The sequence below is a fragment of the Cupressus sempervirens genome, chromosome 3 (assembly GCF_028749045.1).
Source record: "Cupressus sempervirens isolate cs-2001-9-10 chromosome 3, ASM2874904v1, whole genome shotgun sequence".
In the NCBI taxonomy this organism is placed as follows: Eukaryota; Viridiplantae; Streptophyta; class Pinopsida; order Cupressales; family Cupressaceae; genus Cupressus; species Cupressus sempervirens.
The window spans coordinates 63333434-63621791 of NC_143120.1; the positions used below are offsets into that span (position 1 = coordinate 63333434).

Below are 288358 nucleotides of genomic sequence, written 5' to 3' on the forward strand. Positions count from 1 at the left end.
GTGATGGAGGGGAAGCTGGAATATCATATGGCATGACTAGATAGTTTGGAATAACTCTTGGATTTTGGGGGATGCTTGGGGGAATGTTTCTAAGGCTTTCAATATACCCGTCATAGTCAACAAGATTTTCATCATCATTGGAATAGGAGGTGGCGGGAGCAAGGACAATGCGACCAAACACATCATGATAGGATTGGTACTTCATGCTTTGATGGTGAGTTTGATGGGGATGGGGTCTTGCATATGGATGAACATGGAAGCTCATGGTTGGATTTGGATTAAGCATAGATTTTGGATTGGCTGATGAAAGATTTCCTAGGGAGAATCAAAGCTGCATGACAGACCTAAGGAGGATAGGTTGGAGATTTTTGGCTTTCCTGTGGATGGAAGACTTCAAGGGCATGTTGTCAAAAAGTGAGAGTTTTTCTTTCCTATGCGCTAGATTTAGTGGTGGCTATGTCAACTTGAGGATAGACTAATGATCCTATGGGCATGACACGAGATTGACCACTTGTGGATCCCAACCTTTAGGTCAAGGTGATGAGGGATGCAAGTGACAAAGCTAGATTACCCTAGACAATGCTCTATCAGAGGGATAACCTTGGTGAGATTGGTTGATTGGTAGGATAGATTGATTGGATAGCAAATTTTGGCAAAGTGACAACAACTCTTTAAAGGCTTGGGTGATTTTGGATTGGGTTGCTAGCTGGCTAGGGGGATGATTTGGATGGACTTTGGATTTGGGATTGTTCTAAGGCAAAGAACTAGATAGATTCGGTTGCAGCGGGGAAGCTTGGATAATTTTCTGATAAGGCAGTGACTACGCTAAGTATGCCTTGAGCTGGGAGATTTCTACTTTTCTGGGATTTTGACCAAAGTTGGCAAACATCCGTTCAAAAGCTGTGAACAAACAAGCAGACAAACATTTGGAGCAAGCACATCAAACACACCAACATCCTAGGAAGCTTTCTACAAGGATGAAATTTGGTTTAGCTAGGGAGTCCTCGATATACGCAAGGTACGTGAGGCCCAAATTCGTAGATGAAACCAAAAAGATGTCACACAGCCGAGAGGAGCGGTAACCCACTTCTCCTCTTTCACTTCTCAAGGGTATAAAGCTCCTTGAGGCTTAGCCTGAGTGACAAAATCTTGATTCTAAGAGAGGTGTCTTTGGATTCACCTCCCAATTTTTATACTCCGTCGGAACGCTGGAGTTGAGGTCATCCCAAGGGGTGATGAAATCCCCAAGCAGGCCTCCTAAAAAGTGTAAAACAAGACCACATACATGATCTTGGGCTTTAAAAGACACGCGTTTATTCCAATTGATGATTTATATTTTGTAAGCTATGATTGAAGACACTTGTGATTATGGTATACAATGTTCATTCCAATTTGACAGCATCATCAGCATAATGAAAGTCGAGAGATCGTCAACATAAGAAATGCGAGCATCATTGAAAATGTGTCCAAACCATGCAATCTTCATTGATTGTTAGGCATTCAAGATTGAGTGTGAGTTTTTTTTAAGCCCAAAACAAAGATGTGTGAAACTTGATTGCCAAGCGCGCGCCCGGAGGCCCTCCACGTCAAGATTTGTCCAATTTTTATGCCCAAATGAAGTGTGAGCGAGATTAATGCGCATTAAAGAAATTTTCTAACTTAGAAAAACCACTAAAGACCCAAGTGAGTGGAGTTTGATCTTTGTGGAGCACTTAACACCCTCTTAGGTAGAACCATCCCCATAGATGGTGCTGAGATTGCAACCAATGGTTAAATTGATGGGTGATTAAAGAGGGTGAGTCCAACTACAAACTTACTCAAAGCATTTTTATTAGTTTTTATGTGGATTCTTTTTATGCCCCAAAAGATGATTATTTGATCTATGGCATTCAAGATTGGATTTGTTGTTTTAATCATGCATTCATAAAAAAAACAAACTTGATTTTAATCCATGGCACTCAAGAGTGATTTTAGCAACATGCATTCAAAGACAAGTGATTAAATATTCAAGTTTTTTTTCCTTTGAGCATTCAAGATTGAGATTTTGTGTGTTGTTTTAAGAACTTTGAAGTGCTTTGTTTTAACCTTAGATCATTCAAGATTGTTTTTGGACTCAAAAGTGAAAATGACTCTTTGGACTTTTCTTTTCATTCAAGATTTTGTGTTCTAGTTTGCATGTTTTAAGCCCAAAAATGATATTCCTAGATTGTTTTGATGCATGAAAAACTTAAGAAACATTCAAGGTTTTGCAACAAGACATTTGTTTGGAACAAATAACAAAGCTTTTTAAGACAATTTTGGCAACCATTTAGGACTCTTAGTTTTCATGATATTTTTAAAAGAACTTTAACATATTTGCAAATGAGGTTCATTTTATCCTTGATTGATGCTTTGAGTTTGATTTAGATTTTAGTGTGCACTTAGTGTTGATTTTGAACCTTTTGAAATGGAAACTTGAAGTTCTTTTTAAATTCCAAAAAATGAAGTGTTCCTAACTTTGCATGAATGCATCTAAAACCTTTATGTTGCAAGGATGCAAATGATTAGATTGGTTTAGTTTCACTTGTTAAAAGATTTTTTTTTTTTTTTGCAAATTTTTAATTTTTTAATGGATTTAAGTATGATTTGGGGGTTCATTTTAAGCACTAAAAAGAAGTGTGTATGATTTTGCTTCCTTAAAAAAAAAAATGGCCAAGATCTCCCACAAGAAGAAGAAGAAGAAGTAGATAGAATAAGAAGAATATAGACAAGAAGAGGAAGAAGAATTCCAAGTGCTTTGTCCACATATAAGCTTGAAAAATCTGCAAATACTATGAGATAGAATATGAGTTCCTTTGTCTTCTTCATGCTCATGTGGACCTACAAAACTAATTTATATAATCCTACCAATCACAAAAACAAGCAAAATTAGCCAAAATCAGCAAATGACATACAAAACTTGACTAAAAAAGCTAATGAAGATGACCCATGCAGGGTCCCACCGGGCGTGCCAATGTATATGAGCAATGTTAGTATGCTAATAGAAACCAAATTTAAATAAAGCTTCTACAAACTAAACAAAATTCATAAACTTCAAGATAGACTAAGATGAGCTCTCAATTGAGAATATGAGCCATTAATGGACTCTCTCAATAAGAAGCTCTCTTGTTGAGTAGCTTTATCTAAATGGATAGGATGTATGCTCAATATGCTTCCAAAGGCTTCAATGGATGATTGTGGATTTTTGGTGTGGATAGATGGCTTTAGTATGGATTTGGCTCTCAAAATAGCATTATAACTTTACTTCATGGATTGTGTTATTTTGCAAAGGGGAAGGATCCAATTTATAGGCAAGAGGCTTGAGGGATTGAGGGCTAAGATGCAAGGATGGGAAAAAGCTCATGGAGGGCTCAGATTGCATGAGAAGAGAGCACATGGATTGTGCTTTCTTATAGCCAATCAAGGAGTGACACATGTCACATGGTGAGAGGATGGAGGAAAGGGGAAGGATGAGTCAACAAAGGAGGCTCAAGGGATAAAATCTTCATAAAGACCTTCATAATGACTTGTAAGAGCAATAAAAGGGCTTGTAAGAGTCATTTATGACCTAGTGGACTTCATAAAGTTTTATGGTTGAGATATTTTGAGGGTGATGAGAGAAATTTCGACTTGGACTTGATTAAGAAGGTTTTAAGCTTGTTTAGGCTTGTGCAAATGATTAGAGGATGGATTAGGATGGTTTAGGATTAGCTTAGGGATAGGCAAGTGGATGGCATTTAATGAGGGTGGGTGAAGGAGGAGATATTTGTTAACTTTGGCTTGGGTTAGTAAGTTTTAACCCATGTTTAGAGAATGTGACAAGGTTAGGAGGGGATTATGATTAGGTTTAAAGACATCTTCTAGAAGAGTCTAGACTTTGGATGAGGATAAAGACTTTCTAGAATAGTCTAGAATTTCCTAGGATGAGGATGAAGACTTTCTAGAAGAGTCTAGAACTTCTTAGGATGAGGATAAATTAGATTTTTAAGAAATAAATAAAGTTTTATTTATTTCAAGGGTTTGGGTTGAGGAGATATTTATTAAAACTTTTTTAATAAATATGAAGATTAATATTTAATCTTAATTAAATATTTTAAGTTGGGATTAGGGGTAGGAAATGATGGGATTAGCCTTTCATCGAAATTAAAGAAGGATTAGAAGATTTTGGAAGAGGTTATTGGTCATAAGAAAATTGGCCAAGTTTTGGGCAAAAAATAAATTTTTTATTTATTTTAGGATTTTTGGTCAATTTATTAATTAAATAATTAATAAATAAGGAAATAATGTTTAAATAAGATTTAAACATTTTTGGGAGGGATTCCTTAATTAAATATTTTTAATTAAGATAAAGGGATTTAATGGCATAAAAATTAATTAATTAATTAATTAATTAATTAATTAATAAATGATGATGTCATCAGGGATTTTTTCAAAAAATAAAAATACTTTATTTTTTAAAGGATTTTTAGGTGTCTACATTTTGCCCCTCTTTGATGTGATGCCGCAAGTGGCATGGCATCAAAGATAAGAAAATAAGATGCCCAAGGCTAGAGCAGAAGAGGAGAGAATGGACTGTGAGATGCCCCCCTCAAGAAGGCAGCGGGGAGAGAAAGCGAGGCTCGATGGCTTCTTGAAAAATACAAGAATCTGGGATGAACAAGGAGACTCAAATTGGATTAAGAGAAGAGGTTTAGTTAGCTCAAACTTTTACTATGGGAGAATGATAAAGGAGAATCAGATGCACAAGAGGAAGCAAGCTTAAGACTTTAGGGAAGGTGGAGGATGAAGGAGCAGAGCGCTATAAAAAGGAATCCAAGATAGGGAGATGGATGAGGGGATTATAAAGCTGATGCAATAGGATTTCAAAGAGTCAGATTGGTGGAAGATGGGTTTCAGAGATCCCTAGGACTAGGATTGTGGATCTCGAAAGATGAGGCTTGGTGGATTGATTTGGATTGGTGGATCCCTAAGACTAGGATTGTGGATCCCTAAAGCTAAGAGTGATGAGTGATTCAAAGAGATACTAATGCATAAGTTGGGGTAGGAGAGATGGATGCTAGATATGGATGGGGGATAATGGAGATGAAGGAAAACCATTGAAGCTTTTTGAGCGGGGGGATACTTCAAAGAGAAGTACCACCATGTAGTTGAGCACTAGACTTGCTATAGGACTGTTGGTTAATTGCCAAGGTTACCAAGAACATCAAGGCCTTTTCACCAACTATCCAGAGGACTGATGGACTGACTTAAAACAAACTTACAAGGATTGCCCCAGCATCACACATGAATCTTGAAAGAATTAGAGTGGAACCAACACTGGGTAACCCACAAGCAGAAAAGAAAAACAAACAAAAGACATGATCAAGACCTTACGCTCTGATTGCCCCATTCACAGTATACCATGATATGGAAGATCATGGAAACCTTGAGGAGGGAACAAGGAGATTGCTTGGAAAAGATATTTCAAGACCCAACAAGGAAGAGTCCAAATCAAAAGAAAGCGAAAATCCAAAAGAGAACTGTTTGCCAACGAGATGGGTAGGACAAGGTACTAACGGACCAAGATCAGACATGAGGAAAGCTATATCCTCTAAGGATCTATCGGAGAGCACCTAAGCTGATGGATCTAGATGAGTGATGTGTCTGGCAAGCTGAACTAAGAAGGATAACACTTTGGTGACAGGAGATCTAGTTAAAGGATGCATTGGAATAGCTAACCAAGATGTGCGATGTGTGCAAGATGTTGATCAAGGAGGAACTGACACGAACGCTGGATAGATGCAATGGTACTAAGCTAAAGAGGATGGTATGCATCCATGGGTAAAACATCACAAAGTACTTTTTCTTTATAGATTCCAATAGAAAACTCAACCCATGTCTGCTCATTAACAAGTATACTTTGCTCTTGATTCAACCAAGTTACCTTATAGGGATTTTCATGGGGAACCTTTGTAAGTTTCAGCTTCTTTGCTACCTCCTTTGATATAATATTATCTATAGATCTAGAATCCACTATAACCTTGCAAACTTTGCCTTGAATCTTGCACCTAACTCTAAAAAGAGCTCTCCTCTACTTAGGTTCACTCAGATTGGGTTTCCTTATGAGTACCTTTCTAATCATCAAGTTCTCACCCATTTCTAATTCTAGGTTGTGGATTTCATTAGTGCTTGAGCTGCCACCATCTTCTTGAGCATAAGCCACTCTCTTCTCATTACTAGGGGTTGATGGTTTATCAAGACACCTATAGGTAGGATGCCCAAGCTGTCCACATTAGTAACACTTCATGGTGGCAAAGTAGGAGTTGCTCCTTTCTACTCCTCTTCCTTTGTTTCCTTGAGATCCTCTTCCTCTACCAAAAGATCCCCTTGTGCTGAATTCAGAACTTTGTTCCAAGAGTCTACTTTCCCCCTAGTTTCTTGATTCACCACTTCTACTAGAACCACTTCTTTGACCACCTCTAGAATCTCTACCTCTTCCTTTATTCTTGGAAGTATGGTCCTACTTTCATTTTCCTTTCCTCCACTTTTAGGGCCATTTGATAACATGATGACCTATTTTAGGAGTGACAAGGCTCATTTCTTCTTGAATAGACCATTTAAGTCCATTTAGATATCTTGCCAACCTGATAATTTCATCTTCCACTACTTTAGACCTTAAGCATAGCTTTTGGAATTCTTCAATATAAGAATGCACATCCATGTCTTTTTACCTCATATTTTGTCTTCTCCTATGTAGTTATATTTCATAGTCTTCAAGAATGTAGGCCTATTTGATTTTAGCCACCATTCCTTTCCAGGAGGGGATAGGACCTTTTCCTTCTTTTTCCCTCTTTATTTGCACAAAATTTCACCAAGTGAAAGCAGTGCCTCTCAACCATAACTTTGCCATCTTAAACTTCTGAGCATCAAAGACACCATCACATTTAGAATGGTTCTCAATTCCATGATGAGATCAAGATCCATCTTGCCATTGAATAGAGTAATTCCTTTCAAGGCTTTACTATTTATTGCTTTGATTGCCTTCAAGAAAGGCTCTTATGGTAAAACAGGGTCTGGTGTTGGAGTTTCTTCTTCCAACTCAATGTCTTTCTCTTTAGCCTCCTTCTCTTCTTTCTACCCCATCTTGTCCTTGACTTTATATATAGTGTCTTGGACCTTTCTCAACAATTGTTCCAATTGTGCCAATCTTTCTCTCAAAGACCTGTCATCTTGTTGTTTCTCTTCTACCTTCTTAGTCAATTCAGCATTGGTTACCATTGTGTTAGAATCACTAGATTCACTAGGTGATTGCATTCACCTTGCTTTGCACTTTCTTTGTCCCACATCTTCGCAAGCTCTAATACCAATATGATGGGGAGAGATAGGGTGGAATAACTAGTCCATGCTACTAACCCACACTAGGATCTTGGTGTTTTACTAACACCTAACTTGGTCTATAGGATTTTCTACAACTTAGAACATCCCCTAACCTACCCTAACCTTCCCACTAGGTGAAATGATCAAATCTTGCTCCATGACTCTCTTATCCTCCTAGGAATGTAATTCTTCCAAAAGGTATATGTAGGTCTACTAGGGTTCTACAACACTCCCTAGTCTAACAAAAGTTTTGATGAGTTTTAGGTTGTTATTGGAACACTTTTAGCATGCTTGAATTGATGGTGACAATGGGTTTCTACTCGATTTCCAAATTCCTTCACAATAGCCTACTAAAAGAGCCCCTAATTAGGCCTCCACCTAGATTTATAGGGATAATAACTTATTACCCTTAGAGATTCATTAGACCTAGCCTTAAGAACATTTGTTTCACACAATCCATACTCAAATATTTTTGAGGTTTTAGGCCACCAAAAGGTTGTACAACAATAATGAAAAAATGAGGGTTTTGGAGGGTATTGAGGGCTGCCTGTTGTCCTCAACTTTCAAACACTTTATTCAACTCATAGAAACTTCTCCTCTTCAATAAATATCCTTCTTATATCCCTCTTCAAACTCTCTAAATTTAAAGTCTTGAATCCTCATACTTTGCTCTTGAGAACTACTTCTTTGTTGATTGCTCCTAGTTAGGCATTGCCTAGCTTGCCTAGGGCTTTGTCAAACAAATGCTTGCACGCATTTTCTGGGCCCTTTCTTACATTATGTTACACCTTATGGTCTATACTCTTAGAATCCAAGAGACTATGGAAGTCCCATGGTGGAAACAAGAGCTATAGACCTTTCATCTTAATGAACTCAAAGCTAGACAACAAACAATAAACTTTAAAGAAATTTACAAAACCCTTATAAAACTTGATTAAAGATCTGATCTAATTCATGGATAATGAAAAATATACAATATACCAACTATATCATGCAAAAAAATGACAATAAAAATATGATTTTCTGCCAAACAACACCAAAAACCAGTAAATTTGCATTAAAATCAATCATAGTCTATTGTAGTAGTATAGTGCCATACAAAAAAATGACCTCCAGCTCATGCTTAGTGTTTTTCCATCCTTAAATAATCTCCCCTTTGGTTTTTTAATAGGTTTAAGGCTTTTATTTTATCCACTTAACAAGTTAGGCATTTTTAAAGAAAAAAATTGCTTAGCAACTTTGAAAGTTGCTAACAACTTTGGAGCAACTTTATGTTGTCCGAACAAGTTTTGCTCCTAAACTATTAAGACCATTGCTAAGTCTTCCCAAGGCACTCTTTGGCCTTAAAAATCCATAAAATTACCTCATCTAAGACCTCCAAGCTCTTAATTTGATCTATAGCATATGTTGACAATATTTGCAAAACATTATATAATCTAGGCATTTTGGCCTTTCAAGCAAATAATCCACCTTGGGAGGTCTTCTAATGCCTACATATGCCCAAAATGTAATATAAACTCATAACTTAACCTTTAACCAACATGGAAGCATAAAGAACTAAGAATGATACCAACCCAAGGTCAAGATACCATTTTCAACAAAGACAGAGGATGAAACTTTAAAACCTATCCTAGCTTGAACTCGCAAGCATGAGCTATATGCTCTTATTGTATTTACATACTTCTTAAGAGAATTTTATCACACCAAAAATGAAATGGTGGGAGCCTTGAAAGGGTGATCCTGCACCAGTATCCTACCTAATCTATCATGACCCTAAATTGGATGATGGAGAATGAGCAGATAAATGTCTTAAATTCCTATTTATAGGAATGGTTGGTTAGAAGCAAAGAGAGTTAGGTGTGAGAACCTAAGGAAGACAAGGAGTCAAGGGCTCTACTTCATCAAGTAACCTAGGAGAAGATTATACATTGGCATGTTAAGCAAGAAGGCTTAAGGAGATGAATTCTTGAAGGTTGAACAAGCTATTAGAGCTGCAAATTATGAAGGCCAAGCAGAATTAAGGATTGAACAATGATTTGTAATCTACAAATGAAATTGTAAGTTGTATCAGATCAAGCCTTGTTGTTACTCTCTAACAATTTTATTCATCTAGGGTAAATCCTTTGGATTAAGGTTGACCTAACAATCATTTGTAAATCCTTTAACCAAGTGACATTCCAAGCAAATGGTCTAAAGTCCTTTAACAAGGCTCACTCCTAACAGGGTGATTGAAATCCTTTAACAAGGTCACATTTAACAGTGTGTATTGTAACCTTTAATAGGGTTTTCCTTTCACAAGGCATCACTTTAGAAGAGTGAAAAAGGAGTAGCATGTTACTAGGGTTTTTTCCCAAATTGGGTTTCCATGTAAATAATTGTGTCAAGTGTGTTGATGAATATATTATGTTTCATGCTTTACATTTCTACAATTTGATTTGATAGTAAACTAGAAGTTTTAAGAGATTTCATAATCAATAATTTTTTATGGGTTCACTAAGCTATGAAAAGTTTTAGTTATACATCTAGACCTTGGATAACTGAATGACCCCCCCCCCCCCCCCCCCCCCCTTGTTATTCTAAAGTATTCCAATAGAGGAAATTCCTAAGGGAGGCAAAACCATTTGTTCATTAGACATCCTCCTAAACCCTTAAAACCCTTATTTTAAGGCTAAAATTATGTCTATGTTGTATGGACAAGTTGAGTACCCTAGACCTCCAAAATCCTTAAGGCCTTTGAAAAGGGTGTCAGGATAAGTGATTTTTTTGACTTATGAAATTTTTCAATTTATTTTTGTTTCTTCATTTGGAGGGCTAATTGCTTGTAGCCTTTTTACAAGAAATTTTATGTAATTCAATGAGTTTCTTGGAGCTTGTTAAGGTTTTTAGTTCCAAATGAGGTAGTAAGGTCTGGGAAATGTCTTGGTGTCATCTGAGATATTCATACTTCCATTTTGGGGTTTTTATCATGAAGTTGATGTAGTTTGTGGACTTATTGGAGAAGAAGCAATAGGATCAAAGCAAGTATAGGAAATGGTAATGGAATATTTGATCTACCTAGTTGGTGTGCACTAATTAAATGGGCTAGGACCATAGTGTTAGGATCCTAAGGAAAGTGGGGTGACTAGAAACCCTATTAGGTCATGGGAAAGACCTAAGTAGACCCTAGAAGAAGCTAGGGTAAGAGCAAGATTAGTTGTCACATCAGAGTGGTATCAGAGCAAGTTAAAGACTTGGGAATTTGATGTATGTCTACATCTATTGGAGAGTCAGTGGGTGAGTTAGGTATGGTGACTAATGTATAACTAGCTAAGGAAGTTGATGAGCAAAAGGAGAAGAATAGTATTCTTGAAGAATCCTTAGTAGAAGTGAAGTTGGATGTAGTTGCTGATGTAGCCAAGAAAAGGGAAGAAGAAAATGAGAAGGGTAAAGAGGTAGCAGAGGAAGATGTTATCCCTATTTTGATTGAAGAGCCCTTCTTGAAGGCTATAAAATCCCTCAAAGTAAAGGCCTTAGAAGGTATACCTCTATTTAGTGGAAAACTGGATATAGATGCAGTGATAGATTGGATAGATGGGATGGAGAATCATTTTGAATGTAAAGGGGTGTTAGAGGCACAAAAGCTTAAGGTAGCCAAGTCAAGGCTTAGTGCATCAGCATTGACATGGTGGAAATATGTCCAAGATGAGAGGACTAGTATGGGTAAGAAGCCTATAGCCAATTGTAATGCCATGATCACTAAATTAATAGAGAATTTCCTACCAGAGGATTTTAAGATTCAGCTTCACAAAATGAGATAGGGACTGAAACAAAAAGACTTGGATGTAGCCTCTATATAGAGGAGTTTCAGATGTTGTGCCTTATATCCAATAAGTAAGAGGAATATCCAATAAAGGTGTCTAGGTACTTGGGTGGTTTGAGGTCAAATATCCAAAAGGAGCTTAGTTTTTGGGTACCTGCCATTGTTCAAAGGTGTCATCAACTAGTGCTAAAGGTGGAGGAAAAGAAAAAGAAGAAAGGGGATTCCAACTTCAAAGATAGAGGCAAGGGAAGGAATTAGAGAGGACAAAGAGGAGGTTACCAAGGTACAGGTAATGAGTAAAGGAACCAAGGTGAGAAAAAACTCACTAAGAAAGCCACTAAAAGCATTCACAGTAGAGGGAGAGGCAACCAAGGAGGTACAAATAGGGGTAGAGTATCAAGCAAAAGTAACTCATATTTTCCTATTATGAAGTGTTACTACTATGGTCAACTGGCCATCCAACATATAGATGCCCTCTTCTTCAAATCAAGAAGAGTGAGTGGCATATGCACAAGAGGATAGTTGCAAGGATAATGAAGTGGATCATATAGAGTCTAAGAAAGGTGAGAAACTTATTTTTAGAAGGATACCGATCAAACAACTAGCTCCTAATGAATCTAAGCATAGAGGAACTCTATATTAGGATCAGATGTAAGATCCTTGGAAAAGTTTGCAAGGTTGTGGTGGATTCAAGTTTTACTAATAATATAATATTAGAAGAGGTAGTTGAGAAGCTTAAGTTAACTAAAATACCACATGTGAAGCCATATACGGTGACCTTGCTCAATAAAGGATAGAGTATATTGGTCAATGAATAGACTTGAGTGGACTTCTCCATAGCAAGGTACAAGGACAAATTATTGTGTATTATTTTTCCCATGGATGCTTGCCATCTAATTTTTGGTAGACCTTGGTAGTATGATAGAGAGGCAGTCTATGATGGCAAGGAAAACTCTAGATCATTCAAGAAAGGGGGAAAAATATTTAAAATCTAGTCTTTGTTGGAGGGTGAAGAACCATAATCTAAGGTACCTAGTGTGTTGCTATGTAGTGGTAAGGAATTTGTTAAAGATCTAAAAGGGGAAGATAGCCAAGGTTATGTAGTGGTGTTGAAGTCTAATGGAGAAAGAAAGATAGTCAAGGACCTTTCACCTACAGAAGTACAAGTATTGCTAGAGAAGTACAAAGATATTATGACTGAGAGCACTCCTCCTACCCTTCCTCCTAGAATAGTCATAAGCCATTAGATAGATTTTGTTCCTAGTGCATTCTTACCAAAAAAAGCAGCATACAATCTTACTCCAAACCAAAACTTGGAAGTGGCTAGACAAGTGCAAGAACTAATGGACCAAGGTCTGACCAATAAGAGAATGAGCCCATGTGTAGTCCCTATTGTGTTATGATCCAAGAAGGGAGGAAAATGGAGATTGTGTAAGACTCTAGAATTATAAATAGGATCATAATCAATTATAGGTTTCCTATGCCTAGGATTGAAGATCTCATGGATTGTCTTAGAGGAGCTATGTACTTCATCAAATTGGATTTAAAGAGTGGATACCACCAAATCAAGATTAAGTAGAGAGATGAATGGAAGATAACATTCAAGACCATATATGGGCTAAATTAATGGCTAGTGATGTCATTTGGTCTCTCAAATGCTCCTAGAACATTAATGAGGCTTATGAATGAAGTGCTTAAAGACTTTAGAGGAATATTTATGGTTTTCTATCTAGATGATATACTCATCTTTAGCAAGACAAAGGAGGATCACATCAAACATGTAGAAGTTGTATTGTTCAGGTTGCATGAAGAGAAGCTTGCCATCAATCTTGAGAAGTGTGACTTTTTTAAGAAAGATATTTTGTGTCTAGGCCTTGTGGTGTCTAAGGGATCCTTGAAGATGGATCAAGAGAAATTTTCCATAATCCTCAACTGGCCACCACCTACTACATCTAATGAGGTAAGAATTTTTCATGGTCTAGCTCAATTCTATAAGAAATTCATTAGGAATTTTAGTGGCATATGTGCACCTTTTCCAGATATCATAAAGGATGGGATCAATTCTAAGTTTAAATGGACTGTAGAAGCTGAAAAATCATTTGAGATGCTAAAGAAACAAATACCTACCCAAACTACTTTGTAATTTCCTAGCTTTGAGGAAATTTTCACCATAGAGTGTGATGCAAGTGGCCTAGCAGTAGGGGGAGTGTTGAGTCAAGAAGGTAGGCCAGTAGCCTTTATTAGTGAGAAAATTAATAAGGCCAAAAAGAAGTATTCTTCCTATGATTTAGAACTCTATGCCCTAGTTTAGTCTCTTAGGAAGTGGAGGCATTACCTACTCCCCAAAGAATTTGTTGTCTTTATAGATAATCAAGCTCTCAACTACATTAACACCCAAGAAAATTTGAGTAATAGGTAGTTGAAGTGAATGGAGTACTTGCAAGCCTTCACCTTCACAATCAAGTATAAGAAAGGGAAAATGAACAAGGTGGTAGATGCATTAAGTAGGAGGTTGTTGACTATTCAAGAGGTTTAGTTACATAGTATTGGGATAATGAGCTTCAAGTTTATGAGTTTACATTACATAATGGATTTCTATTTAAGGTCAATCAGTTATGTGTACCAAGGAGATCAATAAGGGAGAACCTAATACAAGAGAAGCACAATGGAAGTCTAAGTGGGCACTTTGGTGTGAACAAAACCTTAGAACTAGTCCAAAGATTCTACTATTGGCCTAAATTAGTCAGAGATGTACCTAAGTATGTCAAACAATACATGTGTGTATGTAAGATAAAGGTGGGATGAGTGATGCAGGTCTTTATTAGCCCTTACTAGTCACAAATAGGCCATGGAAGTGAGTGAGCATGAAACTCATAGTAGGATTTCCCAAGACAAAATAGGGTTATGGAAGTGTCTATGTAGTTTTTGATAGGTTCAAAAAGATGGGGCACTTCATTATATGCAACAATACCAATGATACAAGCCACATTGCCTATTTGTTCTTTAAGGAGGTTGTAAGGATTCATGGACTCCCATTGAGCATAGTTTCAGATAGGGATATAAAATTTATGAGTCACTTTTGGAAGACTTTGTGGAGTAGACTTGTTACAAATTTATCATTTGGCTTAGCCTACCATCCCCAAACATATGGTTAGACTAAAGTGGTTAACAAGGTGCTAAGTAATCTTTTGAGGTGCCTAACTGAGGAGTATGGAAATACTTGGGATGCCATCATTCCCCAACCAAAGTGTGCCTACAATAATAGTAGGAATAGAACCACAAGTAAAAAACCCTCTTAAATTACCAATGGAATGTATCCTAGAGGTTTGTGTGAGTTAAGGGATCTTGGAGGAATGGAGCATAGGAGTGGATATGCTAAAGATTTTTCTCAAAGCATGAAAGAAATCCAAGAGAAAGTCAAGAGGACTATTCAAGACATACACAAAAACTGAAGGCCAAGGTAGATGAAATAAGGAAAGACATTCAATTTGGTTTTGGTAACTATGTTATGGTGTATTTGAACAAGTCTAGGTTGCAAAAAAGGTATGCCAACCAAACTCCAAATTAAAAGAGTGGAACCTTACAAAATCATAGCCAAATATGGAGCCAATGCCTATAAAACTAATTTACCATCAGATTTGGTCATCTCTCCTATCTTCAATGTGTAGGATCTGGTTGAGTTCAAGGGTACACTACCTCAGAGTAGTCATAGGGTCAGTACTGATCTAGACCCTATAGTAGTACCTACACCAAGCAAGTTAGAAGTTGAAAAAGTGATAGATTCTAGAGTTAAGAAGGCAACAAGACACCAAGTGTACATGGAGCACCTCATCCAGTGGAAGAGTAAACCTGAGTCAAAAGAAACTTGGGTTGCTAAAGTAGATTTCAAGAAGGAAGACATCCCTCAAGACCTCTTGTCCACAAGAGTGACATGGTTTTCTTTTCTTAGAGAGTATGGTTTTCTTAGAGAGTAGGCTTGTAAAAAACCAAGGGCTCCTAGGGTATTTTTCTTGTAGTGGTTCTAATCACACCACTAGGTTAATAATAGGGATAGCCTAGTCCTAAGGTGAGGTTGTTCAGGGTAAGTTGCTCATAGTTTCTTAATAAGGTCAAATTGAGCATATTTTTGGTTATTAGGGTGGAGTGGTCACATGAGTCTTTTTAGGACCTTCTTACATTTTTTCATCCATTGGATGCTCTTGGAAAGGTTTGGGAACATTTGGGGCAAGTTAGAGGGTCAAACACTCAAAAATGAAAAAAATGGTAAAAAAATATCAATGTTGTCATTGACAACACTGACAACTTTTTGTTGCAATTGAGAAACTTCTCAATTGGAGCTTGGTAACTATCTGAAGTAGTTGGGATCTATGTGGGAATGTGGTTATATGGCCATCCTTGACCTTTTGGTAGTGTTGGAACTTGGAGTGAATTATGGTTGTACGGACTAAACAACAAATTATAATCACAATTTTATGCTTTTGAGGATTATTGGAATTTTAATGGATTAGATTGATAACTTTTATTTCTTGAAGAGTTATTAGAGGTTGATGTGAGGTTTTTTATAGTTTTTTTTTCCTATTTTTGTGATTTTTTAGTTACTTGTAGAAATTATTTTGGTTTTTATGTGTCTATTGTCCTAAATCCAGTCTTGGGGCAAGATGGGGTCATAACTCCCTTTCCCATTGTATGATCCCTATGGCCTCTTGTGATTTGGGATATGACCCCTTGTACATATTTTATAGAAAAGGAGGGCTCTTGGAAAGAAAAGAAAGTGATTCTATGGTGATGCCCCAAGTAAGACAGAAATGCATTATTAGGGATCACAGTAAAGTGTAGATGTGTTTGGAGAGGTTGAACGTTTGTGATACTTCAACTAGATCTTGGAATATGTTAGAGGATGTTGTAGTGAATCCCCAACTTCAGTAGAAGGCATTGAGGAAAGTTCTAAGGGAGGAAAAACCAACTCTTCATCAGATAGCTTGCTAAACCCTTAAAACCCTTATTATAAGGCTAAAATTATGCCTATTCTGTATGAATAAGTGGAGAACCGTAGACCTCAAAAATACTTAAGGTATTTGAAAAGGGTATTAGGATAAGTGATTTTTTTGACCCCTTGTTAAGGAATTTTTTAATTTATTTGATTTTTTCTTCATTTGGAAGGCTAATTGCTTGTAGCCTTTTTACAAGCAGTTTTGTGCAATTCAATGAGTTTCTTGGAACACATTTAGGGTTTTAGTTCCAAATGAGGTAGTAAGGTCTGGGAAGTGTCTTGGTTTCATCTGAGACATTCATACTTCCATTTTGGGATGTCCATCATGAATGTGATGTAGTTTGTGGATTTATTGGAGAGGAAGCAATAGGACCAAAGCAAGTATAGGAAAAGGTATGGCATGTTTGATCTACCTAGTTGGTGTGCTCTAATTGAATGGGCTAGGACCTTTTTTTTAGGATCCTAAGAGAAGTAGGGTGACTAGAAACCATATTAGGTCAAGGGAAATACCTAAGTAGACCCTAGAAGAAGCTAGGGTAATAGCAAGATTAGTTGTCACATCATTACATTCTATAACTTTGCAACTTTCAAAAGTTGCTTGAGCAACTTTTGGCAAGAAAGTTGAAAAGTGTTGAAGAGGAATCCTAAAGGGTGAATACCCACCCAACCACCCTATATAAATCATGAGAAGGGTTGGAAGTCCTATGGATTATGTGTTTTTGCAATCAACATCTTGAATTATCTTGTGAATAATTTCTTTGTTTTGAATGACAATAGGTAGTTAGGAGTTAAAGATCCATACTATCTCTTGTGTATCATTTGGTTCTAATGTTTTCTTGAATCTATGTGTTGGTTCATTCCAATCTAAGAACAAGCCCAAAATAATCATGTTTTTCAAAGCAACCAGTTGGTGCAGGAGCACAAGGTAGACAAAGGAAGGGTGCTCCCCTTAATACCATAAACACATAATAGAAATAAAGAAACAACAACAAATGTAAGAACAAAATATGGACTTCTTATTTGTGTAAGAATTCACAAATACAATATGCTAATCCACATGGGTGCCTTCATTACAGTAATTTGCAAGACAAGCTAAAAACTATCACCTAGAGTTGGCCTAGACAATGCTCGTGCCTTTCTTAAATAGGCAATTTTATGCTGCCCAGGAAGGTTCTAGATGCTCAAACTTAATACCTATGGTCAAAAAACCCTAACAATAGATATAGAGTTAGCTAAATACATCTTTGACAAATTATTTTAGAAATTTTTGCAGCCCAACTTTGGAAGGCCATAAATCTTGAATTGTTGCTCTGATTGGCTATTATAACCACTTTTTGGAAATGCTAGCTCCCAATTTATAGGCTCTAAATAGCACTAGTACCCTTCCATCAAATTTTTAGACATCATCTAGACAATCTAAGATCTCCAATGGTGAGCTTGAAGACTTTTCTGCAAATTTTTCCACCAAAAAATTGCAATAACTACTCCAATACTTAAGCTAGAGCAATGAGATGTTTATGGTAGACTTTTAACTCTAAACTAAACCTTCTTGTAGAAAATGAGAACATTTTGAGCTCATATGAAAAAATTACTAAAAATAGAAAGTTCCCATAAATAGTAACCACCCTATCTACTAGTCTTATTAAAATAGAAAAGACTGAAAATAAAATATTTTTGGGTGATGCAAGATTGCATTTACACCTAGGATACTCTTGCATCAGACACTTGGGGTAAATTGAGAAGTGACTCCATCATGTCTCAAGTGTTCAAAGGAAAACCAAGTTAGTTAACCTCCTCCTTTGCAAGCCATGATGAATCCTCTACTGGCTTTCCTTTCTATTTGACTAAATATTCTTGATAAGTTATCTTCTTGGTACTTTTGCTAATACAACTATCCAGTATCTTGTAAATCTCCTTTGTAGCTAAACTAGTTGTTGGAGTACACCATTGCACTTCTGTAACTTCATCTCCATTACCTCCTTCATAATACTTTGTCAAACCTGAAATGTTAAATACTGGTGAAATATTTAATTCAGCAAGAAACTACACTTCATAAGCATTTTCAGAATCATGTATTTTCACTATCTTGCATGATCCAAACTTCTTCATCTTTAGCTTATTATATATACCCACTAAAAAATGCTCCTTTATCAAATTAACCATGACTTCATCTCCAATCTAAAAAAAATTATACCTCCTTTTCACATTTTCCTTAGCCTTGTACTATGTATTCATCTTTATGATGTGCTTCCTCACCTGCTCATAGATTTTTTTCAAATGTTTAGCAAATTCTTCTGCTTCAGCACTACTTATCTCTCCTTTATCCAATTGTCACAATTTAGAAGCATTTCTAGGACTACTCCCATACACAATCTAGAATGGTGATTTATTGGTACTTCTATTTATAGAATTATTATATGCAAATTTTTTCTATGGTAAAATCATATCCCATCCTTTTGGCTTGTCTCCAACCAAACATCTCAACAAGTTTCCCAAACTACGATTGACAACTTATGTCTGTCCATCAGTATGTGGATGGTGCGATGAATTGAACTTCAAATTTGTCTTCAAATTCTTCCACAATGTACACTATAAATGCCTAACAAATTTGGTATCTTGATATAAAACTATACTCTTTGGTAGACCATGTAGCCTCACCGCTTCTCTAAAAAAATAAACTCTACTACATGAACAACATCACTAGTTTTCTTGTAAGGAATGAAGTGTGTCATCTTTGAAAACCTATCAACCACCAAAAAAATAAAATCATGCCCACACTAAGTCCTTGATAATCCAAGAACAAAATCCATGCTAACATCCTCCCATGACTTCTCTGGTACAAGTAATAGCTGATACAATCTTGTATTCTGCTTCACTCCTTTCACCATCTGACATACTCTACAACTATGTACAAACTTCTTCACATCTTTCTGCAACTTTGGCTAGTAATAATTCTCAGCAAAAAAAAGCTATGATTTTATCTCTGTTAAAATGTCCAACCAATCCTCCACTATCCTTCTCCTTGATGAGATTCTCTCTCATTGAACTTCTAGGAATGCACAACTAGCTTCCTTTGAACAACATACTATCCTAGATCATGAAATCCAACCCTTTTGTCCTATCAAGTGTAATAAGCTCGGTACAATCCTTCCATGCTTCACCAAAATTAGGATCATCTAGATACAAAGTACTGAGTTTGTTGAACCCAACCACCTCTATCTACATTTCTGCCACCAAATGTGTTGTCTTCTAAGAGCATCTACAACTTTGTTAGACTTCCCACTCTTGTGTTTCAAAATAAATTTATAACTCTACAAAAACTCAACCCACTTCAAATGCCTTTAGTTCAATTTTCCTTGACTATTCAAATATTCCAAAACTTGATGATCAATATATAAAAAAAACTCCTTAGGAAGAAGATAGTGTCTCCACTTCTTCAATGTTTGAACTATAGCATAAAATTCTTGATCATAAACATAATATTTTCTTTTTGCATCATTCAACTTCTCACTAAAACAAGCAACAAGTCTACCTTCTTGGCTCATAATAGCTCCTATTATAGTACCACTAGCATCATAGTCTACTTGAAACACCTTGTTAAAATCACAAAGTGCTAAAAAAAGTTGCTCAATAACTTTCTATTTCAATAGATTAAAACTCTAATCTGCTCCTATAGTCCACTTAAATTATTTCATATCCCCTCTCATTGTTTCAGTTAAGGGTCCACAAATATTGCTAAAACCTCTTATGAACTTTTTATAAAAACTAGCTAGTATATGAAAAGATCTTACCTTTGTTTCACTCCTTTAAGTAGGCCATTCAAAGATAGTCTTCACTTTCTCTGGGTCCATTTTCAGACCTTCTGGTGAGACTACAAATCCCAAGTACACCAACTCCTTTACAAAACTTTACTTCTTCAGGTTTATCAACAACTTTTCTTCCCTAAACTTATCAAACACCTTGTGAATATGAATCAAATGCTCCTCTAATGTCTTACTAAAGATCGAAATATCATCTAGGTAGATAGTGACAAACTTACCCAAAAACTCCTCTAGTACCTCATTCACAAGCCACACGAAAGTGCTCGATGGATTGCTTAGAATAAAAGGCATGACTAACCACTCATATAGTCCTTCCTTTGTCTTGAAAGCAGTCTTCCACTCATCATCCTCTCTAATACAAATTTGATGGTACCCACTCTTTAGATCTATCTTTGTGAAATACTTAGCTCCACTCAAATAGTCCATAATATCATCCATCCTTGGCAATGGAAATATGTACTTGATTATGATCTTATTGGTAGCACAATAATTTGTGCACCATTTTTATTTGGTGCTACTACTATTGGTACAGCACATGGACTTAGACTCTCTTGAATCAACCCCTTCTACAATAACTCATGAACTTTTCTATTCAACTCTTCACCTTCTACTAGTGTCATTCTATACATTGCCTTGTTTGAAAAATTGGCTTCTGGAACCAAATCCATTTGGTGATTGATCTTCCTCATCAAGGGCAATCCATCAAGTACATTATTTGATATAATATCAAAAAACTCTCAAAACATATCTGCAACTTCTATAGGTACCTCCTCTACTTCTTCTTTAATATCTTTTGGAATTATATAACAATACATATGCTCATTCTTCATACCTTTGAGAAACTCTTTTCCATCAACAAAACATATTCTAGCAGCACTACATACCTTTTCTTCTTTATCCTTCAATGGTTTCAACTTATGCTTCACTCCATCTTTGGTCAGAGTGTAGGTATTTGCTCACCCATCATGTATAACACACCTATCAAACTGATATCACGAAGTACCTCATCTAGGTAGCTCCCAATCTTGAAATTTATTGAGCACTACTCATTGACCATGACCTTCTGGTCATCTTGCGCCCAACAAATCCAGTATGGACATGGGTTTTTTTGTCTCTTCAGCTTCAACTTTGTAACCATCATTTTTGCCACTAGATTTTCAATACTTCCACCATCAATGATCACATCACAAAACTTATCTTCACATCTGCACCTTGTGTGAAATAAGCTCCTTCTTTGATTAGGTTCATTCTCACCACTCAGTGGGACTCTTCTATCAACTAGGATTTCTCCTCTTTTAGCATCTTTAGAATGTGATGATCTGGCATCTTCATCAACATGTGCAATACTAGCTTGGCCTCCTATTCTTTGATTTTTCCTTGCTTGGTAGTGGAAACATTAAAATTCTCTATGCCCTTCTTCTCTATAGTGAAAACATTTTCCACAGAAGCCTCCTCTTCAAGATCCTTGTCCTCTGCCTCTTCCTCTCTGATCTCTATTATTTTGATCATGAAAATGATTGGAATTTTTTCCCCTCTAGTTTTGACTACTACTTCTAGCCTCATCCTTTTTCTTTTGATCATCGTTATGACCTCCATAAGATCATCTACTAGATCTTCCAACGCAACCTCTTCCACTATTCTTATTGTCAAACTTCTTGCTTATTTTTTCTTCAACTCTTAGGGAAAACTAGTATGCCTCCTCAATACTATTCATTTCAACTAGAGTCAACTCATCATCAATACTTATCCTTAACCCATTAAAATAACGGGCCACTTTCTCCTTATCATCTTTTGCATGGCCGATTCTAATCAGAACTCGATAAAACTCTTCATTATACTCTTGAACAAATTTTTTCACTTGCTTCAACCCTTGCATTTCAATAGATCAAGCTCATAATCCACTAGAATGAATTGTCACTTTAGTTTAGCTATCATTCATTCTCATCTAGTGATTTTGTTCTTTCCCTTTCTATTTTGCTCCAATTGAACCTCTTGCCACCATATCTTTGCATGTCCCTTTAGTTTTGCCTTCACAAACTTGACCCTATCAAGATCCTCAATATCTTCATACTCAAAGTGCTCCTCTACTCATTGATCCAATCAATTAGCTCCTCTGGGTTAAGATTTCTTGAAAATGTGGGAACTTCAAACTTAGGTCTTTTCCAATCTTGTAAATGACCCTAAAAATCATTTCTTCCTCTAGGTTCAGAATTGCCTTTGCTTTGGCATTTTCTTCTACTTCATCCTCATCCTTGCTTTCATATCTTATAAGAAGATTTATTATTCTACGCATTTGTTCTTCCAATGTTTGCATTTGTCCTTGGGGGGCTCAGAAACCCTTAGGTGTAACACCTATAACTCGTCCACCATGCTCTCTTTGTGGAGGCATTTTCGCACTTCCACTGAAACCCTAGTGCAAACTACCTCACAATTGGTGATTTATCTATATGCTTAGCCCAAACCATAGTCTCGGTGTGAACTACCTCATAGTTGGCAATCTATCCACACACTCAAGAACTCTAGCTCTAATACCACTTGATGAAGGGTGCTCCCCTTAATACCACAAACTCATAATAGAAACAAAGTAGCAAAAATGAATGCAAGAACAAAATATGGACTTCTTATTTATGCTCCAAGTGTGGAATTACAAAATTTGCAAGTACAATATGTTAACCTAGGTGCCTTCATTAGAATAATCTACATGGAAAGCTATGAACTATCACCCAAAGCTATCTTAGACAATGTTTGGGCCTTTCTTAAATTGGCAATTTTATGTCACCCAAGAACATTCTAGATGCTCAAACTTAATATCTAGGGCCAATAGACCCTAACAATACATACAAAGTCAGCTAAATACATCTTTGACAAATTATTTTAGAAATTTTGGTAGCCCAAATTTGGAAGGCCATAACTCTCAAGTCGTTGCTCTAACTAGCTATTATAACCACTTTTCCAAAATGCTAGCTCCTAATCTATAGGTATGGAATGGCATTACTACCCTTTTGTCGAGTTTTTGGACCTCATCCAAGCACTCTAAGGCCTCCAACAATGAGCTTGAAGATTTTTCTACAAATGTTTCCACTGAAAATCTGCAATAACTTCCTTGATACTTAAGTTGGAGGAATTAGATTTTTATGGTAGGCTTATAATTCTAAAATGAACCTTCCTATAGAAAATGAGAACATTATGACCTCATATGAAAAACTTAATAAAAATAGCAAGTTCTTGTAATGAAATAACTTGCACAATAGAAGAAATAATATGAAATATTATATAAATACTTGATAATAGTTGAGAGTAATAGGCCACTTTGAGGGAGAAACCTCCAAATAGCTCCAATGAGAACACACTTCACAATATCATGATGAAATAAGACATACAACCTCCTATATATACCTAATTATTCTTAGGTTGAATAGACACAACCCTACATAACACCTAGGTTGACCTGCCTACCTAAATTATAATATAATAATGATAACATGACTTAATTATGAATTAAGATAGCCACAAGTTGACTATTCATAACCTTATATACAATAATATTAATGGTGTAGCATGCCCCCTCTCTTGAAAGAAGCATTTTCCTCAATGCTAACCAAGTGTGGATTCTTTTGGATGAGCTCCTCATCCTCTAATGTGGCCTCTTCAACTAGTAAATTTGTCTTCCATTAGATGAGATATTGAGTCAGGGTTTTTTTCCTTAGCTTCTTCATGCATGTTTGAAGAATGCACTCTAGTTCCAAAATTATTCTTCCATCATCAAAATTTGGTAGTACTATTTGAGTAGGAATATTCTGCCCAATTACCTTCTTCAAACAAGAAACATGAAAAACTGGATGTATCTTTGTTGTTGGTGGAAACTCAAGCTTATAGGCAACACTACCAATCTTTTTCATGATTTGGTATGGTCCATAATGTCTTGGAGACAACTTATTATTCATTTTTTTTGCTTCATTGAGATTTTTTTATAAGGCTACAATCTCAAGAAAACCCAGTCCCCAACTTCAAAATTTCTTTCACTATAATGTTGGTCTACTTGTTGTTCATTCAATTTTGTGCCATAGCTAAATTATCCTTGAGTCCTAAAAGTATATATTATTGATGAAGCAAGTGATCCTCTACTACTTGAACTCTTGGTGACACCTTTAATGATGATGTGATGGAAGGAGGATGATATCCATAAAGTGCCAAAAATGGAGACATTTTTTATGAGCTATGAAAAGAAGTATTGTACCACCATTTTGCAAGAGGTAGCCAATCTACCCATTGAGATTTTTTTTGAAGTGAAACAATGTAAATATCCTTCCAAAAATTTATTAACCACCTCAGTTTTCTCATCTAATTGTGGATGGTATGAAGAACTATCAGCCAATTCAGTACCCAAACATGAGAATAAATCTTTCCAAAAGTGACTAGTAAAGATATGATCATGATCACTAACAATAACCTTTGTACCATGTAGCTTTTGGATATTCTCCAAGAAAACATTTTTCACTATAATTGCTATAAAAGGATGTGATAATGCAATAAAATGTGCATATTTAGTGAGGCAATCAACTACTACCATGATGACATTATGACCTTTAAATTTGGGGAGCCCTATGATAAAGTCCATGGATACTTCTTCCCAATGTTGGCTAGGAATAGATAAAGGCTGCAATAGACCTAAAGTCTTAATTGTTTCCCCCTTTCTTTGACAAACCAAGCATTCAACCACAAACTTTTGAACATCACCTTTTAGCCCTTCCCAAAAAAAATCTTGCTTAACCCTATGATATGTCTTCAAAAATCCCAAATGACCACCAATTAGGGACTCATGTAGTTCTTTGAGAATATTGGTTTTAAGAGTGGAATTCTTGAAGAGATATAAGTACTCTTTATACAAAAGAATATCCTCTTTAAACAAAACTTATCTGAACTACTAGGGTCACTTTTTATTTGCTATATGAGATTACTTGTTGCAACATCATTTTTCCACTCTTCTTTGGCTTCTACTACCCAATTTTCTTGTAATATTGAAAGGGCACACAATAAGGCTTCATCTTTTTCATCCTTCCTGGAAAGTGCATCAGCCACAATATTTTCCTTCCCTTTCTTGTATAGAATTTCAAAGTCATAGCCCAACATCTTAGTGACCCATTTTTGTTTCTCTTCTAATGATAGTCTTTGTTCCAAAAATATTTTAGGCTAGCATGATCTATCTTAACCTTGAATTGTCGACCCATTACATAAGGCCTCCATTTTTTAACTGCATGAAGGATTGCTAACATTTCCTTCTCATAAATAAGTTTGAGTTTATTTTTACATTTTAATTAACAACTCTCAAAAGCAATCGGTCGACCTTCTTGAATTAGAACTACTCCTATCCCATTTCTAGAAGTATCACATTCCACAATGAATTTCTTGGTGAAGTCTAGAGTGGCAAGCACTAGAGTTGTACACATAGCCTTCTTCAATTGCTCAAATGATACATTAGCAAATTCATTCCAATGAAGAGAATCCTTCACCAATAGAGTTGTAACGGGTGCTTCTATATGACCATAATTCTTCACAAATCTTCTATAGTATCCTATCAATCCCAAGAAACCCCTCAACTTATTAATAGTTTTTGGAATAGGCCATTCCATGATAGCCTTAATTTTGTTAGGGTCCACCTTTACTCCTTCATGTGAAACTATGTGTCCCAAACACTCCACCTCCTTAAGACCAAAAGCACACTTGGATGTCTTAGCATAGAGTTGATGATCTTTGAGTAATTGTAATGCTTGATCTACATCATGCAAATTTTCTTCCCAAGTCTTGCTATAAATAAATATATCATCAAAAAACACTAACACAAACTTTCTCAAGAACTTCTTGAAAATGGAATTCATCAAACTTTGGAATGTAGATGGTGCATTGGTAAGACCAAATGACATCACCAAAAATTCATAATGACCTTCATGAGTTTGAAATGTTGTCTTAAAAATATCTTCCTCCTTAATCTGAATTTGGTGAGAACCTGATCTAAGATCTAACTTGGTAAAATACATAGTCCATTTAATTCATCTAGAAGATCATCAATCACTGGAATAGGAAACTTATCTTTAATGGTGTACTTTTTGATCACTCTATAATCTAGACACATGTGCCAAGTTTCATCCTTCTTATGCACCAGCACAACAAGTGAGGAGTAAGCACTTTGGCTATGCCTGATAATTCCTGCCTCTAGCATTTCCTCAACAATTTTTTCTATCTCACTTTTTTGTATGTGTGGGTACCTATAAGGCCTAATGTTTGGTGGCTAACTCCCTAGAACTAGTTGTATGGCATGGTCATGATCCCTCTTAGGAGGAATTCCTTTAGGCATATCTCCAAAAATCACTGAGTGATAATCAATTATTGCTTGTAAATTTGGATGAGTAAGAGCATTAGATTGAGAGACTTCTAATGAACATAGTTGGGCCACAAATCCATCTGCACCTTTCTTAAGAAGTTTTTGCATTTGATTAGAGCTTACCATCTATGGTAATTTTTCCTTCAATCCCCTTAGCTCCACTACCTTTCCTTGTGATTGAAATCACATGAATAGTTTTTGGAAGTTCATCTCAGTTGTTCCCAATGTAGTAAGTCATTGTACTCCCAAAACAATATCTATTGCACCCATGGATATCACATACATTGGGGTATCAAGTTGATAATCTCCCATGGATAATTTTATGCTATGACACTTCCCTGAACAAATAATTGTGCCCTCATCTGCAATCAAAACCTAAGACTCTTGGGCTAGATATATAAAACAATTTAGAAGAGTTTCCAACTTTTTGTTGATGAAATTATGAGTACTACCTGAGTCGATCAACACTATTACTTTCTGCTTCTTTAAGAAATGCACTACCTTGAGAGTTTATGGTGCATTGAAACTTGAAAGTGCATGACAAGAAATGATTGGTTGAGAATCATGTGATTCCTCACCTAACTCCCTATCCTCCTCTGATATGGGCTCATCCTCTTCTTTCTCACTTGGACCTTCAATATAGAACAATTTTTTTCACTACATTTATGTCCTTGACTATATTTGCTATCATAATTGAAACACAACCCTTTTTCTCTTTTCTCCTCAATTTGTTGTGGAGTCAACCTAGCAGGTTGAGGAAGATAAGGTGTTGAATATCCTTTATCTCTTGTCACATTAGCCCCCTGATTTCTATAAATCAAGAACTTGTCCTCTACCCTACGTGCCAATATAAAAGACTCATTTACTAAATTGGGAGAAAACATGTGTACCTCATGTTGAATGTGATCCTTGAGACCACCCAAGAATAAATCATTCAAGTTCTTTGTAATTCTATCCACTCTTAAGGATAGATTTTGGAATTGTTGAATATAATCCTTATTTGATCATATTTTTTGAAGCTTAGCAAGTTGGCTAAATAAATTTTTTGTCACACTATTGCTATATTGTGCTTGGAGTTCTTTTGTAAAAATTGACCATGATACAATGAGACCCTTTTTCCTCCTATGAGTACAAAGCCAATGATACCAAATGAATTGATCTAGTTATATATATAAGGAAGCCATCATAACCTTTTGATTTGAATGATTTCAAAAGCATTCTCCTTTTGTTTTATCCATGTTACAAGATCCTTGCCATCACATTTGCACATATCTACCTTTGGAAAAAAATTCCTAGATCCCATAGAATTAATAAAATTTGTGTCATTATTAGTCAACTTGAAGGTTTCACCTTGATTTCTTGAGAGATCCTTCCTTTTTTACCTCATAGGTCACACATACCCTTCTTTACCTCTTCCTTGAACTTACTAAGTTCCTCATTGGGCTTACTATCCTCAATTGCTACCCAATCTTGATCAGAGAATTTCCCTGGTGTGGTAGAATTCTTTTTGCCTCTTGTTGGAAGCCCCAACATGATGGAAACCAATGTTTTTGAAATAAATCACAAAAATGAAATGTAAATCCTCTAATTTATTTTTATTTTTTCTGTAACTTCCTTGGGCCAAGAATTCCTTACTCGAAAAAAACTTCCCAAAAAAAATTAGCAAGTTTGCTGCCATGAGAGTGAATTTTCCTAATTTTAAAATATCTTGCTTATTTTTTATTTTTCAATTTCTCCAAGCTTTGAATTTATGATCCTCTACTGTGTATTGAAAAACCCAATACAAGTTATACTCCAATTCGGCAGGATGTCAGAGATATGAAGATCTCAAAAATTTGTGTAGAAATAGCAATTTTGTGATAATTTCCTCAAATTTGTTCCAATTCCTCTAAATTCTAGATTATAGCTTCTTTAATATGTTCTTCAAAAACCCTAGAAAAATCTTTGAAAATTTTACTAAAATCTAAAAGTTATGCTCTTCTCAAAATCACCCCAATGTTGAGAAAAAATCTTGCCTCTATGGTGCCAAGATCATGCTCTAATACCACTTGTAATGAAATAACTTGCACAATAGAAGAAATAATATGAAATATTATATAAATACTTGATAATAGCTAAGTGTAATAGGCCACTTCAAGGGGGCAACCTCCAAATATCTCCAATGAAAACACACTTCACAATATGATGATGAAATAAGATTCACAACCACCTATATATACCTAATAATGCTTAGGTTGAATAGACACAACCCTACATAACACCTAGGCTGACCTACCTACCTAAATTATAATATAATAATGATAACATGACTTAATTAAGGATTAAGATGGCCACAAGTTGACTATTCATAACCCTCTATACAATAATATTAAGGGTGTAGCAGTTCCCATAAATAGTAACCACCCTATCTACTAGTCCTTATTAAAATAGAAAAGACAGAAAATAAAATATTTCTAGGTGAGGCAAGATTGCTCTTACACCCAGGATGCTCCTGCATCTTAAACAAGGGGTCTAGTTAGTGGAATCATCAATTTTTTTGTGTAATAAACTCTAAGTGAAACAAACCTAGGTAGTTTGAGCCTAGAGGCATTTGTGGTAATGTTGATAGGTTGGTGAACTCATTTATAGACCAAAAGATCACCTAGTTTTTGTTTATCTAGGTTGTTCTAGGTTGGTCAAACATAGTCAATATTTGATCAAAGGTAGAATTGAGGTTGGATTTGATAATTTTTGGTCATCTTTAGTATTTAGACATTATTTGGAATCATTTCATACCTAGTTGGAGTCAAATTGCATAGTAGTGCAAAAAGTTGTTAAAAAGTAGCAAAGTGCAAATTTTGCAAAAGTGCAATTTTGCAATTTCATGCAAAAGTTGTGAAGAATGCATAACCAAGTGAAAAATTTGGTTGGGCAATAACCAAATTACCTGGAGGAATGTATATGTGTTGGAGATCACCAAATTTTATGGGTTGGAATCAAGAAGACAAGTTTTGGAGCAATTTTTTGTACCTTCTAGAGTGTTGATTTGTACTTTTAGAAGAATGTTTTTGATTTTGTGTGATGAGATGATTAAATCCAATCCTTGGATTGCTTTCACATGTTCAAGGAATTGATTTGAATTAGTATAGTAGATTATAACAATAGATTGCATTCATTTTCTTTGTCTTTGTGCTTTCCTAGAAACTAGGGTTTTGAAGCTTCTAATGCATTTCTAGTAATTGTGGCTACTTTGTTAGCTCCAGTTGGTCACATTTAGGCTAGGACCAACCTTGTTTGAGCCCCAAAATTCCATCAATGGTATTAACCACACTAAATGAAAGTATCCCTAAGGGTATCTAAGTACCATAGGGTTGTGATCTTTAATCAAGCATTTCTCTGAGCTCGTACGAGATATTGACAAATTAACAAGTGCTATAGGATCACATTATCTAAGCCTACAACACACTATCTCTATTTTTAGGGATTCAAATTTTTTTGGATTTGGAATCTGTATCTTGCCTATTGCAAAAAGTTACAATGTTCCTTAGTTCAAATGAGCAAGGTTGTGTATATTTCAAACCATTGGTCCTAGGATTTAATTGTCTACTCTGTTAGCTATGGTTGGTCAAGTTTAGGCTAGTACCAACCTCATTTCAGCCACAAAATCCCTCCAATAGTATCAAACACACTAAATGGAAGCATTTCTAAGGGTCTTTAAGCATCATCAATTGTGATCTTTGATTGGGCATTTCTCTAAGCTCATGCAAGGTATTCATGAACTATCAAGTGCTACATGATCATGTTGTCTAGGCCTACAAAAACCTATCTTAGTTTTTAGAGATTCAACTTTTTTGGATTTGGCATCCATATCTTTCCTATTGCCAAAATTTATAATGTTGCTTAGTTTAAATGAGAAAGGTTGTTTTTATTTCAAACTGTTGGTCCTAGGATCAAATCATCTACTCTATTAGCTCCAATTGGTTAGGTTTAGGCTAGGACCAACCTCATTTCAGCCAAAATTTCCCTCTAACAGTATCAACCACACTAAATGGAAGCATCCCTAAGGGTCTTTAAGCACCATCAAGTTGTGATATTTGGATCTTTGATTGGGCATTTCTCTGAGCTTGTATGAGGTATTGATGAACTATTAGGTGTTATAGGATCATGTTTTCTAGGCCTACAACATCCTATCTTAGTTTTTAGAGATTCAGCTTTTTGTTGGATTTGGCATCTGTATCTCGCCTATTGCCAAAAGTTGCAATGTTGCTTAGTTCAAATGAGCAAGGTTGTGTATATTTCAAACCGTTGGTCCTAGGATCAAATCATCTACTCCATTAGCTCTAGTTGGTCAAGTTTAGGCAATTGGCAATATGGTCAGTTAGATTCCTTGATAATTGTTATTTATGGTAACATACATTCAACTTTTCATTTATGCATTTAGAGATAGAAAATTGTCTAAGTATTAGATAGTTTATAGCAGCACGGAGTATAGATCTTAAGAGTAAAAATAATGTACAAAGATTTATATTATGTGTAGTTGAGGAAAGATTTGTGGCATTTTCATGATGACCTATGCTAGTTTGCATGTGTGTACAGACAATACAGTGCAAGTTATACTAAGATTAATAGTGCAAGTATTTAACAATGTAGAACAGAGCATAGCAGCAAAAAGAGTTGTACAACTTTAGGAATTATTTTGGTTGTAAAATTATTACTAAGTTATATTGAGATGACTATGTAAATATTATTCCATAAGTTATTTTATATTATGTCAAGCGTGTGAAGACATGAAGGTTGACAGTGCAAAGTTTTGTGAATGTGCAAGGTATAATTAGAGATCTTATCTTGTGTAGATATTGGGGAAGTTGTGTGATTAGATGTGACATGAAAAATATTATGAGAACTATCTATGAGCCTTATGTGATGCAAAATCTTGTGTAAGATAAGAGAAAGTGTGAATTGTAGCAGCAAAGCAAGTATTGTATGTATACCTATCTTGTGAAGGAATTGAAGTGTATAATTGCATGTTAGGGTAGTGGGCTCTTCTTGCATATTTTCTTAATTGTTCCACCAACTCCTAATAGGGTTGTAGCAACTCCTAATAGGATTGAGGCTTCTAACAAGGCCTAGTCCTCTAACAAGGACTTGAGACACTATATGTACTTCATAAAATCCTAACAAGGTCAATATCCTTAATAGGATCCTACTATTTAGTGAATCATCTAGTGGATATCATTCCCACCAGGGTTTTCCCTTGTCTAAGGTTTCCCTAGTTAACAAATAATGGTGTTATGATTTCTCTATATACATGGTTATATTCACTATTCAGCATTGTTGGTTTATTTTCATATACAAGTTATAAATTAATTAACAATATTCAGTTGTGGGAAAAAGTTTGTAAAACACTGATTCACGCACCACCCCCCCCCCCGTTCTTAGTATTATCTATTTCTAACTATTGGTATTAGAGCCTAGTTACTTTGAAGAGGCTTAATGGCTTAAGTAGGATCCCAATGAATATGGAATAGTTGAAAAAGAGTCCTGAAGAAGCCCTTGAACATATTGATCTTCTTACTAAAGAGAGAGATAACTTGAAAGATAGATATAAAGATGCAAAAGTTTACATTGGCAAACTGAAAGATGAAATTGATGATCTTAAATCTAGAAAAGAACCTTTTGCACATACTAGTGTTAATAATGATACATAAAATATCAAGAAAGAGAATGAGATCTTGAAATGTGAGTTGAAAATTTTTGAACTAAAGTTAAATCTTAAGACTAGTGGTAATAAGAGTAAACCTGATCTAAAATTTGAGAATGCAGACCTTAAATCCTAGTTAAGTCAAGTGATATTTGAATTAGATTCTATTTTTATAGAGCATGCAAAGTTGGAAAAATACAACATCATTGTGAAAGGAGAGTTGACACAAGAAAAACAACAGTTAGAGCAACTTTACACAAGTTCTGAGAAAACTGATGAATAGATATTTCATCAAAGACCTTCTTATGACAAGATAGGCCTTGGATATCTTCTTGGAGAGAAGTCAAAAAATAAATATGAGATTAGGATAGAACTAGATTATATAGCAGAAATCCATAAAGAAAAGTTCAAATGGTCTGATGAAGTTGAATTGACAGGGAAATCTGTTGAACCTAGATTAACAAAGCAAGTTGAAGAACCTAAGAAATATTATTCATCCAAAGAGGTAACACATGAATTAAAAGGTGGATTATACATATGTAATGAAGTTGGACACATGAAGATAGATTGCACAGGTAAGTTTTTTAAACCTATTACTAATTTTTATTGTTATAATTGTCATGGTTATGGACATAAGGTAGCAGAATATAAGAAACCTAAATTTGTTTAAAATAATGAGAATAGTAGAATTTTTAGGAATATTAACCTTACAAGTAATGGAAGAGGTATATCTCAAAGAAGATCTAATGATGGAGAGAAACCTAATGGTGAGAGAAAGCAATTTTTTTGTCACAAATGTAACAATACTAGACACATTGTAGAAGTTGCAAAGCAATTGAAAGTCAAAATGGAAGCAATCAGAGAAGTAATGCATCTATATGTCAATTATGTAATAAATTTGGACACACAATAAGATTATATAGAATGTACAAAAGGAACTTCAACAAAAACCCTAATCATAGAAGGAACAACAATATGAATGATAGAAGGAATGAAAATGGAAGTAACAAAAATCAGAAAGAAGCAATCAAGGAACTTGTTGAGGAATTCAAAGAAGTATTTGTGCAGACTTGTAATCCAAAGAGTTCACATATAGTATTGGAAGAGAAATTTTTTGATGCAACTAATGGAAAGTTGAAGTTACAAATTATTTGTGGCTCAACGTATTTGAATTAAGCTATTATAGAAGTAGCAGAGCATCAGTGGTCAAAACTAATGTTAGAGAGTGAGTTAGAGATTGCATAATACATTTTGAAATGATTTAAGGATTGCGAGAAAGATTTGATGTACCACTTGTTCATGTAAAGTGTCTTGAGTGAATTGGAGAGTGATTTGATGGCAATTGAAGTGTGAAGTAAAGTTTGTGAAACCAAAACCTATAGAAGCATAAAATTGTGTATTTTATCAAGTATTCAATATAGTTTGTTCTAGTATTTATAGTTATTAAACAATGGCTACTCAAAGAGTGTATGATGTTAGTAATAGACCAAGGTATGAGTTTAAGAAATAACCTTTTTTTTCTTTATTAGATGATCTAGTAGGCACATTTTTGCAAGTTCTAAACAATGTGTTACACGTAGAAGATATAAAGAGTTATATACATTGAAAAATTGAGAGCATAGGTGATGAGGAGATTCACAAAGATTTAGGAAAGATGTGTAATAATGAATTATCCCTAAAATTTGAGTATGCGAACATTGAAGATTTGAATTTAGTAAAGTATATGTTCTACATGGAATTCAATAATTATGAGTGGAACCAAATTATTTTGAGTAGAATACATAATGATATGTTCTAGTTGGGTGATACGTAGATTGTCATTGACAGTGACCTAATCCACAAGGTAACAGTATTAAGCAATGAAGGTTGTAATCTTGTCAATGATAGAAATGTCAAGAAAATGGTTGAAACCAACCTAAAAACCAAGTTTGAAAGAATAAATATGAGATTTGATCATATTTAGGATAAATGAGTTAAGTTGTTAACTAAGATTTTGGGTACAAGTTAAACCATGGATCAAGGGTTAACTCTATACCAGCTGGATTTCTTCATATAGCATATGTGATGGTTGTTGAAAGGAGGAAAGTAAATTTGTGTGACATAATTAGTTTGCAACTATTGGATAATATTGAAAAGATAAAGAAAACAAAGAGTGTAGTGTTTAGATTTAAGCCCTTATTGAGTCATTTGTTCTTCTATGTTACAAGAAAGTTTCCTGGAGTAATTAATTGGGATAGCGATTAGTGCACAATGAAGATGATAACTCAATGCTATAGATCCAAACTTAAGAATGTTAGAGATATTGATATTGATAGAATGATGAAGAACTTTTAGTCTGAGATGAAATTGAGGTATAAGATACCTACCTCTATGGTGGAAAAATATAAGAATTTGTTTTCCTTCATGGTGGAGTCTAATAGCACCTACATGGAAGCAGTGATACCTAGAGTGAAGTTCATTGAGCCTATGGGCTATGAGATGAGCACAAAATTGATAAAAGGGTGTGTGTAGATCATACTTGAACCTAAACAAGACATAAAATGCCTAGATGGGGAACATTTGATGAAAGACTAAGGATAGTAGAATCTAAGCTCCATAGCAAAGAGAGAAAGACTAAAGTAGAGAAAGAGATAGATCCCATCCTCAAGGAATCTAGTATGTCAAGGCAAGAATTCAATGAGCTAAAGGGAATTGTGTTGGAGATGAAGGTCAGTGTGCAGTTTGAATTGTTAGAAGCAACACCTATTATAGTGGCAGGACCCTTAGAAGGAGTAACTATGGTACAACCACATGTGCAAGCTCCTATTGCACCATATGTAGAAATTGTACAAATGCAACCAATAAAAGCCAGCTATGAACAATCTAGGAGGCAGCCAAAGGTGGAAGCACCTACTGCATAGAGGAAGTCAAGAATACTAGTGAAGGTTAAGAAAGAACCTACACCTTAATGAAACAAAAGAGTAAAGTAGACCACCAACAAGCTAGGTAAGAGAAGAAAAGCCATGCAAGTAAGTAGTTCTGAAAGCTCAGAAGATGATGTTGAAGATAAACCTATTGAACAAGATGCATAGGAAGCTAAGATAGCTACAAGAAAAAAAGGCATGGAAACCAAAGTTAGAGAATCTAAACATGTAGATTATAAATGATTGCAATTTTGTACAGTTAAATAAATTGTATAGCATGTATAGTAGTATGGATAAAAGGAAACTAGAGAATACCATAATAAGAAACATGATTTTAAGAATAAGAGATTTGATAGCATTTAGAATAAAATTCCTAACGACTTATATAGTAGGTTGATTAATAGGAAGAGAAGAGTAGTAGAAGAAGATTTGAACATGAGGATCACATCCATAAATGAGTTATGTAATGTTGGATGAAAAGAAGAATCTAAAAAAAAATTGAAGGGTATTGAGCCCTTGTTGAGGAACAAAAGAAGAGAAATTCTTCCGATGGGAGTCAATTATGAAGAGGTTAGGTAAGAAACAAAGGAGACTATAGTAAAATATATGTCCTCGGTGCCTAAGGAGAGTGGGCAGCCAAAGCTAATAGTCTAGCATATGTGGAAGTCCATACACCTTCCAAGGAAGAGGGAGAAGTAGAGGAGACACAACAATCACTATCTCCAACTCACATTGTTATGGGTATTGAATCCATGCAAGTGGATGGTATGCACATAACTATGGACATTGAGGAGAACCCATTTGCAGTGTATGGAGCAAATAATGTTAGCAATATCATAGATTATTCTAGTTCTAATGATGAGGAAGAAGAGAAAAAGAAGAAGGAAGAACAAGAAAAGAGGGAACAAGAAGAAGAAGAAAAGAAAAGAAAAGGAAAGAAGAAGAGGAAAAGAAGAGAAAAGAAGAGGAGAAGAAGAGGAGAAGAAAAAGAGAGGAGAAAAAGAAAAGAAGGAGATGTGAAGAAATAGGTTGAGGAAAAGAAGAAAGAAAAGGAATAGAAGATAAAGGCTACTATACCTTTAGTACTATCAATAGCTAGAACATCAGCAACAACATCTTTTCCATCTGATGATGAAGATTAGAAAGAATTAATGGGCACCCTAAGATAGTTATTTGAGAAGAATAAAGCTATTAAGTCTTTAGGGAAGACTCTTGCTAAAGTCTTGGAGCACATGCAGAAGATAGTTTCCACAACTATAGCAAATCTAGACTTGCAGGTTAAAGCAAAAGAGTTGCTGAAGACCTTTGATGTGGAATTCACAACCTTAGCTAAAATACCAGTAGTGCAAGTGTAAAAAAATCATGAAGCAACCCTATTTAACACAGTGTGCACCAATGTGCACAACGATTTTAAGGCATTTGATGGAAACATCAAGGAATTGAGAAAATGCATTGCTGAAGGTAAGAAGTTGATGTAGGAGCATCGAATGGTGTAAGGGAAATCTTGTATCACCCAAAAATATGCTTAATGTTATTTTTTGTTTAATGTGTTTTCATTTCTAGATACCCATTTGAGTCCAATAGAGATTCCAACTCTCATAGTTCCACTATTGGTTTTCTGGGCTAGAGTTTTTGAGTACCTTAGGATATGTGCCAATGTAGAAAATAGGTTATTTTGTAACCAAGCAATAATTATGATGATTTAGAGTGTGTGAGTTTGATTTATTATTATACTTGTAATTTAAATCACTTTAGAAAAATAATGAAGTCAAAAGGATTTACGGTTTGAAAGTTATTGCAATTTTAAGTTGCCTAGAGACCCCCTAAGAGCACTTCAAAGTTAGATTTGAGGCACTAAATGGCCTTGTATGGACCTAAAAAATGAAGGATGAGAAAATTTGGTCCATAGAGCTATAGAGTACTTTGAGATCTTTCTACAATTGTAAATAGTTTGTTAATCAGAATCCTGAATCAAAAGTTATGCCTCCGAAAATTTGGACTACCATTTCTAGATTCTTCTAATTGTACACCAACTTTTGACATATTTTATAGAACCTTTTTTTTTAGTGGTGGATTCCAAATGGAATATTCTAAATTGTATTCCTAACCCTAAACCTAATTGGGGTTACTTAAGGTCATTTTCGGCATTGTAAATGCAATTTTTGGTGGAGTTTGGGAGAAGGTATCATGAGGAGAGTTTTTCTCCAAAATCAAATAACATTGTAAAGCCATAAGGCATGTTATTGGGTCTATTTTCATTGTACTGAATGTAATAGCATATCACTTCTAATAATAATATTCCCCTTTTCCTATTGCGTTCATTTTTTTCTTGGATTTTTCCCTCATCAAGTGGTATCAAAGTAGGTTTTCTTGAGTGTGTAGATAGAGTGCCGACTATGAGGTAGTTTGCACCAAGACTGTGTGGTTGTGGGTTTTGATATAGAGAGAAGATTCCTCTATGGAGGGAGCATGGTGGAAGGGTTGGAATTTTTCCTATTGAGGTTAGAGCCCTCCAAAGAAAAGTTTAGGCATTGTAAGAGGAGATTTGTAGAGGGATGAATATTGTCATAGGCAAAAAAAGTGAGGAGTAAAATGAAGAAGAAGGAAATATTGTGTAGGAAGGGGAAGGAGATGGAGAATTATTAAACTAGGGGGAGGAGAAGCTTTTTAGGGCCATTTCCAAGTTGGAAAAAAAGTCCTAAAATTGACACTGGCATGTTTTCGGGAAATCTAAACTCGAATGAGTTGATCGACTGGATCAATGAGTTAGAGGAATATTTTGAGTATGAGGATATCATGGACCTTGGTAGGGTTAAATTGTGAAGGCCAAAATGAAAGGCCATGCCAAAATCTGGTGGTAAGAGATTTAGTTGGAAAGAAATATAAGAGGAAAGGAGAAAATCACAAGATGGGATCACATGGTGGACAAACTAAAGTAGTTCATTCCTATTGATTACAAGCTTGATTTGTTCAAAAATATGTAAGGGTTAAATCAAGTAGGATAATCTATCTAGGAATACAAAAAGGAGTTTTATCAAGTCCTTATTAAGGTGGGGCAAGCAAAAGAAAACAAGAAGAAGGTTGCCTGTTACCTTAATGGGTTAAGACCTAGCATTCAGGAGGAGTTAAGTCTAGTTAGAATGATTAGCATTGAAGAGGCATAATAGTTTTCCTTGCGAGTTGAGGAGAAGTTAAACAAAAAGTTTGATGGAAGGAAAAGAGGGTGCAGTCAAGGAGGAAGTAGTGCTAGCAAGTCATTTGGAGGCCAAAATGAGAAACAAAAGAAAAATGAAGATGTGGTTACCAGCCAAAACTAGAGGAATAAAGGTTTCAACTACTTCTATGATCAAAACTTTGGAGATTAGAGAGGAAGAGCTAGAGGACATGGAAAGGTTTAGAAAGAGGATGCTTTTGTAGTACTTTTTTTCATTACAATAAAGAAGGTCATCACACCTATAAATTCCCTCAATGCCAAGGAAGGATAGATAGGAGAGCTGATGGTCAAGAAAGGTTTGATTGTGTGGACGATGATGTATAGTCATTGCATTCAAAGGATGTGGAAAGGGGAGAGGTTCTAGTTAATGAAAGGGTCATACTAAGTGATGAGACTGAACCTAGACAAAGGAGTTAGTTTTGTACCAGGTGCAAGTGCAAAGGTAAATGTTGTGATGTACTTGTTGATGGTGGAAGCACTAACAACTTGGTGTCAGAGGAGATGGTCTTAAAGCTAAAGATCAAGAGGGGGAAACACCCACATCCCTATTGGATTTCTTGGGTGTAGGATGATCATAAGGTCCTAGTTAGTGAGCAATGTTTGGTAAAGTTCAATATTGGGAGTTACCATGATGAGGCTCTTTGTGACATCATTCCAAAGGATGTCTGTCATTTATTGTTGGGAAGGCCATGGTAGTTTGATAGGCATGCTACACATGATGGTCATGCAAATACATACTCTCTGACAAAGGATGGAGTTTTCCACAAATTGAATCCCTTGGTAAAGGAGGGTGAAAATGTATGCCATAGTGCTAGGGTATGTCTTGTTGATGGAAGAAAATTTTTTGATGGCATGAAGCATTAGCATATGTGTTATGCTTTATTTCCTAGAAAGGATAAGGAAGGTAGTAGTGAAGTTCCATTTGAAGTTTTAGGTCTATTAAGTGAGTATCGAGATGTCATCTCTAATAATATTCCAAAAGGTATTCTGCCAATAAGACAAATTAGTCATCGAATAGATTTAGTCCCTAAAGCTAGTTTTCTTAATAAGGCTACTCATAGGATGACTCCTACTGAGACTGGGGAGCTAAAAAAACATGTTCAAGAGCTACTGAGGAAAGTTTTAATTTGAGATAGCCTGAGTCCCTATGCAATACCTATAGTACTAGCACCAAAGAAGGATGGAGAGTGGAGAATGTGTATAGACTCTTGAGCTATAAATAAAATAACCATCAAATACTAATTTACTTTGCCAAGGATGGATGATCTTATGGACTACTTAAGCAGAACTTAGAACTTCACAAAGATAGATCTCAAGAGTGGCTATCACTAGATATGGATATGAGAGGGAGATGAGTGGAAGACTATATTCAAGACCAAGGATGGTCTATATGAGTGGTTAGTGATGCCCTTTGGACTGAGTAATGCACCAAGCACCTTCATGTGGCTTATGAATGAGGTACTAAAGAAATTTTAGAAAAATTTATTATTGTCTATCTGGATGATATTTTGATTTTTATTAAGTCTTTGGATGAACATTTATTGCACTTTCATAGTGTCCTTGAAAGGTTGAGGGAAGAGAAATTGTTGATTAATTTGAAGAAGTGTAGCTTTGTCAAAAGGGAGTTAGTCTCTTTGGGGTTTGTTGTATTAGCTTAAGGTCACAAAATGGACCCAAAGAAGGTGAAGGTCATCTTGGAATGGCCTACTCCAAGGTCTCCCACTGAGGTGAGGTCATTCCATGGTCTGGCTAGTTTTTATAGGAAGTTCATTAGGACTTTCAGTAATATATATGCATCCCTAACTAAAACAATGAGGGGGGATAGAAAACAGTTCAAGTGGACTACAAGAGCTACAAGGAGTTTTGAATTACTAAAGAAGAAGGTGATAGAGCAACCTATGTTGGCACTTCCTAATTTGAACAAAGTGTTCCAGGTGGATTGTGATGCTAGTGGTAGTGTTATGTAATGTCCCCATTTTAGCAGTTGACCAAGTGTGTGTGTGTTAGCCTTGTTCTACATGGTCTCGAGGGCTAACGAAGGGTTTAATGGGATCCTAGAGTGTTTTGGCCTAGTCATTTCTAGTTTGGGCCAAAACGAAGTTGATTTACTTAGTTTCAGGCATACTTACTATTTTTAGTAAGCCAGTAGGACACAATGCAGGTCAATTTTGGTGATTGGATTTGATACTCCTCGGTGAGAGCTTTTTGATGAGCTATCACTGGCATTATTCGGAGTCTGATTGCTAATACATTTTAATGCCTAAAGTTTTATTAAAGTAACGTCTAATTTAATTGTAAAATATTAAAGTGTTACTTTAAATTTTTATTTTATGGGGATGTGTACCCAAGGGAGACATAAGGGGTATTTTAATATATGTTTTATATACTACACATCTTTTATCCCACATTGCCCATATGAGTTGAGCGGACCCTTGGAAATAGAATAAAAGGAAGCATTTATGGCTTCATTAGCCAGGTTGAATATGAGAAGAAATTGATGTGTGAGTTGCAACTCCGTTCTTGGCATTTGAGGATGTCTATCCTCTCTTGTGACATTCTAGACGTCATTCTCTTGGGGTTTGGTCTTTGGAATTCTTTGTTATTGGCTTCATTATCATGCAATTTAGTTGCATTTCCAGCTACAAGTAGATTTGGTATTTTGCTCATATCTTCTTCACTACTTTTACAACGCTTATGCCGCTTTGAGAGAATGATATTACGAAGGTAATGGACTGATTGAAGGACAAGCACTATAGTAGCAAGTTCGAAAGCATGGGCTGGAGTATTATGTCAATACTGCTGAAGTAATTAGTGAGTTGATAAATCTGCCATGTATTTGGTTTTATGAATTCTGAAAATAACATTTTATTAGCAGCAGTTCATTTCCACTTTGCATATTATTGTAGTTTCATTCTTGTTTATGTTGTATGATACCAATTCCATGCAAAAAACACAACAAACAAATAAATGTTTTATTTTTGGAGTTATAAGGGGTTTAAAACATTAAACAGAGAAATACGAGGTTGAATGCAAACTATTTGACAAAATTCCTTTCAGCAAATTGGTTTAGTTTTTTGGGACATCTAGGGGTGCCCATTATAGTGGTATCAGAGCTATAAGTCCTGCCATCCTGTGGAAGTCTTATAGGGAATTTGGAACAGCCGGATAGAGGGAAAAGTGTTTGACAAAATGTCAAAACACTAAAATCAGAAATAAATAAAAAAACACAAGCTAAGCATTTATGTTTGAGCATGCGACAGGGGCCTTATAATTTCTGCGATACCAGAGCAAGACAAAATAGGATTTCAGACTTGCAAAGCAAATAGTCTAGTACATCCGTGCAGGTGAACATTGAATCTAGCCATACAGACACTGAGGAGATATTCTTTGATCAAGACAACAATATGGGTGATCGAGATGACAGGAACATAGGATTAGACGGAGGCAGGAATGCAGGTCCAAATCAAGAGGAGGTAATGTTCAAATAGTTACTAGATACATTAGAGTAGGGGCAACGTATGCAGCAGGAGCAGAATAGGTGAATGGACATGATGTTGTAGCTCATGGCTAGACAGATGGGTGTCAATATTAATCCAGGTAATGCCAACAACAAAAACAATAACAATGGGGGAAACAATAACCATGGAAGCCAAGGCAACAAAAATGGTCCTGAGAATAACATTAATGGTAATAATGGACATGGAAACAATGGGAATGAGGCTGATAACTTTAGACACGTTGCACGCCCAGTGCGAACTGCGAGCTCGAGACCTCTTATACCCACTTTCCCACCTAGAGATCCGGTTCAACTAGTAAACGAATCGCAGATTACCGAGTTACAGGATCAGTTCAAGAGGGATTGGGAGGCTAGTGGACCAGAGTTTCAGGCAGATATTTCCCTCAGAGATTATATGGACTTGAGGATGAGACACATGCCTAGAGCAGGAGGGAGGAATCAAAACTTTGAGCTGAGAAAGAAAGTTGGAAAAAAAATTTTACCTTATTATGATGCTTCAGGGAAGATGACTGCACGAGCTTGGGTGCAGAAGGTAGATACATACTTGCAGCTAAATCCTATGCCTAAGGAGGAGGCTATCAAGTATGTGGCTATGCACTTTGATGGCGTTGCACATGAATGGTGGCATCATGGCATGGTGACTTTGGGGCATAATCAAATTACATCCTATGAGGAATTCACCAAAACACTGATTGAGAGATTTGACACTAGGGATCCTGAGTTACATTTTAAGGAGCTAGCACAATTAAAACAGTCAAGTTCTATGCATGCTTACATTGCCAAGTTTCAGCGCTTGTATGTACTTGTTACCGATATCTCTCCTAGGAGATTGGTGGTGTTATTTTGTGATGGTCTTGCTGATCCATTATGAGGTTGGGTAAAGGGACATGATCGACTCACCTTAGCTGAAGCAACTAAAAAGGCATGAGATTTAGCCCCTTCAGTATACAAAGGAAAAAACCATTCAACAGATTCTTCCTACCACAAGGACAAAGACAAAAAACTATTTCAAAAAGAGTATAGCAAACCCATAGAAGGATCAAAAGGACTAGACAATGAAACCTTGAATGAACTTTGAAAGAAGAAGTTGTGCTTCCATTGTAGAGAGCCTTGGGACTTATCTCATAAATGTTCTCTCAAGGCTAAGGCAAATCAAATGGAGTATTTTTCAGCAGAAGATTCAGAGTCAGAGGGGAAGGATCAGAACTTTGATTCAAATGAGGGTAACACTATAGAGGAGAGCAGCATTCCTAAGGATGATAGATTGTTGGCATGCTTGACAGGGGCCCAAAAGGAAATCACATTTAAGGTTAGGGGTACTATCCAAGGGCAGAAAGTGATATCTCTTATTGACACTAGGGCTACACATAACTTCATAGATGCACAGTTGGTAGCCAGGAGAGGGTTATAGACAGAGGAGCATGATGGGTTTAGAGTCATGGTGGCTAACGGTGATAAATTATTATGCACTCAGAAGATATCTAATCTTCACATTAGGTTTGGAGATGGCTACGAGTTGAAGGATGAGTTCTATGTTGTGGACATGGGAGATTATCATGTCATCCTTGGCATGACATGGATGGCTTCACTAGTGGAGTTCACACTCAACCTAGAGAAATTAGAGATGAGATTCTAGCATGAGGGCAAAATTGTGGTACTTAGAGGTCTTTCAGATGGAGGTTGCAGAGTAGTGTCCTTGAGGAGAATGCAGAGACTTTTTTGTCATGATGACATAGAGTGGGTGGCAAAGTGCTACATTATGCCAACTTCACTAGAGCCACAAGAAAAGAGTCATCCACCAGATATCTAGAAGATACTTGATAGACACGCTAAAGTATTTAGCGATATTCCTCATGGGGTTCCTCCTGACAGAGGGATGGAACATGTTATTGAGCTTGAGGAGGGAGCCAAACCAGTTATGATTACTCCCTATCGTCATCCTAAGAAACACAAGGATGAGATAGAGAAGGTGATTAAGGATTTGTTGGAGATGGGGCATATCAGGCCTAGTAAGAGCCCCTTTGCTTCAACAGTAGTATTGGTAAAGAAGAAGGATGGGACGATGCCCATGTGCATTGATTACAGGGCACTGAATAAGAAAACAATTAAAAATAGGTATCCCATTCCTAGGATTGATGAGCCGATTGATGAGTTGCATGGGGCATGCTCCTTCACCAAAATTGATTTGCGATCCGGATACCATCAGATCAGGATGAGAGAAAAGGACATTGAGAAAACTGCCTTTCAATGTCACTATGGCCACTTTGAGTTCATGGTTATGCCATTTGGTCTAACCAATGCACCCGCTACATTTCAGAGTTGTATGAACCAGTTATTTAGGAAGCAACTAAGGAGATTTGTCTTGATCTTCTTTGATGACGTCTTGGTCTTCAATAAGACCTGGGAGGAGCACTTACATCATCTGGAGGACGTGTTATCTATTCTGGATAGAGAGTCATTGTATGCCAAGGAATCTAAATGTGAGTTTGGCATAACTGAGCTCCCTTACCTTGGGCATATCATTAGTACAGATGGCGTTCAGGTTGATCTCGAAAAGATTAGAGCTATTGTAAAGTGGCCTACTCCCACAAACCTTACATAGCTTAAGGGATTCTTTGGTTTATGTGGTTTTTATTGGAGGTTTGTTAAGGGATTCTCACAGATTGCTACACCCTTGACAGATCTTACCAGGAAAGGAGCCTTAGTGTGGACAGGGGTAGCACAGAGATGTTTTGAGCATTTCAAGCAGGTAATGTCTTCATGTCCAGTTCTAGCTCTATCAAATTTCACAAAGCCTTTTGAGCTTCATTGTGATGCATCAGGTGATGGGATTGGAACAGTATTGATGCAGGAGAAGCATCCCATTCCATTCTAGAGTAGGAAGCTCCAGGGAGTTGAGAAGAGTTATTCTGTCTATGACTAGGAGATGTTGGCCATAATGCATGCATTGGCCAAATTTTGATCATATTTGGTAGGTGGACATTTTGTGATCAAGACTGATCACAACAGTATTAAATACTTCATGAGCCAGCGTGATCTTAATGATTGGCAACAAAAATGGGTGACTAAATTGCAGGCTTATGATTTTGACATAGAGTTTGTCAAAGGTAAGAAAAATGTGGTGGTTGATGCCTTATCTTGGAGACCTCACTTATGTGCTCTGGAAGAGATTTCAGGAGATTGGAGAGATCAGATTATAGCAGAGTATGTCAAAGATGCTTGGGCTTCTGGATTCATTTCAGGTACCATACAGGATGATCGCTATGAGGTGATAGATGGATTGATCAAAGTTCAGGACAGGGTTTATTTGATTCCATCATCACATTTGAGAGAGGCGATACTGAAGGCATTTCATGATGCACCCACAACTAGAAATCCAGGGGTCTTCAAGACCTACAGGCAGATCTGAGAGCAGTTTTCATGGAAAGGGCTCAAGGATGATGTTCAGAGGTATGTCAGGGAGTATGTGGTTTGTCAATAGAATAAGGGAGAGCACACATTTCCTACAGGTTTATTACAGCCCTTTCCCATTCCTGATAGGAAATGGGAAATTATTTTGATGGACTTCATCACTGGTTTACCACGAGTGCAAGGAAGAGATTGCATCTATGTGGTGGTGGACCACTTGACAAAGTTTGCTCACTTCTTTGCTATTATGTCCACTTACACAGCAGCACAGGTAGCAGATCTTTTCTTTAGAGAGATATTCAAGTTACATGGGCTGCCCAGATTCATTGTTAGTGACCGGGATAGTAAGTTTATGAGTGTTTTTTGGCAAGAGTTGTTTAGGTTGTGTGGTACAGATCTTACACCTAGCACTAGTTATCATCCACAAATAGATGGGCAAACAGAGATTGTGAATAAATGGGTGGAAGGATATTTGAGGAACTATGTAACTGCACAACAAAAGGCTTGGATCAGATGGTTGTATATGGGAGAGTATTGTTATAACACCACTTATCATATGTCCATCAAGATGACTCCTTTCATGGCACTCTATGGTTATGAAGCACCTAGCTTCATGGATTTAGTTTTGGGGGACAGTAGAGTGCCCAAAGCCAAAAACTTATTGCAGGATAGTCAGGACATCTTGAAAGTGCTCAAAGAGAATATACAACAGGCTCAGAATCAATAGAAATAGTATGCTGATTAGCACTGAATAGAGTGTAGCTTCAAGGTAGGGGATATGGTTTACTTGAGGCTACAACCATATAGACAGTCATCGCTCAAGAAGAGCAGAGCTAAAAAATTGAAACCTAGATTTTATGGTCCCTACAGGGTGATTCGCAAAGTGGGCAAAGTTGCTTATGAGCTTGAGCTTCCAAAGGGCAATCGAGTGCACAATGTGTTTCATGTGTCTAGGCTTAAGAAAGCCATTGGTCAGAATGTAGTGCCTTCTGTAGATTTGCCCCCTTTGGATGAGGAGGGGAAGCTTGTGTTAGTACCCAAGGCTATTCTAGACACCAGAGAGAGGAAGCTTAGAAATAGGATAGTGAAGGAGTATTTGGTCAGATGGAGAGACCTGTCGGAGGAAGATTCTACATGGGAGAGTGAGTAGGTTATTCAGCAGGCTGGACTGAGATTGCTTGAGGACAAGCAATTTCAAGGGGGTGGACTGTAATGTCCCCATTTTAGCAGTTGACCAAGTGTGTGTGTGTGTTAGCCTTGTTCTACATGGTCCTGAGGGCTAACGAAGGGTTTAATGGGATCCTAGAGTGTTTTGGCCTATTCATTTCTAGTTTGGGCCAAAATGAAGTTGATTTACTCAATTTTAGGCATACTTACTATTTTTAGTAAGTCAGCAAGACACAGTGAATGTCAATTCTGGTGATTGGATTTGATACTCCTCGGTGAGAGACTTCTGATGAGCTATCACTCACATTATTCAGAGTTTGATTGCTAATACATTTTAATGCCTAAAGTTTTATTAAAGTAACATCTAATTTAATTGTAAAATATTAAAGTGTTACTCTAAATTTGTATTTTATGGGGATGTGTACCCAAGGGAGACATAAGGGGTATTTTAATATATGTTTTATATACTACACATCTTTTATACCACATTGCCCATATGAGTTGAGCGGACCCTTGGAAATAGAATAAAAGGAAGCATTTGTGGCTTCATTAGCCAAGTTGAATATGAGAAGAAATTGGTGTGTGAGTTGCAGCTCCATTCTTGGCATTTGAGGACATCTATCCTCTCTTGTAACATTCTAGACGTCATTCCCTTGGGGTTTGGCCTTTGGAATTCTTTGTTATTGGCTTCATTATCAGGCAATTTAGTTGCATTTCCAGCTACAGGCAGATTTGGTATTTTTCTCATATCTTCTTCACTACTTTTTCGACGCTTATACCGCTTTGAGGGAATGATATTACGAAGGTAGTGGACTGATTGAAGGACAAGCACTATAGCAGCAAGTTTGAAAGCATGGGCTGGAGTATTATGTCAATACTGCTGAAGTAATTAGTGAGTTGATAAATCTGCCATGTATTTGGTTTTATGAATTCTGAAAATAACATTTTATTAGCAGCAGTTCATTTCCACTTTGCATATTATTGTAGTTTCTTTCTTGTTTATGTTGTATGATACCAATTCTATGCTCAAAACACAACAAACAAATAAACGTTTGATTTTTCAAGTTATAAGGGGTTTAAAACATTAAATAGAGAAATAAGAGGTTGAATGCAAACTGTTTGACAAAATTCCTTTCAGCAAATTGGTTTAGTTTTTTGAGACATCCAAGGGTGCCCATTACATGCTATTAGGGTTGTGTTGAGCTAAGATGGTAAGCCTATTGCCTATTTTAGTGAAAAATTGAATGATGCAAAGAAGAGGTATTATATTTATGATCAAGAGTTCTATACAATAGTTCAAGCCTTAAAGAAATGGAGGCATTATTTGTTGCCAAAAGAATTTTTTTTTTATACTGATGACCAGGCATTGTAGTACCTAAATAGCCAAGGTAAATTGAATTAAAGACATTTGAAATGGGTAGAGTTCATGCAAAGCTAGAGATTTATATTCAAACATAGAAATAAAAGGTCTAATAGGGTTGTAGATGTATTACTTAGGAGACAATTGTTACTTATAGTAATACAAGTTGAAGTGGTTGGGTTTGATGAACTAAAGAATTTGCACCGTGAGGATTCTGACTTTGCAAAGGGTTAGAAGGCTTGTAAAGAACCTCTTACTCTAGATAGGACCAAGTGGCTAGATTACATAATTCAGGATGGTATGATATTCAAGGAAAGTCAATTGTGTATTCCAACGAGTTCCATGAGGGAGAACTTGATCAAGGAGAAGCATAGTGGAGGGATGGTAGGACACTTTGGTCAAGATAAGACCATTGCCATTATTAAAGAAAATTATTTTTGGCTTTAGTTGTCACATGATGTGAACAAGTTTGTGTAGGGTTGTCAAGTATGTCAAACAGCCAAAGAATTTAGTCACAATACTGGACTCTATTAGCCATTGCATGTTCCATCGAAGCCTTGGGAGGACATATGTATGGATTTTGTTCTTGGATTTCCAAGGACACAAAGGGATAATGACTCAATATTTGTGGTGGTTGATAGGTTCTCCAAAATGGTACATTTCATTCCATGCTTCAAGACTCATGATGCAGTGCATATTGCAAATTTGTTTTTCAGAGAGGTGGTGAGGCTACATGGTCTCCCAAAATGTATTGCTCCTAATAGAGATACTAAATTTGTTGGGTATTTCTGGAAGAATTTGTGGAAGAAGCTAAAGAAAAAATTAAATTTTAGTTCTACACATCATCTATAGATTGATGGAGAAACAAAAGTAGTAAATATAATTCTAGGCAATTTGCTAAGGTGTTTAGTAGGAGATAAGCCCAAGGAATGGGATTTGATTCTACCACAAGCAGAATTTTCTTACAATAATTTTGTGAATTGGAGTATTGGTAAGTCACAATTCCAAACTGTGTATGGGATTAATTCAAGGACTGCACCAGAGTTGAGGAAGATGGAGCAAGGGGAGAGGACAAGAGCTGAGGTAGAAGACTTTGCTAAACATGTCAAGAACCTACATGAAGAGGTACATGCACATAATACCAAGATGAACCTATAGTGTAAGGCTAGAGAAGATCAAAAAAGGAGACATAAGGAGTTCCAAGTTGGGGATTTTGTTATGGTATACTTGAGGAAGGAACGATTTTCAGTGGGTACCTACAACAAGTTAAAGATGAATAAATTTGGCCTCTACAAAATTATGAAGAAACATGACTCAGAAAATGCATATGAGGTGGAGTTGCTAGATGGGATTCACATTTCTTATATTTTCAATATTGTAGACTTAATAGAATACCATGATGATGGTGCAGAGGAGGAGTCGATATTGGAGCCATGTCCAATTCCTTCTTCTAAGGAAGAGATTGAAGAAATTCAAAATAGTCGTGTGGGCTAGAGTACTAGAAATAGGTAGTATGAAGAATTCCTAGTGAAGTGGAAAGGATGACCAATAGAAGATTCAACTTGGATATCTTCAATGGAGGTTTCCCATTTAGGTTTTCCTCTACTAGCTATAAAGTGACAGGGTCACTTTTCAATCTACCCTAGGTGTCTGATGCAGGAGCGTCCAGTGGTATAAGGGCAATCCTCTATCACCCAAAAATATGCTTAGTGTTAGTTTTTTTTTAATGTGTTTTCTTTTTTGGATACCCATTTGGGTCAAACAAAGATTCCAATTCTCATAGTTCCACTATTGGTTTTGTGGGCTAGAGTTTTTTAGCACCTTAGGATATGTGCCAAAGTAAAAAATAGGTTATTTTGTAATTAGCCATAATTATGATGAGTTAGAGGGTGTAAGATATAGGGATTATACTTTTAATTTAAAGCACTCTAGAAAAAGAATCAGGACAAAAGGCTTTATGGTTTGAAAGTTATTGTAGTTTTAAGTTGCCTGGAAAGCCCCTAAGAGCACTTCAAAGTCAGATTTGAGGCACTAAATGGCCTCCTATAGACCCAAAAAATGAGAGATAAGTGAATCTAGTCCATAGGACTATAGAGTACTTGGAGAGCTTTTGAGAAATGTAAATATTTTGGCAATCAGAATCCCAGATCAAAAGTTATGCCTCCCAAAAGTTGGACTACCATTTCTGGATTCTTCTAATTGTACACCAATGTCTGATGTGTTTTATATAACATTATGTTTTGGCAATGAATGTCAAATGAAATATTCTAAAATTTATTCCTAACCCTAAACCTAGTTTGGTTACTTAAGGTCATTTTGGCATTGGAAATGCAATTGTTGGTGGAGTTTGGGAGAAGGTTCTATGAGGAGAGTTTTTCTCCAGAATCAGAAAACATTATAATCCCATAGGGCATGTCATTGGGTCTATTTTCATTGTACTAAATGTAATAGCATATCACTTCTAATAATAATATTCTCCTTTTCCTATTGTGTTCATTTTGTCTTGGATTGTTCCCTCATCAGAATTTTTATGGATTGTGCACAATGTCTTACACTTACTTATCAGATTTTGATGCAAAGATCAAAGGCCATATGAGTGAGCTTTAGACACTCACTACAAGATTGCAACAACCTAAGATCAAAATTAAAGATTCTAGGAATGAGATTGAGAAGATCCACAATGTTTTCAAAAGCATTGAATTTGACAAGCAAAAGGTAATAACAAGATTCTTTGTTCTTAGAGAATATCTAGCACCTAAAGTTGTAATTTTGCAAAGGCAATTGGAGGAATTTTTTTTAGTAAAGAATTCCTATGACAAATTTTCCTATATTAACATGAGCACAGTTGAAGTGGAATCTTATGCACTTTGCCCACTCATCAGTATATCAAATACAGTCAAAGGAAACTAGAAGAAAGACTTTGATAGACTGAAGATTGGTTTTGTAGATTGCATATCCAAAATGATGAGTTGATCAACAGCAGTCAACAAGTTTTTGTGATATAGTTTTGGCACCTTTGCCATTGATGTCAAAGAGGGAGTATTATGTAGAGGAAAATTTGTATAGATGCAAATGTATATGTAAGGGGGAGCTTATATATGTATCAATGTAAAGGAGGATAAGGAATTTAATGATCCATCAAAACATGAATAAAATTGTTATGTTTTGAAGGGAATTTTTGTGTAGTTACTTTTATTTTATTTTTGTTTTGTATGACATGATCTTGGGACTTAGCTAATTTTCTCAAATGTTGCCATCAATGAAAAAGGGGGAGATTTTTGGCAATATGGTTAGTTGCATGTCTTGATGGTTGTCATTTATGACAACATACATTCAACATTTTGTTTATGCATTTAGAGATAAAAAATTGTCTAAGTATTAGATAGTTTGTAGCAACACAGAGTATAGATCTTAAGAGTATGAATGATATGTAGAGAGTTAGCTTATGTTTAGTTGAGGAAAGGTTATTTGAAATTGTCATGATGGTGTGTGCCAATGTGCATGTGTGTACGAACAATACAACACAAGTTATTCTAAGATTAATAGTGTGAGTATTTAACACTGCAGAATAGAGCATAGCAGCAAATAGAGTTGTATGAAAAAATTATTTTGGTTACAAAATAATTACTAAGCTATGTTGATTTGACTATCTAGGTATTATTCCATAATTTATTTTATATTATGTCAAGCGTGTGAAGATATGAAGGCCGACAATGTAGAGTTTTGTGAATGTGTAAGGTATAAGTAAAGATCTTATCTTGCGCAAATATTGGAAAAGTTGTGTGATTAGATGTGACATAAAAACTATTATGAGAACTATTTGTGAGCCTTATGTTATGTGAAATCTAATGTAAGATCAGAGCAAGTGTGAATTACAATAGCAAATCAATTATTATATGTATACCTATCTTGTGAAGGAATTGAATTGTGTAATTGTGTGTTAGGGTAGTGGGCTCTTCTTGCATACATTGTAATTGTTCTACCAACTCCTTACATGGTTCTAGCAATTTCTAATAGGGTTGAGGATTCTAACAAGAAATCGAGACACTATATGTACTTCATAGACTCCTAATAGGGTCAATATCTTTAAGAGGATCCTATTTTTTAGTGAATCATCTAGTGGATATCATCCCCATTGGGGTTTTCCCTTGGCCAAGGTTTCCCTAGTTAACAAATAATGGTATTATGAGTTCTCTATGTGCATAGTTATATTTACTATTTAGCATTGTTGCTTTACTTTCATATGCAAGTTATAAAGTAATTAGTAATATTTAGTTGTGGACAAAAGCTTGTTAAATATTGATTCACCACCCCCCCCCCCCCCACCCAAATATTATCTATTTCTAACATAGGCTAGGACCAACCTCATTTCAGCCATAATATCCCTCTGATGATATTGACCACACTAAATGGAAGCTTCCCTAAGGATCTCTAAGCACTATCGAGTTGCAATCTTTGACACATATACAAAAATCATGACATATTTTTACTTTTAATGTCTTATTACATCAAAATAAGTGACATATGAGTTTGATTACATGTTATAATGAATTTTATAAACATGTTACATTTTTTTTATAAAGTAATGAATGTTCATGTGTTTGATTAGTTTCAAGAAAGTAAGATGAAATATAAGTTTGTATGCACACACTGAACAAGTTGGATGGAAATCAAAGTTTAATGTATATCAAAATGAATAGTATAATATTCCATATCAATCATATAGTTACAAAAATATGTTATGTGTCATTGGTTCAATACAAAAGTTGAATACCTAAAAAATGTCAAATGTGTACAATAGAAATGTTGAATGTGCACAATACAAATCTCAAATATATACAATACAAAAGTCATATGCCTGACAAATGTTGAATGTATATAATAGAAATATTGAATGTGCACAATACAAATCTCAAATATATACAATACAAAATTTGAATATATCTCAATGTCATGTGATGACCACAACTACATATGTATACCACTATCAATATCTATGACTATGTAGGATCATCAAAATTATCCTCTTTTATGGCTCATCAGATGTATGCAAAAGAAAAATTAAAATATACTATCAATTATCTTATCTATAAGTAATATGAAAATAACTAGAAATTGTGTTCTCAATTGTGGATAGTTGAGTTGTTCATTACCTCATCCCTTTGTCTCATAGTTAGACTAGATTATAATGATAATGGGCTCCTTCATTGATGGGTGGGACTCTTGATAAAATGATGAGGTACGATGATGATGGGAGACACAACTACCAATGAATCAATGCTCACAAGAGGCACGAATATCAATGAATTAGTGATGGTATGAGGCACAACCCATATGGTAAGAGATAAAATGTTTGGATTATAAAGTGGCATTAAAGATTCTAAATAGAGTAAAAAAACAAAAAATGTATTGTAGCCTAAGCTAGATCTCCCATGCTAGCAGGAGATATAATCACTAATGAATTAGTGCTGATACGAGGCACAACCTATATGTTAAGTGATAAAATTTTAGCATTATAGAGTGGCATTAGGAATTCCAAATAGAGTAAAAAAATAAAAAAATGTACTACAATATTTCCAATGCTAGTAGAAGGTACAACTGTTGATGAATCGGTGTTGGTATGAGTCACAACCTGTATGGTAAGTAATAAAATGTTAACATTATAGAGTGACATTAGGGATTCCAAATAGAGTTTTAAAAAAATGTACTACAACCTGAGCTAGATCTCTCATGCTAGTAGGAGGTACAATGGCTAATGAATTGGTGTTGGTATGACGCACAAGCTATATGGTAAGCAATAAAATGTTAGCATTATAAAGTGGCATTAGGGATTCCAAATAGAGTAAAAAAAAAAAAAATGTACTATAGCCTAAGTTGGATCTCCTGTGCTAGTAGGAGGCACAACCACTGATTAATCAATGCTGGTATGAGGCACAACCTATATGGTAAGTGATAAAATGTTAGAATTGTAGAGTAGGCATTAGGGATTTCTATCACACATACAAGCAATCCAAGTTGAGATCACAAGAGAGTTTCAACTAAGAATCTACACACATACCTCTAGCCTCTATTGTGTTTGATGCCATCCTTGATGCGCAAGACTCCTAACAAAATGAAATTGGAAAGGATTTACATAAAGTCTCAAAGAGTGTTGTAATAGGTAAAAGATAAATAACACATGTTAGTAAGACAAATTGTTGATATTTACTATAAAATTGATAAAAAAACATGTGTAAATGCAACTAATTAATATGTATATAGAAAAAATGCACAGTATAACCTAAAATTTATGAGAAGGAAAATATGTAATTTTACCTCTTCCATTGCCTCAACATCGATAGTCTTAGGTGCATTCATCAACTCTACAAAAATTAATTTGTTTCTACATATATTCAACAAACAAGTCAACACACATTCATCAATATTGAGTAAATGTATATACATTCATTTATAATAAATTTTAAAATATAAACTTGAATTTTATTTAATATTTTTTTTTGCTTTGGTGTTTTTGTTCATTTCCTTCCCCTTCCTCCAAACCTCGAGCTATGTGGAGTACCCTTAAGAAGGAAAAATATAACATAAGATAAATCAATAAGACACATCACAAGTTCAGCTCAAATTGTAAACTTGATAGGTGTGCAAGCTATGATACCGCATAGCTCTTAAGGCCAAAGTTAATGACAGAAAGTGTGGCATCATCAACTTAACAAATTTCAGCCCTTGACAAGCCCTATAAAATAGTAAAGAGTATTGTTATAAATATGAGATAGTGTTGTAAATGGCAAGAAGGCACAATAACAACAAGAAGATCATAGGAGGGCAAGAAGACACAAGAATGAGTTAAAGGATGATATTGGAAGGATAATTGAAAGATAGGAAAATTTAAGGCTCAAAAAGGCTACAAGGCCTAAATTGAAAATAAAGAGATGGAGAAGGAAAAGAGAGATGCAAATGAACTTCAACACCTTGTCAAGAAGTAAAAGTGGAGATTCATAATCTTCACACTCCTACAAGATACCCTATGTGATATGGAGGTTCTTCAATGTGGATGCGTATATGGAGGATGAACTCATGTGGTTCATTAGATAGAGTTTGGGTATGCTAGGAGCAGGATATGTGGATGCAAATTGGATAGATTTGATGAATTTGGGAGGGTTTCAATGATGGTAGGAGATGGAAGAGGATCTATAAGTGGGTTGGATGAAAGAGGGATGATAGTTATGGGACATGGAAGAGGAATGATGAGTGTAGGAGATGGAAAGGTTTTAGAATGCTAGCAACTTCACATGATTTAATTATATGAGATGTCCTCATTAACTTAACTTGTACATGGATATTATGTTGGCTTCCTCATAAGACTTCTTAGAGACTGGGTGTTTATTGTAAAACAATTAAGAAAAAACTTTTTGTTGTTAGTTCCATACTAATTAAGAAAAAATATTTCAAAGTCAATGTATTATTATACTTTTAAGAATATTTTAAAAACTTTACCTTAGGTGTTCTTTCTCCTAACCTTGCACCTCTAATAGAATGAGTATTATGTGGTGTTCTTGTATGGCTTGTTGTACCCTACATTTCATATTGCTCACATATCAATCTAAGGTACTCTATAAAATATAAAAATATTTACTTTTACAATAATTAGATGATTAAATAATATCATGTCAGAACTCACAAGGTTCATTAGATGGGGTCTGAGTAATTCTAGGAGTAAGAGACATAGATGGGAATTGGATGGATTTTATGAATGGGAGGGTTTCAATGATGGTAAGAGATGGAAGAGGATTTATAAGAGGGGTTTCAATGATGGTAGGAGATGGAAGAGGATCTATAAGTGGGTTGGATGAAAGAGGTGTTCAGATTAAATACAAACATAAATAATAATTACATGCAAATATAACCAATATTAGAAAATAATAAATCACACACAAGAAAATGCAAGAGACCAAAATTTAAGGTGGTTCACCCAATCCCTAGAATACATCCACCAAATAGTGAGTCCAATATTATTACGATATAGTGATTACAACCTAATTATAATTTGTAATCCCTTACAACTCAATACCACTGCAAGAAGCAATTTTCGCATCACACCTTATGAAAAAATTCCTAGCCCTAAGCCCCTTTTATACAATATTTTTTCCACTTTAGGGTTATACTTAATTACAAAATTTCATCTCAAAATTAATGATAAATTAGGCCCCAATCAGTTACCAATAAAGAATTATGAAGTATATACAATACTTAACTAATCAACTTCACCACAAACTAAAAATCTCCCACTTAGGGACTAATCAGGCTCCACATTAAATAATAATATCCCACTTGGAGATTGATCCTATAGCTATGTTGCTACTCCATGAGGCTCCCACTAGATCAAACCACCTTGGACTCTGCTGCTCTTTTATTTTGTAATCTAAAAGACCAACCGAAGCAGAAGAGGAATTCAGCTTCTCCCTTCCCACTACCTTTGTAAACATATCCAATGGATTTTCATCTGTATGTATCTTTTCTACTGTCCATTATTCAAAACTAACTGAATGAAATGGTACCGCAATTGAATGTGTTTTGTCTTTGAATGCAAAGCAAAAAAAATTGCAAGATGAATAGTACTCTAACTATCTGTAAACAAATAAATTTTCCTTTTGTGGATGTCCCAATTCTTCCAAGAAGAACTAAAGCCATATCATCTCCTTGGCTACCTCTATCATAGCAATATACTCTGCCTCTGTAGTGGATAAAGTGTTCACCTTCTGTAACCTAGAAACCTAGCTCATTGTTGCCCTAACAATAGTAAATACATAACCTATAGTACTTCACTTGGTATCAATATCCCTTACCAAATCTAAGTCAACATAGCCCTATAATTCAATAGTAGAGCCCCCAAAGTGTAAACACTTACTGGATGTTCCTCTCAAATATCTAAGAATCCATTTCACTACATTCCAATGCTCAATTCTAGGATGACTCATATACCTACTAATGACTCCCATTGTGTGTGCAATATCTTGCCTTGTGCATACCATAGCATACATCAAGCTTCCTATAGAAAAAGCATAGGGTACCTTGGACATCTTATCCTCATCTTCTTGTATCTCTGGACACATCTCCTTAGTCAACTTCAAATGACCATGTAAAGGTGTGCTAATAGCTTCAGGATTCTTCATAGTGAAACATTACAACACATTCACAATATAATCAACTTGAGATAAAGTCAATTTCATGTTCTTCCTATCTTTGGAAATTTTCATACCAAGGATTTTTTTTGCTTCCCCCAAATCCTTCATAGAAAATGAATGTGCTAGCTAACATTTCAGCCCCTTAATATGATCCATGTTAGACCCATCTACAAGAATATCATCAACATAAAAACATAAAATAATGTAGCTAGCATCATCCAACCTCTTAAAATAAACAGAATGATCTAAATGAAACCTACTATATCCATGCTCATGCATAAAACTGTCAAATTTTAGATACCATTGTTGAGGTGCTTGCTTCAAGCCATATAGACTTTTCTTCAATCTACACACTAAGTTTTTCTTACCTTTGACCTCAAATCTCTGTGGCTGGGCCATAAATATCTCTTCATCCAAATCACCATGAAGAAATGTTATTTTAACATTAAGCTACTCCAAATTCAAATCTTCAGTAGCCATAATACTTAAAACAGTATGGATAGAAGTCATTTTAAAAATAGGAGAAAATATCTCATCAAAGTCAATGCCATTTTTCTATGCAAATCCTTTTACAACTAATCTGGCTTTAAATCTTGTCTTACCTCCATCCTCTTCTTTCAACCTATAAACCCATTTATTTCGTAAAACATTTTTACCTGTAGGCAACTTGCATAAATCCCATGTCTTATTTTTTAGAAAAGAGTCCATTTTGTCTTTCATTGTAGACTTCCATTGAATCCTATTATCCACCTACACAGCTTCATCATAACATTCAAGGTCACCAACATCTATTAGTAAAGTAGAGTACAAAGAGGGAGAAGATCTTTTTGAAAGTCTACTTAGCCTTGTTGACCATCTAACATTCACTAGGGTGTGTGGTATTTTGTCATGGTTGTTGCAAATCATGAGGAATTTTTGGAACATCATCTTTTGGATAGTCATCCAACACTACATAATCATCTTCTTTCTTCTCATGCTACTACAGCAGATCTTTGTACAACACTTTTTCATGGAATATGACATCCCTGCTTCTTACAATTTTATGATTTCAAAATTCCAAAGCTTATAACCAAAATCATCAATTTTATATCCAAAAAATACACATTTCTTCAACTTAGCTTCTAGCTTGGTTCTATTTTCAGAATCTATATGAGCAAATGCTTCACAACCAAAGGTTTTGAGAAAAGAATAACTCACCTTCTTACTAGTCCATGCTTCTTCTAGAATACCACATCCCAAAGGAGTAGAGGGACCACTATTAATCATATATATAGTAGTATTAACAACCTCCTCTCACATTTTTTAGGGCAACCCAACATGTAACGTCATGATCCTTGCATGCACCATTATTGTCCTATTCATGCATTCAGCCACTCCATTTTCTTGTGGAGTCCTTGGAATAGTTTTGTTTCTATGAATACCATTATAAGTGGAGCAATAATCTTCAAATTCATGATTGTAATACTCACCACCATTATTAGATTTGAGACATTTTAGTTTCTCACTAGTCTCATTTTCAACCAAGAATTTCCATTTATTATAAGTTTGAAATGCATTAGATTTATGTCTAAGGAAATAAACCCATAATTTTCTAGTTGAACCATCAATAAATGTAACATAATAATGAAAGACACCAAGGGAAGATACCTAAGCTGGTCCCCATACATCTATATGCACAAGCTCTAATTTTTCATTTTTCTTTTCCTTCCCAATCTTCACTAAACTTACTCTTTTTTGTTTTCCATACCACAACTTTCATAGAAATCCATATTGACACATTTCAAACCTAGTAAAACTTTCTTTGAATTAATTAATTTCATACCTTTCTCACTCATGTGCCCAAGTCTATTGTGCCAAAGTACTATATCAGAATCTATAGCAGCTATTTGTTCTCCCCGCTCAACTATAGAAAATGTTCTTGAACATTCATTTTTCTCTGAAATAATTAAAGTAGAAGGAATAGTATGACCTATACAAAGATATAAGGTGCCTACTTTCACACCTTTTTCTACTATGAGGAAACTTTGTGAAACCTTCTAATTTTTATCATTAAAAGTAACCACACAACCCTCATCACCAAGTTGCCCTACTAAAATTAAATTCTTACTCAGCCTTGGAACATGTCTTACCTCATGTAGTAGCCAATGATTCCCATTCTGTAACTTAATCTTAACTTTTCCCTTTCCAACAATCTAACAAGGTTCATTATCCCCCAAATAAGCAAGCATAAAATCCCATTGGACATAATCAATAAAATAACCTCTATGAGGTGTGGCATGAAATGAAGCACTCAAATCTAAAACCCATGAATTATTAACACTTTCTAAAGACAGAAGCAAAGAATCCTCTTTAGATTTGTTACTTACCACATTTTCCTCTGTGTTCCCTTCTAGTTTATCTCGTTCATTATTTTTTTGAGTCCAACAATCTTTCTTCTTATGCCTTGATTTCCCATAGTACCAACAATCTCTTGGTCCTTTGGGTTGAGACCTCTTCCCCTTTGACTTTCCTCTTGATTTCTCATGATTTCTAGAATTATTTCATCTCTCAATCATTCTGCCTCTACTTTGTGCATTTAAAGAACTTCTTAATGTAGATCCAACTGAGGTTTTCCTATGAGTTTGCTCACTCAAAATAACACCAATCACATCATCATATTTTAGGGTACTAGATCCAGAAATAAAATTACTCACAGCCATCACCAAGCCATTCCAACTTTCAGCAAAGAACAAAAAATCAAGAGAGCCTTAATTTCTTCATCAAAATTGATATTCACAAAAGATAAGTGACTAGCAATAGTATTAAACTCATTTAAATGATCTACAACAAATCCACCTTCTACCATCTTCATATTAAATAAATGCTTCATGAGAAATACCTTTTTTGAAGTGGAGAGCTTTTCATACAATTTTGCTAGGGTTTCCATCAGCTCTTTCTTTGCCTTTACTTTTGTAATGTTAAATGTCACTAATGGTGTCAAGAATAATCAAATGCTTCCAAGTTCCTTTCTGACTAAAAGATCCTAGTTGTCATTTGTCATAGTTCCTCGATTCTTGATTTTTCCTTCCAATGGCTTCCATAAACCTTCTGATAGTGATAGTCCTCCATTTGCATTTTCCATAACTAAAAATTTTGTTGATTAAACTTGTCAACCTTCAACTTACCCTCATCTACCATTACTCCCACTCAACCATGAGACTTCCACTCAATCATGAGACTTTCCTATAGAGGATAACTTTTTTTTTTTTAAAACAAACTCTCTCTAATACCACTTGTTAGGATTAAACATGGACATAAATAAAAATTACATACAAATATAACCAATATTAAAAAATAATAAATCAAGTAGAAGAGAACACAAGAGACCAAAATTTAACATGGTTCACCCAATCCCTGGGCTACATCCACCAAATAGTGAGTCCAATATTATTATGATCCAGTGATTACAACCTAATTACAATTTGTAATCCCTTACAGGTCAATACTGCCACAAGAAGCAATTTTTGCATCACACCTTATGAAAAAATCCGTAACCCTAAGCCCCTTTTATACAATTTTTTTTTTCTTTAGGGTTATATTCAATTACAATATGTGAGCCCAAAATTATCGCTAAAATAGGCCACAATCAGTTACCAATAAATAATTATGAAGTATGTACAGTACTTCCCTAATCAATCACCACAAACTAACAAGCAGAATGATAGTTATGGGACATGGAAGAGGAATGATGAGTGTGGGAGATGGAAAGGTTTCAGCATGCTAGTAGCTTCACACGATGTAATTAGATGAGATGTCCTTGTCAACTTAACTTGGACGTGGATTCTATTGGTTTCCTTATAAGACTTTTTAGATACTAGGTGCTCGTTGTAAAACAATTAAGAAACAACATTTAGGGAACTTTGTGTGTTAGTGTCGTACTAGTTAAAAAACAATATTTTAAAGCCAATGTATTATTGCACTTTTAAGAATATTTTAAAATTTTTACCTCGAGTGTTCTTGCTCCTAGCCTCACGCCTCTAGCAAAATGAGTACTCTGTGATGTTCTTGTACTACTTGTTACACCTTGCATTGAATATTGTTCACATATCAATCTAGAGCTATCTATAAAATAAATTTTTTTTTACTTTTACAATATTTAGGTGATTAAATAATATCATGTCAAAACTCAAACAAAAAAACCTATGTCTCATGTCCACCAAAGACCATCTCCATCAAATCATCTATGAGCATGAAATCCCCACCTCTATATGAATAACAAGTATGCCCATAATGTACACATGGATGAGATGACACTCCATCCTAAGATGCCTCAATATCCATCCCATCACACATGTCTTAATAGTTTTTTTTTTTTAAATTTGATTGGGTCCCAAAGACTGTAATGATGCATGTGATGATGATGCAGGTGGCACAAGTGAGGATCACACTAGTGGTACAAGTGACACAAGCAAAGATGACACTGGTGGTGCAGGTGACAAAAGTAGAAATGACACTATTGGTGCAAGTGATGGTGATGGATTTATCATAGGCTATGATGACTGAGGTTCCATAGGTGATGATGATGGAGTTGTCACATGTTTTAATGACCCTAAAGATGCATCTGATGATGGTCAAGGTGTCATAAGTGAAGGAAAACCACCTAACATTGAGTCATGCTCAATGATAACATCTATCATCAATAGACTCCTTTACAATTGATGGGAGCAAAACATGAGACATGGTTTTTCACATTGTATGTCTCCCCTCATGTTGTGGTACCACCCTACAAGCCCTAGGTCTATCCTATGCAGAACCTCTCCCTCTGCCCCAGAACTCATGGATGTCAAAGTAATTTAGCTTCTCACCAAGGATGAACTCACAATATAGATTTTTCAAAAAATATAGAGGCACCTCATTATTATTATATGGTGATAGGTCAAATACCATATACCACCTATCCCAAAAAAATGATCTCATCCTAGAATGAGTGCACTAATGAATAGGAAATATTTTGGTTGTGTGTAATAGGGAGTTGCCAGATATAGGATTGATGAAAAGAGAACGTATAGTATGTTTTTTTATGTCTTTATCTTTCACTTGCTAATATGATAACCCATCAACATAAAATGCATGACACCTATCCCTATATGTACCCTATTTTATAACCTCCCTAGAAACCTCATTCACATTTTGGGTCATTTGTTCAAGTGTATTCGCTAGGGTTGATTGGTGAGAAAGTGTAGATTACCGCAACCTATTGACCATTTGGGTAATGTTAGCTTTATTTTGTGTAAGGTGGTTTATGAGATCCTCTTGTGTAGTAATTAAATGATGTAATTGTATGTGCGGAAGGTTTATAGGAGGTGGTGGTTGTTGAATGGGAACATTGAGTGGAGGGTTTTGTGGTTGTGTCACTACGAGTGGATGGTTTTGTATTTGTCTCGCAATGGGTGGAGTGTTTTGTGGTTTTGTCACGATGGGTGGTCCCTTGTTTTCTTGGATTTATTGATGCATCTATATTTTTTTAAAAAATTACAAATTATGAAAAAAAAAAAATTATAAATTACAAAACCACATTACAAAATTTGATGGAAAAATAGATAAATGATGAAAAGAATGAAGACTCACCTCATTTGTGGGGTGCCATGGATGAAAATACAATTAAAATATTTTTTCCTCCCAAACTCAATTAGGTTTTGACCTTCTCCTTCGCACTCCATGTTGTTCCTTCCATTTGAGGGTATAAAAATGCCCTCAAACATGGACAATAGAAAAATATTTATACTTCTTAAAACTCAATCAAATTTTTAGAAGCATAATTTGAAAAACTGATCGAGTTATGTAAAACCTAATAGGGTTATTAAATAAGATAAGTTTAATAACCTAATCAGGTTTTACAAAACCTTATTAGGTTTTTCAAATTATAATAACCAGGCTTGGATACCAAGCCTACTCTACATTTCACTTTTAAATAACCCGGTCGGATTATTGAGATTTTTTCTTTTTTTGTTGGGTGTCCACTTTTTTGTACACCAACTTGGTGCACTCACCCCACTCTCTACCAAGAGATAATTGCCTATGTTTTAATGGCATCCATGGTTTCCCAAATGTTGTTTCATATCATCTTAGAGAGCCTTTTTCAAATTTTAGTGGGAGCCATTTTGGTTCAACTAGCCATCATATTCAGCTATTTAGTTATTTGATGGGTGACTTTGAAATTTCTCATGAGGATGTGCATATGAAATTGTTTGTTCAATCTTTGGAAGGTGATGCTAGGGACTGGTTTTATTTTTTACCAGCTTCTTCTATCTCATCTTGTAGTTCTTTGAGTTAGTTGCATTCAACCTTCATGGAGAAATTTGGAGAAAGGGTAGGCATATCTGATTCTTTTAGTATATTTTTTATGAATCATATTAGGAATGGTGAACTTGTTCCTAAATTTAATACTAGATTTGCAAGATCATTGAACAAAATCCCTAAGAATTGTAGACTAGATGATCAAATCTATTTGGTTGTTTACTTTGATGCATTTGATGGAAAAATGAGCTAACTATTAAGCAATAAATAACCTAATCCATTATATCATTCATTTATGATAGAAATGGATATTGAAAATAACATGAAATATGGATTGACTAGAAGTCATTTTGATAGAAATGTTTTCCGACATAATGCATTTGAAAATAAGGATAAGTTTCATATTGAGGTTTCAACTTCAAATCAATGTGACACTACCTCTATTGTAGCTTCTAATCAATTCATAAATTATGATTTAAGTGTATTTTATAATAAGGTTCCCTTATTTCAAGAGAGGGTTGATCCTATTGTTGATAAAAGTACATATACTCATAATGCTACAGTAGTGAATGATTTTTTAGATTGTGCTAAGTTTGATTCACATAATGAGATGTTAGTTCATGAAGTAGTTCCAGCAAGAATTTTTACTCATGATGTTTATGCTAGTTGTGATATTGATAATATTGCTAATCAAGAAGTTACAAGACCTACCTCATTTGTGGGGTGCCATGGATGAAAATACAATAAAAAATCTCTTTTCCTCCCAAACTCAATCGGGTTTTGACCTTCTCCTTCACACTCCATGTTGTTGCTTCTATTTAAGGGTATAAAAATACCCTCAAACACAAGTAGTAGAAAAATATTTATACTTCTTAACACTCAATCAGGTTTTAAGAAGCATAGTTTGAAAAACCTGATTGGGTTTTTCAAATTATAATGATCACACTTGGATACCAAGCCTGTCCTACATTTCACTTTTAAATAACCCAATCAGGTTATTTAGATTTTTGTTTTTTTTTATTGGGAGTCCACTTTTTTGTAAACCAACTTAGTGCACTCACCCCACTTTCTACCAAGAGATAATTGCCATTATGTTTTGATGACATCCATGGTTTCCCAAATGTTGTTTCATATCATCTTAGAGAGCCTTTTTCAAAGTTTAGTGGGGGCCATTTTGATTCAACTAGTCATCATATTCAACTATTTAGTTATTTGATGGGAAACTTTGAAATTGTTCATGAGGATGTGCATATGAAATTATTTGTTCAATCTATGGAAGGTGATGCTAGGGACTAGTTTTATTTTTTGCTAGCGTCTTCTATCGCATCTTGGAGTTCTTTGAGTAAGTTGCATTCAACCTTCATGGAGCAATTTGGAGAAAGGGTGGGCACATCTAATTCTTTTAGAAAATTTTGTATGACTCGTATTAGGAATGTTGAACTTGTTCTTGAATTTAATACCATATTTGTAAGAGCATTGAATGAAATCCTTGAGAATTGTAGATCAAATTATCAAAAATGTTTGGTTGTTTACTTTGATGCATTTGATGGGAAAATGAGCTACCTATTAAGGAATAAATAACCTAACCCATTATATTATTCATTTATGCTAGCAATGGATATTGAAAATAACATGAAATGTGGATTGACTAGAAGTCATTTTGCTAGAAATATTTTTTGGCATAATGCATTTGAAAATAAGGATAAGTTTCATGTTGAGGGTTCAACTTCAAATCAATATGACACTACCTCTATTGTAGGTTCTAATCAATTCATAAATTATGATTTAAGTGTATTTTATAATAAGGGTTCCTTATTTCAAGAGAGGGTTGATCCTATTGTTGATAAAAGTACATATACACATAATGAGATGTTAGTTCATGAAGTAGTTGTAGCAAGAATTTTTACTCATGATGTTTATGCTAGTTATGATATTGATAATATTTCTAATCAAGAAGTTACAAGACCTACCTCATTTGTGGGGTGCCATGGATGAAAATATAATTAAAAATCTCTTTTCCTCCCAAACTCAATTGGGTTTTGACCTTCTCCTTCGCACTCCATGTCGTTGCTTTCATTTGAGGGTATGAAAATGCCCTCAAATGTGGGTAGCAAGAAAATATTTATACTTCTTAAAACTCGATCAAGTTTTAAGAAGTAAAATTTGAAAAACTTGATCAGGTTTTTCAAATTATAATGACCAGGCTTGGATACCAAGTCTACCCTGCATTTCACTTTTAAATAACCCAATTAGGTTATTGATATTTTTGCTTTTTTTTTGTTGGGTGTCCACTTTTTTGTACACTAACTTGGTGCACTCACACCATTCTCTACCAAGAGATAATTACCATTATGTTTTGATGGCATCCATGGTTTCCCAAATGTTGTTTCATATCATCTTAGAGAGCCTTTTTCAAAGTTTAGTGGGAGCCATTTCGATTCAACCAGTCATCATATTCAACTACTTAATTATTTGATGGGTGACTTTGAAATTGTTAATGAGGATGTGCATATGAAATTATTTGTTCAATCTTTGGAAGGTGATGCTAGGGACTAGTTTTATTTTTTACCAATGTCTTTTATCTCATCTTAGAGTTCTTTGAGTTAGTCGCATTCAACCTTCATGGAGCAATTTGGAGAAAGGGTGGGCATATTTGATTCTTTTACTAATTTTTTAATGACTCGTATTAAGAATGGTGAACTTGTTTCTAAATTTAATACCAGATTTGCAAGAGCATTGAATGAAATCCCTGAGAATTGTAGACCAAATGATCAAATATGTTTGATTATTTACTTTGATGTATTTGATGGGAAAATGAGCTACCTATTAAGGAATAAATAACCTAAGCCATTATATCATTCATTTATGACAGCAATAGATATTGAAAATAACATGAAATATGGATTGACTAATAGTCATTTTGCTAGAAATGTTTTCCGACATAATGCATTTGAAAATAAGGATAAGTTTCATGTTAAGGTTTCAACTTCAAATCAATGTGACACTACCTCTTTTGTAGGTTCTAATCAATTCATAAATTATGATTTAAGTGTATTTTATAATAAGGATTCCTTATTTCAAGAGAGAGTTGATCCTGTTGTTGATAAAAGTACATATACTCATAATGCTACAAAAGTGAATGATTTTTCAAATTGTGCTAAGTTTGATTCACATAATGAGATGTTAGTTCATGAAGTAGTTGATAGAAGAATTTTTAATCATGATGTTTATGCTAGTTATGATATTGATAATATTGCTAATCAAGAAGTTACAAGACATGTTTCGCTTTCCAATGAGAAAATAATTCTAAAACTTATTATTCAGGTGAGAATGATCATAACAATGGTGCTCATTCATCTTCATATGAGTCAAATTTGACATGGGAAGAACACAATGATGAGAGTGGATGTTCCTTTACAAGTGAGTGTATGAGTTACTTTTCTAAATCTGAAAATGTTTTTCAATCTTTACATGGCATAAATTGGTTTGATTGTGAAGATCTTGAGAGTGATTTGTCTCCAAAATATGAAGCTACAAAATAATAAGTCAATGCATTAAGTATAAAGTTGAGTGTAAAGATTAGAATGACCTTTTGGAGAATGGACTCACATTAAATTATGAAGTTGCAATGTATAGTGATAAATCTAAGAATGATTGGTGGTCTTCTCCTATTTGTCATCTTGAGCAAGATAATGAAAATGATATTGGTATGAACGTTATATGATTGATAGATGAAGTAGACAATGAATCTTCATATAGTTCTGATTTTGCTTCATATGATGAAAGTTTTCATGATAGTAGGATGGATAATGAGTTTTAGTGTTCAAAAATGCTTTAGATGATGAGGATTTTTATACCAATCAATCCCTTCTTTGTCATACTATTCATAGGGGATCATTGCATGGAGTTATTGACCCACTCTTTGAAGAGCACATTGAAGTTTCAAATTTTCTTAGTCTTGATTATAATGATAATACATTATCATATTTTTGTAAGAAATCATATTGCTCTTGTTCTAAGATTGAAAGTGATAATGATGATGATGTTGCATTTTGTGAACTTGGTAATGAAGTATTTGATGAAGCTATTGTGATGGATTAGTCGGCACTTTGCAATAACATTTATGATGAACATTTTAATGAGATTACTAATCTATTGCTTGAATGTGAAGATTCATTGGAGCATATTGGTGTAGTTTCAAATTTTGATGCTGATGATATTTGTGAGTATGGATCAAATTTCTCATTTACATGCTAATTGGTTAAACAAAAGGACTCACATGCTCATGGTATGTCTATTTTCATTCATGAATTTGAGTATGAATCTTTTTATTTTCAATTGAATAGTATACATGAACCATATGATGAAGAATACTTTCATATTGGTTTTGAAATTCATGAGCATGATGATCTGTATTTTCATAGTGAGCACTTTGTTGAGGATAGAAATCCTTGTTTAATAGAAATCCTTTTATCATACCTCCTTGTGTCTTTCTCGGGGCAGTTATAAAAGGGATGCCCTTCTTCTCCACATTTGTAGCATTTCCCATTGAAACTACTACTACCTCTACTAGCACAAAACTTTTTATTTCTTCTTTGTGCACTTCTTGCCTCATTGATGGGCTCTTTACCTTTTCCAAGGTTGTTCTTCCCTTGACCTTCATTAGATCTTCCACACCTACCTCTATTTGATTGATTTCTATGAGTATCTTGTCTCCCTTGTCTCCTCTTTATCCTTTCTTCATCCCTCATTGCTAACTTGTAGGATTCTTCAATCAAGTTAGGGGTGTCTAAGGCTTTTCACATTTTTATGAGACTCACCATGTCATCCTTAAGGTGCAACGGGAGGAAGAATATTAGCTATTTTTTCCCCCATTCAGCCCATCATTGATAACTGATCTGAGAGATTTTCAATGGTTTGGATTCCTTGTAGTGGGTTAACACACCAAATTTAGCAGTTAACATTTTATGTTGGAGGTTAATTATTTTTTCAAAAAAAATAATTTTTGTCAAAATTTTGATGTAAATTGCTTATTGTCATCGAACTTTCATCACCAAGTACTCATTTTTGAGAAAAAATTTGACGAGGATGGTGTCGTTGCTATAGAATCCTTGTCAAACATTGATATTCCCCAATATCAAAATTTACACATTTCGACAAAAACCAATTGAATTTGGATGCCACATTTGGCCAATACTTCACCTTTTTTTTGATGCCACATTTTCTCTAAATTTTGATGCTCCCATCGATAATCGAACTTTCAACCCAAAAAATAGCAATGAAAGAGTTCATCAAAAAATTGACCAAATTTGCATCGAAAAATGTGTAGAATTTTACTAGTGGAGGATTTTCTTCATTAGATGATGAAGAATGAAGATGATAAGTGACAACTATAGATTAAATTTGACCCAACTTCATTTTTCTACATATTTTTTTCCTTTCTCACTTGGTAGGGTAGGTTCCATCACTTTAAGCAAGTTATCTATATAAGTTTTACATTTAACTCTTGTGCTTTGATACCATTGTTAAACCAAAATTTCAATAGAATGGAATGGAGACTTTTTATTGATCTAATTAATTGAGAACAACACAATAAATAAACAAGGGAGGCATCAATCAACCTAGAACAACTACAACTCATTTGATGAAATTGTCAAATTTAATCCGACTAACTCAAAAAATGCCTAATTGAAATTGAAAAAAACAACAACCAAATACAAGCCTAGCACCTAGGAAGACTATTACATCTTCTCATTTACAACTAATAAACTCTGCTCTTCCTATATTCTAAGTAATGCCTTTATTTCATATCTAGATTCTTCTGTTGATATAATAATTATTTAGTACACTAATGAAATTATAAAAAAATTATTCATTTATGTCTACTTTAACATTCGATCTCTACACTTTTTGTGTATCTTTTTCATTTTCATTTTTTTTGTAACTTCATACTGCTGTATATTATGTTTCTTTTCCATACATGCAATTTTTGTATACAATAGGTGCATCAATGTCTACATTAAATGTAATGCCCTTCCCAAAAACCCATGAGAAAGTTAAGTATCTAGACATAAATTTGATGTAATTTTTTACACTAGATATACTTAATATAACATGAATGCAAAAGCAAGATAATTGTAACTTTATTAACAAATAATTAAATATTAAATAACACTACCTTAAACCTTTTGACTTTCTCAAAGGTGCTCAAGAAATGGTTACTTTGAACTATACTAATTATGCTAGTAGGTTAGATCATATTATTTATAAAATCCCAGGCAAATGATGTATTTTCACACTTATATAACTCAATAAGGTTAATAGCTTATACTACTTGCAATTATTAATGACATTCATTACACACCTAAATATCATCAACTCGATGTTATGTAATGATCATCATATTCAACAAAGTACACACATCCTAACCAACTAGGTCCAAAACATTAGATACATGATTATAGATAAAGAATTCAATAATATCTTAGCTACATAAACCATTAATTGAAAAGGTAGAGTAAAATAAAAAGTTGCGACAAATCTTAGGGACTGGACCTAAGCCTCGATGACTCATTATTGATGGCCTTTCCTACAGTCATGCTCAAAGACTTCGCAGTTTGACTCTTATAACTTCAAACTATCTATTTATAAATCAATGAAACATGACATAGGGATTCCATCCAAGATGTGACATAGAAGTTCACCAAAATGGCCAACAAAATTCCATAGGATAATCATAAACAAGCATCTTAGACCAAAGGAAAATCTAACACAATATGAGGGAACTCATAGGAGATAAATAAAAAGGAGTCATCATCATGATCCTAAATTAGCACCACCTTGCAGCCTCTCTAGACTCAGTGCCTAGATGGACATTATATGGAAATGACAATCTTGCTAGACCAAGGTTTCATATTGCTAGATCAATGACCCACAGAAGGCCAGACCTTCTCCATCCATCCTTACAGAAGAGTGCATGCATACTTTAGGCATGGACGAGACATCAATATTTGTTATTAATGTAAACTCCAAAAGCCAGTTAATTTTATTAAGTCATCAATTGATTAAAAAATCCACAATGAGTTATCTAGGACTAGACACTTTGGGCTTCAACCCCCATTGTGAGCCACCCTTTACACTATGTTCCTATAAAGACCCTCCTAAGCTCAAAGATAAAGTCAAAAGAAATAAAAATAGGAAACAATGTCGAATGGAGCCTCTTCAAATCCTCATAATTAGATAAGCCAAAAAGACTTTATATCAAAATCATCAAAATGATCCATAATGTCATCATAACAAAGAGGACATCATAAAGAAAATGACATAGGAACTTTATGGGTTCCAAAGCATAGGCCTAATTTTAGAGACAACATAGCTCATGTACAAGTCCTCTTTGGGTATACAATACAACAAAATCAGATACATAAGATCTCCATGATTCATCAAATACACAACTATGCTATAAAAAAGTCAATAAATCATAATACAATAAAATTAAGATCACCAATCATTAAGGAAGATCAAGGGATCCTCATTATCAAGAATTTAACATCAATAGCAAGATGTCTAGAACATAACCAGGGCCCTCATACAACCTTAACTATGCACTAGGCCTAACAAACACATTAATAGGAAGCATTACCAATCCCTCACTTCATGATCGCTTCATGCTCCTTATTTATGAGGATATTAAAGCCAATACTGTGCGGAAGTTCATTGAGACCAAGCATGTTGAGGTGAAGGATATGATTCTAATGATTATGAAGAATCCTCAAATGAGGAGGATAGTGAAGGCCTTGACTCTGATGAGGACTTTGAACCTAACAAGAGCAAGAAGAAAACATCCAAAGGGAAAGCTTCCAAAGCCCAACTGCAAAAAGGGTCTACTAAAGTCTCACTTGGAAACCCTAGTGAGTCTCATGATGATCTTAGTGCTAGTGATGATGATATGGGCATGAATATTGAGGATTTGGACACTACTAGTAAGACTAGCTCTGCTAATCGGCGAAGGAAAAAAGACAGGCCCAAGAATCACATGAAGAAAAAAATGAGGGAGACCTCCTTTGAGGATGAGTATGAGGAAGGAGAGGAGATGGAAATAGAAGGGGAGGAAGAGGGTATAGCTAAGAGAAAGACCCCTAAACAAAAGGAGAAGCATCCCATTCAAGAGGAGACAATTAGATCTATGGAGCATAGGGAGAACAACCTTATCAACAATATGAGTCTAAGAGACCAGCAAGGGAATGAAAGTACTATCAATCCCATGGAAGATTTTATGAAAGACAAAACTGTGTTTGTTACTAACTCTCCTAAAGGGAGGGTGACTACCTCAAAAATATGAACATGGATAACATCCAACTTATGATTTCTAGAGAAACAATCAACCTACAAATTCATGAGGACCTAAAAGGGAAGATAGAACTTCAGAAGCTCATAGACCCTACAATGTTAATCATGAGTGACTTTATAAAGGAATATAACATCAATTTTCTCAATAATTCTATGAACAATATGATGGAAAACTTCAGGTCCATTAAATGGTTGTTCCACCAAATTATTGAGATAAAGGAAAGAATGAGTCTGGTAGAAGGAAAGAAGGAAACTGGAGAGCATTTATTCCAACTAGTATGTGGACCTCATTGCCTTCTATGGTCTAGAAGCTAAAGTTTTGGATATTACTAATAAAGTGGATTCCACTCAAGCTACTTTGCAGGGAATAGCTAACCAGAGCTACCATATCCTAAAGGCCTCCAACAAAAATCTCAAGGCACTAATTAGTAGGATGGAAGGCACTAGAATGGAAAAGGCAATGATCATTGTAGAAGAAGGTGGTTATGGAGCTAAGACTGAAGGCCCGAGGAAAAGGACTAGAGCCAGCAAGAAGAAGAAATCAATTGAGTACAACAATGAGCTCATTGAGATCAAAGAGGCTGCTAGGAAGATGGATATACTGGAGAAGGATGTTGTGAATCACCTTATAAATATGGATTAATGTTTTCCATGTTCTATTTGTTTCTTTTTTTTCTATTTTTGGCTATCCTATTTTGGTGGCCTTTTTCGCTGGACTTTTTGGTCTCTTTCCTTTTTTGTTTTGTTATATGTTGTTATGGGCTTTTATTGAATATCTATTTCGATATGAAAAGGGTTTTAGGAGCCATCAAAACCTTTTTCCTTATAAAAAACAAACACATTACAAGGAAACTCCATAATAAAAGAAACAACTATCATCTCTCAAATTATGACACAAAACATTCCTTTCCTCTAGTTACTATGAGGATCCTACCCATAAGGGTATATAAAGAACACAAAAGTTGAAACTTTCAAGAGATCTAAAGTCTCAACCAATATATCCATACAACATCAAGGATTCAATATCCAAATGGAACTTAGGAAGTCTCATGATAAGAGTGACATAACAAGTCCCAAAACACAAATAAAAAATCCATTCACTTGCCTTGTACAAATCAATCATAACATAATAGAGGAGACATCAATAATCAAGTCATGGTAAAAGTCTCACAAGAACTCTCGTGTATTCATAGTGCCAAAGTTTCATAAGCAAAAAGGAATCAAATCACCATAGAAATAAGGAAAGATGCCTACATAACACTAGTCATGAACTCAACTCTTCATATACTATTAATGCACCCAAGACTCCAGAATAACTTGATTAACCAACAAAAATAGCACAATAACATCATAGATACATAAAATATTAAATCTATTTTAATCGTACCTTTTCAAAATACACACATTAAATATTATTTTATGAAGGCATTGATTAATTTTTATTGTAATAGAAACACATGAATATATGATTTTCTCACAACTAGATATATTACATTATTTATCTCCAAATAAAATATAATATATAAATAATAATGACATGTATTTCTTATCCACCAATTAAAATTCTATTCACTAAAATTAAGACCCTAACTTTTCCATTAAAATTATTAGGGTGCTTTAGGTAAAATATCTCTCTCCTTAACCAATTTAACAATATCATGAATTCTAATTAGTTTAATAATTAAATAATGCAATCTATGGTAAGACATAAGAATAGTATATGTATAAAGAGAATATTATATGTATAGTATAATTTCTTAATTTTTTACCTAGGCTAAGATTTCTAAATGAGTAAAAATAATACAAGATCACAATTAAATATTAGAACTATAAAAATTGAAATTCTATAAACTATGTAGACTAATGATTGCATAGTTGAGAAATTAGACATACTATTTTATTATTTGTATGTATAAATCATTCTTATATATTGAATATAAGCACACCCTAAAATGGAACATATCTATATATTTGACCTTAGAAACTAATTTGCAGTTCTATAATATACATTTTCAATAATGGTTTAAAAGATGTTAATAAAGATTTATGGATATATCAAATAGATTGGATTTGGATTCGCAAGATAAGAAACCCCAAGATGAATGTCTTTTGTTAGAAAGTAAAGTCCACTAATATAACTGGGGGGTGGTGAATCAATTATCCAACTATTATGAAAAATATCAACCTTATTAATCCTTAACCATATGAGAAATATAATCAGAAACCATAACAAGATACTCATACATAATAATGCCAAATATGTTAACTAGGGAAACCCTTGATTAGAAGGAAAACCCTCATGGGGATGGTACCCATAAAATGAAGTACTAATATAAAAGTTCCCTATTAAAGGATGGACCCTATTAGGAGTTAATGAAATACATTAGATATATAGCAGTTCCTATTAGGAGACTTTGAATCCTTGTTAGGAGATTTCAACCCTGTTAGGAGTTGTAGAAGGCAGATGGACCCATTATCTAAACAACTTCAGGGGCAAGATCACTAAACTCATTGTCCAACTGATCTCTATATTATTCCTTGTAGAATAATAGATTTGAACTATATGTGTACTTCCTCTTCCTTTTTCTTTTCAACCAGACTTCTCTTATTCTTCTAATCTTGATACCAGACCACAAATTTCACAGCCAATAATCTCTTGGATCACTTACTTGCATTTACCAAATACTCTATGCTTGTTCACACAATCCGCACACTTGATACACTTCCAAACAAGGAAAATATCCTTCCTTTATACCATTTCCTCAAAATAATTCCTTGATTCAGCCTTGAGGCTTTCCCAATCTATATTAATAGGACCACATTAAGATAATTAATTATATTATAATTAAAGAACACTTTCAGCTCACAGTCTTTACAAATTCTCACACCTATGGCTCCAGACCTTGTACAATTGTTGACATCATGATTAGAATATATTCTATCATTTTTTAACTTTGCATATCATGATTATATCTCTATTAGGAGATACAATCCATTCATCAAAAACTACTTCTCAAATACTCTGTTTGTATACTACTATCTATAAATCAAGCAAAACTTATTCATATCTTCTCCTTACTTGATGTGCACTTAACTTCATCATCAAAAAATAGTGTAGAACATGTCCTTAATTGTGCTTGACCTGATAATCAATTCTTTTTCTATACACCTTTGATCTTGGTCTGCTACTCTAGGTCAGTCTTCATAGAAATAAAACTATGTTGTCATTAATGACAAACATGGTCATGAATGCAACATGTCAATCATGCTAATAATCTCCCACATGCTCTAGCAATACTTAGGATACTCCCCCAAAGGAATACCATCAACATTCATGCTAACAATATCCCCCTTTGGCATTGATGGCAACATAGATGAAAAACATCTAAGATCCAAGAATAGCAAAATAGCACTCTGCTATAATTGATAATGTTCTCTTCTTATCAAATCCTCTTCATCAATCAAAACTAAAATCCTCCTAAACACTGCTCTATTTGCACTCATACATAGGAGATCTCAATCTCTCCCCCATTGGTTAATTTCTCCCCTATTAGAGGATCTTCTCCCCAATACATGGTACTTTCTATTCATAGGAGATGTTTTTCATGCAATCTCTCCCCCATTCATACATAGGAGATGTTTTTCATGCATACTCTCCCCCATTGACATTAATGAAAAAGGCTTCATTATGTCAATCATCTGGTTCAAGTCTTCAATCATCACAAGTGTCCAAAGACACTGTTCTAGACCAACTACCAAGAGGCCTAGATGACTCTACACATCTCATATACTCCCCCATACAAGAAGTGTTAGCATTTAGTCTAGTCAAATAATAGTGCTATGTACCACTAGACTAATGTAATCTCTACATCATCTACTTAGAAGTAGGTAGGGGCATAACTCTAAGCATACCTCACAAGTACTTAAATGTATCTTTAGGCAAAGGCTTTGTAAAGATATCTGCAATCTGGTCTTTTCTACTTTCCAATCTGATTTCTTTCTCTTCTACTTTCTCTCTCAAAATTGATTTCTTTCTCTTCTACTTTCTCTCTCAAAACATGATACTTAATAGATATATGCTTAGTCTTAGACTACAATAAAAGACTCTTATACATACTCGCTATACTTTTGTTATCACAATATATGATAACAAGTTTTGAAAAATCTATCTCAATATCCTTCAACATCTACTTCATCCACATGATCTAATTACAATTGTTTACTATTGCCACATACTCTACTTTTGTTGTACTCTGTGAAATACAATCTTGTTTCTTGCTCATCCAAGAAACCAGTCTTCCTCCAAATAAAAATGCTCCACCACTAGTGTTCTTTATGTCATCCATACTTCCTACCCAATCCACATCAATATAAGCACATAAAGTGAAATCACTTGAACTATCATACCATAATCCATAATTAGGTGTACCCTTTAAATATTTGAATATCCTCTTTACTGTTGCATAATGAGATTCCTTAGGATCAGCTTGAAATCTTTCTACTATCCCAACTACATTTTCTATATCTAATCTGGTGTGAGTCAAATATTACAAACCTTTAATTATTGACCTATACTTCTCTTGCTCAAATATAGGTGTGTCATCTTTGCCAGATAACTTGTGACCAATTACCATTGGCGTACCAACAAGCTTACAATTTTCCAAGCCAAATCTTTTCAACAAGTCTTTCAAATAATTAGCTTGGAATATGAAAATATTGTTAGGATTAAACCATAGATAGAAATAACAATTACATGTAAATATAAACAATATTAAAAAATAATAGATCACACAGAAAAGAACACAAGACACTGAGATTTAACATGGTTCACCCAATCCCTGGGCCACATCCACCAAACAACAAGTCTGATATTATTATGATCCTGTGATTACAACCTGGTTACAATCTGTAATCCCTTACAACTCAATACCGCCATAAAAATCAATTTTTGCATCACAACAATAAAACAATCCCTAACCCTAAGCTCTTTTATACAAGTATTTTTACAACTTTAGGGTTATAATTAATAATTACATGTTGGCCCAAAATCTCGATAAAATAGGGCCCAAAAAAAAATTTGGGGCAAAGAAGTTATGAAGTATGTACAGTACTTTTCTAATCAGTCACCACAACCTAACAATATCCCACTTGGTGACTAATCAAGCTCCACTCTAAACAAAAATATCCTACTTAGAGACTGATCCTATAGCTATGCCATTACTTCGTGAGGCTCCCACTAGATCAAACCACCCTGGACTCTGCTATTTTTTATTCATGTCCATTCTAGAAGACCAACTGAAGCTAAAGAGGAGTTTAGCTTCTCCCTTGTTACTACCTTTGTAAACATATTTGTTGGATTGTCATCTGTATGTAACTTGTCTAGCTTTAACTATCCATCCTCCAAAGCAGACTAAATGAAATGGTATCACAATTGTATGTGTTTGGTCTTTGAATGCAGAGTTGAATTCTTTGCAAGATGAATGGCACTCTAACTATCTATAAACAAATAATTATCCTTCTAAGGATGTCCCAATTCTTCCAAGAAGAACTAAAGCCATATCATCTCCCTGGCTACCTCTGTAGCAACAACATACTCTACCTCTATTGTGGATAATTCATTAACCTTCTATAACCTACAAACCCAACTCACAGCTGCCTCACCAATAGTAAAGACATAACCTATAGTACTCCACCTGGTATCAATATCCCCTACCAAATCTGAGTCAACATAGCCCTATAAATCAGTAGTAGAGCCCCCAAAGTGTAAACACTTATTGAATATTCCTCTCAAATATCTAAGAACCATTTGACCACATTCCAATGCTCAATTCCTAGATGACTCATATACCTGCTAACGACTCCCACTGCATGTGCAATATCTTACCTTGTACATACCATAGCATACATCAAGCTTCCTACAACTGAAGCATAGGGTACCTTGGACATCTTATCCTTCTCTTCTTATATCTTGGGACCCATCTCCTTAGTTAACTTCAAATGACTAGGTAAAGGTGTGCATAATCAGCTTGAGATAGCATCAATTTCCTATTCTTTCTATCTCTACAAATCTTCATACCAAGGATTTGTTTTTCTGCCCCCAAATCCTTCATAGCAAATGCATGTGCTAACTGGCATTTCAGCCCCTTAATATGATCCATGTTAGACCCATCTACACGCATATCATCAACATATAAACATAAAATAATCTAGCTATCATCATCCAACCTCTTAAAGTAAACATAGTGATCTGAATGATACCTATTGTATCCATGCTCATGCATAAAATTGTCAAATTTTAGATACCATTGTCGAGGTGCTTGCTTCAAGCCATATAAACTTTTCTTCAATTTGCACACTAAGTTCTCCTTACCCTTGAATGCAAATCCCTGTGGTTGACCCATATATATCTCTTCATCCAAATCACCATGAAGGAAGGTTGTTTTAACATCATGCTGCTCTAAATGCAAATTTTTAGTAGCCACAATACTTAAAATAGTATGGATAGAAGTCATTTTAACAATAGGAGAAAATATCTCATCAAAATCAATGCCCTTTTTCTATCTAAATCCTTTTACAAATAACCTAGCTTTAAATCTTTTCTTACCTCCTTCCTCTTCTTTCAACTTGTAAACCCATTTATTCTATAAAGCCTTAGGCAATTTACATAAATCTCATTTCTTATTCTTCAGCAAAGAGTCCATTTCATCTTTCATTGCAGACTCCCACTGAATCTTAGTATCCACCTGCATAGCTTCATCATAAAATTTAGGTTCACCATCATCTATTAATAAATAGATTATCTTTCTAGAGGTCTAATTCGCCTTGTTGATTTTTTAACATTCACTGGTGTGTGTGGTATTTTTTGTTGCGGTTGTTGCACATCATGAGGAATGACTTGAACATTAGCTTTTGGAGTATCATCCAACACTACATAATCATCTTATTTCTTCTCATGTTGTTACAACAGATCTTTGTACAACACTTTCTCATTGAATATGACATCCCCACTTCTTACAATGTTATGATTTTCAAAATCCCAAAGCCTATAACCAAATTCATTAATGCCATATCCAAAAAATACACATTTCTTTGACTTAGCTTCCAGCTTGGTTCTATTTTCAGAATCTATGTGAGCAAATGCTTCACAACCAAAGGTTTTGAGAAAAGAATAACTCACCTTCTTGCTGGTCCATGCTTCCTCTAGAATACCACAACCCAAAGAAGTAGAGGGACCTCTATTAATCAAATATATAGCAGTATTGATAGCCTCCTCCCACATTTTTAAGTGCAACCCAACATGTAACCTCATGCTCTTTGCATGCTCCATTATAGTCCTATTCATATGTTCAACCACTCCATTTTCCTATGGAGTCCTTGGAACAATTTTTTGTCTACAAATACCATTAGTGGAGAAATATTCTTCAAATTCATGACTACAATACTCACCACCATTGTCAGATCTAAGACATTTTAATTTCTTACTAGTCTCATTTTCTACCAAGCATTTCCATTTCTTAAAAGTTTGAAATACATTATATTTTTGTCTAAGGAAATAAATCCATACCTCTCTAGTTGCATCATCAATAAATGTAACATAATAATGAGAGCCTCCAAGGGAAGATACCTGAGCTGATCCCCATACATCGATATGCATGAGCTCTAATTTCTCCTTTTTGTTTTCCTTCCTAGTCTTTACACAACTCACTCTCTTTTATTTTTTATACACACAACTTTCACAAAAATCCATATTAACACATGTCAAACCTAGTAAAACTTTCTTTGAATGAAGTGCTTTTATACCTTTCACACTTATGTGCCCAAGTCTATTTTGCCGCAATGTTGTATCAAAATTTATAGCAACTATTTGTTCTCCCTGCTCAACTACATCAACTGTTCCTGAACATTCATTTTTCTCTGAAACAATTAAAGTAGAAGGAACAATATGACCTACACAACGATATAAGGTGCCTACTTTCACACCTTTTTCTACTACAAGAGAACCTTTGAAACCTTTCAATTTTTATCATTAAAAGTAACTACACAACCCTCATCACCGAGTTGCCCAGCTAAAATTAAATTTCTACTCAGCCTTGGAACATGTCTTACCTCATGTAGTATCCAATGATTCCCATTCTATGACTTAATCTTGACTTTTCCCTTTCCAACAATCTGACAGGGTTCATTATCCCCCAAATAAACAAGTCCAAAATCCCCTTGGACATAATCAGTGAAATAACCTCTATGAGGTGTAGCATGAAATGAAGCACCAGAATCTAAAACCTAGGAATCATCAACACTTTCTAAAGATAGAAGCAACACATCCTCTTCAAATTTGTTACTTACCACATTTTCCTCCTTGTCTCCATCTAGTTTATCTCCTTCATTTTTCTTTCGATTCCAACAATCTTTCTTTTTATGCCCTAATTTCCCACAGTACCAGAAGTCATTTAGTCCTCTCAATTGAGACCTTCTCCCCTTTGACTTTCCTCTTGATTTCCCACAATTTATGGAATTACTTCCTCTCTCAATCATTCTGCCTCTACTTTGTGCATTCAAAGCACTTCCTAATATAGATCCACCTAAGGTTTTCTTATGAGTTTCCTCACTCAAAATAACACCGATCACATCATCATATTTTAGGGGTACTAGATCCAAGAACAGAATTACTCACAGCCATTACCAAGCCATTCTAGCTTTCAAGTAAAGAACACAAAATCAAGAGAGCCCTAATTTTTTCATCAAAATTGATACCCAAAAAAGATAACTAACTAGTAATAGTATTAAATTCATTTAAATTATTCGCAATAGATCCACCTTTTGTCATTTTCATATTAAATAAATGCTTCATGAGAAATGCCTTGTTTGAAGTAGAGGGCTTTTCATATAGTATCGCTAGGGTTTTCATCAACTCTTCTATTGTCTTTGCTTTTGTAATATTAAATGCCACCGATGGTGCCAAGAATAATCGAATGCTTCCAAGTGCCTTTCTATCCAAAAGATCCTAGTCATCATTTGACATAAATCCATGATTCTTAGTTTCGTCTTCCAATGGCTTCCATAAATCCTTCTAATACAGATAGTCTTCCATTTGCATCTTCCATAACTGAAAGTTCTACCCATTAAACCTATCAACCCTCAGCTTACCCTAGTCTACCATCGCTCCCACTCAACTATGAAACTTTCCTATAGAGAATAATTGAAAAAACAACCTCGCTCTGATACCACTTGTTAGTATTAAACCACAGATAGAAATAACAATTACATGCAAATATAAACAATATCAAAAAATAATAGATCACACAAAAAAGAACACAAGACACCAAGATTTAATGTGGTTCACCCAATACCTAGGCTATGTCCACCAAATAGCAAGTCTGATATTATTATGATCCAGTGATTACAACTTGATTATAATCAGTAATCCCTTATAGCTCAATACTGTCGCAAGAACCAATTTTCGCATCACAACAATAAAATAATCCCTAACCCTAAGTTCTTTTATACAAGTATTTTTACGGCTTTAGGGTTATAATTAATAATTACATATCAGCCCAAAATCTCAATAAAATAAGGCCCAAAAATTTTATGAAGCCCCGAAGAATTTATGAAGTGTGTACAGTATTTTTCTGATCAGTCACCACAATCTAACAAATATCATCAATATTTTTCACAATCAATAAACCTAGGAAAAAAATCATCTCATCAATCATACTCATCTCAAATTCATTCTTCATCTCTTTAGCAAACTTATCTCTTGCTTCATCATTACCTCCAAAGATTATGTCATCAACAAATATCACAATGATTAACAAACCATTTTTATTTTCTTTCAAATACAAGTTACTATGCCAAATACTTATCCAATCTAGGTGCTTTCTGTAGACCATATAGTGTTTTCTTCAATTTGCATACCATATCCTTTTCTTCTATCAAAGGAAATCCTTTAGGATTCTCAATGTAGACTTCTTCAAGTTCTCCATTCAAAAATGCTAACTTAACATCCATCTAATACACTTTAAATTTTCTCTTTGTTGCATAAGACAAGACATTCTTACTGCTTTCATTCTGGATACAAGGAAAAATGTTTCTTCATAATTTGTACCTTCTTGTTGTGAATATCCTTTACATACCAATCTAGCTTTATTCCTCACAACTTCTCCTTGTTCATTCATTTCATTTTTGAATACCCATTTAGTTCCTATAGCATTCTTATCTTTAGGCCTAAGAACTAGTTCCCATGTCTCATTCTTCACAATCTAATCTAGTTCTTCCTTCATTGCTTGAATCCAATGATCACCCTCACATGCCTGATCTACACTCTTAGGTTCAACTTCAGAAATAAAACATAATTCTTCATGCACTATGTTTCTTTTCATTACTCCTTTGTCTTTTCTTCCAATAATCTTCTCTACGAGATGATTCTTTTCCAAATTCTTGTTAGGTGTAGGAGTTTCTATCTCAACTCTTATCTCTTCTCTTGGTTATGTTCTTTGTTCTCCTCTTTTCTTAATAATTTGTACATCATTATATAAACCATTCTTAGTCTCAAATAAAATTTCAACATTCTCTCTAAAAAATCTAAGATTATCTCCTTCCTCATCAGAATTATAATCCATCATCCTTTCTTTAACTCCAAACTTTTCATCCACTTTCACATTTGCACACTCAACAATTGTCTTAGTTTTATGACTAAAGCATCTCTAAGATTTTGTTTTTAATGAATAACCAAGGAACATACCTTCATTGCTTCTTGGATCAAACTTACCATTATCATCATCTCTCTTTATGTAACACTTAATTCCAAAAAATTTGAGATACTTCATTAAGCGTGTATGACCAAACCATAGTTCATAAGGAGTCTTATTTGTACCTTTTTTGATCTTCACTCTGTTCATGGTGTATAGTATTGTATTGACTACTTCCCTCCAAAATGTTTTGGATACATCATTCTCAAACATTATTGCTCTTTTTGCCTCTGATATAGATATGTTCCTCCTTTATACAATCCCATTTTGCTCAGGGGTCTTGGGTGATGATAATTGTCTCTTAATTCCATTTTCTTCACAAAACATGTTAAAGTCTCTAAAAGTAAACTCTCCACCTATATCTAATCTCAAACACTTAATCTTTACACCAGATTCATTCTCAACTCTATTCTTAAATATCTTGAACTTCTTGAATGCCTTAGATTTTTCTTTAAAAAATGCTACCCACATCATTCTAGTGAAATCATCAATAAAAATCATAAAGTATCTTTCTCCATAGAATCCTTTTGTTCTAGTACAGAAACTCAAATATGTATGAACAATTTCCAACTTTTCAGTAGTAGTGAACTTCTTGTTGGGAAATGAAACCTTCTTCTACTTATCCATTATACATTCCTTGCAACAACATTAGTAGGCTTCATAATTCTAAGAAAATCTCTGACTACAAGTGCACTACTAGACTTCACTATATTATCAAAGTCTATATGACAAAACCTTCTATACAAAAATCAACTATTATCCACTTTGGTAACCAAACAAGTCATTTGAGTAGGATTCAATCGAAATGCTTTACGTCTAGATCATGTACCTATTCCAATCATCTTACCATCCTTATCTTTGATAATGGAGATCTTCTATGTGAACTACAATTGATAACCTTTGTCAAAAAACTTTCCAACACTCAATAAGTTATGTTTCAAACCATCAACAAAATAAATGTCAACAGTCTTAGTCTTTCCATCAAGGGTAATGGGTCATATCCATGTGATGTGACAAGCTACATTGTTACCAACTCTAATAATTCCTCCATCATGATCTCTAAACTTAACAAATTTAGTCATATCACCAGTCATATTATGTGAACATCCACTGTCTATAATTCAATCAGATTTATTTTTAACTTGAGATGCTAGGGCTTTTTCTTTTCTAATTTCAATTTTAGAACTCTCTTCTTATATATCCACAAATCCTAGCTCATCATCACTTTCACTCTGAACTCTTTCCTTAGGTTCATCATCTTCCTTTGCATACAAGAAATCTCTAAGTCTTCTAGGCTTGAAATTTCTCTTATATTTTTTCTCTCTTTTAGGAAACTTAGAAGCATAATTACCAAATCCACTACAAGTCCAACATTTATATATTTTCTGACTATCTAGTTCTCTTCTCGCAAGTAAGGCTATACATTCTTCAATCTTTCTGTCTTCTTCAAATCTGGATCTGTTGTTGCTAGCATAATCTCTATTGGTGCTTGCACTTCTAGATAAATAATGATGAACATTTAATGCCCTAAAAATGTCTCTACTCATGTTAATTCTACAAACTACCTCAAACTTGATTATGTTGCTTCCAATCTTCCAAGAAAAGTCTCCCTGGTGAGCTTCTTTGTATAGGATATCAAAAGTTTAATCATCTATGCTACTTTCTTGAATGGTGGTGTCAAAGTTTTCAAAATCTTCCATACAATCTCATCTTCTTCTTTAGATCCTTCACAAGACTTAATTCATGCAACAATTTTAGATATTCTACCAATATATCTTCTCACATATTCATCTTCCATCATTTTAGCATCTTGAAACAAACATATCCAATTTTGACAATATTAATTTTTAGGAAAATCTTTCAATAATGCTTCCTTGACTCACATATTACACATAAATATATCTCTTTCTTCATTGCTACATTCTTCAAGCTTTCTTTCTTCCATAATCTTCTGGCTACTTTTTGTCAAAAGCCAATATCCTAGATCCATACATAGAAAATGAGTCTTCATCTTTTCCTTCCAACTATCATAGTTAACTCCATCAAACTTAGGACTTCCTTTTCTAAAGTGACTCACGATTGATCTCCCAAAGTTGTTAAGCTTTCTCTTTAAGGACCTTATAGTCTGATACCAATGTTTAGAAAATATAGTCCACCAATATAACTGAGAGGGGGTTGGGGTGAATCAATTATCCAACTATTATGAAAAATATCAACCTTATTAATCATTAACCATATGAGCAATATAATTAGCAACCATAAAAAGACACTCATACACAATAACACCAGATATGTTAACTAGGGAAACCCTTGATCAGAGGGAAAACCTTGGTGGGGATAGTACCCACAAAATGATGTACTAATATAAAAGTTCTTTGTTAGAGGATGGACCTTGTTAGGAGTCAATAAAATAAATTCAATACATATCAGTCCCTGTTAGGAAAATTTGAATCCTTGTTAGGAGTTGTAGAAGGCAAATGGACCCTCTGTCCAAACAACTTCAGGGGCAAGATCACTGAACTCACTATCCAACTAATCTTTGTATTATTCCTTGAAAAATAATAGAAATGAATTGTACTTCCTCTTCCTCTTCCTATATTTTCAACCTGACTTTGCTTACTCATACTTACCAAATACTCTGCTCTTGTTCACATAATCCACACACTTGATACACTTCCAAACAAGGAAGATTTCCTTCCTTTATCCTATGTCCTCAAAAAAATTCCTTGAGTCAGCCTTGAGTATTTCCCAACTAACTATAATAGGACCACATTAAGAAAATTAATTATATTACAATTACACAACACCGTCGACTCACAATCTTTACAAATTCTCACACGTGTGACTCTAGACCTTGCGCACTTGCTTTCATCATCATTAGACTATCTTCTATCACTTTATAACTTTGCATATCATGATTCTATCTATGTTAGGAGATACAATTCATTCATCATAAACTACTTCTCAAATACTCTATCTATATATTGCTCTCTGTAAATCAAGCATATCTTCTGCATATATTCTCCTTACTTGATGTGCACTTAAACTCATCATCAGAACATAGTGTAGAAAATGTACTTAACCGCACTTGACCTAACCATCAATTATTTATCCATACGACTTCAATCTATGTCTTCTACTCTGCCAATCTTCATAGAAATAGTACTATGTTAACGTCCTTGACAAACATTGTCATGAATACAACATGTCAATAATGCTAACAATCTCCCACATGCTCTAGAAATGCTTAGGATACTCCCCCAAAGGAATATCATCACCATTCATGCTAACAACTTTAACTTGAGAAAGTTATTTTGTTTTATTTTATTTTTATCAATCAACCCAAAATGAAACTCGAACTAATTATTAGAAGAAATAAAATTTCTAACATTCTTATTTAAATTAAGATAGAAAATCTTGATAGTTTCATATCTAATACAAATAATTTGCATCCATTAACATAATCTCCAACCAACTAGAATTCTCAAATATTTAACTTTAAAATATTTATAATTGACTCTTAATTTGCCAAATAAAAGAATAATTAAAGACCAAATTAAACTAAATAACTAACTACATACTAATTATAGTTCCCTAAGAAAACTTTTCAAAATTCCAAATATACAAACAAGATTTATAAATTCCTTCAATAATGCATAGTTAAGAATCCAATGAAAATAGAAAAAATTTTACTCCTTAGTAAAGGATCGATTTCAAAACCCATAAAATGAATCTTAAAATTTTAAAGAACAATAGAAACGAACAAGAAGAGTTTAGTTGAAAGTATATGAAACAAGAGCTCTGATAGAGCTAGAGTTCCTTGCTTTTTCCAAGCAATAGAGGATTGTTTTCTGCCATCATAAAACATAGTTTCAAGACTTACAATTTTCTTAATCTAAAATATTTCTAGTTTTTGTCATCAACAATTGGCAATTCAAATTTGGATGGTATAATTTCAATCCAAGGGTATTGATTTTTCCTTTTGATAGTGACAACATATCCTAGAATATATATTGTTATAGCTGAGTATATCAAATTATTTATTTTCACATTTGGTTGGATGAATGTGCATATTAGCCTTTTGGAATATATATTGTTATAGCTGAGTAAATCAAATTCTTTCTGTTCACATTTGGTTGGATGAACGTGCATATTAGCCTTTTGGTGTATGTGCATTTGTGTGGCAACATCAGAGGTTGTTAAAAGAAAAAATAGAGGATTGTTTTTCAAGTTTTGGAAGCTTAGTTTTAGATGATTTTTTAGTGTTGGTAGCTTATTTTTGGAATAGGGTTGTCTATTTGGGTTGTGTTATGTATGGGTTTTCTTTAACAATACTACAACTTATTGAAGGCATTATTTTGAAAATGAATTTGGGTATTGCATGCAAACTCTCAACTTCACAATGGTCATAATATTTAAAACAAAGATCAGAATAGAATCAAAAAATTTAATTACTTTGATATATAAATGGGCAATCATGTCTTCATTAGATCTGAACAAGGAATTGAGTTAGAAACACGCAAGTTGCAATTAAGAAAGAAATATAATCTGAAAAAATCTTATGATATTTAATATAAATAAATTAACAAAACGTAATTTAAAATTAAATAATTAATTATATCTATAATATAACATTGCAATATAAAAATTTTAGCAAATCAATTTATAATCCCCTTTACATAATAGCAAGAAGAGCTACAAAGTATTTGAAGAAAGCATGAAAGAGGAAAACATTAGCAAATGTAGAAAGTATGAGCTATTCTAATTAATTAAGAATAAACTCCATTTTCTCTAATAGCTTCGAGAGTGAAGTTTATATAGGAAAATATAAGAAAAATAAAGAAGTCTCATACAAATCTTGCAAAGGCATAAAAAAACCACGATTATGAAAGACTTTAACTAAACCTCATGAGAAGAATGTGCAAGGAGCTAGTTTCATCAAGTCATAAAGCAACTAGCTGAATTTGAATTTATATCAGTCAGATTTGCATCTCATTTTTTGTCCAAACCAAGAAGAATTTGGAAAATGTATTACTTGGGTTTCGTACAGAATGCTACAAAATAGTTCCCGTGTGGGTCAATACCCAAGAAACCCTATGGATTTCATGCAAATTTAATATTCAAATAAAATATGGGAAATCACAAACAAGTTTAGCATAGCTATAAAAGGGGCTTGTAACCAATTGAAATGAGCATGAAAGTAATTTGGAAGTTTGCCATGGAGAGGGAAACTTTTAGTAATAATCTGGAAATTTGTTTCAAGGATCAAATTCAAACATAAAGAGAAAGATTAACTGACTTTAAAAATATGCAACTTAGATTAAAAGAAATTTACAAAATATATATGCTTAAAACTCACAAAATTCCTTCCATTTGCGATGGTTTTCTCATTCAGAGGAGTGGTTTGTATTTGATTTCCAGCTTATTCTAGATATAAAGTTTCTTAGTTTTTAGGTAGGTGGTGTTCATAATTTTAGGTAGGTATTCTCTATTTTTCTTGTTTATTTTAATTAGTTGTGGGTCTTTCTGCATTCTATATCACACTTTCTCTACCTAGATTTTAAGTTCTTTGATTGATAGATGATAAGGAGCAATAAAAGATGGATTTTGGTGGATCCAAGAATAGAAAGGTTTCTCTCATTGGTGTATCCTAAAAGAGAAATTGCTCACATTGGAAAGGGATTGCCTTTTCTCCTTTGATATTTCACTAACCAATCCCTATGTTGATGCTTAAATGAGATTTTTGCTATTATTTAAGCAATAAACTATTCCCGTGGAAAAAGAAAATTGGAGGAAAGGGATATTTTAGAATCTTTTTCGAACAGCTATTTTTTAGCAACTAAAAATAAGTTATGGAAAAGAAGGGAGGGCTGAAAATAAGCAACCACTTCTTATTGAAATGTGGACAGATGGCTTCATTAAATTATTTCCCTCTTTTTATTTTCCACCAAATTCTCTCTTTTATTTTCTGACTGATTTCTCTCCTAATTTTTACTTACAATTTACATCCACATTAATAGTTTGTTAAAAATAAGCAATAAATTTGAGTTTGCCTGAGGCCACTTGCTCCACATTTTACTCCTAAAAAAATCGAGTAGTGGCTGCTAAACAAAATAAGCCTAGTAATAGCATGGGGACCTGCTTTTATTGTGCCTTCTTTTGGCCATTTAGGCTTGTAATTTGATTGAACTTTAGTTTCTCATTGTTTCATTTATTTCAAAGTCTGATTTGTAGTCTATTTAATAGATTATAAGAGTGTAGGGTTATATTCTTATCATTGTACTTGGCTTTTTTAACCTTTCAACTTCTATTGTTTCATTTTGCATCCCTTAGGAATATGTCTCTATATCTATATAAAGTGCTATCAAGTTATCAAGTCATTGTAGGCCCATTTTTCTTCAAGCTCAAATTGGGAAACCATCATCAAACTTCAAGGGTTTGCTTTCCAAAGTGCTTTTGATGGGCTTTTTATAGGAACCATTATTAAAGATATGTTGTTATCATCACCCTTTTTTATCATAAGAGTGATTTATCATATATCGGGCAAGAAGATCATCTTCAATCTTGAGAGATATAGAGTGTCCTCTAACATTGTTTAAATTTTCCACATGGTGGAAGCCAAACTTCTGTGTAAAAGATTGTTCAAGAATATGTATCTTGGTGATTTAGAAAAGGTGTTGATTAACATAAATGAAAATCATATGATCCCAAGGCCCTGTAACCATGACATTAATATTATGGGAAGGAATAATGTCCCCCTTTTTCCTATTGTATTCACTGAAGATCGCAATATGTTTAATAAGTGGAAATCTATTGTAAGAAGAAATGTGGACTTCTTGATGTATTTTCTTCATGTTGGATACCCTCCTGGATTCGATTGGATTGATTAGTTTACAAAGGAAGATTAAGTTGGATTATGGGAGGATACAAAAAATATCAATCTTGAATTCATTAAGAAAAATAATTCTTATGATGAAATATCAGATTTTGATACTCTTTCTCAATAATCAGGGCTCTAGTCTTTTCTTATTTTGTAAAGTAAAGAAGGAATTATTTAACATTTCTTTCATGTCTATGTTCAAGCTATAATCTTCAAATATTTTGTGGATATTATGTATAAATATGGAAGTTAAATAATAATAGGTATGATATTTTCAAATTTTTCTTATGTTACATTGGTCACTAAATAATAGTTTAAAGGAGACAAATTTCATTGTATTTATGATGAAGACTTGTTTTTCTCTAAAAACTTGTTTATAGCCAAGTTAATTTTCAAGTTATATCAGAAGAAAGTATTAAGCTCAAAGCTACAAAATCAAAAATTAAAAGTGGACATTAATTAAATTGTTTTGAATCATTATCAGATATATATGTAAGGGCTACAACAAATATACTTATCCATCTTTGATCTTTGGTGGTCCATTGAGATGGATTTTATTTAAAATACAATATTGGGCCTCAAGGCATCTTACCTATCCAAAAAAAAATTCACAAAATTGGAACTATGTTTAAAAACCAAAATTTATATACTTTGTGTTGTGAGATCTTGGCATAATTTTGTCTATGTCATAATTTATAAGTACGAGGTATCTTAAAACATTGGGGGCAATACAGTTGCAGAGACTATAGATTCAAAACCCTCCATGCCAAAAGATGTAGACTTAAATCTGATTTTTTTCCTTGTACTTGGTTTTCTTTATAGAAAAAGTAGTATGCATAGAAAAGTGGATCGCATCCAAATTTTAGATGGTCTATACATCTACAATTTGCAAAGAATAACTTTGTTAATAGAAAAAAATCATAAGACAATGTTTTAAAAATCATAATTTTGTAAATCTGTAAGGGGAAAAAAATAAGGTATTTTATTCTTACGTTGTTGGCTTCTACTATAATGAAAGTGGTGGTGGTGTTTATCGCAATGGTAAAAGTGTCTTGCATTTCAAATATTTGCAGCAAGTAGACAACCATTGACAATAGTGACTTCCTTTTTGGCCATCACCTTAGTTTAAGATTTCTACACTACTATACTCCATCTTTCAGCATGGATAAAGCTAAATCATCTATGGTTTACAACTAAAAACATGGGTTTAGAGGCTTTATAGGTCACATGTGGAAGGCCCAAACAATAGATATGGCCAATATTTAATTTCTTGATTGTGCATTCATGCAATCAGTTAAACTTTCTATGTAGTAAGTGTTCTTTACAATCTAGATTTATTAATTTTGTATCTATACAGTCTACAAAGATGTCTGGAGTTGTTTCTTGATATCCCAACAAGGAAAGGAATCTTCATACAACACACTCTGGGAATTTATGGGCATGCCAAACGATAATTCATTGGAAATCCAAAATGACTCTACAAGACTTTAAGAGGATGTCATTGTTGGTGTCATTGATATAGGTAAAGTGTCGTCCACCTAAGATTGTCATTTTTCAGGATAGGAAAAGCATGCTTACTCTATAGTAGAGACAACTTGCAACATGCACTATCAAAATCTTGTACTAGGTTATTGTTCAAGAAAGAAACTAATTTAGTTTACATTTAGATGACTACAGGATAACGGACTTGTACTATAGAATTATTATTTTAAAAATGATTTTTTTTATAGGTTGACGATCCTAGTTGAAACATGGGACCTCTATCTATTGTTTAAGTGAGTAGTTCTTCTAGTTGAAAATTAGACACAATAGAGAAACCCAAATATGGGCTCTAAGGAATTCAGACCCAATCTATTAGATTTACAAAAAATACACTTTAAATGCTATGAGACCATAGACCAAATTATGTTTTATGATTAATGGTGGATGGTGCACTGGACACCTGCATGTGTTAGGTGGCTGAGATGGTCTATACTTGAACAATTGGTTTGTGTTAACCATTTGTAGTTGGTGTTGATAATTAATTTAATACTACTCACATCACCCCATAAATTAATTATCAAAATGTTTTAGCAATCCCCCCATGATCTAGAAACCATGGGTCCTAGCCTAAACCCTTGTTAGGTACCCATTTACATTCACTTATCAAATACCATGATTCATATTATTTCCCTCATCACAATCACTTTAGGCTTTGTACAGATTACCTATAACCTATGCAATTTTAAAATGGTTCAAGCTCACCACAAACTCACTCAAACATCAAACAATTGGTTTCAAGATCATCACAAACTTTGCACCTAAAGTGGTTTTGGCTCATCACAAACCTCACTCACAAATGCTTCCAAATATCACCATAAACTTTGCACTAAAGTTGTTTTGGATTACCACAAACCCAACATATATTGTGCACAAACCATCATTATGGGGAAACCATCATCACTTTGAGCTTTTCTCCTTTTGTACTTGCATCAAACTGATTATTAAGTCCATATAAAAAGAAATCCATCTACCAAGATATATGGGTACCCAGCCACTATACTTGTCAGTTCTATAGGAATCCTTTTCACATACATGGTTCATCAATATGTCAAACAAAACAAAACAAAGAAACCTTTAGGGCATCGGGCACAATTGATAATGCACCCCATACATTCACATATCCCATTAACAATCATCACCAATTCAATCTTCATCACTTGGTTAGGGGATATTAAGTCAACAAGCTTCTATTACATGACAACTATCAACAACATCATAGCCGTTAGAATTAGATAGACTCCTCGCATTACCAACTCAAGCACTTTGGATACCAAATTAGAACACACACGGACCTTTGCACCATGACAACAATTTTAATGCACCATCTTATTTTTATTCAACATGTTACACCTAAGATAACCAACACTAACTTTCATAACTAAATTATAATACTATACACACATATTTCAAACACAAACACATAATCAAATACTTAGAAGGTCTTCCTTGCCATGAAGCAAATCCCCTACTCATCTCTCATAAGAAGTGTGTATGCACTCTCTAGCACTCCCGCTTGCACACAAGCCACTTATTGATGATAGACCGCTTTACTTTTCCTGCATTAATAGCAATCAAACACTCTTGAGCTACTTCAAATTAGAAATGTTTATTTATCTTTTATTATCCACTCTAATTTCACACGTTGCCAACAATATCATACTTGCAATTTTCTCTTCATTCTAGGAGTATCTTTCTATAGCATGAGTTATCCTTTAACACAATCTGCTACCTCATTAATTGGCTACATCACAAATCATATTATTTTCCCAAATACACCACCAACCATCTTCCATTCCAATACAATGTCAATCATCTTTCACAATGGCTTGATCAAACACTATCACTTATTAGAACAATTATTTTTCAACAAATTTCTTTGAAGTTCCTTTGGTTGCAGCTTCCTAACAGCACTTCCTTGCTCTCTCTACCTTCTTAGCAAATTGTCATTCACAAATCTTCAATCTAGCTTTGTAATGGGGGAAGCCTTCTCACAACAGAAATCTCCTTCATAAGATGAGAAATCCTCCCCACTTCTCAATCACAATCTTTCACTTTACACTTTTCAATCACACTCTTTCACTCATGGCTCTCTCCAAACTCTTAGATCATTTACCATTACTTTGATACCAAGTTGAAGATCAAACAAAATAGAGAAACCCAAATATGGGCTCTAGGGAATTCAGACCCAGTCTATTAGAATTTTTTTAAAATACACATTAAATGCTATGAGACCATAGACCAAAGCTTGTTGTATAATTAATGGTGGACAGTGCACTAGATGGCTACAAATGTTAGGTGGTTGAGATGGTTTATACTTGAACGGTTGGTCTGTGTCAACCATTTGCGGTTGGTGTTGATAATTAATTTAATACTATTTACATTTAGATGACTATAGGATAACAAACCTATACGATAGAATTAATATTAAAAAAATTAATTGAGATGGTATGTACTTGAATAGTTGGTCTGTGTCAACTATTTGTGGTTGGTGTTGATAATTAATTTAATACCATTTACATTTAGATGACTACAAGATAATGGACCTATACTATAGAATGAATATTTTTTTAAATGAATTTTTTTTATAGGTTGACAATCCCGATTGAAACACGAGACCTCTATTTATTGTTTTAGTGAGTAGTTCTTCTGCCATATGAGGTATTACTTTAGAAGCAAAGATTTTACATAGTGTAGGATTTGGGAGCTATTGTTTTGCATAGATAGTCTACATGGCAATCATATATCATTTCCCTTTAATAGATTATGTTCCTTGCACTAGAGACTCAGGAGTGGGTTTTATGGTACTTTGGCAAAAAGGTTTTCTTCTAGAGGGCTAAGTAAATTTCTATTGATTCTACAATCTCTTAATATAAGCCACAGAAAGATTCCAAGAAAGACACACTGATATGTGATTTCTTTTTGAAGTTGTAGCAAAAAATTTGCATCCTAGTCCTCTTCTATTAAAAATCTTTGGATATGTGACATATAAAAGAAAGAATAAGCCCCAAAAATATAAACCAAAGCCAAAATAGCACACGGAGTTCATAACCATAAATTGTTGTAGAAATTTTTAATTGAGCAGAAAAATGTACAATAAAATGAGAAAATTAAGAGGTTAATGAAGATGTAGGAGGTGGAATTGAAAATCCTAGAGTCATTAAGGAGCATTCGTCTAGAGTTTAATAGGGATAAGAATCAATCAAATATTTGGGCTTTCTTTTTTAATAAAATAGTGGATATTATCCTACCAAGGGTTATGCTTTAAAAATTATATAGAAAGTGGAGAATTAGTTAGGTTCTTAGAGCACAGTATGTGAGCTCTTGAATTCATCTAGATCATTCACCCATTTCAATTGCTCATACACTTTTGTTCACTCATAACTTCAACATGTGTGCTTCCCTTTTTCAAGATTCATTTTTTTGAAGTCTTTCAATCCCTTTTGACATAACCATTTCATATTTCTCAACCTTCAAATATGTTGGAGGCATACCCATTTCATTTTCAAGATTTTGCAAATATACAGAAAAGTAAAAAAAATCAAGAAAGGGCTCTCGGCATAAATAAAAAGTTTAAAATATAATAGGTAGGAATGAAACCATTTTCAAAATATAATATAACAAGTGCAACATCAACTGAAAAGTATTACTTGCGTTAATTTTGTAGAGAACATGAACTTTGTTTTGTTGTGCTCTTAAGAATGGAATCCCTGTAACAAATGCAAACCCTTTAAAAAATACATAGAACATTGTTGTGATATGCGATACAATATTGTTGCAATATACCAAAAAAACAAAATAATATAAAGGGCAAGAAAGCCACAATCTAGAATGAGCCATAGAATATAATGGAGAAAATAGAGAAAGAAGACTACACTGGTTTTATTTATCCTAGTCCCAACACCAAGAAAAACACCAAAGCTTTCAGTATTTTAGAAAGAAAGCATGAAATATAAAATTAAATAATAAACTCATGTTTTCATATGCCTGCCAATACAATTCTATGACCTAGCATATATTAAAGAGGAGATGGCAAAATTCTTGGGTACACAACTCACACATTTATTTCAATTGGTGTCATCCTTCATTTAATACATTTTGCATCAATTAAAATGCATACATGCCAGAAGCCTGAACCATTGAAATAATTTCAATCATTTTTATTTAAAATTATTCAAAACCACCAGTGAAAATTGTCAGTCATTCAAAAAATAGCAATAGAATTATAAAAAAAAAATTGGACGAATAGTTCCTTTCTACTAAAATAATAATAAAGTTACATATTCACAAAAAAGGAGTCAGGGGATACTAGATGATACCCTTCAAAAGTTCAAATAGTTAGAGGTTGAGAACTTAGCTACTCATATGTATGTATGTATATGTATGTACATATATATATACATACATATACATATATATACATACATATACATACATATACATACATATATATATATATATATACATATATATATATATATATATATATATGTATATGTATATATATATGTATATATATGTATATATATATATATATGTATATATATATGTATATATATATGTATATATATACATATATGTATATATACATATATATATACATATATACATATATATATATATACATATATATATATACATATATATATATATATATATGTATGTATATGTATATATATACATGTATGTATGTATATGTATATATATACATTACATATACATACATATATATATATATATGTATATATGTATATATATGTATATATATATATATGTATGTATGTATGTATGTATATAAAGCCCTCAAGTTGGAAAACAAGTTACTAAAAAAAATAGAGCATATGAAACAAACACGCAGGCTGCAAGAGAAGTTCTAGCAAAGGGAGGAGGATCTCAATCATCAAAACATCATGCATCAATGGGGTTAGTGGATGGCTTACTAGGAACCCACCCATCAACAACATCCGTAGAAGATTTATCATTATCTCTCTCTAGCTTAGGAGGGGAAATCGCCAATTCTAGGCAAGGGAAGGACCACTTTAGATCCCTATTGGAGGAGGGCCACATAAAATTAGGAAAATGGAAGGAACCACCGGGGACTAGCCAGAACCCTTCCTCTAAGGAGGCCAAGCCAAGTGACGGTGACCACCAAAACTATCACTAGGAAAGCAGCATGAAGACTACAACCTAGGGTTGTGTGAGCTTTAAGCAGAAGAGCTACAGCCTCGTCGGTGGCCACAAGGCAACATATAGTCTCTGGAGATGGTATCAAGCGACACGTTGGCCACTGTATAGGGAGCATTTCCCCAATGCACAAGAAGCTCCTAGAGGTGGGCCACTTTGTTAGTTTATATTTGAAAATGCATCATTGCATTGTTACATATACAAGACTTAGTGTACTTGGAGACATTTATATCAAGAAAACTTTGAGAAAACAAGACAAGATTTTGATCTTTCTAGAGAGTGAACAAAATGTCCATTCTGAAAGCATACTAGATTATTTAAAGGGGAGCCTGGATGAATCCCATAGAACAACCATATGCTAAGAAAAGGCTTCTGGGCAGAAAGGCTTGAAGAAGTCAAGAATCCAGTGCCAATATTGTTGGGCATGTTTGTAGAACAAAAAAATATGCAAAAATCTTTTTGGTTGACCACAAAAGGGACATTTGTGGTCAAGTACACCCAAATGCCTGAGTTGAGGTCCCAAAGGCAACCCTTAAAAGAGGATGCATCAAGAAAAGTGTGCAATCTTCACCTCATTGATTGCTTTCCAAATAATGGTAAACCTAAGACTCCAAGTCTTCTGAGAGGATTGCAAATGTCAGTATTGGTTGAGCATGTTAACCATAGGTTGGTGGGGAACCAACCACCAATAAGTAGTTGGTCATAGGAGTGGAAAGATACCACCTCCAATCCTTCCACCAAGGTCTAGAAGACTGAATACCAAGCTTGTGCACCATATGAGGAGGCATCGCAAAAAATAGAAGATCAAATGTCTATCAATCTGGACAGGAAAGTTAGAACTTCACCTACACGTACTCCCATGAGAGAAGGCTTGTGGTGACTCTAGAGAATAAGTCTTGGGAGGTCCTAATGCCACATTTGAAAAAATGCAGAGCACTGACTCCTTGCACTTTAGCCAGTGGCAGCCCTTTAATGGAAAATAAGGGGGACCACTAAAGATTATGTTGGTTAATGGAAAGCCCATCTCTAAACCCATCTCTAGCCCAACAAAGCCATAGCTTGACGGCTTCACAAGATTTCCAAATGCTCTTAGCCATAAAGGTACCTTGAATTTTCATAGGTTTAGAGGTTGCTAGAAGGGTTGAAAGCCAATCCCCTTCCAAGAAGGTTGGTTAACCAGGAATCCTGAAGCAATACAATATCACAAAAGAATTTTCCAGGCCTCATTTCCAGTGAGATCCTAAATGACCCACTTGGCATATAGAGAAACACCTTGCTTTTGAGTAGAAAGCAACCCTAACCCACCAATATCTTTAAGCAAACAACAAAAATTCCATGATGCTCTATGGAAGCCATGATGAGAAGCATCTAAGGCTCAAATAAAATTACGCAACAAATGCTCAAGATTGAGATAAAAGGCCTTCAAGGGAGACCAACAGGAGGAATAGTACACATCCATAATAGCCAACACCTTTGAGAAAATCTTAAATTTACCAACGAAGGAGAGTGGTTTATTGATCCAATATTTCAATTTTTTCTCAATCCTAGCCAAGATTGCATTCCAAAGCTCCATAGCGGAAGCTTGAAAGGAAAAGCAGATGGCAAGAAAGTGAAAAATTTCTCCATGTTGCATCCATTTCCATTGGAAGCAAGTGAGCCATGGTGGGCCAAGCAGGAAGGACTGCCACCAGCAAAGAGTCTTGTTACATTGAATGGCTGAGCCAAAGGCTAAGCATAAGGTGTCTAGCCATTGCAAACCATTGGTAACATTTTCCTCATCCTCAATAATGGTGAGGAAGGAATCATCTGCAAAGTGGTCATTGCCCAGCTGGTCAAAAGAATCAGAAGAGTAATGTCATACACACAACCCACCGAAATGGCACTGGCAAGCGAGTAGCCAAACCCTTCTGCAAATAGAACAAAGAGAGAGGGCACAAGAGGGCAGCCTTGGAGAATATACCTAAAGATCCCAAAGGCCTCATATTGTTTCCCCTTAATGGTGATGCACATAGAGGGTTCCCCAAAGAGTATTTGCACAAACTATAAGAAAATAGGATTGTTGGTTTTTTTGGATCTGTTGTAAGTGTACTAAGCACAACCATATATTTGGTATGTGTTTTCCAATTTACAACAATCTCTTATTTTTATGAGGAATAAACTGAGAAGAGACATGTCCCTTCATGGGACATGTCTATTCATTTATAATTAGTATAATGAAAAGCTTGATTATATATATATATATATATACATATACATATATATACATATACATATATATATATATACATATATATATATACACACATATATATATATATATATGTGTGTATATATATATATGTATATATGTACACATATATATATGTATATGTATATATATATATATATGTATATATGTGTGTGTGTGTGTGTGTGTGTGTGTGTGTGTGTGTGTGTGTGTGTGTGTGTGTGTGTGTATATCTTTGATCTCATAGATTTATCCTACTAAAGCTACCAATTCATCAACACTCCCTCTTAGCTAGAAGGATAACCACATGACATGTATTACACCATTAGTAATATTAGGTATGAAAAATTTAAAGATATCATTGATCATCAGATATTCACTATTTTGATATCACAGGTTTTGGTCTCCCAGAATATCGACATTCGATATCCACCAAGTACTCAAAATATTTTGATATCACATCTGATATCATGAGTATTGACCTCTAAGAATATCAATGATATTCACCAAGTACCCAAATAAGGTTTGATATCACATCTCATATCAAGAGTATTGGTCGCCCAGAATATCAATGATATTCACCAAGTACTCAAATAATGTTTGATATCACATCTAATATCAAAAGTATTGGCCTCCCATAATATCAAAGATATTCACCAAGTACTCAAAAGGTTTTGATATCACATCCGATATCAAGACTACTAGCCTCCCCAAATATCAATGATATTCACCAAGTACTCTTTGAGTAATGGCCTCCCAAAATGTTGAGATGCAAGACATTCACCATAGACTCAATTTGTTTGATCTCATGACACAAGTTACTATATGATTGTCACCTTATAGTAACTTTTGTAAATACAAGTGATAATCATTTGGAAGTCGTCACTTCCTCATGATGTACACAAGGGTTAGGCCCATTAAATGATTTAGTTGCATGGATGATATCAAAAGTTTACATGAATTCAAAACTCCCTCTGATTCTAATATGATCAAGATCTTCAACAATCAATTGAAACATATCCTCTATTTGCTCCTTACATTGATCTTATGAGCTTCTTATCCAAGCATGTCTTTAGCAAAGTGTCAAACTCCCTTTGATTTCAATCTCCCTCTGAGTTTGATATCAACCATTCTTTTCTTGCAAGAAACATCTTCAGAAAAGATCAAGGAAAATAATTCTTATAGTATGGATAAGAATTCCAAATAGATGGTTAACTACAAAAGTAATATTGATGATATAACAGAAATACTCATCTTATCATTTTATTTCTTTTCATATAACATATCATTAGCTTCTTATACATACAAAATGAATTTGTTTTATTATTGTATATAGCAATCATAATTCATATTCATATAAATAATTAGCCATACTAATTTAAAAGAAGAATGATATTTCAAAATTTATTTATGTGAAAGATATGCAAACATGAATATACTCAAATAGAGTATAACCCTACCAAGTATCACCTTTTATACTTCGGAGGTGGGTCCCTAACTCTCAAAACCTGTACTTACCTCTTCCTCATATACATACATACATGTGTGTGTGTGTGGGTGTGTATAAAGCTCTATCTATATTATAATATAATGTGACATTACACACACACACACACACTATAAAAATTGATATTAATTTAAATTAATACTATTCATGATCTTTTAACTTTGATGTTTGTTAGTTAACTATAGAAATATTAAAGTCCTATAATTCAGGGATTGTACCCAACTCTAGATAAATGACTAAGTGCTAGTGTAGAAGTTGGGATCATTCCTATATAAATAGCTAAGTTGAGATTTATGTAATCACATAGTACCAGTGCATGAGGTCCGTCCCCTCGTATAATTGGATAATAGTGTCAGTGTGAGAGGTCAATAGAATCTTCATATGCATGGCTAGATGAGACCTCACAATGCCAATGTGAGAGGACATTGGTATAATCTTCATATTAATGGCTATAGTGCCAGTGCAAGATACTAGTAGTGCAACCCATATAAATGGCTAGATGAGATTGATACCTCATAGTGTCAATGCGAGAGGTTAGTATCACCTTCATATAAATGGCTAGTGGTGCTAGTGTAAGAGGTCAACATAACCCCATATAAATGGCTAGATGAGGATAATATAATGGCCATAATATTCTAATGATGTCAACATATGCATATGTGATTGGCCTTGGAAAAAGGATGTCTTGTCCAAGAAGAATCTTAAGGGGTACACTTCAGAGAAGATAGTGGAATAAGTAAGGGTTAGGAAGCCCGATCTACAAACATCTTTAAGATTTTGGGTTATGTTAGAGGGTAGAATAGTATGTTTAGACTTGTTATTGTTTAATCTTGACATTTATGTTGCAGGTAATATTTGTCCCAAGCTAACCCTAATAAAGGGAACATTATAGTGGTATCATAACCAGTTTCTTGTTATCCTATAGAACTTTGTTGGCTTAAACATCAACACATCCAAAGAACTATGGAAAAGTAACTAGCCCATGATTTGAGAAACTTTATGAAATAAACTAATGAGAAACTTGAAAAAACCAATGAAAATTTTTAAAGATCCAATAAAATGTCAATCAAATCTATTTAAACATTAAGCAACAACAATGGTGAAAGATCCAACCCAAATCTACAAAGGGATTTGCATTCTAATCATGAGGAAAATGGGCCATCATCACAAAGTTCGGTACCTTGGAATACCTTTCCTCAGTTCATTCCAAGTGAGGAACCTATTATAGAAGAAGAAACAACCACAAATAGTGTGAAATATATTGCACAAATGTATGCAAATTTGGATCCAACATCCAAAAACTTATTTCATTTAAAGGATACTATGAAACCAAAACCATGGCCAACAGAAAGAAAACTCATGTTGACAACTATCTTAACAAGAAAGTAATAAAATATTACTACCTTGTTTCGATGGATCAGGGCAGGAAATTGCTCAATCATGAGCCCAAAAATTAGATACATTTCTATCCAAAAGCCCTATGACCGAAGAAGATGTCATTAAGTTTGTCATACTTCACATTAAACAATCAATCCACAATTGGTGGCATTATGATCTCACTTCCTTAGGTCATTAAAAAATCACCTCATATAATGAATTTACTTAAAGCTTAATGAGTAGGTTTGACCAAAAAGATTGTGAGTGGTACTTCCAAGAGTTAACTCGCCTTAAACAAACAAGAACCATACAAGAATTTGTCAGTCAATTTCAAGACCTATTTGTAATGGTCCCATATTTATCCTAAGGGCAGCTCAATTCTCTATGTAGAACTTAAAGATTGCCCTAGTAAAACTCCTAGAACCCAAAAACTTGGAGGAAGTCGTTAGGAAGGCAAAAAATGTTGCCTAATACACACAAGGAAGAGGCCAAAGAACTCCACATTCATAACATCATATCAAAATAAAGGGATGAAAAAGAATCATCAAGATAAGCCATACTATTATTGTAAGGATTCATGGGGCAAGAAGCACATATGTCAAAAAAAGTTGGTAAAAAATATCATACTTTCGTATGCTACTCATACTCAAAAGAAATTGATTGTGGGTCACATACTACACAAATATGGGTTGTCCATCAAGATTTGTGATTTTTGTTCTACACTTGAAATTTTTGTAACACCTATTTTTTATTGCAAGTATTTTTTTTTGTTTGGTCTTTTGTCTTTTGTCAACCTGTGGGTTTGATAATAATCTTGGCTTAGATACTTGCTAGTTATTATATTGATGTTTTTTATGTTAATTTGAAAAGTTTTGGTTTATTCTTACTAATGAGATTTTATGGTTTTTCAATGAAAGAAGAATAAAAGAAGACATCTTATTTAGTTCAATAGTGATCTCACCTATCTTATTAAAGTTCCAAGCCTCTCCTTGGAGATCTCTATGGACCACTTTATGATCTCGTTAAAAGAGGACATCACAAGTATACAAAAGAGAAATAAAATCGGCTCATTTCTTTCCATGATGGAGGAATAACTTGAATAAGGAGGAGCTTATGATTGGAAACAAATACTTGAAAGAAAAAGATCACCAAACCAAGCCCCAACAAAGAGAATATGAAGGATAAGTCCAAATACCAATTTGAATTCGAAGAAGTTTCCTAATTTGATAGTGCCTCCTTCGAGAACTTATAAATGAGATAAGGCAAAATGCAACAATAATATAATAGGATCATGGGACTAGATGATCCAATAATACTCTTGATCTAGTATCTTTATCGGATGTAAAAGCTAGATTAGTGATCTTCTCTTATACAATATGGAGCAACAACTCCTCGTGTAAATTTGTTGTGGCAAACTATAATTAATAGAAATGTGTGTGTGTGTGTGTGTGTGTGTGTGTGTGTGTGTGTGAGAGAGAGAGAGAGAGAACTTCATTAGTTTGTTCAATTAAAGTACTAAAAGGAACCTATCTACAACAAAGTTCCCATCTTAGGATATTTTCATGTTTAATGATGTTTACCAATATTTGCCAAGGTTGTAAATTTAGTCATTCTAATGGGTTGCTATAGAATTTGCTCCTAGTAGGCTAGCAACCTATTAAGGTATTCAAACATTACTAAATATTGACAATTAGTAAACAACATAGTGTGAGGTTAGCTTAGGAGTAAAAATGCACAATTTTCCAAATCATATATGTGGCTAGCATTATAAGACTAAACCTAGGAAAATAGCCTAAAACTATAGTTTCAACCCACTACTAAGTTTATATATAACTTTTATTTTGAAATATTTAGACCAAACAAAAACATTAACTTTTAGTTACAAAATAGACAAATCTTAAGAATTATTTGCATCATCATTGTTATAATAAAATATCTTAATCACTTATTAATTTTTTAACTTAACATTTCACAACTAAAAAGAATTAATCAAATTTAATATTTTCACAACTAAAAAGAATTGATCTATGTTAATTTATGCTAGCAATTTTTTAATTGACAAAACCTATTTTCCCTTCCCAAACATGTAGTAAATGAATCTCCAATATGATATATGTCATTTCCAACCGACACATTTGGAATCCACGGACTCTACGATTAGAACATTAGCCTCAATTAAGAAGCCTCCTTATTGTTATGGATTGATCTCATGTGTTGAAAATGAATTGTTTACTAAAAGATGTCATGACCACAAAATATTTTTAAAATAACATATTGTGCACACTCAGAATAGATGAATTTGAAGTTAAAACAAAAACCTTAGGGCCCATTTGGTTGCTAGAATATGACTAGAATAGGAAGAGAAAAGTAGAATATGTTTTATATTTGTTGTTTGGTACGCTCAATCAGAATTGGGAATAGGAAGACATTCCAATTTTGCCCCTAAAATGAGCATATGTCTATGCCAAAAAATAGTTGTAACTAGAATAAGCCATTCCTATTCCCAATTTGATAAAAAAAAAATTTATAAAAAAAAAATTTAAAAAAAAAAATTGAATTTTTTTAGAACTTTTTTTTCAACATTTTTTTAATAACATTTCTTTTATTATATCTATTTGTTTAAAAAAATGAAATAAATAAAGAATAATGAAAAAAAAAATCATTTTACCATTATTGAAAAAATTAACAAAAAAATGATAAATTAAAAACAAAATAATTTAAGGGAAATATTTTTTTAAATACAAAACTTACCCTTATTCCTATTCCATTTTTGTATAAACAAACAATGAAATAACTTATTCTCAATCGAATTCCAAATGAACCAAATAGGATTGGAATTGCCCTTTTCTATTCTCATTCCCTATTTCCATTCTCACTTCATTTTTCTTTTCTAATTTTCAATTCCTATGCCAGCAACCAAACGAACTCTTATTAATGTTTCATTAGCAATCATTCATTAAGTCTAATTTATTGCTTCTCTTGATATCAGTGACTTTTACTCTTGCTTTTATGGTTGAAATCATGAGACAACTTATCTTTGAATATTGTTTGGATATTTCTCATTGTCCTCATTAAATAGAATTCAAAATGTTACATTAAATAGAAAATGATAAAACGTGTTTCAGCAAGCAACTAATCAGATTTAACATGATCTGATAGAGTTATTGGCTTCCCTTCTGGCCATGTCTCAACCTTTTTAAAATATTTAGGTGGTACTACTCCATTAAACCCCTCTGTGAGTAGAACTTTGTTGTCTGATAGGTAAAGTTTCATTCCATCTGGTAATGAACACAACAATGCAAGAATATTAGACCCAATTATTCATGTTATGCCTCCCAAATTTTCACTGGCAACATATGAAAAAGCACAGATGATTCAACCAAAAGTAGTAATACCGTTTAAAGCCTTTTCAACGTCCAAATATATTAATATCTCAATATTTCCACGCATTCCTGAAATCCACAAAAAATTCATAAATAAGTAGTAGAATTATTTTAAGGAAGTTAATCTGTTCAAAACAAATCCCAGGCTATTTAAAGGAAATGGGTTGGAGCCATAAAACAGTAGTAAAGATTAGTAAAGCTCTATTTGCTGGGCAAGTTTAACGTAACCAAAGAAGGCATAACGTATCTTCTGAAGATAATGAGTAATGCTGTTAGCTTTATATCTAGATAGATAGATAAAAATTTAACGTCCACGAGGCTATATGATACACAGGAATCAGTGCTCTGGTGTGCAGATGTTTTCGGGATGAGAGGATGAAACTAATTTCAGGAAACTACACGAAATGCTCCCTAACTAATCAAATTTGGCATGAGAAAAAAATTGACCAAAAAATTTCTGACTAGATATGTTCAAGATTTTAATTTAAACAAGTCTCATCAGTCTGATTAGTCCCCAAAAGTGGTCCTACAAATTTGGGGGGTTTACGTATTAAATAATAAATATTCAAATATATTCCAATTATAAATCTAATATAATTTTAAAAACATTATGTATTATAAAATATATATTATTATTATTAATTTAATTTAATATTTTTTAAATATTTATTTATTAGACATTCAATAAAATATTGTATATATATAATTCAAAATCAGAAAAAACTAAAAACTAAAATCTAAATATTAAAAATATTACATACTATATTGATTCAAGTATTTATATTTGATAGGTTACGGTTTTGATGTTTGAGACTATTGATATAATGTCATTATATACTGCTGCTATTATCAACATGTTATACTATAATTGCTGCTGAATCCTTTCTTTATTTATCTTCTTATCAAATTTTGACCCCTCCCTCCTTCCGTCTCTAAAACAACTTAATATATGTTGACAAATTCACTGACACACATATATCTATTTAGTCGTCTCCTATTTTTGGCCCTGCCATCTCCCCATCCTAATCCCCAAAATGCCATGGAACATAGCTTTATATCTTATTTTCAATACAAGTTATCTACAAGTGGATTCATAAAAAGAGTTCAATTCTGAACTACTCGTCTTCTATTGGCATAATAAGTGAACCATCACTAAATTTTCACTAATTCTTGATATCAATTGGCTCATGTAGCTGATTATTCCCATTCCAGTACTTAATGGACCTTGTTTGTTCGTTTTGTTATAAGATCATTATGGCCAATTTGTATCTAGTTCATTAACTCATGTTATTCTGAGAAACAGAAGAATATTGTTTTGATATTCAAAGTCGAAAGACATGACTATGCTATGATATTTAGAAATTTGAGTCTAGAAATCTTCGAGAGCTCTAATGATACTTCTAAATAAAATGGTAAAGATGGCTTTTTGAAAGGCCCCAAAACACTTTTGTAATTCAAATTCAGATACAACATTGGGGACCAACAATCAAGAAATGAATGACATGGACCAACAATACTAAAACCATTCACCAACAGATCTCTTGTCAGATTCAGATCAGCATCAGGCAGACGATCTCATTTATGCATTCAGATTGATCTTTGTTTTATCAGCATTAATCTTCAATAAACATTGAGATATAGAGTCATCTTTGTTGATCACAGGTGGACTCCTTTAATATTGCAGTTGTAGCATCATCAAGAATCCTATTAGAATTATTATACCTCTTGCATACATCGGGATAGCCAATATTTGCATTAATACACCTTTCCCTTAAAATGTTGTTACTATACATATTTGCAAGCCATATTACTAAATACATTAGTGGAAAATTAAGTATTCGATATAAAGAAGCCTCTTGCAGTCTAAAAAATTATTTCAAACACTAAAGAATCATAGAAGGGGATATTATTTCATATTCTGCTCTTTTGAGTTTGTTTAAATATTCATTGCTTACTTCTAATTTGGTCCTCAATCTGATGATCTCTCTCAGCCTTATTAAATTTGATCTTGTGGTTCTTCACAATCTGCCTTTGCAGCATACACGTCCTCGAGAGCATTTTTTAGTTCTCCTCCAAAATCTACTACACAGTCATTAAGATTGATATCTCATTCCTTTGCTTCTTAGGCTTCAAGAACTCTATCCAAAGAGTTCATCATGTTGATCTTAGTTTCAAACCGATGTTTTCATAAGGACGATCTAACTTCAGCTGTCAAATGTTTCCCTAGGAACCTTGCTTTGATACCATGCTAAGGGGGGCAGGGAGTGGGTGAATCAGCATAAACAATATAATTTAAACACTGACCAAGTTTTAAACCATTTCAAAAAATGAATGGAAGAACAAACACATGACATGCATCACACAAGAACCCAAGAATTTTTATGTAAAAAACCCAAAAAGGGAATACCTCGGTGAATATGTAACAAGTTTTAGAAGAGGTTTGCTGTCAGACCTGTAGCCAAGACACTGTCTTAGGTCAAGATATAATGGATTTGAAAACTGAAGATTACTTCTTCAGAGCGAGATACATAAAATTATTATTAAATACATGGTATGAACTGCTATATAAGAAGTATCTGACTATGTTGATAATGCAATCCTATTTGAAGATCTGCTCTTCTAGTACACTAATTTTACACACTTCATTATTCGATCTCGGATCAAATTCCCACATTTTAGAACTTGACCAAAAAAATCACTCCAAAAATGGTTTATTCTTCTTATATATCCTTCACAACATCTCAAACACCAATTAGGCCTGCACAAATAGGTCCTAGCAAATGAAGCATGTGACAAGGAATAGATTTGCTCCAAGCACATGCATCAATCGCAATAATAGGTTGTGGATCAGCCTAGCACTAATTTCAAATTTAAACATTATAACACTCCTTCAAAGCCAATAGAATAATAGGTCAGGATCAACTGCAATTTTAGGAATACACCCAATTGGCCCAATATCAATGCCACCGTCGAGATTGTGAATTGTTAGCCTTTTTGCCATTGGGGAGAGAGACTCAACACATCATGCAGACAAAAACCAAGATACTGGAGACCATCTACAACCTTTATACATCATCTCCTGAAGTGATCAATCATCAAATGCTAGTGCATTAAAAAATTATTATTGATTTGGTAAACAGTATGCAGGCTAGAATAGGTGTATGACTACATTGCACACCAGAGCATCAACAAATCTAAGACTGATTCCACGGGTCCAATATATTGTTCTCAACATCTTTCAAAAGCTGCAAGGCCATGTACTAGTCACCAAAGCATTCTAGAGAGAAAACTGAGATTCTTTATTCAAACGATTAGTACAAACCCTTATTAAATTTTTCTACAAAGACATCATGAATTGAAAACTTGACAATGGATGCCAGAAACTTATTCAAAATCCTAAACAATTGATAAGTAGGAGATAATTTCCACAGCAAGTCAAATTGTGATATTGCTATCAGGATTTTAACTGTGTGATTTTGAGTCAAACTCATTCACCCATGTTTCATGAGTAGTGATTCAACATGAATCCATATCTCATGAGAATAAATGGAACACTTAGCACTCATTGGATCTAGGTGATGCTCACAGGGGTGAAGCACCGGGACTTCTCGGGAGGTCACCCATCCCAGTACCGGGACTTCCCAGTACTTCCCGGTACTGGGATGGGTGACCTCCCAGGGAGTCCCGGTGCTTCACCCCTGTGAGCATCACCTAGATCCAATGAGTGCTAAGTGTTCCATTTATTCTCATGAGATATGGATTCATGTTGAATCACTACTCATGAAACATGGGTCAATGAGTTTGACTCAAAATCACACAGTTAAAATCCTGATAGCAATATCACAATCCTAAACAACTCAACCACAGGATACAATGCCGTGAAATGCAAAGCAAAATACTGTCTCCTAGATGGACTTATTCAACACTTATGACAATTTCTCTAACCATACAATCAAATCTTTGAGCACGAACTTTAACCCCATAACACCCATTCCATTAAAAAAATAACCAAAGTGACTTGAACAAAAGGTCAAACGATAGTTTACATACCAAAACACCAGACCTATAAACTTCCAGCTAATGAGTCTTTGGACCCCCTTCTGTATTTCTTACCAGACTAGCATTGCTCTCAAATGTGTCTAAATCTCCCACATGTATCTCAACTGAGCTGGCATCACTACTCTCCAATATGAATAATCTAGATCTCAAACTGAATCACAAATGATGAAATATCCCTAGCAGACCAATTCACTAATCTGCTGTAATTTTATTTAAATAAATAGAATTCTCCTACAATTATTAAGTGTTCTTACAGAGTAGACAGAAGTGCAGAAGTTTGGTATTTGATTTTTGATATTTTCTCTTCAAAATAGATGTGTTACAATATCTACTAGTAACAGCAGTATTTAAACAGCATAATAATAATCCAAAACCACAGCACTTGAAAGCTAGGAATACCCAAACGAACCCAATAATGACTGTTACACAAAAAAAAGTAACCCAGTACCTTAACTACAGTCAACGCCAGATATGGATAGGCGGCCAGCTATAGGTCTGCAACAGATCTGTTCTTATTCCAACGCCTAGGTGTGCAAAAAGGCGGCCCAATGCTGAAGATCAGATCTGAGATGGCGGCTGCTACTAAAGATCGGATAAGAAGGGCTGCCATTGCTGAAACTGCTTGCTTTTTGCCTGAATATAGTACTGAAGACCTGCTGAATCTCAGCTGCTTGAGGGTTATGTCCCAAACAGTTTACTCTCTCAACCTAGGGTTGACGTCCTAGTTGGAGGAATGCTCTACAGCCAAGCACCCAAAATGATGGATGAATAATGTAAAATATGATCGTTCCTTCCCTTGCTTCTCCTTATAACTCCCTACTAGGCATTCGAACCCTAAGAATGACCTAATATGACTTAAGTGAAAACTTTGGGTTATAATGTTTATTTCCATTATTGGCGCCCAGCATAGAGGAAAAAGCATTATTTCAACATGGTAAAAGTATCAAGTGTCACCAAGGCTCCTGTAGCTGAAAATCAAATAGTAGATGTCTGGCACTTTCCAAGAAACTATCACACCCCAGTACAACTAACCAACTGGAGCCAAAAATCTCCTTATTTCATCCTAGTGGCTAATAAATTAGCCTTATTTAAATATTTCCCCAAGGGCCAACTAATAGCCAGATCAACTTCAAAAGGTGAAACTGAACTTGCCACCACCTGTGACTGATGTCGGATATCATGAAATAATCAACAGTCTCATCCCTCAAATCTAGGGATAACCCTAAAAAGTAGGAAGACCTCTGAATCTCCCGAAATTGAAACCAGGGGACAGTCTCCTATAACCTCAATGCTGGATGATACCTCCATCTCCTAGAAAGTAGGGGTCTCCTCCTATAATTAAGGAACTCCTCTGAATCGTGACCTCACTGTTAGAAACTTCAAATTCGAACATTGTAACCCTGATTGAGCCTCTAAACACTTTGCCAACCTACGAGACTCCCTGATTGGCTAACTCACATATCACTGCCAAAAGGAGCTAAAGAGGGGACATGACAGTCCTCCCCTCTTGAAGATGCTTGCCCACAAGCAACTGCAAACTTGGATGCTATAAAATGGACTACTTTCCCATGTGGCATCCTCAATAGGGAGGCCTTTCCAACAAATTAAGTACTCCCAGATCACCCTTCTCTTCAGCTGGCGTTCCCTTTCCTACAAGATATGCTCAGGAATCAGAATCAGTTTTCCCTCCTCATCCAATGGGAGTAGATCAAGGGATGCTACAACCTGCTACCCTGGTGCCCTTTTCAGGCGAGATACATGCAATACATTATGAACTCTTCTATTTGAAGGTAATTCAATCTCATATTCGACATCCCCAACAAGCTTGAGGATCCTATAGGGTCCATAGAAACGCGGCTTGAGCTTATCAGCTCCACCCCTTTTAAGGGTGCTCTGTCAGTAGGGCTACAGTCGTAGAAAGACCAAATCATCCACCTCAAACACCCTCTCCACTGTGTCGATCAGCATAGATCTTCTGCTGATTCTGTGACTACTGCAAGTTCTCCCTGAGGGATTTCATAATGTTTTGGTTCTCTTGAACCCAGTCCTGTGCTAGAGGAACTTTGTTGTCCTCAATGGCCAAGTCTACGAATGATAAGGCATCATTACCATAGAGGGCTCTAAATGGTGTCATAGAAATAGACATATGATGGGTAGTATTATAACAATACTCGCCCAGGTGTAACCAAAGCAACCATGCTCTCTGTTGTCCTGAGACATAGTTGTGTAAATATCCCTCCCCCCATCTGTTTACAATCTCAATATGTCTGTCTGTTTGTGGATGGTAGCTGGTACTAGGTGTCAACTCTGTACCAGTGAGCCTGAAAAGTTCTTGTCAAAATGAACTCATGAACCTGTTGTCTCTATCGCTCACTATGGTCTTGGGAAGGCCATGGAGTCTAAACACCTCTCTAAAGAACAACTCTACTACCTGAGATGTAGTGAAGTCAATTGTGATAGGAAAGAAATGGGCGTATTTGGTCAATCTATCAACTACCACATATATACAATCTTTCCCCTGTACTTGAGGAAGCCCTGTAATGAAGTCCACAGAGATCCCTGTCCACTTCTGTTCTGGTATGGGTAATGGGTGCAATAATCCAGCAGGGAAGGTATCTTTGGACTTATTCTGCTGACATGTCAAACATTCTCGAACATTACGTAAAATGTCATCCTTGAGTCCTTTCCAAGAGAATCTCTCTCGTAATGCCCTGTATGTTTTACAGTACCCTGGGTGCCCTGCCATAGGGTTGTCGTGGTAAGCTTGCAAAATTCACTCCTTCAACTGAGAACTTGGAATAAGGAACATTCTGCCCTTGTAATAGATGATCTAATCTACTACACTATACCTATCATTTGAAATCAGCCCATCCATGATTTCACAAGCCTACTGATCTTTGGAGCACTCAACTAAAAGTTGAGCCTTCCAATCTACTGAAATCTCGCTCGATGAACATATGGCAGCGATAGATGGTTTTTTGGAAAGTGCATCAGCAACCGCATTATTCTTCCCCTTAATGAACTCTATGTCAAAGTCATCAGCTTGGACTTTGCTTACCCATTTCTATTGTCTATCATTGAGTTCTGTCTGATCAAGGAAGTACCTTAGACCGTTGTGGTTCGTCCTCACCACAAATTTGCTGCCAACAATGTACTGTTTGAACTTGGCTAATGCATGCATGATAGCCAACATTTCCTTGTCATATGTAGAGTATAGTCTCTCATTATCCCTCAGTTTCCTACTCTCATAGGCAATGAGATGTTTATTCTGCATCAATACTACTCCTATGCCCACACCTAAGGCATCACACTCCAGCACAAAAGGCTGTGAGAAATCGGGAAGTGCTAATACTGGACAGGTAATCATAACATCCTTGAGTCTATCAAAGACTCCCTGTGCCTGCTCTGTCCATCTGAAAGCCCATTTCATTGTGAGATTAGCCAATGGTGCTACTAACTGAGAAAAACCCCTCACAAACCGCCTATAATAAGCACACAGACCAAGAAACCCACGTAACTCAGTAATGCTCTAGGGGCAGGGCCAATCACGAATAGCCTGAATCTTTTCCTCGTGTAATTTAACTCTGTCAACATTGATCACATGGCCCAAGTACAAAACCTCTCTAAGTCCAAATTCACATTTGAACAACTTAGCAAATAGAGACTAGTTCTCCATGATGCTAAGTACCTCCTCAACATGCCTGATGTGGTTATCCCAAGTCTGGCTATAAATCAAGATGTCATCAAAGAACACTAGAACCAATTTCCTCAATTGTTTGTTGAAGATGTGGTTCATGCATGACTAGAAGGTAGCTAGTGCATTAGTAAGGCCAAAAGGCATCACCAAGAACTCATAATGTCCATAATGGCAACGGAAAGTTGTCTTGTGTACATCCTCTGATCGTACACAGACCTGATGATAACTCGAATGAAGGTTAATCTTAGAGAAGTAGATAGCCCCATGAAGCTCATCTAGCAACTCATCAATGCGTGGAATAGGGTATCTGTTTTTTATTGTCTTTTTGTTCAGTGCCCTGTAATCTATACACATCCGCAGGGTCCCATCCATCTTCTTGACAAGTACCACAGAAGAAGTGAAGGGGCTAGAGCTAGGGCAAATAAAACCCATGTCCAAAAGCTCATGAATGGTTCTCTCAATCTCATCCTTGTATGCTCTAGGATGACGATATGGAACGGTGATCACTGGTTTGGCTCCATCTTCCATCTTTATCCCATGCTCAAACCCTCTATCCAGAGGTACTCCAGGGGGTATGTCACCAAAAACCCTACCATGTCAATTCATCACTGTTTGAATATCAATATGAAATGCCCTGCTATCATGAGGTGTAGGTGTATGGAACTTCACCAAACAACATGTAGCCCAAATCACATCATCATGTCTAGCAATAGACTCCATCCTATGTGAAGACACCTCCTTGGGTCCCCCATCTGATGCTGCTCTCAAGGTCACCTTCCTCCCACCTTCCTCCATGATCCCGGGTGATCAACCCATGATGCCACCAGTCATATGCAATCCCATTCAAGTGTAATACAGCGAACTGTATAGCCTCCCTCTCAGGCATGGGACGTAAAGATAAGTAAATATCCAATTTGTGCACCCAAGCTCATGCACTAGTACTACCCGTACCATCATAAGCGACCAGTGAGACTTTCCCAATAGCTCCATTGAGATCATTATTTTGTTGTGGTCTAAAACCCTTGTCACCTCTGAACCTAGTAGTATCCCTACGCTGAGAACAGTACTGGGGAAGAGGAAAAACATCACAGAACTCAGGAGGTAAGGCCCTCAATTCAGCTGCAACTTCCATAACAAATTCCTAGAATTCCACCTCTGATGGATCTGCCTGTGTTGTACGCTCTCCTAGTAAGAATTGTGGAAGTAAGGGTCTATCTCTAGTAGGTGTATGAGGGCGTTCACGCCTATGGGAATGAAGGGAGCTCCCTACAAAAGCATGAGATCTATGGTTGTGCTAACTCCCTGCTACTGACACAGATCTACTATGTCCTTGTCTAACCCTATGCCTATCCAACTCCATTCTTTCCAAGTTATCCTGTAGTCTCTCGAGGGCTTGGACTATCAAGGGTTGTGTTGTGATGAGTGTTTACATCATTGCTCTTTCCTATTCTTCTTTTTGGTTCTGCTTGGCATTTCTCTGTTCATCTGCCATAGTATTTCAATCCTAAATTGTATAGATTGCAATCAACTAACAAGCTAGCAAGATCAGGCTCTAATACCACTGAAATATCCCTAGCAGACCGATTCACTAATCTGCTGTAATTTTATTTAAATAAATAGAATTCCCCTACAATTATTAAGTGTTCTTACAAAGTAGACAAAAGTGCAGAAGTTTGGTGTTTGATTTTTGATATTTTCTCTTCAAAATAGATGTGTTACAATATCTACTAGTAACAGCAATCTTTAAACAGCATAATAATAATCCAAAACCACAGCACTTGAAAGCTAGGAATACCCAAACGAACCCAATAATGACTATTACAAAAATAAAGTTAACCCAGTACCTTAGGTACAGTCAACGCCAGATATGGATAGGCGGCTAGCTACAGGTCTGCAACAAATCTGTTCTTATTCCAATGCCTAGGTGTACAAAAAGGCGGCCCAATGCTGAAGATCAGATCTGAGATGGCGGCTGCTACTGAAGATCAGATAAGAAGGGCTGCCATTGCTAAAACTGTTTGCTTTCTGCCTGAATATAGTACTGAAGACCTATTGAATCTCAGCTGCTTGAGGGCTACGTCCCAAACAATTTACTCTCTCGACCTAGGGTTGACATCCTAGTTGGAGGAATGCTATACCAGAGCCAAGCGCCCAAAATGATGGATGAACAATGTAAAATATGATCTTTCCTTCCTTTGCTTCTCCTTATAACTCCCTACTAGGCATTCGAACCCTAAGAATGACCTAATATGACTTAAGTGGAAACTTTGGGTTATAATGTTTATTTCCATTATTGACGTCCAGCATAGAGGAAAAAGCATTATTTCAATCATGGTAAAAGTATCAAGTGTCACTGAGACTCCTATAGCTGAAAATCAAATAGATGCCTGGCACTTTCCAACGGACTATCACACCCCAACACAACTAACCAACTGCAGCCAAAAATCTCCTTATTTCATCCTAGTGGCTAATAAATTAGCCTTATTTAAATATTTAATTACTAACTTAGGAAAATACTTAAATATATTTAAATATTTCCCCAAGGGCCAACTAATAGCTAGATCACCCTCAAAAGGTGAAACTAAACTTGCCACCACCTATGACTAATGCCAGATATCATGAAATAATCGACAGTCTCATCCCTCAAATATAGGGATAACCCTAAAAAGTAGGAAGACCTCCAAATCTCCCGAAATTGAAACTAGGGGACGGTCTCCTATAACCTCAATGTTGGATGATACCTCCATCTCCTAGAAACTAGGGGTCTCCTCCTATAATTAAGGAGCTCCTCTAAATCATGCCCTCACTGTCAGAAACTTCAATCTGAATACTATAACCCTAATTGAGCCTCTAAACACTATTGCCAACCTATGAGACTCCCTGATAGGTTAACTCACATATCACTGCCAGAAGGAGCTAAAGAGGGGACATGACAAATGATCACATGCTACATTTATCTTAATAACAAGACATATTGTCAGATATCAACTTGAAATTAATGACAACAAATATTGCCAAGACACCAATGATGTTCATTTTCTTGTTTTGAATTCCTTATTTGTTTTTAATAAATAAAAAATGAGACACAATTAGTATCCTCTTATGTGCACACTAGCATTCAAGAAAATGCCGAATCAGCATCCATTGGATTAAATACTGATCTCAATGCGCATTCATATTGAATTTGTTTGTATGTCTAAAGTTGAGTCCATAGTTGCAAGAATATTGAGAATCATAGCACAATCCCTAGAAGCAACATTTATAGGATTAATATTGGTGTCCAGTCAGCATCCTCTTACATCCAGTATTGTGTTCATTTTCAACAAACATTCAAGCCCATTATAGCAACCACATTATAATATAATTTTCAATTACTGCATTACTAATTAGCCTCATTGTGCGCCTAAAAGTGTGATCAACTAATAAAAGTATCTAGATTGCTTATAGAAGCTTAATTAATAGTTTTCTGAGTGGATTAAGATTATCCTAAATGCTCCTTCTATATAGTATTAGTTCACTCTACTCACAATTGATATACATCATTCCCCTTGTGCTTTGCATTTCAATACTTTTTTTTATTCATTGGTCTAGTAGTATCTTGATGGCTTTTTTGTAATATACTTTTTCATGGTTCAATCATCAAACAGTTTTGTTTACTTCTTAATTTACTCTGTAAAGATTTATATGTGAGTTTAAGTGTTATATTTCATGTGTATGTCTGCTTAATTGATCTCAAAAAGATACAACCAAAGGTAAAGAGTTCCATAAACTGTAGGGAAAGAAAACACACCACTAATAACATCACCATCATGTGGCAAACCAGTTGCAAAGTGGACATGGCGCCTCTTCATGCGACTCAGGCCGGTCTTAAAAATTGATTCCAGATTTTTTCTGTATGTTCCATGTACACAGACTGCGTTTTGGAAAAGAACCAAAAACCACTGAAATTATGATAAATTTCAAGAGATAGTAATAGACAAGCTGATGAAAAAACAAAAAAATATAATGTCTACAAGATTTCATCCATGAGAAATTATGCTCAACATATACCAAAAAGAATGCATGATCAATCTTATATGTACTTAGGTCAATTGTTTGCTTACCTAAATGTACCCCATGAATTATAGCTTTAAGTTTTAGAATTTTGGACACCAACTTAAAGAAAATTCGCAGCAAACATACCCTGACATCATAATTGAGCTATATTATATTATTTTCAAATACTGAGCTTGAATTCCACAAGCCTCCAATGGGTAAACAATGATTTACGAAAAGAAAATCACCCTCAAGATGTAATAAGCTGGTAACTATTTACAAAAAGACAAAGGTGTAATAAGTTGTAAATCGTCAAATTGTTTTTATTACTCAAGGATATGTAGAATGGCACTTGCTCCCATTCAGGAGTATTTTACTATTTAGGGAATTCAGCAATTAGCATTAACCAAAGATATATTGTTTCTAATTATGTTTGCTGGCTCTAAATATTGCCTTCTTAGGAGTGGAGGACAACATTATTATTGATCTTATTCAAATTGCAAATTCAAATCACTTTCCCTCTCCAAATAGCACCCAAGATATGTGAGGGCTCCATTTGCCACATTAGTTGATGACTGGCGATCCAGCACTTGGAAAGAGGAGATTGTAGAGTTAATCTTGGAGGAAATTATAGTTTGTGTGTGCCATCATCTTTTCCATGTCTTATACCTGACTGTTGCACCCAGGTGGAGGAAGAGTTGAGAGAATTTTGGACCTCATCTTGAGCCTAGCATGTCATATCTTTGAGTCTTGCATGTCCACAATTAGTTTCTGAAGTGTCTCTTTGGCTCATCTTGGAGGATGGCAGCATTCAAGAATTAATAATAGTTTCATCCTGATTTGAGGTAGTAGTTGGAAGCCAAGTTGCTGGAGGCAATACAGTCCGTATTTTTCATTTAATCTTCCTTGGATTATTTTTATTCTTTTTGATGCCATATTCAAGAGATTGATAAAAGAAATTTGGTATTGAAATAAGGTTTTCTATTTCAAATTTGAATAGTCAGCAATGGAAAATGAACACTCGAGGCCATATGTAATGTCCCCTCGTTGCACTTGATCAGATGGTTAATCCATTACTTATTTCTAAGTCCTGCTAGGCTAAGTGGTATGGGTTAAGGGGCTTTGTGTCCTGGTTGAGTCCATGCAAGAGTTTCCAGAGCTTTTTGGCAGGGTTTCTGTTTTTATTTGGGAGCTATTTTGAGTATTTACTATTTATAGTAAGTCAATGGACCACCAGTTCCTCAGTAGTGCAGAGATCAGATCTATATATTTGCTATGTTAAAGGGTTTTGAAGAAATAGTTGATCTATTAACTTTATTAATCCTTTAAATGTTTCTTTTTAAGTCTCTCAGAAATGGACCCCCATGTCCTGGTCAGACAATGTTGTTTTTAGAAGGCAGCCAATGTATTTCCTAGACATGAGGCTAATATCATGCTTTGAAAGTGTACGCCTAAGGAAAAATGCAATTCAAAATGTAAATGGACGCCTAGGAAGGGAGATATATGGAGTTTAAAATAAAATTAAAAGAAATCTAAAAGGGGAGTGGAGTTTGGGGGGAAATGATCTTTAAACTTGCATTCCCCTCATCCTCTCCCTTTCTTATTTAATAGAATATTCCAGCTCTCATTTGATCAACATATCGGAGTGTTTTCAGGAAGGACAATCTGCTGGTTTGAGGATGAATACCCTCATCTGGGACACCGGTTTTGGTGGTAAAAGACCAGCTCAACCTGGTTATTGTTGAAAGAACAGAGTTTTGAAATTTTTGGTGTGTATGGGTGTACAGAAGAAGATTCTGTGTGTTTTAATGGGGGTTTTCAGTTTGCAGTTAGGTGTGTGTGGCTTTCAACATGTTCATGATCTTTCTACTATTTGGAGTGAGTTAGAGTGTGCTTGGTTTCATTTTCAGTGCGCTTTGGCTTATTGATAGATTTTTAAGTGATTAGGGTGGCTGAAGCATGTTTTCGATAAGAACCCTTAAAGAGATCCATATCCACTTCTGGGTATTCTACAATTGTGTTCCTCTTGGCAGTGTGCCATCTTTTGAGCTATCAGCTGTGGATACAACCTAATTACACTCCTACTTCACACCCCCAACCTCCGCCCCCCCCCCAACAATAGTGTAATTGTGTTCTACAAGACCATCATTTTTTCATGTCATATAGAACTCAATATCCTTGGGAGAACAATAAAATAATGGAAGAAATGGTAGGAATTATTTAGAGTTCCTTACCTGGAACTTCTTCTGCTGAAGCAATGGGTGTTAACAACTCATCTGACTCCACAACCTAGGAAGCAAAGAGTACTAATATTGTTGTTAATTGCTAGCAATAAGGCCTCAAACTTCAGAAATTCAAAGATTGATCTACAAAACAATATGCAAATATCAAACTTTCAATAAGGTCTTTCACAAATTACCAAACAGAATAATAAAATGAAAATGGGAACAATATAATGTTCTTAATTTCATTTAAACCAATAATTGCAATATCTCCTAGTCAATACCTGAATGTGAAGGATAGAGTTCTTAATCATTATTAATCAAATTGAAACACACCAATCTGATGTTCATTTTATTTAAGGACAGATCCAAACCAGATTTCAGAAAAGAAGCAATCTACCTAGATTTAAAATTGAATTAGCCTTGTGGCAGGAACCTAACAACTAAGAGAACAAACTTTTGATGTCCTTTATTTAAAATATTGGACTGGAGGGAAACAGATGCCATAATCAACACAGAGAATGCTAAGCAAAATTTGAACTAATTAGATAGTGATGCGAAATCTTTTAGATTATTGTTTAAAACAAATCTTCCAGTTTTTTTCTAGAAAATAAAGCTTGAATGAGAAACTCCCTAATTAAATTCATTGGCCAGTTACTATATTATCTTCTACTAGATGATTCCGCACTAACTTGACTCATTTTTCTCCAGCAAACACATGTAACTAATACAGATGGGATGGCAATGCATCGGAGTTATACTTGAGCATTCTTAGCAGCATAGTTGAAAATTTTGGACTCAATAATAACTCGGCTGGCCCAAAAAATTTAAGAAATTGGTACTTCCCTAAAACTTGGCAAAACAACTGGCAAAAAATCAGCACATATATCAAACATTTGAAAATATATAATTTCTTAAAATATTCTTAAATAACACATCATTAGAATATTTAATCTTTATTTGACTTAGGTTTCTTTATTTGTATTTAGCTTGGGATATTCCTTTGGAATCCTTGCATATAATTTTTCCTCTCATACATAAGTAAGAAAAAATCATTTATTTTCTTTTCTTTTCTTAAGGAACATTAGTTTATCCTCCTAATAAGGACGTGACACATTGCACACACATATTGTGAATGGTTACATTAATATATATTAGAGTTTATTTGTAACTCCTCTTCTCATCTCTATTTAAGAAATGGTTTTCTTCTCATTCTTCACTTCTTGATATAATTGTGATGAGCGCGTCTCTCTCTCTCTCTCTCTCTCTCTCTCTCTCTCTCTCTCTCTCTCTCTCGGCTTTGCCTTCCTAATATTGCCCTTTTCAAAAGCTCTTGTGTCTCCTCTTAAAGCTTTCGGCGATACCTCACAAGTTGAGCTTTACTTTGGTAACGTTATTTCAATCAACTTACTTATTTGGATTTATTTTTCATTTTCTTGCTCTTGTATTTCTTTTCATAGAATCAGAGCTGTTAGAAAGTAAAGTCCACCAAGATAACTGAGGAATGGGGGGTGGGGGAAATCAATTATGCAATTAAAACAACTCTCAATATCTTCTTTAATTTTGAAACATGTAAACAATAGATGCAACAACTATAGAAGGATAACCATGCACAATAACAGTAGATTAGTTAACCAGGGAAATCTTTGATCAAAGGGAAAAACTCGGTGGGAATGATGCCCACGCGATGATGTACTAATATAAAAGCTCCTTGTGAACGAATGGACCCTATTAGTAGTCAATGAAATACAGTCAATACATATGAGTCCCTGCTAGGAGATTCCAACCTTGTTAGGAGTTGTGCCAACTTTGTTAGGAGTTGAAAGGAAGACAGATGGACCCACTGCCCAAACAGCTTCAGTACTATCCTCACTGAATAATATACAAGTGTATACCAACTATCCAAAAACAACTTATCTTGCCAAATACAGTTCCTTGTAAGCTTATCATGCCTCAACCGCACCAATCTTTGCTCTAATCCAAAAGATATTCGCATGTAAGCTCGCACAATACATCACATAGATATGATCACATATTATACTTTCATTGCCACAATCACATATTTATCTTAAGGAAATATATTTTCCTTTATACCAAATCCTAAAAATAATTATTGAGTCGGCCTTGAGGGTTTCCCAACTTACAATGATAATATAGGACCAACTTAAGATGTTACATTACACGTTACATTACAATGTTACATCTTTTCACAATTACAAGCAATCTATCAGCTCACAGTCTTCATAACTTTACACTCTTTGATCATTTGATTATGTGTATTTGACCAAACCATCTTCATCATGTCTTCAACCTCTGTCTCAACTCGCTCAACCAGATTCCATCTCTGTTAGGAGATAAAATCCAAACATCAGTGCCCGCTTTCCAGAAATATTGTCTGAAATCTGCCTTCACCAAATCCTTCATAACTTTGTCCAATCTTCGTATTTCTGTACGCACTCTTAACTATAGCATCTAGACATACTCTAGAACATAAACCCCAAGTGTGGATAGGCTGATTTTCAATCCTCGAACTACGCGAATCCAATCTTTATCTGTTGTTTTGTCAGTCTTCACAGGATAACCAATATGTTGACATCAATGGCAAGCTTTGTCATGAATGCAACACACAACCACTTAATCATGTCTCCAACGCTTCTAGGATACTCCCCCATAGGAATATCATCAGAATTCATGTTAACAAGAGCATATTACTAGTCCTTGTTTAAGTTGAAGTTGACAAAGGTTGTCATTGTTCTTTATGAAGCTACCCCTTCTTGAAGGCACACTTTGAGAGAACAAGAAGTTTATTCTCTTATATAGGTTTTGGTTTATATTTGATTTTTTTATAGACTTGTTTACAAGTTTGCATTCAAGATTAGTTCATTTAAATTTTAGTCTTAAAAAATTATTTTCTTATAGTTTTTAAAGGCTTGCCACAAAAACTATTCTACAAATACTTCTCAACCAAATCACCAATGAAAGATATAACAATGCAAAATACGATGAAAAAGATATAAATCAACACCATTAAACACAAGATTTTTGTTCTCAAGGAAACCACTATTAAGGTAAAAAAACCAGTGGGGATGATACCCACAAGATCATGCACTAATATGAAAATGTCCTTCTTAGAGTAGATACAAATCATTTAGTGCATCAATACTTGTTAAAGGACAAGTCCCTATTAAAGGATAGAACCCCTATTAAAAAGTTCACAACCCTACTAGGAGTTAGGGCTCACTGCCTAAGCACACAACTCGAAGGATGAAGGTTAAAGTCACCTTCAAGAGGACCACTGTCCAAAAAGAGAAAGGTTAAATCCACCTTTGATGAATTGACTGATGACTACTTAATTGCCTATAGTTCCACTGAAGTGCAGAAGGAATAGTCATATATTCCACTTATACCTCTATCAAAGCATCTAACCAAACCTTCATCTCTACTCTAATATCCAATATCAAGGCTTGCATCTTTTATTATACACATCCCATACATTTCATACATTACAAAAAAGGAATTACTTTCCTTTATACAAGCTACAAGAAGCAATCAAGTTAGCTTGTTAGGAACTCCCTAATGCACAAATAATTTCATTAACCAATGCTAAGGTACACACAATACCTATTTCAAGTGTATAACAATTACAAGCATCAAAACATGTGCCATGATCCATAATCAATGCTTGCCAATCGATAATACATGCTATGCTATCAACTCCCAAAAGGAATTATCCAAATGCCACACGCTAGCAACCAACGTAGCATGAACCAAATGAGCTACAAGTCCTGAAGCATGCTCTAATCCAAGTTTTCTATCATGTCTTATGCTCGGATACAACAATTCTAGCTCGCCAACAACTTATACTCAAAACACACTAATCACCTCTAAAATAATTCCCTATTACTAGCATGCAAGCAATCTTCACCAAAACAACTGTAACTCTCTCATATCAACACATAACGCTCTGCGACCATAGACATAAGGTCTACACTCACTCTGAAACATATTGTAACAACTTCTTTTTCCTGGGTCTTAATTAACAACTAATAGATCAAAGAAATACAATTATTATCAAAGAACTACAATTATTACTTCATTTTCATAGGAAGATAGTTATATCAGTTACGTTCATGTGAATGAGATTAACAGTTACAATCAGTTAAACAAAATTTCATAACTAAGAATTGAAAACACCATCAATGAATTTACTATGAAAATTAAAATCTACATACCATGGAATTCGAAGCCGAAATCAATCTAAGAATGCTTCTGCAAACACCCAAGTTAGTCCACAAATACCACTTAGGATCAAATGACGATTACCATCAAATACCACTATATCAATTAGGGCATCACATACCACTGTATTAATTAGGGCATCAATTACCATTGGATCATTTAAGGCATTAGATACCACTGTATCAATTAGGGCATCAATTACCATTGGATCATTTAGGGCATCAGATACCACTGTATCATTTTGGGCGTTAGATACCTCTATTTCATTTCTTTTCTTCCTATTGATAATTGTGGCAATAACATAAGATTAGAAGATATGCTCATAATCATTATTCTTATAAATGAAAGACTAAAATAACAATCCAATAGATATATTCCATAATTCAGTTGGAAGGTCAACCGATTTAAATGGTTACCAATTACATTGACGAGAAAGGTTGCTTTCATCAAAGGGAATAACCAAATTCAATGATATAAATTAATCCATCATATCTTCTACTTGTATAAATATCATAAAAGTAAAAATACTTGTTCCCAATAAATGTTTGAATGCTCAACTTATCTTTATCTGATACACGTCCTGACATCTTGTGGAGAGAGGAAACATTGTCAGAGGCTTAACCACCCAACCACGAACCTTAAACTTATCCCCACACTCTCTTTAACTAGAAAGGCCCTCCCTACCCAGAATAGACATGGAATGCCTTGTTAGCCACTGAGCATCCTGGTATCAAATCACACCACTCGACTTAACAACAGCAAAAAACAATAAACATGATCATGCATGAGCTATTAAATGATTCCTTTTTAAAATGATAAACATTGTCATGTCACATCTGATTCTATTTCACGTTATTGTACATTCCTTTCTCTCACCTCTTCACCCTTTTCCTTGGCTATACAGTTGAGTGAGTCCTAGGTGTTTGAATCTTACAGCAACCAGCTCTTTCTGTTGATCCTCAACTGATATAAGAATGTTACATGTTTTTCAGCAAATCACATTTCTGTGACCTAAGAATATAATCTTAAGACTAGCATAATAAATACCATTTGATTCTAACTTTCAACGACATAAATATAATATGATATCATGTCATGGATACTTGGCTTTTATTCATCATAATTAGTTCTATCCTAGAGAGGGACTAACCGATGATATTTTAAACAAGATGATTTGCATCAAAATCTGGAACTGTATCTTACTGCTATAATATTCAAAATGCAGTAATATCTGTTAATAAAACATATTGCAATGCTTGGGATATGGACAACCACATAACCTGGTAAAATTTGGAGATAAAATGGAGTCTTGTTGGACACTAGTATTCAGTTCCTTCACGGAATTTACTTCAGGCGCAAATCTATGTGTGATTATCAATCACGTCTTCTGCAAAAATACTAATGAAATGGCAAATCGTTGCAAGGAAAAATGTAGTGAGTTATCAGGTATTATATTGCAAAGATATCGGGTGTAGAAAATATGCAAAGGTATTGGTGATATGTGGAAAAGAAATTGGGTGATATGTATATGTTCATGGTCTCTTTCTCGACTTCATATTATAAGATCTTTTTGAAGCCTCTTTGGCTTCCAAGAAGCCATAACTTATAAAGAAGAGACTTGGCTCTTGAATGCCAATTTAATTTGCCAAGTGTACATTTTGGTTTCAAATAAAGAATTGAATAAATAAGGAAAAGAATTTAAAGGTTATAAGTCAAAAGAATATTATAAACATATTTATTTACTTGCACATAAACATATTTTATTTAAGATGGCACATGGTAATTGTTTATCCAAGGTCGCACCTTTTAAATATGTATATCTAAATACATGTTTCATCTTAGAAGATTTATTTTATCTTCTTGTACATGCATTTATATGTATGTATTAAATGGATAAAATCTTGTATAAAATAATACTATGATGTCATCTTTGATTTATATCTATGTACGTACATAAATTTTGTATTAAAATGATGTGGTGGAAAAGTCAACCAAAAACCATTTGAGGTACGCATTATTTTTAATTAAAAGATAACTAATATTTTTGATATTATCACTAGTCATATTAATGGTCTTCCTAAAGATACCAATTTATTTTGGATATATTGTCATCTAACATTCTGTGGCAGATCTGGAAGTGCAGGAACGAGGAAAGGTACCAAGGTAAGCCAAGGGATCTTACTAATTTTTTTCGAAAACTCACTTATTTTAAAATTTCTTTGCAGGTGCAGGCTACTATGTTGATCGAGCGGGACAAGATGAGAAGGTTCCTTCATGATGGGCATGCTACTTTTTTCTACTATGAGTTGAAGCATAGATACCAAAGGCGTAGAACCCTGGATGATCTGCAAGTTTTCGAGCAAGCTTGCATTAGGCTGAATAGAGAAATCAGTAAGAAAGTGAATGCTAGAAAAGAAGATTTATTCAGGCTGATGCAGATTCAAGAACGTAAAAGCATTGTTTGGATGGAGGGTCCCTTAGGTTGGACTGCTTGGGTGGTCAATTACTATGATGTTCTTAGTTAGTTAGTCCTTCTCCACTTTTTGTTATGTTGTATAGCTGAGTCTGTTCTTCTTTAGTGAGGCTTGGCCTCCTTGTTGATTTTTGTGGTGGCACTTTGGCTGCTTTGTATTTTCTGTAACTCTTATATCTAATAGAAAAAAAAAAAAATTAAATATTTATTTAATAGCTCATGCATGTCCAATGTGTATCCTGTTATGTAGTCGCTAGGTCCTCAACCATGGTGATTCACAATTCATATCCATTTTCCCAGTGATGGTGATGCTCCTGTGCCCAATTCTTTTCTGACAATGCTTCCACCGCTTTAACGTGCTCCCTAAAAGAAAATTCTCCACAATTAAATCATATTACCATAACAAGTTAATCATAAATAATCATAACAGCTAACTGCCTCTTCAATTCCATGAATTCATGATATATAATCATCTAGCATGTTATCTTCATATGAAATTATAACGACTAACCATCTTACCATTTCGCAAGATTATAATAAATTTAACTGTCAACTGACTTCATGTGAACTTCAACGGCTATATGAACATTTTAAATTGGGTTGAAAATTGGGATGTAACACATATATCCAAGCTCGTATACTCAGGAATGTCATACACTATTCACACTACTCTGTCCAATAGCTTGTAACATCCAAAATCATGATTTGTCCCACTCATTACTGAAACATATGACCATACGTTGACATCAATAAAAAAATATGAATGTCAACATCCCATACAAAACAATTCCAATCAACAATCTTGCCAATATCAATATATCTAACAATCTTTCCCTTTGGCATTAATGGCAACATGTGTGAGAAAACATCCATCCAAAAGTTTCATCTCCAACATTTTGGATATTCTCGACAGAAACTCCCCCTAAAATAGTAGGTTGTAACATCCCCTTTTCCTAAACCTTAGCTAACATCTAGCATATCATCGAAATATAGTTACTACTTCATATTCATGAGAAAGCAATTATAACAGTTATTTTACATGTTTATATGAAAGAGATTAATGGTTACAATCAGTTTAACTGAAATATCATAACTAACAATTGAAGGAGTATTCAATCAAAATGAGTGGTTAAACATAGATAATCAATTTAAGTAAACAAGATCTTCATCATGTAATTACATTTCCATGTCTATGAACATAATGCTATTCAAAATTCAATTTGATCCATATAACTAATTAACAATCTTGATTACAATTAAGGCATAATTCAAATAAAACTAAATTGAGGATTTTAAGTTTGCAATACCCTAAATTTTGAAACCGGAATCCTCCTAGGGCAACATTTGCAAAACCAGGGTTAGTCCACCTATACCACTTAGGGCACAAGAAATTCTACCACAGTATCATAATAGCCAATATCATTTAGGGCAACAAAACCACTATAACATCCCCTTTTCCCATTACTAATTATGACAATTTAAATGTATATAAAAGATACGTTCATATTTATATTCACATGAATGAAGGTCAATTATAACAACCATAAGTATGCCTATCTCATTCAAGCAATTATATTTCATGTTCAATCAATTGATTTCCCAATACATTGATAAGAAAACTGATTTCTAAGTATTGAAGGGAATAACTAAGTAAATGATATATACCATCTAACATACCTTCAACTTGATATTACTAATATCATAACAATAGAATAACTGTTACTAGAAGAGGTCTAAAAGCAAATCACATCTCTGTCTTGCACAAGTCTTGGCATCTAGTGGAGAGGAGAAGCATTGTCAGGGGCTTAACCTCCCAACCACGGACCTTTAAGTATCCCCACACAATCTCAACCAAGAAAGGCCCTCCCTACCTAGAAATAGACATGGGACACCCTGTCTAGCCACTAAGCATCCTAGTATTAGAGAATCAACCCACCACTTGACTAGACAACAAGATCTAAACATTAGACTACCGTGAGTTGACTTAGTTATTTAAATATGATTAATGTTATTGATTCATGTCTTCTCTTTTTCATGCAAGGATATTTCCTGTATCACCCTTCATCTCAACCATATTGGTCCTCCCCGATGAATTCTGGGATGATTTCTTAAGTGATATCTAGTTCATAGAATATAAACATTGTCATCTTTCATGCCCACTCTGGCCTATGACATCATAAATGAGTTATGCTTTGATTCTGATTAATGCTTTATCATATGGTGTAGCACCCATCTCAGAGGTATATTGACCATATCTCTCTATGCGTTAGCACTCTTTGATAGAAAACATAAGTGCATTCGCATACAAAATGTTATCAGAGGAAAGATCTCTCAATAACAAGATGGTTCTTTTCTTATAACAATTACAATAGAAAGACAAATATGCAAGCTGAAATCATTCCAATTCTGTATTTCAAGAAAAGAAAATACTAAAGCCTTCCTTATGAGCAAGTCAGCAATTTCAAATGCGTGACATAAGCATGATAAAACAATAAATAGAATGTAGTGCATGACCTAAGTTCAGTTTAGCACGATTTGGAAAATGTAAATGTAATGGCGTCAAATATGTCGCCCTCTAGTGCTATCAAATCTTACAATCTTGTCTAGTAATAAGGAACGCTAGGAAATCTTAAACAAGCTCAGCTAATTCAAAGACAGTGGTTGTATATGATCACACTTTTGCTTGATAAAGCAGAAAACATGGCGAGTAAAAATGAATTATGGTAAAGGCAAAGATGCTTGGAAGAACCGCCTGAGAATGTAAAAGGCAATATATCCTTTGTGGAGGCGAGCAAAGATATGTAGAGAGACACCTATGTGGATGCTCAGTTACGCAAGATTTACTAAGGTGGCCAATCATTCCAAAAAGGTCTTCTAATTATTTATAATTAAATTGGGATGAAATATATAGCCCGATGACATAAAAGAAAATATGAAAGAGGCGACCACTCAAGGCAAACTAAACTATTGCCAAGGTTCGAAAATAATAAGGGTATCAACAAAATGTTTTCATTCACGCCTTAATATAATAGTGTCGCCCCTTTATATTCATGTTTGTTTGAGTAACTTTAACATGTAAGTTTATTTATGTGTGTTTGTATATGTGTGTGTGTGTGTGTGTGTGTGTGTATATATATATATGTATATGTATGTATGTATGTATGTATACGTTAAACTAGAGATTTGTATACATATATGTGTGTGTACATATGTACATATTCTATACCCACACAAGTATGAGCATAGACACGATATTAACATACAAAGACACGATAGAATTTGCAAGATATACTGAGATCATCTGTAATGTTCTATGAATGGGATTCTGGTGTCAAATGATGGAATGGCCGTTTCATGCACCTGGAATGAAGGTCGTACGGAGAAATCAGTGGCACTACAGAAACTAAAGTTATGGTTGTGCTTTGTGAGATGGCGTTATAGGCGTACAGATGGGAATTGTGTCTCGAGTAGAGGTTGTATGGTGGACTTAAAGAGCCGTACGAATGATTGTGGCAACCGTACGATGGTAATGAAACTTGTACAGATAAACTATGGAAGCCGTACAGTGAAATCAGTGAGTACGAGTAGCAAGCCGTACGGTATGAGGGAAGGCAGGGGTACAAGTAAGTGAGAAAGTCGTACGGAGTATAAACTTGGCCGTACGGCGCTAAGGATGTCTGTACGGTGGTCAGACTAGGTCGTACGGGCATATAATAAGGAATGTCATAAAGTGCAATTATGGTGGAACAGGATACCGAACAAAGGAATTAGGATGTGATGTTTCGGGATGAAAGTCGAACAATGTATAGTGGGGAATGGCCGTACAGTATGTAAACACGATAGTGCATACAAACACAGAACGTAATGGCACCACACTGAAGATTGCAAGCACTGAACAAGTAGGGATGAATATTCACCAGATTGATAAGAATTTGCAAATAATATGAGCACTCCAATTTGCCGGATACAGACCAGTTGAAACACCGACGAAATAAGGTGAGGGTTGAATCCCACCGAAACTATGCAAGCTAAATAGGGAAGTTCTTTCACTTCCGAAATGGAAAACAATGCCGAACTCCAATAGGAATCCACAGTACAGTGAGATATAATCCAAAAACATACTTAGAGACTACCTACGAGCCGCGCTTAAATATCCATCAGGAAAACTTTCCAAGGGTGTACAAAGTTAGCCAACGGCGACACAAACTACAAAAACTAAAAAATGGGTCCGAGATAAAATAAATCAATCGGCCCGTTACAAAGATTAAATAAGTACATTTATTTTATGATGGGGACATTACAGTCCTCCCGTCCCAAAATTTGCTTGTCCTCAAGCAAGTGCAGTGCCGAGTGTTGGAGGATGTGTTCGTTTTCCCACATTGCGTCGTCCAACGGAAGATGTCACCAACATACCAAGTACTCCCTCACGGTGCGGTTCCACAGGATCTTTTCACGCACTTCAAGAATCTCAGCAGGTTCCAGAATGAGCTTTCCTTCCTCATTGAGTGGCGGAAGGTCAGTAGTGACTGTGATGTTTTGCCCAATAGCCTTCTTCAGACAGGAAACATGGAAGACATTGTGAATGAGGCTACTCTCCGAAAATTCCTGTTCGTTTGCTACCTCACCAATGCCACAAATCATGCGGTAGGGACCATAAAAACGCGGCTTCAATTTCTCATTTCCTATTCCTTTTAATGAAGACTGTCAATACGGCTGAAGCCGAAGATAGACCATATCCCCCACTTCAAAACTCCTCTCTATCCAGTGTTTGTCCGCGTACAACTTCTGTCGATTTTGTGCCTGTTGCAGGTTTTCTTTCAAGCTCCTCAGAATGTCATGTCCTTCCTGAAGCCAATCCTTCGCCCTTGGGGCGCGACTATCGCCCAGAACTATGTCGATGAAGGAGAGTGGCTCGTGCCCGTATAGAGTTTTGAACGGCGCCATCCCAATCAACATGTGATACGTGGTACTATAGCAATACTCCTCGAGATGGATCCATTTTACCCACGCGCGTTGTTGAGCCGAGACATAGTTGCGTAGGTATCCTTCGAGCCATTTGTTCACAATTTCAGTTTGACCATCTATCTGCGAGTGGTAACTTGTGCTCAGTGATAATTTTATCCCTACCATCCAAAATAGTTATGTCCAGGAGATACTGACCAATCAAACATTGCTGAAGATTTTTCAAGGTAACCCGTGCAGGTGAAAGACTTTGCGGAAAAACAGTTCGGCAACTTGTGCAGCCTGAAGGTCCGAGGGAATGGCGAAGAAGTGAGCATACTTTGTCAGTCTATCAACTACTACGAAGATGCAATCTTTTCTGCTCACCTTGGGAAGACCTGTTATGAAGTCCATTAATATACTTTCCCACTTATGTTTGGGAATTGGCAAAGGCTGTAACAGTCCGACAGGAAGAGTGTGTTCGGACTTGTTCTGTTGGCAAACCGTACATTCTCTAACATGCTGCAACATGTCCCCTTTCAGTCCCTTCCATGAAAATCTCTCCCGAATACTTCTATAGGTTTTAAGGAAGCCGGAATGTCTAGCCAGAGGGGAGTCGTGCACTTCCTTCAGGATCTTCTGCTTCAGTTTGGATTCTGGCACCAGGTATATCCGGTCTTTATAGTAGATAATATCATCCATCACTCTGTACCAATCATGATGGATGTGGCCATCCATTATCTCACAGGCAAATGTATTCTTGGAATATTCTACTAACAGTTGCGCCTTCTAGTCAGCTGAGATCCGGTCTAGTGAGCAAATGGTGGATTTTCGAGACAAGGCATCTGCAACAACATTGTTCTTCCCTTTTACATATTAAATGTTGAAGTCAAAAGACTGAACTTTGCTTATCAATTTTTGCTGCTGTTTGTTCAAGTCCCGCTGCTCCAGGAAATATCTCAAGCTATTGTGATCCGTACAGAGAACAAACTTGGCACCAACCAGATACTACCGAAACTTGGTCAATGCATGTACGATGGCCAACATTTCTTTATCATAAATAGAATACAAGCGTTCTACTGGTGTAAGCTTCCTGCTCTCATATGCGATGGGGCGTCTGTCCTGCATCAGAACCGCTCCAATGCCCTCCCGGGACGTGTCGCATTCCAAAATGAACGGTCGGGTGAAGTTAGGCAAGGCAAGAACTAGGCAAGTGCTTATGGCGAGTAAAACCTTTGACAAATCTATTGTAGTAACTGCATAATCCGAAGAACCCTCATAAATCCATGAGTGATTTTGGGGGAGGCCAGTTGAGGATAGCCTGAATCTTCTCCTAATGCACTTGAACCCCGTATTGACTGACAACATGCCCCAGGTACAATAACTCTGTCATACCAAACTCACATTTGGACTGTTTGGCGAATAGGGACTGTTCCTCCATGATACTCAGAACTTCGTTCAGACGCTTCAGGTGCTCCTCCCATGTCCTGCTATAAATAAGATCATCAAAGAATACCAATCGATACTTACACAACTGTTTGTTGAAGATGCGGTTCATGCACGACTAGAATGTAGCAAGTGCGTTGGTTAACTCGAACGGCATGACCAGGAACTCATAGTGTCTGTGGTGGCAGCGAAAAGCCGTTTTCTCCACATCCTCTTCCCTCATTCAGATTTGATGGTATCCGAAACGGAGATCTATTTTTGAAAAATAGAACGCACCATGTAGTTCATCCAGCAACTCATCTATCCTCGAGATGGGGTACCTGTTCTTTATTGTCCTTTTGTTCAGCACACGATATTCCACACACATGCGCATCATTCCATCCTCCTTTTTGACCAACACCACGGATGACGCGAACGGGCTAGAACTGGGACGGATCCATCCTTTCTCAAGCAACTCCTGAATAATCCGTTCAATATCATCCTTGAATTTCTTGGGGTGGCGGTACGGTGTGGTTATGACTAGCTTTGCCCCTGATTCCAACTCTATTGTGTGTTCAAACCCCCGATGTGGTCGTATGCCAAGTGAAATATCCATGAAAACTCTTTCATGCCTACTTAAAATGTTTTGAAGTTCTATATCCTGTGGAGGTGTTTGGTGCCCCTTTATAGGTTCCGCTGTGATAAAACAGTGCACAACCCACACATCATCGCGCCGCAGGATTGCATCCATCCGATGCGCAGAAACTTCCTTCGGCCCTTCATTTGCCATCCCTCGAAGGACCACCTTCTTCCCGTCAACCACAAAAGTGAAGTCCATTCACTTGAAACTCTAAGTGTACTTATCAAGTGTCTCCATCCACTGTATGCCAAGAATGACTTCCATGTCAGCGAAATCCACTATGAAAAAGTCCTCCATCACCGTGTGATTCGCCATTGTGATGCTCAACTGAGGAACAAAGTGCGTACATGGCAAGAAAGTCCCTCTGGCAACCTTGACCTAAAAGCCTGCATGTGCTTACATAGGAAGACTTCTGCGCTTTACCAAGGATGAGTTTATGAAGTTCAAAGTAGCTCTGCTATCCAACATCACCGTGACCCTTTGTCCTTGAAGGGTACCCTATACACGGAAAACTATGCACCTCAGACTACCAACCAATGCAATGGATTCCCCGCGCTGTACCAAGGCCGCAATCCTCTTCGTACAGTTTAAATTGGCCATGCTGGTGTCATTGCTAGGTTGGATATCTTCCATTGGCATTTCCTCGTGTTCGTGTTCGTCCTCTTCATCGAACACTACCTCGATGTAATGGATCTTCCCCTTCCCAAGGCATCGGTGGCCAAGCTCCCAAGGCCCCTTGCAATTGAAGCACAACTTCTTCCTTCGGAGTTTTTGTCGAGATGCTTCATCCAATGACGGCTTCTTGGGCAGAGGTTTGTCCCTCGGAAATACTGGCGATTTCGGATGTGAGTGACTCCGAGAGGATGAGGATGATGCCGACAACGACAATGCCATGCTTCATGCCTTACTGATTACTTTCGACGGGGTTAGCGGATTGAATCCCTTCACCCAACCCTTCAGTGCTTCTGCCAACCCGTCCATAAAGAGCACGACCCGCCTTCTTTCGGAGATGTCCGTGACCAACACGAAGTCTTCGAAATTTTGCAATGAACTGACCTACCGATCCAGTTTGCCTTAGTTGCGCCAGATCTTTGAAATTGAGCTTGGGGTCTTTCCCATCAAATCATTCTATTAATCTCTCCGTAAACTCTGCATAGGTCTTTATTTGATCATGCCCTAGTGTGATAGTGTCGTGGTGCCACCATTCGTGCACAAGTCCTTCCAAGTGCAATGCGGCAAATTTGATAGATTCTTCTTCAGGCATAGGATTCAGCTGGAAGTAGGTATCAGCTTTCATCACCCACACCTGTGCTGAAATGCAACCCGACCCGTCAAATGGAAACAGATTCATCTTACTCAATTTCCTCCTAAGATCATTGTTAAAGTATCCTCCTCTGTTTCCGCCTCCCAAGTATCTCATTCTCAGATCTACGTAATCTTTGTAGGAAATGTCCTCTTCAAAGTTTGCATTCCTCCAGTCCTCTCTTATCTCTTCAAAAGTTGGTAGTCTCTTTCTGTGATGTGCTTCCATTTGTGGTGGGAAGGTCGGCATGGAAGGTCGAGAGTGTGCTAGCTGAGGATGTGGTTTACTCGATACTGAGTCCGCGTTGTGCCCATTTTGATCACCAGATATTTTGTTCTCCACCAACTTCTTGAAGGTTTCCTCCATGATTCGCTGTGTATCTGTGATCTGTGCCTAATTTCGGGCAAGTTACCTCAAAAGTACCACAAGTTCGGTGCCCGTCGGTTCCCGTTCCTCAGCCATTTGATCAATAGAATGCATCCTTCTCCTCTTTCAACTATAAACTCTCATTCACCGTCCACAGGCTGGCAAGATCGGAGAGCTTTGGTACTACTATAATGTTCTACGAATGGGATTCTGGCGTTGAATGATGGAATGGTTGTTTGATGCACCTGGAATGAAGGTCATATGGAGAAATCAGTGGCACTACAGAAACAAAAGTTATGGTTGTGCGTTGTGAGATGGTGTTATAGGCGTATGGATGGGAATTGTGTCTCGAGTAGAGGCTGTACAATGGACTTAAAGAGCCATACGAATGATTGTGGCAACCTTACGATGGCAATGAAACCCGTACGGATGAACTGTGGAAGCCGTACAGTGAAATCAGTGAGTACAAGTAGCAAGTCGTATGGTATGAGGGAAGGCAGGCGTATAGGGAAGTGAGAAAGCCGTACGGAGTATAAACTTGACCATACGGTGCTAAGGATGTCCATACGGTGGTTAGAGAAGTTCGTACGGGCATATAATAGGGAATGTTGTACGGTACAATTACAGTGGAACAGGATACTAAACAAAGGAATTAGGATGTGATGTTTCGGGATGAAAGCCGAACAATGTATAGTGGGGAATGGCCGTACAGTATGCAAACACGATAGTGCATACAAATACAGAATGTAATGGCACCACACTAAAGATTGCAAACGCTGAACAAGTAGGGATGAATATTCACCAGATTGATAAGAATTTGCAAATAATATGAGCACTCCAATTTGCCGGATACAGACCAGTTGAAACACCGATAGAATAGGGTGAGGGTTGAATCCCACTGAAATCGTGCAAGCCAAATCGGGAAGGTCTTTCACTTCCGAAATGGCGAACAATGCCGAACTCCAATAGGAATCCACAGTATAGAGAGATATAATCCAAAAGCATACCTACAAACTACCTACGAGCCGCACTTAAATACCCATCGGGAAAACTTTTCGAGGGTGTACAAAGTTAGCCGACGGTGACACAAAATACGAAAACTAAAAAATGAGTCTGAGATAAAATAAAACAATCTGCCCGTAACAAAGATTAAATAAGTACATTTATTTTATGACGAGGAAATTACATCATCCACATAATTAAGGTATTTTTTCTTATTCGAACTTTCAATGTTATGATTCAGTTGGTTAGCTCATGATTGTCCTTTGTACATTCTTTCTTGTCTAGCTGTTTCATCCTTGGCCATGGTGGTTCAGGACTCATTACTATTTGCCTAATGATAGGTAGTGCACCCGTGCCCAATTCCTTCCTCGAAATGCTTCCCCCTTCGACGTGCTCCTAAAGGAAGGAAATTCTCATATTCCCCAATATAATCACAATTACTATAACAAGCTATTATTCATAAACCATCATAACGGGTAATCACCATTTCACTTCCCATGAATTTATAATGAATAACCAACTTTCCAAGTTTCAAGATAACAATATATTAACATCTTAACGGTTAACTAACATGTCATCTTCACATGAATCGTAATTAATTTTACCTATCAACTGACTTCACATAAAACCTCAATGGCTATATGAACATTTTTTAATTGAGCCAAAAATTGGGATGTAACATACACTCCCCCTCATGTTCGTTGTCCTCGATGAACTCTACAATTTTAACACTAAGAGAACATTCCAAATACATGATATATATATATATAGCATCATGAAACCATTTCATTTCAAATTTGAATCAAAATCTAAGCCATGATCAAAATCACGATTCATCATTTACTTATCTCAACACTTTCAGAAAAATGCTTACATGATGCCATAAAATCAAAAGTGAAACACACTCACCTATGAAACACACACTCACCTATGTTTACTTTAGAGTACATGTGCCCACTTCAAGATCACTTTGAAAATTGATCATGTTTTTAGGATATTCTATTCCATATTCCTATCATACTCATGTAGATACTCACAATAATTTTAGTTTAATTCTCATACTAATATCTCATATAAGAGAATTTTCAATGTCAATAATCAAGATTAAGATAATCATTTGAAGATTTGTAATTCCTCAACTATCATGCTTTAGATCCTAACTTGATCACAGAAATTAAATCACTCGTACATACCACCTGGTATATGGTACTCATTAAATGAGTCACTCATCCTTGTAAGCTCACTAATCACCTAAAATGGTTAGTGGATCCATGTTTCCATTTATGTAACTTGGGCCTTCATGGCCATTTTATCACATTAATATTTCATCAAATAATCATTTCACGATAGAAATATATTTCATCTCTAAGACAACATAAAACAACTCAATACGTCTTGATATTTCATTTCCATATAAAATCAATACTGCCTGTGTATTATACATGTATAATAGTGTGTCAAAAGGTAAAATCGTGATATACAATGAACGATCATCATACATCCAATCAAGATCATAGAGGTTATGATAGACATGGTACTACACTATCTGTATCCCAATCTCCTAATCCCTTGGACTACACGCCCACATGCAATTCCTGAGATGGAGGTGTGACCCAATGCTTGTATGTTCTATCCACAACGTTCCAATTGTAGCTCAAATCCTAAGTCCAATCTACCCACAAAACTTTTATATTTCCATGAGACTACCTATAGAATCCCCTCAACTTATCCATAATCAAGTTCATAATAATATGCTTCTCATAGCATCGACTCATATCATATATCTTGTCTAGCATTGTTTGTTTCATATAAGACATTTCAAACCCATGCACTTATGTGTACACTTTTTTAGTTTGGTCAGTTTATCACGATTGAGACAGTTCAAATATTTAGATGCAAGTAAAATATTGTAATTTCTTTGTAATCTATTCAATTAAGTTCCATGCTGAAAATCATTACCTTTTAAGCTGAAATTTCGTAGCTCAACCCATCCTTGGGTCATAAATTAATCATAAGTATCAGAAACAAATTTACATAGGGTTCTTGTTAGGTAGGTAGATCATCTACATGTGCTTGCTAATCACTTGCAAAGATTTGGGAATCCATTTTTCCCATTCATGTGACCTAGTCTCTCATGCCCATCTTGTCACCATAATGTTTTAAGGAAAAATTCAAGTCAAACAAAAGTTACATCTATAAATAAACATTGATAGTTTGAGTTATGCAAGTGTGCTTACTCCATACTAGGTCACAAAATGTGAGGCATGGCCTTCTCGCCATTTAATCATCATTAAAAAAGATCATCACTTTCAAGATAGATGATTTCTCAAAATCATGGCTCATTGTTTTTCAGCTCAAGTCCAAAAAATGGATTAAAAAATATTAACTACCATTTCATATGAATAGGAATGTAATTGAATAAAATATAATGCTGAAAACATGCAACCAAAAGAAATAACTACTTATGATCAAAGTTTAGATAACACTACATCAAGAGAAGTAAAAACTCGTTTGGATTGTGTTGTACAAGTCTATGCATCTAGACCTAGTGTAATTCTCACTCATTCTCTACTGAGAATGGCCCTCCCTTCCTAGAATAAGGCACGTGTACACCATCTGGTCCTACCACCTGAGCATCCTTGTATTAGAGTGTCGACTAGTCAGTCAATGAGGCTATGGACACTTTCCATCAACCTATCTTCTAACTGCTAGCACTCTGACCTCTAGTGATTACAATAGAAATCTTGCCACTAAACCTACCTTGGCCAAAGATTTCCAATGGACATTGTGTGCCTAATCACCCACTACTCGACTTGCCAATTATGTTAATTTTCATACTTTTGATTCATCTTTAAAATTTTGCAAATTTATCCATTTGTTCAATTCATATGGACCACACCATCATCTCATCCCTTCCTGGCTATTCCATATAAACTCTAGTGTGATATTCTAGCTTACATTGTAAAATATTCAGTTATGCAAAATAAATATTCATCCTGTCTCTTTCAACATTACATTTTCAGCTTCCCTAAAGTAGTGTCGGGCCCAAGATTCAGTGTCTGTTGTCGGTAAAATGTATAGTGTAGCCGACGGGTAGAGTAGTATCCGAACGGGCGCGTGACGCTTGAGTCACCCCTTCGGAAAGGTATATGTACACGTCCGAGATGGACTTTGGAATCATCGATTGATCATTGTAGTCATTGTAATCGGATTGTAATCTGCAAGTGCACACATGAATAAAGTACCTATTCTGAATTGAATCGTGTTATCCATGTGTTAAACTTCTTACCCTGTACGGTAAACATTTGGCGTCGTTGCTAGACGAACCTAGAACGAAAGAATGATATGAAGATTAATGCCGAATTTGCCAAACAAGGATCGGAACAAGGTAAAAGATAAAAATGAACTAAGCACAGCAAAAGAAATTTTAATTTTAACACAGCAAGCAGAGCGCAGACAAAGACTTCAGCAGATTGTCGAGGGGCACCGAAGGGGTGAAGAGGCACAGACGGAGCAAGTGCACTCACCTAGTAGGCTAAGGAGTGCTGAAGAATTGTTGGAAGAAACTCGACAACGCTTGAATTTGGTGGAGGAAACAAGGGAAGCAACTCGCACGGCTCGGAGTGCCGAGAGAGCATGAGTGTGATCTCTTCATTCCTGATACACCGAACGAACGGATACAAGCAGAGAATAGAACGTCACTTGAAGACTTTTCACCAGACAATGCAGTTGTTGGAAACAAGACTATTATTCAGAATAGCGCGGAAGACCAGAACAGTGCGGAAGTCCAAAATAGTGCGGAAGTCCAGAATAGCGCGGGAGCACAGAACAGCGCGGGAGTCCAGAACAGGATGGGAGCTCAGAACAGCGCGGGTACACAAGTACCTCAAAATCAAAGGAAAGTAACAATGGCAGGCCCTAAAGAAAAGTTACCCAAGTTTCACGGTGATGGTTCAGCAGACCCTATCAGACATTGTAAAACATGTGAAACCATATGAACGGCAAATGGTGTAACGGATGAGGATGATTGGGTAAGACAATTTCCAGCGACCCTACAAGGTGTGGCGATAGATTGGTTTTCTGACACTAGTCCTCAGAAACTTAATACATGGGAGAATGTTAAAAAAGAATTTATAGCAAAATTCAGATTACTCCGAGATGTTAATGAAATAGTGGCAGAAATCTACAGCACCAAACAAGGAAAGAATGAAACAGTCCGAACCTATGCCAAGCGACTGAAAAAATTGATCGAAAAGATGGAGAGTCAACCAACAGATGGGCTGAAAAAACGGTGGTTCGTGGAGGGGCTACGGCCGGCTCTTAAAAAGAAAATGAAGATTGTACCACCAGTGTCATACGCCGATGCATATACTCGTGCCATGGATTTGGAAAGCGAATAGAAGACGAGTAAGAAGAAGAAACATAAATCCTCGGATTTGGATGACTCATCCTCGGAAAGTAGTAGTGGTGAGGAATTGGACAAGAAGGTGAAAGCGCTACAGAAAGACATGCTTCGGATGATGAAAAAATTCAAAAATTTGAAAAAGAATTCGGATACAGTAAAAGGAGAACTGTGGTGCACAGATTGCAAGGAGGACGAGCATACAAAGGGTTCATGGCCGAAGAAGCAATTTTGTAACATCTGTTAGGTGGCAGGGCATTCCCTGAAAGAGTGCCCATTTAACTTGAAAGCAAAAGGACACCAACAAGTGTTACTAACGCAGGAAGCGTCGAACAATAGCAATAACACAGGCAATGATGCAACTTCAGGTGGATATCGAAATAACAATAGACGCGGAAGGGGTGGAAACAATAACAATAACAATAACAATGGAGGTCGGAGTAGAATACAATATGATGTGAGTGGACGGTCGATGATACAGTGCCGGGCATGTAATCTTTGGGGTCACTTCGCAAGGGACTGTACTATGAAGGAAGCGCCGCAGCTACTGTGCAGATGGTGTGGTCCAAGGGACCATGAAGATTCAAAATGTCCTAAGCAAGGCGTAAATTTATTAAGTATTGAAACGTTTGATGAGAACGTGTTGGTGATCATGCAGGAGCAGGCGAGGAAAGAAAAATATCCGAATGCGAAAGAAGAAAAGGAGAGGTTACAGAAAGCCCGAACAGAGATAGAGAAGCAGATGAGAGCGGAGAAGTCACAAGTAAAAGCCACTACTGAAAATACAAAAAGAAACTTGATGGAACAGAACATGGTGAAACAGATAATGCAAACGGAAGTGCCAATTAAATTAAATGATCTTCTTCTCACCATGCCATAGCTACGTACGGCTATTATAAATATGACACCGTCCCCAAGAGTGATAGAGGAAGCAAAGGATAGTACGGAAACAACCACAGCAGCAGCAATAGACCCAATGTTACTAGCACTTACGACAGGTAGACACCCAACAGTGGTGGAGATGGGCATTCTGGGTACGGTGCTAATGGATACAATAGTAGATGGAGGATCGAGGGTGAATGTGATACCGGAAGAAATCTGGAAAAAACTTGGACAACCAACACTATGGCCACCCACCTTTCAGTTACTAATAGCAGATCAACATGGGATAAAACCCTTGGGCACTCTGATGGCGCAACTGGTAACAATTGGGACACAACCATTTTTACTAGATTTTGTAGTCATTCCATTAAAGAGAAGAGGGTACGACGCCATCCTAGGACGAGGGTGGCTAGTGCAAGCTAAGGTACAGCATGATTGGAAAAGGAATACCCTATCAATGGAGAAAGGAGGCAGGAGATTTATAATCGATTTGCATACACAGATGGTAGGAGAAGAAGCAGTGTCATCAGACTCAGAAGGCGAAGGCGAGAATGACGATGAAGGGAAAAAAAGGAAGGAACCAGATGATGAAGGGGTGCTGAGATTAGGAGGGTCAACTGATGATGACCTAGATTCAATAAATGGATTGCTAGATTGACAAATGAAAGATTATGAGGTCTTTCCGAGCTACAATATTTTGAGTATCGAGGAAGGAAAAGAAGGCCATGAGTTTCCGAAGGAATACAGTGAATTGAAGGAGGGAGAAGCGCAGGTGGATGAAACACCTGCCCATAAGTTCAATAAAGATAAACCAATAAAGTATGAAGAGCCGACAGTGAAAACAATGAACTTGGGTGATGAGGAGAATCCGAAAAACATTTTTGTAGAAGACGATTGGAACCCAGTATTGAAGGCGGCAGCATTTAGAATATTCATGGAGTATAAAGATGTTTTTGCTTGGACGTATAAGGACTTAAAAGGAGTACCACCGGAACTATGTGTCCATCGGATACCATTAATCGAAGGCGCGATTCCAGTACAAAAGCAACCATACCGAATGAACAAAAACTATGCAACGCGGGTCGCGGAAGAGATTGACAGGATGCTGGAGGTTGGTATCATCTTCAAAGTGCAGACAAGTGAGTGGGTATCATTGATCGTGATATCCTTGAAAAAGGATGCAACACAGATAAGAACATGTGTGGATTTTCAGTGTCTAAATGCCGTAACAATTAAAGACCCATTTCCAATACCGTTCAGAGATAGCATTTTGGAGGAAGTGGCGGGGCATGAAATTTACTCATTCATGGACGGATTCTCGAAGTATAATCAGATATATATCGCTGAGGAGGATAAATTAAAAACGACATTCATTGTACTAGACAGAACCTAGAGGGTGAGTGCTTTTCTGAGTACGAAGTTCCACCGAACTCCAGCACCTCGAGTGACATACTTGCCGACACCCACGCGGGAAGCAATTTCGGAGACTCCATTTAAGGAGGTCGCGCAAGCACAGAGTGAAGGAGTACCGCATAGCGCTGTTGAGCGTATGGCAGATGTAGTGGAGAAGGCTATGGGTATATAGTAGGAACACCCACTAGCGCAGGAGACAGTGATGACGGCAGTTTTTCTTGATGATGTCGCAGCTCTAGCATCTCGGGCTCGCGAGGTTTTGGCTTCAGCAAAGACACGGGCATTGGAGTCAGTAGGGAAGGAGCTGGAGAGAGTCATATCCTTCATACGGAGGGGATGTCCAGCTGCCTTTACGGTTTGTTTTGAGGAGAGGGGATGGCCCGATGTGGAGACCACGGAGATGCGACAGGATTGGTCCATGACGAGGGAACTTGAGATGGAGGGTCGGATTGAGATACTGATTTAGGAGATCGCGAGGTTACACAGGGAGATATACTACACCCTTCGGAGGAGTCAGGAGAACCAGCTAGTAGCTGAGAGAGCTCGGGAGGAGTCAGCTGCCAGGTTTGCTTCGGAGAGGGCAGCCTAGGAATCGGAGAGGGCGGCCTGGCAATCCAAGAGGACAGCCCTGTTAGCAGCAAATGAACAATTGACGACAAAAAAAGAAAAGATGGCAGCGGAGAAGGAGAAGGAATTGGGAGAGGTCGGAGAGATGATGCAGTCAGCCCTAGAGCTCCAGTTGGAAGCAGAAGCAGAGCTGAACATCAGGAAAGAACAGGTCTACAAGCTAAGGGCAGAGGTGAACGAGTTGCGGACGCGGACGGCCACTACGCCAGGGACACATCCCTCTATCTAGTACTTATGCATTGATGCATTTTGTTCGTAAAATTTTGTTATGATTTTTGTTGTAGTCGTCCGGAGACGACTTTTCTTTTGGGGGGATGATGTTGTCGGTAAAATGTATAGTGTAGCCGACAGGTAGAGTAGTATCCGAACGGGCAGATGACGCTTGAGTCACCCCTTCGGAAAGGTATACATACACGTCCGAGATGGACTTTGGAATCATCGATTGATCATTGTAGTCATTGTAATCGGATTGTAATCTGCAAGTGCAAGTACAGTCCCTCACAAAGTGACACCAAAGATTACATGCCCAGCACTGTATCATCGGCCGTCCACTCACATCATATTGTATTCTACTCCAGCCTCCATTGTTATTGTTATTGTTTTCACCCCTTCCGCGTCTTTTATTATTTCGATATCCACCTGAAGTTGCATCATTGCCCATGTTATTGCTATTGTTCGATGCTTCCTACGTTAGTAACGCCTGCTAGTGTCCTTTTGCTTTCAAGTTAAACGGGCACTCTTTCAGGAAATGTCCCGCCACCTGGCAGATGTCACAAAACTGCTTCTTTGGGCATGACCCCTTCGTATGGCCATCCTCCTTGCAATCTGTGTACCATAGTTCTCCTTTTACTGTATCCGGATTCTTTTTCAAATTTTTGAATTCTTTCATCATCCGAAGCATGTCTTTCTGTAGTGCCTTCACCTTCTTGTTCGATTCCTCATCACTACTACTACTTTCCGAGGATGAATCGTTTGAATCAGAGGATTTATGCTTCTTCTTCTTACTCGTCTTCTGTTCGCTTTCCAAATCCATGGCACGAGTATATGCATCGATGTACGATGTCAGTGGTACAATCTTCATTTTCTTTTTAAGAGCCAGCCGTAGCCCCTCCACGAACCACCGTTTTTTCAACCCATCCACTAGTTGACTCTCCATCTTTCCAATCAATTCTTTCAGTTGCCTGGCATAAGTTCAGACTGTCTCATTCTTTCCTTGTTTGGTGTTGTATATCTCTGCCACTATTTCACTATCATCTCGGAGCAATCAAAATTCTACTATAAATTATTTTTTAACATTCTCCCATGTATTAAGTTTCTAAGGACTAGTGTCAAAAAACCAATCTATTGCCACACCCCGTAGGGTCGCTGGAAATTGTCTTACCCAATCATCCTCATCCGTCACACCATTTGCCGTCCATATAGTTTCACACGTTTTACAATGTTTGATAGGCTCTGCTGAACCATCACCATGAAACTTGGGTAACTTTTCTTTAGGGCCTGCCATCGTTACTTTCCTTTGATTCTGATGTACTTGTGTACGCGCGCTGTTCTGAGCTCCTGCGCTGTTCTGGACTCCCGCGTTGTTCTGTGCTCCCGCACTGTTCTGAACTCCTGCGTTGTTCTGTGCTCTCACGTTGTTCTAGACTTCCGCGCTGTTTTGTGCTCCCGCACTATTCACTATTCTGGGCTTTCGCGCTGTTCTGGACAACAGTCTTGTTTCCAACAACTGCGTTGTCTGGTGAGAGGTCTTCAAGTGACGTTCTATTCTCTGCCTATATCCATTCGTTCGGTGTATCAAGAACGAAGAGATCACTCCACGCTCGTGCTCCCTCGACACTCCGAGCCGTGCAAGTTGCTTCCCTTCCGTTCGAACACTCTCCCCTCGGCATATACAGGTTAAGGAATTCTTCCCTTGTTTCCTCCACCAAATTCAAGCGTTGTCGAGTTTCTTCCAGCAATTCCTCGGCACTCAACCTACTAGGTGAGTGCACTCCCTCTGTCTGTGCCTCTTCACCCCTTCGGTGCCCCTCGACAATCTGCTGAAGTCTCTGTCGGCGTTCTACTTGCTATGTTAAAATTAAAATTTCTTTTGCTATACTTAATTCATTTTTATCTTTTACCTTGTTTCGATCCTCGTTTGGAAAATTCAGCATTAATCTTCATATCATTCCTTCGTTCCAGGTACGTCTGGCAATGGCGCCAAATGTTTACTGCACAGGGTAAGAAGTTTAACACATGTATACCATGATTCAATGCAGAATAGGTACTTTATTCATGTATGCACTTGCTGATTACAATCCGATTACAATGACTACAATGATCAATCATGATTCCAAAGTCCATCTCGGACGTGTACATATACCTTTCCGAAGGGGTGACTCAAGCGTCACGCGCCTGTTCGGATACTACTCTACCCGTCGGCTACACTAAACATTTTACCAATAACATAATCCGAAAAATAGAAAGCAAGCTGAAAAAGGGTAGAGGTGAACGAGTTGCGGACGCGGACGGCCACTATGCTAGGGACGCATCCCTCTGTCTAGTACTTATGCATTGATGCATTTTGTTAGTAAAATTTTGTTATGAATTTTGTTGAATTGTCGTCCAGAGACGACTTTTCTTTTGGGGGGGATGATGTTGTCGGTAAAATGTATAGTGTAGCCGACCGGTAGAGTAGTATCCGAACGGGCGCGTGACGCTTGAGTCACCCCTTCGGAAAGGTATATGTACACGTTCGAGATGGACTTTGGAATCATCAATTGATCATTGTAGTCATTGTAATCGGATTGTAATCTACAAGTGCATACATGAATAAAGTACCTGTTCTGAATTGAATCGTGTTATACATGTGTTAAACTTCTTACCCTGTACAATAAACAATGTCCAACCCAAAGCTTTGATACCATATGTAACATTCCTTTTTCTCAAGCCTTAGCTAACAACTAGCATATCATCAAAATACAATTACTACTTCATATTCATGAGAAGGCAGTTATAACAGTTATTTTACATGTTCATATGAAAGAGATTAATGGTTACAATCAGTTTAACTGAAATATCATAACTAACAATTGAAAGAGTATTCAATCAGAACAAGTGGTTAAACATTGATAATCAATTTAAGTAAACAAGATCTTCATCATGTAATTACATTGCCATGTCTATGAACATATCACTATTCAAAATTTAGTTCGATCCTTATAACTAATTAATAATCTTGATTACAATTAAGGCAGAATTCAAATAAACCTAAATTGAGGATTTTAAGTTTGCAATACCGTAAATTCCAAAACTGGAATCCGCCTAGGGCAACATCTACAAAACCCAGGTTAGTCCACCTACACCGCTTAGGGCACAAGAAGTTCTACCATTGCATCCTAATGACCAATATCATATAGGTCAACAAAAGCACTATAACATCCCCTTTTTCTCATTACTAATTATGACAATTTAAATCTAAATAAAAGGTACGTTCATATTTATATTCACATGACTGAAGGTCAATTATAACAACCATCAAGTATGCCTATCTCATTCAAGCAGTCATATTTCATGTTCAATCAATTGATTTAATTGATTTCCTAGTACATTGATAAGGAAATTGATTTCTAAGTATTGAAGGGAAGAACTAATTAAATGATATTTACCATCTAACATACCTTCAACTTGAAATTACCAATATCATAAAAGTAGAATACCTATTACTTGAAGAGCTCTGAATGCAAATCATATTTTTCTCTTGTGTAAGTCTTGGCATCTAGTGGAAAGGAGAAGCTTTGTCAAAGGCTTAACCTCCCAACCACAGACCCTTAAGTATCCCCACACAATCTCAACTGAGAAAGACCATCTCTACCCGAAAACAAATATGCGACACCCTGTCCAGCCATTGAGCATCGTAGTATTCAAGAATCACCGCACCACTCGACTAGACAACAAGATCTAAACATTGGACTACCATGAGCTGATGTAGTTATTTAAATATGATTAATGTTACTAATTTGTGTCTTCTCTTTTTCATGCAGGGATATTTCCATTCTCACCCTTCATTTCAACCATACCGGTCCTCCTCAATGAATTCTAGGATGATTTCTTAAGTGATATTTGGTTCATAGAATATAAACATTGCCATCTTTCATGCCCAATCTGGCCTATGGCAGCATAAATGAGTTATGCTTTGATTCTGATTAATTCTTTCTCATATGGTGCATAATCCATCAACGAGATATATTGACCATATCTCTATATGAGTTAGCACTCTTTGACAGAGAACATAAGTGCATTCACATTCAAAATGTTATCACAGGCAAGATCTCTCAATAACAAGATGGTTTTTTTCTTATAACAATTTTAATAGAAAGAAGAATATGCAGGCCAAAATCATTCCGATTCTAGATTTCAAGAAAATAAAATAGTGAAGCCTTCCTTATGAGGCAAGTTGGCAATTTCAAATGCATGACTCAAGTACGACAAAGCAGTAAACAAAATGTAGTGCATGACCTCAGATTGGTTTAACGTGATTTGAAAAATGTAAATGTAATGGCATCAAGTATGTTGACCTCAACTGCTATCAAATCTTACAATCTCGTCCAGTATAAGGAACGTTGGGCAATCTTAAACAAGCTCAGCTAATTCAGAGACAGTCGTTGTATATGATCACACTTTTGCTTGATAGGGCAGCAGATAAAAATAAATTATAGTCAAGGAAAAGATGCGTGGAGGAACCAGCCGAGACTATAAGAGGCAATATATCCTTCGTTGAGGTGACCAAAGATATGTAGAGAGACACCCACTTGCATGCTCAGTTATGCAAGATTTACGAAGTGGCATGCCATTTGAAAAAGGCCTTCTAATTAATTTATAATTAAATTGGGATAAAACATATAGCCCAATGACATAATAAAAATATGAAAAAGGTGGCCGCTCAAGGCAAAATAAACTATTGCCAAGGTTTGGAAATAATAAGGATATCAACCAAATATTTTCATTCACGCCTTAATATAATAGTGTCACCCCTTTATATCCATGGTTTTTTGAGTAACTTTAACATATATATATATATATATATGTATATGTATGTATGTATACGCTGAACTAGAGATTCACATACATATGTTTGCGTGTGTGTATACATTCATACATATTTTATACCAACACAAGTATGAGTATAGGCACGATATTAACATACTAAAACACGATAGAATTTGCAAGATATATTGAGATCACCCACATAATGAAGGTAATATTTCTTATTTGAGTTTTTAATGTTGTGATTCAACTGGTTAGCTCATGGTCGTCCTTTGTACATTCTTTCTTGTCTAGCCGTTTCATCCTTGACCATGGTGGTTCAGGGTTTGTACCTATTTGCCCCATGATAGGTGGTGCACCTGTGTCCAATTCCTTCCTCGCAATGCTTCTCCCCTTTGACGTGCTCCTGCAAGGAAGGAAATTCTCCATGATAATATTATATTCCCCAATATAATCACAATTATCATAAGTTATTATTCATAAACCATCATAATGGCTAGCCAACATTTCACTTCCCATGAATTTATAATGAATAACCAGCTTTCCAAGTTTCAAGATAACAATATAATAACTTCATAACGGTTAACTAACATATCATCTTCACATGAATCGTAAGCAATTTTATCTGTCAACTAACTTCGCATGAAATCTCAACGGCTATATGAACATTTTAAATTGTAAAGACCCGAACTAGCTTGCAATTTGCACTACTTATTGTTTTTGCAATTTTCTCAAGGTTTTCTAATTTTGTATTTGTTTTTCCTTTGTAAATATAAATCAACAACTCCAAATAATTTAGAATGAAAATATAGATAATCTGACTATAACTAAAAGATATACTTTGCACCATAGTTACGGGACTCGGACTCACCTTTGACTCGAAAAGTCAAAATTCAACTCGGACTCGGCGAGTAGACTCGGCAAGGACTTGGAAAATTGAAAAACTCATGAAATTCAAATATTTTTAAGGAATTTAAGATTGTTTCATGCATCTTTCAATCAATTAACATCAAATACACAATAATTAAGATAAATAAAAGCTACTTAATACACATACACAATTTTGCATAGATCGCATAAGTATAAAAGCGAATTTCTAAACAAAAAAAACTGAATAACACTATAAACTATAAACTATAAAGTAATAAACATAGTGTCACTGCAGTGTCAAAGACTCAAATGTCTACAATATTCATGGATTACGAAATCCATGGTATCAAAAGCTCAAAACATATATCAAAATAACAACTACAAGACTAAGGCTCATAATAGTCTATGTCCTCTTACGAGTACACCTAAGATAAGCTATGGAAGACTATAGAGCCATCCTCTCTCCCTGTTTCTGAGACTGAACTTCATCCTCATCCTCATCCTCACCCACATAATCCTCATCATCAGACTCGGATCCATCACTCCTAGCCTCAGGGTCTTGCACTCTGTCTCCTCGCACTCTAGCCTCGTCAACTGCCATCGCTACTGCCTCAGCCTCCCAATCCACCTGATCTACCCACTCCACGTCTTCATCACTGAAGATAGGATCAGCAATCTCTGTGTTCCACTCTGCATGTGGATCAACATTCTCTAATACAATCGGTGATGTATCGGTGCCCAGGATCTGTCTATGGTGAAGGCAAAGGTTGTAGTGAACAAAGACAAGATCATTCAATTTTTTCATTGTCAACCTATTGTGCTTCTTCGAGTGTATGTGCTCAAATAGACTCCAATTACATTCACATCCTCATGCACTAGATGGCTGGCTCAAGATGCAAATCGCAATCCTCTGTAAATTTGGCACCTTAGTGCCAAACATCTCCCACCATGCATCTAAAACAAGAAAAGTTTAAATCATATCAATAACTTAAACTTTATCAAATTAAAATGGTAATAAAATTAGAAATTAGGATGTAGAATCAAAGATTTTCACCAGGCATCAATTCTATCCTATTTTTCTTGCACAACTCCGGTGCAAATAAGTCCCCTTGAGCTTTTTTAAACAACTCAATCTCACGGACTACAATTATTCCAACTCTTGAATCAGGTGGCATTCTCTCTACAACATCGTAAAGGCCGCTCCACACCTCATCATCAGCCATGAAATGTGGGCTGAATTGGTATGCTGGATTAAAGAAGTAAGTCGCTACATGTATAGGCCTGTGAAGTAGTTGTGCCAATGTCTATCAATGGCATCCCATATAGGCCCATACCTATCTCAATTCCCTACAAAAAAAGAGTGAATGGCCTCCTTCACCCTATCCATACCCTCATAAATGTAGCCCATTGAGGGCCTCTTTCCATCAGCATTTCATAGGAGAACAAGTAGCTTTATGAACTGCAATCATTATGAAAGTTGGAAGAGAAATAATCATCTTTACGTTTTTTCTTTAAAAAATGAACAATAATTTATAACATAATTTCATAAATAAAATAAAGTTGAAATGAGGACAAAAAGGAAAATTACCGTCACAATATCAACAATCGGTGTCCAAAAGGAAGCTTCATCAAAAACATGATTAGCTGCATCAATCCCCGCAATGGTCTTTGCATATGATGATGCAATCTACTCCTCACTAACAAACATGTATCTCAAACCTCCCTTTAAATCAAGCAAAGATTTCAATGTGAGAAAATTGGTTGCAAATCTAGTGACCCCTGGATGAGACAACTCCTTTTGGTCATTGTGCTTCCTCATGAGGTTGAGGACCCATGTATGATTATATATGAATTTGCATACACTCCTCCTTTGCTCTATAATTGTTTTTGTCCAAGGGAGTTTACGAAGATCCTCTAACATGAGGTCAATGCAGTGAGCAGCACAAAGGGTTCAAAATATGTGAGGTTGTCTCTCCATAAGAAGTTTTCCTATAGCAACATAATTTGTAAGAGCATTATCTATAACTATCTGCACCACATTCTCCTCACCCATGTCCTTTATCACTTCATCCATTACCTCACATAAATATTCAGCATTCTTTGTTTTTCCTGAGGCATCAATTGATTTCAAAAAAATCGTGGCACCTGAAAAAAAAGAAACAAATTAGTATAATGATTAATGATGAATCATAATTTATAAATTCATAAGTTATAAACTTAATCACTCAAGTACAAGTTCTACTTCTAAATTTTTAATATCTAAGACTCTAAGTACAATTACCTGATGAGGAGACAAGAAAGTTGAGGAGTGTTCTCCTATCAGTCCAACCATCAGTCATGATGGTGCAACCCTTCATCTTCCACACCTCACGTTGCTCCTTGATTGCACCTTCTCTTAGTTACCGAATTCATGCCCTAGAGGCCAGATCCGGATTCGGGTCCAATCTAGAGCCGGATTAGTGCCTGGATTCATGCAAATCCGGACAGGATCCTTGTTTTACATAGTGGATTCATCCGGATTTGTCAAGGATCCAGCATGAATCTTCAAGGATTGACAGGTTTAAGTGAGTCTAAGTTATTTAATATGACTTTTTTAAATATATATTTTTGCTTTCTAGTGCTAAAATGACCCTTTTATGCATTATATATACTAAAAACTGAGAGAAATATACATAATATAGTATGTATATATATATATATATATATATATATATATATATATATATATATATATAAACCTCTATTCCTAGTTGGGGCTTGGACAAGATCAGTAATATATATATATATATATATATATATATATATATATATATATATATATATATATATATATATATATATTCACGAATCCTAATTGGGAAAAAAAAATCGCAAATCCATGGATCCGATTCACATGCCCGAATTGGATTCGTATCCCGAATTGGTAACTAAGCACCTTCTACATCAGCCACCCTTTGGGTCAAAATAGGGCCTCCTAGCTCGTCAATACTAGGGGCTTTGAACCTTGGACCACAAACAATAACAGCATCGATTGCAATTTTCCAATAAGGGAACCTAAAACAAATTAAATAAAATTTAAAATTAAACAAATTAGTATATTATAAATAAACTTGAAAAGAAAATACAAATTAAAATAAAGAAAATAAGCATATTATTGTCTCTTGAAAGTTGAAACTTGAAAGCAAGAGAAGTAAGACATAAATTAAAATTTAAATAAATAAGTACCTTGTTGCATTGAATGAAATGTTGTTGTAGATGAAGAAGTCTCTGAGTGCCAATTTTGCATAATCATACTTCTTCTTGTTCCAACCCATGCTCTCAAGCAATGGTTGTGCACCTGGAGCCGTGCATGGAACAAACATGGAATCAAGTGTCAATCTTTGCTTATAAATGCAAGGCCAAATGATCACACTCATAGAAGCAGTGGCATCCGTAGGTGGAGTAGGGGATAATAGAGAGCGAAAACTAGAAGATCCTTGTTGGGCTAGTTGTGCCATTTCTTCTTGTTGCTTCTTTTTCAGTTCTTTTTTCTCCATTTTTTTCCTCTAAAAGAGTTTGCATGTCTCACATAACATCTTGAGGTACATCTTTGCATTTTTTAGCATCATGCCTAGGTACATGTGCTAGGTGATACTTCAATCTATTATTCCTCCCCCATTATATACTACACCGCAATGCCAATATGTAACAACTCCCTTTTTGTGGCCCGGGATGGCATGTTTCCAAGCCCTATCCCTTGCTATTGCACTTGGGTCTACATCACAGTTAAATGCAAGCCTAGTTCAACTTCCAAAAGGCTCACCCTGAGGCATTATGTCAATACGTTTGCTGCTGCAATATGAATATATTATAAATAGAAAAAATAAGCATCAAATCAAATTTTTTAACTTTAGGGCCTTCTGTAACAACCGGTTTTTTCCGGGTCTAAATTACCATTCAACACACTCAAAGAATACAGTTATACTAGGTTTTTAGGAAGACAGTTATATCATTTCATGTTCATGTGGATAAGATATACCATTAAAAACAGTTAAACAAAATTTTCTTAACTAAATACTTGAAGTACCATTAAATTAAATTACTACAAAAAATAAAAGTCACATACCTTGGAAAATTGAGATTGAAATCAAACTAAGGATGCTTCTGCAACCACCCGGTTTAGACCAGAAATACACTATAACAATTTCTCAATTCGACTACTGTCTCAAAATTCATTTGATGATTACAACTATAATTTAAATTAGGGCATCACATATCATCTTACCAATTAGGGCATCAATTACCATTGACTTATTTAGGGCTTCTCATACCGCTTTACCACTTAAGGCTTCCGCAACCATGGAATTCAATTGGGGCTTCCGTGATGATGGATTTTATCTAGAGTTTACACGATGACTGATTCAATTTAGGGCTTCTGCAACCACGGATTCAACTAGGGCTTTCGATACCACGGATTCAGTTAGGGCTTCCAATACCACCTTATCAATTAAGGTTCCAACTATCACACAATCAATTAGGGCTTCGGATTTCTTTTCCTTCCAATTGCTTATCTGTAACAGTTTCTCAAGATTAGATAAATACTTATATTCAATATTCATTTATATGAAAGTAAAATGATGATAACAATGAGATACTTCAATTTAATCTTACCTTCTCATAATCAAAAATGATGATACTTGTTTCCAATAAACAATTGAATACATGGCTTATCTCTGTCTGACACATATCCGACATCTTGAGAGAGGTGAAACATTGTCAAGGGCTTAACCACCCAACCTCGGACCACAATACATATTCCCACACAATCTCTAACGAGAAAGGCCCTCCCTACCCAAAATAGACAGGGGTCATCTTGCCATCCACTGGGCTTCCTGAAAATTAATGACTTAGCAGCAGGAGATCACAATAGTAGGGAAGTGCATGAGTTATTATTTAATTCATAGTAAATGATGAATATTGATATGACATAATTGATATTGAATCTTATTATTACAATTTCCTTTCTTTCACTTGTCACCCTTCTTCTTGGCTCAACAGCCAGGTGAGTCCAGGAGTTAGGAATTCTCAGATTAACTGGTTTTGTCAATTTTACATGCATTCAGCCTTTCACAAACTATGATCTTAAAATTATGTTCTTTAAAGATCTCAAATTGAATATCTAATTAATTATCTCCACCTCTTCACCGTATTGCCTGGTGAGTTTTCCATGGTGTATGGAGTCTTGATAATGTTTTTAACTGTGTATGGTATAAATGAATGTATTACATTTCTAAGCCAATTTTTAATTGCTTACAACTTCCATTGCATCTCTATCTCCTATATGCATGATTGATTCAATCTTATGAAATAAGAATTATCTATGATTTAAGAACAATTTTCCAAGAATTTGAAATCTTTTACTATCCAACATGATTTAGTCTGTGATTATTATTAGTGCCAATATGTTGGTTTTGCTTTACATTTCTTTACCTCAACAAGCATCATTGCTGATGAATTGGTGTCCTGATTTTCAAAATCTCCATTGCAAATATATAACAGAAAGTATTTGGTTCTAAACTAAGATGGTTAATGTTACATAAACTATCATGTCATGGATTACTTCAAACTACAAAATGAATCTATTTACTATCCCATGGAAGAAACAAATATATCATGATATGGGTTCAGTACCTCTATCAACACACTGTTGACCTTATACTAAGAAAGGTAGTAACAAGGAACTGGTAGTGTATGAGTTATTAGAATTTAAACTAGTGAATAAAGAACATATAACATACTTGGCTATTGGCAGATGTCTTACGTGACCTCCACAACGAATCTTGGACAGAGCATTCTACTCGTGATTTTGGTTTGACCTTCCTACTAAGGTCCCATGGTTGGTGATGTTCTGCAGTAATCTAAATGTTCATGAATAGAGACATGTCGGCTCCAGATCAACTCACAAGAATAGACTTCCCATGCTCTCCTTGGAGGAGCTACCATACCGTGCACAGGGATTGAACACGACCCTCCACAATGACAAAAATATATTAACACAAGGGCTACACCAGGAAACTCCATTGCCACGGCTACCGTTCAAACTAAGTCTTCTAATAACACATAAGCAAAATACAAAAAGACAAATGAAAGAAGAGTTATGGGTTTGCACACCAAGGTTCCAATTATACAATCAAAGAGACCATTAAAAGAGATGCTTGGCTCTTCAAGTACCTAACAGTTACAAAGAAAACCATTCGAATTTCCCTCAACTCAATTTTTAAAAGGAAAAGGAGGAAGGAAAGGAAGAAAGAAAATAGGAAGTTTAAAAGTTATAATAATTATTAAAATCTAAAGTGAATAAGCAACCATCACTTAATTGATTATTAAATTATATTGGGGCTAAAATGATTTTATATTTAGATGTACGAAATAAATAATTATTAAAAACAATATAATGCAAGATAAATTAAAAATCCTTTAAGATAAATTTTATATTTTATCCTAACTATTTTAATTAAATTATTAAATAACTCATACAAGTCTCGCAGATGTATTCTGGCTAGGTCTTTTACCCGTCTGCCCAGTGATGGTGATGCCCTGCCTAATTCTTTTTTGACAATGCTTTCACTCCTTCGACATACTCCCTGCAAGGAATTTCTCCATAATTTAATTATAAATTATATAATTATAAATAATCATATCAGTTAACCTTTCATCTTAATTCCATGAATTCGCGATCAAAGATCAACTAACATGTCATCTTCACTTGAAATCATAACGACCAACTATCTTACCATTTCGCCAGATTATATCAAATCAAACTGCCAACTGACTTCATGCGAAACTCAACAGCTATATTTCAAGCTAGGTCAAAAATTAGGATGTAACACCTTGTTACTTTGTCATCAAGATAAATTAGAATAAATCTAGATTCTAAATAGTAGATTGTAGAAGTAGAGACTAAACAAATGTAAACAAAATGGAAACTAAAAAATATGAATGTAAAACATATTACAAAACAACACAAAGAAATGCAACTTGTTTCTTACCTCTTCAAATTTGCACAAAGTGAAACAATGGAAATGCAAGTAAGTTTGTAGAAGCCTCCTTCAAATGCTTCCTTAAGCTCCTCTCAATGCTTAAGTACAAGCTACAAAGCTGTACAAACTATTAGCAATCGATACAAGAGAGCAAACCGGTTTGTTGATTTCTCTCTCAAAACCCAAATACTCTTCTCTAACTCTTTCCTCTATCACAAGCATAAGCAAATGGTGGAATGACCTTTTTAGGTCAAATAGATGTTATAACAACCGGAAAAATGCAACTTAAGTCATTGATTTTTTAATTTTTTGCACTTTACTATCTTTACTACCAGCAAAAGTCCTAGGCTCAGGACTCAGTGAGTCCACGTGGACTCTGCCAGGACTCAATCGAGTCCCAAGTCGAGAGGCCAATTGCCTCGGAAAGTGCGCCTCTGGCTCGGGCTCACAGAGTCCTGAAACACTACTTTGCACTATGTTTTTGACAAACATTAATCAGAATAACAGTTAATTTATTGGCACCTAGAAAGCAAGACAAAACTTAATGAACAAATTCCTCTTTTCCTTTGTTTTATTTCTTAAAACTATATTTCAGAATATAAGTTAACAACAAAGAACTCTATGATCATGAAAGACAACTCCAATATTACGCTGGATTTTTTAATTAAGACAAATGTCTCTGAACAAACTTTTATTCAAAATCTACAATGCCAAAATGATCCTGATTCTTGTTTGTGAATGCAAAAAATGCCAATCAGCAAAGAATGTCCAAACGCATCTTTATGGCATCCAACATTCAACAACAGCCACCCCTCAATTCCTAATGCTAGCAAAACTCTCCACGTCCAATGTTATATTGGATGAATTCTGGCCCAATAGTAATGTCAACAAAGGTAATTGACGTTGGCTGTCAATTAAAATGCTCTAGCTTTCTCACGTGACTCCCAGGTGTATAATTGACCCTGCTAACCATAATTCAATCAACAAAATTCAGAACTCCACACATTTTCCAGAATACACTTCAACTATCACAAACCACTGAATCGAACACACCTCAATTGCCAAACAGTAACAATTGATTAATCTCCAGGAAGTACGTCTCCTTAGCCACAGTGAACATAATAGGAGAAATACGACAAATCCACTCTACTTCAGCAGTGGAATAAAACACTTCTCAAATACAGTGATGAACAGTAGAGAAGTTAGGCAACCTTAGCTATACTTCAGCAGCTAAATTGCAAGTGCAATTCTCAGAATTTCTAACCCTTATACATCAACAAGGGCATTCAATTAAGAACCTAGAAAGAAGCCACAAAGGCACAAAATTAGATATAAAATCAAGCGTGTTTTTTCTCGATGAAAAGAGCTCTCATTTATATGCTTTTTCGTTGGCAAAGTTTTCATAAAATTCCACTTCAGAAAATGTGAAAGTTTCCCAAAAGAACTCTTCACTAGAAACTTTCCAACTTGCTTTTTTAGAAATATCTCTTTAAGTTATTATTATAATAATATAAACATTATTATAATAATGCAACTCAATAAATAAATAAATAAATAAGAGCTCATGAATTATTAACTTAATCAACTGCAAGTGACGACCAACTGCCAAGCCATCCACTATGCTGCTAAAAATAGCAACTACCCATAATAGACTTACTAAAAATAGTAAGTAATCAACTCAGACCCCCAAAAGACCTTATCAGCTCACGAGGGTCGCTATGATGAGCTAACTACACGAATTGGACAAAAACGGGGACATTACATAGCCATCCCACCAACAATGTCCTCTTTATTAACATGTGGCTCCTCAATACCAAATAGCAACCACAAATGAAAGTTTCTCTCCAACAATGAATTTTGCACCTTCCTCCAAACACAAATCGCTACATGAAATGAATGTGCAAGCCGGCCATAAATATGGGTACTCAGAATGAATGCGTGACCTCCAAAGGAGCAACCGCAGGTAACAACTCCACGTCCAACAGCTAGGAAAAAGGACGTAGGTCTAGTATTAAGCTATGTGCAGTCTCCAAGATGCAACACTGCCTCAAGGGCCCAATTCTGATCTCACAAATGCTACCACACCAAAAATGCCAACCTCAGAAACCAAATGTTCTCCACAATCAGAATTCATAAATGACAGTCAATTCAAAGTACTGCAATTGGAGATGTCCACAGTTATCTCTCCTTAGCCATAGGGATACAGTAGGAAACTCAGTAAATTGTTTACAACAGCACAATTTGCTATGGAATTACCAAAGCTATTCCCAAAACTTAAAAACCCTCAGCCAGAACATATAATGAGAAAATATATTAAATTAGATTGCTCTCCTTAGCTATAGAAAATACAGTAGGAGAATGTTGGCCAATTGTATACTTTAGCACAATTGTCAAGAGCTTCTCAGGCTTAACACTCATACCTTAGCAAGGGCGTCAAAATTCAAAACCTCAGAAAAAAGCCACAAAGGCACAAAAAGAAAATATATATTCAAGCCCGCCTTTCCCAATGAAATGAGCTCCTATTTATAATCCTTTGTTGGCCAAAGTTTTCTAAAAAACTCCACTTCAGAAATTGCGGAAGTTTCCCAAAAGAACTCAACACTTGAAACTTTCCAACACACTTTTAAGAAATATCTCTTTATGTCATTATTATAATAATGCAACTTAATGATTAATAAATAAATAAAAGTTTATCCAATTATTAACCTCATTTACTACAGGTGACAACCAACTGCCAAAGCCACCCACTGCACTGCCAAAAATAGACTCACCAAAAATAGTAAGTCCACAACTCGGACCCCCAAAACACCCTGTCATCTCACAAGGGTCGCTATGATGCGCTAACTCCATCAACTGCACAGACTCGCCAAAAATGGGGACATTACATAAATTGAGCTGAAAATTGGGAAGTAACAAAAAATTTTCACATAAACTCTTTTCATTTGACATCAATGGCAAAGGGTGCCAAAAATGTCAATCTTTGAAACAATCTCTCCACCTTAAGTACTACTTTCTTCTCTAAAGATTTGTCTCTCACACACACAATTCCTTTGATCCAAGAAGCATATCCACTACGCAAAGGCAAATCAAGTGCCACAAAACATAGCAGATGCTCTAATCACCAAATCTTTTGTACCTTAAACTTATCTAAAAAGCTCTATAACCTTAGCTTTGACCACAACGACTACTCGCCCAAAGTAGCAGCACCCAAGCATTATGTCTGAAAATGTAATAATGCACTAATAACCTTAGGACTGATGCATTCCTGTATTATTTAGTTCTCACAAGGCAGGGCCATCACCCCAAGCATACCTCTAAGATTCTCCAAAGATTCTTTAGTTAAAGGCTTTGTGAAAATGTCTTCTATTGGTTTATTTGTGCTTACATATTTCAACTTCACTTCTTTCTTTCCAACTTTGTCTCTCAAATAGTGATACTTGATTGGTATATGCTTTGTCTTTGAATGCAATAATAGATTCTTTGACATGCTAATTGTACTTGTTGTCCTACATTTTGTCACCACAAAATGCATGTAACAGAACAATTTTTTTTTCACTTAGTTTCGCATTTCTCTGAATTTAGTTCGTTATTTAATTAGTTAGTATTGATCAACCAATCATTTCCAATTGATATAATGAATCCTTTTACTAAAGGCTTCCATCAAGTCTTTTTAGTTTTTATGTTTGTTGAGCCTATGCTTGATTTTTGAAGCATTCAACATCCTTTTCCTTGCTTTTGAGTGTATGATTATTGTTTTTAGTCCTTTGGTTTTGCTCAAGATATTGCTTTCGGTGTTCCCTTCGATTTGGTATATCTTAGGGCTTAATCGGAGTTGGTTATCAAAAGATATGACCATTTTAGTGTCCAAAAAGTGGACCTCTTAGGTGCAATTGGACGAATTAAAAATATCATGTTATATTTTGAAGTTGACATTCATTTTTTGAAAAATATAACATAAATTCATTTTATGTTATGTTATGAAGTTACTTTATCATTTCAATTTTTCACTTAAAGTAACTATAGTGTACTTATGTTATATTTTTAAGTTGAGTAGTTGTTTTTAAATTTACACTTAAGTGACTATATTAAGTGATTAGTTCCTTCCATGGGTAGGAATACTTATGCATTCATGTTAGTTCTAATATGATATTAACTTAACTAATCAAATCAAAGAATTTAAAAGTTTATATGCAACTTACAATGTATATATCTATTTTTCATTTTTCCTTATTTTATAAATGACATTTTGTGCTCATTCTATTGGTCTATACTATTTTTGGTAAGGAGAAAAATCATTTTTCCTTAACAAAAAATTCACATATTTTTTCCAACAACAATGATGTCATGCATTAATGATAGCTTCATCTTTTTCACAAGTGTGACAAATTGATTAGAGTTTCCAAAAAATAATTATTTTATCTTCCACCTCACTACCTAAGACATAAATGCATGTCTAATCAACAATAATAACTAAATCATTTTTCTTGCCAAAGATTGTAAATATATCAATCTATTATTTTTAACATCTTGTGAGTTTAAGTTTATTTAAAATCTTACTTAAAAACTAATTATCATATCATTTTAAAATACATTTATTTAATTTTTTCTTCACAATAATTTAAAATTATTTATTCTAATTTTAAAATTAATTTTTTATTCTAAATTATAATTAAATTAATAAATAACAAAAATATATTTTAAGAATATAATTATTTGATAAATCTTTACTATAAATATTTATAAATTTTGTTACATAAAAATTTTTAATTTAGTTGTTAATGTTTTATATTTTCTATTTTAAATATATTTATTAGTTTTACGTTGTCCTTTACTTTTGTCAATCGTAAAATGCTAACTTTTTTCACACTATGTTTAACTCACTATTTTTTCCAATCTTGTTTTAATTCTTTTTTGCATTTTAAAATTTGTAAAACTAATATTGTTCTTCAAACTTACTAACTCTTTTGTTAGTCTGGATCAAGTAGTCAACAATTTATTTTTTTAAATTTAATATTTGAATTTATATTGGAAAAGGTAGGAACGAATACTTCATTGATTTAACTCAATTTTATAATTGTTATTTAAATATTTCTTAAAATAACATAATCCTTAATCTTTTTTTTAATTCTCTTCCAACTATCTCTATTTAGTGTCCCTATAATAACATGTCATTCTGTCTCTTTTAAATCTCTTCATATCCTTCGTATCCTCCATTTCTATCTATAAATCTCTATCATCATCTCTTTTTTCACTCCGTCTTCATATATATAAATCTCCATTTTCCTTCTTTTCTAACTATTACGACGAATATATCTCTTTTAACTCTCTTCATATATTTTACTCTCTAATTTCCTTCTTTCCTAACTATTGGCAAGAACTTTGACACAATGCGTCTCCTATTAACTATTTAGTTTAATTTAATTTTTAATTTTTAAATCAAAACATCTTAATAAATATTACTTTTAAGATTATATTTACACATACTATATTAACTATATAGTGTAAATATTATTTATGACCCATTTGAGTAATAGTTCTTCAAAAATTAAATTGACATGTGCTTATTCATCACTTAAATTGTGTTACATGTCTACAAGTACATTTTCATCAAAATATGCAATTGCACCTAAAAGGTGTGAACTTGAATGAAAATGTCATTTGAAAACACAAAAAACATGTCATTACATGTATTTTAAAGCATGCAATGACTTCCAAAAAGTGAGACGTGCATATTTGTGTGTTTTCAAAACATGTAGTGACCTCAAAAAGGTGTGATTTTGCACTAAAGGTCATTTTTGAGCAAAATTTAAAACATGCATATGCACGTAGGTGTGATTTTGCTTGTAGCTTCCATTACATACATATAATTGCACCCAAAAATTGTGATTTTGCCTATAGACTCTTTTGATGAGATTTTAAAACATGTAGTTGCACCCAAAAGGTGCAATTTTGATAGGGAGTCATTTTTGAAGATTTTAAAATGTGTAATGGCACCCAAAAGGTGCGATTTGTCTTCAAATGCATGCATGTGTCTTCAAGAAACCCGATTTTGAAGACTGAAGGAAAATTTTCATGCACTTGCCCTCCAAGAACACGTTTTTGCTTGAGATCTCCAAATTTCTTCATTCCAAGTCAAGGAAATCTTCTACCAAGGGTCGTTTTTGCATGTGAATGTGCATTTCCATGCATTAAATGTTGAATCTCCATGCAATAAACGTTATTTTTCATTCCGTTTGAGGACATGTTTCAGTAAAAAACACCCAGATTTGAGAATTTTGGGATCATGTTTTTGCATATATGGAAGGTGTTTTGTGGTATTGGTGCATCCCATTGCTATTGGAAGTCATATTTTTGACATTCAATGCCAAAATCGATCTATGTGATGGGAGATTGAGACCCCGTTTTTAACTTTTTTATTAAAAACGTCCCATAAGCTTGCATTCATTGAAAACATTAGAGTTTTGAGGAATTGTAGGGCACGCTTTGGGCGTTCTGATCCAAAAAAATGCCTCATTGGATGCTCCTTTCGAATTCATCATTGCAAGGTTGAAGAGGTCCAAGTTTGTTTGAGAATTTTTCAAAGTTGGAACTTCTTCCCCTTCATTCTTGGCATATTAATCTTCAAGTGAACATTTTCCATTTTGCTAATTAATTCATGCTTATCTTGCTGATTTGATGCATGTTTTAGCTTGATGTTACACACTTGTTGATGTAAATGCCATTAAAAATGAATTTTCTCTTTTAAAATGATGAAAAGTCTCATTTTCATACTTTTGTTTTTTTCCCAAATTCCAAATTCGAGTTTGCATATTGAAGTATCTTGCTTGTTGAGATGTTTGAGTCTAATACCAAAGGTACGTGTTTCTTTTGTGTTTGTTTTCATTGTTTGTTTACTTGTTTTTCAGTTTTTCTTCATTTGGAAGACACTGCAAGTTCTTTCCCAAGAACTTGAGCACGTTTCACTTCACTCCACCTTCCATCATCTCATGCAAGTGCATCTTTTCATTCCATATTTGCCATCACATGCCAAGGCATTGCATCCATTCCTTTCATATGCAATTACACTTCATGAGCAATTACATGTATTTCTACTTTTCATGTTATAACACATTGCATCTCATTCTCTACATGCAATTACATGTAAACTTACCTTCCATCCACATTTACATACAATCTCACTTTTTGTTCCCAATCACATGTCACAAATACATGTAGATCACTTTTTGTGCAATGACATCTTGAAAACCTATTTTTGACTTAAAGTCACTCTTTAAAAGTCAAAAAATTCATTTGCACGCATTCTCATGCATTCAACTTTCATGCCTTAAAGCATATCCATAAATGCTCACTTTTACCTCATGTTTCCTCTTCTCAAGCCATATTTCAGCCCTTACATATGCATGTTATCTCCTTTCAAGATCATCACACTAGATCTTTGAAGCGTCTAATCCATACTCCAAAACTTTCTTGCTGATCAAGAATCAATGTTTTTATGGAAGCCATATCCTCTGATAATGTGTTCACATTTTGGAATTTTCATATTACAGCACAAGCACAAGAAATGTCCTCCACAAAATCGAAAGGAAAAATGAAATATCAATATGATAAAGAATTGGCTCATACAACTCCATCTCATGCCACGCCTATTCTTGATAGTGTGTCAGATACAAAGATCGGACATGCGGATATGGTTGATTTTTTGCAAAGAATAGAAGCTCATGTAAATCATGAAATGAAATGCATCCAAAGGAGTAATATTCATTTGGTGTTTGCATTTCCTATGGTTGCTCTAGAACCGGAATTTGTTCTAGGATGTGCAAAGTGTTTCAGTCCAAAGTCTAAAATGATCAAAGATGCAAATGGTAATGTCATCATTAGTCTTAATCTTGAGGTCATTGAACAAATTTTCAAAGTACCACAAACTGCAGAATGTGTGGATTTGACCAAAGAAGCATCTTTGGAGATATGGAATGAAAACAAGGGAAATTATCAAAAATATGTTAATTTTTATTAGTTGGATTCCTAGAGAAACAATTTCTCAAGATGTCCTAAAACCATTTATAGATCCAGTTTCAAACCAGAATACAAAGACATTATTAATCTTCTCAACAGAATATGCAGTCTCAAGGACTCCAAGGATTTTGAACCATGGATGTACAAGTTCATTTTTCAAATCATTAGTAATAAGGAACATATCTTTTGGGGAGAGCCTTTCAGCACTACGCTTTGTGAGCAGCTACTCAATGTAGGAACATCAACACTATTCTACATGAATTCTTATCTTGTCTATATTGCTGCTGCTATGCGATCTTTTTCAAAACTTTCAAATAAAGGAGACAGTCTTTAAGTTCCACTTTGGGAGTATTATGATCAGATTACTTTGACAAATAATAAGTATCATTATAGGAGAGTTCAAGATGCAATCTTTGGACATTTCTGGTGCCTGTTGATAAGCAATTATCTGTCAAAAGAGTGTCAGATGAGGCTTGGGATAAGGTTAATCAATATGGTTGCATCTTTATTCAGTTTCCAACTTTTACCTATTTGAGAGTTGGGTATTTCAAAGGAGAACCATATACCTTACTTAGGTATGCTACTGACAGGATCATTCTAATGGAATACGCCAGACAACTCATGAAGGTTCAATGTGATCAACATACTAGGCATAGACTAGGTTTTGGTATTTGTTCTGCCACACCCTTGGCAATCAATCATTATATGATCATTTATGTACACAAAGCAAAAGCCATGGAAGCAAAACTTCAGTTGATTACATTGAAAAAGTTCAAAGCCAGATATGATTTTGATTACAGAGAGATGAATTCAAGAATTAAGGGAGCATTTACTTATGTTCATCGAATAGAAGACATTTGGATTGATATGCGGATAAGTTGGATATTATGAAAATGGACTACTACAGGCTAACATTGCAGCAGACTATTGATCTTAATATGCTTGAAATTCCAATTGATTTTCAAATTGAAGATGACGGTAATATTCTTGATCCAAAATATCATCAAGTTGATTTTGATAAACGATGGCCTTTCCCCATTCAATGGTAGCAAAAAGAAGGCACTTCTATCCTTGATCAATCTCAATCTATTCTAGCAAATACCAGCAAGTGGTTGAAAATCAAAGGTCTAAAGAGGGTCAATCCAAAGTTGGGTTTGGATTGTGGAAGTTTTGGTCCACCTAGAAGGAAGTCACAATTAGAAATTGCAGGCAAAGATGGTGCATCTTCCTTTGACATAAAGAAATTCCTCAAATCCAAATTGAAAGGCGGAAAGGGATTTAAATTACCTTAGACACCTGAACAAGTTCAAGAGTCAGAACGAGAATCTGATGAAAGACTTGATGAAAAAGATGAGGAGGAAGAAGGAGAAGTCATGATCATATCTCCTCCAAAGCCTACACAAACTCAAGGACCGTCTATGCAGGAAGCACCTTTACTGTCTACAATAGATGATGATATGGATTCATTCTCCATTGTTTTCACACCTATCCTGACCTCGAAAGTAAATACAGCAGCTCTTCCTATATCTTCAGCAGCTGCTCCCATTTTAACAATTGAACAATGCGAACACTTAGGGAGTGTGTTTGAGGAGTTTCCAACCCTCACAAAAGGTCAAATTTCTCAACTTGATACGTCCCTAACTAGTTTTGAGTTGTTCAAGACAGAATCCTCCTATCATGCACCTATGAATTCAGCTATGCAAATTGAGTCTTGCTCGATCACAATAAAGATACAATTAGGATCAATGCTAATGATCTCCACTATACTTGTTTCCATAGATGAAAATTTCAGTTTGCCTGCATAGTTGAGCAAGATTACAATGAAGAGAAGAAAGGTTGTTGTACCCCCAAATGAACTTCCTATTAAGAAAACCAAGTCCAAAGCTTTGAAAGATAAGATTGTTTCAAGGATCTTAGTTGATTCTGAAAATACTAAGTTTGTAGAGATTGTTGACCCATTGGTGGACAAGCTAATTGAAGAACTTATTCATTCTTATTACAAGTTCACTAAAGTGGAACTTGGAAAGCAGTCACGAGCGGATTGCTTTCAAGATGCTCAAGATGCACTAGCCAATGTGTCAAAGTGTAACCATGAATTATGCACGAAGAAAAATCAGCTCAAACAGGAGGTTGCTCATTTAAATAAGGTCATTCAACAGCAATCCTCACAGCATGTAGTTGTTGTATCCTAGACACCTAAAGAGAAAAGGATAATAGAAGCTACAAAGTCTTCGATCGGAGAAGTTATTTATGATGGAGTATAGGCCATTGCAAATACAGCCAAAGTCCTTGGACACATCATAAATATGGAAGAAATGGTACATACTTTGATTCCATCTTTGATTCAGGAAGCTAATAATTTAAAAGAAATTATGAATGACTGGGATGAGATTGCCAAATTTGATCTAGATGCCATGGTCACGTGTGATGTTCTTTCGTCTTGTCAAATGTTCTATAGATATCATGGACTCATGGGTTATAAAGAAGAGACACTATGAAAGCTTGTAACAAAGTTGCAAGAGAACTTAGATGATTATCAGGCAATGGAAATTGGAATTAGGAGCGATCTGGGACAAATGGGATGTCAAATTCTTGATGAGCATGGTAATTTGGTTGTGGTTGAAGGAATGACTTCAAAAAATACAACCAGGATCAATGCTGATTTAGACTCTAAAGATTTTGGTTCCCATACAATGAATAAGTTTGCTTTGTACAAATCTTTAGCAAAGCATTTGCAGGATTCTCTATCGGCAAATTCTAAGATTGTGAAATCAGCATATGCCAATACAGTAAGAATAGAAGCCATATCAAAGACAATAGAGATTTTTGATCTTCCTACAGTGCATAATGTCATCATCAAATTCAAGGCACTAAAGAACAATCTTTAAGATTGTTATTTTGTTTTTATGTTTGTAGATCAAAGAGGATGTATTCCATGAAATTGTGTAATTACATGTAATACGATTTGCATGTGTAGTGACATGTAATCTAATAATTTCTCTTTCATTTAGACTAAGTCAAAGTTGGTTGAGTTGCTCCCACTTTTTCCTCCATCTTTTTCTCAACTCCTTTACCTATATACTGGAATGTTCTCTTATTGTAAAATCTACCTTTTATTGTATGCAAGAGAGCTCTGGAGAAATTGTGCAAGCATAAATTTGATTGTGTAGCGCCATTTTGAAAGAAAAGTGAATACAAAGAATCAATTGAGACTGAACTTTGATTGAGTGAAATTGTTACTTGTGCAAGTTAGAAGCTTTGATTGTGATTTGGATTTGTTATCTTTGATTCGCGTGTTGTTTTGCATTCTTGATAATTGAGTATAAAAAGAATTAGGATGCAATCGGAGCCGAAGCTTTGATTGGGAGCAATTGTAGAGATATATAGACTAGAAGCTTTGACTGTAACTTATATCTCTTTCTTGATTCACAAAATAGTTAGAATCCTTTACTTCTGGAAGTCTTTGTGCCCCAATAAAAAACTTTATTCTTATAGAATAGATTACAACCAAACTTAGAGCCAAATCGGTACACTTTTACCTAGCCTTTGAGTTAGTGTTAGTTTATTAATATCATTGCTCCCAGCTACTAGATAGAAGTGTAGTTAAGAGATTTAATCTTGCTCCGCGGCTAAGTGGATTTTTTTCCTAAAACCTAAGAGGAAAGAATATTGGTAACACCCCTTACAAAATCTCTCAACTTCTTGCTTACCTTGAGTTGATCCAAGGAAGAGCGAGATGGGGGTTAAGGTAGGAGAGACTTTGTCTCACGTGCTGTGGCTGGTCATCCTATTTTGCAATTGGATTTTACCCAAAACTGTCAGTTGCAAAATATCCACCCAACACTTGTATTATCACAATGAATAACAATAAAATCTTCAGTAACAATCACAATATCCTAGGACATTTGTTTCATCCATACTAACTAAGTGCAATTAATTGCAGCAGCAACTTACTCTGAATCAGCAGTAGACTGCGATATGCAATATTGTTTCTTGTTAACCAAGAAAAGATCTCCTTCCAAGAAAGAAGGCTCCTCCACTAGTACTTTTCTTGTCATCCACACTGCCCAATCAATGTCAGTATAAGCATACATAGTCATCAGAGCTATCATACCACAAATTATAATCTAATGCTCCTTTTAAATATCTAAAAATTCTCTTCACAGTTGCCGAATGGATCTCTTTAGGGTCTATTTGAAATCTTGAAACAATTCCATTAGTAATAGATATATATGGGCTTGTGTGAGTTAGATATTGCAATCCACCAGTTATTGACTTGTACCTTGTGTGAAACGTATATGGTCAATCGTCAATAGAAGATAGCTTGCAACCTATAATCATAGCTATTCTTACTGGCTTACGGTTCTCCATTCCAAAAAATTTCAACAAATTGTTAAGATGTTTAGTTTGAGATATGAAAATTACATCTTTATTCTGAGTAATTTGCAAACCTAGGAACCATTTCATTTATGTAGGCCATAATGAACTAATTAAGGTAATTAATAGAGTCATTAGGAAAAAAATTGTACCAAAAGTCGCAACGGTTCATTCTCGTAACCAACAAGAGCACTATATGGAGGAATTATTGGGAATTGGAATGGGATGGTATTGTGGGAAACATTGGTAATTCTGGTAATGTAATTCCTCGGTACAATCAAAAAGTGATATTTTGTCATCTTTGTGTAACATGTATGTTCTAGTTATTGGTATAATTATTATGATTGCATTGGTATCTAGTTTTTGTGCATAGCTTTCATACTTGGCATAGGAACCTCTCCACGTCTAGCATACAAACCACTCCAATAACTGGCATGGTATCCTGCCATACTGACAAATAATATTTTTGGCATCATTTCCTAGTACAAACCCAAGGTCTAAGTAGACAGGGGAAAGATGGAGGCATAATGGGTAGACCTTTTGACCAAAAGTCAATGATAAATGATAGCAAAATCGAGCAAGAGCAAGTTACAAGAGGATCAACTAACAAGAGATCTTGTTTAGGAGTGGGACGTAGCGGTAGACCAATACGTATGGTGGGAGGCAAAGTAGGGAATCTCCCCACTAGCACGGTACAGGCTGAACTCATGGTGAACAAAGTTGTGCATGATCTCCTCTAGAGTCTTCCAAGGCTTCTCACACGAAATCTGATGGAAGTGGAAGAACAAAGAGAGGCTATCCAAAGGAAGCAAAGAACAAGTAATACAATGATTTTACGAAAGCAACCGCAAAGAGGATGAACCGACAGACATAAATAACCACAAAATGAACCCTTGGTCCAGTAATTAATGCCCCTCCTTCCTTGTAAAGATAGGAGATGCCAGAAGGAAACACACTTGGAGGATAGAGAAGAGGAGGCAAGGAAATCCTTATTGACACAACAAATGGAAAGGTGGGCAAAGACTATGGAATCTTCCCCAACAAGACTACAACATTTACATAATTGATAATGAGTACCAACAGGAAGGGCCACCATGCAGAAGCACTATTGAGAAGGAACCAACAATTGGCATGACAAGGAATGGTGAGGACACTGATAGTTGGGAAAGAAAATGAAGAGAGACAGAACACTCCCGGGACTTCGATAGCAAAGATGAAGAAAGAAGTCTAGAGGGAGAGGTAGCTGATTTATTTAAAAATATAGTATGTAGAATAAAAGGATTAGCAATTTTTAACAAGGTTAACCATAAGGCAAGCAGAGTTGGAGACCCCAAGAAGGTGGGAGTACCAACACCACCAAAATATACTAGAAGGCAATGGAGAAAGAGAAGTCTCGCGGCCCAATAACACTAGAGGCATGCCTAGAGGGCAAGAAGGAGGGAACTCCCAAGGAGTAAACCTTCATAACACAAGAATAAGGATGCCGAACACACCAGACAAACAAAAACTCCTAAAATTTATAGGGGAAGGATTAGAAGACCCTACATGACATTGCAAAACATGTGTAACCATCTAGGAGGCCGCGGGGAAATAAGATGAGGACTATTGGCTAAAAGCCTTTCTAGCCACTCTATGAGGCATAATGATCGACGGGTATATGGACCTTCTAGTGGCGCACAAGGCAGCATAAACCAACTTGAGGAAGGCCTTTGAAGCGGAAGTAAAGTTACTAAGAGATGATGACGAAGTAGTGTAAGAAATATACAACATATGTCAAGGGAAGAATGAAAGTGTTCAAGTCTACCACTGGAGGTTTAAGGAACTCATCGGAAAGATGGAAAACAAACTAGAAAATGAACTCAAGAAAAGATGGTTTATAGGACTAAACTCCTTCATCAGCAGAAAAATGAAGGTGGTACCTCCTGTTGGTTCCCAAAACCACAGATTGGAAATCCAAGAGCCTGCCACTTCTCTGATAGGATTCCGCAATCAATTCTGGCCAAAGAATGAGAATCACCTTGATTCCTCTACATTTCAGGCTCCACTACACCTAAGTGGGTACACCTTCTCTTCGAACCTGATCACTTGGTTCAAAGCTTTTCTAAAGTGAATTTAAGCTTTGGAGTTCTTCGGCTGACAAGGTCCTTGAACTCGATGAAACTGAAACTGAATGCTAAGTACTTGAAATAATTGAATTTTTTGTACAGGGTTTGTTAATAATGAATTTGATGCTTGTAGGAAGGAAGAAATAGATTTTCTAACTTCAATAATAGAAAGACCAATGCCTCTATTCATCCGGGCAATAGAATCAACTTCAGTGAAGTTTCACGTACAACTTCATAAAGTTCTTATGCACTTATACTGCCACCAATTAAATAATGAAGATGCGACAGATCAAATATTTATGCAATCTTAAATTAGTCCATATTGAACTTTAACTCCTCTAGTAGGGAAACAAACTGGACACAGATACGGAAACAATTATATATTTAACTATATCTATGATGATCGAATTTAAAATGCTAAATGACCATGTCCACTTATTCGACATTTAAATTGTATACAGAATTCCAAAAAAAATTTTACAAAGGACGATTCATCTGTAATTTAAATCTCCATACCATTTAAAAATAAACAAAAGACATTTTAGTTTATTATTAAAATAAAATAATTGAATTTATATTACAAAGTCATATTAAACTCCTTATCCCTCCATACAAGTAATATAAAATGTTTCTTTAGAATATGAATGTTTTTGAATGTATCTGAATGTTATATTTTTTACTTTCAAATACCCTATATATATTCTATCTAATAGTAGAGACAACTCTTCAAAAGAAAAGTCACATCTCTTTTAAAATAAATTATACCTCTTAATTTCAGTGTCACCAAATTATTGATTGCTATTTCCTCTTAATCAAAATGTTTATAACATTTCTAATGTCAACATGTTAATTTGCTTTGAACAGCCATACTTATCAATTTATCTCTGACCGGGGGTATGAATTGCTCAATAAAATATAGTTCCATTATTAATTCATTGAAGTATTATTTCAGGTGACACTTTGCATTGGCACATAGGAGAATTATTTATTCTTGACAGAGCTTGAGAAGCAACTTCTTCCATTAATCCTGTGCTTGATGGTTCCAACACACAATACGCCTATCTTCAAACCTTTTGAGCTCAGCCTGATAAGCTTCTGCATTTAAAATGTCTATATGTGGGTTCATATTCGTTCCTTGATATTTCAAGAACATGCTCTTCATTTCAATGTCAAGACTGAGACTTAATTTTACTCTGATAAAAGTCCCATCTCTGTGATCGCACTTCTCAGAGGCTTTGAAACGGCTATTTTTTCTCCTTCACTTATATTCATTTACTCCTGCTAGTGTGGAACATCATTGTATGGATGAAATGAACGTCATGGGAAGGGCTCCGGATGAAATCTCTTGTAATTTCAAGGATTTTTTGAATTCTCCTGATGGTCTACTTGATGAGACATTTGCTCAGGAAAACATTCAGCCTGTTGCTTGTTTGATCTGCATGTCTAGCACTGAATTACAGCGTTGGAACACTACGAATTATGATGATGCGTGAGTACAGTCCCTCAACAATTCTGCCAAATATTGAAAAGACATGCGGCAATCTGGAACCAACTCTGAGAACTTGTACTCATTAAACATTTGGAGAAGACACCGAAGCTTCTGCATTTAAAATGTCTATATGTGGGTTCATATTCGTTCCTTGATATTTCAAGAACATGCTCTTCATTTCAATGTCAAGACTGAAACTTAATTTTACTCTGATAAAAGTCCCATCTCTGTGTTCGCACTTCTCAGAGGCTTTGAAACATCTATTTTTTCTCCTTCACTTATATTCATTTACTCCTGCTAGTGTGGAACATCATTGTATGGATGAAATGAACGTCATGGGAAGAGCTCTGGATGAAATCTCTTGTAATTTCAAGGATTTTTTGAATTCTCCTGATGGTCTACTTGATGAGACATTCGCTCAGGAAAACATTCAGCCTGTTGCTTGTTTGATCCGCATATGTCTAGCACTGAATTACAGCGTTGGAACACTACAAATTATGATGATGCGTGAGTACAGCCCCTCAACAATTCTGCCAAATATTGAAAAGACATGCGGCAATCTGGAACCAACTCTGACAACTTGTACTCATTAAACATTTGGAGAAGACACTGAAGATTTTCTATCTCCCTTTCATACTCATGTATAAACTTATGTGCTCATTCTCCTCCATAGCAGGGCCCTCACTGGTATAAACCTTCAATCATTTGTTTGAACATTTGTAGCTGCAAGGATCTTCAGAAATTAAGTGTTAAGGATTTGAGTTGCCTGGAAACAATTATTCTTCACCACTGATATATTCTGGAAACTATATCAGGAAGATCTGATCTAGGGAAGCTGATAGACTTAAACTTTTCTCACTGTCTGAAGCTCGAACAGAAAATTTAGTGTTTTGAAGAATATGAATTTGGTGGGTCTTCATTCATTCCAGATACATGTTAAATTTCTATAGTCAATTCGAGGTCAGGAAATTGCTCTTATCTCTCTGTATATTAAAGCTTGCTGCAACAAACTATTTATTGCAATGTCGCTGTCATTATCCAAATCTGGAAGCACTGTTACTGAATGCTCGGGGCCAGTTATGATGTTTTACAGAATCACCAAATATGTGATGTAGGTGAAATTTTAGGATTTTATACAATGCTTTGTGATATGGTTAAGAAATCATTGAATATCGCTGACATACAAAGGAAGAGAGTTTCCCAACATGATCAGTTTATTTTTTCACTAAAGGTTTATTATTTTTTAAGGGCAAGGGAGTCATGTCATTATAATTGGAGCCTTAAAATTTGGGCTCCATCACCTCCACCCACATATAAGGAGACATGTGGTTGTCAACCGACTAGATTGTCGTCGGTGTTTTTGTAGCCGACGGGTAAATAGTTTGTAGCAAACATAATGTTGTGGCCGACGAACCCCTTCGGGAAGGTTCGGCGGATAGTATTTATATCCCGTATGGGATCATTGTAAATCATCATTCATCTTATCAAACATAATGTAATGTTCTGGCATATGCGAATAATCTAAGGAGTTCTGTTGTTCGTGTTCATTATCTGTGTGCATTTCTTAATTAACCTATGCGGTAAACATTTGGCATCGTTGCCTTATGAACTTGGAAGGTGGGAGGAATGAAGATTAATGCCAAATCAGCTTAACAAGGATCGAAATAAGGTGAAGGGAAAAAATGGAATCCGTACTGCACAAAAACATTTAATTCTGGCACAGCAAGCAAAGCGCCGAAGGAGATTCCAGAAGATTGCCAACGGAAACAGAAGCGCGGAGGAATTGTTGGAGGAGACTCGACAGCAGGTGGAGTTGGTGCAAGAAGCACGGGAGGAGTTCTTGAATTTGTGTTCGCCGAGGGAAGAGAATTCAGACGGAAGAGCATCGACTCGCACGACTCGGAGTGCCGAGGGAGCACGAGCGTGGAGTGACCTCTTCGTCTAGGATACACTTCCGCAGGAGACAAATTCAGAAGATCTTTTTTCTTCACCAAGATTTGCAGCTATTGAGACCGCCGGTGTTGGAGAGTAGTCCGTCGGTGTGGGAAAGCAGACCGCTGGTGTGGGAGTGCAGTCCGCCGGTGTGGGAGAACAGTCTGCCGGTGTGGGAGAGCAGACCGTCGATGTGGGAGTACAGACCGCCGATGAGGGACACCAGTCTACCGATGTGGGAGTGCAGATCGCCGGTGTGGGAGTGCAAAGCCACGGTGTGGGAGTGAACAGCGCCAACGTTGCAGGACCGAGCAACACCTATTTACAAAAACCAATCATGATGGCGGGACCAAAAGAGAAATTGCCAAAGTTCGATGGCGATGGTAAGGCCAATCCCATCCGACATTGCAAAACATGTGAAACGATCTGGAAGGAAAATGGGATAACTGATGAAGACGACTGGATGAGGCAATTTCCGACCACCCTACGAAGTGTGGCAATTGATTGGTTTATTGATACAGATCCACAAAAGCTAAACAGTTGGGATAACATTAAAAAGGAGTTTCTGGCAGAATTTAAACTGTTGCGGGATGATAATGAAATTGTAGCAAAGATCTTCAATACTAAGTAGGGGAAGAACGAAACCGTCTGCGTTTACGCCATGAAATTAAAAGATTTGATAAATAAAATGGAAAGCCAGTAGACAGACTTCAGAAAAGATGGTTCGTGGAAGGCCTACACTCGAAGTTGCGAAAGAAAATGAAAATTGTGCCACCGTCGTCATACGCGGAAGCTTATAGCAAAGCATTGGACCTCGAAAGTGAGCAGAAGACAAAGAAGAAGACTAGTTCCTCTGATTCTGATGACGACGAGCCTTCCGACGAAGATAGCAGTGACATGATCCTCATGATGGAGTTTAAAAACATGCAGAAGGAGCCAAAAAGCAGTGAGTTGTGGTGCACGGAGTGCAAGACCGACGGTCATACTAAAGGATTCTGTCCAAAGAATCAATTCTACGACATTTGTCAAATCATGGGCCATTCGACAAAGGAGTGCCCCTTTAACATGAAGACAAGAGGATCTCCGCAGGTGCTTCTTACGCAGGAGACTTTCCCGTCGGGTAGTAGCGGAAACACGAATACCGTCGGTGCTACATCCAGAGGATACAGGAATAATCGGCGTGGACAGAACAACAACAATAACAATAACAATACGAGCAGAAGCCGGATCCAGTATGATGCAAATGGACGGCCGATTGTTCAGTGCCGCGCATGTAATTTGTGGGGGCATTTTGCGCGAGAGTGTCCAACGGCGAATACACCTCAACTATTGTGCCGATGGTGCGGACCCGACAATCACGACGACTTAAAGTGTCCAAAATCCGGAGTGAACTTGATCACTGTCGGGACGGATGAGGAAGAAGTTCTGGCAATTACACAGAAACAAGCAAAAGAATACTCGGACCCCGCCGAAGAAAAGAGGAAATTTGCGGAAGTACGGGCGAAGGTTGAAAAAGTATCCCAAGCGGCAACACCTCAAGAAACCGCCGGCACTTCAGCGAGGAATTCCGCGGAACAAAACATAGTACGGCAAATTTTGCAGACAGAGGTACCAGTAAGGATAAATGATTTGCTTCTCACCATGCCTCAACTCCGATCTGCTCTCTCAAATATTACGCCAGTTCCCAAGTCACCGGGAGAATCAAGTCGAGGGAAGAAAAAGTCACCAAGAGAACTAAGTCGAGCGAAGGAAAAGGAGATTGCTGAAGGCGGAGAAGATCAAATGTTGCTGGCGCTGACATCCGGATGACACCCTGCAGTCGTCGAGATGGGGATCCTCGGACATGTTCTCACGGACACAATAGTTGACGGAGGGTCCGGTGTAAATATATTGCTGGAAGAAACCTGGAGGAAGCTTGGACAACCGACATTGTGGCCTCTGAGATTTCAGCTGCTGATAGCCAATCAACATGGTATTAAACCACTAGGTATTCTCATGGCACAGCCAGTAACAATTGGCACTCAGTCGTTCCTGATGGATTTCGTAGTGATTCCATTGAAGAGAAAAGGATACGACGCCATCCTGGGCCGCGGGTGGCTTATCGAAGCAAGAGCCCAACACAACTGGAAGAAGAACACCTTATCACTGGAAAGTAAAGGCCGCCGATTTGTCATTGATCTACATACCCAAATGGTAGGGGAAGAGGCCCTGTCATCAGATTCTAAGGAAGAGGAGGATGAAGGCAAACAACGGATGGAACCGGATCAGGAGGGAGTCCTGTGATTCGACGGGGGATCAACGGATGATGACTTGGATTTCGTCAACAATCTCTACCACTGGCAAATGGAGGACTATGAATTATTTCACAGCTGCAATGTTCTGTCGATTGAGAATGAATATCCGAAGGAGTTTACTAAAGTAAAGGAGGGGGAGGCACCGTTGGATGTTACACCCGCCCATGCATTCAGTGAAGGGGAGACAATCAAGTATAATGAAGCTATGCTACAAACAATGAATTTGGGGGACGAGGCAAAGCTGAAGAACATACTAGTCGGAGATAACTGGGATCCAGTACTCAAAGCTACCGCATTCAGGATATTTCTGGAATACAAGGATGTGTTTGCATGGACATACAAGGACCTCAAGGGAGTACCGCCAGAATTATGTGTGCACCGCATCCCGCTGATGGAAGGAGCCGTACTTGTACGGAAGCGACCCTACAGGATGAACAAGAACTATGCGGCATGGGTTACGAAGGAAATCAACCGGATGCTGGAAGCTGGCATTATCTTCAAGGTGCAAACTAGCGAATGGGTGTCGCCGATAGTCATCTCATTGAAGAAGGATACTACTCAGATCCGGATATGCGTCGATTTTAGATATTTGAATACAGTCACAATCAAGGATCCTTTTCTAATTCCATTCACAGACAGCATTTTGGAGGAGGTCGCGGGACATGAAATTTACTCCTTTATGGACGGGTTCTCCGGATACAATCAGATCTCTATAGCGGAGGATAAGTTGAAGACAACGTTTGTCGTCGAAGATGGGGTCTACACATACAACCGGATGCCATTTGGGTTGTGTAACGCACCGGCCACATTCCAACGGATTATACTGCATATCTTCAACAGGATGTCCATGGGAAACTTCAAAGCCTTCCAGGACGATTGGTCAATATTTAGCACGAAGGTTAGCACGAAGGACGAACACCTGGCAGCACTTGGTGAATGCATGGAGAGATGTCACAGAGCGCGGCTAGCGTTGGATCCCAAGAAGTGCATATTCATGGTTCCGCACGGAAGACTACTCGGACACATTGTCTGTAAGGAAGGGTTAAAGACGGACCCCGACAAGGTGAGAGTCATTCTTGAAATGCAACCATCTACTAATGTGACGGAGGTAAAGTCTTTTCTCAGGCATATAGGTTATTACGGGAGATTTATTAAAAAATTTGCCAAGGTGTCCCACCCGTTAGATAGGTTAACCTGCAAGGAAGAATCATTTAGATGGGATAAAGAGCAGGACGAGGCATTTGAAGGGCTGAAAATACGACTAGCTACAGCACCCATCTTGGCATACCCGGATTGGAATAAAGAGTTTCATGTTCGTGTAGATGCCTCCAACTATGCGATTGGCGTGACCCTAGCACAGACAGGTAACCACGGACTGGATCATCCGATGTACTTTGCCAGCATGTTTTTGTCAAAGGCCGAGCAGAACTACAGCACGACTAAAAGGGAAGCGTTGGGGATGGTCTATGCTGTACAAAAATTTCGTCATTATTCGCTAGCTACGTCATTTGTGTTCTATGTTGATCACCAGGCCCTATTGTACATGATTAACAAACCTGTCATCCAAGGGAGGATCAACAGATGGCTACTCCTATTGCAGGAATTTACTTTTAAGATCATTGTCCAGCCGGGGAAGAAACATGTCAGTGCGGACCACTTGTCGCGGATCAAGACAGGGGAATGAGCGGAGGGTGTGAATGACGACTTTCCTGATGCGCAGCTATTTCAGATTACAATACTACCGGAATGGTACAGGAGTATTGGCGAGTACCTGTCAACAGGACATTTTCCCACAGGGATGTCACCAAGTGAAAGGCGCAAGTTGATAATCAGGAGCCGTACTTTTCAATTGATCAACGGATTATTGTATAAAATGGGGCCGGATCATATTCTTCGGCGGTGTGTGTTAGAAGAAGTACCGCAGGTGTTAAAAGAAGCACATGAGGGTCCTGCAGGCGGACACATGGAACCCAACACCACTGCGCGGAAGATATTGCTTGCAGGTCTCTAGTGGCCGACGGTGTACAATGACGCGTGGGAATGAGTCGTCAGATGTGACACTTGCCAACGGGCCGGGAAGCCACTGAAGAGAGATTTCATGCCACTTAACCCCTCCCATGCGCAAGAAACTTTTGAGCGATGGGGATTAGATTTCATTGGACCCCTGCGGGTGAGCAGGACTCGACGGTGCCAGTACATCATCGTTGCAACAGAGTACCTGACCAAGTGGGCGGAGGCACGGGCATTACCAAATAACTCGGCAGTCAGCACCGCAAAGTTTATCTATGAACAAATCATTACCAGGTATGGAATTCCGTTGCAATTAACAAGTGATAGGGGAGGAGATTTTGTTAATCATGTCATCTGCTTGCTCACCACCCAGTTCAAGATTTATCATTCACTGTCAAGTCCGTACTATCCAAGAGCAAACGGACAGGCGGAAGCTACCAATAAAATCTTGGTATCCATCATCTACAAATCCTGCGCAGTTGAAGATGCTGACTGGGAGGAAAACTTACCCGCCACCCTGTGGACTTACCGCACAATGTACAAGGTGACGACAGGGCACACACCATTCCAGTTAATGTTCGGACAGGAAGCAGTAGTCCCAGCGGAATTCATGATCCCGACCCTACGAATAGCACTAGAAAACAAGCTGGATGACGTGGAAAGCTTACGGGAGCGGCTAAATAATTTGAATAAGTTGGAGGAGAAGCGATTGTTGGTGCAGTGGGCAACAGAAGTGACACAGAACAGATGCAAGATCTGGCATGATAAGCATCTGAAACGTAGCAGATTCCAGCAGGGACAGTTAGTATTGAAATACGACGGTCGTAATGAAATAAAACTAGAGAAGTTCAAGGTGCGATGGGTCGAACCATACCAGATCTGAGAAGTTGGCGACAATGGAGGAATCAAACTATCAACCTTGGACGGACAGGAGGTACCTCAGGTGGTTAACGGATCCAAATTGAAAATATACCGAGCTAGAAAGGTCTTGTCGTCGCTGTCGTCGTCGCCTCACATGAGTCCTTCGCCGTTGTCATCTGACCGCGATGCGTCGACGCCAAATTGAGGTGCTCTGTAATTTTTTTTTAAAAAATAATTTAAAAAAACAAAAACAAATATATTAAAAAAAAACACAAAAAAAAAAGTGTGACAGCCGCGGACTGTGTCCCACGGGCAACTTGTCCGCGGACTGTGTTCCGCGGGCAATTTGTCCACGGGCAGGATGGCCGCGGAAAGCAAACCGCGGAGTACCTGTTCGCCGCGGCTTTTCTTTCATTGAATCCCTCCTTTCCGCGGATTAACATTGTATCTTCCCGCAGCGACGACCTAAAATTGCTTCTGAGCCATAACACTGCCACTTCTTCTAGCATCGATGAAGCTGATTGGCAAGCTCTAAGGATTGAGATGGGATTGCGTGCCAGTAGTCTGCGAGTTTGATGCTTTGAGGATTTCGCTTCGAGTCCAGTCACTCTCTCTAACAACTTCAAGCCATTCAGTCATTGCGGATGATATCAACGGGAAATTCGTTCTTGTTGCTGCACAGTAAAAGGTTCACTCATAGAAAACAGTCTTCCAGTGGTAGGCAGTCCCTCATCTCACACAAAACAAAAAGGGGCCGTTTCAAATACTTGTCGTTTTAGCAGAAAAATATTCTGAGCACTAGCAGGGCCGTGTGGATGACCACTTCTCTGGTGGCCCCTCTTATTACTGAAATGGATTGAGAACAGCAATCCAACGAGCTTGAGGGTCAGCAAGCAAGCCTCTTGGATTCGGCGCCGGTGCTGGAACTACTACTCCAAATTCACGATCTGTTCGTCAGCCGTGGTTTGAGCTCATAAAATTTTGAAGGTTTTAATTGCACAAGATTGTGTACAACACACACAAAGGAGAAATTTCGAAGGCAAAGCTCATTTGTTGTGTATTGTTCGTATTGCCGAAAGGAGTGTTGATTGAGATTTTTCCTACGCTACCTTATCTTTCCGCGAGATAGGGGTGCTTGTTACGGCATATTCTTTTGCTTCTTCCGCAGGGTGGGTTTTTTTTAAAATAGTCGGAGGAAACTTATATAAAGAAGAAGTCATTTTTGCATGGAATCGGCAGGGAAACAGAAGTCGTGGAAGAGTCAACTGGTGGCAAATATGGAAAAGAATTCAAGGGTTTTGGCATCGGGGATTCGAGTTGCAAGCCCCTCGGGTTCCAGTAGAAAGAAGCAGAAGACCAGAGAGGAACTCACTTATCTCACCATCCAGTTCGAGTCTTAATGGGAGCGAATGCCGGAGGTAGTGGCAAGAGACCCCAGAGGCAGACCAGATTAAGCAGATTCTGATACGGGCACAAGTACATTGGGCCATCCAGCTTCCCATCTTCTCCATCCGGTTGTTCGAATCAATGTTGCGCACCATGATAAAGACATATAGCCCACAAAGCAAAACAAGTACATTCATGTACAAGAAGCAGTCGATGATGGTGTCTTTTAAACCTAGGGATTTCACTAGGGTTTTCAGCATCCCTGGCCCCGATGGTAAGAAAGTGGAGATCAAGAACCACAAACTCTCACGAGAACGGAAGGAGCATTGGGTAGATCTAGTGTGTCGGGATCTTACACCCGTAGAGAGGGACGCAGCGATTCAGGGGTCAAAGTGCAGAGGGCTTCGTAGGGACTTTATTCGGGAGGGTCACTAGCGGTGCATCATGGACATCATCAAGAGCAGGTTGACAGGTGCCACTCGAGCTTCGGATATAGCGTTGCCGCAGGTGGTATTCATGAATGGCATCATGCAGGGTATGGTGTATGATTGGGCCTTAGTACTTGCCGACAGGATGGAGGAATTCATGACCCTTCAGCACCGAACATTTTTTATGCCACCATGCTATTGGGCTGTTCCTGGAGGCTGCAGCTAGCCAGATACCACTGGATGATTTTGAGGCTCCTCCGAGGGGCAAGTTGGCAGACGGGGAGCCTCCCATATTCTATTGGCGACACTTGGATACAGGTGGAACAGCAGCGGGCCAAAAGAGAGTACTTCGAGGACTAGAAACCTCCAGAGATACAAACAGCGGACGGGAGGACACTTCAAAGAATGACGGGGTTGAGTCCATGGAAGAGGAGGAGAGCACTTCGACGGAAGTTGGCGGTGAGGCAACATTCTTTACCCCTCCTCAACTGTCAACTTCGGCACACTTGACTAACGGCACGACAGTCATTCCCCCGTTTGGCCAGCACCATGCCCCGATTGTCATGACCCCTCCGACGGTGGCAGAGGTTGTCCCACGGGCAGTGATGGAGATGGCCCCACGGACAGCGACAGAGGTTCTCCCACAGACAATGACAATTGTCCCGCAGACAGTCACCGATATATTGCTGACGACTGTAGTGGTGATTCCAGTTGTACCAGCAAAGCTAGTTTCACAAGTAGATGTCGTTACAGTCGCAGTCTCACAGAGAGCACAGTTGCCAGCGCCGAAGCCTGACCCTCAGGTTCGTTTGGATGTGATTGATTGCGATGCAATTGTCACTGTTTCGTCACCCTTATTAGTAGAGGCCGAGCCAGCCGAGTCAGCCCAGCCAGTACAGCAGGAGGAGAGCATGGAGTCTGCCTAGTTAGAGCGACCGGAGGTGATGGATAGAGCTAGTGTGTTTTTGAGGCAGCAGTTCTGACTCACTCCTGCCAAGCAGGGTCCGTCCATTCAGTCTCCCAGGCGGTCAGGAGCATCACCGGCAGTACCAGAGCCTCAGCCTCAGGACGAGGGAATGCCACAGGCCGTGGTTGCGCCTAGAGCAGAGGAGGCGGCACCGGATGTGGGCATGGCTCTCGCTGATGAGGAGGAGAATAGTGATGCGGAATGGTCATTAGAGGGCTTCACCAAGGAGGATTACGGGTCAGACGAGGATAGGTGCAGGGACTACCTCAGGACTATGGAGTCTGCATTGAAGAAGGGACACGATGTGGCAATTCAGGCTTTGACACGACGGAGGGAGTGGCATTTGATCCGAGCGTATATTCGTGGGGTTTGTCCTCAACGATTTCAGACTTGTTTTGTTGACAGGGGTTGGCTGGCGGTGGAGACAGCTGAGATGTTGGCAGATTGGCCTACTGAGCCGGAGTTGGGACCCAGTGACACCCCTCTGATGAAGCTGGCACATGAGATTGTGGGATTGTCCAAGGATGTTTACTATGCTCGTCGGCACGCGGAGGCAGACAGGGTTGCAGCAGAGAGATCGTTGGCAACTGAGAGAGAGGCTAGAGAGAAGCTAGCCGCCGACTTGGCCGACCAGCAGGCAACATGGGCAGCAGAGCGGGTGGCACTATTGGCAGATATGGCAGCAATGGTGCAGGAGAGGGACGTGGCTAGGCAAGGTACGGAAGCGACTGTCCAAGATAAGGATGCGGCTAAGCACGAGATGTAGTTAGCTAGGAGGCAGGCTATGGATGCCACGCTTCGATTGAAGGAGGCCGTAGAGGTTAATTCACAGATTCAGACAAATCTGCACATCAGGACAGAGCAGGTGTATGAGTTGCGTCGCCAGCAGCACTCCTCTGCGACGCCTCCTCCTTCTCTCTAGTATTTCCTTTGTCTGTAAGTTGTCTCCTAGTTTTGTTAGTCGTCAGGAGACAACTTTTTTTTTGGGGGGGGATGATGTTAACCAACTGGATTGTTGTCGGTGTTTCTGTAGCCGACGGAGTGATTGTCGTCGGTGTTTTTGTAGCCAACGGGTAAATAGTTTGTAGCGAACATAATGCTGTGGCCGACGGACCCATTCGAGAAGGTTCGGTGGATAGTATTTATATCCTATTTGGGATCATTGTAAATCATCATTCATCTTATCAAGCATAATGTAATGTTCTGGCATATGCGAATAATCTACGGAGTTCTGCTGTTCGTGTTCATTATCTGTGTGCATTTCTTAATTAACCTATGCGGTAAACAGTGGTTGAGCCATTGACATAGAGAATGAAAGAAAAATGACAAGGAGTAAAAAGATACTGAGTGATGGCAGCAGCGATTAAAGCAAAGGGGAGTCAAGGAAAATTCAAGCACTTCGCAGTGACATGATGCGGATGATGAAGGAGATGAAGGGGAAAAGGAAACTAAAGAATACAGAGAACTATGGTGTATAGAATGTTAGAATGAAGGGGACATGAAAAGTAACTATCCCAAAACATCATTTTGCGACATTTGTTAGGTTGCGGGAAACTTCCTCAGGGAATATTTGTACAACCTAAAGATAAGTACGGAAGTACTTCTAACCACAGAAAAGGCCACATCACCACGAAAACAATCTCAAATGCCTCCTTGGGAGGCTACCAAAACAATAGACGCAGAGGCAACAATAACAATAATACATGCCACGAAGATGCATTTAGTATGATGTGAATGGCCGCTCAATGATACAATGCCAAAGGTGCAATGAATGGGAACACTTCGTGTGGGAATGCCAGGAACCAACAAAGTGACGAACATATGTTGTGGCAATGGTGTGGACCAAGGAACCAAGAAGACGCTAATTGTTCAAAGCAGAAGGTAGTGAATATGTTGGAAGTCACAAAGCCTAAAGAAGAAATAATGGCCATTACTAAACTTCAAGCAAAAAAGGCTTTGTACCCGAACCCTCGAACTAAAAAAGAAAGATTAGAGGCACAAATGGCATTAGAAGAAGAGCAAAGATGTAATAAGGAGAAAACAAGTATCCGATATGCTTGGCATGCAAAAGGAATATAAGAAAACAAATGTTGCAAGCTACCGTACCAATAAGGGTGGTCGTCTTACTAGATACACTACCTCAACTAAGGGTAGCGATTTCAAGGAGAGTAGGGAATACCATTGGCCATGGAGAGGATAAGTCCCTGGAAGAGGATGGTAATAAGGACATTCCTGAATGGGAACTAATAGCTACAGACCCAATACTACTGACAGTGGGAATAGGAAGACCTCCAGCCATAGTAGAAATAAAAATTATGGGTCACAAACTTACCAACACCATTGTGGATGGAGAGTTGCGAGTCAACGTACTGCCTGAGGAGACATCGAAAGCTCTTGGAAAACCCACACTCTGGTCCTCGACCTTCCACCTAGTAGGGGCAAACAAACACAACCTAAAACCACTTGGTATGATCATGGGCCAAAAGGTGACTATGGGAACACAACAATTCTTCCTAGATGTTATGGTCATCACTCTAGAAAAGAAAGGGTATGGCGCCTTGCTTAGCAGGGAATGGTTAGTGAAGGCCAAAGCCAACCATAATTGGAAGAACACTTTGTCGATTGAAAGCACAGAAAAGAGGTATACCATTTGCAGAACCAAACAATGAGGCAAGAGTTGGCATGTGACTCAGAATCCAAAGGAAGGGAGTACAGTGGGAATGGAGAAATGGAACTGGACGAGGAAGGATTTATGAGGCTTAATAGCTATTATGAAGACGAGACCAGTTCTCTTAAAGGATTGTTCCATTAGGAGATGGAGAAATTGTAACATGCTTGAAGCTGCTAAAATAGAAGAAAACGAGGATACATACCCAATGGAGTACAAAGATTATAAGGAGAGAAGTACAAAGATTATAAGGAGAGAAGTACAAAGATTATAAGGAGGGGATAGCTAGCATAGATGACACACCAACCCACCAATTCCAAGAAGACAAGGAGGTATAGTTCAAGGAATTGAATATAACAGAAATCAATTTGGGTGATTAGAAGCAAACCAAAATAATTTTAGGAGATGATTGGGATCCAATACTAAAGCGAGCTGCATTTAAAATATTCTTGCAGTACAAAGACATATTCACATGGACATACAAGGATCTAAAAGGAGTATCGTCGAAACTATGCGTACACAGAATACCCTTGGTCACCGGTGCAAGACAAGTATGGAAAATACCGTATCGCATGAGTAAGAATTATGCATCAAAATTATAGGAGGAGATCACGAAAATGCTAGAGGCCGGAATCATTTTCAAAGTTCAAACAAGTGAGTGGGTGTCCCAATCATTATTTCACTAAAGAAGGAAGCAAACAAAATTAGAATCTATGTAGACTTTCGATGTCTAGATACAGTGACAATTAAGGATCCATATCTAATACCCTTCTTAGACAATATCCTGGAGGAGGTAGCAAGGCATATTCTTATAGTTCAAACTTCAAAGACATATTCACATGGACATACAAGGATCTAAAAGGAGTATCATTAGAACTATGTGTACACATAATACCCTTGGTCCTTGGTGCGAGACGGGTATGGAAAAGACCATACCGCATGAATAAGAATTATGCAGCTAAATTATAGTAGGAGATCACGAAAATGTTGGAGGCTGGAATCATTTTCAAAGTTCAACCAAGTGAGTAGGTGTCCCCAATCGTTATTTTACTAAAGAAGGAAGCAAACAAAATTAGAATCTATGTAGACTTTCGGTGTCTAAATGCAATGGCAATTAAGGATCCATGTAATAACTCTCAACAGGGGATAGCTTAATTAAAGATCAATTTTTGTTCACAAAATTAATGGTTTGACATTTCGTCAAACACTTACATGAAATCTCTATCTCATTGTCTTTTATCTTCAGATTACTTCCACTTGCTTGTAATGGTTCAAATTTAGTTTAGACGCATGCAAATGGTTATTACATGTCCAAACAAAGAAATTGAAGTACAAATGCAATCTTTTTTTACCATTCAAACACATACATGTGATTTCAGCCTGTGATATGTGCATCTACAGCCAATAGATATTTTTACAAACACTTGGCTTGCAATCTAATGATTGAAACACATAACTACAACTCTCATGAAATTTGAAATTAAATGAAGAACCTATAGGTGACTGCTGTAGATATCAAATTACAGCAGATTTGTATGAGAAACAATGTACAACAGCATATGCTCCCTCCAACTTAAGGCTGATCGTAGTTAGCATGTAATAGACGCTGCCCCAATAAAGAAAACATCAAACTCCAAAGGAAAATGCAGGTCTGCAACTTATAATTTCTCTCTCCAAACCCTTTCGAATCAAACCAATTCACTCACAAACATCAGCTTCTCTTGCATAGTTAGTATGGTTGCGAAGACAAATCAAATTGCTATACTTCAGCAGCAATTTCCACTACCAATTTCAAACAATCCTCCACTATACTTCAGCAGTGGATAACAAATCCTCCGAACAGACCCTTATACTTCAGCAAGGGCACAAACTTCAAAATCTCAGAAAAAGCCACAAAAGCATCAAAAAATAAAATATCCAAGCATGCTTTCCCAATGAAATGAGCTCATATATAATATATATAATGCCTTTGTTGACAAAAGTTTCCAAAAGAACTCAACTTCTAAAATTGTGAAAGTTTCCCAAAAGAACTCAACTCTTGAAACTTTCCAACTTAACTCTTTTGGCAACATTTAATACTTGGCTTAGGCATAATATTAATAAAATAAATGGCCCCTTCTAATGATGACTCAACCCTCAACTTAAGTGATATTATAAAGTTCAATTATAACTTTATAATAAATCATTTAATGATTTAATAATAATGCGACCACTAAAAATATTATAACTCCCAAATACTCATCATTTAAATATGTCATCTAGAATAGGAGTCATGCCTATTATTTCTCCATGTGACCAAATACACTTTCCAAAAATAGAAAGGGTCCATCTCAATCAACACCCAACTTACCACAAATAGTAAGTACACAAAACTAAGCCCAAATGAATTTCGATCTAAGCCAAACGAAGACCAACCTGTAACTTACGGAGTTGTGGAGAAGATAAGACCCATCCAAGCCAAACCATTGCCTCGAAAAACCCTCTATCCACAATAATTAGCCTACGAGGATCACTATAATAGGCTAATCTCTCAAATTCTGATATTGGCAAAAATGGAGACATTACAATCCATTTCTAATACCCTTGTTTGACAATATACTAGAGGAGGTGGCATGGCATGAAAGATATTCATTCATGGATGGGTTCTTAGATTATAATCAAATCAATACTATAGAGGAAGATAATTAAAAACTACTTTTGTAGTAGATGGATTTCTCACACACAATAGGATGCTATTTGGATTGTGCAATGCCCCTGCGACATTCCAAAAGATCATACTTCACATCTTTGATAGGATAGCGAAAAGAAATTTCAAGGAATTTATGGATGATTGGTCGGTGTTTAGCAGAACAAAAACTCACCTCTCAACATTATAGGAATGTATGGAGCAATGCAGAAGAGCAAGCCTAGCATTGAATCCAAAAAAATGTTGGTTCATGGTACCCCAAGGAAAGTTACTAAGATACATTGTGTGCAAGGATTAAAGACTGACCTAGACAAAATTAGAGCGATTATAGAAATGGAAGACCTGAAAGATGTAACATGGGTCAAATCTTTTTCTTGGCCACGTGAGTTACTACCAGTGGTTCATCATATGGTGTGTACAAATAACATTCTCGCTTGAGAAGCTCACAAGGAAGGGGGAACCATTTGTTTGGGGGACAAAGACGATCACTGCACTCAAGGATTTAAAAGCAAGACTGGTGGGAGCACCAATCCTTGTCTGCCCTGATTGGAGTAAGGGGTTCCATTTCCATGTAGATGAATCTAACTTTGCCATTGGGGCCACTCTGGCATAAGAAGGTACAGAAGGATTAGACCGCCCAATATCCTTTGCCATTCGGCCAATCGGCTACTCACAAAAGCAAAAAGGAACTACAACATGAGTGAAAGAGAATCTTTAGGTATGGTGTACATAGTACAAAATTTTTAGCACTACCTCTATGTAGATGAGTCTAACTTTACCACTGGGGCCAATATGGCATAGGAAGGTACAAGAGGATTAGACCACCCAATATACTTTTCTAGTCAGCTACTCTCAAAAGCAGAAAAGGAAATACAACACGACTGAAAGAGAACCTTTAAGTATTAGTACATGCAGTATAGAAGTTTTGACACTATCTCCTCGCTACACCCTTCATCTTTGACATGGATCATCAAGCATTACTTTGCCTCGTTTACAAACCAATAATACAAGAGTCAGTAGATGGATCCTCTTGTTGTAGGATTTCACATTTAATATCATTGTATGACCTAGAAAGAGTCATGTCATGGTAGACCACTTGTCAAGAATAAAGTCGCACAGATAGAGTGAACGACAATTTTCCAAATAACCACCTTTTATGAATTCCAATTCTACCAGCATAGTATGCACATGTTGGGATATATCTATCTATGGCCTCAATCCCGCCAAGAATGCCAACTAGCGAAAGAAGGAAATTGGCCTTAAAAAGAAAAACATTCCAACTCATTCAAGGACTGCTCTATAAAATGGGACCAGACCATGTACTCTGCCAATGCGTAATGGAGGAGATCCTTGGTGTACTATGAGAGTCCTATGAAGGCTTGGCAAGAAGACACGTGGGGCCTAACGCCACAACTTGGAAGGTAATTGTGGCAAGATTATGGTGGCCAACATTGCGTACAAACACAAAGGAGTGGGTAATGGGTTGTGACACATGCCAAAGAACAAGAAAACCTCTTAAAAGAGATTCCATGCCCCTATTCCCCTCACAACTCCAAGAATTATTTGAGAGATGGGGAATAGATTTTGTGGGTCCCCTAAGGATGAGTATGGCTAGGCATTGTGAGTACACTGTGGTAGCCACAAGAATACCTCACCAAGTGGGCAAAGGTAAGGGAACTTCCAAATAATACAGCACTGAGTACTGCTTGATTCTTGTCTCAACAGATTGTCACCAAGTTCGGGATCCCAATTTCAATCACTAGCATTAGAGGTGTGCATTTTGTAAACCAAGTGGTACAAGAAATGACCAATGAAGTTTGCATATTCCACAATTTATCCAGCCCGTACTACCCACATGCAAATGGGCAAGCTAAAGCCATCAATAAAATACTGGTGTTGGTACTCTATAAAACTTGTGGTCTGGAGGAAGGTTACTAGGAGAAAAGGCTACCCTGGAGTACTTTGGGCATATTGAACCATGTATTAAGCAATAATAGGGCATACACCTTTGCAGATAATGTATGGCTAGGAAGCAATAGTACCTACAGAACATATAGTAACAAGCCTCAAAGTGGTAGTAGAGAACAGATGGGGAGAGGAGAATAGTCTGAAGGTACAACTGAATAACCTGATAAAACTAGAAGAAAGACGGATGACAGTCTAGTGACGAAGAAAATCCTAGCACGATAAGCACCTTTGGAAATTGAACTTCCAGCCAAGTCAATTAGTTCTGAAATATAACGGCTGCAACAAAATCAAATCAGGAAAAATTTAAGTTCATTGGCTAGGGCACTATAAAATTAGAGAGGTAGGGAATAAAGGGTCCTCAAACTGGCAACACTTGATTATAGACCCATCAAAGAATGATTAATTGGATCCAAATTAAAAGCCTATCAAGAAAGGATGGGTCGTACAATAGGAATCAACATGTTGGGATATGCTACTAAAGGTGAATCTACCAGGATGGAGAACTGGAAGAGGAACCAATAATCACAAGAGAACCCTATAGACTCGATAGTGACTAGAAAAAACCTATGATGGATCCCGAAGAACGATTGGTTATAAAAAGGTTAGAAGGAATAGTATTTCCAAGGAGCCACAAGCATCTCACAAATGCCATGTTTGGCCCCTCAGCACTTTGGGTAAGGATCAATGGCTATTGGAAACTAAAAGAACCCTACGAAGGGAGAAGAGAAGGATTCTAGCTTACGACATTGATAACAAGGTAGAGAAGGAACAAAAGAAGCAACAACCACTTGAAAAAAATTAACCCAAGGAAGATACAGAAGAAATTGACTTGGAGGAGTATGGTGCAACACTGGGACCACCCCTCAAGGTAGTAGTTAAAATGGACGACCTGTTCATCTGTGAAGGGGATGGCTATGTGAACGAAGTAATTAAAAAATGTCAAAAAGAAGGAGAAGCAGCACCCTATAAAAAGAGACCCAATGCATTATGGCGGGTGATTCCTAACCCAACTAAACCACCAACAATAAAAGGAGAGGAGGCCATATGGTATCAGAATTATGGAGGAAGGTACACAAATGATAGCTACAAAGGCTTGAGACCTGCCCCCTCGGTGCCTAAAATCTTCGACATAGATTATCTAGGAACATGTGAAAACAAATGCTACTAGACATAACCAAGTACTTGCATGTGGCAATACACATTAGAGGTCAAAGTTGGAGACAAAGAAGAAAGAGGGAAGAAATGAACATGTATGCAGCAAGAAGGACTTTAGAAGAAATTAAGGAAAGAAAAGGAAACCACAAAGAAAAATAAGGTGTGGCACTTAATTAAATTGAAAAATACAAAGTATTGGGTGCAAATTTCATTAAGGAAATTAATGAATGGGTGAGTGGAAAAAAGAATGAAAGGGAAAAGTGGAGACAGAAAAAACATGAAAGAAATCTACCTGGGGTATGGACAAGTAATAAATTGGTGATAAAGAAGGATGAGGAACATAACAGACCCTAGGCAAAAAGAAGAGACACCAAGGAAAGAGGATGGCATCTAACCACATTAGTTAGAACAAAGACAGATAAAGGAGAGTCACTGTACGCAAGCAAGACGCAACGCATGCAAGAAAGACACGACACATGTCATATGAGAAGTTGGGCGTGCATGAACATACATAGAGAAGAGACATTTATTGTATGGACGTCTAGAAAGGATTCCATTGTAGTCGAATGGTCGTACAAAAAGGAGTCCATCATACTCGTACGGTCGTAAGGGCAGAAGCAAGATAAACTTGTTGTACGAATGTACGGGTAAGGAAGAGACAAATGCATTGGATGGATGTATGAGAAAGGAAGAGAATTGGTGTACAAAAAGGAACCACGAAGAGGGAAAGGAGGACCAATATGGATATACGGCCAAAAGCCACGCACAGCGGTACACAATGCAGCGAAGGGGCGTAGGACCAATTTGTGGCAAGAGTATATAAAATATTCACAAATTGGTTCAAAGGAATACAAAAGATATATAAGATGGTAAAGGGCAGTTTTGGAAACCCTAGCAAAGGAGCATTTCTAGTGGATTATAAAAACACAAGAGTGAGGAAGAAAGCAATAACATAAAGGAAAAAGCCCACAACAAATAAGAGCAAGAAAAGAAAGGGCAAGGTAGAAGAGGTTTCGACAGCCAACATCACGTTTGAAGGAGTGGCAGGTACAAAATGTGAAAACTAGTAGCAAGGAACATATGACCAGCACCCATCGAAGGCAGCCCTAAGGAAAGCTAAGGTAGAAAAAATTGTTTTTATGTCCATTTTTTGTTTGCAAGAATTTGAACTTGTACTTAGAACTGTGGTGCATGGGTATGATAAAAAGACCCACAAATCTACCATACAATATTTACAGCAAACTATGGTGGTCTCCTTTGCACTAAGGATTTTGCAAAAGTATTTGGAGTACCAAATAGAGGGCACCAAGTGGCCAAACCCTCTAAAATGACTGCAGGCTAGAAGAAACAATTAATAGAATTGCTATGCACAGAGGATTTGACAAAAAACTATGGGAAAGCATTTGGACCAAAAGTAATAGCAGAGGAATAAAGAAAACCTTTATTGCCAATGTTTGAGTGGAGATGCATTGTGGACTTGATAAAAAGTAAGCTGACAGGAGGAAGCCACACTTCAGATATTGTCATTTCCATGCTCCATAGGTAAATGGTTTGAATCGCATTAGGGATTACAACTGCGCATAGTTGTTGTCAGATAGGATCAAAGAATTTGTAGTTGAAGCACAAAGCTTTTTAGATGCCACGCCATGTCATACTATTTCTAGAAGCGTTGTACACATAAGTGGCGCCTGAACATTGGGGCACAGTTGTTCTAGCTAATAAAGTAGAGTCGTACAATGCCACGCAAGAAAAGACTCAGGCAAGACATCGGCTAACAGTCACAACACACATGAGGAAAAAATGCAAAACACATGGGAGGAAGAGGACAATGGTGAAGAGGAAGAAGAAATGTCATCTGCAAAAACAAGAGTCCAATCAGGATGAGAGAGAAGAATTTTGTACTAACAGGAACACAAGGGAGGACACTTCGGAGGATATTAGAGTAGTACAGGTGGTGGAAGTTCCGCTTCTAGGAACTGAAGGGGAAAACCAGGTTGGGGAGGAAAACATTGCCTTTGTCAATCCTACAGAAGCTAGTTGTCAAGAAGCCAATTGTATAGGCAAAGAAGCAAAGGAGATCATACGGACAGTGGAAACAACAAGGAATAGAATGTAGTTGGCACAAACATAGGTGCAACTGGCACAGTTGGTAGGATAAGAAAAGTATCCATAGTTGGTGAGGAATGGGCTAGCAGAAAACCAATCCTTCCAGATAAGAGAGCAAAGAGAATAGCCTTCACACCTCAGATTTCAGCAATAGCCCACTTAGTACCTCCAAAGAAGATTCCACATGCCAAAGTGGTGGATATTACAACTACGAAGGGTGCAACACACACTATACGCATTACCACTTCATAAGGAGTAGAAATTGCATAGCCAATTGCACTAGTAGTGGCACCTACAAGAATACCTTCCACTTAGGCAACCCCCACACCCACACCATCCCAAGTCATGACTCCAACACCTATGCCTAGCTAGGCACAAAAAGGGAGACGGGACCCTAGTACCATGGATGCAGAGGCTGATAACCTACTCGCCAAGTTCCAACTGGGAGTGGAGCATATACCCCACCCTCTCTAACCTTAATGCGAGAACCCTCTCTAAACTTGATGGGAGGACATGAGGATATGGAGCTACATATGGAACCCATGGGCATGGAAGTTGAGAATGAGCGCATGGGGGAAGCAGTAACAACACATTTTAAGGGGTAATAACCTTTCACACTAGAGAAGTAATAGAATAAAGGAAAACAAATACATATACAATATGGAAACTTTTGAGGATGAAAACCTAAAATGCACTAAGATCATGACAAGTGCCTTAATCCTATGATATGATACACAAAATAAATGACCTAAAATTAAGTATGCAAGTACCTATAAGACCTAATATATTAGGAAATGTACCATATTCACGCCAACAAAAAAATGCTAGAGCCTAGAGACCTTAAAACCAAAAAAGCCGTTACAATTTTCTACTATAAACCTCCAATGACATAAAAAAAGATGAAAAGTAAAGAGAAAAATATGCCTTATCCTTAAACGTTGTCCTAAGCTAAGATAAGATGAATTTTAATGTCCAACAAGACGCCAACAAGAGACCCTAAGGTACTACCAGAAATAAAGCAGCAACCCAAAAAACAACATGAGCACCAAACAGAGTCTGGAAAACGACAAAACAACAAGCAAAGAACCGAAGAACCAAAGAAAGAGGAAGCCACCAAACAGCCTAGCGCACTAGCTGCTCCTATCAGTTGGGGAAAAGTCTAGAATCCTTAGATAGGCCATAAGATGGGAGGTCCCAAGAAGTCTCTAAGAACCCATGGAAGTGCAAGAAGAAGAAAGCCACTACAGAGTGGAGGATCTAAGCAGTCTCACAACCCTGGGAGACCCTAAAGGGGGGGTCCATTGCTTACTTGGTGTGTTGCATGGGAGAAACTGGTGCGGGAGCACCCTACGGTTTTACTCCAAGCCCTAGTTAATTTTCGTGCTAGTGATTGAGGAGTGGATCACAACCTATGAACTCATCAAATAAGTGTAACGAGGACTTCATCTTAATTCATTCGATTTCGCAAGTTCGCAGCTAGTTAGACAGTTAAGTTCTTTAGCCGTGCGAAGTTGCGCAAGCAATTAAGTCTTTGGTTCGAATGATCGCAGTAGTCAGCAAGATGTAGCATGGAAGACGTGCGAAGTGGCAAAAGAGGTTAGAATAGGGGTTAGTGCATGATTGTAACCCTCAAAGGTTAACATCAAATGAGACATGCAAAGATATGAAAACAGTTAAAGTGGAAGCTAAGCACACGTTCACAACTTGAAAAGACTAACAACTTAGGAAGCCTGCGAAGTTGCGAAGGAAGGAGAGATCGTTTCGCATCGTTGGAACTAGAAAGTGTTAAATCTGACTAACAACAGTGAAGTAGCGATCAAAGGCAAAGAGCCAGATTCGCATCCTCGCAAGCCAAAAATGCTAAGTCAAGTAAACCATGGCGAAGACGTGCTCAAGGGATCACATGATCGGCTAGCAAACAATTAAGTGAATTGGCAGCGAAGTTGCATAAAACCATCTTTCGCATGATTGCAGGGCTATGTAGACAATCAGAAGGAAGTGATGTGAAGTCGCGACCATTGTGTTCGCAGCATCGCAATGACGAAGCAGATAGTTAAGAGAATAAGCCACGAAGGGGTGAAACAATTAGCAGAATAGCCAAGCGCAACATCGCAACTTGAAATACAAACAATGAAGAAAAAGATGAGATGGGGCGAGAAAGACTTGTTCGCAACATCACAAGTCAAAAAAGTCAAAAGAGAAGAAGAATACGTGGAGAGAGAAGATGGACACATCAGCCAAGAAGCAATTATTAGTTAGAAAGAAGTTGCAAAGTTGAAAAAGGCAGTTGAATGCCGAATCTTGATGATTTGCTAGAATGAACTAGAGTGGAGATAAAAGTTGAAGGTCCCCGGATGGCACAGAGAGTTAGAGAGTTGGAGAATTAGTGATAGAAGAATTATAGAAGCTAGCAGAAAGTAAATTTTCAATAGATAAAGTTTTCTTGAATGTAATGTAATCAGAATTCAATAGAAGATATTTCTAGTGTGTTAATCAATTTTAGTCTACAATTTTTTTTATGTTGGTAGAGCTTAGTAGGGTAGAATTTTGTTACGTAGGAGTAGCTCAATAAATGGATTATTCTTGATCTCTGTGTTTAGTCAAATGGATTATTGGAATCAAGAAGAATCCTTTGTACATATGTTCTTTTCTTTTATGTTTGTGCGTGTGGTGGAGCTAGCTCTAAGTTCAAGCAAAGCCTAGGTAAGCAAGGCATGACTCGGTTAAGAAACTTGCAGAGAGAGGAGAAGAGAGTAGAGGGAGTATGATTGATCTTTATCAGTCATGAGAAAAAATGGTGGTTTGATAGTCTTTTCGGTGGGTAGGAAGCTTTGAGAAGGGGAAGAGGTTCCTCTACTACTAAGGTCAGGTAATAACCCTAGGGGTTCAAGAGTGAGTCTAAGGAGTTTTAGAAGAGAGTAGAACTTAGGGTGGAAGGCGACCTCCCCATCAAAAACCATTGTAAAGAAGGAGGTGATGAACTGATTTGAGTGCCATCTTGGGGGAAGAATCTGCTAAAGGGTGTGGTCCTAGAGTCTCCGTATCTCCTGAAGATAGAGCGAAAGGCACCTTTAATCTATATATGTGAAAAAGACTGGTAGAAACTAGGCCTCTCTAAATAAGTAGTAGAATCTCCCTCTGATCTTATACTAGATGGGGCAACAAAAAATGAAGTGAGACTCTGTCTGAGCTTCCCCCAAATCGCAAAGTTGGCAAATATTATCCTCTCTAGCCAAATGGTGGTCAGTTTGGATGCGGAGCCATTGGAGTCCACTATGAAAGAGCCAAGAGGGATACGGAGAGCATGAGATCAAATTGTTATTTTTGGGATTCCATTTGGGGAGACATGGAAATAAGATAGAAGGCTGGTTTGAAGAGATTAGAAATTAAGATGTTTAAATGAGAAGCCTTGGAAGACTTTAGCTACAAGAACAATATAGAGTTGCCTCTTTCTATCTACATTTTGACAATAAATTAGTTGGAGTTTGCAAATTTGGTTAAAGAGCTCATTATGAATTATATTAAGATGTAAAGAAGATCCACTATTGAATCCCTTGAGTGTTTAATTCATTAAGGAGAGTTCTAGTGTTGATCCCTCTGCATCAATTTTTGGTATTAGAGCTCAGGAAAAGGTTTGGGAAGTGGAAGAGTTTTATGATTTGATTTTTGTTAGTGGAGTTTTATTGGTTGCATACGTTTTGTTCACTCGCTACAAGAGGTGGACATGGAGGTCAGCATGAGGGCCTTAGGAGGTCCAAGTTGTTTGCCAAAAGTCTTGGGGAGAGAGTGCATGGAAGGAACTCCCAGGTGAGGCAGAGAAATTGTTTGTGTGTGTGAGATTCAGTAGAGGAGTGGACTTTTGTTTGGAGGCAACCATTACAAATTTTAGTGATGAGAATCTCAGTTTGAAGAAATGGTTCAGTAGAGACATAAAAGTGAAGAGGGAGACGGAGTTTCATATTTTTTCAGGTTTCAGTCAAGCATGCTTCCATGGGACATGGAAACTTTTCAAATTTGGGAGTATGGTGCAGGAGCACGTTTGCGATAAGAAGTCTAGTGGCAATAGGAAGATAGCATGCAGAATTGTATTGCAACAGGAAGTCTAGTAGCGACAGGAAGATAGCATGCAATATTATTAATGCAGAATTTTATTGCAACAAGAAGTCTAGTGGCGAGAGGAAGACAGCATATAGTATTATTAATGCAGAAGTTTATTGCAACAAGATGTCTGGCGGCAACAGGAAGGCAACATGCAATATGAGTAAAATGCAATAGTTTTGCGACAAGAAATCTGACAGCCACAGGAGGACAGCATATTAAAATGTAGAAGTTTATTATAAAATTTAAATGATGCCCACTTGTCATTGTAACTGATGGAATATGAAGTCATAGAACTGAAACAAGAAGAGTCATTCTGTAACTGCCCATGAACAATATATAATGGGCTGGAGTTTTTGAAAAGGACACCAAAAGAATAGTTTAAAATGTAGTCTTATCAATTTTCTCTGGACAGACATTTCTTTTATGTAGTTTTGTTTAGTTTTCAATAAAGATTCCCATAGTTCAGTTTCAGATTTCTTCTTCTATTTCTTGGTGTCGTCCTTGTAAAGAATAAAGTTTTAACCTTTTTTATTGAGTCATGTAACTAATTCAATCATGTATAGAAATATTGCAGAAGATGTATTAATCTCTATTTGTGGGTTTTCAATTTAGAGTTGTTTACATGGGAGTTCATACAATTTGGATTCAAGTTTGAAATATATTGACAAATAATAACAGATTTTCTACAGGAAGGTTTCATCTTCCTGTCATTTTAGGACATAACCATGTTACTGTAGATTTGCAAAAAGAATATATGTTTATTTTCAGTTTTCCTCTATTCTGGTTTTTTTTTATGACACATTTGGAAAGACATATTTGTGGATATGCCGAAATGCACAGAATCTGAGTAAAGAGTTCATTTTAAATCTTATTGTGATGTAGAGAAAAATCCATTGTTGAATCCCTTGAGTGTTTAATTCCTTAAGAAGAGTTCCAGTGTTGATCCCTCTACATCAGCATTCAGGTAGTACTGGAAGGGGGGAGGCGGTCGATGTTGATCCTGACAGACCCCAAAAGAGACAAAGCTTGAGCGAACCAACAACGGGCTTGATTAGTGGGGTCCAAGTATGCAATAGCCTTTGAAGAGCAATAGGCAAGTTAGAATATTTGTGACACCCCTCCAAGGAGTCTGCAAAGCCCCGTAGGTGATGTAAGAACCAGACCAAATCAAAAATAGTACAAAGTCTAAAAGGATGGGCCCCAAACTTGGCTAGAACAATACTGTGCAGGGTAGATTGTCTACGCTTGATAATATACCTAAGAGGAATAATCTGGACTCGCTCCACAGAGACCCACTTTGATTCAAGTAAAGATGACCCCCGAACGATGGAACCATATATCATAATCGATCTAATCAATGCATCTAAAAGACTTAGCTTGGAACTAGTGTCCTAGAAATGATGCCTAAAGCATTCTCTCAACAAGGGCCAGAGAGCCATAGCCCTTGTTGATGCGAGGCTAAGATGCTGATCTAAGCTGAAGCGAGGTCCCAAGAACCTAACCCTCAAATAAGTGTATGAGGAAGCAATCTCAATCACCTTGCCTTGGAATAGAAAGTAGAGGTGAGAGGTCTTAAAACAATTGAAGACCATTACCTTGGTCTTGCCCAGGTTCATCGTCAGTTATCGAAGATTGTAGAAAAAAGTAAGGTCATCAAGGAGTCTCTAAAGCCTCCTGGAGAGGAGGCCATGAGGACCACATCATCTACAAAGAGAAGTATAGAGTAATGTTTCCAATGGCACACCCAATTTCCCTAGAGGGAGAAACGCCAATAGGAAGCACCCAAGGGCAACACCAGAGGGAAACACTCGAGAGCAACAGTTGAGCAAAACGCCCAAGAGAAGGTACCCGAGGGAAACATCTGAGGGCAAGTACCTTAGGGCAATGCCTTAGGGAAAGTACATGAGGGCAACGCTAAGGGAAAGAACCCATGGGAAATGCTCCCAAAGTAGTCATAGAAGCTATTGGAAAGGCTATCAAGATAGTTGTACGAGGTAATAGTCGTACAATGCTAAAGGATGATCGACCGTCGTACATTATAGTGGTCATATGGTGAGCAGTTTGGGTGTGCGGTGAAACAGATCTGATTGTACGAAGAGGAGAAGTGAATGTAAGGGAGTCAATGCGAGATGGGATTTGACCGTACAGTGTTTGTATGGTGGTGTTTCCTTGTGTACAGACGCCCTTCGACCAATTATGACTCGATGTGTGAATTCTTCCTTAGGTAAGGTACATGTGATGATGTTGTACAGTGGTACTGTGTTCTCTGCTAATGATCTTGTGTTAAATATGTACTCTTTCGAAGTACAAATAGATGGAAATAATACACATCGAACAAGGAATGATTGCCAATTAAATAATATTCATATATTTAGAGCTTAGTTACAATAATGAAAGCACTCCAAATTTGCTAGATCCGAAGCAAAACAAGCAAAGTGGAATAGGGTGAGGGTTGAATCCCACCGAAACCAAGATAGCCAAATAGGGAAGGTCTTCCACTTCCAAAATGGCAAAACTAAGTAGAACTTCAACAAGAATTTGCAATACGATAAAATAATTCCAGTTGAATACCAAATACATCCTACCTGTTAGTCATAAATACCCCGTCGGAGGAATACCCCTGAGGTGTACAATAAGTACTGACATGGAAACAAACACCTACGACCAAAATAAAAGATGGGCCCGAGATACACATAAATCAATCAAAACCCCAAATACAAATATTTTTATTTTATTAATTTGGAGCTCATATTTATTAGTTAAAAGTTCTTTTTATTATAAAATTTAAATTCTGGGACCAATTCATTAATTACTTTAATTTATTTATTACAATAAAATTTAGGAACATCATAGATAGAGATCAACACTTAGTGTAAGTAACAGTTATCCCCAAGGAGTAAGTGTCTACATGAACCCCTCCAACTCATTAATGTAGAGTCCAAACAAAGTGGGAGACTAAGGTAGCCTTGTTTCACCCCAATGGCCCTGTGGATGAAGTCTAACATCCTGTGAGGAGTCCTAATGCAACCAACCACTATCTCATAAAGTCTCATGATAGCACTCAAAAGAATCACCAAGATACCAATGTCTCGCAGTCTCTGGAATAAGGTTGTTCTAAGAACTAAGTTGAACACCTTGTGGAAATCCACAAATCAGTAGTAGACCTTTGAGGAGAGATGGCGTGCTTCCTCAATAATAGCTCTAAGAGTCAAGATGTGATCCATAGTCTGAAAATCTGGTCAGAAGCCCACTTGCCCCCTAGCCTAAATGTCTTTGATCAAGCTCTCAAGAAAAAAAGTCATGTAACACTATGGTATATAGTTTAGAGAAAGTGTACCCCACCATGATGGTCCTATAATTGTCTGGATCTGATGTGTGCCCAGCCTTTTGAATTAGATGAATGATATGATGCAACCAAGAGGGGAGGAATACTGTGTAAACAACCTTGTTAAAAAACTCTGTGAGAAATGGGTCCAAAACTATGATGCCAACCTTTAAGAGTTTCACCCTAAACCCTTCCTCATCCACAGCCCTTCTACTATTCATGGATCTAACTGCCTTGCTAATGTTGGTGAAGGTGAAAAGGTGGCAGTGAGGGGGGGGAGGGGTGACAATGAAGGAGGGATGGCAAGGGATAGCATAGAGAGTTGCGGTATGTAAATATAAAAATGTCCCTAGATCAATTATCTAGGCAATTATTTTTTATTTCAACACTTTTATCAATTTAGATAGAAGCAATAAATTGATTACTTTAAATAAATTTGGAAATTAATCTAGATGAAGATTCTAGATGCGATTGGAACTCAAATTAAAAAAATGAAATGGATATGGAATCTGAATTCGGGAAGGCGAGACTATTTGACTGTAACATGGAATTGACATTCATCATTTTATGAAGCCATAAGAAGTTGTCGATATTATATTTCAACATTGTACAAACATCAATGAATATCAAACATAACATTTGAGTTTGACAAATTAACACTGAAGTAATATTTTTAATTTTTATGGTGGTTTTTCTTATAATATAATGATGTGTAGTATGCTAAACTTAATTCCTGGTTTTTGGCTGCAAATACATGTGTATTTACTATTTATGATTCTTATATGTATTTTGTACAAATGAACCCAAAACAAACCCATCAGAACTTTTTAGCCAAATCCATGTAGCCAGCAACCATATGTGAACTCGAATCAACTACTTAGTAAGTTTTCTATAATTAGTAATTCTTTGTACATAAAAGCCTATGCTCTGCAGAATCTCAGGTACAAAAAACACCAGCAAATCACTGTATCTGAATTCCATATAAAAATACTGGCTAATAAAATATTAAAAAGTGACTTAGTTTGCTCTTTCAGTCTTTATTATCATATTTAAAACCTGAGCAAAATCCTCTATAAGCCAGTCTAAATTTTACAATACATTAATTACCATCTGTCCAACCAGGAGGATGACTTTTGAAAATAACAAAAAATGCAACCAAAAGCAGGTGACAGAAGGTGGAAACTAAACCGGAGAAAAAAGATTGCATAATACCATTACACTATGTCCTTGATTTGCTCGTATATACAGTTGACCATTTTCTTCCAGCAGGCTAAAGCGTTGTTTATTATCATTCTTTACAGCCTGCACATTTGAAGAATTCTAGTAAGAGTCAACTTTCAAAGAAAAAAAGACATTTATTGTTAGGCACAAAAGTAGGAAATAATATTTATAATAGTATATGAAAACAAAACTATGTGATGAATCTTTCACAGAAATCAATCCCTCTATATTCTTGTAGGATGTAACCCCTGTCAACTGATTATCCTAGGTAATATGTGTGTTTGCTATGTAACTTCATATCTTCTTCCTGGTGCATTAAGAGTCATCCACGCCTCAGTAACATCTAGCATATGATGCTTCACTGTAGATATAAACTGTGCATTTCTATCTAAACTGAATATTTGTGCTCAAAAACTGATGATTCAAACTAACTGTGAAGCCCAAACATGATTCCAGAATGAATTCATCACTGAATCCTCTAAATTAGATCTTCACTAACATGGAGGATGCTCCTTGCAAGGGTTTGTGTCCTCAAAAACAAGATGAACAGGCCCAACCCTATGCAAATGAGTTCAACAACTGTCTCTTATAGACCCTCAAAACCACATGCCCTGCCACGACATTCACCTTATTTATAATTTATAAAAACCTTATCCCTCCCCAAAATTGGTGCCTGCCGCAAAAAGTCAATTTATTCAATATTTCCCCAAAAAACATTTCTAATTTAACTTGGGCACTCATATAGTCAAATAAATTAAATAACAATAAAGTTAAATATGTAATTTAACTTTATAAATTAAATGTTATCTAAAATAAATACATTAGACCACATTAAAACCCATGGCCTGGAATATAAACATCTAATGTACCCACCAACATTCCCAAAATAGAAACATTGTCAACTGACCAAGTTAGTGTCCAACCTGACACTTCATAAAATAAGTATGTCAAAAACTATCCAAAACCACTCCAGAAAAGGCCATTGTGTGAAACTCAACTGACTGAGCTCAACGCAAAATCTATAAAACTATTACCTTGAGTTCCCTAACCCAAACTCCTTATCCTGCAAGAACCTGCTAAATAGGCTAACACACCCTAGCAAAGTGCTAAGGAAGGGAACATTGCCATGAGTGCATGGACAAACCCAAGTCCCCATTTTTTCTTTTGACTGAACATCCAAACCCAGACCTGCACCAATACCAGGACCTATAACTTAGCAAGTTACAATAGTAACAAACACAAACGACAAGGGTTGCAACATGCAATATGAATTTCTATTACGATAAATATGATTACAATAATCAAACGGGTGGATTAAAGTAAAAATAAATGAAGATGATGCATGTCCACGAGATCATAGATAACACATTTAGAAGGTGTGTTAATCAACTAAGATAGAGGTTCCCTTGATGAGAGAAGGGTAGGACTTAATTTTCATTCATCAAAGGTTGATGGAGTAATTGTGGCACTTGATGATCTTAAATCAAAGTAAACACATGTCAATATTAGATTAACAAAGTAAAAGAAACCTACCTAAGCAGATCACCAAAATAGTTTATCCTAGGTGCATAAAATGCAACAAAGAAAACAACTAAATGCAAAAAATAAAATAATCCACCAACAAATGCCTTAAGAATATAACTTTGGCTACCAGGTAATTTCTCATCAAAACATATTAACTTACTAAAAGAAAAATTACTGCATCTTTCATAACTAAAGAAAGGTATTCAGATTTATAAAGAAACATTGAAATGAAATATTTTCCATAAGAACAATTTAATTACCTCATGTACATCATCGATAGTGTGTGAACATAAGGGAATACCAGCAAAGGTTTTTACTTTCAACTGTAGTAATTGATCAACTGGTACATATCCATCAGGGCGAATATTCAAACTTAACTTCTCTGCCCTGTGGCGAAGAATAGCAGTCCTGCAAGTATAATTGCCTGTGTTAAAAACTTTTAACTTCAGAACACAGATTAGGATCTGATGCATGCAAGCCTTAAAAGTATATGGCTAACTCAAAATCAAAACATTGTTGTATTAGTACAAGAAATCCTCTGTAGCAAAAATCATGCTTAAAAAGTGAAGAAAATGAAAAATAGATTCAACGTTGTGCAATGCAAAAGACAGTAGTGTGTCATTTTCCTCAAACCCTCACTGTGTTTTTTTGCTTTTTTTTCTTCAGCTAAAGTTTTGTCTTATTAATTAGTATGTATTCTCTTTGTACTCAAATATGCTATAAGATATAGTTTCATAGAAAAGAAGCAGCAAATTCTATTCATCAGCATTTTAATTATTTTAGGACTAAACCGCAAGCTAAAATCTATGATCATCCAATATGTATTTTTATTTCTACGCACATGCTTTTGGTGTCATGACAATATCTTTTGTTGTGATGCATCTACATTTAAGGATTAGAGCTTGGCCTTTAATATAACTGGAAAGATATAGAAGATTAGAACAACCCTACCAAAGAATGAAATGCATAGTGGTCCAAATTTCGTATTCTATCATACATGAGCTGACAAGCCTCTGTCTATTTTGAGTTTGTGCATGATGCTGAAATTAAATGCATAAACTTGAGCAACATATAAGGTAAATAGAAAGAAACTCTCATTTTGATTTACATAAGGGTTGTTCAATACTTCAAATACAAAATATGTTGGAAGTTACCTTGAAAACTACCTGTTGTAAGGTTTTCACACCGTCACCCCAGTGCAAATGGAGACCCCCTCTTTTTGCTCATTGTTAGGTTGGTTAGGTTTGTCAATGAATTTGGCAATTTAGAGTTTTAGAGGACCATGGGGTGACAAAGATCAAGTGGCTAAGTTGTGTTCTTTAAAGTAGGAATGTTAAAATTGAAGTCTGTCAAGGTGATATTATAATAGGTTGAACATAAAATCCTAAGCATATTTAAATTTTGGCTGGTCAACTAGCCCGAAATTCTATATGAAGGCATATTACATGCATAAGGGCCTTAAAATCCTTATTAAAGCTGATCTTTCACTTTCAAAATGGCCAAAATCTAAGCAAAACCATTTTTTCTTTGTAAAAATACACAAAGTCCAGACTATACATGAATTTCTCTTTATATTCAGATCAAAATTCGGATTATATATGAATTTTCCTTCATATTTTGAACAAAATCCAGTTTTAACATGAATTTCCCTTGACAATTTGATTAAAGTCTGGACTATAAATAAATTTCTTTTTATATTTTGATCAAAACTTAGACTTAGCATGAATTCTCCTTCTTATTTTGGCATATTCAGAAAAAATTCAAAGTGTTGGAGGTCAAAATCCTTACATACCAGGAATTTCCACCACTTTGGATAATGTTTGCTTGAAAATTATCAGTGTTTGAAAAATCCAAACCAATGTTGTTTTTCCCTTGGAGGGAGTTGGGAGTTGGGAACTTTTTCTAAGTTTGGGAAATGTCCAGACACGGGTTATTTTTCCCCTAAGACTAAGCATGGAATGTGGAAAATTTTCTAAGTTTGGAAGTTGTCCAGACTAAGGGCATTTTTCCCTTGGGTGGTAAGTATGGATTCCAAAAAAATTCCAAGTATCAAATTTGTCCAATCTAAGTTAGTTTTTCCTTCGGTGGTAAGTTTCGATTCCAAAATAATTCTAAGTATCAAATTTGTCAAATCTAAGGTCGTTTTTCCCTTAGGGAGAATAAGGAAGTCTGAACATGGGTGTTTTTTTCCCTCAAGGGGAGAATGGAATGCAAAATCTTTTCTAAGTATGATAGCCATCCTAGCTAGGGTCAAATTTCCCCTTTGGAACTGTTATTTTTCTCAGACTGCTGCAATAATAATATCACTGTCATATTTTGACATCGATCTCTTTGAATTTGTATGAGGAATAAACCGAAAAGAGACATGTTCCTTCATTAATATAATGGAAAACTTAATTATAGTTGTGTGTGTGTGTGTGTCTATGTATATACATACATACATACATATATGAATCATTGTAATTATATTAATTTCTCTTTGATCTCACAAGTTTATGCTACTAAAACTACCAAAACATCAACACTCCCTCTTAGCTAGGGAGGATAAACACGACGCGTATTACACCATTGGTAATACTCGGTATGCCAATTTTTAAAGATATCTTTGATTAGAAGATATCCACCATTTCAATATCATGAGTATTGGTCTTCCAGAATATCAACACATGATATTCACCAAAAACTCAAATAAAATTGATATCACATCTGATATCATGAGTATTGATCTCCCTAAATATCAATATTCAATATTGTTAGATCCCAATTTTTGACTCAATTTGAAATTGTTCATATAGTTGTTGAGGTGTAATGTGAAGTCAGTTGACAGGTAAAAATACTTATGATTCATGTGAAGATGACATGTTGGTTAACCGTTATGATGTTATTATACCATTATCTTGAAAACTTGGAAAATGGTTATTCATTATAAATTCATGGGAAATGATATGGTGGTTAGCCATTATGATGGTTTATGAATAACTTGTTATAGTAATTGTGATTATATTGAGAAATATGATATTCCCGTGGGAATCTTTTTCTGCAGGAGCACATTGAAGGGGGGAAGCATTGTCAGAAAGGAATTGGGCACGGAGGCACCACCTATAAATAGGTGTGAGTCCTGAACCACCTTGGCTAAGGGTAAACAACTAGGCAAGCAAGAGTATACATTGGACAACCATGAGCTAATCAGATAAATTATATATAACTTAATAATTAAAGAAATCTCTAAGCATGAACTAAACTATGATCAAGTTGGTACCTTTATTAGTGTTATTTGGTTGGAGCCTCCTAGTGTTAAGCATGTCCTAACATATCAACACCATGATACCTAAATATCTATACATGTACATGTATTAACAAGGTCTTGTCCTTTAACATGGACTATGTATGGATGTATTGTGTTGGCTCCTAATAGGGTCAAGTCTCCTAACCGGGACACTTTTTACTAGTGTGTTATCTTGTGGGTTTCATTCTATTGGCTAAAAATTGTGTATGTCATTGACGACTTACAAAATTGTGACTTAAAGAAACATTTCATGAGATTTATCTCTCCTCTCAGCAATAGGGGAGGCTCCCTTCTTACTGTAGGTGGCTTCGATAGGAACTTAGCTGAAATGACAATAAGAATGGTTCTCTTGATCAATCCCTCTTTTTTCAGGAATGATTTGCATACAACTATAACTTTCCAACTTAACAAAAAGTGCCTTATTGCTACGATAATAGAGGTGACCCTGGAATTGACGTGAGAACAACACTAGGGGTAGCAATTTACTTTTTATATTTTGTGAAACAAAACAGGAACCCAAAGTCTCTTGCATTGTCTCGGATGAAGACTCAAGATGAATAACCAGTAAGGCACAAAGTCTCTTACTGGATACTCTCAAATTCAATTAAAACACTTACAATTGAAGCCCAAAGTCTTCAACTCTAAGTGATTACAGCCACTACTATCTATTACCATCTGTCCTCTTGCAACACAAAGTCTTCAAAAGTTCAATTTGGCTCTGAATGCAATAAGCAGCTTGAATTCTGCATGATTAAGTTCAAATCGCTCATGATCAATGCTCAAAAACTCACAGTCAATATCCTGAAAATGTTGTCACATAACACCTTGAATCAACACAAAGTTTGAAAGAAAGTTGTCTCTTTTATTGATAGCAATTTAGATTTACATCCAAGCACAAAGTTTTAGAGTGCACATATAAACTGACAAAATTCTCTTCCCTTCCAAAAGATGATTATTTACAATGAGCTCCCTCCTATATATAAGAAAATAGGAGAGAGAAAGGTGGAGAAGAGCGAGGAAATCTTCAACCACCTTGACTTAATCTCTAACAAACTTCTAACTAACTAATTTGACTTATCAAAGTTGCATGCCTAATGCGATTGCAACTTGATTACATGTTACAACTTTGCACATATTACTGTCACATGCAATTACATCTTGTTTTTCAATTACATATAATATGTCAATTACAAATACATGATAGGTGATGAAAATAATCCAAGTGCCTCCACAAGACACTACTTTTATTACATCATCCTTTTTCTATCTTCATGTTGCTATAGGATGCTTAATGGTCGACATGCTCGGGTTTGGTGGAAGCTTTTGAATTGGAACATGAACTTGCATCCTTGCTTGCTCTATGGTGTAATGGCAATTATTTCTTGGAAAACACATTTGTTTCTTTTCATCTCCGTTTTGAAAACAGTTTATGCATTCAACCATTCTCATCTCATTGTAAGCTCCATTATGTGAGCGCTCTTGCTTTGTGTTCCTCTTTCTTCTTTGCATGTCTGAGGTTATGCATGTTGTCATTATTGAGTTTCCAGAAAAACCAATGTATGTTCTTTAAAGCATAGATGGGTTCATTGCTCGCTTTTGATGTGTAAAAACATGGATTTGGGAAAAGTATGAATAGGGAAAATGAATGAAATGATTAAGGATAGAAAATGAACAAATAGATCAAGCTCAGAATGGCTCAAATATGAGTAAAATAGCCAAAAACAGGTTTTTTGGAGTGAATTGCAAATACGACCGGCAAGCTTGAAATTAAGTGAATAAGGGGAAAAATAAGTAACACGTTGGGCATAGCACGTTTTAATAAGTGCAATAAGTGATACTCTATCCAGCAAGCATGTGGGAGAAACTTCAACCATAAGGTAGCCATATGGAGGTCTATGGAATACATGGTGGTAGGGTTTTTATCTTGCATTCGCCCATGAGGAAACTTGCATTTCCTTTGAGAATGGGATTTTACACACGACTACATATACAAGTAATATGAAAATTTGCAAATGCAACTTGGAGATGAAGACAGAAGATAGAAGGAGCAACTTCATGTACATAAAAGAGATGCAATCTGAAAATGGAAATGACAAAGATTTGCAAGAACAAACAAAGCAAATATATACATAAATGCCTAAGGAATTTTACCTCAACACAACCAAGAATGAGAAAGCAAGTCTTTATCCAAAACTTGAGCAAATCTAAAATAAATCCAAGAGATTTAGGGTTTTAGATTTGTCTAAAGCCAAAGACTTAAATAGATTTTGAAATCCAAAAAACATGGTTCGAATTTGGACATGTGGAGATGGTTAAAGAAATACAATGCCCGAAATGTGGAACAAACTTTGACCTAGCAACTCCACATGCAAGAGCAAGTAAAAACAACGCCTAGGCAAGAGATTAACTTGCTAAAATGATGACAAACAAGTTTGAAATGATAACATTTACCCTAGAAAGCTTCTTGAAGGGATTCAATACAAAAATGCCTAAGAATGCAAGGTATTTTGGTGAAAATCATGCCCAAAACGGGCTGTTTTTTGCAAAACGCATATGTGCAAAGCATATGCAAATCCTCCAAAAATTGCCACTCTTGCTCTTAGTGGGAAAACATGGACTTAAAACGCCCTTTAGAGAAGCATTAAGAAGTCAAAACATACGCATTCGAAGCAAAAATTGCCACCTAGAATGAATATAGCATTTTTAAGTCAAAACTATTCAAGTATAGCATCAGTCGAAGTGATATACTCATTACATTGAGTATTCATATTCATGATTTATATGAATATTGTTTTATGTCTTATATTATTGATAAGAATAATATATATATTATATATGTATATTATATATTATTATATAATAGTATAATAATATAACAATATATTACATATATGGTTACTATATTAATATTATATATACTTAAAAGTGAGTTATACTTATAGTTAACTAAAGATGATTAACTATGGGACATGTCTCTTGAAGAGACATGTCTCTTCTTCTCATATTTATATGAGAAATCTGCATTTGGAAATCATCAATAACAATGGCCATGATTATAAATTTGCAGAAACAATCTTAGTTACTCTAACAAAAATGTGTTTTTGAAAGCCATTTACATGTGTTTAAAATGTATGCCTTCTCTTGAGAAATCGCCAGTTAGAGTATTAAGAAAAACACATATTTTGGAAGTAAAGACATGTATTTAGAAACATGTAAAACCATCTAAAATCGCCACTCAGTTTATTGGCTTTAAGACTTAGTGGAGAATGCGTTTTTGAAAGTCATTTACATTTTTATTTTTTTTGGATAAAAAAACATATGTGGTTGGGCTCAAATTCGCCACTTTTGACTTAGGCTAAGTGAAAGTAAGTTTTTAAAACATCGTATACATGCAATTGGGTCAAAAATCGCCACCTATGTCTTTGAAAAGCTTTTGCATATTGTAAAAGCATGCAAATTGATTATAAAAGTCCACTAAGTGATTATCTTAAAAGATGTATATGCAATGAGTCTTAAAAACTCCATTTGAATGCATTAAAATAAACTATATATGCAACCACATGTGTAAATGAGTTAGACTTTCTCACTTACATTAATTGAATTAGTTTTAAATATGTAAATACATATTAATAACCCACTTAAGACATTAAAATATGCTATTGCATATAAAAAGTCCATTTTATTTTGATGTTGGGAATTATAATTTACTGGGAATGGATTTTCCTGAAGTATTTTGCACATGGATGTATGCAATATGTAATAAAAATCCCACTTTTATGCACTTAAATTGTCTCGTGTATTTAGATTTAATATCTAACTATACTTTTTAATAAAGTAACATTAAAATATAGTCTAGAAATAGGATATTTTTATCAAACATAAAAAACTATGGTCAAAGATATTTTTATCAAACATAAAAAACTATGGTCAAATCAACTCAAAATGAGTTGAAATTTTAAAATGGACCACAAAATCCACTTTAAATATTAAATATAACTTTATATCATGCAATTGCCAATAAAGCCCACTTTAATGAGGTTTTTTAATAAAAATACGCAGTTGACCTGAAACAACCCACTTTTTCCCTTATAACTTGAGCTCGACAACTCCAATTTGGCCTAAGTTATCTCAAATCGAGTGGAATTTCAAGGGCTATTCACTTAAGGCAAAAAAAAGAACAAAAAACTATTTATAACATAAAGAAAAACAATGAAAAAATATGAAAGTTCACCAAAAATCAAGTATTTGCAGTGCAAGAAGGAAAACTCCTACCAAATTGAGGATAATCTCAAATAGAAAACCTTCAAAAGAACACATAGACAAGACCGCACAAAGAACAATTCGGAGATAATGAATTGTTTTCATGATGCCTCATCAAGTGTTAAAACAAAGAGGATGCGCCTACGAATCCATCAAAAAATTGCGTAGGGTTGCCTCAATTTTGTGATGAGGACAACAAATTCCCACCAAGGTTTTCCCTTGGTTGGGATTTCCTTGAGAACAAATAATGGTGTTATGAGTTCTTTTGTGGTGAACGGTTTATTGTTATGCTTTATTGTTTCAGTATTGTATGGTATTGTTGTAAAAAGGCTAGATTGTTTAAAAGTGTTGCAATACTATTTTGCCCCCTCTCAATGTTGCTTAATCCTAATAGCATGATCTCTGTGAGGAAGTAACATTGAGACATTTGCTTTAACCCTTCCTAATACATATTTAAATAAATAAATACTTCTTTCTTCTTCCAAATATTTGCAAGTCCAAGAATTGATCTCAATCTAAAAGTACATGTAGCTAATATGATTTCATTGTTTTCATCCCTTCTTTTATCACCTACAAATGTGAGTATTCCTCTTTGAATCCCTTTTGTCTCCTCCAATAGTTCCTTCCAAAGATGTTTTTCGACCATCCCATGTATGCCATCAATATGCAATAAAATTGCAATAGTGTTATCTTCAGTAACTTTCAATTGATTCTCCAAAACATGTGAACTAGCAAGTCCATGAGAGAAATTAGATACGCATGAACTGAGTGTCCTTCATTACACATATCAATGCCATTAATGTCATTTTTCATGCCCAACTGTATATAGGAAGTGGAAAAAGCACTATGGTCAAAAGTAGATCCATCCCAAAAATGACCTGCACTATATGTAGGAACCAATACACCCAAACCAACATGGGCATCAACACTCAAACAAGATGTCAGCATGCCCATCAAATGCACTAGTTTGAACAGCCTTGTAAGATCACTAACATCTTTCCCATGATCACGTGTAGGCTAATAGTTAATTTTTCTTCTTCTTTTTCCAAATATACTATAATCTGCAAACTCAATGAGTTCAACTCCTCTTCAGCCGCTGCCTCCCCTTTAGTTTCTCCAAAGCATTGGTTCAGTACTTTTTTCACAATCACCTGATTCAATGACAACTTCATGATGCTTTTCTTCAACAGTTGGTTTGAATTTTTGTTCACCCATGGGCTGAATAGTGACCGTTGAAAACTCCTCATATAAATTTTTGCGCAAGTACATCATGAGCTAACTAATGATATTTTTTCTTTGCCAAAATAGTCTTGTTATGTAGCCTTGGAAGAAAGTCCATCCAATCAATGAAGGGTATCATATTCATCAAACATGTTGAGTACTTCTTCCCTTTTATCTTGTTGGGAATTGGACACAGTCCTTCATGAATTTTCTCATACTAGGCATTTTGATAATCCTCCAATTGTACCCAACAAGATGACCAGTTCGATGCTCCGATACCCCTATAAGATTCCTTACTAATTCTGACCCAAAATTTCATCACAAACCACACATGAACAAAGTAGACACTCAGTGAAACACTTGTATGAATATAACGTTCAGAATTTTATCACATATTCTTCAAAGTAGTTTTGTCAAACAATTGGTATGTAATGTCTAATCTGTTTTTTCCTGAATCCTTATCAACTAATGATGATTGAGTTCTAGTACCAAACTTCATATAAATTCCACAAGTTCCTAGGCACATTTTGTAATGTTCATGCTATAAAATAAATAAATAATCAAAGCATTATTTATGGGCCGATTGATTTAGTATATCTCGGACCCACTTTTATTTTAATTGTTTATGCAAGTGTTGTCATCGGTTGTCTTTGTAAACCCTCAGGAGTTCCTTCGAAGGGTATTTAAGCACATTAAGTAGGTAGTAGTTGGCATGCAATCTGAATTATCTTCTTTATACTATGAATTCCTGTTGGAGTTCTTTGTTGCTCGCCATTTCAAAAGTGAAAGGTCTTGCCTATTTGGCAATCTGGAGTTTCGGTGGGTGTCATCCCCTCCCTATTATGCTTGGTGTTTCTATGCATAAATCTGTGGTTAAATCTAGCAAGTTGAGCGCCATCCGTACCTGACTCTTTTTTGCTCAACTAGTTATTATTTGGATAATGGTTTTCCATCAATTGTGTTCCTACTCTTAATTACTATCGAAGATACTACATTCACCCAGGATATCATTCTTCCTTCACTACTTGACTACTTCCAGTACCACCTCCGCCAACTCCATCCACATCACCAAGTAAACCCTCCCTTCCATCACCACATGTCTGGGCATCATCAATATTGGAGCAGACCATCACACCGTACAACCTCTATATGGTAGCCACATTTACCGTACCCCATCACCCACGTACACCAAGTTCCCAAAGATCAAGCAAGTCATCGTACGACAATTTATGGATCCAACGTACAGACCCCAACTGCCTCCATCCATTGTACGAGAGTCTACCTCCACCATCTGCCAACTCCTTCGACCTCCTCCTCCACGTATGAATCACATTGCCACTGTACGAAGGTTCAGGGTCACCATACAGCCATTGTAAGTCTTTGTACGGCATATAAAGCCACCGTACACCTCATAGGGTCACTGTATGCTAATTCTCGAAACACATTGTGCCTTCTATATTTGCCATAGGAATTTGCAAAGACATTGAACCTCCTCACCTAGACAACAAGAACATTATAGTAGTATCAAAGCAAAAGATCCTGCCAACCTAGGACAATGAATGAAAGTTTATCGTTGGAAAAGGAGGAGATCCCACTCAGTTGATAGAATGGCAAATCAAGAACCCGCTCCTACGGAAGTCATGGCACTATTGAGGGATCTTTCAAGGAATCAGGCACAGATCAATAACACTCAGCAACTTATGGAACAAACTCTTTGAAAACTAGTAGGCAATAAGATATTTGGGGAACAAAATGGTCATAGTACCGACTCGATTTCAGGAAAGGCGAGTCCTCATCCGACACGCTCTTGACCTTCCATGCCGACTTTCCCTACATGGGCGGAGGTACCATACGAAGGAAGGCAACCAACCTTTGAGGAAATTCAAGAATAGTTGAAAGAAGACTGGAAGAATGTCAACTTCGAAGAGGATATATCCTACAAAGATTACGCAGAATTGAGAATGCGATATACTGGAGGCGAAAACTAAGGATATTTTAACGACGATCTCAGAAAAAAGTTGAGTAAAATAAATCTATCACCATTTGAGGGATCCGGATCCATATATGCCCAAGGATGGGTAATGAAGGTCGATACTTACTTCCAACTTAATCCAATGCCAAAAGAAGAAGCAATTAAATTTGCAACACTCCACTTGGAGGGAGTGGCGCATGAATGGTGGCATCATGGCCCTATTACGCTAGGGTGTGACCAAGTAAATACTTATGCAGAATTAACTGAAAGATTGATAAATCAGTTTGATAGTAAAGATCCGAAACTTAATTTCAAAGAGTTGGCACAATTAAGGCAAACTGGATCGATCGACCAGTACATCACAGGATTTCAGAAACTCTTTGTTTTGGTTACGGACATCTCCAAAAGGAGACGAATAGTGCTCTTCATGGATGGACTGACAAAACCACTAAGGGGTTGGGTAAAAGGTTTCAATCCTGCCACCCTTTCTGAGGCTATAGAAAAGGCGCGAAGAATGGCATCATCATTGACATCATCCTCTCAAGGTTTCTCTCACTCCAAACTATCAGTATTTCTAGGAGACAACGATAACAAACCTCTATCGAAGAAGCCTTCGTTGGATGAAGCTACCAGACTAGAGCTCTGAAGGAAGAAATTATGTTTCAATCTTAGTTACCGATTCGGGATACGAATCCGATTCGGGCACGTGAATCGGATCCGTGGATTCGTGATTTTTTTTTTTTCCCGATTAGGATTCGTGGAGGATTCGTGAATATATATATATATATATATATGTATGTATATGAGTATACATATATATATTACTGATCTTGCCCAAGCCCCAACTAGTAACAGATATATATATATATATAAATATATATTTGTTTGTTTCTCTCATTTATTAGTATATATAATGCATAAAAAGGTCATTTTAGCACTAGAAAGCAAAAAAATATATTTAAAAAAGTCATATTAAATAACTTAGACTCACTTAAACCTGTCGATCCTTGAGGATTCACACTGGATCCTTGAGGATTCGTGCCTGGATTCGTGCAGATCCGGGCAGGATCCTTGTTTTACACAGTGGATTCGTCAAGATTCTTGGGCCACGAATCCTGACGAATCTACTATGTAAAACAAGGATCCTGCCCGGATCTGCACGAATCCAGGCACGAATCCGGATCCGGATCGGACCCGAATCCGGATCCGGCCTCTAGGGCACGAATCCGGTAACTAAGGTTTCAATTGTAAGGAGTCGTGGGAACCTGGGCACAAATGCCTTGGTAAAGAGAAAATACACTACATCGAAGTCATGTCTAATGATGAGGACAATCGAGAGAATCTATCCAAAGAGGACGGTCACCCCCACGACGACACCAAAATGGTTAATTCGAACTGTACGTAGAGGATCGCTGCACTGGTACGGCATAGAGGAACCATCACCTTGACTAGGAGCCTGAGATGTGTGGTATTCCGAGTACGGGGAACCCTTCAAGGACAAAGAGTCGTTGTGATGCTCGATAGCGAAGCCACTCTAAACTTCATAAACTCATCTTTGGTGAAAAGAAGAGGTCTACCTAAAGAGATGTACACAGGATTCTAGGTCAAGGTCAAGGTCACCGAAGGAACACTTTTACCCTGCATGCACCTTATTCCCTAGCTAAGTATCACCATGGCTAATCACACTATGAGAAAGGATTTCTTTATAGTGAACCTCGATGATATGGAGGTTATTCTGGGCATACGGTGGATGAAGACACTAGATGAGTACACACAAAGTTTCAAGCAAATGGACTTCACTTTTTTTGTCGATGGAAAGAAGCTTGTTCTCCATAGGATGGCCAACGAGGGACCGAAGGAAGTTTCGGCACAACGTATGAAGGCCATTTTTTGGCATGATGACATTGCATCGGTTGCACATTGTTTCGTTTAAAAGGACAACGGACACCCCACTGGGATGATGATCTTCAGAATAGCTTGAGTACCCATGATAAAAAATTTATAGACATTCCTCCTGGCATACCTCCCCATCATGGGTTTGAGCATACGATCGAGTTGGAAGTTGGTGCCAAACCAGTTATCACCATGCCATACCATCATCACAAAAAATTTAAGGATGAGATAGAGAAGATGATTCAGGAGCTGCTCGAGAAAGGATGGATCCATCCCAGCTCTAGCCCTTTTGCATCATCAGTAATATTGGTTAAAAAGAAGGATGGAATAATATGCATCTATGTGGACTACCATGCATTGAATAAGAAGACAATAAAAAATAGATACCCTATTCCCATGATTGATGAATTATTGGATGAGTTGCATAGTACGGTTTATTTTTCTAAAATAGATCTCTGTTCCAGATAGCATCAGATCTGCATGCGGGAAGAAGACGTGGAGAAGACAGCTTTTCGTTGTCACTGGACATTATGAGTTCTTGATCATGTTGTTCGGATTAACGAATTCACCATCTACTTTTTAATCTTGCATGAATCACATCTTCAACAAACAATTGCATAAGTACTTGCTGGTATTCTTTGATGATATCATTATTTACAGCAAAACTTTTGAAGAACACCTAAGACATTTGGATGAAGTCCTAGGGATCATGAAGGCGCAGTCCTTGTTCGTTAAGCAATCCAAGTGTGAATTTGAAATGACAACAATATTGTACCTAGGGCATGTTGTCAGTAAATACGAAGTTCAGCTCCACTAGGAGAAGATTCAAGCAATCCTTGATTGGGCCCCACCAAAATCGCTCTTTGAGTTGAGGGTTCTTTGAATTGTGTAGTTATTTTATCGAAGGTTTGTAAAAGGTAACAAGTCTGACTAGGAAGGGCTCTTTCCAGTGGAATGAAAAAGCGCAACACACTTTTGATAAGTTAAAAGAAGCAATGAGCACTTGCACGGCTCTAGCCTTACCTGACTTCAATCAATCATTCATTATGGAATGTAACGCATCCGGAGAGGGCATTGGCACGGTATTGATGCAAGATAGACACCCTATAGCCTATGAGAGTCGGAATCTTACACAAGCGAAGCATCTATATTCCATTTATGACAAAGAAATGTTGGCCATTGTGCATGCACTGACCAAGTTCCGGCAATATCTAGTGCATGCCAAGTTTGTCATCCGTACCGATCATAATAGTTTGAAATATTTTCTAGAGCAACGGGATCTGAATGAGAGGCAACAAAAAGGGGTAAGTAAGATTCAGGCTTTCAATTTCAACACTGAATATGTGAAGGGAAAGAACAATATGGTTGCAAATGCTTTGTCAAGAAAACCTGCCATCTACTTATTGTCTTAGATTTTCACTGACTGGAAAGCACACTTATTGGTGGAATATTCCGAAAACACATTTGCATGTAAGCTAATGGACAACGACACTCAGGATGACCGATACAAGGTGGTGGATGACATCATTTACTATAAAGATCGAATATACTTAGTGCCTAAATCCAAATTGAAGCAGAAAATCCTGAAGGAAATACATGCCTCACCCTTGGCCGGGCACCCGAGGTTTCTCAAAACCTATATACAATTCAGCAAGAGGTTTTCATGGAAGGGACTTAAAGGTGATGTTTTGCAGTACATAGAAGAATGTGCAGTCTACTAGCAAAACAAATCCAAACACACTTTACCTGTTGGGTTGTTACACCCCTTGCTGATACCAAAACAGAAGTGGGAAAGTATCTATATGGACTTCATCACCGGACTTCCTACGGTAAATGGAAAGGATTGTATCTTTGTGGTGGTTGACAGATTGAAAAAGTATGTATACTTCTTTGCCATCTCCTTGGATTTCCAGGCCACACAGGTCACTGACTTATTTTTCAGAGAAGTCTTTCATCTACACGGGTTAACCCAAAACATTGTTAGTGACAAGGATGGTTGGTTTATCACTATTTTCTAGACAGAATTGTTTCAATTGGCAGGAACAAAATTGTCACCAAGTACTAGCTACCACCCCCAGACAGACGAACGGACGGAAATTGTGAACAAGTGATTGGAAGGCTACCTCTGGCACTACATTTTGGCACAACGAGCATAGGTCAACTAGATGCATCTAGGGGAATACTGTTACAATACAACTTATCACACGTCTATTGGGATGGCACCCTTCAAAGCACTATATGGGTATGAACCCTTTTCATTTATCGACATGATACTGGGTGACAGCTATGCACCAAGGGCAACGGACTAGCTTTAGGATGGGCAAGACCTCTTGAGATTCTTGAAGGAGAACTTACAAAGGGCGCAAAATCAACATAAAATCTATGCCGATAGACACCGAATCAAGAGAAGTTTCAAAGTGGGAGACTTGGTCTATCTCAAGTATGGGAGGCCCCTTCCACCGAACTATGTATACCATTTGGGATTTAGAGCATAGGCTGGTGATATTGATGATCGAAAGTCTACTTCTAGATTTTTTTTGTCTTGGTTTTGGTCCTACCACATGGTCTTGCAAAAAGCAGCATGCTCACACATTATCATGTATAGAGGCAAAGTATAAGGCAGTTGTGCTAGTTAGTCAAGAGATATTATGGCTTTGACAGTTGATGACAGAGTTTGGATTTCCTCTTGATACTTCCACCTTTCTTTGGTGTGACAATCAAAGTGCTATACATATTTCCCGCAACCCAGTTGAGCATCAGAGGACCAAGCAAATTGAGCTTCACATGTACTTCATCAGGCATTTGATTTAGGATGGCTCTCTTAGCTTGGAGTACATTCCCACTGCTGAGCAAGTTGCAGACATCTTCACTAAACCTTTTGCAACCCTGCGGTATCTTTAGCTGTGTTCTGTGCTTGGGGTGAAAGAAGTTGTCTTTGGGGGATCTCAGTGATGATTCCTTCCTTCTTTTATAGTTTTTTTGCTTCTATCTCTTTTTGGAATAGGGTTTTTCCCACATGGTTTTCCCTATTTCTCCATTTCTCAAAAATTTGGTTGTGTTGGGTACCTCATCGAGCCATGTTGCCATGACCCATTTATGTTTTTTCTGCATTGTTTGTAGCTGCAATGTTGCTCATCTTAAGGGAGGGTGTTAGAGTAAAGGATTAATTTAATTTCATTCCTTAAAATTACCTTTACTCCCTTCTTAAGATTTCACTTTATGCACGTGCATTTCCATTAAATAATTAAATATTAATTATTAAATGTCATTTATCTTTTAGGGTTTTACAATCTCCTTTATTAGGATTGATTCATTGTATTTTCATTCATTCTTTCAGTCTAATAATATATTCTTCCATATTTTCAAAGCCAAACCCTTGCCTTTTCTTGTTTTCTTCTTCTCTATGACAGGTTCTTGCATACAGGTGTTCTACTAGATCTGTGGATTTGTTCTCATCAAATCCTTCAATATGGATATTAACAATTGAGTACTGAAATCAGTTATTATTTTCTAGATGGCATTCAAATGTTGTATGTTAAGGTTCTATAATGTTTAAATGACATGCTTTGTGCTTAATTTCATATGAATGACATGTATATTTGCAAATTTCAGTGTATATTTTAAAATTTCCTTATATATATAGTCATCCCCGTTTGTCGTACTACAAACAAAGATTAGAAAGATATGATTTACTTATATAGAAAATACATTGGTTATTGGAAGCTCTGCTAGGGATCATCGTTTTGAGTTTCAATTTAAAAGAGTTAAAAGAGAAAATTTGGGAGAAGATGTCCCTAGAGCTGGCTGGTGGGTTGAAGTGTAGCAAGTACCTGCCCTTCTTGAGTAATTGTTTGCACAAGTGTAGAAAGCAATAGATTTAGAGTGAAGTTGTTAACAGGCCAAGGCAATAATGTAATTAGTAATTACTAAGAAAATAACATCCGCAACTTTAAAAACACGACTAGTGCACAGCTGGAAGAGCTTGGGGGCAGGAAAAATGAAAACCTATAAATTGTTCAAATAGAACATTCACAAAAATGTAATCTTGCTATAATAATAACTAAAATAAATGTGAAAACCAGATCATTCGCATGACATCTCGTGTGAATCTTATTGTATTACAATTAAAAATAATTTTCAGAGGAATAATCAAAGCTTCCAATGGCATACCACAAACAAGTCAATGCGGCATTTTATTTGAGTTTAGTACTTTATCAATCTCCTCAGGATTTGAATATATAGTTTATCACATTTATGGGGTGGGAACCGACACACTACAATATCTATTGGGAAATTGAACCCACCCATTGTCATATCTCCAAAGGCACTTAAAATTGGGCAAATCTTCCGAAAGGACCAATATTTTACTATTTAAGCTTGTTGCCGCCAAACAGAAAATTTTCTGTGTTGAAAATGAAAATAGTGTATATATTCCTCCGTAGATGGATAGATTTTTAACGTCCACGAGGCTAAGAATAGCCTATGGGACAGCCTTCCGACTAAACCAGCTTTAGTAATTCAGATTTTTTTTGTGCAAGCTGATGATGAGCCCCCCTAACTTCTCATTGTACTCCGCGTTGAATAGATTGTGTCAATAGCTTCCATATATAATATTTGCACATTTGAACCTAGTGTCCTTATACGCATCACATTCTAACATAAAGTGTTGTTCCGTTTCCACCTCCCCAGCGTTGCAAAATGTGCAAATTCTCTCTTCCCAAAACTCTTTTGGCCTCTTCCATCGACCAGTCTCACATCGAAGTTGATGAGAGTTGGTTCTGAGCTGTGCAATGAGACTTTTAGCTCTCCAAGAAATGTTGGCCCCTATGTATGCCTTCTAAAGTTGATCACATGTGGGGTTGAACTCGCTGATATAATAAGTTTTTTTCTTTCCAAGTCTATTACCCCAAATCTTCTTATAGAATTTCTCCATAACAAAGAGCTTTGTTTTTTTTTTTAATTAGCAAGACACATATTAAAACAGATATTCTATTTGCCCATCCACTTTATGTTTTGTTGCATCCATGTCTTTTTACGTTTGCACAAAGTATCATTAAAGACCATTTTAGGCCGTCTATCTTCACACATTTTTTCAGTTCTTTTTAGGTAGCTAATGAGGTGAACCATAGCAATTCCCTCAATAGGTGCAGCCCCCACTTCACTTAGCATAATATCATATGAGACAGTGTTCTTGATTTTAAACTTGTTTGTAATCCAACGCTTCTGAATCCTCTCAATTTGTTTCCACCATAAGGCTGAAGTGTTGCTGACCCAGATTTCGCATCCATAAAGAACAACCGGTAGCACAAGGAGACCAAACAAAGTTTGACTAGTATAGACAACTTTGAAGAAAAATTCTGTTGTAGACACCCTCTATGTTGAATTTGAAATCGTTTTTATGTTTATTTGTCTATTCATCCTAACAACAACACCATGAAAAACACTTAAGTACTTGACTAAAATAACGTAACGAAGAATAACTTACATTAATCTACCCAGCGTGTTGATCTTATCACCCTTTACTTTTCCCCTGCCCGTTCTTTTTCTTCCTGAAAACCCACCTTCATCTCCATCTTTTTCATCGTATCTGAAATCCTTATCTTTGGCCTTGGCCCTTGTAGACATCGTTTGGCTTTCACGTGGATGTCTTCTCGTGGGTGACACTGAAATTAAATTGCAAGTAGTGTCGATATCTTTGTCTCTGTTATCCATTATGTTAAACGTGTGACTGAAAAAAGTGAGTTTTGAGCGCTGAAATTTGTACAACTGTGGTGAGGGTTCAAATGGTAATTTAGAAATTTTCCAATTAGGAAGAGATCTCTTGTCTGTTGAAAGTAACCGTATAACTGTATGGAGAGTAGAAAAGGGAGGGTACTGGGCAGCAACGGTGCAATTTTTGAGGCAGGAAAAACTTGGCCCCAGCGGGCCCATTGCTAAATAGTTTTCAAGAACATAAATAGTTACTCCATATCATTATCTATAGGTTGAAACGTCTGGAATTTGCCTCTGCCTGGAGCTTCTTGGCATTAATTCACTCGGAATAACCAAATATCAGTGGTGCCCACCTTTTTTTTTCCTCTTATTGTATTGAGCAATTATTAAAAGCCAACCCATACGACTGAATGACATTTTAATGATGTTATCACGAGATTGAACGGTCTTAGAAGTCGAATAACGGCATCTTTAAATCATCTTTATGTAATGCGATCTTTGGAGGCAAAGAACAGCATCTTTATATATTTTTTACTGCTGTTCTTTATGTCAGAGTTTCTATTGTGGACATTGAGAATAAACGTGCAATTGTATTGATCTTATTTGCGACGAACAAATCGTACAAGTTGCCAACCTCAAAATAGTGTTTATAGTAGCTTCAAATATTTTTATTAGGAACACGTGTCATAAAAGTGTTATTTTGTTGTTTCTCCTATATTCTTAATTTTTTATTGTACATTTAAGATTATATAGTCTAATTCTTTATTGTGCAACTAATACCTTAATTTGTTTCTTTAATAAATTTTTTTTTTTAATGAATAGTCTTTTTCTATTAATAAATAATATACTAGTTACAATTCACAAAAGAGGTTTGGAGGATACAGGGTCATCTTGCGAGAGTTCACGCGGCAGAAGCTGGAATCAACAACTATTTATTTAAAAAAAAATATTAAGCAACCCCTCAAGCTACCAAAGCAATGTCAGCTGGGGGAGAGGGGGCGGAGGGGGCAAAAGAGTTGCAGCCCCAGCAATGGCCCCTGGGTAGAGTGTGATTTGTCGAGGTGGCAGGAGGCACTCTGGCAACTGTACAGGGAGCATTACCCTAATGATTGAGTAGCTCCTGAAGGTGGGCCACCTCCAAAGCCACCTTATTGGCTTGGACTTGGATATGCATCATTACATTGTTAGAAATGCATGCTTTAATGTACATAGCAACATTTATGTCAAGAAAATTGTGAGTGAAAAAAATAGCATTCTTATCTTTCCACAAAATAAACAAAATCTTCATCCTAAAGGTATGTCAGATCTGGGTAAATTGCCTAGGGAACCTAGGGGAGTCACCCAACAGAACCATATGCCAAGAAAAAAGTTTTGGCTGAAATGGCTTAAAGAAACCATGAATCTAGTGCCAATAGTTTTTGTCACGTCTACAAAACCAAAAAATATGCAAAAAAGACTATGGCTGCCCACAAAATGGACATCAAGGATCTAGAACTTCAATATGCTTGAGCCAAGGCCCAAGGGGAAGACCTTGAAACACCAAGCACCAAGCAAAATGGGCAATCTTGGACTCAATAATGGCACTCCATATAATGTCAAAACACTTTCTCCACTAAGAAAGGGAAGACTACAGATGCCAACACTGGTTGAGGGTATCCACCATTAGCAAATGGGGAGAAAGTCATTGATACTCCAAACTTGGTTTGTAGTTGGTGAAGGGAATGGCAGGATACCACTTCCAGTATGTCCACCAAGGTCAAACAAACTGAATACCCACCTTGTGAATTAAGTGATATGGAATTGCAAAAACCAACAGATCAAAAGTTTGCCGATCTAAATGAGCAAGAAGGAACTGGACTTGCATATCTTCCCAAGATCTGAGACTCATAGAGAACTTGGAAAAGAGGTCCTTAGGTGTCTTGATGCCATGTTTGAAAAAACGCAGAGCACTAGCACCTTGAGTCTTGGCCAAAGGAACACCCTGGATGGAAAAAAGTGGCGACCACAAAATGTTCTATTGATTCAAAAAGAGCCCATCATAGAACCCATCACCAGTCCAGTGAAGCCAAGGCTTGACAACTTCCCAAGCTTTCCATATGCTCTTGATAACAAAAGAGCCTTGTATGTGCACAAGTTCCCACATAATGAGAAGGGTTTGAAAGCCAATCCCCTTCCATGCAGGCCTATTAACAGGAAACCCAAAGGATATGCAATGTCGAACCAAAACTTTCTAAGCTTCATCTCTAGTAATGGCACATATAATCCACTTGGCACAAATAGTGAGGCCTTGCTTCTATGGGGAAAGAAGGCCAAGGCCTCCAAACTCTTTGGGGAGACAAAAAAAATCTCTAGCCACTTTGTGAAAGCCATGATGGTCAGCACTAGAAATTCAAAGAAAGTTACAGAGCAATCGCTCTAATTTCATATAAGAGGTTTTGGAAGGATCCCAACAAGAAGAATAATAAACATGTGTAGCCGCTAAGACCTTTGAACAAATCTAAAATTTCCTTGCAAGAGAAAGGGGTTTAATAAGCCAATAGTCAAGCTTCTTTTCAATTTTAACAAGCATAGTGTGCCACAAATCAACTGGCGAAGCTTGAAAGGCAAACAAAATGACCAAAAAGCGAAAGATCTCTCCATGAGTGACCCATTTCCATTTGAACTAGTTAAGCCGGCGAAGTCGTAAGAAAAGATTACCTATAGCAGAGTGTTTTGTGCCATTGAATAGTAGAACTAGAGGCTTCATAAAAGGTGTCCAAACATTGCAAGGCATTAGTGATGTTCTCGTCATCCTCCAAAAGAGTGAGAAAGGAATCATTGGTAAAGTGTCCATTGACCAACTAAGATGAGGAATCTAGCAAGGAGATGCCACGAACCAAACTAGAAGAAACAGAGTGGGCTAGCAAGTAACCAAACCCTTCAGTTGTAAGAACATATAAAGCCAGAGCAAAAGGGCAACCCTGTCAGATGGAGCAAATGAGCCCAAAGGCTTCAGATTGAGAGCTATTAATAGTAATACAAGCATTAGCATCTCCAAAAAGCATCTCCATAGACTAAAGAAAATTCGGACCGAAACCTAGAGCTTGAAGCATAGCTAAGATGAAAGGTCATTCAATTCAATCATAAGCTTTAGCAAAATCAATTTTCAAAAACACAGAGGGTTGATTGGATTTGCGAGCCCATTCCATGCCTTCCCAGACAACAATGATGTTAAGAATATACCTGCACTTAATAAAACTAATGTGCTCTGGCCACACAATTAAAGGCAGGAGACACAATTAAAGGCAGGAGATGGCGAATTTTAAGAGATATTGCCTTAGTAATAATCTTATAAGACACATTAAGCAAAGTGATGGGCCATCAGTTATAGATATCCTTAAGATCGCCAACTTTAGGTATGAATTTGATGTTTCCTTTGTTGATAATGACTCCTAGACTCTTAGAATGATAGGCTTCAAGATAAACTTTGTGCAAGTTGGGACCAATAGATTCCCAGAGGTGTTTGTAAAATTCACAAGGAAACCCATCACACCTGGGGGATTTTTCATCAACTATAGAAAAGGCCGCCTCCTTGAGGTCTCAGATGGTGAGAAGCTGCTCACAGAAAGCATGTTGCTCGACTGCTAGGCAGGTTGGAGTAACAGAGATACACTTTCTGAGAGCTTCCTCTCGAGTAATTGAATTTCCTTGTGAAGCAAAAACATTTTCATAGTGGTGAACAAAAGATTGTAGGATGTCAAGGAGACTGGAGAGAACAGAATTGTCCTGGTTGATCTTCTTAATCCCAAAATTGGTATGACGGGCTTTAAGAGCCTGGAAGAACTCTTTAGAAGCCTTATCACCAACCTCTAACCAATGGAGGAAAGCTTTGATTTGGGCCCCTCGAGCAGCATAATTATCCGCAATTTTTTGTCATGACGAAGCTTGGCAAGCTAGATTTGCAAATCAACATCAAAAGGGTTAAGGGTGAGAGCTTCAGAAGCTTTCTTGAGAGTCGTGGTAGTGGATTCATAAGGTCATCATCTAAAAACTGCCAACTATTTCCCATAGATGCGTAGAAATCTAGCAATTCTAGTAACAGCATCATTCCACCATTGAATCCAACCTATCTTAGAACACAGATGTGGCTCCAAATTCCAAACACATAGGATATGAGCAATAGTGGAAGCATGCATCAGCACTGATGTATTGAGGAAAAATTGCATCCTGACAGCTCGTTGGACAACTATGTGCCAAGAAATGGTAAAATAAATGGGATAGTGGTTTGATAACGTCACATTTGGCAAAGGAATGATAGGTAAATCACAATCCATAGAAAAGGAGAAAAAAGATTGTGTAGTAATCATGGCACAATCAAGACATTTTAAAATGTGGTTAGAACCAGCTTGAAAGTTAGACCAAGTGTGCTAGACCCCACTATGTTGGTGGTAGTTTGTATTGGGATCATAAAGGCTCAATTTATTATGCATGTAGTATTAGGCTTCTCTTTCCCTAGTTGTCCAATGAAAAGGCAAAATGTCATCTTTGTCAAAGGCCAACTCAACCATATTAAAATCACCACACATAACCCAAGTAGTTGGAGGCAAGTTGTTAGCCATCCAGCCTCACAATTGAGATCTTTCCACATCATCATTGGAAGCATAAACATTAACTACTCCAAAGGAATGATTGTTGATAGAAAGTAAAAACCAAATTATTTTGTGCATGGGGTCAGAACCATGTGAAATAATAGCAGAATGAAGATGAGGTGACAGAAGAGTAACTACACCACCTCTACCAATTTCGTGTTGAGAGGAAAACATAATGCCATCCAACCAAATGACGCAACATGCAGAAGAAAGCATGAAATCATAAATTTTAACCTCTTGCATGCAAAGAAAATCTAAATTACCAAGTTTATGGCGAGTATCCCTAACACGGTACTTTATGGAGAGGTCTGTAAGACCTCGCATGTTTCATGATTGAAAAATTCATGAAAACTCCTCCATATCTTCCTTGTCCTTGAGAGAAGAGTAACTATTTTGCAAGAAAGTTGGAACTTGGTTGAAGCCAGAATGAAACTCTTCTAGACTAATAACCCATCGTTTCTCCTCTGGTTTCTCAGCATGTATCCCTTGTGGGTGCCTTGATCCCCTGTGAACTACTAAGGTTTGAAACCTAAGAAACAATAGGGTTTGATTTCAGAAAGATTGTCGTCAACCCTACAATGACTGGGGTTTGTGCTCATGTTGAAATAGGAGGAATTGAAACGACAACAACATACGATTGTTTAGGAGATGAGGGAGTCTTTCCCTTGTGCCCAACAATAGTCCATTCCTCCTTTAGTTTCTCTTCTACTAGTTCAGTAGGGCCCTTCTTAGGCAGGGGTTTAATCCTACACACTGCCAAAGAGAAATCCCTAATCTTGTCTTCCACTGACTGGCACCTATAATAGGTGTTGGGCAGGTTCAAATAGAGCACCTTCTAAGAGAAGGTTTGAGAACCAATTTGTATCTCTACAATGTCCTTGAGATCCTTGGAGAGATCAACCTCAACGTACATGCATTTTTGAGGATGAGCATTGAAAAACTTTTCATATTCCATGGTAATAACTTTGCCAAGAGTTCTGGCAATGGACTCAATAAAAGGCCAACATGGCAAGGGTAAACCCGGGAACTCAACCCACACAAGAACCCTAAGATTTTTTTCATTAGAGACAATAAAGTCTCTCGACCATCTTTGAAAAACTAGCACGGAGGAACACACTGACCAAGGGCCATTGTTACAAACCACGTCTGCCTGAGATGGGTTGGCAAAACAATTTTTAAAAAAAGACCTTTGGTAAGGTTTTGCACAGCATCAAGGCAGACTCCATGAAGAGTCCAGCTCTTGTGTTAGCCCTAGTTTTGAGTCACCATTATAACTTTTCTACTCCTCTTCAAAATCTAAAATCTTAAATCAAGCAAGTTTGCCATGTTTTCTCCTCTTCAAGAGTTGTCATGCCTTGCCTATGGAAGTTGGTCTTGTGATGTCTTTTTACAAATCTTTCTCTTGAACCACTTTGAACCTCTTTGAACCTTGGTTCAAAGTAGTTTGAAGCAGTTCAATCAAAGCTTTTCAATACTAACATTTTTCTATAAGTGGGACCTACTAAGTGCAGTGAAGACATTAACTTAAACCACTTTGAACCTCTTTGAACTTTGGTTCAAAACAGTTCTACTACTAAGGATTTTGCACATAAATATTAATGATTCTTAGAAGGATAACGGTTTCCGAGAAAGTAAATAAGGTGTCAAAGTAATGATTAAAAGGTCTTGTCTGATTTATCATTGCTTGAAGCGAAGGCCGAGTTGTCATCATGATTTAAACTAAGGCAAATCTTTCATTTGGGGTCAAATTTGGATGTCAGAAGTTCATAAGTATTGCAAGGACATTCATGTAAGGTGATCATTTAATGATGGAGTCCTGTCTCAACTTCAAGCGTGCATGTTAAGCCACAACAATCTCGCCATGAATACCTCATTATGAGGTGATACTTTTGCCAATATGTTCCTCTACCTTTAAAACACAAGTTTCCCACTTAATTGTTTTATTTTATGCAAAGGCGAATTAGGAGCGGAGCAGCAGTAAAGGAAGGGAAGTGGTATGGTTTTCTTTCAGTTGGTTATAGGCAAGCATACAAGAAATCCTTTGCCCTTTCTTATGTATTGTTACTTTGAAGAACAAGAGTAGTGTTGGGTTTTTCTTTCCTTTGTTTCGAATGAGGTTTGTTCTACATTTCTTTGGGAATATTTCTAGTCTTGAGTGTAAGAGACCCATCATTTCTGATACTAATTTAGAAGGAGTCAGGGTTGAGAAGCTACAAGAAAATTTTCTTGAGCAAGCTAATGAGGTTAATAGTTCAGTTGTGTATTGAACACTATGATGCGAGAACTAAGAGTATTTTGAACAAAGATGAGGAGCTAGTATTATCCATCACTAGGGAAACTATCTCATCAGTGTTGTGTCTACCTGAGTGCACCTTTGCTACTTTTAGTCCTACCTAGTCTCTTGTTGAGTACCCAGAAAACCTAGACAAGTATGGTAACATGATGGCTCAAAAATGGACAGAGACTAACTACAAAGGTTGTTCGAGGTTGCCCAAAATAATCACTAAAGATCACATGAAGCCTCATGTTCATGACCTCATGGTTTTTTTACACTGGGCTAAAGGATCTGTTGATGTTTTCCTCTCTGAAGACTGGATGTACCGCTACATAGATATTATCTTGAAAGGAAAATAGTTTCTAGATTAGGTAGAATTGACAGCTAGTTCACTAAGGAATTAGCTCAAACATTCTAAGATATCAAGAGAAGACTTCCATATGTCCTCCTTCTTGACCTATTGCATTGTGTGTGTCACCAATATTACTTCCCTTCCTCATGAACCTTGGAGCAAAGATGTAATGGTTTACCAATATTGCCCCTGCTACCAAAGGTCAAAGTGTTGGAGCAATTGAGGAAAACACATGATGTGTTGATAGAAAGTATACATTTGAACCTCAAAAAAGCACCCATGTCAAGGATATCCCCAAAGGCCCAAAAGCTGATTCAAATGTATGGAAGCTATTTCATTCAATTTCCTAAGTTTACATACATGCGAATAGGGGGGTTTAAAGAAGAACTGATGAAACTACCTCGGTATGCATTAGATTGTTTTATTATAGCCAAGATATGCATGCAATTATTTTTTGTGATTAAGGATAATCTACCTCAGGAGAAGTGGGAGTCTATTTTTCACATTAGATTTGATCATTTGGCTTGCAGTAATATGATTAGTGCCTTTGTGATTGAAAGTAACTTGTTCAGCTTCAACTTTGGATTCTACCAGGGAAGGAGAAATTTAGATAGCAAAGGTACTCAACCTTAAGGGTCAATCGCCAACAATTCCTCATTTAGAAGATTTGTGGGAAGATTGCAATGATGAGAGAGAGGTGGTCAAAAGAGGCCATTCAAGATTAACACTTCCTTAGATTAACTCATTGAAATTGAAGTTCAAATTGGAGGGGATAACTGAAGATGGTTTAGATGTTGTTGAACCAAGATGGGAAGAGGCAAGTGAACAGAAGCAACTAGAAGTGGATTAGAACTGGGGTGAAGAAGATGATATAAACCTTAGAACCAAATCCATTCTAACCCATACAAATAACTGGTTAAGGAGAAGAAACATGAAAGTAGTCAATGAGAAACAAACTACAAAATCCCCAAAGGTAGTTTCTTTCTCTGAAACATTAACTTCTAACTTCCAAATTTCATCTCATGTTGCAGGTGGTATTTCGACTCCCAAGAAGCAAAAAGGAGCAGCATCTCCAAAACACATCATGACTCCTAGGACTAGGTCCAAAACCGAATTTGAGGTGCTTGCATAAGAGAAGGTTTGGAAAGAGAAAATCATGGCTCGGGAAGAAGACAAAAGAGAAGGACTCTCTTTCTCAAATAACCAAGATGGTGAGTGGAATTAATAGAGAGCTCGGGAGGAGAGCAACCTAGTTTCATGACCCCTCCCAAAAGTAACCAAGGGATGAAAACCATTTATGTTATTCCATCGAACTTAGTAAGTAAGAAACGTAGCCTTCAACTAGTATCTGTACTTGTCAAAGACATCATCACTAAGTACGTAGCTCGCAGTTCTAAAAGCAAGAAAATGAAAAGTGATGTGCGGTTGATCAGGGATCCTATGATAGGCAAAGTCATAGTAGAGCTGGCTACCTACAAATAGAAGGAAGACTCTAGGGAGATTAATGTAGAAGATTTCAAAGTTACTATTGTAGAATTGGGAGCTATCACCAGAGATATTAGGAATCACTTCTTCAAATTCTTAGCAAATTACATGTTGACTCAGTCTGAGAGAGACAACAAAGAAAGGAAAGAATTGAAAAGGCTGGTAATCACCACGGTCGAGTACATAAATTCTCTGATGAATTTGGCCGCTCTTCCATTAATTCAAACCTCGCAATCTTTTGATCCCAATTCATCAAATAGCCAACAATTGTTCAAACAAATGCAAAGGGAAAAGTTACTCTCAGAAGCAATGCATGAATGGTAAGTTTCATAGAAAAGGAAGGCAATAAATTCATCCTAGATTTCACTACCATTTACGCAAATGGAGAAGTGCTATTGGACAAGGTCCAAACCCTTATTCTGGTGTGGGAGGAAAATCAAAGCTAGTGCCAAGCCATTGTGTTTTAGGTACATGAAGTTGAAAGATACTGTGTGGTGAAGGTCTTGAGCGAAAACCCATGAAGACTATCGACTCGTGCATGTTGTTCATGCTTAATAATAATATGGGTTGGAAAGATTTGATCTGCAAAGGAGCCATTGAAGAGATGCGAGCAATGGAACTCAAAGTCATTGGAATGCATAAAGAGCTATTAAAGGACATGAAAATTGTCAACTCTTGATGACAACATGGACTCTGAGGTTTTAACTAAGAGCTTCAATGATACCATGTATGGGATAAAGGATAGTGACACCCCTACCTCCAGAGACTTCACCACCTTGGCCAACATTGAATCAATGTTATACTTGAACAAGAATCTTATGCCAAGACAAAGCCGCAGCATCAAGGAGCTCAAGTGGCAGAAAGATGCTTGCAGATCAAAACTACTTAGCTTGAAGAATCCTCACTCCCACGCAATGCAGGAATTTGTGAGCACCTTCAGAAGCTAAAAATTAGTCAAACAAACCATGGTGGATGGAGCAAAGCTTGGTAAGGATGTTTAGTTTCAAATGGTTATCTTTCACATTTTCAATTTCCAAACTATTTTTAAAACTATGTCTTTGCTTATAATTGTTTTCAACTAAAAGGTTGGGTTTTGATGGAGGCCTTTTCATGTTTGTAAAAGACTATAAATGTTGGAGCATTTGGCTAGAATAGGGTTATATTTTAATAGCATAAAAATACTCTGATAGTTTAGTATCATAAAAGTTTGTTGGATGGAAATAGTAATAGACAGATAGTAGTATATGTGAAAGTTGTCTCTTAATGACTTTGTGCTTTGGAGATCTTTTTGAATATATATATATCTATCATATTTCACTATGCTTTGAAACTTAGTGTTTGAGCATAATTAGTTATGGTTTCTTTGTGAGCCATGATGGTTAATATTGTATGACATCTACTGTTATTTCTCTTGTTGTTTGTATTGGTCTTTCATTTGAAAAGTTGATTTAAGTTATTGTAGACTTTAATTTCATATGTGAATCCTGTTTGTTGTGGGAAGACTATGAGCTTTTTGATTTAATGCTAAATTTCTAAAGCTATAAATCAATACCTCAGTACCTAAGAGTACGTGAGTGTCCCTTAAATACTTTCTAGCAAAAGTGTGCAATTTGTTTATTTTGATCTTTTGAACTCATTAATAAATTATTTGTAAAGGGAATTGTACCTGTAAAAATTTAGAGGGAAACGATTAACATAATATTTACCTAACTATTGTGAACCTTTTGAATTTTTGGTCTTGGGCATAGATTGAATTACTGAATTTTGTAGGAAAGACAATCTATTCACTAACATCTTGTTAATCCATTCTCAGAGCATAGCTTCAGGAGGATTCCTACCCATAAAATACCCTATCAAGGTATGTTGTTCTAACCAATCACAAGTAGCATCAAATTCTTGCAAAGTAAGGATAATATCAAGATTACCTTGTGAAAGACCTTTAGGATGAATTTGCGAGGACATTTGTTCAATGGAGGTGCCATGGCTTTCTGAAGTAGCAATGTGAACACCAATATCAAAAACTAGGTCACTGTTGGCCAGGGCCATTATAAACTAACCTAAAAACTCTCGCACTAAATGCAGTTTGACAGGTGGTAAACATAGAAGGAGAGCTTTGTATTTAACTTTTGATATAATATGCTTCTGTTTTGTTCAATAGAATTAGTCTACAATGTAGCCCTGACTTACTCCTTCAAAAAAAATCCTCATTGATATGATTACTTTTATGTATCTTTCTATTTCATTAGTTTAACCATTTTATGTTTTGTTCGATCTATGTTTTCTTCTTATGATCAAGACCCTCTCCATGGTTGTTTCTCGCCAACTTGGTTATCGATGTTCTCAACCTTATTTAAATAACTTATTACTCAAAATCACCCCAACACCTCCAACATAAATGTACCTACTCAAAGACATTAAATTTTCACAAGCCATGTTGATTGTATGTCATATTTCTAGATAAAATTGTGTAGACATCTTTTTGCATTGACATTTCGAATCATACTTCACAATTTTCCATCAGGATGGATGAAAGTAGAGAATTGAAGGATGAAAAGTTTACTCTCTACTTTCATCCATCTTGGTGTTGGATCGTGGAGTGTGATATGAAATGTCAACACAAAAGGATGTTCAAGCAATTTAATCCAAAAATTGCACATAAATGTACCTACTTCTGCCAAAAAGAGTTTATATGGGACTAAAATTTTGACTTTGAGATTGCTTGTAGATAGGTTCTTCTGAGCTCTCTCTAACTATATCTAATTATAGTTTAACATGCTACCACTCCAAACTTCACAACCATAGAGGACCACTAGCATGACCAACAAACCAAAAATAGTTTTCTTAGTTTTCTAGTTCCAAAGTTTAGCTTGTATGCACCTAGTTTGAAGTAGGTATAAGTACATGCATCCTCCTTGAATCCATTTCATCCTATAAGTCTCCTAATTGAACTTGGATCAGAAGTCTAACCTAGTATTCTCTCACTATTTCTTCTTTAAGGAGAAATGATTTTGGTTTTGATAAAGTTCACTTGCATCCCAATCTCTTAATAGAAATGTTCTAAGTTCCTTAAATAACCTCTTAATTCATGACTATTTTTTATATTAGGATAAGGTCATTAGCATATATATAAAAGCAGCTTTGCTACCTAACCAACCAATTGGACACCTTTTCCATCTATTTTGTTTAATCATGCTTCTAAATTATCGATGTATAAGCCAAACAAAGTAGGAGAAAGAGGACATCCTTGTAGAGAACATGTTCACTACTAAGAGGGGATAGGGCAAATTAGTAGTAAATATAACTTAATATTTACAACTTTGTGCAGTTACTTTCGATTGTATTGTATAACTAAGGCATCAAGTGAAAGTTATAAAGAAAGCACCTTGAAAAAAACAGAGAGCACACAAGCATATGACTTGGAAACTCAAATGAAAAAAACCATGGTGAATAATGTTGTTAGGATTTACTATCCTAATCAAACCTCACAAATCCAAAATCCAATTACAACTTTAAGGACTCCAACCCTATGAAATGTCCAAACCCCCTAAAACAACACCAACTTTTGTCAATAGTTTAAGCCCCAACTCAGACTTTCAAAAAAAAAACTCTAAAACATTTATATTTACAATTGATTATAATAACTTTAATCCAACACTTGTAACTTTTCTAAATAAATTATTTAGACACTGAATATTATACAAGTATAATGGTTGAGTGAGTTGGTGTTTCAAATACAATGACTATTCTATCTCCAATAAAATCGGTTTTGAATCGTCCACAATTGTTACTAGATTCAAATTGATATATCGATCCCTGTGAACCAAACTTAATTGTATCATAATATTTAATTGTCAATACACTGTCTAATACAGTTCTAATTAGCCATGCAACAGAATACTGAATACATGCATTCTTTAGAGAAACTAGTAGATTTCAAAATTTGTATAGTCTATAAACTTGATTACAGAGGTATCAAATTGTATTATAAAATAAAATAGAGAATTAACTAATGTTATTGGTACCATTCTTGTCAATGTACTTGTGTATTGCTTTCCAATTGTGCTAATGATCGTCAGAACCCAAAAATCATTCCTTTCCTCTTTCTAGTAAAGATTCTCAGTCATTCGGCGATATCGTGATGTTGTTGTGTATTCCTTCTATATCAAAAGGTAAATATGTGATACACGTTTATGGGCCTTGACTTACTTCTCAAAAGATCAAAAATTAATGATCGTTGGACTCAACTCGACTACATGTGTAACTTTGTAGAAGTTTGTATATGTAATATAAAAACAATGATCACTTTATTTGACATGTTTGAAGAGTTTTAGTACTTTCCAACTTCCACATTTCAAACGTTGTCTTAGCATGACCTAATTCAAAACTTCTCACACATTACCATTTTCAGTCTTCAAAATGATTAAAAGTTTATTCCTTCTCGTTGTCGATTTATACACCTAGAAAAACTACAACTAGTTTGTCAGTTGTGGAATGTGACATTCAAATCCATCACCAATATTTCACATCATTTTTTTTTTCATAGAGACATGCCATCTTTTATTTCTGAAGGCAAAAGACAAAACCACTCGATGTTGTTCTCGTTGACAAATCTTGCCACACATCGTTAATCCTGTGATAGACAACAAGTATAGGTGTGAAAAATAAATCTCAAAACATGAGTTTTAACTATGTTCAAGGGTTCCATCTAATGTAGTCTTTAGTTTCTTCCATTATACTTTCATTTGAGTTACTGCAAATATTTGACCTTCAAATCCCATAATTTGGTCATGTTCATAATTGTCCTAAAGATTTATAGAAACATTTTGGAACGTCATCATTCCCTTTCACTGCTTGTTTGAGAGATAATCAATATATCATTTTTAATGTGGCACACATATTAAACCTCTTTTTCAGCACCATTTGAACCATTTCTAAAAGCATTAAAGTCGCACACACGATTAACCCAAAAACCAGAATGCAGTGATCAAATCTAGAAATATTAATATGCTGTCTTCATAAGACCACTCAATAAGGCAGTTCGATCATGTGTATTTCAAACTGGTAAACAATCTCTGACATGCTATCTAGAGTTGTCTTTTGTTCTTCATTCACAAAAGACTTATTTACAAATCTGATTCATATGCACACCTTTAGAGAGTCATGCAAGATTATTCAACTTATTCCTTTTCACAACAACATGGAGTTTAAAGAGAGGTATGATATTATGGGATACTTATTTTCAAACTGAACAAATAGTTAGTTTCGTCATCGATGACTTTAAGTTCAATAATCCTTGCTCAACGTCAATGTCACTATCAAAACATTTGGATGTTTCTTCATTTGTTTTCTTTTTTCCTTTTTTTTTTTAAATTTTGTGTACTGTCGTTCTTAATGTTAATCTCAGATTGGTTTTGACTAATGAGTCTCTATACACTTAAGTCATCTACTTAGTTCATACCGAATAAGTAACATATGTTAAGCATAACATATAAGATAGTGCATGCCGAGTAGACAATGAGCATCGAGCCACTCAAGTGACAAGTCACTCAAATGTCAAGCAAATAGTATGTGCCGAGTGATTCAAGTGTCGAGCAAGCAGTGCATGCCGAGTCATTCAAATGCCAAGTGACAACATTGAAGTTACAGTTTGTACCGAGCACTAGGGACTTCAGATGTAGAGTAATACAGTTTTGGCATAGTTGTTTGCATTGGCACAAACTACTATGTAAACCATTTTTGAGATAACTTAAGTAGTGTTTTACAATTCTCATTAATAAGGACGAATCTTAATTGTGAATCCCTATGCATGACATGCATCCAATTAGAAAAAGGGAAGGTCTAGGTGGCAATATGGGTAAATCACTATTGTTGATTCATACCTAATGCTAAATCACCTAGGTCTTCTTAAGGAAGATGAACCCTAAACTTTAATGAGATGGAGATAGGAATGTTAAGGAGAACTGATCATAGTTTGCATGCGCAAATAGAGCATTCATAGTGATTAAGGTGTTATGAATTGAGTTGCATTGTAGAATTAGTTAGAAGGAGAACAGAGGAAAGGAAATAGAGGACAACAGAGGTGCATCTGATAAAAAAGGATCAAATACACACTAGTATAGAGGTGATCTAACATCAAGCAACAGAGTGTTAACCGAAAGATCATTGTTAAGATATTTTAATAGGTGAATCAATTAAATCTCTTAACAGAGTTGTCCTAACATGCTCTTGTAAATCCTTTAATAGGGTGCTTACTTCATTGTAAGTTAAAGTCCTCTTACTAGGCACACTTTTAATAGGGTGTTTTAAATCCTTTAACAAGGTAAGATCTAACAATCTTGTAAGCCTTTAATAGGGCAGACCTTACATAGGGTAGATCATGATTCATGATCAAACATTGTAACCTTCATTGGATACACTTTATTATTGCAGTAGCGAAAATTTGTGGGTGTCATCCCAACCCCAGTTTTACCTTCTCCATGAGGGTTTCTGGGTAACCAAATATCTTGTGTCATACATGTGTTGAATACTTACTTTTATGCTATGAATGTATATGCTTAATTTGGTATTTATGTTTATATGCTTAGACTATGAGATGGATGTGTGGTGAATAATTTTAGAGGTTGAAAGTGTTAGTGTAGTTTTTTATTTTTCCTATTTTGCTAGGTTTTTTCTACACTTTTAATAATCTCTCTTAGGTTAATAAAGCATGTCTCATTAGGTGAATGGTTGTGAGGTGTCAACTTCCTACATGTGAGAATCCATTAGCTATCTTGGGAAGATACTTTGCTATCTTTAGTCCAATAGATGGTTGCTCATCATTGGTTGCTGTTGCCACCTCCTCCCTCTTCCTAGCCTATATAAGCATGCTACCTGGCTTGTATTTGTATCTTTTGTTTTTGCATCCTCTTAATGTTGTTTTGCTTCCAGCATTTGCATTACTCTCTTGGAGACTAACTCTATGATGCTATTTTGATTTTGTATCATTTGCATTCATAGTTTAGATATTTACTCTTTGCACTAGTTTTCTGGGTTATTAATCTTTTCAGATTCTAACATGGTATCAGAGCTTTTCTATGTGCAAGAGTAGATTTTAGGTTCTTTGATTGAGTAAAGAGGGGGGGGCATTGTCATGGTTGGGTTCTCTTCTTTCTAGCATTTCTTCTCTACATTTCTTCATCATGGATCAAACAAATATGCACATCCTAACTCCATACAATTACTTTGAGTGGAAATCACGGATGACAATTCACTTAAGGAAAGCTGGATTAAATAGGATAACTATGGGACTTGAAACTGAACCTGCTAAAGATGAAGATAAGCGTAAGTGGTTTAACAAATGTGATGAGGCATTTGGAACATTGTGTTTGTCTGTTTGTCCTTACTTGCTATTTCACATTGAGTCTTTGGATACACCAAATGAAGTATGGACAAAGCTAGAAACATTATTTGGCACACAAGATTCAATGAGGGGTCATATGTTGGAAAATGAATTAATTAGTTTGAGTCTAGGCAATTTCAACACAATCCAAGATTTCTTCACCAAATTGAAATCACTAAGGCTACAGTTAAAACAATGTGGAATTGAAAAGAAAGATGAACAACTGATTCTCAGTATTCTCTCTAAGCTAAGTTCAGAATATTCTGTGTTTGTCTCTACCTTCTATGCTATTAAGGGTGCACTTGGTACTCAATTCACCATGCCATCTCTAGATGATTTTGCCGTCAATCTCACTCGAGAACAAGACAAGCTAATCCAGATGGGCATTCTTAAGTCCTCTAAGTCACATGCCTTGGTTGCCAACCAAGGCACAAAAGAACAACAAGGACAAAGTAGTAACAACAATAGTAAGGACAAGAAACAAAAGAATAGCGAGGAGAAGAAGGATCAGATGCTAGTTTCTTCAAAAGCAACTATTGATACACCATCTTCCAAGGGTGATAAGCCTAAGAAAGAAAAGGTCAAATGTGCCTATTGTAAAAGACCTGGTCATGATGAACATAAATGTTTCCAGAAACAACTTGATCACTTAACATACATTCTTGAGAAGAATAATATCAGTGTTCCTGAGTCTATCAAAAAAAGTTCTAATGAAGGGTCTAACAAAGAAAAAGAAAATAGCAAGGGGAAAGGAAAGGGCAAGGCCCTTTTTGCAGTTGCTTCCTCACCATCCACTTGGGTTCTTGATTCGGGTGCTTCACACCACATGGCTTCATCTAAGGAAGAACTTGCATCTTTGGAGCCGTGTACTATGCCTTCTATTTTGATGGGTGATAACACTCTTGTTGAGGTGTGTGGGAGAGGGTCTGTTGATGTGGGAGATGGCACATTCCATTATGTTCCTTATGTACCCTCATTGTCAACTAATCTCCTATCGGTACACCAGATCACTCACACAAGTTTAGGCAAGCGAGTTGAGTTCACTCCTGATTTAGTGAAGATACGTGAGTTGCAAAATGATTCTACAGTTGCAGTTGGGAGAGCAGATCATCAGTCACGACTCTATATGTTTTCTCACTTTGTTCCTGATCCTCCTTTGACTATTTTGCTCACTCACTTTAATGATGTGAGTAGATTATGGCATGAGTGGTTTGGCCATCTTAACTTTCACTACTTGCATCAGCTTAACCAACAGAGGATGGTCACAGGGTTTCCTTCTACTTTGACATTGGAGTCACTTGGAATACATGATAGATCTTCTGATGGTTCATATTCACTTGAGCAGTCTTCTACCTCCACTTTTGATGCAGAGAGTGATTCAGAGGATTCACCTCCTTCCTCTCCTAGTCATCATTCACAGGTTGATGATTCTCCTCTAGATTCTCCATCTTCTGGTCCACTTTGGGCTAGACAGACCTTGCAGTTTGCAGGTGATTGGGTTGGGGATCCATCAGACACCAAGCAGACTCATTTACAATTCCAAGATGCTCTACATATCTTCATTGCTACTTCCTCAAATCCACAATCCTTTCATGAGGCTTCTAGTATTTCTAAGTGGGATACAACTATGTAGGAAGAGTATAGTTCCTTGATGAGGAACCACACTTGGGATCTTATCCCTTTTCCTATGGGAAGAAAACTTGTTCGATGTAAGTGGATCAACCGGACAAAATTTGCAAGCTTTGTTGGAGGTGCGGGATGCTTCATCTTTTGGGGGGGCCTCTTCCTCTCACTTGGAGTCCTAATTTTCTTTGGGGAGTCTCTTTTCTCTCTCTTTTGGGGGAATTTTATGTACATGGGTACCTCATCAGGCTTGACTTGCTGGGACCCATTTTTACATCCACCTAAGCTTCGCTTATGGGGGGGTGTTAGTGTAGTTTTTTATTTTTCCTATTTTGCTAGGTTTTTCCTACACTTTTAATAATCTCGCTTAGGTTAATAAAGCATGTCTTATTAGGTGAATGGTTGTGAGGTGTCACCTTCCTACATGTGAGAATCCATTAGCTATCTTGGGAAGATACTTTGCTATCTTTAGTCCGATAGATGGTTGCTCCTCATTGGTTGCTGTTGCCACCTCCTCCCTCTTCCTAGCCTATATAAGCATGCTATCTGGCTTGTATTTGTATCTCTTGTTTTTGCATCCTCTTAATGCTATTTTTCTTCCAGCATTTGCATTAATCTCTTGGAGACTAACTCTATGATGCTATTTTGATTTTGTATCATTTGCATTCATAGTTTAGATATTTACTCTTTGTACTAGTTTTCTGGGTTATTAATCTTTTCAGATTCTAACAAAAAGTTTTAAGTGTTGATTCACCCCCTCCGGAGCCCCCCTCAGAGTTTACTTTCCTATTGTATTTCCAACACTTAAGACATTTAAAATGTTCTATTATTCTAGTTTGTTACACAATTTATCTCCAGGAACCATATTAATGTCTTTATTTATGACCACAAAACTATAATAAGCATCTCCTCTTTTATTATCCCATTTTGTTTTCCCAAATGTCAAAGGATATCTAAGCTTGAAACTTGTTTTTCCTTTTCCTATGTGTCCTTTACCTATCCAATTCTTGATTCTACATTCTATCATGCTCCCAAAGAGTTTGCCAAGAAGGGGTTTGACCATGTAGTGCCTCCTACAGTTGCATTATGTTCCATGTTATTTTATTTGAGATGGATTCTTGTTATTATGTTGTGGTTATCTTCATAGTGAGATACATTTGATGTAATGATTAATGGTAGAATATCTAGGCCCAAAACTTGTTTTTCCTTCTACTCATTGTCATTTTCCTATCTAATTCTTGATTCTATATTCTACCATGCTTGTAAAGAGTTTAGCAAGAAGGGGGTTGACCATGTAGTGCCTCATTTGGTTGCATTATGTTCCATGTTATTTTATATTGAGATAGACTCTTGTTATTATGTTGTGGTGATTTGCATGACAAGATACATTTGATGACAATATGTTATTTTTGGTTACTACTATTACTGCTAATTTAGATGCTTAGATTATGTTGTTATTTGATGTTTTTATTATATGTGCATGATTAGGTTTTTTGATTTGACATGAAGCCTTATAATGATATCTAGTGTGTTAGAACTGAAAAAGATTGGCTTATTTTCTATCATATTATACTTTCTTGAATTTCAAATGTTGAAGTTGTTTGTTAAATTTTCAAATTCATGTCATTTAGGGTACACTGGAAAGGTTGACTATCAAAATTTTTCCAAAATTTGAGGTGGTTAAATCTTATTGGTCTACACTTTATGTTGTGGCAGTCAATTAAGTCAATTTTCTTTTGGTTTCTTTTGGGAGTGGTTCACAAGAAAATCTTGGTCAAAATGAGTTCTTGTTTTATATTTAATTGTTGATCACAGGTCATTAATATTAAGGTTAAGATGAGTTGTAATTTTCTGACATAGTTATATTTGGGTTTGACATGCCATTGCATGGTCCAAATCCACTAACATTAAAATATTATGATGGTGCAACACCGTTAAGTCTAGTGCATAACACAGGCTCGCTAGGTTTTTGAAGTTCGGTCGTAAAGGTGCAATAGTTTGTGCTAATGATTAACCTTGGAGTCTAGTGCATTATCACATGGTTTTTTGGAATGTAATGTTTTAAGTCGCTATTGTGGCCATGTGAAGATGTGCCATGTGTCCAAGATTGTCATATAAATTGAAAAAATTACAGTGAGTGCATGCTCACAAATTATTTGGTTTGATGGTGCAATGGAGCAAGATTTTACCACAGGTATGGTCATTAATGCAAAGAATTGTGAGGAAAAAAAAAAGGTACTGTGCAAGTCCGTAAAGGAAAATAAGAAGGGTTTATTTATGTTGTAGAATGGTGAGATTGTGACATGTGTCTAGTCTAAGGTTGAAAGTCATGATTTTGTTGCATGTCATCACAAGGAAAGTAAGAAATTAGTAAAGAGGTTTGTGATGGAGTGTGATGTTGCCACGTATACAACTCATGAGGGAGTATTCAGTTTTATTGAGTGTAATTTTTAACAATACATAACAATATTTTTCATGGAGTTGCATTAAAGATTGTTTAATGGTTATCACCATATCATGGGTTGTTCAGTCCTTAACATTTCTTGCTCATGGAATTGTAACACATTTTTTTTCTATTCACAATAGGCACATGATTGCATGTTTAACTAGATTGTAAGCAATTTAGGGCTGTGAACATGCAAAAATGACTGTCAGTGCTTATCACGCAATAACAAAACCTTCTAAGGGATGACTTTTTGGGTTGCAAGGTTGCGTTAGACTAACAAGTATTCATTGATTTTTGTTGACTTGATTTGGATTGGAAATCAAGGGGTTCAAACAAATCAAAACTTGACATGCTATAATTTCTTGTAACTTCTTGGGTTAGTTGTGAATATTTTAATCACAAAAGGGTTTGTTGTGAATAGTTGGTTAACATTAATTTTCCATCTACAACTACTTCAAAATTATGAATTGCATGCATGAGATTAATGATGGAGGTAACAAACTATTGCATTGTGTTTGGAAATCTATAAAGTCCTCCTCTATAGAGATTATTCTCATAGTTATAAATTTAATAGTGAGCATTAGTGTGTGTGTTGGTGGCATGCAAGGTTTTCTCTGTCATTATAGAACCCAGATTTGTGGACCTGTGTGCTCTTTTCTCTACTCTGATTTAGAAGAAATAAAGGTTTTATAAAAATGATGGAACCTAGTGTCAGTACAAGGTCAAAGGTTGTAGGCAAGACAAAGAAGTAGAAGTATTGAAAGGAGTTTATATAGCTACTCTTTGGTACTTCAGCAACCCTTTTGCAAATGAGCATGCATGGAAGGATGCATGTTCACACTACAAGGACTCGATCAGCATGGGGATTTTTTGGGGTATTATTATTCATGCATTTCTTTAACAACAAAATTAGGGAAATACCTTTTTGCAACCTATGAGTCTTAAATTGGTTATAGCTAAGTATACTTGAGGTGTTTATGGATGTTCACTTGTTGAGAGCACTTGCAAGAAAGTATTGCCCAATAAAAAAGGTAATTAGAAGGAAAGAAAATTACACTATGGTGAATCTTGATAGGTTGAGTATTATCAAGGCCTTTGATATAAATGGTGATCTATGTGTAGATATATACCTTTAGGAACATAAGAGATGATAACACATTCATAAGGACATGCTAAAAGGAGGTTCATTCCCCAGTACATGTCAAGGGCTAGAAGTAAGCCAAATCATATTCTAGATAGCATGAATGTGCCCTATGATCTAGGTACTTCTCATTATTACTAGAATTACATTGTATATGGCCTTTGTAAGGTATTGGAGATGGATGGTGATAGGACAATCACAAATAACTTCTAGTGATAGAAATGGGCATCCAACACTCACATGTGAAGAGGGAATTTGATTATGTAGCTTATTTGATCAATATGATCCACAATGATTTGGTGGCAATCAAACAAAATGATTTAGTTGTTGATTTTAGACATTATTCTATTCAGATGCATAGGATTCTCTACTTTAATGTTGACCTTATGGACTCGGAGCTAATTTTGATGAAAGAGGACATGGGAATGTGAATGCCAATGCAACTTTGGACAAGGGTATGAGAAATTACCACCCATTTTTCTTCTTTCCTTTACTTTGAAAATTGAATTGTGACATCCATTAAGAATATGCTATGTGTTAGGAAGATGGGATCCTTGTTAAGAGTAGGAAATTAATAAGGCCTTGGCATAGTGACAATAAATGGACACACAAACATAATTGGGGTGATATTTTATTTTTTGAGGATTCTATTATTCTGAGATTTTATGCATGTCCTCAACATCCTCATATTTTTCCTAAGTATGTTCCCCTAAGGGTAGAAATTATAGAATTTATTTGAAAAATCACTCTAGTAGACAAAGGGTATCTATGATCTAGTTAAGACAGATCTATGATGATTTCATTTGAATGTTAATACAATTTTAAACGTGTTTACAAAACACATTTTAAGAAAACATTACAAACTTATTTTTAAACACTTAAACATAAATTATGTTTAAAAAAATGTAAAATTAGAATCAAGAGAAAAGGAGAGAAGAGAATGCAAATATAACATAGAGATTGATATTGAGTTAATCCAAATGGACTACGTCTCTGGATCCTCCAAGTAGAGATCGATCCTATATTCTGTTCTCAAGAAAGATTACAATAATCTAGTGCCAATCTGACAGCATCTAATTGCACTGAGCTTCAAGCTCTCTCCTAAGCAAGATCACAATCTTCAAAGCCTGGAAGAACATTTAGAGCACATTCTATCCAGAATCCAACTCTAAAAATCCACTAATTTTTTGCACATTTATTGGTTTTGTAGATGGGCTCAGTGTTATTAGCAATGGATCCATGATCTCTTTCGCCCCTTCTGCCTAGAACCTTTTTCTTGGCATATGGTTGTTCTGGGTGATAATACTTAGATACCCTTCAAGTATGCCTAGATATGGCATGCTTTTAGATTGGAGATCTTATTTACCATTTGGAAAGACCACAATGCAGTTATTTATGCTAACAACACACTTGACATTAATGTGGCTATGTATGCTAAAGCATGTATTTATAACAATGTCATGTTACAGATTCAAGTACAAATAGATAAAGTGGCTTTGGAGGTGGCTCACTTAAAGGAGCTTTTGGCTTATTGGGGAAATGCCCCTTATATAGTAGCTCATGTTTCATTGAATTTGGCCTCCAATGACTGTACTCCTCCTTGTGGTCACCACTCTTCTAGAGGATCTGTTGGTCGGCACCGCTCTGCCTCGCATCCCTGGAGGTCTAGTTTGGGGTGGTCCCCAATGGCTCCTCCTGTTGATCCTGCTACTAGTTGGCTCTCTGCACACTTAGACCCCAAGTGGGTGTTTCCCCAGTTGGACTTAGCCATTTCTCTTCCCAGGCTTAAGGGAGAGAAAGATGAAGATAATGCTATTGCTGCTGATGACGGATGGGCTTCCCCTAAGCCATCTACTCACCCCACCCTTGGGTGGGCCTTTGATGATAAGGATCCTCCTCCCTTGGCTAGCATTGCATTGGCAGCTTGAGGATTTCTTTGTTTTCTTATGTTTTCTAAAAGTTTATTTTGATGAATAGTTGATTTTTGGCTTGTGACTATATGAACTCGCAGGGTGATCCTATTTTTGTTGGCCCCTTTTTTTGTGAATATGTAACTTTATTGTATTTTTTCAATATAAGGAAGGTACTATTCATCAAAAAAAAAAAGTTATCAGATATGAGTAATAATAGTCCTATCCATAATTACCTCCAAACAATTCACTACCATATTGGCACTCCCATTAAGTTTAGAAATGGTCGATTGGCGGTTCCAACTATTGGCATATCATTTATCGAAATTGGAGCCGCAACTCTTATTAAGGGGTGATTTCAACTGTAGAAGCAAACAAAAGAGCACCAAGGGCCCACTTTTTAGCATTTTTGAAAAAAGGAAAGTAGTGGAGGGTCTGGCTTTGGTAACCAGCCAAGGTTTGAGAAAGCAATGAGGTTTTCCAAGGAAGGAGACAAAGCACACATAGGGTCCCACTCTCTAGCCTTTCAAAGGAGAGAGACAACTAACTATGGTGAGAGGATTTTATTGAGATTTTTTTTTTAATACACCTTTTTTCGTTTCAGGCAGTTTTGAGGTGTCATCTTTCTTTACCTTGCTCATTCCTTGTCTTTGATTTTGTCTCTTTTGGCTCATCTTCTGGCAATGGGTAAATTTACAATTGAAAAACATGAAATGGAACAAAAAATAATATCACTAACAAAAAATGGTCACAACATCCTTGTTCACATTGAAACCAACCATTTGGGCAAGTAATAATTACCTAACTAGGCAACAAAGGAAAACATATTTGGGTTAATGTCAAACAGTTTAAAGGGATTCTAAAATGGAGACATGCCCACATGAAATGGTCACAAGAAAGGAAAAAACAACAGTATCAAAAGGTGGTCAAGCAAGGGATAAGTAAAAAGAGGAGCCATAAAAAACATGCTACTTCTCATATAGGTGATAGTAATTTGTTAAGTGGTAGCAGTAACCTTGTGGACCCTATTATGTACAACCCTACTTCAACTCCTCTCATTTAGTGTTTGGATATATATGTGAAAGAACTATTGATGGCCAAGGAGAGGCTCGAACGTCTAGTGGTCAAAATGTAAGAGAGAGGCCTCAACATACATGTTTTGATGATAACAAATAAGACTTTGATAGACATCAACAATGCTCTAAAAGACCAAGCATTAGTGTTACAAGAAACACTCTTGGTTGGTATGCTTGAATGGTAGAACATGAAGGATGAATGGAAAAGTTTGAGTCTCATTGGCAGCAAACAAAGACACAAAAGATACAATAGACACATTGGTGGCAAACAAAACTATAGTGGATGCATTGGTAGCAAACAAAGCTACAACAGATATTGAGACATCTCATAAAAAGGAGAAGTTTTTATATCATAAAAGTTTGGTGAGAAATAGGGAGGTTGAAGAAGGCAAAAAGAGTTTTTCAGATGTTACCAAAACATGGGATAAAAACAACAAATCTTTGGCTTGGGTGGATTCGGAAACAAATAACCACATGAATAATGTACATGATAAGGAAATTAGGGAAAGACAAATTAGGACACCCAATATAGTCATCAAAGGAGTAAACAACTATGTGAATGAGAACACACTATGGAGTTAACAAGAGGATTCTTAAAGGAAGTAATGCTTTGGCAAGGTCAAATCTGACAAGCTTGGAGAGTTGTAAAGATATCTAACGAGAGAGATAGGCCCATTAAAGTGGTTATGCCTAATATTCATGACAAACAAAATCTTTTATGAAAAAAATAGCTCTTGAGGGGTTCTCATTTCTTTTTAGAGGAGGACCTAACTTTAAGACAACATGATAAAGAAGGGTGGAAGTAGCAAAAATTAGAGTAGCTAGATATGAAGGCAAAAGATCATGGTTGTTCAAGGGAAAGGAAACTATTGCTCAATATGGCCACTCTTCTAATCTAAAATAGTCAGTGAGTAGAAAACTTCTCATTAGGCAACTATGCATTAGGATCAGCATTTATTTTGAGCAATAGAAATCCAACTTCAAGTGTACCACATCAATTAAAATGAATAAAAATCAAGTTCAGCCCAGGACTCTCTAAGTATAGTTTGGTGGAATTGTAGGGGTTATCCTTGGAGGCGTGGGCCTAGGTTGGGTTCTATTGTAGAAAGCAATGACATTATTTTTCTAGTAGAAACACATGAACATGGGGATGCAAGACTCCATTTTTGAAGGCTATTGGAAGGTAGCAATGTGGAATGAGGTAGCGAGTAATGGTAAGGGGCATGGAGGCATAATGGTTCTTGTAAAAGAAAAGGAAGGTCCTATCATCCATTTGGAAAAGGAAGATACTAACAAGCAGTTCATATAGTTCAAAATCATGGAAAATAGCATTCTTCTTAGGATTGTAGCATGTTACTTTGCTCCACAAGTCTCCAAAATATATAAGAAGTGTGGTTTAGATCATAAAGAATCTTATGTATCTCTAAAGAAGGATGTTGTAATATTTTCATAGTGGGGAGATGTTCTTCTTGTTGGAGATTTGAATGCTGGAACAACAAATAGTCAAGCTAGCATTTTTAGCAACAAAGCAAATGATAATCCTATTTGGCTCACAGAAAAGAATAAACACTAGTGGGAAAGAGTATCAGCTGATCCTAAAGGATACAATCATTTTGGGGAAAATTAATCACCTTATGTGGTACTTTTGATTTAATTGTTTGTAATGGTGTGACTGGATGGGCAAAATAGGGCAATTTCACTTGCAACACCTACAATGGTGCAAGCATGGTTGATTGTGCATAATGCTCACATAACTTATATGAGAGAACCAAAGAAGTTATGATTGGGGAACACATATGGGAACTTAAATCAAATCATAGACCACTGCACATAAAATTGTTGTGGGCAAAGAATGAGCAGCTTGGGTAAAAGGCCAATGTCCTCAACAATCTCTATCACATGGCAGAATTCTTTTGACTTCCAAAAATAGGGAGATCTTTAGAACCACACTTGAGAGAATAAATAATGGTGAGAGAATGTATGAACATGATATTAATAGCCATGTATTAGAAAATCTCATTCACAGGGCTCTTTTAGAGTGCAAAAGATCAAAACAAAGAAAATCTAAAACAAACTATTTTCGAGCCAATGCATGGTTTGATAAAGATTGCAAACTAGCTAGGAGAAAGTTAAGAGAGTCTAACAAAAAAAGCTTTGACATTAAAGTATACAACCAGAACCTAAAGAAGAAGAAAACTAACTTTATGATCACAAGGAGAGAAGAGCTAATCTCTCTTGGTGAAAATAAACCCAAACTTTTTTGGAGAGAATTACAATCGAGAAAGAAACAAACTGAAAATATTATTACAGCCAATCAATGGTTTGAGTATGCTAAGAAATGTTATGAAAAAGAGGTTGAGGTGGATCTACCACCCTTAATTAACAATAGGAGAGATCTCTTCACTGTGCAAGAGGTTGTGTTGAGTATTAAGAAGCTGGGTGTAGGTAAGGCAAAAGACTTGGTTGAACTTCAAGTAGAGTATCTCAAGTGGGGCATGAAAACCCTTACACCACACATTACAGAAATCTTCAATTATATCAGCCAACATAGATTTCCTAGAGATTGGATGATTATCCTTGCTATACCCTCTTTTCAAAAGCAAGGTTGTTAATAATCCCTCCAAATATAGAACCATAATGATCGATCCCCTGCTTGCAAAACTTTTTGGTAGCATGCTAGAAAATAGAGTCAGCAAATGGGCTAAGGAAAATTATAAACGTGCAAAAGGGCAAGCTAGTTTTAGGCCAAAGCACTCAACAATTGATCATTGTATCACCTTGAGGCATATCATTGAAAAAAATGTGAGAGAGAAAGTGCGAGGTTTTTTGTTGCTTTGTTGATTTTAAAAAGGCTTTTGACACTGTCCCTATGGACAAGCTTTGGCTCAGGATGGAAGAACTGGGGATCCCTATGAATCTTAGAGCTATTGTTCATAGAATGTATGAAGAGGTAAATTTTAAAATTAATACATCAAATGGAATTTCAAAGTGTTTTAGGAGTGATATAGGGGTCGAACAGGTTTGTCCATTATCTCCTACTTTGTTTGGACTATATATTGACAAACTTGAGGAATGGTTAGACATGCAAAATGGCAAGGGTATCTAGTTAGGTAAATTTCTAATAAGGTTTCTCCTTTATGCAGATGATCTCATTTTGGTTGCAAAATCTTCTTGTGGTTCGCAAGAACATCTACTTTCTCTTGAGCACTTTTGCAAAATGGTTAGGATGTAGGTTAGTATCAACAAAACTAAATTCATGAGTTTTTTGAAAAATAGAAAACAACATCAACATAAGTTCTATTTTGAAGGAAACATACTTGAGGAGGTTACAGAGTATGAATACCTTGGGATAGGCTTCAACAAAAATCTAAGTTGGGAAGGTTGTAGAAAGAAAAGATTATTGGGTGGGTGGAAGGCATTTTATGTGCTTCAAAATAGTTGTTAGGAAGCAAAGGTTTGGGATTGGAAAACTAGTTAAAGTTTGTTTGGTCTTCTTGTGCTACCAGTTTTTCTTTATGGATGTGAAATATGGGCCAACAAAAATTTAGCCATACAGTGGAAACAAATTGAGAGGATTCAGAAGCATTGGATCATAAACAAGTTTAAAATCAAGAACACTGTCTCATATGATCTTATATTAAGTGAAGTCAGGGTTGCACCTATTGAGGCAATTGTTATGGTTCACCTCATTAGCTACCTAAAATGAACTAGAAAAAATATGTGAAGATAGATGGCCTAAAATGGTCTTTAATAATACATTGTGCAAATGTAAAAAGACATGGATGCAAGAAAACATCAAGTGGATGTGCAAATAGAATATACATTTTAATAGGTGCCCCGCTAATAATAAATAAATAAAGCTCTTTGTTATGGAGAAATTCTATAAGAAGATTTGGGGTAATGGACTTGGAAGGAAAAAAGCTTATTATATCAGTGAGTTCAACCCCACATGTGATCAACTCCAAAAGGATACATAGGAGCCAACATTTCTTAGAGAGCTAAAATTCTCATTGCACAGCTCAAAACCAACTCTCATCAACTCTGACTTGAGACCAATTGATGGAAGAGGCCAAAAGAGTCTTGGGAAGAAAGAATTTGCATGTTTTACAATGCTGGAAAGGTGGAAATAGAACAACACTTTATGTTAGAATGTGATGCATACAAGAATATTAGGTTCGAATTTGTGTACATTATATCTAAAAGATCTTGCACAATTTATTCAACAAGGAGTACATTGAGAAGTTAGAGGGCCTCATCATCAACTTGCACAAAAAAAGATATGAATTACTAAAGTTAGTTTAGTCAGAAGGTTGTCCCATAGGCTATTCTTAGCCTCATGGATGTTAAAAATCTATCTTATATTATCTTATCTTAAATAACCTTAGTGTTGAATTAAACCCAATGATCATGTGTGGTACTTTGGCTATGAGAAAGGTATATAAGACACATGTTGTGGTAGGGGAGGTTTTTACTTTGTTTTTTAATTATAAATGGTAGGAGATGTAAGTAAATTTAGCTAGCATCACTAACTTGCTTGAAATGCATGTGTAGTGTAGTGGAAGGGAAAGGGGTGTTGGACAAGGTACATCAAGGGTTCAAATAATCGCAACATATTTTGAATTGATTTATAGAAGTCAACTATATTTTTTTAACCTTTGACCAATCAACCATTTTTTGCCCAAACTTTGACTATTCATAATTTGAGAAAATGAAGTCTGATTGACTTTATTCAAGTTGTATTGGCTTTATTTTGGTGAGATGTTTGATTTGATGTTATTTTTGGAAGCATTGGGAACTTTTTTAATTTTTAGTGATAAAATTCACCTAGATTAGTCCTCCCCACTTGGGAGCTTTTGGACCTCCAAAAGCTTGGTTACTTGGAAAGTAAGTGAGGGCAGAATTCCCCCACTTTTCCAATCTCCATCCATCTTGACTTTCTTGGATTTGTCCCTTTTAACCCCACTCTGAGATACTTAATGACTCCTACTCGCAAAGTCTTGACATTTCTAGCAAGAATGATATCATATGGCAGCTCTAACAAATACTCAAGTGAAAGATCTGTTAGAAATAGATAATACTGAGAGGGGGGGTGAATCAGTATTATACAAACTTTTTCCCACAACTAAATATTATTAATTACTTTATAACTTGTATATGAAAGTAAACCAACAATGTTGGATGGTAAATATAACCATACAAAAAGAGAACTCATAACACCATTACTTGTTAACTAGAGAAACCTTGGCCAAGGGGAAACTGCAGTGGGGATGATACCCACTAGATGATTCACTAAAAAAAATTGTTAAGGATATTGACCTTGTTAGGAGTCTGTGAAGTACATATAGTGTCTCGAGTCCTTATTAGAGGACTATGCCCTGTTAAAAGTCTCAATCTTGTTAGGAGTTTGTAGATCAAATACAATGTATGCAAGAAGAGCCCACTGCCCTAACATGCAATAAACAATAAAGTTCTTTACAAGTATAGGTATACATACAATACCTTATCACTATTGAAACTCACACTTGATATGATCATACATCAGATTTTTTATCACATAAGGCTCACATATCTTTCAAGCTATCTCCACAATAGTTCACATGTCACACATCTTAATCGTTATTTGTGCAAGATAAGATCTTTACTTATATCTTGCAAATTAATAAATCTTTGCTCAGTCGACCTTCATATCTGCACACGCTTGACTTGATATAAAATCACTTAGGGATTAATATCTATATTGTTATCCCATTATGACTTCGTAATTATTTTGTCACCAAAATAATTCCTTGAGTCGTACAACTCATATTTTTGATATGCTTCGTTATGTCTTGTTAAATACCTGAACTGGTAAATCAACTGTAATTTGCATCGTACTATCCATACACATCTATGCACTGACCTATGTCATCATGACATTATCATATAGTTATCCTCACCTACACATGAGCTAACATGAAGTGTTTCATCCATACACAACACATATTTCTTTGTATTGTCGCAAATCGTCTAACACTTAGACAATTTTCTAACTCTAAATACATAAATGAAATATTGAATATATGTTGCCATAAATGACAACACTCTAGATGTCTAACTGACCATATTGCCAACAATCTCCCCCTTTGGAATTGATGGCAACCATTGGGAAAATTGGCTAAGTCTCAAAATGATGTCATACAAAAATGATTACAAAAAGTCACTACAAAAATTGCCTTCAAAATAGAAAATATTTTATTCATGCTTTGATGGATCATTACATTCCTTATCACTCCCTACAATGGTATATAGGTGTACTCCCCCTTACATATACATATACAATTTCCTTACATATACTTTTCCCTTAAATATCATAAATATATACAATTTTCCTTACATACTTCTCCCCCTTTGATATCAATGGAAAATGTGCCAAAAATTGTGTGGCCTTTTTTTGATTAGCTTGTTATTCTAGAAAAGTAGTTTGCATAAACAAGTTTCAATCTCTCAACTTCTTTCTTCCAGTTCTCCTTGACTATGTCAGAGATATTGATGAGTGTGCAAAGTGCATAGGATGCCACTTCTACTGTGCTTAAGTCAGTATAAGAAAATTTTTCATAGGATGCCTTGGCTACAAGACACTCCTCCAATTGCTCTACAAAATGATGATCTTAGGTGACAAAATTTCTCTAAGGGTATAGAACTATTTGATTACATTTTCCTTATCAGTCTATATGCCTCTGATTGCATTGTGAATCTTCTCTAGTTTAGTTCCAAAATCTTCAATGCTAGCGTCTAGTAACTACAACCTAATGGTGAGTGTATGAAGCTCACTCATTTGACCCTTGATCTAATTCTCAAAATTTGACAGGTAATTGTATGACAGTGCACATTGTCCATACAACTTCTTACCTTGATCAATTTTCTTTGTCAATCCCTTGATGCATACATCTAATGACTTTATTTCATTTCTCACATTCTTACATACTATATCAAATAATGATGCATCATGCTTGGCCTATGCTTGTGGTGATGAAATTTCAGACAAGGTTGTGAATTCTTCATCAAAAGACTTCACCAATTCTTTAGCCTTAGTCTACAAGAATGGATTTGTGGTAGTTGTGTGAACTATCTTCTACATTCTCTCCAAGACTTCTGATAATGTCTTCTCCAAAGATGTAACTGATTTATTCCTTTGGAGCAATTTTCTCAAAGAACTCATTAGTCCTTTATGATCATCACCATCATTAGATAATACTGCTACTACTAGAGTTGTTATGTAGTCTTCTTCTCTTCCTTAGCCTTCTTCCTCTCTTCTTCTATTCTTTCTTTCTCAACTTGTTTTTGTTTCTCCTCTTCTGCTTCTTTTTTTCTTCTTCTTCTTTTCTCCGTTCATCTTTTTCTTTCTTTTCTTGTTTCTTGTTTTTCTCTTCTTTCCTCTTCTCTTCTACCTATTTTCCTTTCTTCTTCTTCCAGTCTTTTCTTCTCTACAATTTTCTTTCTTTCTTCTTCTTATAATCTTTTTCTCCCTTATTCCTCTTTCTTTCTTCTTCTTTATATTCTTCATCAGAATTGGTATAGGCAATAATATTGCCAACAATTGATGTTCCATAAGCTACAAAAAGATTTTCTTTTGCATCTATTGTTATGAGTGTACTATCCACTTGCAAGGATTCAGTACCCATAACTATGTGAGGAGATGATGGTGCTTGATGTGTCTCTTCAGCATCTTCTTCGCCATCAATGGGAGTATTGGCTTCCACATAGACTGGACTATCTGATTGTGGCTACACACTCTCCTTCATGACTGTAGGTACTAAAGTCATGTGTTTCGCAATGGCTTCCTCTGTTTCTTTCCTTACTTCCTCATAATTTCCTCCCATAAGAAGAATAAGTCTTCTTTTATTCCTTAGTAGGAGTTCAATGCCTTTCAAAATTTTCTCCAAGTCTTCCTTGGTGTTTACTTCACACAATTTGTTAACCATGCTCTCTCTTAGCTTGGTGTCTTCTTCTACTACTCTCCTTTTTCTATTTAGTAACCTATTATAGAGATCTTCTTGGATCTTTCCTTGTATACTATCAAATCTTTTGTTCCTTACTATGGCATTCTCTAATTGTCGTCTATCCATATTATTATATAAGTTATAATACTTATTCAATTGTACAAAATTATCATCATTAATAATCTGCATGTTCATATTTTCTACCATTGATTTCCATGCCTTCTTTCATGTTGGTGTTCTTCCTTCTTCCACTGCTTGCTCAACTGGTTTCTCCTAGTTTCATCATTAGATTCCTTAGAATCATTGATTTGTAGTGTTTTTCTCCTTTTCTTAGGTTCATTTGTGGTTTGCTTGACCCTTTTCTTGGAGGACGATGTAGGTTCCTTCTCTATCTTCACCAATCTCTCAAATTTCCTCTGCACAATAGGTGTTTCATCCTTTGATTTCCTCCTTGGTTGATAAAGTTAAACTTTGATTGGTTGCACTTGTGCAACTACTACATAGGATGTAGGTGTCTATGCACTAGTTTTTATAATCGTTACCCCTACATATGTGTTTACAACAATTGGTGTTGCTCCATCACCTTAGTCTATCCACTATTTTTCATTTCTAGCACAATTATACCTTTGATCTCATTAAACTCCTCTCGATTCATATCTGATTCCTTGAGGATAGAATCTATCTTCTTCTCCACTTTCTTTTTGAAAATCCTTGTTGTGAAGTTTAGAATGAACTTCCCTTACCTTCTCCTCATAGGTACCCCATCTAGGGCATTTAGTGTCCTTCTCTAACTCTAGTATGATCTACACATACCCTTCTATGAGTTCTTCACTCATCTCATATCCCATAGGTTCAATGAATTTTACCCTTGGTTCTACTACTTCCATACAAGTATTATCAGTTTCCACCATGAAGCATATCTCATATTTATACCTTTCCACCATGGAGGGAGGGATTTTATATCTTTGTTTCATCTTAGATTGAAATTTCTTCATCATTCTGTCAATGTCACTATCTCAGATACTTTCCAATCTCGCCCTTTAACATTGTGTTACCATCTTCACAGTACATCCATCATTATCCCAATTTTTCATTCCAAAGAATTGCTTGGTTGCATAGAAGAATAGATGTGTCAACAAAGACTCAAATCTAAATACTACATTCTTGGCCTTCTTTATCTTTGTAATGTTGTCCAATAGCTATGTTTTGACAATTTCACACATGTTTGCCTTTCTTTTCTCTACAGTCATCACATATGTTGCATGCATAAATCTCATTGGCACTGAGTTCACTCTAGAACTGTGATTTGGTTTATATCCAAGAATTTTACTCAATACTTTAACTCCTTTATCCTAAATCATGTCAATTTTCATGTTTCTACCATCAAATACGGTGTACAAGTTTGTCTCAACTATCTTTCTCACATTTCTATCATTCATTAGGTTGCATCCTTCATTGCTCAAACCTATGACCTTATGAATTAGGTTATTGTCAATTGTGACTAGTACATCACCTATCTAGAATATCTCATCATGAGCTCTACTCAAAATGATTTTGGTTTTCTCATTATTATCAAACTCTATGTAGAACATATACTTGATCAAATTCAGCTCACTTAGGTGCACGTACTCAGATTTAAGGGTTAGGTAACTGTTACAAATGACTCCTAAATCCTTATGTATGTCCTCATCTCCAATGCTTTCAAACTTGTAATGAATGTAACTTCAAACATCCTCTACGTGAAGCACATTCGAGGGTATTTATGAAAATGCTCCTAATAGATCATCCACTAAAGAAACAAATGGGTGTTTCTTGAACTTATACTTTGGCCTATACTTACATCATATACTATCTGACTTGCCATTACTCTTAATTGTATACACTAGAAATTTAATTCAAACTTCATAAAATACCTTAAAATATCATGTTTAGGGCTTCTACAACTTTGCACTTCAAACACCTTTCTTTGCACTTGAAATTGTTGTCAAATTTCTCTAAACTCTTTGAATGATCAAATAGTACTTACAATCTTGTTTGTAATCTTTAAATCACTTCAAATCGGAATTTGCCTTAAATGTGCATCTACCAAAAACTTTTAAAACTATCATTGATTATTAGTAAACTTGTTTTTTGTCTTACAACATCTTGTGATCATATCTATTCTTGTGCACTTGACCATAGCTTCCTCTCTTTGTCTTCTACCTATTGTTAACTATGTAGCTTCTAATTCACTCTTTAACATTAATTTTGATTAATTGATGCTATGTCTCTACTAGAACTGCTTAATTTAGATAGGATGAGTTACAAACAATTTTTAACTTCAATTTCCCTTCAGGTGCATCAAAATATTATTCTTCCAACACTGTATAAAAACTCTTTGGATTACAAGTTTTCACAAATGCTTCTTTGAATTCATCAACATGTTCCTTGACTACTTCATTCTGATCATTGTCACTGCCATTATCATTTCTTCTATTATTCTTATTATTTTTCCTTCTATGATTAGGATTCTTGTTGAAGTTCATTCTGTCCATTCTACAAAATCTTATTGGGTGTCTAAATTTATTGTATAATTGACATACAAGTGTATTGCTCTTTTGATTGGTTCCAATCTTAGTATCAAGTGCCTTGCAATTCCTTGCCATGTGTCCAAGATTGTTACATTTGTAGCATACAATCTATTTTCTTCCATCATTAGATCTTTCACCATCATTTGATCTACTATGTGATCTTCCTCTTTCATTACCTGGAGGGTTAGTATTCATAAACATTCTATTATTTGCATTATTATTATTATTATCAAACTTAGGTTTCTTACAATCTACTACTTTATGCCCATAATCATGACAATTATAACAATAGAAATTAGTACTACGCTTGAAAGAGTTACCTGTGTAATCTCTTTTCATATGACCAATTTCATTGCATATGAAACATTTACCTTTGAATTCATGTCTAACTTCCTTGGGCAGTTCAACTCGCTTAAGTTGATCAACTTTCTCTGTTATCTTAGGTTCATCAAATTTCTCAAACAAATCAACTAGTTCAACTCCTTTAAATGACTCGATCTTATTTTGATCAGTTACTTTAGGCATTTCTATAACTAGATCTAGTTCTTTCCTAATTTCAACTTTCTTGGCTAACTTTTCTCCAATAAGATATCCAAGACTTGTTTTATCATAAGAGGGTCTCTGAAAAAATATTTGCTCATTAATTTTCTAACTACTTTTATAAAGTTTCTCTAACTATTGTTTAGCCTGTGTCAACTCTCCTTTCACAATAGTGTTGTATTTTTCTAACTTAGCATGTTCTATCTTGATAGAATCTAATTCAGATGTTTCTTGACTCAACTAGGGTTTAAGGTCTGCATTCTCAAATTTCAGGTCAGGTTCATTCTTACTATCATTTTTCTTAAGGCTCAACTTAAGTTCAACAATTTTCAACTCATGCTTCAAAATCTAATTTTCTTTCTTGAGATTTCCTACTTACAAATTTTAGATCATCAATCTTGTCTTTCACTTTGCCAAATAAACTTTTGCATCTTCATATCTATCTTTTAGGTTATCTCTTTCTTCTGTAAGAAGGTCAATCTACTCATGAGATTCTTCTAGCTTTCTCTTTAACTATTTCATATCCATAAGGATCTTACTCAAGTTGTTAAGCCTCTTTAGAGTACTACACTTTGATACCAATTGTCAGAAATATATAATACTGAGAGGGGGGGTGAATCAGTATTCTACAAACTTTTCCCCACAACTAAATATTTTTAATTACTTTATAACTTACATATGAAAGTAAATCAACAATGTTGGACAATAAATTAACCATACACAAAGAGAACTCACAACACCATTATTTGTTAACTAGGGAAAGCTTGGCCAAGGGAAAATCTTAGTGAGGACGACACCCACTAGATGATTCACTAAACAAAAAGATCTTGTTAAGGATATTGACCCTGTTAGCAGTCTCTGAAGTACATATAGTGTCTCAAGTCCTTGTTAGAGGACTAGACCCTGTTAAAAGCCTCAACCCTATTAGGAGTTAGTTCAACCCTATTAGGAGTTGGTAGATCTAATACAATGTATGCAAGAAGAGCCCACTACCCTCACATGCAATAAACAATAAAGTTCTTCACAAGTATAGGTATAGATACAATACTTTCTCAGTATTGAAACTCACACTTGATTTGATCATAGATTAGATTTTGTATCACATTAGGTTCACATATCTTTCAAGCTATCTTCACAATAGTTTACATGTCACACATCTTACTCATTATTTGTACAAGATAAGATCTTTACTTATATCTTGCAAATTAATAAATCTCTACTCATATTTATGATATGCTTTATTATGTCCTATTAAATACTTGAACTTGTAAATCAATTGTAACTTGCGTCATACTATCTACAGACATCTACACACTGACCTACATCATCATGACATTGTCATATAGCTATCCTCAACTGCGCATGAGCTAAACTCAAAGTGTGACGTTTGTACACATCACATATGTCTATGTATTATTGTAAACTGTCCAACACTTAGACAATTTTCTAACTCTAAATACATAAATTGAAATACTAAATATATGTTGTCATAAATGACAACACTCTAGACATCTAACTGACCATATTGCCAACAAGATCATCTACTGAAAGTACCTCAACATTAGCCTCTTCATCTAGAATTATCAGAGGCTCATACAACTTCAAGCTTTCAACATTGACCACTAGGTAAATGTGCATGTAGGAAGGAAGATTAAGGTGAAATCCACTGGTTTTGATATTTTCTAAGATCTTAAAGGGATGATACTAGGTAGGCTTGAAATTTTTTCCTTCTTCCTACATTTTTCTTACTAATGTGTAACCAAACTTGATCACTAACTTGAAAATGGTGATCCACATGATTTTTTTCATGTCGAGCCTTGTATTTGGCTTAACTCTTTTCCAACTAAGCTTCTACTACTTAATGAATAGCTTGAACCTTCTATATAAAATTCAAAGCCTTCTCTACATCATGTCGCTTGCCTATGACTTCATCTTTCCCAAAGGCAAAGTTCATTGTTGTTCATGGTAAGTAATCAAGATGAGACTAAAAAAGAGACCTCTTTGTAGAAGAATGTGTTGCATGGTTATAAGCATGTTGCACATAGTGTAGACTTTCATCCCATTGTTTGGGATGCTTATTGCAATAGACTTAAAGAAAGTACACAATAGTCTTGTTTACCACTTTTGTTTGTCCATCCATTTGAGGATAGAAAGTCATACTACTCTTTAATTTGGTGTCCATGAGGTCCCATAATGCAGACAAAAAATCTCCAAGGAATCAAGAATCTCGATCTGATACAATAGAAGTGGGAAGCCCAAAATGGACCCATATAAATTGAAAATAGAATTGAGTTGTTAGTTTAGCTGTGATCTAGTTCTTACAAGGCATAAGAATACACATTTCATTGAACCTATCAACTACTACAAATAGATAACCATGTCCTCTATTAGACATGGGAAGTCCTCCAACAAATTCCATAGAGACACTTTCCCAAGGTCGAGGTGGAATAAAAAGAGGTGTGTACAACTCCAACTTCCTATTACTTGACTTACTTGTTGCACACATTATACATCCTTTAATGTATCTTGTTACAGTTTCCTGCATGTGAGGCCAATAGAAAAGTTGTTTTAATTGAGCCATAGTCTTGTTGACACCAAAATGTCCAACAATCAAAGAAATATGAGATTCTCTAAGCACATGTGCTTTTTCACCTTTAGGATTACATAATTTTCTAAGGTGATATAACATTTGTCCTTTATATAGAAATTATTTTCTTCTATTGATTTTCTTGCAATGAGAACTAAATATATATCCTTGAAGTTGTCATTCATGGCATATTGTTCCTGAAAACTTTCATGGACCATGGAGCTTCCTAAGATAGAGAACTCATTTATAACCAAAGGTCTGGAAAGCATATCAATTACCTTATTATGGACTCCTTTCTTTACTTTGTCACTGAGTGAAATTGTTGAAGAAATCATATCCACCTAAAGTACCTACTTTTTTGTAAATTAGATTGTGAATGTAAATATTGCATTGGATTATGGTCCATGTGGACAATTGTTTCCTTGCCCATTAGGTAGTGTTTCTATTTTTAACACTTTGTACTGGTGCATATAACTCTTTATCATAAGTTGGATAATTAATAACTACACTTGTAAAAGTTTTAGAGTGATAACATACTGACTTACCCCCTGCATTAAGTTTGCTTCCATGGAAAATTCACTTGCATCTATTTCAATCTTGAATGGCTTTTGTAGATCTGGTAGAGTTAGAATAGGTGCAGTGCTTAACTTTCCCTTCAAGGTGTCAAAAGCTTTTTTTTGAGGTCCTCCCCACAAGAAATTTTCCTTGATACTTGTCAACACATGATATAGGAGAAGTTAGCAATGAACTTTCTTCAGTACTAAACATCACCTAAGAAGATTCTAACTTCAGTGATTGTACTTGGCTTAGGCCATTTTATAATTACCTTGACCTTTGTAAGGTCAACTTCCAATTAACCATTTCCTACAAGATAACCTAAGTACACTAGAGATATCTTTGCAAACTCGCATTTTGACATCTTTAAATAGAGTTTTTGTTTTCTTAACAAATCAAAAAATTTATGTACATGACTTAAATTATCACTCCATGATTTTCTAAATATCAAGATATCATCTAGATAGACGATTACAAATTTTTCAATGTAGGGATGAAATATATCATTCATTACATGCATGAAAGTTGTTGGTTCATTGCACAACCCAAAAGGCATAACCAACCATTCATATAATCCCTGCTTAGTTTTGAATGCAATTTTCCAAATATCATCTTCTACAATCCTAATCTAATGATAACTACTTTGAAAATCCAACTTGGTTAAATAAAATGAATGTTTAAGTTGATCAAGTAAATCATCAATGCAGGGAAGATGATACCTTTATTTATTGTTATTGTGTTCACGATTTTATAGTCAATACACATTCTCCATGTTATATCCTTCTTTGGAACCAACACAATTGGATAACCACAAGGTGAAGTACTTGGATGAATCACTCTTTTCTCCACCAACTCCTCAACCTATTGCTTGATTTCTTCATTCTGCAAGACTGATAACCGATACATCTTGATGTTTGGGAGAGGCACATCCCATTGTAAATGGATTTCATGTTGTATACCCCTCTTAGGTGGCAATCCTTTTGGCTCCTAAAATAAGTCATCATAAGTGGAAACAACTTTGACTAATTAAGATTTATGTTTTGGATCACAACCCTTGAATGCCTCGGAAATAAAAATCATCCTTAGCTTTTACAAGCATGAGTACAAATTGTTTACTCACATTAACTAATATTTTCATTTGACCAACATTTATTAATGCAAGACTAGTTTTGACTTTATGAGATCTAACTATGTACTCTTTACCATATTTGAATAAATGATACTTAATCTTCCCCTATAAAAGATTGTCTTCCTATCAAAAAGATAGGGATTTCCTAATGCAAGCCCACAAATCCAATGGTACAACATCTACTTCCACCTCATCAATACAATTAATAGTTATGGAAAAATGAAGTTTGCACTATTTTGTCACCTACAATTGAGCATCATTACATATATATCCAAGATGATAGGGCTTGGGATGAGGTGTAGTAGCTAGATTCAATTTCTTTACCACTTCTTCACAAATCAAATTAACTTATGAACTAGTGTCAAAAAGAGTATCAACCTTAGTGTGTTTAGTTACCACATGAATGTGAAAAAGTTATGTTCTTTGCTTATCCACATTAGAAAGAGGATTTTACTTGCTTGAACTTGTAGTAGAAATCATAGCATCTGATGAGAGATTTTACCTTCCACTTTACCTTGGATCTTGATAGCAACAATCTTTGTCTTGTCCCTAGAATCAAACCCAAGATCTTGTTTGACTACAATAGTAGTCTTTTTTTTGCCTTTCTTTCCTCCATATTGCTTTGGCCTTAACTCTAGATGTAATTTATAGCATCTAGAGGCATCACGTCCCTCTTTCTTACAATGGAAATATGTAGGTTTATTATCTTCCTTTTTATTATAACAGTACTTTTCCCCTTCTTTTCTTTCCCCTTAGATTTATTTTTAGACTTTGATGGCTTCTTATCAAACTTATCAGTAAAAGAACCCTTGCCTCTTAACTCTATATGTGTGGCTTGAACACATACTTCATCTAGGTTACTAGGATTCAAGACCAAAATAGAATATCTCAGAGAAGAATGAAGACCATCTATGTACTTGAGAATGTATCTTGGGTGTACAATGGAACATTTAATGCAATATCCTTCTTTCAAAATTCATGGGTGTACTCTTTTGCAAATCTGACCTTTCACTTGCCTAAAATGTTGTTAGTTCATCATTAATTGTTACATATGGCCTAAGGGATAGACTTGTTTCTTAAGAGAACTAACAAACTCTGACCAATTAAATTGATTCTACCATGGTGAGAATTTCCACCCTGAATAATACTCTCCCACCAAGTTAGAGTTGTACCTCCTAACCAAATAGTAGCTAACTAGATCCTACCCACATCATCTAAGAAGTATTGAACTCTACAATAGACTTCAACTTATTGAATCCATTCATCTAATTTCTTAGCACTTAATTCACCACAATAATTTTGTAGATCAAACTTTACATCCAATTTTATTCTAGGCTCATGTCCACCCTTAAAAGGATTAGAAGACTTAGAATGAGTAAAAGAAGGAGAAGATGGAGAAGAAGGATAGGAGGGAGTTGGGGGAATTTTTAGAGGCTCGTGATCACCTCTTATTCTTTCCCTTTGCCCTCCTGAGTTACATGTCTTTGTATCTTTTATTCTCTTTCCTGTATTAAAACTTCTACCATCTACAAATTTTGAAGTCTTTTGAATTTTCTTTTCTTTGAAAACTTGTCCACCGTCTTTTGTCTTCCATTTGTGACAGTGGATTAGTCATTTATTTTCCAAACTCAGGATTGTACTCTTCAAGCTTTTCTTCACCTTGTTGGATCTTGGATCTTGTTAGCATTCAAATCTACAAAAAATGGTCATACAAGGCTTTGATACCAAACTTGATCTGATTAAGGTGGATCTATGACAATTGCATTTAAATGCTAATACAATTTAAAGTTTGTTTACAAATAGAATTTTAACAAAAAATTGCAAACTTTTGTTTTAAATACATAAACATAAATTATGTTTAAAAAAATGCAAAACTAGAATCAAAAGAGAAGGAGAGAAGAGAACACAAACATAACACAAAGATTGATATAGAGTTTTTCTGAATAGACCACATCTCTGAGTCTTTCAAGTAGAGAGAATGATTCTATGTTTAGTTCTCAAGCAAGATTCCAATAATTTAGTGCCAATCTGACAACATCTAGTTGCACCAAGCTTCAATTTCTCTTCTAAGAAAGGTCAAAATCTTCAAAGACTAGAAGAACACTCAAAGCACATTCTCCAAAATCCAATGCTAAAAATTCACTATTTTTTCATAAGCACATACCCCTTTTTTATGCATGAAATTCACCCACTTTGGTGTTTAACCAAATTATTTCCAATCCATCCAATTTAATGATAAATTCCCTTAAAATAACATACATCTTTAAAATCCCACAAAAATAACCTTTGAAATATTTTGTAGTTATTTTTCTCCAAATATTAGTTATCAGATATGAGTAACAATAGTCTTATACATAATTACCTTCATAAAAAGCACTACCATATTGGCACTCTCATTATGTTTAGGAATGGTTGGTTGGTAGTTCCAACTATCGACATGCCATTAATAGAAATCAGAGTTGCCACCCTTTATTAAATAACCTTAGTGAACAATTAATCCCAATGATAATGTGTGTTGCTTCGGTTATGAGAAAGACATTTAAGACGCATGTTGATTCGGACGATATTTTTACTGAAACTCCAATAATTAGTACCATGTTGAAGTCCTCACAATTCTGACTCCAATGCAACTTGAACAGACAAAATTGGAGTTTAGACGACAAAGTTATGACTAGTCAAAGTTTGGTCAAACTGAGACTAGAGGTTGTAAAAAGGTGAAAAAAAATCTCAAAAGTGGTTAACAATGAATTTCAAATAAAAGAGCTCATCAAAAACTTTCCAATGGTATTCATTTCGTCGAAAACGGAGGTCATATGAAAAAGTTATGACAACTTAAAGTTTTCAAGACAAAAGGTAATTTTGATGACATCATAAATCTAGTCACCATACTGATGTGGAAAAAATATATATATCCCCCTAAGTTTACTTACCACTACACCATTTTTTATTTAATAAAATGGTGGACATGTACTTTATTTCCTAAAAAAAATGTTGAGATTTAAAAGAAAATCTCCTCAAAATATAAACAAACAAAATATAAACAAATAATTAAAACAATATTCTAAACTTATCCATCGAAAAGGGATTTGTTTTTTTTATATGCCTTATAATTTACAAGAAGCCAAAAGGAGGTTTTCATGTAGTTTTATATTTGTTAATTTGTTGTGTTAAAATGGGAAAATGGTTATTATGTGGTTATTTGGTTTTAGACCAAATATGACTAATTTTTATGCATAAAGGAGGAGTTACTCTCCTTTAGAAGACAATTAGACTTGGGAGAAGAACTTCTTGCTTGAAATTAGTCTTTGGGAGAAAAAAATTGTTGTCAGAGATTAATAGGAGGGAATTAATGAATTCTTAGAAGAGATTTATAAGGTGTTATTCTACACCAAAAATTGTAAAAGAAGAAAGAGATTGTGAAGGCTTGGAGCTTGAAATTTATAAGAAAGCAATTTTGCTTGGTAGATTTAATAGAGCGGTCCCCCAATTGAGAAGTAGACCCAGAGACGTAGTCCTACTTGGACGAACTCTGTATCAAATTGTTTTTCTCTTTATTCTCTTTCTTATTCTCTCAATTCTTTCAATTTATTTATTTTATGTAATTAAACACATTGTTAAATTAATTGTTTATGCTTTAATCTTCTTGTAATTTCAATAGTTTTAAATACATAGCCACACATTTACTGCTTGAATCGGGAAAGTATATCTAATTGTTGGGATTAAGTTATAAAACTTGTAAATCGTAAATCATATCAAGTTTGGTATCAAAGCCTGTTTTTGCAGAAAAATTGCAGGTGGTGAATGTTAACCAGGTTGAAGTTGAAACAAGGAGAAGGTGAACTTGAAGAATTCATTCCAGAAATTGGAAAAAGAAGAACTTTTTCACGAGTCATGGCATCTGAACAAAATGTTTTTGAGTTTGATGCGAAAACCTTCCACAGAGCTTTTGTGGAGTGAAAAGCTTTGGTGGACATTCTTCTTCAAGAGAGGAATGAACAACAATTGAGAAAGGCAAACAAGGCTAGGAAGAAGGAAGAAGCTCAATCTTCATCAAGAGATGACAAAGGCAAAGGAGTAGGAGGTGGTTGTGGCCCTCTTGAACCTCCATCCCCATCTTCTTCATTGTCTTCTTCTTCTCTATCTACTTCTTCTAAAAAGAAACTTTGTCTGAAGACACCCTTGTTAAAGCTTGATGTAAAGTTTGATTTGCCTATATATAGTGGTGAATTGGATGCTAAAAAATTGGATAATTGTCTTAAGCAGATTGAAGTGTATTGTAGGGTTCAAAATATTTTGGATGATTCTTCAAAAATCCAGCTAGCTACTCTCAGAATGGGAGGCACTGCATTAGTTTGGTGGGAGACAAAGATCCAAGATGATCTTGCTATACACGGTAAAATCATTTCAACTTGGTATGAATTTACTTCTGCTTTGAAGAAATAATTTTATCCTTTGGGTTATTTGCAACAAGCCATTATGGATTGGCAAAATCTTAGGCAAGGTAAAGGGCAGTTTGTGCAAGAGTATACACAAGTGTTTAGGAATAAGATATTAACTCTTGGAATTCCTCTTTACACACAAGATACTTTATTAAAGTATATAGGTGGAATGCATTCATATTTGAAGCATACAATATTGATGTTTAGTCCTACTAGATTTGATGAAGTATTTGTTCAAGTAATCCATATTGAAGCAGGTGGAGGAAACACAAGTTCTAGTTCAAAGAAAGAACTTGTTCCTCCTGAAAGCATCAAGAAAGGAAAGAAGGTCGCCACAATGAAGAAAGAGGAAGGTGACAAACCTACTTGTTCACATTGTTAAAAGAAAGGTCATGTAGATGCGAAGTGTTGGAAATTGCATCCAGAGTTGAAACCAAAGTGGTTTAAGAATAATAACAAAGGAAAGCACAAGTCTATAGCTATTTTTTAGGATCTTGGATCGAATTTTGGGGATGAAGCAACAATATCAGCTATGGGTTTAAAAGGTAAAGCTTTTGTTAATTCTACCACTAATGTTTCATATGCTTCCACTTCCAAAAGTCATGTTGTTCCTGAAGATAGTAAAAGGTGTGAACTTTTTCATATAAGGGTGATTTGTAAAAACACTAAAATTGACGCATTGATAGATAGTGGGTCCCAAGTTAATCTATTTTTAGAAGAAGTTATTGAACAATTAGGATTGGAAACTAAGCCATATAAGAGACCTTATCCATTAGGTTGGGTGTGCAATGATAACAAATTGTGAATCACTAAGCAATGTAAGTTAAGATTTGCAATAACATCTAAGTTTGTAGATGAGGTTGAATTTGATGTGGTTCCACTTGATATCTATGGAATTGTGTTGGGTAGCCCATACTTATATGATAGGAAAGCTATCTTCTATAGGGACCATAATAAGTATCATTTGTTTAAGGATGGAATTGAATACATTATAAGAGCTCATCACATGAAGAATGAAGGATCAATTGTAAACATAGGACATTTGAAAATGATAGTAAATGCAAGCAGTAAATTGACTCTCATGTATGCAATAGCTAGTGAGGATCAGGTGCAAGCAAAATCAAGTCTTCAACTAGTGATGGTAAAATAGGATTTGAAAGGTTCATGATGTTTCTGTATGAGAGGTCCTAAATGTTGATACTTTTTCTATTTCATTAGTTATTTTAGTTTTGTTGCTTCTATTTCTACTAGTTAGTACTATGTGGGTGATGGATGTAACAATGAACACTGGTGGATATATGGTCAATTATATTAGCAGTGTTATGTCATTCTTCATAATGTGTTTGATGGTTCAAATATTCAAAATTCCAGCAGTTTGTATAGGTGATGCTGGACAAGTGAGGCAAACATGACCTCATTTTCATTTTATGTAAAAATAAACTTTCGGAGGTTCAAAAGCTCTTTTTCAATGGGGAGGCTTGATTCAGAGGATATTTTACTAAAATTTGAAGTATCTCTAAAACTCCAATAATTAGTACCATGTTGAAGTCCTCACAATTCTGACTCCAATGCAACTTGAACGGGCAAAATTGGAGTTTAGATGACAAAGTGACAACCAGTCAAAGTTTGGTCAAACTAGGACCAAAGACCGTAAAAAGGTGAAAAAAATCATCTCAAAAGTGGTCAACAATGGATTTCAAATGAAAGAGCTCGTCAAAAGCTTTCCAATGGTGTTCGTGTCGTTGAAAATGGAGGTCATATGAAAAAGTTATGACAACTTGAAGTTTGCAAGACAAAAGGTAATTTTGATGACATCATAAATCTAGTCACCATGCTGATGTGGAATATATATATATATATATATATATATCCCCCTAAGTTTACTTACCACTACACCATTTTTTATTAAATAAAATGGTGGACGTGTACTTTATTTCCAAAAAAAATGATGAGATTTAAAAGAAAATCTCCTCAAAATATAAACAACCAAAATATAAACAAATAATTAAAACAATATCCTAAACTTATCCATCCAAAAGCGATTCGTTTATTTTATATGGCTTATAATTTACAAGAAGCCAAAAGGAGGTTTTCATATGGTTTTATATTTGTTAATTTGTTATGTTAAAATTGGAAAATGGTTATTATGTGGTTAATTGGTTTTAGACCAAATATGACTAATTTTTATGTATAAAAGGGGAGTTACTCTCCTTTAGAAGACAATTAGACTTGGGAGAAGAACTTCTTGCGGGAAATTAGTCTTTGGGAGAAAAAAAAAATTGTTGTGAGAGATTAATAGGAGGGAATTAATGAATTCTTAGGAGAGATTTTATAAGGTGTTATTCTACACCAAAAATTGTAAAAGAAGAAAGAGATTGTGAAGGCTTAGAGCTTGAAATTTGTAAGAAAACAATTTTGCTCAGCAGTTTTAATAGAGCAGTCCCCTGATTGAGAAGCGGACCCGAAGACATAGTCCTACTTGGATGAACTCTGTATCAAATTATTTGTGTCTCTTTATTCTCTTTCTTATTCTCTCAATTCTTTCAATTTATTTATTTTATGTAATTAAACACATTGTTAAATTAATTGTTTATGCTTTAATCTTATTGTAATTTCAATGGTTTTAAATACATAGCCACACATTTACTACTTGCATCAGGAAAGTATATCTGATTGTTGGGATTAAGTCATAAAACTTGTAGATCCAAAATCAGATCACATGCTGTGGTACGAGAGGTAATGTGTTAAACTCCCATTCCAATCATTTTACATTTTTTTTGAATTATAAGTGGTGGGAGATGTAAGTAAATTTATCTAGGGCCACTTAATTATTAAAAATGTATGTGTGGTGTAGTGGTAGGGTAAGGGGTACTAGACAAGGTACGTCAAGGTTTCAAATCCTTGCAATATATTTTGAGCCAATTTGTAGAAGTCAACTAGATTTGGTCAACCTTTGACCCTTCAACCATTTTTTTCCCAAACTTTGATTGTTTGTAACTCTAGCAAATGAACTCCAACTGACTCTCTTCAAGTTGTGTTGGCTTCAATTTGGAAAGATCTTTGCTTTGATGCTATTTTTTGGAAGCACTGGGAACTTTTATTTTTTATTGGTAAAATGTACCTGGATCAATCTAGGACTTCAAAAGAAAGGATTTTTTCTCCCTAGGCTTTGGGTAGTATAAGATTTTATTATTAGGAAGTGGGCAGTAGGTAAAATGTATGAGTTTATTAAGTAATATAGACTATTAACTACCAAAGCTAGAATGTGTATGATCAATATATTATCACAAACTAATTGTTAAAAGATGAGGTTATGGAGAGGAGAAGCAAATGGGAAGAGTTGATGAGAATTGAGAGTGATTGTAAGGAAAATGATTATAGTTTCCTTGGATTTTACCATGATGTTGGATATTGGAGAAGGATAGATTTGATGATAAACAATTATTATGAGATTATGGAGAAAATTCATACCATACCTATTGGGGAAGAGGAAATACTAAACCCTAAAGATTTCAAATCTTATCAAGGATTACAACCTATTGATAAGGGTTATATTGAGATTATATAAGAACGCGATGAAGTTGGGTCTTCACAAAGTCATGTTGTGAAGTGACATAAAAGTGAACATGTAACTAAGATGGCTAGGGATTCTTCAAGGTAGTGGTTTGTGAGGAAGGTCGATATTTTCAAGATTTGAGAGAGAGGTTGAAGAAATCACAACAACCACCACATGAAGAGGTGAGAGAAAGTGACCATGCATTGGTCAAAATGATAGATGACGGGTTGATGTTGTCCCAATTGTTTATGCATGATAATGAATTCATCAATTCCAGTGAGTTTAAAGAGTTTTTTTTTTGAATTAAAATACAATAGAGTTGAAGAAAAGACCAAACTAAAAAAATGAAACAAATGAAAAGAAGGAAGATTTGTGTTAAACTAATTAGATATTTCCTAATTAACTCTAGTTTTCTTAAGCTAAACTTTAGGCATTTAATAATTAATTCTTTTATTAATTATTATGATGCAACCTAGGTTAGACCTTTTTAGTGTTTCAATCTCCTTTATAAGGATGATCTCTTTGTAATTATTAACCAATTCATTTTTATAATAGCAATCTTTCTTTTTCCTTATCAAGAATGTCTCATCTATGGATCTGGGAATTCCATCCTCCATAGATTTTTGCTTCTCTATTTTTGTGATAGGTGTTTACATGTAGGTGATTCTTGGGAGCTATGGGGTTGATCTTTCATCAACTTCAATATGGCATCAGAGCTCCAAATCTTCATGCCCTTGTCCTATTCTTGAAAGATTTGGCATTGGTTTTTAGATCTGAACTTTAAGCAAATTTTTATTGGATCTGTGGTGATCACTAATTTTTGAGGCACTTTGAGCAAAAATAGACATCATTGTTGAGCTTAGAACACTCGAAAACCATCATTTCCATATAGAATACATCTAGTTTGTATGCTATTGAAATCTAAGGTAATTGTTTTTTGCACCCAGGCTATTTTGACTTGGGCACCAAAAACAACCCTCTCTCTTACCTTGTGCTTGTCACCACAAGATTAGCCTTGATTCTACTTATATTTACTCAATCACTTTGGTGTAGATATGATTGGTAGAGCATGAGGAGTTTTTTTTGGGTTGGTGTGAGCTAACATGAAGTTGGCCCTTACAGTCAGTGAGGTGATTTGAAGGAAGATAATTTGGTAGTAGCAGTATTGACAACAATGGAATTGTTAGAAATAGGGAATACTGAGATGAGGGGGTGAATCAGTATTCTACAAACTTTTGTCACCAACTAGATATTATTTATTACTTTGAACCATGCATAAGAAATTTAATAAGTAATGTTGAACAATAAAAGTAACCATGCACAGAGAGAGCTCATAACACCATATTTTGTTAACTAGGGAACCCTGGCCAAAGGAAAACCTCGGTGGGGATGATATCCACAAGATGATGTACAAATATAAATGTTCCTTATTAGAGGATGGACCCTGTTAGGAGTCTATAAACTTATTCAGTGCATATGAGTCCCTATTAGGAGACTTTGAATCCTTCTTAGGAGATTCCAACCATATTAAGAGTTGTGGTACAATGGATGCAAGAAGAGCCCACTGCCCAAACATGCACTTTCAATTACAAGAAGAGCTCACTGCCCAAACAAGTAACAGAAGTATAGATGATGTACCTTCCTTCAGTTGATCTCTAACCTCAGCTCGATCTTGGATCACAAAATTAGGTTATTAAAATTTGCTTCTGCATATGATATGAAACTTTGCATTTTTACAATTTTTGCATATGACTTCACATAGAACTTCACAATTCACTTGCACATAATTTCGTAAGATGTCTTTGTATAAATACCATGCCTTTTCACAAATTGTTGCTAGGTCGGCTAGGACCAAAAATAAACTTTCCCAACTTAGAGTAAACATCTAGGATGTCATCCCTAATTGGTTAAGTAATTATTTTGTAAACAAAATAATTCCTTCACCTTTCATTCCAATGTTCTTCAAATCTTAAGTATCTCTTTTCCATACTATTTGTACTAATGTCTAAGGTTATACACATCATCATCAACATAGATACTATTTCCATATATCTTATCTCTCAAGAATAACATCATATAAACAGGTTGCATATAGAACAATACATTGTTGTAAACCATTTTCATACTTAGACAATTTTCTGAGCACCAAAAGCTAAGTATCTTTATTTCCAATATTATCTACAAGCATGTACATCATGTGTTTTCATTAATGATAACATTTACATATCTAAATATAGCCAATTGTCAACAATCTCCCCCTTTGGCATTGATGGCAACAAAGTAGGAAAATTGGCTAAGTATCAAAGACTTTACCAAAACTTACAACATTACTATACTTACCATCTATTACAAATACTTCATCTTACAAATGCTCTCCCTTTTGACATGACTACAAAATTCATAACTTACTTACAATTTTCTCATACAACTTCTCCACATTTGACATCAATGACAAAGGTTAGAATGTCCAAAAACTGTCAAAAAGTTATGTCAAACTATTGCCAAAAATTGTCAAAATTATCTGTCTCGCTGCATGAAACTTATATCATCTTCATACAATCATCAAAATTTGCCTTTATATTATCCATACCTTTCACCCATGTGTCCTTGGCTACTTTGGCAGTAGAGAGAATTGCACATAATGCATATGATGTAATCTCAACTGCATTAAGGTTGGAATATATAAAATTGGAATAAGTGTCCTTTACTTTAACACATTCCTCCAATTGTCTCTCAATGGCTAATAGTTTCAGAGCTATAGATTCTCTAAAATTTGACAATCTTCTCCAAATTTTCTCTTTTTCAATTTGTAGTTTCTTGATGTCAGTGTGAACACTGACAACTTGTCCTTCATAATCATCAACTCTGCTAGAGGGTTGTTGTAGCTTACTTGTCAGAGCTTATAGCTCACTCAGCTTCCCTTCCATTTTATTATCCAAAACTTTAGTCAACTGAGATAATGTACATTTTTATTTACAGTACCTTGCCATCTTGTTGACATCTTTAGAGTTCCTTGATATAAGTATTAAGACTTAGCAAATCATTCTTTATGTTCTGACAAACAGTGCTAAAAATATTAGCATCATGAGAAATTTGAGCCTTAGATTCTGCAACATTCAAAAAATTAGTAAATTCACCATCAAAAGATTTTGCTACTACTTTGGCTCTCTATTTGGGGTTTGCTTCTATATGTTTGGCTGCCAGAGTGTTGTATAATCCGCCAGTCACCTCCATTAATGCTCTTTGTAGACTCTTGACATTCTTGTACTTCTCAATCAACTTGTTCAAAGATGAGATCAAGTTAGATTGATCATCATCATCACCTGTAAGGTCAGCAAAAGATATTGGAGTGGACAAGCTAGATACTTTAGTCTGATCATCCTTTTGTTTATTCTTTGTTGTCTCCCTTGTTTTTCTCTCTTTTTCTTTCCTTTCCGATTCTTTCTTTTCTTCTTCTAGCTTCTTCTCCTCCTCAACTAATTTTAGCTTGGCTTCTTTGATCTTTTTCTTTTCCTCTTCTAATTTCCTTTTCTCCTCTTTAATTAGTTTTAACTAATCTTGAATGTTTTCAGAATAGGACATAGGCTGATTAAAAGGATCATCTTCAATATTAATAGTAATATTTGTTTGATCAATTTGTATTGTATCACCACTTACTAACACTTTCAAAGTTTTCTTTGTAGTGGTAGGTGATGTCTTTAGCTCAATCATCATCTTGTCGATGGTTGTAGTTGTTTCACTTCTTATGACATTCTTCTCACCTCCCATAAACATAAATGGCCTCATCTTACTTCGTAAGTAAGGTGCTAGATTGTTCATCAATTTCCTGATTTCTTCTTCATCATCAATTGTGCACATAGTTCTTAACGTAGATTTTTGAAGTTCCATGTCTTCTTCATGAACTAGTGCCTTCTTAGCTATAAGTTTTTCATAGACTTTATGATTTACAATGCATTCAATATCTTCAAGTTTCAAATTGTTAAGAATCATATATCTCACCATAGAGATATCAATCTTCCCTTTCTCAATTTCATTGTACAAATCATAAAATTTATTCATTTGCACAAAGTTTCCTTCATTGACAATAGCTATGTTAATCTTTTATATGTTTAGTTTCCAAGGTTGCCTTGTTTTACTTGTTGGCTTCTTAGATGTAATAACCTTTTTAGGCTATTTAACTTCTTATTCCTCATCAACTTCCTCATTGGAATCTTCAATTTTCAACAACATTTTCTTCCTTTTCTCAAGTCTAGTAGCTAGTTTCTTAACTCTTTTTGACTTATGAGTCTCAACTTCTACTAGCCTTTTAGACTTCCTTTTGGGTTCACTAGGTTGCTCGGCTGATATAGCAACATATGGAATGCTTTGCTCTACAGGAGTCATTGTAATGGATACATCTAATGCTTGACCAATTGATAGAGGTCTCACATACATCACACCTTGTTCACTAGTTTGTTTCAGTCCAGAGATTGTTTCTCTAACTGCCTGTGATTCTCATTCTGACATACCAGCCTTGAACAATGCTTTCTTCATCATAGTCTCAACCTTCTCATGAGATGCTTTTTCTAAAGATGTATGGTAAACTGATTGAGTTAACTCTTCATATGTTCCAAATCTATATGAAGCTTGGTCCTTTCTAGAGTTCAACAATAGATTAATGTACAACCAATAGCTACATCATCACTCAATTCATAACCTAAGGGTTCAAGAAATATTTCCCTTGGTTCTACGGCTTCAACATAAGTTAGGTTTGTATCTACCATAAAACACATGTCATTCTTAAATCTATCAATAATTGCTGACACAATTCTAAATCTTTGTTTCATGTCATTCTAGATTGTTCTCATAATCAAATTTCCACTATCCAAGATTTTATGTATAGGATGCCTTCTACATACATCTGTTATCTTATCCATAGTACATCTTTCACTGCCCATGAATTTTGTAACTGATAGAAATAAAAATCTTTTAAGTACATCAAAGAAAATATGATTGATTAGTGACTAAAATATGAATACACCATTCTTAGTTCTCTTAATCTTCTCTAGATTCTCAAGGAGTTGTACTCTCAAAATCTCACTCAAATTCACTTGTTCTTTCTCAACACAAATCTTGTAGACTACATAGATAAAGCATGCTAACAACTCATCACTCTTAGAACTTGCACAAATAGAATATGCAATGATTCTACTAAAGAATCTCACATCATGTTGTCTGATGGTGTTGATCACCATTGCCTTGCCATTATAAACTACTTTAGTATTGAATTCCACCTTCTTCTTAACTAATTTCTCAGCAATGGGTACATTGCCTTGTTTGCTAAGACCAGTAACCTCATGAATAAGGTCAGTAGAAATGTTAACCACATTGTCTCCCATCCAAAACTTTCCATTATGAATTTTGCTTAATATAATTTGAGTCCATTCTTCACTATCAAGTTCTTGGTAGAAGTAATATCTAAATAAATCTAAATCTTTTAGATGTTCAAATCTGGGCTTCACAGTATATTATGATTGAAAACAATTTCCATATCCTTGTTCATAAATTCACCTCCAATAGTTTCAAACTTTCTACCCAAATAACTTCCTATGTTTTCCAAATAAACTATGTTGTTTGAAGTTGTTGACTAAGGGTTCAAAGGGACAACCTTCAATTTGGGTCTCTCAATATTCTCAACAGTGTGAACTACTATCATATCCATGATTTCACCAAATAAAAATTTATCGAAGATATTATGTGCGAAAAATTATAAAATACTTTTTTCGAAGTAGGTTTTTTCTCAAAATCACTTTTTCAAATTGCTTCTAAGTGCTCTAAGCTTCTAAGATGATCACAATGTGGAAATAATCAAGTTCGTACTCTATTTATTTATCCAACTTGAACTTGCATTAATTGCATACTTTTCCAAATCGAAAGGCTATTAATTTCATTCTGAAATCAAATATATGTTCAAAATCATCTGTCCAATCTTCAACTACTACCCAAGGTTAACCATAACTTCCTTTCATCGTGAAAATGCTCCACAAAACTTTGCTCCATGAAATTTGCTGTGAAAACATAGATTTCATCTTCTGTTATAAAATAAACTTTCTCTATTATAATAGTAACTCTTATTTCCTTCGTAAATTTTTTTGTTAAGCTCCAAATTACAAGATAGCTTAGCTACAATCTAAAATCATCTAGATACATCTTCTTTCAACCTTGCTACTCATAGTTTGGTCTCTAAATGAAGTTTAAAATTTTGTTGCTGTGAACAAGCTTAATTTAACTTGGTTGAATCAAACTCAATACCTAACTTCAATCTTCTTTTCTCTACATCATCTAACTTTTCTTTAGATCCAATAGTTAATCCCTTTACAAATGTCTCATCAAGTTCTTCTCGAAGTTCACTAACTACATTTCTTTGATCGTCATTATCTTTGTTAGTTTTGGAGTCCCTTTCATGAATCCTTCTATCATTTATGAAGTTTCTTTCATTGTTTCTTCTATTTCTAAAGTTTCTTTCATTATTCCTTCTATTTCCTAGGTTTCTTTTATTGTTCCTTTTGTCCATTCTACAGTACTTCACTATATGTCTAAAGCTATTGCATAACTAACATACTGGGGTTCTGCTTCTAGGATTCTATTGATCAATAGGTGCTTGATAATTCTAGGCTATGTCTCCAAAGTTGTTACACTTATAACACATGATCTGCTTTCTTTCTTCAAAAGGTCTTCTTTCTCTTGATGTCCTCTCATTTGATCTTCTTCTATTTGCGGGGTTAGTATTTCCAGACATTCTACTATTCCTTTTATCATTATCATATTTTAGTTTCTTACAATCAATTGCTTTATGACCAATACCATGACAATTATGACAATAAAAATTTGTAACATGATAAAATGACTTATTTGCACAATCTCTTTTCATATGACCTATTTCATTACATGAAAAATGCTTACCTCAAAATTCAAACCTAGTTTCTTTAGGAGATACAACTTGCTTAGGTTCATCCAATTTCTTAGTTTCCTTGTCTTGTCCAACTTCTTTAGATTTATCAGAAGGTTGATTGGATTCAATCTTATCATTAGATTTATCTTTTTCTTCCAAATCTTATCCACTTTTAGGTTTCTTCGTAGACATGTTAAATAGGTAACAAAAACCAGTCTTATCATAGGTAGGTCTTTGTACTGACTTTTGTTCATCAAGATTTTCTCTACTAGAATAGAGAATTTCAACTTGTAGCTTGCTCTAAGTTAGTTCACCTTTCACAATAGTTTTGTACTTATAAATTTTTTATTGATCTACTTTTAATGATTCGAGCTCAAATGTCTTCTTTGCTAGATTTCCTCTAAGATCTAAATTTTTAGTCTTCAAATCAGATTCAACTTTTCTAGGATCATTCTTCAAAGTCAACTTTAGATTGGTAATCTTCAATTCACGTTTCAAGATCTTGTACTCTATTTTCAGTTTTGAATATTCATCATCATCAATTTTAGATTCAATAGATTCAAGCTTCGATTTGAGATGTTCAATCTTGTCCTTCAGTTGTCCAATGTATACTTTGGAGTCTTTATATCTATCTTTTAGCTTATATCTTTCTTCAGTAAGGAGATCAATTTGTTCAAGTGCCTCTTCAAGGTTCTTCATCAACTATTACATATCCATAGGGATCTTACTTAGGCTGTTAAGCCTCTTTTGAATAATTGTGCTCTGATACCAATTATTATAAATAGAGAATACTAAGAGGGGTGTGAATTAGTATTCTACAAACTTTTTTCACCAACTGGATATTATTTATTACTTTGAACCATGCATAAGAAAGTAAACAAGTAATGCTAATAGTAAAAGTAACCATGCATAGAGAGAACTCATAATACCATATTTTGTTAACTAGAGAAACCCTGGCCAAGGGAATACCCTGGTGGGGATGATACCCATAAGATGATGTACTAATTTATATGTTCCTTGTTAGAGGATAGACCCTGTTAGGAGTCTATAAACTCATTTAGTACATCTGAGTCCTTGTTAGGAGACTTTGAATCCCTATTAGGAGATTCCAACCCTAGTAGGAGTTGTGGTACAATGGATGCAAGAAGAGCTCACTACCCAAACAAGTAACAGAAGTATAGATGTTATACCTTCCTTCAACTAATCTCTAACCTCACCTTGATCTTGGATTATAGAATTAGGTTATCAAAATTTGCTTCTGCATATGATATAAAACTTTGCATTCACAACTTTTGCATATGACTTCACATAGAACTTCACAATTCACTTGTACATAATTTCATAAGATGTCTTTGCATAAATACCATGCCTTTTAACAAATTGCTACTAGGTCGGCTAGGACCAAAAATAAACTTTCCCAACTTAGAGTAAACATCTAGGATGTCGTCCCTAATTGGTCAAGTAATTATTTTGTAAACAAAATAATTCTTTTACCTTTCATTCAGATGTTCTATAAATCTTAAGTATCTATTTTTTGTACTATCTATACTAATGTGTGAGGTTATACACACCATCATCAACATGTATACTATTTCCATATATCTTCTCTCTCAAGAAAAACATCATATAAATAGGTTGCATATAGAACAATACACTGTTGTAAACCATTTTCATACTTAGGCAATTTTCTGAGTACCAAAAAGCTAAGTATCTTTATTTCTGAGGTTATCTACAAGCATGTACATCATGTGTTGTCATTAATGACAACATTTACATATCTACATATAGCTAATTGTCAACAGGAGTCTGAGAGGATATTCTACAATAAAGCTTTGAAGGGCATGTTTGCTATGGCAGCTCTAACAGTGGTTTCCATAGCTTTGATACCATGTTGAAGTTGATGAAAGATCAACCCCACAGCTCTCAAGAATCACCTGCATGCAAACACTAGTCACAAAAAGAGAGAAGAAAAAATATAATCTCCAAATTCATCAAACAAGGTTCCCAATCTCAAATTTGTTTACAGTCATTTTCAAATTGAAAAACAAAAGATTCATAACAAGGGTTTTAGATTAAATCATAGACAATTCAATAACGGAAATCATTTTTTTCTCAAACAAGGGTTTCAACCCAAATAAATTCTAAAACAAATCCATCAATCATGAAGAAGACATGATGATTTCACAGAGGAAACTACTACGTAAAACTCATGAGATCCTACCTAGAACTGATGCTAAACAATAGATGCATGAAGCTCGCAAGCGAATTCTTTTTCTTTCGGAAACCCTCTTCTTAGAAATTGGCTCCTCCAAACCTGTGTATGGAGAAATGAGCTCTAATTTCCTAATAAAGAGCTTTCCCCAAAATTAGGGCTTTGATTTTGCAATCATGCACAACCCTTTTCCTTAATTATTTTATTATATTTTAATTTTCATGTGCAACCTTTTTGTAATTTAATTAAAATAATATTTATTAAATCAATTCATTTCTCTCTTTTATTAAATCACAAGACATTTTTAATAATATATTTATTAATTCAACTAATAATATTATTTAGAGTTTATTATTAAAATAAAACTCCTGAATAAATTATTATTAAATAAAATAAATATAAATATGCCAAAATTAGAACTTTAAGAAAATCTTTTAAATTTAATTCTTTTATTTAATTAATTTATCAGTTAATTAAATATAATTAAATATTAAATTCTCTTTATAAAATTTCTATTAAATTAAAATATTAAATTATCTTTTAATTTTATTTAATTATAATTGAAAATACACCAGACCCACAAGACTAAGTACAAAAACCCATAAAAAGGTATTGACTACTAAATCAAACTCTAGGGTCAAAATCACAAATTCACATCACTTAAAGAATTCAGATAGGTAAACAACTCAAATACTTGTCCTACTTTCTAGGATAATTGGCTTAGGGTTAGGATTTGGACTCAAGAATTATCTCCCCACTTTTTACCATTGAGATACTACAATAAGGCACACTTATCCTTGTAATTCAGGGAAGTCGATGCCCAGTACCTACAATCTGCATAAAATTTGAGCATGTACATAAACATATAATCTGAACTAAATAGGCAATGGTGGGGACTGTGCATCGTGTAGATCCTGACTAGTAGGTGACTATGACTCCCTCCCTTAACTACATCAAAAATGTCCTAAAACATACAAGTACACCATATAGATGTAAGCATGGGGTAAGTATCCATAAAACTACATATACATAATCTATCTACTATCATCATGAGATAACTGAAAATTACTAAATGATTATACATATATCATCATCAAAATAACCATGAACACATGAAATAACTAAGTATCAAATCAAATAAATCAACTAAGTATGAAATAACATCTGATCAATCTACTAACCAAGTACTGCTAATCATAAAACATAATCATAAAATAGGCCTAAAAGAATCTGGCAATCAACCTAAAAAGTAAACTAAGGGTAGGCATTACATCCACTCCCCCTAGACTTAGGCTTACTCCTAGAAGCCTACAAGAAAGATAAAATTAAAGCACTCACTGTGTGGGTCCCATTGGATCCTTCCCCTCGTAGGAGGATAAGACTCCACTAAAAATACCCAAGCAAGAACAACAACAATGCTCACAAGTCAACAAAGGTATACCACCTTAAATCACAATCATAAGAAAATATGTTTGAAATCCAACTCACAAGTTTTGCCTTTTTCTATGTTTCAAGTATTCAAGTTTGAAGTTTCCAAGTGTTCAAGTTGCAAAAGATACATAACATTATTTAAGGTTCATTTCATTTTAACTAGTTAACAACTAGTAGGGTTCCAATATACCCAGAGCTCCCAATATAGAAACTAGTCATCTGCATTGAAGGGGGGCTAGTTACCTATGCATTTCAGTGAGATAGATCATTTACCATATAGACACTTTTCTTTCCATTCCTACTTTGCTTGCATCCTTCCATGTTTGATTGATCAACTCTTCAGGCTTTGGTGTTTTATGCCATCTATATCTTCGAGTTTAGTTATTTTTCTTTGTGTGCCTCCTGATTCGATATAGATCATAGTCTTCTCTACCTGGTCAGGTTCTATTTTGGTGGAGGTTCTTCAAATCAACAGTTACTCTTCGACAGAGCTTTGTAGCTTCTACATGCTTCAGTGGTGTTCTTCATGATTACCTTTTGTTCCTATCTTCTGGGATATTCCCTAGTTTGGAGGCTTCTTTAGTCCTTCACTAGTTATTTTTAGCATTATTTCCATCTCTTTTTGGAGTAGGGTTTTTCCCATGTGGTTTTCTCTATTTCTCCTCTTTTTAGAGATTAGGTTGTGCTTGGGTACTTCATCAGGTTTTGTTGTCGATACCCAAATCTACTTTATGTAGTAGTTTCTAGGTTTTTAGCTACTCCCAAAGTTTATCTTAAGGGAGGTGTTAGAGTAATTAGATATTTCCTAATTAACTTTAGTTTTCTTAAGCTAAACTTTATCCATCTAAAATTAATTCTTTTATTAATTATTATGATGCAACCCAGGTTAGACCTTTTTAGGGTTTCAATCTCCTTAATAAGGATGATCTGTCTTCATAATTTTAACCAATTCATTTTTTATAATAGAAATCTCTCTTTTTTCTCATCAAGAATGTCTCATCTATAGATTTGGGAATTCCAGCCTCCATAGATTTTTGCTTCTCTTTTTTTGTGATAGGTGTTTGCATACAAGTGATTATTGGGAGCTGTGGGATTGATCTTTCATCAACTTCAACAAGTTAGTCATTGTTTTAAAACCATATGATCCAAAAATTAAAGGGCTCACTATTGAGCTTGCAAGATAAATTGTGAGAATAAGTGGTGTGATCTTAATGCTAGATTGGGATATGCAATCATCATTTTTGATTGATTAGATTAGACAATAGCCTAATCCCATTTTTAGGTTAGAGATAAAATTTGGAGAATTTGTGAGAGGTTCAAGATTTGACCTAAAGAGAAAAAATATGGATGTGTGGTTTCTTGATCCCTCATCACAGAAGCCACATTTAGTTAATGTGAAAAGTCAAAGACATGGTGACAATTTGGTGTGGAACATTCAGAATACAAGCAAACAAGGTGTAGAAAACTTTCTAACATGTGTGTCATTTATTAACAAGGCCAAAGTTGCAAACTTGGAATGGGAGTATGCAGATTCATACAATAATCTTATAAGAGTCTCCAATGGATATGAAGATCAATCAATGTTAAACACTATATTGGAAGAGAAGATTGCAAAATTAAGTGAAAATCTTGTAAATGTTCTAGCTAGTAAGCCCCTGTGTTATGTGATGTTGTTGATGAAACTAAAGAAAATGTTGTTCCTACTTCTACTGTTATTCTTTCCTTTCTCGATACTGCAAGTTTAAGATTGGAATAATATGTTGATAGGATTGAAAAATTAGAAGAAGATAAGAATATTCTTGGAATTAAGGTGTTGTTGGAAGTGTTCCAACACATAATTGATATCTTGAAGAATAAATTGGTTATTTTTCCTAGCTCTCAAATTTCTTTACAAGTTGTTGAAAGGGAATGTACAGAAGCTATTGTATTCTCAGAGCCACTTTTCATGTTCTAGTCAAGGAGAAATTTTCTTATGAAGAAGCTAATGGATATTTTAGTTTACAAGGTTGATTTTCTAGATGAGATTCCAAAAACTAAGAACATGGTCAGCGCTATTAGTATGTTATATGCATTTTTCAAAGGTAAGGACTAGATAATTAAGGACAAGCTTGAGTTGTTTGATGACTCATATAATACCTATGTGCCCAGTATCTTTAATAACAAATGTTATTTAGAAGAAGTTCAAGGATTGTTTTGGAAAAGTTCAATCTAATCATGAATAGTACATAAACATTATTGAATTTGAAAAATCATGTGCACATCCCTAGTTTTAATGAGATATTGGATCATTTTTTAGGGAAGAGGTAGACTTCATAAAGTATATTACAAATGTTGGAACCATAATTGATGATCATTGGACTAATGTAGTTTGACAATAAATGGCTTTGAAGTTCTTTAGTTGGATAACTAACAGAGAGGTTACCAGGTTGGAGATGGCCATGGATAAAGGAAACATTGTTTGAGTTTTTTATTCCTAACAAATTTTGTCTTTATGTGAATGAGTCATGACATGGTACTCGAGTGCATAATAATACAAGACAACTATCTTGATAGGTACCTTGAGTTTGTGATTACAACTATGGGTAACCTACATTGTTCAAAAGAACTTGTAGTCAAGTATCTCTAGAAAAATGATCCAAATGTCATTTTGTTAGTGCATAGGGTTCTGATGTTGCATTAGAAGGTTGATGTTGCTTCTAGTTCTCTTATTGGTTTGTGTTTTAGTTGGTTGGTTGGTTTGTTTTCCACAAAGAGATATGAAGCTTGTTGCATTCCTTATGATATAAAAGAAATCCCAAGATCAATTAGGAAGTGCTGAGAATTTTTGTATTACTCATATTTGGTAGTTTATTTCTCTTAGTTAGATAATAGGACAAGTTTTGTAAACATTATATATCTATTGTAGAATAAATAGATAGTGGAACCAGTATATTAAAGTTCTTTGAAAATTGCATACTCTGAATCTTTAAAAATTTGTATGAACAAAACAATTTTAGTATTATTAATACAATTACAATCTGCAATTTCATCTCTCTCTTGGTGTTCAAGTTTATAAATTGTTATTAGCTTGTGGTGAATAAATAGGTAAGTATCGTACACTTTCCATTTATCCTTGCTAAGTTATTTTTGGGTTTATTTTTTTGAGTGCCAACATCTTCTAACTAAATTTAACCCTAATTTTATAAGTGGCAAAATGCATTTATAAAATGGTCAGGGTTAGGGATTTTATGTATGATGATTTAGTAGCTTCTTTTGGAAGTATTGAGTTGCAAGGGATTGCAAATTGTAATTAGGTTAAAATCACTAGATAATAAGAATATTAGACTTATTGTTTGGTGGACGTAGCCCAAGAATTCGATGAACCAGGTTAAATCTTTGTGACTTGTGTTCTCTTTTGTATGCCTTATTATTTTATGATATTGGTTATATTTGCATTTAATTTTTATTTATATCTCTCTCTATTCCTAAAAATTGTAATTAATATAATTCAAAGTTCTTATATTATTTTCTACATGAAATGATGTATATGAATTATTTGATGCTTTGATCAAAATGTCCATTTAAAATACATGAAATACTTCATAGGTTCATTGATTTAATAGTAGGATTTCAATAAGCAGTATGAACTATGATTAATGATAAAAGAATATTGCAATGCTATATCTTCTTAGATCTTAAATCATTCATGGGGACTATATGTATTGATTGTATGTAATTGGCTCGTAATAGAGTCTTTCCCTTTTACGAGGAACTTTTATATTAGTACATCATCTTGTGGGTATCATTCCCACCAAGGTTTTCCCTCTGATCAAGGGTTTCCCTAGTTAACAAATCTTGCGTTATTGTGCATGGTTGTTATCTTGTGGTTGTTGCATCTATTGGTTATATATTGTAGATTTGATCAATTTTATTTAAGTTGTTTAAGCACATAACTAATTCACCCCCATCCACCCCCAAGTTGTGTTGGTGGACTTTACTTTCTAACAAATATAGCATGCATATAGAAAACATATATATTTTTGTCTAGAATTCAAGTTTTCTAACATAAGGATAACATAAAAAGGAAGAAACAAAAATGCTAAGTGTTATGTATAGGCCAACTATGCATCCCAGAGTTCCCAGTATGGTGACCCAAGGCTCCAATAGCAAATGTAATGCCCCACTAGGGGACCTAAGAGGACAAGTCATCTAACTACTAAAAGTGAAAGTAATGCTTTTGAAACTAGTGGAAGATGAATTATGCAAAAACAACCACTTGTTTACAAAACTCAAATGTGAGATTACTAGCCAACCTAAGTCCTCACAGGTCGCCTAATGTTGCTACTGAATAAAATCATCATCAAACATATTTACATCCATAAATATATACATTGAAATGTGATCTTTATTGTTATATGATCATTTTAATGCTCGCATCTTAGTTAGCACAAGTTAATCAACTATCATTATTTGAATTATCAAATTAAGAAGAGATTGTTTGAACATAGAGGAGAGTACTCAGTCTACAAGTCGAGTGCCTTGCAATTACTCGTGTGTCCTGAACTGTACTCCAATTTCAAAGCAAAAACCTAGTTGGCATTCTTTTTCATGTTGATTTATGTCTTGAGATTTCATTAGATCATGTGCTTGATGTTTTTGTTTCATTTGTATTATTTTTGTTCTTATTTTTCCATCTTTTATTTTTTGCATGTGTGAGCCCTAATTATTTCAATGTAAGTGTCATTTAGGGTTCATCCTGATCAAACCAAAAAACACCCTCTATATCGAATGGTTATATCGGCTAGCAATGATGGAATGGTGGGAAATACCAATAAAATAATGGGATTGTAGATGATAAGACTTTAGCCAAATATTGTTAACCATCTTATAAGGTGCTAGTTATAGAGAAGTTATTGACCATTCTAGATTCAACAAAGTTTGAGGGTAAACTTAGTAAAAAATGAGTGGTTCATGAGGAAATGAAAGCAACGAGCCTGATGTCAATGTACATAGACAAGGGTTGGAAGTGGAGACACAAAATTTGACTCAAATATCAAGATTAAGGAGAAATCTAAGGCCTTGATGAAGAGTATGACCCTCACCCTCTCTCCAAATGATGATATGATTCAAGCCATTAAGTCTGAGAAAGGTAGATTAAAGAATATTGCAATTTTCTTTGTATGTATGGATATAAAATTCCTTCCTACTATAAAATTTCTTGATGACTGGATAAATAATATGTGGGGAAAATATTAGGAATTATTGTAAGTTTTAGTCATATGGTTCAAAAAGGGTTGTTTGTTATTTTCCTTAAAAATTATGAAATGCAGGATAAAGTTTTTTAAAAATGTCATTGGTATGTTGGGAAAACTCTATTTAAATCCATTCCTTAGTCTCTAAGAGCATGTTCGACCATCTTCTTTCTTGAGCCTCTCCATTATGGGTAGATTTGAAAGGAGTCCATCCTGAATTATGGCCATTTATACCCTCTATTCTTAAACCTTTAGGGCCAATTCTTTAGGTAGAAGACCCTAAAGTAACTCTTCTCCATTTGAATTCTCATATATAGATCTCTTTTAAATCAAATGTTGTCCTTCTAGAAAGAACTTCTATAGAAATTGAAGCGGACTCTTATAGCTAGGAGTTGGTAAAACTAGGTGACTTAGGAGCTTGTTTTCATTGCAAGGTTAACAACCATATCAAGAAGGATCATCCTTCACTGAAACATATTCACAAGGTTTTCAATGCCTCTAACACTAATTAAGGGTTGGTTCTCCCCAAAGGGGATGCCACTAGAAAAAATTAGATACATTTTGTCAACACCAACCAAAGCAATATGAAGGATAATCTTTCTGGTAATAATAAGGGTAAAAGTGATAATACCGAAAAACATTTGGAGAAGGTTGTATCTCTCACAAACCCACTTTTTTGAAGATGAGTTTGATGTAAGACCTGTTGGTCTTTCTGTGAATTTGGAAACCATAAACCCCTTCACTTATCAACAATTGCATATATAGTTAGATAGAGAAAAACTTAATGTAGATAATGCCCCAATTCTAAATGCTCGACAACTAGCTCTATCTAGCATTAATGAAAATGCTAGCAAAACCATTAATAAGGATCAACAATCTAATATGAAATCAATGGCCGAGTTTGACACCGTACCTTGAGTAGTATAACATACCAAAAAGGTCCTAAAAACTCTTCTAGAGTGCAAAGCAGTCAACTCATGAAGAAAAGAATGATGGCTTTATTGAGGTTTTTGGTAAGAAAAAGAGAAAGAAGTAACAATACTAAGATCTTAGAGAAATATAATATTATTAAAATCCCTAAACTACCTACTTGTTTCAATAGATTACAACTCTGCCCCCAAACAAAGTTAAATGCAATTCTAAACATTTATAGATGAAATACTAGAGGGTTGGAAATGTCAAATGGGAAATATATTATCAAAATTTGGTAACAAGATGCATAACAAAGACATCATTTTCCTTCAAGATATTAATTAGGGTCATTGGATACCATGCCTTTAATGCCCTCAAATGTACATGAGACAAAGCCAAAAGTTTTTTCTCGGGTCATGATAGAGGAAAAGGAGGGATGACCATTTTACTTGGGTCTTAGTGGATGGATAAGATTATCAATAATGGTATTTCTCCTTACCAAAGAGCCATTTGGGTTCTCTTCAAATGTAATGATCTTGTAATAGGAATCTACAATAGATATGCCCACAATAACTACAAACACGAAACCAACTTATGGCATTGGTAAACTAAAATCTCCCCAATGCATGTTGGATCTTCATTGGTGACTTCAATATTACTGAAAGCAGTCAAGACATGTTTGGAGAGAATATCATGAATGAAAAGGTAATGAGTTCTATTTTTGGAATAGATTGAAGATGAAGTTTAACATCAATGACCCTTTGGACAAGATGAAAAAGGAATATGACAATATATGGTGCAATAATCAATCTAATATGAAGAGAGATTAGTGTAGATTAGACATAATTTATTTGAGTTCTACTATTCTTGAACTTGCACATCACCCTAGGAGAAATCCTTTTTTTATTTTTTATCTAGCTAGTATTTCTGATCACTCCCCCACTTAGGCTTGCATTTTAGTGAAAGACCTAAACCCTCATTCAAAGAATCTAAGAAAGATGAATTTGTTTAAACTTAATATCTCCCTTCTCCATGACGATGACTCTCTAGAGGCAATTAGAACTATCACTATTTTTTTCTAAATTATGCTCCATTGATGATACACTAAGGAACGAGTGGGATCACTTGGTGGAAGCTTGGAAAAAGATGTTCCAAATGATTAGCACTAAAGAGGCTACTGATAGAAATAAAAAAGAGAACTTTTCAAGAAATAACTCAATTCTATTGAGAAAATTCTACAAGATAAATGTAATGACCAAACTCTAGTTCAAAACCTCATTCATACAAAATCCCAACTTAGAAGAATTCAAAATTATAAGGTTTAAGGTCAAAAGATCAAAGGTAAGGATAGATGGATTAAGGAAGGTGATAGAGGGACTACATATTTTTTAAACGTGATTAGATCAAAATAGATTGAAAAGAAGAAATTAATGGTGTTAGGGAGAAAATGGATATACAAACAACACTAAAGAAATTCAAAATACCTTTGTACAATTCTACAAAAAACTTGTTGCCTATAAATTCATCAATTATTAACCAAGTTGTTATTGAAAATTGTGTCAAGATGGTCCCAAAAAGAGTGAGTAAAGAGAATGTTATCCTCCTTCAAAGAAAAATTGAGCTAAAATAAATTTAGGATGTTATTGCCTCAATGGTCAATGGAAAGTCTCATTATTTGGATGGACTTCTAGGTAAATTTTACGAGGTTAATAATATTGGATCTCGTGTGAAATATTAGAGTTGCATGATTTTTCCTATAATTCCAACACCCTATGGGAGAAAGTCAATAGGTAGTGATAAAACTACTACCCAAAAATGAGGACACATCTCTTGTCTGAAATTGGAAACCTATAAATTGTTAAATCTATCATACAAGATCATTGCAAAAATCTTGATAAAGATAATTTTAGATATCGTTAAATTCATTACCTCTAAGACCCAAACTGGCTTCATCAAAGGGAGCTATATTGTTAATATCCTCATAACAAGCTGAAAAGCTATGCATTCAACCAAGATGGATAGTCAATCTATTTAAATGATTTTTCTTGACTTTGAGAAATCATATGACAAAATAGAATGGGTATTGTACTAGAAATGTGGAATACCTTTAGGTTTACACCTTACTTCTATGATTAGGTTAAAATTATTTTCAGAGACTCTTCAATTGTCAATGAGTAATGGCAAACTATCAAACCCTGTACCTCTTGATAAGTCTATCAAACATGGATATCATTTGGCACCAACTCTTTTTGTAATTATTATTGATGCGTTATTCTACATCCTCAAAAGCTCTCAAAATTGGTCCTCTTTCCAAAGGCAATACCCTTCCCAATAATTAGGATCTCCTGATTGATCAATTTACTAATGATACAATTATATTTATTGAACTCAATGAGAACAAATTTGATAACACTCTAAATAGGATACAATTATTATGTCTAGCCTCAGGTGCTAAGATTTATCCAAATAAGTCTAATATGTTTAGATGTTTAACACTCTTCCAAATTGGCTCATAAATAAAGGATGGCAATGACATGCCCCTATCACTATTATGAGATATTTGGGATTTCCTCTTTCCTTAATTCCTTCAATCAAGGATATGTGGATTTGGATTTTTTAAAAGATTAAAAAGTAACATCTCAAATGGAAAACCCATATGTTGTCCATTATTGGTAGAGCACAAGTTGTGCAAAATGTGATATCCTTTCATGTTATTTATTATGCTTCAGCCTGGATGTTGTCCAACTACCAAAATAATAAACTACAAAAGAATATTGAGGGAACTCCTATGTTATGATGGTATGGGTAGCAAAAAAAGACATTATGTCAAGTGGTAGTGGTGTTGCTCTCCATAACAATATCGGAGGGATGGGCCTTAAAGACCTTAAAATGAAAGGAATAACTCTTGCCTCTAAATGGATAATCAAGGGTTTAAATGGAAATGGGCCATGGAAGATATTGAAAAGAAACAATAGTAGCATGTCATCAATTAAGAAAGGCAAAACTTGGAAGAACACTCCTTTTGAAGATATTATCTTTAGGGACTTTGAAATTTAAATTTTTGGGACCAATGTTTTCTCTACTATTTGGAAGGGCTAGTGTCAAGTTGGACCATTGATCTGCACCATATTTTCAATTGGAAAAAGACCCTAATATGCTATGATAGATAGATCTACTTGGGCATTTATCTAATGATAAAACCCTTGTATTAACTTAATGTTGTTCAGCTAAAAGATGACACAATTTGGGCATTTCTCTTATTCAAGATATAGTAATCAACAAGAACTTGGGGTCATGGGAAGAAATCATATTCAAATATAACATTCCTAATTTGTAGAAAAAACATACGCACACATCTCTAAGGCAGTGGGGGTATTCTTCTTAGGAAAAAACAATGAATTATAAACAGTGTCTTGGTCAAGTAAAATGTATAGATGATAGGGGTTTGAGTAGCTACTCATACATGAAATTTTACAATATTCTTAACCATGGTGGAAATATTATTACTAGAATCGATCAAGCATGGGACTTTAATTGGTTGAACACTAAATGCACTTTATCTTTGATTTTTTTGGCACTCTCTTATTGAGCCTAAGATAGTTTACCTTAGATGGATTTTACTCCTTAAACAACTTGATATTGTGATTGTTCTCTCTTTTCATGGTTTACAACCTATTTCTTGTTCTCTTTGTAACTATCATTAAACATTTTACCACCTCTTCTTTAATTGCATTTTTGCTAAAAGGATTCAGTCTATGCTTTTTGGTCATCCCATTACTTGGAATAACAAAATTGGTCTTTTGTAGCATGAAATTCTTGCTAGCTTTGTTCCTTATTTTGATTTAAAATTTAATAGATGTTGGTTTATGCTAACATCTAAAATCACTTTGCTCATTTGGAAGAAGAGGAACGCATAAATTTTCCAAAACAACAAACATGACCTAACTAAGTTTAACTTTAAACTCACATATTTTTACATTGTTTTACAAGTCACAACCACTATTGAAATCTTTGAAGATAGATTCTTATCTCTTCTCAAAGATGGAGCTACGATAATTTTCAAAAAAGATATTCAGAACTTCACCATGATAGAAAGAAATCAGATCAAAGA

General features: G+C 35.8%; 1 protein-coding gene across 1 annotated transcript; it reads right to left on the bottom strand.

Annotated features, from left to right (window-relative positions):
* Nucleotides 1–103909: 103909 nt before the first annotated feature.
* On the bottom strand, nt 103910–220361 carry LOC149564793 (uncharacterized). Its single transcript, XM_089818377.1, has 7 exons — nt 219635–220361; nt 201778–201925; nt 199985–200074; nt 118287–118341; nt 115808–115930; nt 104274–104330; nt 103910–104156 (listed from the first exon to the last, which is right to left on the bottom strand). Exons 1-7 carry the CDS (start codon nt 220078–220080, stop codon nt 104011–104013), a joined length of 1065 nt encoding a protein of 354 aa, XP_089674503.1. The 5' UTR covers nt 220081–220361; the 3' UTR covers nt 103910–104010.
* Nucleotides 220362–288358: the final 67997 nt, after the last annotated feature.

Excerpts from the sequence above, each read along its gene's own strand:
- LOC149564793 (XM_089818377.1), bottom strand. The coding sequence starts at position 220,080 with ATGGGCCCGCTGGGGCCAAGTTTTTCCTGCCTCAAAAATTGCACCGTT. Across the intron at positions 200,075-201,777 it reads CTATCGATGATGTACATGAG|GCTGTAAAGAATGATAATAA; the intron begins GTAATTAAATTG and ends TCAAATGTGCAG. Across the intron at positions 104,157-104,273 it reads CGTTGAAAAGGCTTTAAACG|ATGGAATGAAACTTTACCTA; the intron begins GTATTACTACTT and ends GTTCATTACCAG.